The following is a 288358-nucleotide window of genomic DNA, read 5'->3' as shown; positions in this document are numbered from 1 at the left end:
TTTTTTTTTTGGATCTTGATCTCTCTGGCACAAAGGATGAATTTATTGCAAGCAAAACGCATATTAAACCGGTAAGTGGGAACACCATCTTACATGCTGCTAGCAGTCATCCAGCCCACACAATAAAAGCCATACCGGTCGGCGAATTTATTAGATCCAAACGCAATTGCAGCAAGGAGGAAGATAGATTAAGGGAATTTAGGGAATTGAAGAAAAAGTTTAGTGCCCGTAAATATCCACATTGGTCGTTAAATAGAGCCACAGAAATAGTGAATAAAAAATGTAGAGATGATTTACTGACATCAAATAGAAACAACCTTTCTGCGAGACGTAATTATAATAATAAGCCTCATGTGTGTCTTCAGTATAGTTCCCAGTTTGGACAAATTAGGAATATTATCAAAAAAAGATTACCCATCTTGTATGAAGATCATATTCTTATGGATATCTTAAAAGATGGGGTCAATGTGGTAGCCAGAAAAGCTCAAACTATTGGGAACATTATTGCTCCAAATACAATCACAGCTAAACCAAAAATGAACACATGGTTAGAATATAAGGGTTTCTTTAAATGTGGCACTACAGCGTGCAGTACGTGTGCACATTCTCTAACTGGGAACACTTTTACCAACTCAGAAAAAAATAAAAATTATAAAATAAACAATTTCATTAATTGTCATACAAAAAATGTAGTATACAAAGTAGAATGTACAGCCTGTCAACTATCGTATATAGGCTGTACAACACGTAAATTAAAAACGCGCATCACAGAACATATTGGGGATGCTAATATTGCTAACTTTACTACTAGGAATGTATCCATGGTTTCTAAACATTTTAGTACAGTACATAGAGGGGATATCGCAACCTTAAAAGTTCAGGGTATTGAGAAAGTTTACTCACATAGTCGTGGGGGTGATATAAAAAGGCGGTTATTAACCAGAGAAGCCTTTTGGATGTACAATTTAAACACCCGTTTCCCTGTAGGTTTGAACAAAAGGAATGAAATTTCATACCACTATTGCTAATATCTTTCATATGTATTTTCTATATGTATTTTTAGTGCATCTTTCCATTCTGTTGTGCGATAAAATGCATGCAGTCGCGATCTATAGGACCTTTTCATTATCATGTGACTCTGCCAGACTGGCTGTATACCTGTTTTTTTTTTCTTTTGAAGGTTAGAACAAAAGGAATGACATTTCATATCACTACGTTTGATATTTTATATATGTATTCTTTCTATGTATTTTTATTGTACCTTTCCATTCTGTCTTGTGATAAAATGCATGTAGTTGCGATCTGTAGGACCTTTCTATTTATCATGTGATTCTGATAGTCTGTGATAGGTCCATTTTTTCTATATAAGCAAGACTGAATGTGGGTTTTATATGGGCATGAATAAGATCCTGTATGATCGAAACGCGTTGCCTATATTCATGTAACCACCTGCGCCCTGTTTACTCTGTAAGGATGTCCGTTTTAATGAAGTTGGACTAATAAAGAATTTTGCCATTTTATTGGAGCTGGAGTTTCCACGTTTTCGTATACTGCAATTGCTTGGCGTCTTGGTCTGGACGAATCTCCGTGCTCAATTATCTATGGTCTGGTTGGTGAGCTGGCTGCGGCTTATAGCCGATTTTTTTCTATTATAATCCTTTAGTGACCAAACCTAATTTTTGAAATTTGAAATGTCACTTTTTGCAGTAATAACGATGGGATGTCTCTGGAGCGCCCCCAGACACAGGGCCACGAGTTCTCGGTACCGGGCCTCTCTGGTTCGGTTCTGAGGCTGTCACGGTGGCTAGACCTGGTCCGCGACCCTGCTAAGGGGCGTCCAATAAAGGTGGTACAGTCTGTCAAGGGTTTGTGACGCCACCTGTGGTGTTCGGTCAGGGTAACCGACGCTGCTGTGGGGTCCGCTGGGGTGATGGAATGGCAGCTGGATGGTATATCTTCCCACAGGTGAAGTATGTCCCCAGGGCTTCCCAGTAAGGTAGATGGTAATGGTGTGAGGTGCAGTCAATACCGAGGACACAGGGTTGCAGTCTCTTTACCTCTTTACTGAAGACTTCAGGATCCTCAATCCAGAGCACGCTTAACAGGGCTATCTGAGACCGGCCGGTCCGATGGGCACATCCAGAGTTTCCTTCACAGATGGAAATCGTTGCCTACCACTAGCGCCTGTTTGTGTTGTAGTCCTACCCTGCTGAGCATTCGGAATAGTCCTCACAACTGCTCTTCTCGTTCGTTCGTTCTCTACAGCTCTCTCTTTAGTTCCAGATGTTACTAGTTCAACGTCCCCCAGGTATGTTATGGCTAGGACGCACCCGTATGACGGGAAGGCCTGGAGTTCTTCCGGGACCCTAGAGACGCCCCTCTCCCACAGTTGCCCCCTATGTCTTCGTAGGCGTTTAGGTGAGACAGCCAACCTATAATTAACTGTCCTGCGGAGTTCGGAGTAAGGCCTAGAGTCACTTACTCCCGCGGTGTTCCGGCCACTGGCTACACGCCTCAGTAGGATGTTGCCACGGTCTCACGGCACGACTCCTACTGGTACTCCTTTGTGCTTGATCTCATTTACAATGTTCCACAATATCCTTCCCTTCGTGTCTCTCTCTTGGATACCGCCGCGGGGTGTGCAGGCGCGGTTCCGTTACGTTCTGTTCGCTAGGCACCTGCCAGGTTCCCACGCCTGACAGGGACCCCCCTGTGTCTTCTCCCTGCAACACCCCCTGCCACGGGATGTTGCCTGAATCCAACCCAGTCAGCTTCTAACTAACTTCCTCCCCAACCCCTAGTTTTACCAGTGTGAGGACTGGCCCAATAAATAAAGCCTTTTGCTCCCCCAAATGGCCGGAGTGTGAAGTGTAAAGTGTTCTGGTGATACCTGGTCAGGAGAACTCCTTTAGTGCCATCGGACGTACCATCACTCCCCTTTGTGGCAGAGCGTCATACTGCAACGACCAGGTCTCTGGGGCGCTGCACTCCCCCCTCGGTTAAATCCAGTACTCCTGGACTGGGAAGAAGAACAACAATACATTGCAGCAAAAGACATACAAAATTTTGAAATGCTAAAACAAGTAAATAGAACAATGCTTCCCTTTATGGGAGGTGAGGACACTTGATCGTTACAAACAAAATTAAATATTTTTAAATAACATGTTGACTATAAACAACTCTCAGTACCCAGCTGGGTATTCTACCAAGTGCAAACTCTGAACAATAATTTAACTTTTTCCTTTAAGGGCGTATAAGCTGAACCCACTAAAGGCCTACTATAAAATACTATTTAAATAACTCAACTTTTCTTTCCGTTTTAGCTTCCCCAATGCAGGACCGCCTAGCTCCTTGGCTGGGCCTACTGTCATTGTGCCAACCATCTTTCTACAGTTCTCAGGAGGACTCTCTCTCTAACTCCTACGGGTTCACTTTTAAGCTTTCCTGTCCTCAGTCTCTATCAACATTATCAAACTTTCTAAATTTCAACATTATTAACGTTTCAACTTTTATTAAAGCAATCATATAAACATTCCCTTTAAGTGGGACCCAAGTCTCTAGGAGGTAGTGCAGATTCTCTCCCTGTCTGCAAGTCCACTGAAAGCAAGACCATCTGCGTCATGTCCAGAAGCATTATCTTCGCAAAGTCTTCTTTCGCTTGTAAAACCAGTAGGGAGCACCTTTAAGAAGGTGCAAACTATATACAAAAACAGTTTTGAATCATTCACCATCCATGATCCGGCAGTCTTTGGAACAATAATAACTCTGTGCAAAAGTAGAAAAAGAACTATAAGCAATAGGGATCCCGGGTAAACAAAGGGATCCCTAGGAGTTAACCCTGGACAGGTTTAAGTAAAAAGGGGTAAGGAAAGCAAAGAGTTAACTATGTACAATTGAGGGCTTCCGAGGTTTATTCTCGCGACGGTAGATTGCAAGGCATCCGTTGGTAGCAAACACTTCCCGGCCTGGAAAGATCTGTGTTCAACCTCTCATCCGATGCGGTGTCAATGTCACTAATCAGTTTTTCAGGTATCATCTGGGTTCGAATGTCAATTTTGGTAGTAGGTTCAGTAGCGGCAATAATGCCCACTGTGGTAGTAGTATTAGGATTTGTCAGTTCAGAGTTAGTCTTAGTCATGGCAGCAGGTGGCGCCGCTACGGAGCTTATCAGTAGGTCTTCTGTCACTGGGGCAGGGTCGTTCTTCATACCTGCTTCAGATGCGGTCCCTCCGGTGCCGGCCTGCTCCGTCTCCGCTGGGATCTGGAACGCTGACTGCGGGGCCTTGCGCTGTGGCGTTGTCATCACTGTTTGCAGTATCTCGCTTTCCGGCAGGGCCTTGCTTTCTGGCTTTGGAGCGCTGGAACTTCTTTCTCGCTCCGGACCACACGAGGCTGCCGACAGACATCTGGTGAGGATCCTGATGACGGTCTCCTTCCACCCGGCCTCAGTGCTCAGCTGCGTCTGCCGGAGTTGATCGCTGAGCTTGTCCACTCCGGCCTGCAGGAAGTCGGGGCCAACAGGTGACGCATGGCCGCAGTATCTCTCTGGGTAGCTGGGGGAGTCCTCTGCTCCGACCCCACGCTCCGATCCCGGTCGGCTGGCCATGGCGTCTCCCACGTGGTTCACTTCTTCTCCCTCCTTGTCCTTTTCCCGCTCTCTCCTTCGTGGGCGGTTTCGTTTTCTTTGCCTCCGCCCTCCACTGAGGATCAGGAGGCGGATCTCGGCTGCTGACGGACACGTCCTCAAACTACAGAAATATTTAGACTGGGCGGCCATTACTTTTCGCGCTCTTCAGCTTGCTCACGCCCACTTCCTTGCCCTTCTTCTTCTCCTGCGCTCCTCGTGGTGTGGCAATGGCGGCGGTTTTGGCGGGAATCTTGCGGCAAACAGCAATACACAGTCCTTGCAATAAATCACAGTCCAAACACGTTTCAATCACAATTCCAAGGCACACATGACCTGCTTCTCAGGCTTAAGTACGATCCTGTTCGTGACGCCAAGTTGGAGCGCCCCCAGACATAGGGCCACGAGTTCTGGGTACCGGGCCTCTCTGGTTCGGTTCTGAGGCTGCCACGGTGGCTAGACCCGGTCCGCGACCCTGCTAAGGAGCGTCCAATAAAGGTGGTACAGTCTGTCAAGGGTTCGTGACGCCACCTGTGGTGTTCGGTCAGGGTAACCGACGCTGCTGTGGGGTCCGCTGGGGTGATGGAAAGGCAGCTGGATGGTATACATTCCCACAGGTGAAGTATGTCCCCAGGGCTTCCCAGTAAGGTAGATGGTAATGGTGTAAGGTGCAGTCAATAACGAGGACACAGGGTTGCAGTCTCTTTACCTCTTTACTGAAGACTTCAGGATCCTCAATCCAGAGCACGCTTAACAGGGCTAGCTGAGACCGGCCGGTCCGATGGTCCAGAGTTTCCTTCACAGATGGAAATCGTTGCCTACCACTAGCGCCTGTTTGTGTTGTAGTCCTACCCTGCTGAGCATTCGGAATAGTCCTCACAAGTGCTCTTCTCGTTCGTTCGTTCTCTACAGCTCTCTCTTTCTTTAGTTCCAGATGTTACTAGTTCAACGTCCCCCAGGTATGTTATGGCTAGGACGCACCTGTATGACGGGAAGGCCTGGAGTTCTTCCGGGACCCTAGAGATGCCCCTCTCCCACGCGTTGCCCCCTATGTCTTCGTGATGTAAGGTAGACAGCCAACCTATAATTAACTGTCCTGCGGAGTTCGGAGTAAGGCCTAGAGTCAGTTACTCCCGCGGTGTTCCGGCCACTGGCTACACGCCTCAGTAGGATGTTGCCACGGTCTCACGGCACGACTCCTACTGGTACTCCTTTGTGCTTGATCTCATTTACACTGTTCCACAATATCCTTCCCTTCATGTCTCTCTCTTGGATACCGCCGCGGGGTGTGCAGGCGCGGTTCCGTTACGTTCTGTTCTGTTCGCTAGGCACCTGCCAGGTTCCCACGCCTGACAGGGACCCCCCTGTGTCTTCTCCCTGCAACACCCAATGCCACGGGATGTTGCCTGAATCCAACCCAGTCAGCTTCTAACAAACTTCCTCCCCAACCCCAAGTTTTACCAGTGTGAAGAGTGGCCCAATAAATAAAGCCTTTTGCTCCCCCTAGTGGCCGGAGTGTGAAGTGTAAAGTGTTCTGGTGATACCTGGTCAGGAGAACTCCTTTAGTGCCATCGGACGTACCATCACTCCCCTTAGTGGCAGAGCGTCATACTGCAATGACCAGGTCTCTGGGGTGCTGCATCTCACATCCCAGTTATTCTGAAAATATTTTTTTCTTTATATGTTGTGCTTTATTTTGGTAATAAATGTAACAAGTTAAAATATGCAATTTTCCAGCTTTGACTGTTTATACTTGTAAACCGTATAGCTATATTACATAACAAAAATTACCAGATCAGTTGCCTTATGTCTTCTATATATATATATATATATATATATATATATATATATATATATATATATACACACATATAATATGTTTTTTAGGGACCTATTCAGTTTTGAAGTGACTTTGAGGGGCTAATATATTGGGGATTCCCCTAAAGTGATGCTATTTTTACCCTTTCACTCACATGCCTGTTTTCACCTTCCTGACCAGAACAATTTTTTTCAATTCTGACCATTGTCACTTTATGAGGTAATAACTCTGGAATTCTTTAATTTATCCCACTGATTCTGAGACATACTGACATACAGTGGGGAACATAAGTACCGTATATACCCGAGTATAAGCCGACCCGAGTATAAGCCGACCCCCCTAATTTTGCCACAAAAAACTGGGAAAACTTATTGACTCGAGTTTAAGCCTAGAGTGGAAATGCAGCATTTAACGGTGAATTTCAAAAATAAAAATAGATCATTATTTCCCCATAGCTGTGCCATATAGTGCTCTGCACCGTTCATTATTGCCCCATAGCTGTGCCATATAGTGCTCTGCACCGTTCATTATTTTCCCATAGCTGTGCCATATAGTGCTCTGCACCGTTCATTATTGCCCCACAGCTGTGCCATATAGTGCTCTGCACCGTTCATACTGCCCCATAGCTGTACCATATAGTGCTCTGCACCGTTCATACTGCCCCATAGCTGTGCCATATAGTGCTCTGCACCGTTCATACTGCCCCATAGCTGTGCCATATAGTTCTCTGCACCGTTCATACTGTCCCATAGCTGCCATATAGTGCTCTGCGCCATTCATACTGCCCCATAGCTGTGCCATATAGTGCTCTGCAGCGTTCATACTGCCCCATAGCTGTGCCATATAGTGCTCTGCACCGTTCATACTGTCCCATATCTGCCATATAGTGCTCTGCGCCATTCATACTGCCCCATAGCTGTGCCATATAGTGCTCTGCACCGTTCATACTGTCCCATAGCTGCCATATAGTGCTCTGCGCCGTTCATACTGCCCCATAGCTGTGCCATATAGTGCTCTGCAGCGTTCATACTGCCCCATAGCTGTGCCATACAGTGCTCTGCCCCGTTCATACTGTCCCATAGCTGCCATATAGTGCTCTGCGCCGTTCATACTGCCCCATAGCTGTGCCATATAGTGCTCTGCACCGTTCATACAGTCCCATAGCTGCCATATAGTGCTCTGCGCCGTTCATACTGCCCCATAGCTGTGCCATATAGTGCTCTGCACCGTTCATACTGCCCCATAGCTGTGCCATATAGTGCTCTGCAGCATTCATACTGTCCCATAGCTGTGCCATATAGTTCTCTGCACCGTTCATACTGCCCCATAGCTGTGCCATATAGTGCTCTGCACCGTTCATACTGCCCCATAGCTGTGCCATATATGCTCTGCTGTTGTGAATTCCGTTCTTGGGCTCCCTCCTGTGGTTTTGAGTGGTATGGCTGCTTCTTGGATTTAGCTTCAGCAGCTGTTTTCACTGATCGTCTTTCTGGCTCGGCTATATTAGTCTGGCCTTTTCCCTCATTCAATGCCAGTTGTCATTGTTCCTGCCTGGAGTCTTGCTCTTAGGATTTTCCTGACACTCTGACCAATTCAGCAAAAGCTAAGTCCTTGCTTGTTCTTTTGCAGTTCTCTTGTTGTTTACTTGTGGTTCTCCACTTTCTATGTTTTGTTCATTTGTCCAGCTTATCAGTATGGATCTATTCAGCTAGGCTGGAAGCTCTGGGCAGCAGAGTTTGCCCTCCACACCTTTAGTCAGGTGTGGAGATTTTTGCATTTCTCTGCGGTGGACTTTTTCTAGTTTTTATTACTGACCGCACAGCGCTCTGTCCTGTACTTTTTCCTATCTAGCTAGAAGTGGCCTCCTGTGCTAAATCTTGTTTCATATTAGGTATGTCATTTCCTTCTCCTCTCACAGTCATTATTTGTGGGGGGCTAATCTATCCTTTGGGAATTTTCTCTGAGGCAAGATAGGTTTCCTGCTTCTATCTTTAGGGTTAGTTAGTTCTCCGGCTGTGACGAGATGCATAGGCAGTGTTAGGAGCATTCCACGGCTGCTTCTAGTGTTGTGTTGAGCTTAGGGACTGCGGTCAGTATAGTTGCCACCTGCTCAGAGCCAGACGCATGTCGCTCCTTAATCACCAGACCATAACAGTACAACTGGCCCAAAAATGAGCTGATTGCCTCTCAAAAGAAGGAAGAGAAAAAGAGTTCTGAGCCATTTTTTTTTTCTCTTTAGTTTGTTTGGTCATTTTTCTTCCTCTTGATCTGTGTGTGATTCGGGATTTGGATGCAGGCATGGATGCTCAGAGTTTATGTTCTCGTGTGGAGCACCTTGCTGCACGAGTACAGAGTATTCAAGATTATGTGGTTCAGACTCTGGCCTTAGAGCCTAGAATTCCTACTCCAGATTTGTTTTACGGGGATAGATCTAAGTTTTTGAACTTTAAAAATAACTGCAAATTGTTTTTTGCTCTTAAACCCCGTTCCTCTGGTGACCCCATTCAGCAAGTAAAGATAGTTATTTCTCTACTGCGTGGCGACCCTCAAGACTGGGCATTCTCACTTGAGTCAGGGAATCCGGCATTGCTTAATGTAGATGCATATTTTCAATCGCTCGGATTATTGTATGACGAACATAACTCTGTAGAGCATGCTGAGAAAACACTGTTGGCCTTGTGTCAGGGTCAGGAAGCGGCAGAATTATACTGCCAGAAATTTAGAAAATGGTATGTGCTCACTAAATGGAATGAGGACGCTCTGGCAGCAATTTTCAGAAAGGGTCTTTCTGAAGCCCTTAAAGATGTTATGGTGGGGTTTCCCACGCCTGTTGGTTTGAGCGAATCTATGTCTCTGGCCATTCAGATTGATCGGCGCCTGCGCGAACGCAAAGTGGTGCACCATATGGCAGTATCCTCTGAGCAGAGTCCTGAGGCCATGCAATGTGATAGGATTTTGACTAGAGCGGAACAGAGGGGATACAGACGTCAGAATGGGCTGTGTTTTTACTGTGGTGATTCTACTCATGCTATTTCTGATTGCCCTAAGCGTATTAAGAGGGTCGCTAGATCTGTTACCATTAGTACTGTGCAGCCTAAGTTTCTCCTGTCTGTGACCCTGATTTGCTCATTGTCATCTTTTTCCGTCATGGCATTTGTGGATTCGGGCGCTGCTCTGAACTTAATGGACTTAGAGTTCGCTAGGCGCTGTGGTTTTTCTTTGCAGCCTTTGCAGAGTCCCATACCCTTGAGGGGTATTGATGCTACACCATTGGCCAAGAATAAACCTCAGTATTGGACTCAGCTGACTATGTGCATGACTCCTGCACATCAGGAAGATTGCCGTTTTCTGGTGTTGCATAATTTACATGATGTTGTTGAGCTAGTTCTCCCATGGTTACAAGTACACAATCCAGTGTTGGATTGGAAATCGATGTCTGTGACTAGTTGGGGTTGTCAAGGGGTACATAGTGACGTTGCTTTAATGTCAATTTCCTCTTCCCCCTCTTCTGATGTTCCTGAATTTTTGTCAGATTTCCAGGATGTATTCGATGAGCCCTAAGTCCAGTTCCCTTCCTCCACATAGGGACTGTGATTGTGCTATTGACTTGATTCCTGGCTGTAAGTTCCCTAAGGGACGACTTTTCAATCTGTCTGTGCCAGAGCATGCCGCCATGCGGAACTATGTTAAGGAGTCTTTGGAGAAGTGGCATATTCGGCCGTCTTCGTCACCATTGGGAGCGGGATTCTTTTTTGTTGCCAAGAAGGATGGCTCCTTAAGACCCTGTATTGATTATCGCCTTCTTAATAAGATCACAGTCAAGTTCCAATACCATTTACCTCTGCTCTCTGATTTGTTTGCTAGGATTAAGGGGGCTTGTTGGTTTACCAAGATTGACCTTCGAGGGGCATATAATCTTATTCGTATCAAGCAGGGTGACGAATGGAAAACTGCATTTAATACGCCCGAAGGCCATTTTGAATACCTGGTGATGCCTTTCGGGCTTTCTAATGCTCCTTCTGTATTTCAGTCCTTTATGCATGATATTTTCCGCAATTATCTTGACAAATTCTTGATTGTGTATTTGGATGATATTTTGATTTTTTCCAATGATTGGGAGTCTCATGCGAAGCAGGTCAGGATGGTATTCCAGATCCTTCGTGACAATGCTCTATTTGTGAAGGGGTCCAAGTGCCTATTTGGAGTTCAGAAGGTCTCTTTTTTGGGGTTTATTTTTTCCCCTTCGTCTATAGAAATGGATCCTGTTAAGGTCCAAGCCATTCATGACTGGATTCAACCCACATCTGTGAAGTGCCTACAGAAGTTTTTGGGCTTTGCTAATTTTTATCGCAGTTTCATTGCCAACTTCTCTAGTGTGGTTAAACCCCTGACCGATTTGACGAAGAAAGGCGCTGATGTCACTAATTGGTCCTCGGAGGCTGTTGAGGCCTTTCAGGAGCTTAAACGCCGATTTACTTCTGCCCCTGTCTTGCGTCAGCCGGATGTTTCTCTTCCCTTTCAGGTTGAGGTTGACGCTTCTGAGATTGGGGCAGGGGCCGTTTTGTCGCAGAGGAATTCTGATGGTTCCTTGATGAAGCCATGTGCCTTCTGTTCCCGAAAGTTTTCGCCTGCGGAATGCAATTATGATGTTGGCAATCGGGAGTTGTTGGCTATGAAGTGGGCATTTGAGGAGTGGCGACATTGGCTTGAGGGAGCCAAGCACCGCACTGTGGTCTTGACCGATCATAAGAATCTGATTTACCTTGAGTCGGCCAAGCGGCTGAACCCTAGACAGGCTCGGTGGTCCCTGTTTTTCTCCCGTTTTGATTTTGTGGTCTCATATCTTCCAGGATCTAAGAATGTTAAAGCGGATGCCCTCTCTAGGAGTTTTTTGCTGGATTCTCCTGGAGTCCTTGAGCCGGTTGGCATTGTTAGGGAAGGGGTGATTCTGTCTGCCATCTCCCCTGATTTGCGGCGGGCGCTTCGGGAGTTTCAGGCTGATAAACCTGACCGCTGTCCTGTGGGGAAGTTGTTTGTTCCTGATAGATGGACAAGTAAGGTAATTTCTGAGGTCCTTTGTTCTGTGTTGGCCGGTCATCCTGGGATTTTTGGTACCAGAGATTTGGTTGCTAGGTCCTTTTGGTGGCCTTCCTTGTCGCGGGATGTACGCTCTTTTGTGCAGTCCTGTGGGACTTGTGCCCGGGCTAAGCCTTGCTGTTCCCACGTTAGTGGGTTGCTTTTTCCTTTGCCCGTCCCGGAGAGGCCTTGGATGCATATTTCCATGGTTTTTATTTAGGAGCTTCCTGTGTCCCAGAGGATGTCTGTTATCTGGGTGGTTTGTGACCGGTTCTCTAAAATGGTCCATTTGGTGCCTTTGCCTAAATTGCCTTCCTCCTCTGATTTGGTTCCATTGTTTTTTCAACATGTGGTTCGTTTGCATGGCATTCCGGAGAATATTGTGTCTGACAGAGGTTCCCAGTTTGTTTCCAGGTTTTGGCGGGCCTTTTGTGCTAGGATGGGTATTGATTTGTCTTTTTCTTCGGCGTTCCATCCTCAGACAAATGGTCAAACTGAGCAAACTAATCAAACCTTGGAGACCTATTTGAGATGCTTTGTGTCTGCTGATCAGGATGATTGGGTGACCTTCTTGCCGTTGGCCGAGTTTACCCTTAATAATCGGGCCAGTTCGGCTACTTTGGTTTCGCCTTTCTTTTGTAATTTTGGTTTCCATCCTCGTTTTTCTTCAGGGCAGGTTGAGCCTTCTGATTGTCCTGGTGTAGATTCTGTGATGGACAGGTTACAGCAGATTTGGACTGATGTGGTGGACAATTTGACGTTGTCCCAGGAAAAGGCTCAGCGTTTTGCTAACCGCTGTCGGTGTGTTGGTCCTCGGCTTCGTGTGGGGGATTTGGTCTGGTTGTCCTCTCGTCATGTTCCTATGAAGGTTTCTTCCCCTAAGTTCAAGCCTCGGGTTTATTGGTCCTTATAAGATTTCTGAGATTATCAATCCTGTGTCTTTTCGTTTGGCCCTTCCAGCCTCTTTTGCCATCCACAATGTTTTCCATAGATCTTTGTTGTGGAGATATGTGGTGCCCGTTGTTCCATCTGTTGATCCTCCTGCTCCGGTGTTGGTTGAGGGGGAGTTGGAATATGTGGTTGAGAAAATTTTGGATTCTCGTTTTTCGAGGCGGAAGCTTCAGTATCTTGTCAAGTGGAAGGGTTATGGCCAGGAAGATAATTCTTGGGTTGTTGCCTCCGATGTTCATGCCGCCGATTTGGTTCGTGCTTTTCATTTGGCTCATCCTGATCGGCCTGGGGGCTCTGGTGAGGGTTCGGTGACCCCTCCTCAAGGGGGGGTACTGTTGTGAATTCCGTTCTTGGGCTCCCTCCTGTGGTTTTGAGTGGTATGGCTGCTTCTTGGATTTAGCTTCAGCAGCTGTTTTCACTGATCGTCTTTCTGGCTCAGCTATATTAGGTATTGAAATTGTAGTACACATGTTACACACATAGATCACATACAAAAAATACCAACAATTATTAGCATCAGCGGAGTGTAATGTGCTACGTATGCATGTAAGGACCAAAGTAACAGGGACAACTGTATAACAGAAATCCTAATAAACCACAGGAAGAACACAGTCATTATGTCCCATAAAATATAAATCTTTATTAAATATATATAAAAATAAAACACAGAACATCAGAACAAGCACATATAATAAAAACTGGGGCTGGTAAAAACCAACTAATTGTAATACCACTATACACAGAAAGGGGCTACATGGTGCCCCCCATAGTCTAAGGCACACACAGGATAGTGGTAGTAATAAGATAATTAATAGTACCAAATTTAGATGGGAACATGGGCCAAATGCTAGTATCCCATAGAAATCACCAATAGGGATCAGCGATAAATATACACACACAAAAATAATCTGCTAATGCAGGTGGGCACAGACGCCCAATATGTCCACAACTATTCCCATACAAATACCTTTATATAGAGAAACATGGCCACATGTACTCCCAATATTTACCTGGTAATGTGCCAGCAAGGAGGGAACCAGAGCCCACCCCGACGCGCGTTTCGGAGCGCTATAACGGCTCCTTCCTCAGGGGGTGTAGAGGGTAGATGTCAGTAGCGGTTTTATGTGCCATGGCGCCGGAAGTAGTCACCGGCGCATGCGCACTCGCCGTGCACACCGCCAACCAAGACGCCGCCGACATCCGGAACCGGAAACATGCGGGCCCACGTGATCCGGCACCACATGACAACAGACGTCACGGAGGACATGCCGCACAGACGCGCACGCGCAGAGACAACTCCCGGACGCCATCTAAAGTAGGGGCACAAGGAAGGGCAAGGAACGCATACATGTAAATATGTAACAAATGGAAAAACAAACAATTGCATGAGATTATAAATATTGCGGCCGCACAAAAGACATGAATCTTGCACATATCAGCTATATTAGTCTGGCCTTTTCCCTCATTCAATGCCAGTTGTCATTGTTCCTGCCTGGAGTCTTGCTCTTAGGATTTTCCTGACACTCTGACCAATTCAGCAAAAGCTAAGTCCTTGCTTGTTCTTTTGCAGTTCTCTTGTTGTTTACTTGTGGTTCTCCACTTTCTATGTTTTGTTCATTTGTCCAGCTTATCAGTATGGATCTATTCAGCTAGGCTGGAAGCTCTGGGCAGCAGAGTTTGCCCTCCACACCTTTAGTCAGGTGTGGAGATTTTTGCATTTCTCTGCGGTGGACTTTTTCTAGTTTTTATTACTGACCGCACAGCGCTCTGTCCTGTACTTTTTCCTATCTAGCTAGAAGTGGCCTCCTGTGCTAAATCTTGTTTCATACTACGTATGTCATTTCCTTCTCCTCTCACAGTCATTATTTGTGGGGGGCTAATCTATCCTTTGGGAATTTTCTCTGAGGCAAGATAGGTTTCCTGCTTCTATCTTTAGGGTTAGTTAGTTCTCCGGCTGTGACGAGATGCATAGGCAGTGTTAGGAGCATTCCACGGCTGCTTCTAGTGTTGTGTTGAGCTTAGGGACTGCGGTCAGTATAGTTGCCACCTGCTCAGAGCTAGACGCATGTCGCTCGTTAATCACCAGACCATAACACTCTGCACCGTTCATACTGCCCCATAGCTGTGCCATATATGCTCTGCACCGTTCATACTGCCCCATAGATGCTCCACATAAAGCTGTGCCGCTGCTGCCGCTGCAATAAAAAAAAAAAGCCATACTCACCTCTCTTGCTTGCAGCTCCCAGCGTCCGGTCCCGGCGTCTCTGCGCATTGACTGATCAGGCAGAGGGCGCCGCGCACACTATATGCGTCATCGCGCCCTCTGACCTGAACAGTCAGAGCGGAGCGACGCCGGGAAGATGGAGCAGCGCCCGGCGGCTGTAACGGGGACAGGTAAATATGACATACTTACCTGGTCCCGGCGTCCGGCTCCTTCCCCCGGACAGCTGTCTTCGGTGCCCCAGCTTCTTCCTCTATCAGCGGTCACCGGCACCGCTGATTAGAGAAATGAATAGGCGGCTCCACCCCTATGGGAGGTGGAGCCGCCTATTCATTTCTCTAATGAGCGGTCCCACGTGACCGCTGAAGAGGGGAAGAGCTGCAGCACAGAAGACCGTGGGACGGCAGGGGGAGCGCCAGGATCGCTGGAAGCAGGTAAGTATGCCTCAGCGCCCTCACCTGCCGACCCTGCCGCCCACCTTGACTCGAGTATAAGCCGAGAGGGGCACTTTCAGCCCAAAAATTTGGGCTGAAAATATCGGCTTATACTCGAGTATATACGGTACTTGATAGGCTGCCGATTTTTCAAGTTTTCTCACCTATAAAGCATGGAGAGGTCTGTAATTATCGTAGGTATTTAAAAATCATACAATGTAATTTTCTGGTTTTTATTTTTAGAATCTGTCTCTCACAGTTGAAGTACTGTGATAGACAGATTCTAAAAATAAAAACCAGAAAATTACATTGTATGATTTTTAAATAATTAAATTGCATTTTATTGCATAAAATAAGTATTTCATCACCTACCAGCCAGCATGTCTCTCACAGACCTGTTCACTTTTCTGTAAGAACCCCTCCTACTCTGCACTCATCAATTTAGATTGTGAGCCCCAATGGGGACAGCAACGATAATGTGTGCAACTTGTAAAGCGCTGCGGAATATGTTAGCGCTATATAAAAATAAAAATTATCATCATTACCTTATTACTGTTTAATTGTAAAGTGCAGCGGAATATGTTCACGCTATATAAAGATTATTTATTACTACCTGTATTAATTGCACAGATCTCTCCATTCTTTGTAAATAGGAAACCTCGCAAAATCTGCAGTGCAGCAAATAAGTATTTTCCCCACTGTATTGTACTTCAGGATAGAGGTATACTTTCTTCTATATGACTTGCGTTTATTTGAGAAAAAATTGGAAAAAAATGGAGAACATTTTTTAATTTTCAAACTTTATTTTTTAATTCCCTTAAATCAGAGAGTCATGTTGCACCAAATAGTTAATAACAATAATATTTTCCTCATGTCTACTTTACATCAGCACAATTTTTGAAACATAATTTTTTTTGTTAGGATTTTAGAAGGGTTAAAAATTGACCAGTGATTTCTTATTTTTACATTAAAATTTGCCAAACTTTTTTTTTATGGACCACATCACATTTGAAGTGACTTTGATGAGTCTATATGACAGAAACTACTGAAAAGTCATTCTATTCTAAAAACTGCACCCCTTAGTGTTTGTGTCCACGTGCAGTAAACGCTGCGTGTTTGACGCTGCATAGGGACGCAGCGTCAGACACACAGCGTCCAGATGTTACAGCATAGTGGAGGGGATTTAATGAAATCCTGTCTCCACTATGCGTGGTAACACGCACGCGGCGGCCCTGCGACTCCAGACATGCTGCGCGTCTTTTCAGATCGCAGCATGTCCGTATATCTTTCGGCGATGCTGCGTCGCCGCAAGATATAGCACAGGGCCCTATGCGATGGGTGTGATGATGCCGGATGTGTGCTGTGAACACATCCGGCATCAGCGTGTCCCAGAAGGGGGCGGGGCTTAGCGCAGAGCGGCAAAGCCGCTCCGACGATACCGCCGGCCATCCTGATCGTGGACACGCAGCCTTAATGTCTTTAAAACCACATTCAAGTAGTTTATTAACCTTTAACGAGCGACACAGGAATTAATGGAATGTGCAAGTAAAAAATGAACATTTAACTTTTTTTCACAAAAATGTTACTTTAGACCCAAATTTTATTTTCACAAGAGTAACAAAGAAATAATGCACTCCAAAATGTGTTGTGCAATTTCTCCTGAGCACGCCTATTCCCTATATGTGTACACTACTATTTTGGTGCATGGCAGGGTTCACAAGGGAAAGAGCGCTATTTGCTTTTTTGAATGCAAAATTTGCTGGAATCGTTAGCAGACGCCACGTCGCATTTGAATAGCCCTTGATGTGCCTGAACAGTGCAAACTCCCCACAATTGACACCATTTTGGAAACTAGACCCCTTAAGGAACTTATCTAGGTGTGTAGTGAGCACCTTGAACCCCCCAGGTGCTTCACAGAAGTTCATAACGTAGATCTGTGAAAATAAAAAAAAATCACATTTTAAATGCAAAAATATATTTAAATAGTCCCAATTTTTTTTATTTTCTTTATTTTCATAAGGGTAACAGGAGAAAATGGACCTAAAAATTTGTTGCACACACATGAAGAGTAATCCAGTGGGGGGCAGGTACTTACATAAAATGCAAAATGTATTTATCCATGATTAATAAATATGTTCCAATGGTGTACCATAAAAATGCAAAAGACATCAACACATTACAACATGTAGCACTATAGCAACATTAGCCTACGCGTTTCTACAAACATCTTATTCATGGCTAGTGTGGATATGTACTGAGAAGTTCTTATAGATCTCCGGGTGAAATTCACCCAGCTTGTTTCAATCAGGTTAATGACCTTGAAGGAGATCGCTGCAGTGACTGCACAAATACTTCTTACAAATAGGTAACATACTGAACTTATAAATCAAGAACGTTCACAGACATAAATCCATATACACCGTGTTCCAAATTATTATGCATATTGGATTTAAGTGTCATAAACATTTAATTGTTTTGTTTTTCAAATAAATTCATGGATGGTATTGTGTCTCAGGGCTCAATGGATCACTGAAATCAATCTTAAACACATGTGCTAATTAGTTTTCCAGGTGATTCTAATTAAGGCTAGACTACTTAAAAATGATGTTCCACATTATTAAGCAGGCCACAGTTTTCAAGTAACATGGGAAAGAAAAAGGATCTCTCTGCTGCCGAAAAGCATCAAATAGTGCAATACCTTGTTCAAGGGATGAAAACATTAGATATTTCCCAAAAACTTAAGCGTGATCATTGTACTGTTAAGAGATTTGTGGCTGATTCTGAGCACAGATGTGTTTGTGCTGATAAAAGCAGAATGAGGATGGTTTCTGCCAGGCAAGTTCATCGGATTAAGGGTACCGTCACACTAAGCGACGCTGCAGCGATACCGACAATGATGTCGATCGCTGCAGCGTCGGTTTGGTCGCTGGAGAGCTGTCACACAGACAGCTCTCCAGCGACCAACGATCCCGAAGTCCCCTGGTAACCAGGGTAAACATCGGGTTACTAAGCGCAGGGCCACGCTTAGTAACCCGAAGTTTACCCTGGTTACCAGCGTAAATGTAAAAAAAACAAACACTACATACTTACATTCCGGTGTCTGTCCTCCGGCGCTCTGCTTTCCTCTGCACTGTCAGCGCCGGCTAGCCGGAAAGCAGAGCGGTGACGTCACCGCTGTGCTTTCCGGCTGGCCGGCGCTCACAGCCAGTGCAGAGAAGCACAGTGCCGGGGGACAGACACGGAATGTATGTAGTGTTTGTTTTTTTTACTTTTACCCTGGTTACCAGTGAAGACATTGCTGAATCGGCGTCACACACGCCGATTCAGCGATGTCTGCGGGAGGTCCAGCGACGAAATAAAGTTCTGGACTTTCTGCGCCGGCCAACGATGTCACAGCAGGGGCCTGATCGCTGCTGCGTGTCAAACTGAACGATATCGCTAGCCAGGACGCTGCAATGTCACGGATCGCTAGCGATATCGTTCAGTGTGACGGTACCTTAAGAGAGCAGCTGCTAAAAAGCCATTACAAACCAGCAAACAGATATTTGAAGCTGCTGGTGCCTCTGGAGTCCCTCAAAGGTGTAGGATCCTTCAAAGGCATGCTGTGGTGCATAAACCTACTATTCGGCCACCCCTAAACAGTGTTCGCAAGCAGAAACAGTTGCAGTGGGCCCAGACATACATGAAGACTAATTTTCCAACAGTCTTGCTTACTGATGAATGTTGAGCACCCCTGAATGGTCCAGATGGATGGAGTAGTGGACGGTTGGTGGATGGTCACCATGTCCCAACAAGGCTGCGACATCAGCAAGGAGGTGGAGTCATATTTTGGGCCGGAATCATGGGGAAACAGCTGGTAGAGCCCTTTAAGGTTCTTGAAGGTGTGAAAATTAAATCTGCAAAGTATATAGAGTTTCTGACTGACAACTTTCTTCCATGGTATAAAAAGCAGAAACGTGCCTTCAGGAGCAAAAACATCTTCATGCATGACCATGCACCATGTCATGCTGCAAAGAATACCTCTGAGTCATTGGCTGCTATGGGCATAAAAGGAGATAAACTCATGGTGTGGCCACCATCTTCCCCTGACCTCAACCCTATGGAGAACCTTTGGAGTATCATCAAGCCAAGTATCTATGAGGGTGGGAGGCAGTTCACATCAAAACAGCAGCTCTGGGAGGCTATTCTGACTTCATGCAAAGAAATACAAGCAGAAACTCTCCAAAAACTCACAAGTTCAATGGTTGTAAGAATTGTGAAGGTGATATCAAAGAAGGATTCCTATGTTAACATGTAACTTGGCCTGTTAGGATGTTTTGCAGTTAAATAGCTTTTTTGTTCAGTGAATGTGACCTCCTAATGCTGCAAATTCAACAAATGAGCATTTTCAGTTCTTTAAAACATATCAAATATTTAGAAATTCTACTGTGCCTAATAATTTGGAACAGTGCATTTTGAGTTTTTATTCATTTTGGAGATTATAATGTTATCATTGGGAGGTTTCTTCAATAAAATTCTATGTGTACTCTAACGGGTGATGACTTTTATTAGACTGACTGTCATTTGCTCCAACCATTTAGGAAAATCCGAGAAAAATATCAGTTGCATAATAATTTGGAACATGGTGTATTTTCTAAAAATTATGTGTTCACAGGTGCAGGAGTTCTCAGCCACATCATTCTGCGGAGTGGGATGGCTGAGGAACCCCTAACAGGAGCAAGCAATGGTGCTAAGGGAAATGGGGAGATGCATGGGAACTGTGAGGAAGGTGATGCCGCACAACTGACCAGTGCCACAGAGGAAGGTAACTGCCCCATAAATAGCATTGCTCCTGAGATGTTGGGGGTGGATAGGGAGGTTGAACCCATAGCAACGCCGGCTGATGGGACAATCATCCATTGTGTCATCTTCTGAATTGTAATGATCTGGGGATGAGATAGCACCAGGATGCACTAAGAGGAGGAGTCAGTCTGCTGCACTGGATAAAGCTCTGCTGCAAAACCTTGGATCCTGGCATTCACATGGATGTGACGTGTATCAGCTACCTAAATAATGGACAGAGACTGAGTTTCACCTTTCGTGGTAGTGCAGCGCCCCAGAGTCCTGGTTCGTTGCAGTAATGTTATTCTTCCACCAGGGGGAGTGATGTTACGTCTGAAGGCAATGAAGGAGATCTTCTGTTCAGGTATCACAGCCACACACACACTTCACACGCCAGTCCACCAGGGGGAGCTAAGGGTTCTATCTATTAAGCCATTCCTCACATAGGGTAAAACTGGAGGGTTGGTTAGGAAGTTAGTGATTTCGGAAGGAGGAGAGGAGAGTTCCTGGCTGGTGACCGACGAGGAAAGGTCTCCCGGTCGAGCTGGCTGGGGTGATCCCTGGTCAGATCCAGACTGAAGTATGAGGAAGAAGGAAAGAAGGACACGGAGCTGCGCATACAACCCATGCGGCAGCATCCAAAGAAAGGACACGAAAGGAATTGTGCTGTAATGAGTGAGAAAAGAAGTCATAGCAACAGGAGTGAAACATCAGTGGGAGAACAGCTAGAAGCAGCCTGCCTCCATCTGAAGCGCAGATCCGATGGCCAGAATACCGAGGGAGTAAAGAGCTCTATGCTGTTACTTCAGAGACTGGCAGGGCAGTTGTTTCCAAGTTAGCTGTCCGACCTTTATACCTAAGAAGACACAGTGGCAATTTGTGGGGGTCGGGCGTCTCTAGTGTCCCTATAAACAAGCCTCAGGCCATCAGTCATACGGGTTTTGTCCTATCCGTACCATCTGGGGGACAGAGAAAGAGAGAAGTAACAACAGTGAGGACCTTATGGTAGCTTATGCAAGTAGGGACCTACTACGTTACTGTGCGCAAGGGGAAAGCTATTGAATTCCTCCTGGATAAGGGGACTCTGGATTTGCCTTCAGACCGGCCGGACTCTGCCTACCCTGTGGTCCCTACTCTGGACTGTGGATGCTGAACCTTTAGTAAAAGGTAAAGAGACTGCAACCTTGTGTCCTCGCTATTCACTGCGCCTTGCACCATCCACCACCTACACTCTGGGAAGCCCTGGGGACATACTTCACCTATGGGAAGGTATACCAACTTGCTGCCATAACATCACCCCAGTGGACCCCAAAGCAGCGTCGGTCACCCTGACCGAATACCACGGGTGGCATCACGAACATTATCCCTTTAAAGACCTTTCCCTAATTCATTTCAACGGACCTCCCGAGGGCCACGGACCAGGTCAGCCACCGTGACATCCCTACCGAGAACAGAAGGGCCCGGATCCGAGTACCCCATAGCCCTTGTGGGTGCTTCAGTAGCAGAGACCTCTTCTAGCAGGATAATGTGACATACACTCTGAAAAAAATGCTCAGAAATTATTACAGGATCACGACAAAGGATTTAATTTTTCTCAGATCTCAGACTGATAGAACATCTGTGAGATGTGCTGGAAGAACAAGCGCTGCCTGTCACAGCTGGCACCAGCACCTGGCAAACCTGGACAAGTGTCAGGGTCCACTGTACCAAGGGGTGGAAGTGCGGACACTCAGCCCAAACTTCTACTCATGATACATGCTGTATACAGGCATGCATGTAGCAGGCTCCAAAGCTGAGCCTGCTGCATACAGCACGGCTGATGGCTGTGTTATACAGTGTAACTGCTGCAATCAAATTTATTTGAACCCCCCCAGAAGCCTCTGTCTGTAGAGAGATCGACATTTAAGGGTATGTGTCCACGTTCAGGATTGCACCAGGATTTGGTCAGGATTTTATTCAGGTAATCTGCACCTGAGGTCACTGGCAGGTCACCTGCGCTGTCCTTGCGTTGTTTCTGCAATGTAAGGACATGCTGCGATCTTAACAGATGCGCCGCATGTCCGTTTTCGCGGGTCTGCCGCATGTGTCTTTTAATGCATAGTGGAGACAGGATTTCATGAAATCCCCTCCACTATGCTGTAACATCTGGAGACTGCGTGTTTGACGCTGTGGCTCAACGCAGCATCAAACACGCAGCGTTTTCTGAACATGGAAACATACCCTTAGAGTATCGCAATAATTACAGCAAAGCAGTGCAGTGTACAAGCCATCGATGGATCGCAAGTTAAAGGCCCATTTGGTGATCCAATAAAAACATTCAAAGAACAAACAAAGAAATATGTTTTAAAAAAATTATTTGGATATTTAGTATCACCACATAAATAAGTTCAAAAGAATAAAATATAATATTTATCCTATAAAATGAATAAAATGAAAAATAAGATTGAAACCACTATTTTTCAGACAGTTCACCTCCCATAAAGACAAAGCTATAAAGGTATGTTTCCACGTTCAGGAAACGCTGTGTGTTTGACGCTGCGTTGAGCCGCAGCGTCAAACACGCAGCGTCCACTTGTTAGTGATCCACTGCCTTCTTTTCCTGACTGCTGCCACGTTTGGATGTAAGTAACCCATTGATACCCTGGGGATGCGTTGCTGGCTGTCGGGTATATTGTAGGGGCTGTCACTGCTGTATCTGGGAATGGCTATGTCGTGCAATTGAAATAATAGGGAGAAAATCTAAGTGATGTAAGATCGGGTTATTACAATTACAAAGCTGCACAGCTTTATTCCTTCGTTATAATGATGTGATTTTTGCACTATATAAATTCACCTCCTTGTGTATATAGCACGCAGACAATCTGTGGACTACTCCGGGGGGCGTTTACGCCCCCAAATTAACCCTCCCCTCAGTAGGTTCATCCACACCCCAGTGGGCCTGATTGAGGTTCCTTACTCCGCCTGCGTCCTCTCGTCGGCCCCTGTATACATATTACTATGACTAGATGGTAGCTCGATTCTAACGCATGGGGTATTCTAGAATATGTATGCGTAGTGTATAACAGCTCACGTAGTATATAGCACAGCTCACGTAGTATATAGCACAGCCCACGTAGTATATAGCACAGCCCACATAGTATATAGCACAGCCCACATAGTATATTGCACAGCCGCGTAGTATAATGCACAGCCACATAGTATATTGCCCAGCCAACGCAGTACATTGCACAGCCCACGCAGTACACTGTACAGCCCACGCAGTACATTGCACAGCCCACGCAGTATATTGCACAGCCCACGCAGTACATTGCACAGCCCACGTAGTACATTGCACAGCCCACGTAGTACATTGCACAGCCCACGTAGTACATTGCACAGCCCACGTAGTATATTGCGCAGCCCGCGTAGTATATTGCGCAGCCCGCATAGTATATTGTGCAGCCCACGTAGTATATTGCGCAGCCCACGTAGTATATTGCACAGCCCACGTAATATATTGCACAGCCCACGCAGTATATAGCAGCCACGTAGTATATAACAGTGGCCACGTAATATATAGCACAGCCCACGTAGTTTATTGCGCAGCCCACGTAGTATATTGCACAGCCCAAGCAGTATATAGCAGCCACGTAGTATATAACAGTGGCCACGTAATATATAGCACAGCCCACATAGTATATAACACTGCCCATGTAGTATATAGCAGCCACGCGGTATCTAACACAGCCCACGTAGTATAGAGCAGTGTGGGCACCATATCCCTGTGAAAAAAATAATTAAAATAAAAAATAGTTATATACTCACCCCCTGGGATCCAGCGAAGCTCCGGCGATACGCGCCATCTTCCTTTCCCAGGATGCATTGCGAAATTATCCAGATGACTTAGCGGTCTCTCGAGACCAATAAGTCTTCTGGGTAATTTTGCAATGCATCTCTGGGACCGAAAGCTGGTGGCAGGCGCGAGCGCATCGTCGGACTACGGAGGGTGAGACAAGCAGGTTTTTTGTTTTTTTATTATTTTTAACATTAGGTCTTTTTACTATTGATGCCGCATAGGCAGCATCAATAGTAAAAAGTTGGGGACACACAGGGTTAATAGCAGCGGTAACGGAGTGTGTTACCCGTGGCATAACGCAGTCCGTTACCGCCGGAATTAACCCTGTGTGAGCGGTGACTGGAGGGGAGTATACAGGCACCGGGCACTGACTGCGGGGAGTAAGGAGCGGCCATTTTTCTGCCGGACTGTGCCCATCTCTGATTGGTCGTGGCTATTTTGCCGCGACCAATCAGCGACTTGGATTTCCCTGACAGACAGAGGCCGCGACCAATGAATATCCGTGACAGACAGACAGAAAGACAGACAGACGGAAGTGACCCTTAGACAATTATATAGTAGATATTTGTATACATAGAAGGGAACACTAGTGGCTAATTAGTGACATCAGCATCAAACACGTTTTACGAGACCGTAGACTTTGGGTTGAGACCCCCGCGACCGGTCCGTACATCACCGTCCGTACGGTTTTATGCCGCATCGAGACTGATGTATAATTATGACCCTATACTGAGAGACAAATATATTGGAAGAATAAGATAGGCAAGGGAAATTTTTCACTTCTGTAGAACTCATAGGGAATTTGTCAGCAGGTTTTTGCTATGTATTCCGAGAGCAGAAAAATGTAGGGTCTGAGAGCCTGATTGCAGCGATGTCACTTACTGGGCTACTTGCTGCAGTTTTGATAAAATCATTTTTTTTTCTGCGGCAGATCTACCAATTTTCTATATAGCCCCACCCACACCACTGATTGGCAGCTTTCTGCCTATGCACAGTGTACACAGAAAGCTGACAATCAGTGGTGTGGGGGGATATACAGAGCTTCGCATTCCGAGAAGGCGGTTCCCCAACCCGGCTCTAATGGCACGTGTCCAGATTTTAGGAGTCTATGGATACGTCCTTTCTATACGCTGGTTGATTTTCCCGGTGTATATGTTGGATGTACAGTATACACAAGCAGCCTTAAAGGGTTATTCCCAAGATATTAACTTGCCTCCAATCCATAAGATGGTGACTAGCTTACTAATCACTGGGGGTCCGACCATTGGGACCCCCAGTGATCCTGAGAACAGTCCTCTTGAACCCTGGAACCAAACTCTTCAACTCTAATGAATTGGAATAAGGAGGAAATCAGCTCCTCCATCCAAGAATAGATAAATTTATTAAAAATGTATTAGAAAATTTTTAAAAACATGGATTCCAAGCTGCTTTTCCAGGTTTGTGTCGGCCAGGAGAGGAGAGCAGTCAACTTTTTGTCATAATAAGTTTTGTAAATCATATACATTACATAGGAGACACTGAGACAGCTGTAAATACACCACATAGGAGATGATGGGACTGCTGTATCAGCATCACATAGGATACACTGTAACTGCTGTCTATATATCACATAGGAGACCCTAAGACTGCTGCATCTATATCACATAGAGGACGCTGAGACAGCTATATATACATCACATAGGAGACGGAGGGACTGCTGTATATACAGTATATCACACAGGAAATGCTGAGACTGCTGTATATACATCACATAGGAGAAGCTGGGACTGCTGTTCAAAAAGACAAATAGCGCTCCTTCCCTTGCGAGCCCTGCCATGCACCCAATCAGTACTATTCAATCACATATGGGGTGTAGGCGTGCTCAGGAGAAATTGCACAACACTTTTTGGAGTGCATTGTTTCTCTGTTACCCTTGTGAAAATAACATTTGGGTCTAAAGTAACATTTTTGTGAAAAATGTTAAAATGTTCATTTTTTACATCCACATTCCATTAATTCCTGCGTAGGTCCTGAAAGGTTAATAAACTACTTGAATGTGGTTTTGGGCACATTGAGGGGTTCAGTTTTTAGAATGGTGTCACTTTTGAGTAGTTTCTGTCGTATAGACTCCTCAAAGTCACTTCAAAGGTGATGCGGTCCATAAAAAAAGGTTTTGTAAAATTTATTGTAAAAATTAGAAATCGCTGGTCAACTTTTAACCCTTCTAACTTCCTAACAAAAAAAAAGTAATGTTTCACAAAATTGTGCTGATGTAAAGTAGACAAAAGGGAAATTTTATCGGTTTAACCATTTGGTGTAACATGACTCTGATACAATGGAATTAAAAAAATAAAAGTTTGAGAATTTGAAAAATGTTCTACATTTTTTCCAATTTATTTCACAAATAAATGCAAGTCATATCGAAGAAAGTATACCTCTATCATAAAGTACAGTACAGTGGGGAAAATACTTATTTGATACACTGGAGATTTTGCAAGTTTTCCCACCTACAAAGAATGGAGAGGTCTGTGGAATTAATACAGCTAGTAATAATAATAATAATATTCATTTATATGGCACCAACATATTGCACTTTACAATTAATCAATAATAAGGTAATGAGTGCAGAGTAGGAGGGATTCTTAAAGAAAAGTGAACAGGTCTGTGAGAGACATGCTGGTTGGTAGGTGATTAAATACTTATTTTATACAATTGAATTATTTAAAAATCATACAATGTGATTTTCTGGTTTTTATTTTTAGAATCTGTCTCTCACAGTTGAAGTTTACCTACGATAATTACAGACCTCTCCATTCTTTGTATGAGGGAAAACTTGAAAGATCAGCAGTCTATCAAATACTTATGTTCCCCACTTTATGTCAGTATGTGTCAGAATCCGTGGGATCCATTGAAGCATTCCATTATTACCTTAAAGTGACACTGGTCAGAATTGAAAAAAAATTGTTCTGGTCAGGAAGGTGAAAACAGGCATGTGGGTGAAAGGGTTAAAATAGCATCCTTTTAAGAGGAATCCCCAATATATTAGACCCTCAAAGTCACTTCAAAACTGAATAGGTCCCTAAACAAACTTGAGCTTTGCACATGGCCTTAAAATAATGAAAAATTATTAAACTACTAAACTTTTAACCCTTCAAACAAAATAAAAAGATGTTTGAAAAATTACTGACATCGAAGACATAAGGTAAATCATTTTGAAAGTTTTTTATGTAGTATACCGTATTTTTTGCTTTGTAAGACGCATTTTATTTCCCCCAAATTTTTGGGGGAAATGGGGGTGTGTCTTACAAAGCGGATATACCGTTACAGGCTGGGATGAGGGGTGTCCGTCGCCGCAGTTGTCCGCCACCGCAGTTGTCTGCCACCACTGCTGCCCGTCACCGCTGCCGCGATTCTCCGCTGCTCCCAGGGTGATGCTGGAGGCTCCGCTGCTGCGGGGGGCTCTGGCGACATTTTGTGAAAGGCCAGAGCCCCCCGGCAGTTCGTCCATGCTTTCCTGTGTGATGGACTCCGGGAAAATGGCCGCCAGAATCTCGGGAGATGAGATTTCAGCGCTGAGATCTCATCTCTCGAGATCTTGGTCCCAAGATCTCCATCAGCGCATGCGCCGCCTCCCGGCAGCCATGTTCCCGAAGTCCACTGCACAGGAAAGCATGGACGAACTGCCGGGGGCTCTGGCCTTTCATAAAATGTCGGCAGAGCCCCCCCCCCGCAGCACCGGAGACACCCCCGCAGCACCGGAGACACCCCCACAGCACAGGAGCCCCCCCGCAGCACCAGAGACACCCCCGCAGCACCGGAGACACCCCCGCAGCATCGGAGATACCCCTGCAGCATCGGAGACACCCCCGCAGCACAGGAGCCCCCCTGCAGCACAGGAGCCCCCCTGCAGACCCCCTCATCCCAGCCTGCAGCAATGTTCCACTTCTGCCTCCAGCAACGACCCTGATCCACCGCAGCCACAACCCCTGGTAAGCAATAAGACGCATGGATTATAAGACGCCCCACCAATTTATTAAAAAAAAGGTTTTTTTTCCTATTTTTCTTCTCAAAATTTGGGGTGCGTCTTATAATTCGGAGCGTCTTAAAAAAGTGAAAAATACGTATATGGTTTGCAGGTATAAACATTCAAGGCTGGAATATTGCATATTTTTACTAACATTACCAAAATAAAGAACAACATATAAGGAAAAAATATTTCCGGAATAACTGGGATATGAGACATTCCATCATTTTTTTTTTTACTTTGTTAAGTGAAAATATACATAAGAACAAACACAAATAAACAGGAGAACACTTTGTTATTACACTGGTTTACAAAATTAAAAGCAATGAATGTATGAATTAGTAGCGCTCATTTCCATGTCTGGTCATAAACCGTCCAGCAATGTTACACTGTGGTTCTATATTTCACATACATCTAACCACACATTCTACCTTGGTATCTCAGGATACATTTACTGGATCGCATATAACGTCGACCTTGAAACTTGGAGATCAATACCCAATAACTATTTACATAACTAAAAATTCACATTTTTGCTGGAAAAACCGCCGCACCTGTAAATGTGGTTTGGGCACACCCCCCACACGTTAATATTCTTAGCCACTTGTTAGATAGTGACGGGTGTTGAGTTTCAGAGGTCCCTTATTTTATAGAATTTCCCATGGCACCCTCTATTTTGATAGATCGTGTTTTCATATGGAATCACTGAATTGACAAGTTCTACCCAAGATCTCAGTGTTGGGTGTGAACTACCCATCCATCTCAGAGCAATTAGTTTCCTGGCCAAAAATAGCATCTCTTGGAGAAATATTTTAATATAATGGTCCCAATTATCTTCTTCTACAACCCCAAACAAGCACACCAAGGGATCCAGGGGAATTGGTATTGCTATTAGGGATGACAAGGTGGTAACCTCCTACCAGAATGTATATATTACTGGACACCTCTACATCATGTGTATGAAGTCGGCCTCCAACTCATGACACCTCGGACATTCTGAGGTGTGAGAACGGCCCATTTTATCTAATTTAGCTGGTGTAAGATATGCTTGATGGATTATATATAATTGGGTCATTTTGTTGTTAGCTGATGGGGAAACTTTGATTGAGGACTCCAGCATCTCCTCCCAGTCCTCCTGAATGTTAGGAATCAAGGGTTGAAATTTTCCCTTAACCGCCAAAGGGGTAGAGTCCATGTTTGCTGACAATAGATAGGTGTATAGAGTGGAGATAAGACCTTGTGGTCCCTGTGATTTAAGAATGCCGATCAGTGGGAGAGAAGATATCTGCGTGCCTGTACCTATCAATACCAACTAGACAAACAATACACAGGGTTATCTATTAATAAACCCTGTGTCCATCAGGGGATATATACCATACGGTCCTGTACACAAGAAATTGTATATAATCTAAAATTAATTGCACATATGAGACCTCAAATTACAAAAATTCAAAAGTTTATTGAAGGTAGTAAACTTTTAAAAGACAACAGTGATGGAAATGGTACCAATATGGAGGCACCCCAGGCCAGAGGTAAGATTGTTACAACAATAAAGCCCACTGCCTATCCAAACATCATATGGGTAAAGAGTCACTCTCGCCACATGGCATAGTCATGATATACTTCCATAGATATACAGTTATATGAAAAAGTTTGGGCACCCCTATTAATCTTAAGCTTAATGTTTTATAAAAATTGTTTTTTTTTTTTGCAACAGCTATTTCAGTTTCATATATCTAATAACTGTTGGACACAGTAATGTTTCTGCCTTGAAATGAGGTTTATTGTACTAACAGAAAATGTGCAATCTGCATTCAAACAAAATTTGACAGGTGCATAAGTATGGGCACCCCACCAAAAAAGTGACATTAATATATAGTGGATCCTCCTTTTGCAAAAAATAACAGCCTCTACTCGCTTCCTGTAGCTTTTAATGAGTTCCTGGATCCTGGATGAAGGTATTTTTGACCATTCCTCTTTACAAAACAATTCCAGTTCAGTTGAGTTTGATGGTCGCCGAGCATGGACAGCCCTCTTCAAATGATCCCACAGATGTTCAATGATATTCAGGTCTGGGGACTGTGATGGCCATTCCAGAACAGTTTAATTGTACCTCTGCATGAATGCCTGAGTAGATTTGGAGCGGTGTTTTGGATCATTGTCTTGCTGAAAGATCCATCCCCAGCGTAACTTCAACTTTGTCACTGATTCATGAACATTATTGTCAAGAATCTGCTGATACTGAGAGGAATCCATGCGTCCCTCAACTTTAACAAGATGCCCGGTGCCGGCATTGGCCACTCAGCCCCAAAGCATGATGGAACCTCCACCAAATTTTACTGTGGGTATCAAGTGTTTTTCTTGGAATGCTGTGTTTTTTGGCCGCCATGCATAACGCCTTTTTGTATGACCAAACAACTCAATCTTGGTTTCATCATTCCACAGGACCTTCTTCCAAAAAGAAATTGGCTTCTCCAAATGTGCTTTTGCATACCTCAGCCGACTCTGTTTGTGGTGTGCTTGCAGAAACGGCTTCTTTCGCATCACTCTCCCATACAGCTTCTCCTTGTGCAAAGTGCGTTGTATAGTTGACCGATGCACAGTGACACCATCTGCAGCAAGTTGATGCTGCAGCTCTCTGGAGGTGGTCTGAGGATTGTCCTTGACTGATCTCACCATTCTTCTTCTCTGCCTTTCTGATGTTTTCTTGGCCTGCCACTTCTGGCCTTAACAAGAACTGTACCTGTGTTCTTCCAATTCCTTATTATGTTCCTCACAGTGGAAATTGACAGATTAAATCTCTGAGACAGCTTTTTGTATCCTTCCCCTGAACAACTATGTTGAATAATCTTTGTTTTCAGATCATTAGACAGTTGTTTTGAGGAGCCCATGATGCCACTCTTCAGAGGAGATTCAAACAGGATAACAACTTGCAAGTGGCCACTTTAAGTAGCTTTTCTCATGATTGCATACACCTGGCTATGAAGTTCAAAGCTCAATGAGGATAGAAAACCAAAAAAAGTGCTTTAGTAAGTCAGTAAAAAGTAGGTAGGAGTATTTAAAACAAGAAAATGATAAGGGTGCCCATACTTATGCACCTGTCAAATTTTGTTTGAATGCAGATTGCACATTTTCTGTTAGTACAATAAACCTTATTTCAAGGCAGAAACATTACTGTGTCCAACAGTCATTAGATATATGAAACTGAAATAGCTGTTGCAAAAAAAAACCATTTTTATAAAACATTAAGCTTAAGATTAATAGGGGTGCCCAAACTTTTTCATATAACTGTATTGTGCTAAATGCTGCATAATAGAGAATACAAACATACAGAATTATAGCATATGTATTACCTCTGGTCTGATGGTGCCACGACCCCTACACGCGTTTCGGCTGCGTGTGCCTTCTTCCGGGGGAGTGGCATAATCAGATCCAGTACAGATTAAATAGCGCTGCAATCCAATCACAGTTTTAAAATTTGCCACGTCATAAAGTCCCCGCCTTGTTGTGGCGCATGCGCCGTCCACCGCCGAGAGGCCGGCGTCATCGGGCAACCACACCCACAGGAACGCCCAGTGAAGGTCACGTGAGCGCAGGGCCCGAGAGAGACGCCAGCAACAACGCGCAGCCCCACAGCAGCGGGCACGCACGCGCACCGGAGGAGACCATAGACGGAGCAGAGCCAACCTAACAGATGTAAGTATAGATGACTATCACATGTAAATCCAACCCTCCAATGAATATTTAATCACAATACGGATGAATCAATAGTTCCTCAGATCATATAACAATTAATATTAAAGTGCAATATTACTAAATCCAAAATCAGTGCTATATTTATATTCCCATAATAAATATACATAAATAGATATACAACTTCATAAATAAAATAATACAAAAAAGGGAATAATATAAGGTGCAATATGACTGAATCCATAATCAGTGCTATAAATTGTCTTCCCATGATAAATATACATAAATAACTATTATCAACTATATAAATAAAATATAGAAAGGGGAAACTAATTTCCCCAACCCTAAATTAGATTATACAGACCATAAATACTCAAATAATACAATACAAAAAGGCAATAAATACCCAAATAGGAGTACACTAATAAACACGCAGTGCATATTTAATATATAAAAAGAAAATTATATATAGAAAAGTGCTAGGTGCAATAAAGTGCCAAAATAAGAGGAATCTTACTTTGTTCGTCAAAATACATCCTGAATTCATAGAGGGGGACACACTTGTGGCTGCAATATAACAATACAGAATTAAAATGAGCATTAAAATTAAAATCAGCATAAAAATACAACATAAAAAGACCAATGAAGCCGATATATAAAAACGACCACTCAAAGAAAAGGCACAAAACTCAGTTTCATTTAAACCATTTGGTTTAAGGGTCTGTAGTTCCCAAATCCACCGGGATTCTTTTTGAGCCAAAATACAACGCTACCACCCCGTGGATTTATAGGGATACAATAAATACCCTTAACACAAAGAAGGGAGGAATCACATGCATGGCACTGTTTAAAATACCTAGGAATACTTTTCAATGACTCAAAATTTTCTTCATCTTTAGCAGCAAGAATGTCTCTGACGTTTTCCCAGATGCGCACTTTCAAAGCTCTTGTTGTCAAACCCACATAAATTTTTGTACATGTGCAATAAGCATAATAAACAACTGCACTTGTAGTACATGTTATTGTATGTGTGATTTTGAAGTTACGGCCATCAGAAGATGCAAAATCCGTTGCTGTATCCATATTGGGACACGCCATACACCTCCCGCATGGTTTACAACCCCATGAAGGCCTTGGTTGTTGCCTTTGAAGCTGAAATAATTGGGGGTGCTCTTTTGGTACATAGACACTCCTGACTAACATATCCCTCAAATTCTTTGATCTTCGTGCAGTAAGTGAGGGTTTCTGGGACAAGTATTTTTTTTAGCACTGGATCCGCCAATAGGAGCGGCCAGTGCTTTTCTACACATTCAAAGAGCTTCCCCCATTGGGAATTATACATTGTTACCAGTCTTACCTGGTTGTTTGCTGCTGTTTTATTAGAAGAATATAGAAGTTGATGGCGATCCATGTTCCTAGCTCGATTGTACGTTTTTTTAAAAATACTTTTACTGTATCCCCTCTCCACAAATCTTGCTTTCATTTCCATTGCACGGCACTCAAAATCCGCCATGGTAGAACAAATCCTTCTGATTCGAAGGAATTGACCCACTGGTACTGCATTGATTACATGAGGTGGATGGGAGGAGCTGGCATGGAGGATGGAATTCACTGCAGTATCTTTACGGAAGGCATCCGAGAGTAAAAGACCTTTCAGGTCTCTTTTGACCAAAACATCGAGGAATTCAATCTGTTGAGAACTGTAATTATAAGTCAGATGTATGTTATAATCATTATTGTTCAGAGACTGAAAAAATTATTCAAGTTGAGATAGTGTAACACGCCAGATCAGGAATATATCGTCGATGTAGCAGGTCCAAAATATGACCCGCTCCATCGACGGGCCCCGATCTGATGTGAACAGATCCCTCTCCCACAGCCCCAGGAACACATTAGCATACAAGGGTGCACAAGCCTCCCCCATCGCGGTGCCCTGGAGCTGTAGGTAGAGAGATCCATTAAAAATGAAAAAATTATGAGTGAGTAAAAATTGTAACAGAGTCAACAGAAATTCCACTTCATTTGAAAAGTTGGTCATAGTCAAAAAACTAGATACTGCCCTCAAGCCATCGTGGTGACGAATATTTGTATATAGCGACTCAACGTTACAAGTCACTAATAGCATGTCCTCATCGATATGCACAGAGTCTATTTTTCTCAAAAAATGTATCCTGAGTAAATGACGGAATCGCTTCCACTAATGGCTTGAGGAACATATCTATATACCTCCCGATGCCCTCTGTAAGGCTGCCTACCCCTGAGATAATAGGTCTCCCTGGGGGATTCCTTTGGCTCCTACACACATTCGGCAATAAATATAGTGTGGGAATCCATGGATCTTTAACCAAAAGATTATCCTTTACTTCCATGGTAATTATTCCCCTCTCTTCAGCCCTCCACAAAATTTACGTAGTTCCTCCTTGTATGAGACTAGAGGGTTGAATGTTAATTTCTTGTAACAAGCAGAATTCTTCAACATCCGATATGCCTCTGTCTCATACAACCTGGTAGGCTATATAACAACATTTCCGCCTTTGTCCGCTGGTTTTATTACGATATCCCTAAGGTTACCAATATGCTTTATAGATTGGTGCTCTCTCTTAGTTAAATTATCCCGCCAAATTATTGGTGGGATCTCCTCAAGCTCCTTTGTTACCAACTGAATAAATATCTCAACATTAGGACATAGGGACATTGGGGGGAATTTTTTGGATTTATGGCAAAGAGAGGCTGGCATCTTACCCAAAGATGGATTAGCATGTTCCAACTTCCTCCACCAGCTCCTCCAAAGATCTCAATGCAGCTTGTTCCTCAGGTAGAGGAAAGAGTTTTTGAATTTCTTCCCTATGGTGCCACTTTTTAAACAGCAATAATCCCCCAAAAACATGTAGATCCTTGATCACCGTAAAGGTGTCAAGCCGCGTGCTGGATGAAAAAGTCAAACCCTTAGATAAAACAGATAATTCTTCATCACTGAGCTCATGATCAGACATATTTATTACCTTTAGTGCATCACTTCTGGAGGTAGCGACCAGGGCGCGTTTGTTACTATCCGCCTTTTGATCTTTTTTCCTTTTATTATTGTTCCCAAACCTTGTTTGCATCGAATAATGGGATATATCAGATCTTCCTCCAGAAGATGATACAGATGACAGGGAGGATGCCCTTCTATCACGGCTCGTAGGACCTATTCGTCTCCATCTGTACACCGTACCTTGTTGGAAATCCGCATTATCGTGAGACACTTTCTTGGCATGCACTGTTTTTATTTGTGTTTCCCACTCATCAGAGTTTTTATCCATAGTAGTGTTAACAACGGACAGAGATTCTGATGATATCAGTTTTTTTAAATTACTATAGGACTCATCAATCTCTGCCTCTATAGCAGTGACAGATTTTTTATTAAGGTCTATTAATAACTCCATAAATTGAAAGGATGACTTCGTACAGATATCCTCCCACTTTGTGATGAAAGTTTCATCCTGAACTGGAAATTATGGGAATACTTGAATCCTTAAACCACGTGGAATCAATTTCTTTTTTAAATAATTCTCAAGGAACGCCCTGTTCCACCATAGTTTAGTACGTTTATGTACCAAACGTTTTAATTGAGCTTGCAGATTTTTAACCTTTTAATTAGTGTTGGCCGCTGAATTGGCACCTTCACCATCAAAGACCGAAGCAGCTTGTATCTGCCAGGTCATATCTCTATTCCTATAATCCATTGTACGTCAACAAATCTGTGAAAATACACAGCAAAATATCAATACCAATTAGACAAACAATACACAGGGTTATCTATTAATAAACCTTGTGTCCATCAGGGGATATATACCATACGGTCCTGTACACAAGAACTTGTATATAACCTATAATTAATTGCACATATGAGACCTCAAATTACAAAAATTCAAAATTTTATTGAAGGTAGTAAACTTTTAAAAGACAACAGTGATGGAAATGGTACCAATATGGAGGCACCCCAGGCCAGAGGTAAGATTGTTACAACAATAAAACCCACCACCACATTATCCAAACATCATATGGGTAAAGAGTCACTCTCGCCACACAGCATAGTCATGATATACTTCCATAGATATATTATGCTAAATGTGGCATAATAGAGAATACAAATATACAGAATTATAGCATATGTATTACCTCTGGTCTGATGGTGCCACGACCCCTAAGCGCGTTTCGGCTGCATGTGCCTTCTTCTGGGGGAGTGGCATCATCACATCCAGTACAGATTAAATAGCGCTGCAATCCAATCACAGTTTTAAAATTTGCCGCGTCATAAAGTCCCCGCCTTGTTGCGGCGCATGCGCCGTCCACTGCCGAGAGGCCCGTGTCATCACCGGCGTCATCGGGCAACCACACCCACGGGAACGCCTAGGGGCGGTCACGTGAGCGCAGGACCCGAGAGAGACGCCAGCAACGTGCAGCCCCACAGCAGCGGGCGCGCACGCGCACAGGAGACCATAGATAGAGCAGAGCCAACTTAACAGATGTAAGTATAGATGACTATCACATGTAAATCCAACCCTCCAATGAATTTTTAATCACAATACGGATGAATCCTGTGCCTATGTGGCATTGGATTGCGGACCTAAGTTGTAGGTACCTGAAGAATTGAGCTCTTGGGACTGCGTACTGAGTCTGTATCTGTTCAAAAGACATTAGAATGTTTTGATTATATAAATCTTTTACTTTCAATACATTTCTGGAGCTCCAGAAAGCAGAGGAGGGATGTTCTTGTAGAGAAGGGAAGTATGTGTTGTTCCAGAGTGGCATTTCTGCCACAACATCAGTGAAATCACCTACTTTTTTAGCTTGTCTCCAGATTGTGCGGGCAAGCTTGAGAGGTAACATTCTAGGAATGTTTGGTTTATCTGTCTCCAGGAATCCCAATAAACAGTTCGTCCCTCCCGCTTGTGCCAAGTGATTCTCTGAGTTAGGCAGAGAAGTATCTGGCATCCACGAGTCAATTGCCCTAAGCTGTCCCGCTAGGTAGTATGAAAAGAAGTCTGGTAGCGCCGCCCCACCTTGCTTTCTAGGCCTTTATAGAGTAGACAGTTTAAGTTTATCATGACTAAGGGTGCCTTGTCACCTGAAACACGTAGATAGTGTGTTTTTTATCTTCATTGTGCTGATGTTTTATCCTCTGCTTCCTATATGAAGTGAATAAAGTACCAAGTTTTTACTTTTCACTGCCTCGTTGAGCTGGAATTCCTTTTCATTTTCTAGACAGTTTAAGTTTAGGCCTAGAGTTTCCCCAGATAAATCCAGTGATTAATGAGCTAAGAGTTGAAAAGAACTTAGGACGGGGTACCCCACTATGCTGAAATATATAGCTTAATTAAAGAGTAGAATCATTTAACTAGATTTATCCTTCCAGTAAGTGAAAGTGGTAATTTGCTCCATTGTGTGAATTTAAGTTTAGCGTGGTCAAGCAGAGGGGAGATGTTAGATGGGAACTCATTTCTGCTCTATCTTTCTGTATAATAATGGCCAGGTATTTAAGTTGAGATACAGTTGGGAGCGGAGATAGCCGCTTCAAATAGACCCCTGCTGAATATTAGAGGCATAAGTGATGATTTATCCCAATTTATGTAGAGTCCGAAATATTTGCTAAATGTGTCTATAATGGATATGACCCGTGGTAAAGTTTATTCAACCTTGTCCATAAATATTACCATATCGTCCGTGTATAGGCCAATAGTATCAGTTCAGTCTGCTATGGTAATGCCCATAATTGTTATTGTGGAGCGTACACTACCATTCAAAAGTTTAGGGTCACTTAGAAATTTCCTTATTTTTGAAAGAAAAGCAGTTTTTACCAATGAAGCTAACATTAGAATGATTCAGAAATACACTCTATACAATGTTAATGTGGTAAATGACTATTGTGGCCGCAAACATCTGGTATGTAATTCAGTATCTTCATAGGTTTATAGAGGCCCATTACCAACAACCATCAATCAAGTGTTCTTATAGTACTTTGTGTTTGCTGTGTAAGAAGGCTAATGGATGGTTAGAATACCCTTGAAAACCCTTGTGCAAGTATGCTAGCACAGCTGGAAACAGTTTGGCTGATTAGAGAACCTATAAACCTGACCTTCCTTTGAGCTATTAACCCCATAATCCTATTTAAATTGGCAACAAAAGCACTTCAAATTGTCAATATATCACATTATCTACCAAAAAAGGTATGAAGTGACTAAGAGGTAAATGAATAAAAGAATTATTTATTGAAACAAAGGTTAAAATAGTTTAAAAAGACAGGGAAAAGATGGAAAAAAGGACCTCCAAATGATATCAGGGAATGGTACAGTCAGATGGAAAATATACATATTATCTGCATTTAAGACAGTGTTTTCCTGAAAAGGTACCGTATATACTCGAGTATAAGCCGACCCCCCTAATTTTGCCACAAAAAACTGGGAAAACTTATTGACTCGAGTATAAGCCTAGGGTGGAAATGCAGCATTTACCGGTGAATTTCAAAAAATAAAAATAGATCATTCTTGCCCCATAGCTGTGCCACATAGTGCTCTGCATGTTCATTATTGCCCCATAGCTGTGCCCCACATAGTGCTCTGCACCATTCATGATTGTCCCTATAGCTGTGCCCCATACAGTGCTCTGCACCGTTCATTGTTCCCTATAACTGAGCCCCATATAGTGCTCTGCACCATTCATTATTTCCCTATAGCTCTGCCATATAGTGCTCTGCAACGTTCACAGTTCCCTATATAAAGTTGTGCCATTGCCGCTGCTTCTGCAGTAAAAAAAAAAAAAAAAAGCTATACTCACCTCTCTTGATTGCAGCTCCTGGCGTCTCGTTCCGGCGCCTCCATCTTCCCGGCGTCTCTGCGCTGACTGATCAGGCAGAGGGCGCCGCGCACACTATATGCGTCATCGCGCCCTCTGACCTGAACAGTCAGAGCGCAGAGACGCCGGGAAGATGGAGGCGCCGGGAAGATGGAGCGGCGCCCGGGGGCTGGAACGCGGACAGGTGACTATTACATACTTACCTGGTCCCGACATCCGGCTCCCCCTGCCTGTCACAGCTGGTCTTCGGTGCCGCAGCTTCTTTCTCTAATCAGCGGTCACCGGCAGCACTGATTAGAGAAATGAATAGGCGGCTCCCCCCCAATGGGAGGTGGAGCCGCCTATTCATTTCTGTAATGAGCGGTCCCACGTGACCGCTGAAGAGGGGAAGAAGCTGCAGCACAGAAGACCGTGGGACAGCAGGGACAGCGCGAGGATCGCTGGGACTAGGTAAATATACCTCAGCGCCCTCACCCGCCGACCCTGCCACCCACCTTGACTAAAGTATAAGCCGAGAGGGGCACTTTCAGCCCAAAAATTTGGGCTGAAAACCTCGGCTTATACTCGAGTATATACGGTATATGGGCCTGTTAAATAGAGTTGACTACAGTGTCATATTATCCTTTTTTGCACCCCTTTTCAGAAAATATAAATGTAAATACAGTCACATAACAACAGGAATGAAAAGTATATATATTAAGATGTCTGACCAGTAACAGCCTGCTAAGTGGGATAATGAATCATTATGTATCTCAGTAAACCCTTGCGGCTATTCCCAAGGGAAATATATATATATATATATATATATATATATATATATATATATATATTATATATATATACAGTATATATATATGGATCTATGAACAGTAGCAGCCTGCTGAAAGGGATAATAGATCGTTATATATATCTAAATAAACCCTTCCGGCTATTTCCAGACAGCCCACTGGAGGGCAGTAAATGTCAAATCAAAGAATGGAATGGATAATATAAGCAGTGGCTGTTGAAAGCTTCAGGGTATGTGCACACGTTCCGGAATTTTTGCGTTTTATTTGCGGTTTTTCCACGATAAAAACGCTATAAAAAACGGATGCATATGCATCCTATCATTTAGAATGCATTCCGCAATTTTTGTGCACATGTTGCGTTTTTTTCCGCAAAAAAAAAAACGCATTCTGGAAAAAGAAGCAACATGTTCATTATTTTTGTGGATTTTTTGCGGATTTCCCATTAAATTCATTGTCTGGGGAAAACCGAAGAAAAAATCTGCAAAAAAAAAAAACCGCGCAAAATCTGCATGCAGAATTCCTGCGGAAAACCTCAGGTTTATCTCAGAAAAATTCTGCATGCATTCCGGACGTGTGCACATAGCCTCAAGCTTTAAAAGGAATCTGGTCTCAGAAACATCTCTTTACCTGACGTTAGATGCTGAAGTAATATGCAGTGTGGAAGGAGGACTGTACCAAAACCCTGCGCCCGACAAGCACAGTTTCGCTATTCAGCTTCTTCACACAGGGGGTGTTTCACATCCAGAAATTGGCCGTGATGTTTTCGTAGGTCCGAGAAGTCAGGAAATATTGAGATTGTGGCATTATCATGCTTGATGGGGCTTTTTTTGTGTCGCTAAGCGTAGAGTGGTATCTCGGTCCTTACCATTTAGAATACATGCAAGAAATGGACGTGGAGGGCACCGGGTGGGAAAGGTCTGGTTGGGATTCTATGCTCTTTCTACCGCAAACTTGAAAATTTGTCCCCAAGTGTGTTCTTGAGCTACTCCTCCAGAAAACACTCAGGTTGTTGCCCTTCTATGCGCTCTGGTAATCCAATGATGCACAAATTATTGTGGCGCAGATGATTTTCCAAGTCATCCGCTTTTTGACACCAGGCGTTTATTGATCCCGACTAGTGATGAGCGAATATACTCGTTGCTCGAATTTTTCCCGAGCATGCTCCATTGTGGTTCCCGAGTATTTGTTAGTGTTCGGAGATTTAGTTTTCATCGCCACAGCTGAATGATTTACAGCTACTAGCCAGGCTGAGTACATGTGGGGGTTGCAAATCCCCACATGTAATCAAGCTGGCTAACAGATCTAAATCATTTAGCTGCAGCGATGAAAACTAAATATCCGACAACTAACAAATATTCGGAAACCACCTGAGCGTGCTTGGGAAAACCCGAGCAATGAGTGTATTAGCTCATCACTAGTCACAATGTTTCATGAGCTGTACACTTTTTTTTTCTTGTAGAGTGGAATTGTCAATTTTGGCAACTTCTCAGAAATTGCACAAAAATAGGGGAGTCCTGTCCAACCTCGATGAATGTTTTTCTGTATGTGCTATTGGGTTGTCCCACCATCAGAGCTCTGGTATCTAAGAACATCTAGGGTGCGTGGAGGGGCGATCACTGAAAATGAGGTGCGGCTGTGAGCAACGAGTATATTCGCTCATGACTAAGGCCGGCGTCACACACAGCGTAAAACAATACGGTCCGTATATTACGGCCGCAATACGCTGACAAGTCCCGAAAAAAGTGGTCCGTAGCTCCTCAGTAGGCAGGGTGTGTCAGCGTTTTTTGCGCATGGCATCCTCCGTATGTAATCCGTATGGCATCCGTACTGCGTGGTTTTCTCGCAGGCTAGCAAAACCAACATACCGCTATAGAAGTGATCCATGTGTCCCAAAAAGAAAAGAAAATATATATATACTGTATGTATATATATATATATATATATATATGTCAGTAGACACATATATGTATATATATTAATGTTTATTCCAGCGCTATACAGCTTGAAAGCCGGTAATTCAATTACCGGCTTTTTCTTTCTCCTTCATAAAACCCGACATGATTTGAGACATGGTTTACATACAGTAAACCATGTCTTCTCTCCATTTTTTTTGCAGATTCCACACTACTAATGTCAGTAGTGTGTATCTGCAAAATTTGGCCATTCTAGCTCTTAAAATAAAGGGTTAAATGGCGGAAAAAATTGGCGTGGGCTCCCGCGCAATTTTCTCCGCCAGAGTAGTAAAGCCAGTGACTGAGGGCAGATATTAATAGCCTGGAGAGGGTCCATGGTTATTGGCCCCCCCCCTGGCTAAAAATATCTGCCCCCAGCCACCCCAGAAAAGGCACATCTGGAAGATGCGCCTATTCTGGCACTTGGCCACTCTCTTCCCATTCCCGTGTAGCGGTGGGATATGGGGTAATGAAGGGTTAATGCCACCTTGCTATTGTAAGGTGACATTAAGCCTAATTAATAATGGAGAGGCGTCAATTATGACACCTATCCATTATTAATCCAATTGTAGTGAAGGGTTAAATAAAACACAAACACATTATTTAAAATTATTTTAATGAAATAAAAACAATGGTTGTTGGAGTATTTTATTCAACGCCCAATCCAGTCACTGAAGACCCTCGTTCTGTGAGTAAAAAAACATAATAAACCAACAATATACTTACCCTCCGCAGATCTGTAACGTCCAACGATGTAAATCCTTCTGAAGGGGTTAAAACATTTTGCAGCAAGGAGCTGTGCTAATGCAGGCTGCTCCTCGCTGCAAAACCCCAGGGAATGAGGCTAAAAATAGATCAATGATCTATATTTAGCTTCATTTGCGGTGAGGCGCCCTCTGCTGGCTGTTCATAGATCGTGGGAAATTACCTAGAAAGCTCCCTGGCTTTCTAGGTAATTTCCCACGATCTATGAACAGCCAGCAGAGGGCGCCTCACCGCAAATGAAGCTAAATATAGATCATTGATCTATTTTTAGCCTCATTCCCTGGGGTTTTGCAGCGAGGAGCAGCCTGCATTAGCACAGCTCCTTGCTGCAAAATGTTTTAACCCCTTCAGAAGGATTTACATCGTTGGACGTTACAGATCTGCGGAGGGTAAGTATATTGTTGGTTTATTATGTTTTTTTACTCACAGAACGAGGGTCTTCAGTGACTGGATTGGGCGTTGAATAAAATACTCCAACAACCATTGTTTTTATTTCATTAAAATAATTTTAAATAATGTGTTTGTGTTTTATTTAACCCTTCACTACAATTGGATTAATAATGGATAGGTGTCATAATTGACGCCTCTCCATTATTAATTAGGCTTAATGTCACCTTACAATAGCAAGGTGGCATTAACCCTTCATTACCCCATATTCCACCGCTACACGGGAATGGGAAGAGAGTGGCCAAGTGCCAGAATAGGCGCATCTTCCAGATGTGCCTTTTCTGGGGTGGCTGGGGGCAGATATTTTTAGCCAGGGGGGGGCCAATAACCATGGACCCTCTCCATGCTATTAATATCTGCCCTCAGTCACTGGCTTTACTACTCTGGCGGAGAAAATTGCGCGGGAGCCCACGCCAATTTTTTCCGCCATTTAACCCTTTATTTTAAGAGCTAGAACGGCCAAATTTTGCAGATACACACTACTGACATTAGTAGTGTGGAATCTGCAAAAAAAATGGAGAGAAGACATGGTTTACTGTATGTAAACCATGTCTCAAATCATGTCGGGTTTTATGAAGGAGAAAGAAAAAGCCGGTAATTGAATTACCGGCTTTCAAGCTGTATAGCGCTGGAATAAATATTAATATATATACATATATGTGTCTCACTGACATATATATATATATATATACCTATTCTATGTGTACACATTTATTCTACCTATTCTACTGTAAGCTGTCAGTGTGATTTTACTGTACACCGCACTGAATTACCGGCTTTTCTCTCTAACAGCGCTGCGTATTTCTCGCAAGTCACACTGCTTGTCCGTGTGTAATCCGTATTTTTCACGCTTCCATAGACTTTCATTGGCGTATTTCTTGCGCAGTACGGTGACAAACGCAGCATGCTGCGATTATGTACGGCCGTAGAAAGCCGTATAATACTGATCAGTAAAATACGGCAAATAGGAGCAGGGGCATAGAGAATAATTGTGCCGTATTTTTTGCGAGTTTTACGGACGTAGATTCTGCGCTCTTACGTCCGTAAAACTCGCATGTGTGACGGCGGCCTTATCCCGACACTTTTGTTAGTTTAGTGGCCATCCACCCTGTCCTCCAAGCTCCACAACCTATTTTCGGCCTCTGTTATACAGCCTCTCAGGGCCTGCACATCTTGACGGAGAAGCCCCACTTCAGAATGTAACTCCTCAATCTTCCCTGATAGGGATGTTTTACAGCTAGAGATAGCGTGTAGAAGCTGTTCAGTTACTTGCTTGAGTCATATCCTCTTTCACACTTCAGTCTTCTGGCGTCAGTCAAAATCCGTCGTCAAAATCCGTCGTCACGACGAAGCCGTCAAAAATAGTGAAAAATGGATCAGTTTTTTCTACAGATCCGTATAGCGGATCTGTCAAAAAAACCAGATCCGTTGCATCAGTCTTTTCATCCATTTCTTCAACAGATCCGTTGGCTGGCAGGCCCCTTGGCTGGCTTGTATACTTCTTGCTGGCACATTGAGGAATTGAGCCACATGGCAGGTTTAGATTTGGGGCTGTCTGGCCAATTGGCTACTAAATGCAGATTTGGAGCATGTTCAGTGTAAAAAAACGGAATCCGTCGCTGAATTCCATTATTTGATGGACAGCGATGGTTCCTGCGCTCATAGGCTTCCATTCTAGCCAACGACGGAAGGCACTGGATCCGTCGCTGTCCAACGTTTCGATGCAGACAAAAAAACGACGACGGATAAACAAATTCCGACGGGTCTAGCGCAGCACAGATGAAATGTGAGGCCATCCATCGTAATCCGTCGCTAATACAAGTCTATCAGAAAAAGACAAATTAGCAGGCAAATTAGCTGGATCCGTTTTTTTCACAAAACAACGGATTTTGACTGAAACAAAAAGACTGAAGTGTGAAAGAGGCCTAAGGCAATATAGGACTTTGCTGTTTGGGGTATTCTATATTCCTTGTTAACAGCCTGGTCCATTTATATTCAATGCCTGTGTTTGTTTATGAACTGTGGGACCTGTGACACTCAGCCTGTGTCTATTGTTCTATTTTCACACTAGCGTTGTTTGCTGTACGTCGCAATGCGTCGTTTTGGAGAAAAAACGCATCCTGCAAATGTGCCCGCAGGATGCGTTTTTTCTCCATAGACTTGCATTAGCGACGCATTGCCACACGTCGCATCCGTCATGCGACGGATGCGTCGTTTTGACACACCGTCGGCACAATAAAACGTTACATGTAACGTTTGTCTGTGCATCGAGTCCGCCATGCGCGGTCGGAACTCCGTCCCCTCCTCCCCGGATCTTACAATAGGGCAGCGGAAGTGTGGTAAAACTGCATCCGCTGCCCACATTGTTCTTTTTGTTCGCAGTTTGCATCGGTACGTCGGGCCGACACATGGCGAAGGCCCCGTACCAACGCTAGTGTGAAAGTAGCCTTAGGGTATGTGCACACGTTCCGTTTTTTTTGCGATAAAATCGCATTAGAAACCGCAGACATATGCATCCTATAATTTAGAATGCATTCTGCAATTTTTGTGCACGATGCATTATGCGGTATAAAAAGTAGCATGTTCATTAATTTTGCGGATTTTCTTCGTTTTTCCCGCTATTCTATGCATTTGGAAAAAAACGCACAAAAAACACGTGAAAAACGCGGTAAAAACGAATGTGGATTTCTGGCAGAAATGTCCGGTTTTTGTCAGGAAATTTCTGGAAGAAATCCTGACGTGTGCACATACCGAGAGAGTTATAAGGCCGGGATCACACATGCGAGAAACACGTCCGTGTCTCGCATGTGAAATCCAAGCTCTGGCGCCGGCACTTGGGAGCGGAGCGTGCGGCTCCATGTGTGTTGCTATGCGGCCGCACGCTCCGCTCTGGAGTGCCGGCGCCAGAGCTTGGATTTCACATGCGAGACACGGACGTGTTTCTCGCATGTGTGATCCCGGCCTTAGGCTTGCTATCAGTTCCTTATCACAGGGCTCTTAATACAGCTTACCTCTGTGCCTGCTGAGAGTCACAATCAGTTTTCCACTGCCAGTGAACTAATCTCTGGGAGGAGGGTGAGAGAATCTCCTCACTGAATCAAGATCCCTCCTTAGCTCCTGTGTCCAGCAGAGAAATGTTGGCTGTGGCTCCCTTATTCAGGGCTCTGCACCACAGCTCCCAGGCTGTATCTGAAAAAGTTCATATCCCACAGTAGGCTGTGAGCACTTTCACTGCTCTCTCTCTCTCTGTACCTTAGGCCTGTCCCACACGTCCAGATAATTCCGGTACCGGAAAAATCGGTACCGGAATTATCCGTGTCCGTGTGCTTACGTAGCACATCAGTGTGGCACAGGCGCTGCAGCTGTGTGCCGCCCGTGTGCCGACTGAGAACCACACGGACCGTGCAGGAGACAGCACTACAGTTAAGCGCTGTCCCCTGCGTGCGGTGCTGAAGCCGGTATTCATCCCTTCTTCCCAGCAGCATTCGCTGGAAAGAAGGAATGAATAATCTTTTTTTTTATTTTTTTTTTTTAAATAAAGTTGCCAGTAATCTGCCCCCTCTCACCCCCTGTGCACCCGCCCTTTGGCATTAAAATACTTACCCAGCTCCCTCGGCGCCTCCATCCTCTCAGCGTCGCAGCTCTTCCTGTATGAGCAGTCACGTGGTGCCGCTTATTACAGTAATGAATATGCGGCTCCACCCCTATGGGAGGTGGAGCCGCATATTCATCACTGTAATGTGCAGCACCACGTGATCGCTCATACAGGACAAGCAGCGACGCTGAGAGGATGGAGGCGCCGACGGAGCTGGGTGTCAGGATCACACTCAGTCGGAGCAGCCTTTGGAAGTGGAGAATCACCAGAAATAATACACAAGACACGTCTTGTATAGTGTATCACTGGGAAGTCTCTGAAGCACGCCTGCCTTCAAGCTGCTATCCCTTCTTTTTATAGTTGTTTCAGTAGGTATAGTGGTTATACAAGTTTTGCATGTTTAAACAAAGAGACAAAACAGGAAAGAAAGAAAAGAAAAGAAAACAGTTTCGTGGGCGGCAGTTTCACAACAAACAGTACAAAGGCAATTCCACAGACAGGAAAAACAGGATTTCATACTATAGCTAAAATGTCCTTGAATGGACAGGTCAATATTTATCACATATTCTTTTTTTTTTTTTTTTTAGGTTTTTGTTCATTGAGGTAATCATTTTTGTTCTGCTCTTCACAATCCCCCCTTTGACATATTCCATTCAAAACCTTGTCGATCATTTTAGTCATTCTTTTTGTGATATTACAAAAAAAACTTTATATTCTCGCATCCATTACACAAAATTTATTTGTGCATACCGAGATACCCTTGAGTACAACCTTGAACAATACATATATGATTACAATAACCATAACTGTATGTTTGAAAGCATCAGAGGAAAGGGTGGTTGTACTGAAACTGAGCTGTAGATTTTCAGTGGGGACCTGTCCTAAATCAGTTAATCCAGTCTTATTCCTAGGTACCCATTTTCCTCCCTTGAATGCTAAAAATTGTAAGTTGTCTATTTTTCCTGTAAGATTGCCCTGCCACCAAGGAAATTCTACCCATCCCACAATTGGTATGGCGATTGTAGTATTCCAGTCTAGTATTGCCAGGTTGGTTGTTGGCCAGGTTGTCTGAACAATTAGGCCAAGCGAATATTTCTTCAGCTGACACGGGAACTGCTAGAAAAGGTATACTTGTGGCTGATACTGGTGAATGGGTACAGATCCAACAATCTGCCAGGGGTTGCGTATTATTTAACAAGTCATGTACTAATTTTCTATGATGTTGTACGAATCTATTGTTCAAAGGGGCTAGAGAATTCAGTCTTTCCCATGCCTCCGTTGAGGTTAACATTATTAACATCAATATCATGAGTCTTATACTGCTTTTTTGCAATGGCTTGCATGTATCCATGATGCCTTTCCTTCAAGCTTGACTGCTGTTGGAGTTGTTAACAGGACTTGGAAAGGTCCGTCAAATCTCGGTTCCAGAGTCTTTCTGGTGTGTCTTTTCACGTAGACTTGATCACCAGGTTCCAACTTGTGGCCTCCTTCGAGATTTTCTGGATCTGGAAGGGAAGCAAAAACTTGCGAATGCACTTTAGTTAAACGTTTTTGTAATTCTTGTACATAAGCAGTTAAAGTCTCAGTATTCAACATCAGTTGTTGTGGAAAATAACAACCCAAATTTGCTGCTCTTCCAAAAAGAATCTCATGTGGTGACAGCTTAGCCTTCCCCCTTGGGGTGTTTCGGATGGAATATAGGGCAAGTGGTAGACACTCGGTCCAAGGCTTTCCTGTTTCTGCCATGGCCTTCTGGATTTTTAATTTTATTGTCCCATTTAATCTTTCCACTTTACCTGAACTCTGTGGATGATATGGAGTGTGAAACTGGTTTTCTACTCCCAACATTTTCATAACATTCTGGAATATTTCCCCAGTAAAATGGGTACCTCTATCTGACTCGATCACCTCAGGCATGCCGTAACGGGGTATCAGTTCATGTGCTATTTTAATGGCAGTAGTTTTTGCTGAGGCTCTACGAACTGGATAAGCCTCTGGCCACCCTGAGAACATGTCCACACACACAAGCACATATTCGCATCCATTGTACCTAGGAAGTTGGATGTAGTCGATCTGGAGTCTTTGAAAGGGATACAGTGGTCTTACATGATGCTTGGTTGGGGTTTTAATGGCCTGACCTGGATTGTGTGCCAGGCATATAGCGCATGCAGCACACATGTTCCGAGCAAAATTACCAAAACCTGGAGCCAACCACCTTTCTTTTACCTTGAGCGTCATACCATTTGCCGACACATGCGTGGGTAGGTGGAGGTCACTTGCCACTGCGGGGTACCAGGCTCTGGGCAAACACAACAAAGTTCCTTTTTTCCATAATCCTTGCTGATCTTCTGCCCCTTTTTTCTGCCACTGCCCTCGTTCTTCGTCGTCTACCTGTTTCTGAGCTTCCTTCAATCTTTCCTCATCATCTTCAGAGCTATCTAGTGTGTGGGCATGATGTAAGGGTTTACGTGCTGCCTGTTTTGCTGCCTTATCGGCTTTATCGTTACCCCTGGCTTCCTCGGTGTCGAGTCTCACATGTGCAGCTACCTTTATCACCGCTATTTCTTTAGTTTCTTGTGCTGCCTCCAGAATCTGTCTAATGAGGGAGGCATGTTTAACAGGTTGGCCTGAAGCAGTCATATAACCTCTGGCTCTCCATATTACGCCAAAATCGAAAATAATGCCATGTGCATATCTAGAATCAGTGTATATGTTTGCTGTCTGATCTTTGGCTATTTTTAGAGCTTCAACTAATGCCGTAAGTTCTGCTTCTTGTGCAGACTGATTAGCAGGGAGAGGTTCTGCTTTCAGCACTTCATGCTGAGTTACTACCGCATAACCTGTATGAAATTGTCCGTTCATATCTGCATATCTACGGCCATCTATGAAAAGTTCAAATGTAGCATTACAGAGTGGCTTGTCACGTACATTACATAAGCCCTGAGTCTCTTGCTCCATTAATTGTACACAATCATGCATTGACTTTGATGGGTCAAAGGAGTTGGAGAGTGCAGTTGCAGTTTCCTCAGGTATGGTACCCCCCTCAGACGCTAAAGGGAGCAAAGACGCGAGATTAAGAGTCTGAATCCTGGCAAAGGAAATGTTGTGCGGCAGTAGTAAGGAACATTGGAGACGGAGGTGTCTGGCCATTGAATAAACTAAAATGAATTTACTTAATAAAAGATAATAAATATAATCAGTCACTCAAAATAGCAAATAATCAATAAAGTCATGTCATACATTACATTGGAAATGGTAGGAGTCAAATCAGCCTGCTCTCTTTGTCAGTGTCTTCTGTATTCCCTCTGTGTCCGGGGCATACCTCCCATTTATATGTTAAAAGACTGTCCATTCAATCTTATCTGAGGCTTTGTTCTATATCATGGTATCTGTATGTGTACTGAAGCCTTCAGGTCAAATAGATAAGAACACCACCTGGCATCCCTGGGGGCTTAACAAGTATCTCTAATTAGCATTTACTTGACATTCCCTTGGTTCTCATCTTTGAAGATAAATGTAAAGTGTACACTAAATGTAAATTAATAGTTACTGACTATCTGGACAATTAAACTATGTTTAGGTTGGACCTGGTTAAGAATGCCATGTACATCATGAGTGGTCTGAACTAGAAGTGGATGATCAAGAACAATCTCAGAAGCTTTATCTAATAACAGTGAAATTGCGGCTACTACTCTTACACAAGAAGGTGCGGCTCTAGCTACAGGGTCCAGATGAGCTGATATGTATGCCACAGGTCTCTGTTTGTTTCCATGTTTTTGTGTGAGCACCCCTGTAGCATGTGAGGATATTTCAGCTGCCATCAATTGAAAAGTTTTAGTGTAGTCTGGGAGTCCCAAAGCCGGAGCTGATACCAGTGCTGTTTTCAAAGAGGAAAATGACTGTTTAGCCTCTTCACTGAGTGAATATGGTGTGTTGGCAATACAGTCATATAAAGGCTGCATGAGTTGACTTGCATGTATGATCCACTGTCTACAGTGTGAAACAATACCTAGGAAAGCACGCAGCTGTTTGTGATTCCTGGGTTCAAGCATGTTACGTATGGCTTCCGTACGTTGAGGTGTGAGGTGTCTGATGCCCTGTGATATGCAGTGACCTAAAAACACGACTGTTTGTTGACAAGCCTGGAGTTTCTGTCTATTTACTTTACAGCCTTCTTGCGCTAGGAAAATTAAGAAATTAACAGTTGAGGTAACTGCCATCTGCTCATCAGGGCAACAAATAAGTAAGTCATCTACATACTGTAGAATGACTACTCCTGGTTCTGGGATGAAATTTTTTAGCACGGTCTGCATTGCTTCAGAGTACAAAGTTGGTGAGTGTACCATACCTTGTGGCAATCTTGTCCATGCTAATTGTTTACCTTTGAATGTAAAGGCAAACAAATGCCAACAGTTCTTATGTAGTGGCACAGAAAAAAATGCGTTTGATAAGTCAATTACCGTAAAATATGCAGCAGTGCTGGGAATTTGAGACAGTAAGGTATGAGGATTCGGTACCACAGGGGTGACCGGTGCCAAAACCTTATTGATTTCCCGTAAGTCGTGCACCATGCGATATTTCACCATAGTTTCTTTGGAGGACACTTTCTTTTTAACAGGATATAAGGGTGTATTGGCGGGTGACCTGATTTCTACCAAAACACCTTGTAACACATAATCCTGAATTTGTTGAGAAATCGCCTGTTCTTGCTGGGCACTGATGGGGTATTGCCTAAGCTGAGGTAATATGGTTCCCGGGGCAGTTTCTAACAGTATAGGAGCTACTGATAAAAATCCTACATCAGTGTCTCCTTTTGCCCATAGGCTGTCAGGAACCCGAGACAAGTCAATTTTTGCTTGTTGAGTGTAAATTTCGGGAAAATCCTCCATTGCCTGTATTCTAACATATGGTTCCAGAGTTTCTGCATCTTCAGGGATGGTCAGCATAACTGTGCCATCTTCTCTAAAATGGATGTTTGCATGCATTTTACTTAAGACATCATTACCCAACAAGCAGGTAGGTGCACCTTTAGCAAATAAAAATTTGGATACAAAAGTTTTAGGGCCAAAGCTCACATTTAAAGGTTTTGTAAAGGGCAACGCCTGAATTTTACCATCATACCCTTCTGCATATGTAACCTTTGAGGATATATTGTCAGGATATGGTAAAAAGTCCTGATTTAAAATGGAGGATGTTGCTCCCGTATCTATCAGAAAAGGTACATTTTTACCCTCAACTTCAACTTGTATTATTGGTCTTCTAGAAGGAAGAGAGACCTGCATAACTTTCAGTCATTCTGAGCTGTCTGTTTGATCAGGCACTGGGTTATTTATCCTATTTTTGGGTACAAAGGTTCCTGAATCTATATCTGCTTTTCTCTTCCTACATTCCCTTTGGAAATGTCCTGGCTTCTTACAGTAATGACAAGTAAACTTTTGATTAGCAGAGCCAGTATTAGCCTGTGCAATTCTTACTGGCTTAGAATTTTCTCTTAAGTCCATTTCTATCCCTACAGCTTTCTGTCTAGCCAGGTGTGGGTCTTCCAAGGTTCTCCAATCAGGGGTTGCGGCCTTAAGCTTTTCCTTCACTTTTGGAGACAATCCATCTATAAAGGTTTTTGTAACTAACCTCATCATTCCTGGAGCGGTTAGATCCATGCCTTCATCTCTGAAATTATTTTCTACACTTAGATAATATTCGTCTACTGATTGTCCAGATTTCTGAGCCACCACTCCCGTTGTTCCTCTCTGCCTCTGTCTCTCCCTCATGAAAACCATTAAGTGATCTACAAATTGTATACCTGATTCTATCGTTTGTAAGGCACCATCTCCTGCTTGGGGCCTATGTACCTGTAGATTCGCTAATAGCTCCTGGAAGAGTCCAGGAGTCATTTTCATTCTACATAATTCTTCTCCATCTGCCCAAACTCCAGCGTGAGTCTGCATAATTTGCTGTATATATTGTGCAAATCTAACTGGACACTGGGTGGGATCTGGTGCGTTATGCAAGAGAGACATGCCTTCAGCGGGGGACCAAGGGAAATATTGTCGAGTTTGGTGATATCTAGTTCCCATTACTCCGTCAACACCAGGTTCCCTAAAGGGTCTTGGTACTACCCTAACAGGGGCAAGTACAGCGCCATGTCTAGGTGTACCACAGGCTAGGCAATCATTTCTCCAGTCTGGATTTTGTTGTCCACAGTGCGGACATACCCATCCTCCTGGTCCGGCTAAACTTTGAGGTGGTGTTTGGAGAAAAGATGGGGCATGTGGGTTAAGGTATGGGGGTGGGGTATTTTTAGATTCCACATTTTGTTTTTCTCCACAGCCTGTGGGTCTAATACACCACTTTTTACTCTGTTGATTATATGTCCATCCCTCATTTTCTGCTACCCTAGAGACATCAATCAATGCTTGGATCTGATCTATCCATTTCTTGTCTCTGATTATGCCTTTTTTCCTTTCCTGAATTCCTTCCCATAGTTTTCTACTAAAAGCTTCTGCCCTAGTAACTCCAAACTTACTAAAAATCTTTTTCAGCCCCTTAGTGGCATCTTCACCACTTCTCTCCTTTATGATAGTAAAGATATCTAATTCTTCTGGTTCCGACTTTGTATGCTTATTCCCCATTTTCTTATCCTGAGCTTTCTTGCCCTAGGTGGCGTTTGGGTATGAGAATACCTCGTTACCTTCTTCCTAAGGAGCTAGGATGTCTTTTTATTGCCCTAGGTGGCGTTTGGGTATGAGAATACCTCGTTACCTTCTTCCTAAAGAGCTAGGATGTTTTAAACTGTGTTGATGTAAGAAAATCCTGATTCCTACACCTATAGCAAACAACACAAATGCAACCAGACAGAAAAAGAAAAAGAACATACAACGTATCTTGTCCCAGGCTAATTTATCTGTCCTGGGCTCATACTATCATACACTTATCCGTCACCAGGTTTTTGTCAAAGACAGGATCAGAGATTGAACATAGGCGCGGAGGTCTCCCCGAAAGGACGCAACCACGTTGCCCAGTGGGACAGTCACTTCTTCTGTTTCAACCCCCTGGGCGGCTTATAGGGCTATTCCCAACTTCCACACACCTTCTATTCACATTCACTCTCATTCAATGCCGTACTCCGTGAGGTGATCAATTCCTAAATAGTTCAAGAACCCGAGCTATAGGTATCCTCCTCTACTAGAACTACCCGCTAAAGAACACGACACAGAAAATCTTACGGACAGTGCAGGGCAGATATAAGAGATCTAACAGTGTCTCTTACCTGGCCAGGTTTTTGTTCATCTGCCGTCCAATATCCCAGATTCTCTTTTCGTTCGTATTCTGCCGGTGTTCTTGAAGGAATACACAGACCTCGGGTCCCTGTTTCGGGCGCCAGGAAATGTCGGGATCACACTCAGTCGGAGCAGCCTTTGGAAGTGGAGAATCACCAGAAATAATACACAAGACACGTCTTGTATAGTGTATCACTGGGAAGTCTCTGAAGCACGCCTGCCTTCAAGCTGCTATCCCTTCTTTTTATAGTTGTTTCAGTAGGTATAGTGGTTATACAAGTTTTGCATGTTTAAACAAAGAGACAAAACAGGAAAGAAAGAAAAGAAAAGAGTTTCGTGGGCGGCAGTTTCACAACAAACAGTACAAAGGCAATTCCACAGACAGGAAAAACAGGATTTCATACTATAGCTAAAATGTCCTTGAATGGACAGGTCAATATTTATCACATATTCTTTTTTTTTTTTTTTTTTTTTTTTAGGTTTTTGTTCATTGAGGTAATCATTTTTGTTCTGCTCTTCACATGGGTAAGTATTTTAATGCCAGCGAGCGGGCGCACGGGGGTGGGAGGGGGCAGATTACCGGCAACTTTATTTAAAAAAAAAAAAATTAAAAAGATTATTCATTCCATCTTTCCAGCGAACGCTGCTGGGAAGAAGGGATGAATTCCGGCTTCAGCACCACACGCGGGGGGGACAGCACTTATAGTAGCACTGTCTCCTGCAGGGCACATGGACTGCACACAGACAAAATCCATGTATGGTGTTTTACACGGACCCATTGACTTTAATGGGTCCGTGTGATCCGTGCACTCCCACGAACACTGACATGTCTCCGTGTTTTCCAAACGGACACACGGTCCGTGAAAACACGCTGACATGTGCAGAGACACATTGATTTTAATGTGTCTACGTGAGTCAGTGACAGTTTCCTCATGTACCGGAGCCACTGACGTGTGAAACCGGCCTTAGAGCATGGACCTAAGATGATCGCTGACACCTCCAGAGCTGTATTCTGTGTGGTTGATTTGAAGTTCCCCGCCCAACTGAGGCTGAACCAAAACAGCCCCTCTGGAGCCAGGCGAAATCCACCCCAGGATGATGAAGTTTACAGCCTTACCAGAGCCTCAGATGTCAGGTATGATGCAGGATAATGTACGGATGGCTGGAGCTCCTCTCAGATGCAACTTCTCAGTGCTTACATAGCCATGGCCCTGAGACATTCCATCATTACTACAAAAAGTGACATGTCAAATTTAAAAAATTAGGTTTGGTCACTAAAGAATTACAATGCATTCTTCCCAATGCGAGTTCTCTGATGTCTAAGAAGATGAGATTTAGATGAAAAAATATCCCACATTCAGGACATGAAAATGGCTACTCTCATGTGTAACAAGAGTTGATTTCTGTGTAAAACATTTTCCACATTCTGAGCATGAAAATGGCTTCACTCCTGTGTGAATTCTCTCATGTGTAAAAAGATGTCATTTCGGAGCAAAACATTCCCCCAATATGAACACGAAAATGGCTTCTTTCCTGTGTGAATTCTCTCATGTGTAAAAAGACGTGATTTCAGAGTAAAACATTTCCCACAATCGGGTCATTCCATTTCAAGTGAACCAATTATTTTTACCACTATATTTTTATTTATTTTTTAGATTTAGTTATTTGGTAATAGTGTGCCAGAGAATGCAAAATGTGAAGAAAAAAAAAATTCTAGATTTTTTAATTTTTTTTAATTGATTTTCAAAGTTTGGAAAAAGTGTGAATTTCGATGTTGCCTGCTTTTACATTTCTCCCCATAACTCAGGCTAGAAAAAAGACATAGAAACAAAATTAACACCATTCTACTCAGAACTGTACAGGCTTTCACAAGATACAGTTAGGGCCAGAAATATTTGGACAGTGACACAAGTTTTGTTATTTTAGCTGTTTACAAAAACATGTTCAGAAATACAATTATATATATAATATGGGCTGAAAGTGCACACTCCCAGCTGCAATATGATAGTTTCCACATCCAAATCGGAGAAAGGGTTTAGGAATCATAGCTCTGTAATGCATAGCGTCCTCTTTTTCAAGGGACCAAAAGTAATTGGACAATGGACTCTAAGGGCTGCAATTAACTCTGAAGGCGTCTCCCTCGTTAACCTGTAATCAATGAAGTAGTTAAAAGGTCAGGGGTGGATTCCAGGTGTGTGGTTTTGCATTTGGAAGCTGTTGCTGTGAGCAGACAACATGCGGTCAAAGGAACTCTCAATTGAGGTGAAGCAGAACATCCTGAGGCTGAAAAAAAGAAAAAATCCATCAGAGAGATAGCAGACATGCTTGGAGTAGCAAAATCAACAGTTGGGTACATTCTGAGAAAAAAGGAATTGACTGGTGAGCTTGGGAACTCAAAAAGGCCTGGGCGTCCACGGATGACAACAGTGGTGGATGATCGCCGCATACTTAATTTGGTGAAGAAGAACCCGTTCACAACATCAACTGAAGTCCAGAACACTCTCAGTGAAGTAGGTGTATCTGTCTCTAAGTCAACAGTAAAGAGAAGACTCCATGACAGTAAATACAAAGGGTTCACATTTAGATGCAAACCATTCATAAATACCAAAAATAGACAGGCCAGAGTTAAATTTGCAGAAAAACACCTCAAGAAGCCAGCTCAGTTCTGGAAAAGTATTCTATGGACAGATGAGACAAAGATCAACCTGTACCAGAATGATGGGAAGAAAAAAGTTTGGAGAAGAAAGGGGACGGCACATGATCCAAGGCACACCACATCCTCTGTAAAACATGGTGGAGGCAACGTGATGGCATGGGCATGCATGGCTTTCAATGGCACTGGGTCACTTGTGTTTATTGATGACATAAGAGCAGACAAGAGTAGCCGGATGAATTCTGAAGTGTACCGGGATATACTTTCAGCCCAGATTCAGCCAAATGCTGCAAAGTTGATTGGACGGCGCTTCATAGTACAGATGGACAATGACCTCAAGCATGCAGCCAAAGCTACCCAGGAGTTCATGAGTGCCAAAAAGTGGAACATTCTGCAATGGCCAAGTCAATCTCCAGATCTAAACCCAATTGAGCATGCATTTCACTTGCTCAAATCCAGACTTAAGACGGAAAGACCCACAAACAAGCAAGACCTGAAGGCTGCGGCTGTAAAGGCCTGGCAAAGCATTAAGAAGGAGGAAACCCAGCGTTTGGTGATGTCCATGGGTTCCAGACTTAAGGCAGTGATTGCCTCCAAAGGATTTGCAACAAAATATTGAAAATAAAAATATTTTGTTTGGGTTATGTTTATTTGTCCAATTACTTTTGACCTCCTAAAATGTGGAGTGTTTGTAAAGAAATGTGTACAATTCCTACATTTTCTATCAGATATTTTTGTTCAACCCTTCAAATTAAACGTTACAATCTGCACTTGAATTCTTTTGTAGAGGTTTCATTTCAAATCCAATGTGGTGGCATGCAGAGCCCAACTCGCGAAAATTGTGTCACTGTCCAAATATTTCTGGCCCTAACTGTATGTCACAATAGTATCTTTGATAATATTTTACCTAGGCGAACGCAAGCGCAAAACTTTAAAACTCATTTCTGAAAAAAAATAATTTAAAAAACTGCACATGTGCCTGCTATGCTCCTAGCCACATCTGTACCAAAATATAAGTTGGGATCCTGATGGGATCATATTCTAAAAATAGAATTAGTTCTTACTGGTAATTCGGTTTCTAGGAACCTTCCATGACAGCAGTATCGGAGGATGTCTCCCCGCCCTAATAGGAGACAGGAAACAAAGAGGTTAAATATCCCTCCCCTTCCTGCAACCACCAGTGTTTTTTCTGGACACAGTAACATGTATAGTTACCACTTAAGTGCAGGAATCATTAAATAAATATATAAGATAGGGAGGGAAACTAGTGCTGTCGTGGAAGGTTCCTAGAAACCGAATTACCGGTAAGAACTAATTCTATTTTCTCTAGTCACCTTCCACGACAGCAGGATCGGAGTGATACCAACCGCTAATTTCTTTAGGGAGGGACAACCGCTTGCAGAACACGTCTGCCGAACGATAGATCCCTGTTGAAGTTGAGCCTATAGTGCCTGGTGAATGTATGGATTGACGACCAGGTGGCGGCTCTACATATCTGCTCTCCTGATGCGCTTCCCCTCTCTGTCCAGGAAGTCGAGACTGAGCAGGTGGAGTGGGCTTTCAGTGAAGCTGGAGGTGTAAGCTTCTGAGAAGAGTATGCCAGGCTAATGGCTTGCTTAATCCAATTAGCGATTGTACTTTTGGCGGCCTTCTTGCCCTTATTTCGTCCTGCCCACTGTATGAACAGGTTTTGATCCAACCTCCAGTTTGTTGGAGATAGGACAGGACCACCCTGCGGACGTCCAGGGTGTGAAAGGCCTCTTCTTTTGGATTAGAAGGATTTGGACAGAAAGAAGGTAATATGATGTCCTGATTTCTGTGAAAGTCTGAGGCTACCTTAGGTGTAAAGGAAGGGTCAATTTGAGGATTATGCTATCCGTGGTTATGGTCAGGAATGGTTCCTGGATAGATAATGCCTGTAACTCCCCTACACGCCAGGAAGTAGTGATAGCTACCAGGAAGATGGTTTTCAGGGTCAAGATCTTTAAAGGGACACTGTAGTACATGCACAAGGCAATCTTGCCTTGCGCAGCCGTGTACTATGGAGGACAGAGAATGAACTTCAAACCAATATTGCAGCCAGCATGCAGCCAGCGGGTAAGAAAAGGGTGAATCAAACACCCAAAAACCCCGCCTCCATGGCTGAAGATTGTTCCCTCCAAATTCAGGTGACAGTGTCCCTTTAAGCTGGAGGCTGAAAGGGGTTCAAAGGGGATCCCAGTCAGACCTTTTAAACACCAGGTTCAAGTCCCAAGGTGGGGTATGGACATGGAGTCTGGGATGGATTCTGGTTGCCGATGATCTGAATCATTTGACCCATCGATGGTTTGCTAGATCCTAGTCGAAGAAAGACCCGAGAGCTGACACCTGAACCTTTAGGGTACTAGGAGAAAGCCCCAGTTCCAAGCCATTCTGGAGAAATTGAAGAATCTGTGAAATATCTGGGTTGAAAGGATCCGGTCTGGTTGGGGAACACCATGATGAGAATTTTTTCCATACTTAAATGGCATTAGTTATTGGCTTCCTACTCTTCTGTAGGGTTTCGATTACTTCCTGCGAGAGTCCTCTGGCTTTCAGGATCTCGGCCTCAGTAACCAAGCTGTCAGTTTTAGTTTGTGTAGGTCCGAATGGGTCAGGGGACCCTGTTGAAGAAGGTCGCATCTCTGGGGAAGCAGAATCGGGCCTTCTAAACACATGCTTGTCAATGCGCTGAACCAGCTTCTTCCTGGCCACAATCGGGCTACCAGAATCGTTGTAACTTGATCCATCCGGATCTTCTGTAACATTCTGGGTAGCAATGGAATTGGCGGAAAGGCATATGCCAGGGTAAACTCCCAAGGGTGGGAGAAAGCGTCCAGTCCCTGTGCCTCGTTTGAGGGGGTCAAGGAGGTGTTCGATTTTGTGTTCCGATTGTTGGCAAACAGGTCCACATCGGGAGTTCCCCACTTCTGGACTAGGGTTAAGAATACATCCTGGTTTAGAGACCACTCCCCTGGCTGGAAGTCCCTCCTGCTGAGATAATCCGCCTGGGAATTGTTTAATCCCCTTATATGTACTGCAGAGATTGACAGGTGACTTTCCACCCAGGAAAAAATACTTCCAGCAGTTAACTTCAGGCTCGGGTGTCCTGTACCCCCTTGGTGTCGGAGATAGGCCACGGTGGTCATATTGTCTGACATCACTCGTACATGGTGACCCTGTGCGATGACAGATGCGGCTCTTAGCGCCTCTTCCACTGCTTTCAGTTCCCTCAGATTTGAGGAACTGTGTCTTACATCTGGGGCCCACAACCCCTGAAAGTGGGAGCCTTCTATCACGGCGCCCCAACCTCTCTGACTTGCGTCTGTTGTGAGTACTCTGAGAGGAGTCTGATACCAGCTGACTCCCCGATGTAGATTTTGGGAGTTCAGCCACCATGATAGGGAGGATCTCACATGAGAGGGAAGGGGAATCCTTCTGGTTAAGGCCATCTGGCATCCTCTTGAGTACGTCAGGATGTGTGATTGAAGTATTCTCGTATGGGCTTGGACCCAGGAGACTGCCTGGATGCATGATGTCAACGAACCCAGGATTGACATAGAGTCTCTTAGAGTTGGGGTTTTTTGATCTCTGAACCTGGAGATCCTGTGGACAAGATCGGTCTGACGGTCCTTGGGTGGAAAGGACATTCTATTCTCCGAGTCTAGAAGGATTCCTAGGAATTTCTTCCATGGAGAAGGCTGGAGGTCTGATTTTGCCAGGTTCGGAATCCATCCGAGTGATGTTAGGATGTCGAGGACCTTTGTCACATCCTGATTGAGGCATGAAGTGGATGGGGCGACGATAAGAAAATCGTCCAGGTATGGGATGATACACACCCCCTGTTGACGAATAAAGATTACCCCTTCTGACATAATCTTGGTGAAGACTCGTGGAGCAGACGAGACTCCGAACGGAAGAACATTGAATTGGTAATGGCTGATCCGTTTGTCTTGGGAAATCGCGAACCTGAGGAACTTCCAGTGGTCTGGATGTATCGGCACATGGTAGTATGCGTCCCTCAGGTCCAGCGTCGCCATCACCCAGTCCTGAACGATCAGTGAGATTGCTGATCTAATCGATTCCATTTTGAATCTTCGGTATCTTATTACCTGATTCAGAGGTTTCAGGTTTATAATGATACGGTGTTTCCCGGAGGTTTTTTTTTTTTTTACCAAAAAGAGGTGGGAATAGTGACCCTCTCCTATTTCCCGATGTGGTACATGGGAGACCACCTCCGCCTGAAGCAGGTTCAAGATATCCGGCATCAGAGATTCCCGAAGATTGTAGGGAAGTGATAGCCAGACGGTGAGGAGGAGGACTCTCGAACTCCAATCTTAGGCCCTCCCGTATGGTACGCAGGACCCACTGATTTGTGGTGATCATCTGCCACTGGGAGAGGAATCCCGAGAGTCGACCTCCGACCGGAGAGCAGTCATTGCTTCTCAGAGCTCTGTTGAGGTTGGGGGACCAGGATATTTCTGGCTTTTCTTCCCTTGGGGTAACTCCACCGTCCCGATTTGCCCTTACCCCTGTAATTTTGCTGAGGGGTTTGGTCACAGGGGGGGGGAGGGAGAGAACGAAAAAAACGCTTTCTAGAGTTCCTTTGTTCCGGAAGGACCTTCTTATCTGAAGCTTTGTCCAAGATTTCATCCAGAACTGGGCCAAATACATAATGACTGTGAGCACCGGCCATAAAGCACAGCGGTGACGTCACCGCTGTGCTCTGCTTCACGGCCGGCCGGCGCTCACAGTCAGTGCAGGAAGCTGACGGCGAGGGACCTGACAGTCACCGGAATGTAAGTATGTAGTGGTTTTTTTTTTTACATTTACAATGGGAACCAGGGTAAACATCAGGTTACTAAGCGCAGCCCTGCGCTTAGTAACCCGATGCTTACCCTGGTTACCCGGGGACTTCGGCATTGTTGGTCGCTGGAGAGCTGTCTGTGTGACAGCTCTCCAGCGCCCACACAAGGACTTTCCAATGACCACGGCCAGGTCGTATCGCTGGTCGTGATCGTTGGAAAGTTGCCGAGTGTGACGGTACCCTTAGTCGCTTAAGTTAAAAAAATGGACAGCAAGGGACATCATCCCACTACTTACAGCAGGGGGGTGAGCACTGGGCTCCGCAGAAGCAGAGTGGAGGGGTTTTTCAGCGTCCATATGGTCAGAGTTCCTGACTACAGAGGGTCAGACAGGAGGTCTTACCTGGAGGCTTCCCTAGCCAGGAATAAATAGGATACCAAGGCTCCCAGCGAGATTTGTGGTGCTCCTCCTCGTTAGGGTCCGTCTGGGGGGGGAAGGGGGGAATCAGAGACGCCCGACCATGCCGCCGCTGGATGTCCTGGGCCAGGACGCTGATTTGTGCGCACGGGAGCTGCGGTGTATGGCACCGGGGAAAAAACGGAAGTTCGGGTGCGCATCACTTCCAGTGTGCGCGCGCCAGCACCGTGAAGGAAGGAGGATGCCGGGGAGCTGAATGAGGACCCCGGAGCACCGCACCACCCTGCTTTGCCTCCCTAGAGAGGCGCGGGTAGGGCGGGTGAAGGTCCCATGTCACGTGGAGATCACAGAGATGTGAGCAGTCTGGAGGAGGAGAGCGGAGCCCCTGACCTCGACTGCCCGGCTAGAAAGGTAACAGTGCTCCCGATCACCGGCCACGGCAGCACTATCGGAGAACCTCTTCATGCCCCATAGGGTACAGGAAAAACACTGGTGGTTGTAGGAAGGGGAGGGGTATTTAACCCCTTTGTTTCCTGTCCCCTATTAGGGCGGGGAGACATCCTTTGATACTGCCGTCGTGGAAGGTGACTAGAGAAAAATAAAACTATTACAGTGTCAGTTCAAAAATCTTGATTTCAGATCTGTTCAGCCTGTGGTGTAACAGTGTAGGGTCTATATGTCAGGCTGCTGCAGTGCAGTACTGCGCAACCTTCACTGTTATGACCTGGTGGTCAGGACAATAATGGACTTGGTGGATAAGAGCACACGGAATGACCTGATAGTTACTGATAATATAGGACGAGCTCTGGGACGTGGGAACTCTGCTGACCGCAATCCCTAATCCTATCAACCACACTAGAAATAGCCGTGGATTGCGCCTAACGCTCCCTACGCAACTCGGCACAGCCTAAGAAACTAGCTAGCCCTGAAGATAGAAAAATAAAGCCTACCTTGCCTCAGAGAAATTCCCCAAAGGAAAAGGCAGCCCCCCACATATAATGACTGTGAGTAAAGATGAAAATACAAACACAGAGATGAAATAGATTTAGCAAAGTGAGGCCCGACTTACTGAACAGACCGAGGATAGGAAAGGATAGGATACTTTGCGGTCAGCACAAAAACCTACAAAAAGACCACGCAGAGGGCGCAAAAAGACCCTCCGCACCGACTCACGGTGCGGAGGCGCTCCCTCTGCGTCCCAGAGCTTCCAGCAAGCAAGAACAATCGAAATAGCAAGCTGGACAGAAAAATAGCAAACCAGAGAAAAACAAGCAGTTACTTAGCTTCTGCTGGGAAGACAGGACACAAGAACGATCCAGGAGTGAACTAGACCAATACTGGAACATTGACAGGTGGCCTGGAGCAAAGATCTAAGTGGAGTTAAATAGAGCAGCCAGCTAACGAATTAACCTCGTCACCTGAGGAAGGAAACTCAGAAACACCCACAGCCACCAGAGAAAGTCCATGGACAGAACCAGCCGAAGTACCATTCATGACCACAGGAGGGAGCCCGACAACAGAACTCACAACAGTACCCCCCCTTGAGGAGGGGTCACGGAACCCTCACCAGAGCCCCTGGCCGACCAGGACGAGCCAAATGAAAGGCACGAACCAGATCGGCAGCATGAACATCAGAGGCAAAAACCCAGGAATTATCTTCCTGACCATAACCCTTCCACTTGACCAGGTACTGGAGTTTCCGTCTCGAAATACGAGAATCCAAAATCTTCTCCACCACATACTCCAACTCCCCTCAACCAACACCGGGGCAGGAGGATCAACGGATGGAACCACAGGCGCCACGTATCTCCGCAACAATGACCTATGGAACACATTATGGATGGCAAAAGAAGCAGGAAGGGCCAAACGAAATGACACAGGATTGATAACCTCAGAAATCTTATACGGACCAATGAAACGAGGCTTCAACTTAGGAGAGGAAACCTTCATAGGAACATAACGAGACGACAACCAAACCAAATCCCCAACACGAAGTCGGGGACCCACACAACGCCGGCGGTTAGCGAAACGTTGAGCCTTCTCCTGGGACAATGTCAAATTGTCCACCACATGAGTCCAAATCTGCTGCAACCTATCCACCAAAGTATCTACACCAGGACAGTCCGAAGACTCAACCTGCCCTGAAGAGAAACGCGGATGGAAACCACAATTGCAGAAAAACGGCGAAACCAAAGTAGCCGAGCTGGCCCGATTATTAAGGGCAAACTCAGCCAACGGCAAAAAGGACACCCAATCATCCTGATCAGCAGAAACAAAGCATCTCAGATATGTTTCCAAAGTCTGATTAGTTCGTTCGGTTTGGCCATTTGTCTGAGGATGGAAAGCCGAGGAAAAAGACAAATCAATGCCCATCCTAGCACAAAAAGATCGCCAAAACCTCGAAACAAACTGGGAACCTCTGTCAGAAACGATGTTCTCCGGGATACCATGTAAGCGAACCACATGCTGGAAAAATAGTGGCACCAAATCAGAGGAGAAAGGCAATTTAGACAAGGGTACCAAATGGACCATCTTAGAAAAGCGATCACAAACCACCCAAATGACCGACATCTTTTGAGAGACGGGGAGATCCGAAATAAAATCCATAGAAATATGCGTCCAGGGCCTCTTCGGGACCGGCAAGGGCAAAAGCAACCCACTGGCACGAGAACAGCAGGGCTTAGCCCGAGCACAAGTCCCACAGGACTGCACAAAAGAACGCACATCCCGTGACAAAGACGTCCACCAAAAGGATCTAGCCACCAAATCTCTGGTACCAAAGATTCCAGGATGCCCAGCCAACACTGAACAATGAATCTCAGAGATAACTCTACTAGTCCATCTATCAGGGACAAACAGTTTCTCTGCTGGACAACGATCAGGTTTATTAGCCTGAAATTTATGCAGCACCCGCCGCAAATCAGGGGAGATGGCAGACAAAATTACCCCCTCTTTGAGAATACCCGCCGGCTCAGGAACACCCAGAAAGTCAGGCACAAAACTCCTTGACAGGGCATCAGCCTTCACATTCTTAGAGCCCGGAAGGTACGAAACCACAAAATCAAAACGGGAGAAAAATAACGACCATCGAGCCTGTCTCGGATTCAACCGTTTGGCAGACTCAAGATAAGTCAAATTCTTGTGATCTGTCAAGACCACCACGCGATGCTTGGCTCCTTCAAGCCAATGACGCCACTCCTCGAATGCCCACTTCATGGCCAACAACTCTCGATTACCAACATCATAATTGCGCTCAGCAGGAGAAAAATTTCTAGAAAAGAAAGCACATGGCTTCATCACCGAGCCATCAGAACTTCTTTGCGACAAAACAGCCCCAGCTCCAATCTCAGAAGCATCAACCTCAACCTGAAGCGAAACATCTGGCTGGCACAGCACAGGGGCAGAAGAAAAACGACGCTTCAACTCCTGAAAAGCCTCTACAGCTGCAGAAGACCAATTGACCACATCAGCACCCTTCTTGGTCAAATCAGTCAACGGTTTAGCAACACTAGAAAAATTAGCAATGAAGCGCCGATAAAAATTAGCAAAGCCCAGGAACTTTTGCAGGCTCTTCACAGATGTCGGCTGAGTCCAATCGTAAATGGCTTGGACTTTAACAGGGTCCATCTCGATAGTAGAAGGGGAAAAAATGAACCCCAAAAATGAAACCTTCTGAATTCCAAAGAGACACTTTGACCCCTTCACAAACAAGGAATTTGCACGAAGGACCTGGAACACCATTCTGACCTGCTTCACATGAGACTCCCAATCATCCGAAAAGACCAAAATGTCATCCAAATATACAATCAGGAATTTATCCAGGTACTCTCGGAAGATGTCATGCATAAAGGACTGAAATACTGATGGAGCATTGGAAAGCCCGAATGGCATAACCAGGTACTCAAAATGGCCCTCGGGCGTATTAAATGTTGTTTTCCATTCATCGCCTTGTTTAATACGCACAAGATTATACGCCCCTCGAAGATCTATCTTGGTGAACCAACTAGCCCCTTTAATACGAGCAAACAAATCAGACAGCAACGGCAAAGGATACTGAAATTTGACTGTAATTTTATTGAGAAGGCGGTAATCAATACAAGGTCTCAAAGAACCATCCTTCTTGGCCACAAAAAAGAACCCTGCTCCCAATGGTGACGACGACGGGCGAATATGACCCTTCTCCAAGGATTCCTTTATCTAACTCCGCATAGCGGCGTGTTCTGGCACAGATAAATTGAACAATCGGCCCTTAGGAAACTTACTACCAGGAATCAAATTAATTGCACAATCGCAATCCCTATGAGGAGGTAGGGCACTGGCTTTGGGCTCATCAAATACATCCCGGTAATCCGACAAAAACTCTGGAACTTCAGAAGGAGTGGAAGACGAAATAGACAAAAATGGAACATCACCATGTACCCCCTGGCAACCCCAGCTGGACACAGACATAGATTTCCAGTCCAATATTGGATTATGAACCTGTAGCCATGGCAACCCCAAAACGACCACATCATGCAGATTATGCAACACCAGAAAGCGGATATCCTCCTGATATGCAGGAGCCATGCACATGGTCAATTGGGTCCAGTACTGAGGCTTATTCTTGGCCAAAGGCGTAGCATCAATTCCTCTCAATGGAATAGGATACTGCAAGGGCTCCAAGAAAAAACCACAGCGCCTAGCATACTCCAAGTCCATCAAATTCAGGGCAGCGCCTGAATCCACAAATGCCATGACAGAATAGGATGACAAAAAACAAATCAGAGTAACGGACAATAGAAATTTAGACTGTACAGTACCAATGGTGTCAGACCTAGCGAACCGCTTAGTGCGCTTAGGACAATTGGAGATAGCATGAGTGGCATCACCACAGTAAAAACACAGCCCATTCCGACGTCTGTGTTCTTGCCGTTCAGCTCTGATCAAAGTCCTATCACATTGCATAGGCTCGGGTCCATGCTCAGATAGTACCGCCAAATGGTGCACAGCTTTACGCTCACGCAAGCGTCGATCGATCTGAATGGCCAAAGACAGACTCATTCAGACCAGCAGGCATGGGAAATCCCACCATGACATCCTTAAGGGCTTCAGAGAGACCCTTTCTGAAGATTGCTGCCAGGGCACATTCATTCCACTGAGTGAGCACAGACCACTTTCTAAACTTCTGACAATATATCTCCGCTTCATCCTGACCCTGACACAGAGCCAGCAAGATTTTCTCTGCCTGATCCACTGAATTAGGTTCGTCATAAAGCAATCCAAGCGCCAGGAAAAACGCATCAACATCACGCAATGCTGGATCTCCTGGCGCAAGGGAAAATGCCCAGTCTTGAGGGTCACTGCGTAACAAAGAAATAATAATCTTTACTTGTTGAACAGGTCACCTGAGGAGCGAGGTTTCAAGGCAAGAAACAATTTACAATTATTTTTGAAATTCAAGAACTTAGATCTATCACCAAAAAACAAATCAGGAATTGGAATCCTAGGCTCTGACATCGGATTCTGAACCACAAAATCTTGAATGTTTTGTACACTTATAGTTATCCATCAAAGAGGACAGACCTTGAATGTCCATGTCTACACCTGTGTTCTGAACCACCCAGATGTAAAGGGGAAAAGAGAGACAAAACACACTACAAAGAAAAAAAAAATGGTCTCAGAACTTCTCTTATCCCTCTATTGAGATGCATTAGTACTTTGGGCCACCTGTACTGTTATGACCTGGTGGTCAGGACAATAATTGACCTGGTGGATAAGAGCACACGGAATGACCTGATAGTTACTGATAATATAGGACGAGCTCTGGGACGTGGGAACTCTGCTGACCGCAATCCCTAATCCTATCAACCACACTAGAAATAGCCGTGGATTGCGCCTAACGCTCCCTATGCAACTCGGCACAGCCTAAGAAACTAGCTAGCCCTGAAGATAGAAAAATAAAGCCTACCTTGCCTCAGAGAAATTCCCCAAAGGAAAAGGCAGCCCCCCACATATAATGACTGTGAGTAAAGATGAAAATACAAACACAGAGATGAAATAGATTTAGCAAAGTGAGGCCCGACTTACTGAACAGACCGAGGATAGGAAAGGATACTTTGCGGTCAGCACAAAAACCTACAAAAAGACCACGCAGAGGGCGCAAAAAGACCCTCCGCACCGACTCACGGTGCGGAGGCGCTCCCTCTGCGTCCCAGAGCTTCCAGCAAGCAAGAACAATCGAAATAGCAAGCTGGACAGAAAAATAGCAAACCAGAGAAAAACAAGCAGTTACTTAGCTTCTGCTGGGAAGACAGGACACAAGAACGATCCAGGAGTGAACTAGACCAATACTGGAACATTGACAGGTGGCCTGGAGCAAAGATCTAAGTGGAGTTAAATAGAGCAGCCAGCTAACGAATTAACCTCGTCACCTGAGGAAGGAAACTCAGAAACACCCACAGCCACCAGAGAAAGTTCATGGACAGAACCAGCCGAAGTACCATTCATGACCACAGGAGGGAGCCCGACAACAGAACTCACAACACTTCACCAGGGGGAGCTTGAGAGGAAAGTGAGACTGCACACACAGGACCGCAGAACAGACGCCACCAAGTGGCGATAGAGTGGTCAGACAAGCCGAGTCAAAAGCGCAAGATAGCATGACAGTATAATAGGATTAGACAGACGGATGGTCAGGACGTAGCCAGAGATCAGTAAACCAGAATGGGCAATATACGGTACAATAGGGACAAACAGCAACAAACTAAATAACCAAGCCAGGAGATCAGAACCGGAGAATCAAGCAGACAAACAGATAGAGAAATACTGGGAAAAGGGCAGACAGAGGGAGTTAACAGACATAGGACAAGTCGGGGTTCACAGCAGGGCAAATGAAGAGCTACCAGCAGGGTCAGGTTAACACGCCAAAGGCAGAACTATAGCTGACACTGCCAGCAAGATTCATGGGAGCCAAATAGCTAACCTGAACCCAGAATGAGGCAGAGCAAAGTTAACCATTGACATGATCCGTCCAGAAAAAAGGGCAGACACTAATAAACCCTGGAACGGATCATGACACTATATTTACCAAATAATCCATAATTTTTAGATATTACTGTATTATTTTATTATAGAAGCAGGAGAGGGCAGAGGAGAAAGCTTTGTTAGGGGTCAGCCTGAGAATGAACAGGGGTAGACAGTGAATGCAGAGCAGATGACAGGCCAGCAGCTCGAGCCTCCAGAGGCCATATTCAGACCAAATCTTAACACCCATGCAACTTCTCAAATGGAAGGAGAAAAATATTCTTAACATCCAGTTCATGTATTGTAAAAACCAGGACTACGAGGAGAGTTTGTGAAAATATCGGTTACAGGAAGCAGAAAAGGGACTCAGCAATACTGCACTGTCATCCCATGTAGTGAAACAGAAATAAAAACAAGGGTTTTTTCATTCAGCAAAGAGAGTGAAGTCCATGAAGTGGTAGAAGGCGGCACAGGACTGGCAATGGATGACAGAACTGGTGATGTGACCTGTGAATATGATTGGCTCTGGTGGCAGCTACTGTACTCTCCAAAGACTGTGAAAATGAAGACGCAGAAAGGACTTTTCTGCACCGTCTGGTCCAGCGCCATCCTTTGTGTATCCAAGAAAACCAGACATTATAAAAGTTAACAAAAATCGGATATTAACTCAGGTGGAGTCGAACACCATCACAGGCCGTACATACTCTGACACAAAAGGAAATGGCCATTGCTAGTAAGCGCTTATGGACAAGATTACATTTCACCCACTAGAAGGGACACATTGATGATAAAAGGCCAGTTTAAAAACCTACTATTGTTTTATTAGTTCATATTTTTTAAAACGAGGATTTAACTACTGTACTATTCTTTTTAAACACTTGATAAATGACATGTTTAGTGATATAATAGAAAAAAATTGTTACATGCATAAATAGGTGGTAAAAATATTGGTTCTTTTAATCTTGTTTTTAACATATAATTAGGATGAAACTGTATTTGGAAAATCACACTTGAGGATATGATCACCTTTTTTCTTTTGGCTTGTTTAATGAATTCAGGTTGAAAATGCTGAGCAAGTTGTGTTATGATGATTAAGATGTATTGCTTCTGGCACTTCGTTATTTGTTTTTTGTGTTTCTTTATTGTTGCATATAAATGTTGAATTCAAAGTTGTAATTTGAAAAGAAAAAAGGAAGAAACTCGAACAAACATAAAATCAGATGATTCGAGGCTTTAAAAAAAATACAAATTTGATAGGTCCCAAGTTGAATCCCTGTACAAAAATAAACAGGAACACAAGTAACACACATGCATGTTTTCACAATTTTAAAACATACGTTTTCAAAATTTTGAATTTGATTTCTCCAAAACAAAATATCAAGAAACATAGTCTTGTGACAAATCAAATGAAAGCTGGCATTGTTCTGAGAACAATGATGCCTGTCCCACCTCTTTATCTTAATTTAGCCCGAGATATGATAAAAAAAATGTAAAGCCACACCAGGCCAAAATCCGCACTTTTTCAAAACTTTAAAAATCTATAAAAAATTAACTGATGAAGAAAAAAATTCTAAACTTTTAATTTGTAATTAACTAAAGTTGTACTTCATAAAAACAAAAAATAAAAAAAATCTAAAGACGTCAGATAAAAAAAAATTTATATTTGGATCACTTGATATGGAATGACCCAATCTGAACATGAAAATAGTTTCTCTCCTGTGTGCATTCTCTCATGTGTAACAAGCGTTGATTTCTGTGTAAAACATTTTCCACATTCTGAGCATGAAAATGGCTTCTCGCCTGTGTGAATTCTCTCATGTGTAACAAGAGTTGATTTCCGTGTAAAACATTTCCCACAATCTGAACATGAAAATAGTTTCTCTCCTGTGTGAATTTTCTCATGTGTAAAAAGATGTGATTTCAGAGTAAAACATTGCCCACATTCCGAACATGAAAATAGCTTCTCTCCTGTGTGCATTCTCTCATGTGTAACAAGAATTGATTTCCGTGTAAAACATTTCCCACAATCTGAACATGAAAATGGTTTCTCTCCTGTGTGCATTCTCTCATGTCTAACAAAAGTTGATTTGACTGTAAAACATTTTCCACATTCCAAACATGAAAATGGCTTCTCTCCTGTGTGAATTCTCATATGTTTAAGAAGAGTCGATTTCTCTTTAAAACATTTTTTACATTCTGAACATGTAAATGGCTTCTCGCCTGTGTGAATTTTCTCATGTCTGACAAGATTATCTTTTTTAGTAAAACATTTTCCACATTCTGTACATGAAAATGGCCTCTCTCCTGTGTGAATTCTCTCATGTGTAACAAGATGTGATTTTGCGGTAAAACATTTTTCACATTCTGAACATGAAAATGGCTTTTCTCCTGTGTGAATTCTCCCATGTGTAACAAGACGTGATTTTACTGTGAAATATTTTCCACATTCTGAACATGAAAATGGCATTGCTCCTGTGTGAATTCTCTCATGTGTGACAAGATGATCTTTTTTAGTAAAACATTTTCCACATTCTGAACATGAAAATGGCTTCTCGCCTGTGTGAATTTTCTCATGACTGACAAGATGATCTTTTTCAGTAAAACATTTTCCACATTCTGAACATGAAAATGGCTTCTCGCCTGTGTGAATTTTCTCATGTCTGACAAGATGATCTTTTTTAGTAAAACATTTTCCACATTCTGTACATGAAAATGGCTTCTCTCCTGTGTGAATTCTCTCATGTGTAACAAGACGTGATTTTACTGTGAAACATTTTCCACATTCTGAACATGAAAATGGCTTCTTCCTTGTGGGAGCTTTTTTATTTTCCACACTTCTGTTAAACAAAATAAAAGTCACAGAAGTCTGTGATGAATTAGGACAGTGTACTTTAAAAGGATCCATGTTTGAAATGTTGGCATGTTCTTCATATTGGTCTTGTGCAATGCTTTTTTGGATTTTGGAGCTGCTGGTACAACCACCTGTCAAGAATATAACTGATGTGATTTTTGAGTCAAATAACCTTAATACTTATATTTATCTAAATGTAAAAAACATTAAGACAAGTAAAAATAAAAAAAAATAGAAATTGCAAAGCGTGTAGCAAAGTTCTATTATTAACTGACTAAAGGTGTACATGATGTGATGATTTGACAAAATTAATTGTGCTAATGTTCATTCTCAATCATTGGCCAGTGCAAACATCAAATAATAAAACACTTGTCATTGGTCGCATATTTTAGATCTTAGAATAAAAATTATCGTTGTTGACAGCACATCATCCCCTTTGTATAATTTGAGGATATTCTGCAATAATAAAAAATCCATGAAATAAGGAAACAAATCATCATTCCTTCATCAAAATGAAAGCTAATAAGCCCCAATCACCTTCCTATACCATCAATCACTGCTTATTGATGAAATTATATTCGCCTTGCAGCCACTCGATTTTATTCTTCAGTAGTGGGCTTTAGCAGTCACCTCTCTGTTAGAGCAGGGGTCCCCAACTCCAGTCCTCAAGGCCCACCAACATGTCATGTTTTCAGGATTTCCTTAGTCTTGGCCAGGTAATAATTGCATCACCTGTGCAATGCAAAGGAAATCCTGAAAACATGACCTGTTGGTGGGCCTTGAGGACTGGAGTTGGGGACCTCTGTGTTAGAGCTCCATGCTCCACCTCAATGACTTTAACCCCTTAACCCCCAGAGCTTTTTTCAGTTTTGCGTTTTCATTTTTCGCTCCCCTTCTTCCCAGAACCAAGACCTTTTTTTTTCCCCGTCAATATGGCCGTGTGAGTGCTTGTTTTTTGGAGGACAAGTTTTACTTTTGAACAACATCATTGGTTTTACCATGTCGTGTACTAGAAAATGGGAACAAAATTCCAAGCGCGGTGAAATTGCAAAAAAAAGTGCAATCCCACACTTGTTTTTTGTTTGGCTTTTTTACTAGGTTCACTAAATGGTAAAACTGACTGGCCATTATGATTCTCCAGGTCATTACGAGTTCACAGACACCAAACATGTCTAGGTTCTTTAGTGTTTAAGCAGTGAAACACGGGTATTACATACCAGGTAATGTGTTTTTTCATGAGACATGACGGCACCACGAGAGAGAGAGGGGATCCGCCCATCAAGGACAGGAAACCTTCAAGATAAAAGGGGCGGCTCCTCTCCACATCAGTTGTTTTACAGAGTACGAGAGGAACTCCGCTGGTTAGTGTACACATAAATAATACATCCTATACGGTTCTATTCACCGATACCCCAGGGAGTGTATAATATAAATAATGCTAATAATGCACCCAACTAATGACGTGATCAAAAGGGTGGGAATATAAGGGTGCCCTCATGTCTCATGAAAAAACACATTACCAGATATGTAATACCCGTGTTTTTCCATCATACATGACGGCACCACGAGAGAGTTACAGAGATTTGTATTCTCTTTTAGGGAGGGATCACTGCTTGTAACACTCTTCTCCCAAATGTAAGATCAGAGGTAGCAGATAGGTCTAGCCTATAATGTTTAAAAAATGTAGACGAAGAGGACCAAGTGGCCGCCTTACAGATTTGGTCGATGGTAGCATCTGCTCTCTCTGCCCATGACGTCGCCATGGCCCTCGTGGAGTGGGCTTTCAGACCCTGTGGAACAACCCTGCCTGCACTACTATACGCTAGAATAATGGCCTCTCTAACCCATCTAGCGATAGTTTGTTTTGAGGCTTTAAGGCCCTTCCTTGACCCCTGGAACGAAACAAATAAAGCCCTCTGTTTCCTCCATGATTTTGTCATCTCTAAATACTGTAGGATACATCTCCTGACATCTAGGCAATGGAGTCTCTCCTCTTTCTTGTTACAAGGATTGGGACAGAAAGAGGGTAGGGTTATATCCTGAGCCCTATGGAATCTCGATACCACCTTGGGGAGATATGCCGGATCTAATTTTAATACAACCCTATCGTCCATAATTTGTGTGTAAAGGGGGTCAGCTTACAACGCGTGTAAATCCCAACCCTACGGGCCGATGTAAGGGCCACTAACAAAGCTGTTTTTAATGTTAGTATTTTATCTGAAGTTGTATTTAATGGCTGAAAGGGGCTTTCTGTCAAAGCTGTTAACACTAAATTTAGATCCCATGGTGGAGGAGTAGGGGATGGAACAGAGTCAGCTCTACTACAGGCTCGGATAAACCTCACCACCCATCTATTGCTTGCCAGGTCACAGTTGAATAAGGCTGCTAAGGCTGAAATTTGTACTTTGAGGGTACTAACAGCTAAACCCAGATCTAAGCCCTTTAGCAGGAACTCCAGTATTGCCACTATCGGGACCTCCCCTTCCCATATTGGCCCTGAGCTGGACAGGAATTTCTTCCAAATTCTCCCATAGATCTTGGTCGTGACTGGTTTTCTGCTACTGAGCAAGGTGGATATTAAACCAGCTGAGAACCCTTCTTTCTCCAACAACGACCGTTCAAATGCCAGGCTGTCAAATGTAGCCCGGAATTCTGCGGGTGGTTGAAGGGACCCTGTGTTAGAAGGTCCTGGTCTTCCGGGAGAACCCACGGGTCCGTCACTGACATCACTCTCAGCCAGTAAAACCATGGTCTTTTTGGCCAGAAGGGAGCTATTACAATTACCCTGGCCTTGTCCTCCCTGATCTTCTTCAGAACTGCTGGGATTAGACATATCGGTGGGAAGGCATACAGGAGTCCTGATGTCCATTCTATGCTGAAGGCTTCTACTGCCAACGGCCTGTCTGCTGGGTTCAGGGAGCAGAACTTTTGAACTTTTTTGTTGGCTTTCGAGGCAAAGAGGTCTACACTGGGTCTTCCCCACATGTGTACTATCCGTTGAAAAATTGACTTTTTTAGGGACCATTACCCTTGCCTTAAGTGGTTCCTGCTTAAAAAGTCTGCCTTTATATTGTCCACACCTCAAATATGCAGGGCCAATAATGAACGGAAATGCCTTTCGGCTAGAGACATGAGTCTCTTGGTTATGTGTATCAGTGACCGAGAATGAGTACCCCCCCTGGTGGTTCACGTATGCAACCGCTGTCTGGTTGTCTGATAGGACTCTCACATGATGCCCAGTCAAGTGTGGAAGTAACCTCTTTAGCGCTTTTTCGATCGCTAGGAGTTCCCACTCGTTTGAGGATAGATTTTTCTCCTCTTGAGCCCAGGGGTCTTGGACCCATAGTGTGTCTGAGTGAGCTCCCCATCCCCATGGACTGGCGTCCGTTGTGATTACCTTGGAGGCTGTGTATGTCCAGGGAACTCCTCTCGGAGATGACTATCTGTAACCACCATCTGAGTGATTGGAGTACAGAGAGTGGGAGAATGAGCTTCTGCTCTAGCTGCCCCTGAAGATCCAGGTCTTTCTGCAGCACACAACATTGCAGTTCCCTTGCATGAAAGTGGGCCCATTTTACTGCCGGTATGCAGCAGGTTAGGGACCCCAATACCGACATGGCTCTTCTTAAAGTCATCTCTGGTTTTGTTAATGTTGTCAATCATTTGTTTGATTTTTTCCTCTTTTTCTTCTGGGAGGCGACACTCCTGCGCCACGGAGTCTACCGTTATCCCCAGGAAATTCTGGACCATTGCTGGCTCTAGTTTGAATTTTTTGAGGTTCAGTTGCCACCCTAGTGTCTGTAGAGTGTCCATCACTATTCTGACCTGCTCCTGACAGTGAGAAAAGTTTTTCCCCACTATCAGGAAGTTGTCCAAGTAGGGTATTATCAGAGTGTCTTTTTCTCTGAGATGTGCTGTGACCTCTGCAATCAGCTTTGTAAATACCCGTGGGGCTGTTGCTACCCCAAAGGGTAGAGCCCTGTACTGAAAGTGACGCAACTGGGACCCCATCTGGACTGCCACTCTGAGAAACTGAAGATCTTGTCTGATTGGGACGTGGTAATAAGCGTCCTTTAGGTCTAGGACTGCCATGTAACACCGAGGATATAGGAGCTTCACTGCTGATTTTATTGTTTCCATCTTGAATGATGGAATTATTAGAAATTTGTTGAGGCCTTTTAAAATTTATTATTGTCCTCCAAGAATTGTCCGTTTTTTTAATGAGAAAAAGGGGGGAATAAAATCCTTCCATCCTTTCCTCTATAGGAACTTCTTCCAAGACGTGCTTGTCTAGGAGTGATGTTACTTCCCCCTCCAGACTGTCTTGTTTCTCTTGGGAGGACTGTACAGGGGTCTGCATGTATCTTCTTGGAGGCCAGTGGTGGAATTTTAATTTTAGGCCTGATCCTATGATTTGCCGGATCCATACGCTGGATGAGATCCTCTCCCAGGCTGAAAGGAAGTGAGAGAGCCTCCCTCCCACCTGAGAAGGACCGTCACTGGGAGGGTTTCTTGGTGTCCCTGGGGGACTTGCCAAAATAGAAGCCCTTTCCTCCCCTGGATCGCTTGTCCAAGTTGCTCTTGTCTCGGTCTCTAAACTGCTGCCTTCGGAATTTTCGGCCTCTCTGAAAGGAGCGCCGAAAGGGCTGAAATGGTTGCTTAGGAAAATTTTTCTTTTTGTCACCGACTTTTTCTAACACTTTGTCTAATGCAGGTCCGAACAGGAAGTTCCCCTCACATGGCAAAGAGCAAAGCTTCATCTTTGCCCGAGTATCTCCTGGCCAGCATTTAAGCCATACGGCACGGCGTCCTGTGTTGGCTAAAGCTGCTGATTTTGCTGCTAGTCTAGCTGAGTTTGCTGATGCTTCAGCTAGAAATACTGCTGCTGCTCTCATGGCCGGTATGGCCTCTAGGCTAGTCTCTCTGGGAACTTGTTGTTCTACCTGATCCTCCAGGTTGTCTATCTAGATCTTTAGGGATCTGGCTACACAAGTGGCCACGATAGCTGGCCTTAGTGTTCCTGCCGAGACTTCCCATGCTGTTTCCAGGGAACTGTCCACCTTCCTATCCAGAGGTTCTTTTAGAGAACCTAGATCCTCAAATGGCAGGGAGGATTTTCTGGCAACTTTTGAAATTGAGAGAAGGAATATAAACCAGCTCACCCGTGATGCAAGAACCATACCTCGGGAGCACGGACCCGCTGTGTCCAGGCGTATAAAGTCCAAAAAAAGAAAGGAATGTCCAGCTTCACCGAGTCCGTAAAAAAGAGTTTTCTTTATTCACAAACTTTAAACATGGAGGATACAAGTTTCAGCACAACCATATGGGTAGGAATCTCAACGCGTGACATCAGGTCATGATTAAGGGAGCTTGGTCTCCAGAAACGCATTGAGATTCTTACCCATATGATTGTGCTGAAGCTTGTATCCTCCATGTTTAAAGTTTGTGAATAAAGAAAACTCTTTTTTACGGACTCGGTGAAGCTGGACATTCCTTTCTTTTTTTGAACTTTTGAAATTGCCACATCAATCTTCGGGGCTCTACCCCAAGATGAGGACGCCTCCTCTTCAAAAGGATATCTTCTCTTTAGGGAGGTGGTTATCTGGGACCATTTTTCCGGTTTTTGCCATTCCCTTTTAATCAGTTCTTGTAGCTGTTCATTAATAGGGAATAACCTCGTTTTCTCTTTTGCAGACCACTGAACATAAGTTCTTGGGCTGTCTTTTATGCTTTCTCATCTACCAGCCCCATGGTAGAGCCCACAGCTTTAATAAGCTTATCCGTAGCCTCCGCTGGAAATGCGTCTTCCTCCTCTGAGCTACTAACTGAGCAGCGAGCTGTATCTGAGTCCCCCTCTGACTCCAAGGAATCTCTTTGGGATGCTACTGAGGGGCTGGATCTGTCCCTAGATCTGGAATCCGTGTCGGCTGTCTGCAATGCTTTTACAGACCTCTGATTGGATCATTGTTATTAGACTCTCTGTAAAGGAGGGTGTTTCCTCCGCTACCGTCTTGCAAATGCAATCCTGACAGATTTTTATTCCAGGATGGTTTTAACGCTTTTTTGCATAAGGGACATTCCTTGTTTTTAGCCTTTGATTTACACTTCTTGGGGACCTCCTATGCTCCACCCCCCAATGTATGTAAGAAAAAGAGGGGAGAGACGGAGATAAGAAGAGAAAAGAACAGACATTAGCGTGCTGGACTTTCTCGCAGTTCACTCACCACTCGGACGCTTTCAAAGTACGGGTACCGGATCAGGAGTTTGGCTGGTTTTCTCCGTGTTTCCCAATGAGACTAGGGACCCCTCCTTGGTATGGCGATCTGTCCGTACGCTGTCTGAGCGGCTTCTGCTGCTGCCATGGCGGATCTGGCTCTCTTCACTTGAGCGAGACCGCCTCTCCTGCACCTCTTGCTGTGGCATTAAATGTTCTGGTGAAAAGCTCTCCATCTTACTCACTACCACGTAACAAGAGTAGTCACCTTCAACCTGGCCTGGTTTAGTGACACAGGGCAGCACTTCTGGCTCGTTTAAATAGATTCACTTCCTTCTCTTTTTTTTTTTTAATTGATCACCTGGTTGATCCTGCCTCTTACTGGCCCTCAGCACTTTGTGCTACAATCAGGTGTATGTGCGCACCTGCATGTTATATGCAATCAATCACCTGGTTGATCCTGCCATTGCTGGTCGCTTCAGTAGTCAGGTGCATGTGCGCAGCTGTCATGATTTGATTACCTGGGTGATCGTGCCTGCACCACTTCCGGTGCTCATAGATGCAATCAATCACCTGGTTGATCCTCCATCTGCTGGCCGCTAGCGCAACGCCTGCGCTGTATAATTATGCCAGAGCGCGCACCCGGCAACCATTTCCGGTGCGCGCTATTAGCTCCACCATTCACCTGGTTGATCCTGCCCCGAGTGCTGCCGCCGGGTCCTGCGCGTGCACACGGCTATTATTTCCGGTGCACGCTCCTTCAGCGCCTATGCACACTTTACTTCCAGGCGCGCACCCGGCCTTTGCTTCCGGTGCGCGCCGAAGATTCTGGCCCCCCTGCCCGCATCAAACGTTCCGAGTGCTGCCGCCAGGTATTGTGCGCACGCACGTACCTCCATTCCTGGGTACCTGGCACCGGCTGGAGGGAGGCTTCCGGGAGTGTCCACGCCACAGATGTTCAGGAAGGCAGCGCAGCACTTACCCTCAGCGTCCAGATGCTCTCTCAGTGCTCCGGACACCGCTTCATACCGTTCTGTGCCTTAAGGTACCGTCAGGGAGGAGGGTGGAGGGGGGAAGGGGGAGATCTACTCTTAATGCTCAACAGGGAGGGCCCAAAAACCTCCGAGGAGCTTACCTAGCCCGGGCACCGATGTGTCTTACGGGCTGCATGGCCACCTTTGGTCAACAGGGGGGCACCATAAAAGTGACCCCCGTGGACAGGATTTTAAATTAACAGAGGGGGGACGCCACCTCCGTTGATAATCTTCACCCGGGCATTGCCTCACGGGTTGTGGCCATGCTTCGCTCAGGGGGGGCATGGAATACATGACCCCCGAGGCAAATACCGGTACCTGGTGACGGGTGCAGCAGACCAGCGCCTGCCCAAATCCACCCGACCCAGGCCTCCTCTTCTGTCTTCATCAGAAGTCTTCATCTTGAGGGTTCCCCATCAAGGACAGGAAACCAACTGATGTGGAGAGAGGAGCCGCCCCTTTTATCTTGAAGGTTTCCTGTCCTTGATGGGCGGATCCCCTCTCTCTCTCTCGGTGCGGTCAGGTATGATGGAAAAAAAAATTCCAAACTTTGTTAAAAAAAAATGCGCCATTTTCCTATACCCGTAGCGTCTCCATTTTTCGTGATCTCGTGTCGGGTGAGGGCTTATTTTTGGAGTGTCGAGCTGACATTTTTAATGATACCATTTTGGTGCAGATAAATTCTTTTGATCGCCCGTTATTGCATTTGAATGCAATGTCGTGGCGAACAAAATGTGTAATTCTGACATTTAGATTTTTTTTCCCTCGCTACGCCGTTTAGCGATCAGGTTAATTTTTTTTCTTTACTGATAGATCGGGCAATTCTGAATTTGGTGATACCAAATATGTGTATGTTTGATTTTTTTTTGTTTTATATTGAATGGGGCTAAAGGGGGGCGATTTGAACGTTTTAAAAAATTATTTTTTTATATTTTTAAAAACATTTTTCTTTTTACTTTTGGCATGCTTCAATAGTCTCCATGGGAGGCTAGAAGCTGCCACAACCCGATCGGCTCAGCTACATAAAGGCGATGAACAGTTCGCCTCTATGTAGCTGAAATACCGAGTTGTTATGAGCGCCGACCACTGAGTGGTGCTCACAGCAATCCAGGAGACTTCTGGTTGTCATGCTGACGAACCGGTATCCCCCGATCACGTGACGGGGGTCACCGGTGTGCGTATTTCTGGCACGAGAGCAGGAAGCGCCATTTAAATGCCGCTGTCAAGAGTTTGATAGAGGCATTTAACTAGTTAATAGAAGCAGGTGAATCGCGATTCCACCCGCGGATATTGCGGGCACACGTCAGCTGTTCAAAACAGCTGACATGTCCTGGGAAAGATGTGGGCTCACCACCGGAGCCAACATCAAAGGGAGGGATACTGACATCGGCGGACCATTACACTCAATGTCAGTAAGGGGTTAAGCGAGTAGCTGCAAGGAACATATTTCCATTTCTCCTGGTAGCCGCTCTCCCAGTAAAACAGCCTAACATGTTTTAAATACTATTTACTTACAGATTACCAATATACCTGCAGGTAAATCTTTAGAGGTTCATTTACACAGGCAGGTAATGACCTGTAACAAGCACTGATTCATGATATGGGAGCAGCTTTGTTCTCTCACCATAGATAATAGCTGAATGATTGGCCGAACCGTCATGGCTATGGTGGATTTCAGAGACAGAGCCGTCAGCAGACTCAGGTACAAGTAATGTCTATACTAACATCTATAATTACATGTCTATGTCTGTGGTCTGGACTGGTTTAGAATAATAAAGCAAAATTGGTTTCCATATTGCATCCTGTGGTGTGTGCTGTGGAAATCTAAATCCATCTATCTAATGAGTGCGTGTGTGTGTGGGCAACCAATCACTAAGCATGTGTGTGTGTGTGTGTGTGTATCAGCCACGCCCACTCCACATAGCAACCAATCACTAAGCAGCTTTCATTTCACCAGAGCTGTTTATAAGAAGCTGAGCTGTGATTGGTTGCTATGAGCAACAGTTTTCCTTGTAGACAGTTGTGGTAACTGAGTCCTATTATTCTTATCATTTCTATGGTGTTATTGTCCCTCTGTAAAGCTGGAAATAATTTATTACCGTGCTGACACAGACCACCCTCTGACACAGACTGCAGGGGGAGCCCAGTATCACACCGGATATGATCACCAATCAGTATCACACAGGATAGATTAGATACACGACTCAGCAGACAATATCACACAGGACAGAATTAAATACACAGCTCAGCAGATGGTATCACACAAGATAGGATTAGATACACAGCTCAGCAACAGAATGTGCCAAAGGAGAGGACCTTTTCATTCCAAGAATTCCTCTCATTCCATCTGAATTGACTTTAGACTTTAAACACCTCCAGTTTCCAGCTGGACTGGCATCTGCAATGTCCATTAACAAGGCTCAGGGACAGTCCTTGAAAGTAGTAGGGATCGATTTGCAATCTCCATGCTTTTTTCATGATCAACTTTACGTGGCCTGTTCAAGAGTTGGAACTGCCAAAAATCTGTTAATCTTTGCACCGGAAGGAAAAAACAAAAATGTTTATCCAAAAGGCTCTTGAATGAGTTGAAAATAAAATACTATCAATACTTAGGTAATCGTTTAGTTAATTTGTGTTGCAAATCTGTAGTGTTGAGTATATGATGCGAAATGTTTTTATGTGCGATATAATCATTGTAATTTGTTATAACTAACCACAGTTACTGTGCTCGGGAAACACTGGGCTCTTCAACTAGTCATATCTATTCTTCCGTGAACACTACACATCGACCACTGGCACCCCATCTTCCATGTGACAGAGTCCAGGACTTGCTCATAATGTGGTACTTGTGTCTAGAGAAATCTTTTTTTGATATCTTTTGTGTCTCACCGGGATTTGGTATTTTTATGATATTCATAATTAAGTTATTGTTTTATAGGGACAACATGTTACACAGTTTATAATTTTCCCTACTTTTCATATTTATTCTTTTGGCGTCCTGTCTAGAGAAATGCACAGATGTCAGTACGACTAGGTGTGGTATTAGGAAGTCATGGCCATGGAGCAAATATAAAGCTGGATAAGCCCAGGCAATTCTCTGCTTTCTCTTATAATCTACTAATGGCTGTGACTGAGACAATTGTCATGAAACAGGTTTTTTTAATCTTCAGCTACTGCAGTATATCAAATAGGTTACTTCGGTTATACAGTACAGACCAAAAGTTTGGACACACCTTCTCATTTAAAGATTTTTCTGTATTTTCATGACTATGAAAATTGTACATTCACACTGAAGGCATCAAAACTATGAATTAACACATGTGGAATTATATACTTAACAAAAAGGTGTGAAACAACTGAAATGATGTGTTAGGCTACGTTCACATTTGCGTTCTGCCGGGCTGCGTCGGGCGCAGCCGCGGCAACGCATGCGCCCCTATATTTAATGCGCCCCTATATTGGGGGCGGATGGACATGCGTTTGCATGCGTTTTGCGATGCATGCGTCTTTTTTGCCGCAAGCGTTAGGGCGCAGAGGACGCAGCAAGATGCATTTTTTTTGCGTCCAAAATCCGGCAAAAAAAGGACGCATGCGTCGCCAAACTATGCATTTTGCATGCGTTCTTGTTTGCGTTGCGTCGCCGACGCAGCCCCGCACAACGCAAATGTGAACGTAGCCTTATATTCTAGGTTCTTCAAAGTAGCCACATTTTGCTTTGACTACTGCTTTGCACACTCCTTGCATTCTTTTGATAAGCTTCAAATGGTAGTCACCGGGAATGGTTTTCACTTCACAGCTGTGCCCTGCCAGGTTTAATAAGTGGGATTTCTTGCCCTATAAATGGGGTTGGGACCATCAATTCAATTGTGTTGTGCAGAAGTCTGGTGGATACACAGCTGATAGTCCTACACAGCTGATAGACTGTTAGAATTTGTATTATGGCAAGAAAAAAGCAGCCAAGTAAAGAAAAGCGAATTGCCATCATTACTTTAAGAAATGAAGATTAGTCAGTCCGAAAAATTGGGAAAACTTTGAAAGTGCCCCCAAGTGCAGTGGCAAGAACTATCAAGCGCTACGAAGAAACTAGCTCCCATGAGGACCCCCCCAGGAAAGGAAGACCAAGAGTAACCTCTGCTTCTGAGGATAAGTTTATCCGAATCACCAGCCTCAAAAATAACAGGTTAACAGCAGCTCGGATTAGAGACCAGGTGAATGACACACAGAGTTCTAGCAGCAGACACATCTCTACAACTGTTAAGAGGAGACTTTGTGCAGCAGGTGTTCATGGTAAAATAGCTGCTAGGAAACCACTGCTAAGGACAGGCAACAAGCAGAAGATACTTGTTTGGGCTAAAGAACACAAGGAATGTACATTAGACCAGTGGAAATCTGTGCTTTGGTCTGTTGAGTCCAAATTTGAGATCTTTGGTTCCAACCACCGTGTCTTTGTGCTACGCAGAAAAGATGAACGGATGGACTCTACATGCCTGGTTCCCACCGTGAAGCATGGAGGAGGAGGTGTGATGGTGTGGGAGTGTTTTGCTGGAGACACTGTTGGGGATTTACTCAAAATTGAAGGCATACTGAACCAGCATGGCTACCACAGCATCTTGCAGTGGCATGCTATTCCATCCAGTTTGCGTTTAGTTGGACCATCATTTATTTTTCAACAGAACAATGACCCCAAACACACCTCCAGGCTGTGTAAGGGCTATTTGACCAAGAAGGAGAGTGATGGGGTGCTACGCCAGATGACCTGGCCTCCACAGTCACCAGACCTGAACCTGATCGAGATGGTTTGGGGTGAGCTGGACCGCAGAGTGAAGGCAAAAGGGCCAACAAGTGCTAAGCATCTCTGGGAACTCCTTCAAGATTGTTGGAAGACCATTCCCAGTGACGACTTCTTAAAGCTCATCAAGAGAATGCCAAGAGTGTGCAAAGTAGTCATCAAAGCAAAAGGTGGCTACTTTGAAGAACCTAGAATATAAGACATAATTTCAGTTGTTTCACACTTTTTTGTTAAGTATATAATTCCACATGTGTTAATTCATAGTTTTGATGCCTTCAGTGTGAATGTACAATTTTCATAGTCATGAAAATACAAAAAAATCTTTAAATGAGGTGTGTCGAAACTTTTGGTCTGTACTGTATATTAATCCTGAAACCAGAACTCTGATGGATATGATATAAAACACTAAACTAGATACTTTGCCAGTGAGGTTTGTCATGTCTTTGATGATCTATCATCCCAGTCTATTCTTAAATCTATATTATAAATACACAACCGGTCTTATTACATATTGCACCATTACATCGTCAGCCCTATATAATCTGTATTTTAGCTGAATAGGGAAATCTATGGCCAAAAAAGCTGAGAAAACACAACATAAAACTTCAATTGTCCAGTCCGGTCAATGAGAACGTGACTATTCTGTGCTTTATTTAGTGCTGACTCCTCACTGGGGCAGTTACCTGTAGGAACGTCCTCTTTGCACCACTCATCATCCCGCACATCGCTTTCTCCATTATGGCTTCAGCTTTGATATTCTTCAGATATTTGTCTGGATGTCAAAGCTGTGAAAGTAATAATGTAAAAGTCACAGACAGAAGGAAAACTCACATGGAATGTTCTAGATGGAGGCTTTTACTACAAGCTCATGGGGCACCTGAGTCGCCAAAAGATGCTGACAACTCCGCCTCCTATAAAAAGTCATTTCCTTCATTAAACCCTTAGTGACCGGGCCAATTTTTTGAATTCTGACCCATGTCACTTTATGAATCCTTCAACAAATCCCACCGATTTTGAGAATTTTTTTTTTAGTGACACATTATAATTTATAATAATGATACATTTAGGTCGATACGTTTTGTGTTTATTTATAAAAAATACAAATTTGACAAAAATGTAAAAAAAATAGCCATTTTCAAACTTTGAATGATTATTCCTTTAATCCAGATTGTCATACCACAGAAAAACATTAATAAATAACATTTCCCTCATGTCTGCTTTACATCGGCACCATTTGTAAAATGTTATTTTATTTTGTTAGCCTTTTAGGTTTAAAAATGTAGCAGTAATTTTTCATCTTTTCATGGAAATTTATAAAATATATTTTTTGAGGGACATATCCAGATTTGAAGTGACTTTGGGGTCCTGTATATTGGAAATACCCCAAAAGTGATTTTAAAAACATTACCCCCCATATATTGAAAACTGTCAGGTAGTTTATTAACCCTTTAGGTGATTTAAGGAATAAATGCAAAATGGCATAACAGGAATGAAAAGGTGTATTTTTACCACCTAAATGTCGCTAACTTCTGAACAGGCCGCTATAGCCGAGAGATTCTAAGGCCGCTATTTGGCCATGAATTGCCATGACAAACATCACAATCACACAATCATGATCTCAGGGTGTCGATCAGGTTAAAGTGGAAGCCCCCACAATCTGATAACCATTTATATGATGTAGTCACTACTGACAGCAGCATCTAAGGCGATAAAGGGAATCTGTCACCCCCAAAATCGATGGTGAGGTAAGCCCACCGGTATCAGGGGCTTATCTACAGCATTCTGGAATGCTGTAGATAAGCCCCCGATGTATCCTAAAAGATGAGAAAAAGATGTTAGATTATACTCACCCAGGGGCGGTCCCGCTGTTGGTCCGGGTCCGGCGCCTCCCATCTTCATTAGATGACGTTCTCTTCTGGTCTTCACGCTGTGGCTCCAGCGCAGGCGTACTTTGTCCTGTTGAGGGCAGAGCAAAGTACTGCAGTGCGCAGGTGCCGGCCTCTCAGACCTTTCCCGGTGTAACAGGCTAGATTAACCCCACCACCCAGAATATACCCGGGGTTAAAGTGGCCTAGGCCAGATTATACCCCGGGTATATTCTGGCCTAGCCCAAACTATACCCCAGGGTATAAATTGGACTAGTCCAGATTATACCCCTCCAGGTCAGAATATACCCCAGCTGCTGTAGATCAGATTTTTCAGCCTTTTGAGAACCATTGAGTGATATAATCAATAATGGAGCCCCAGGCAGCAAACGGGGCCTCAGGCAGCGCACAGGCGCCCCAGGCAGCGCACAGGGGTCCCAGGCAGCGCACAGGGGTCCCAGGCAGCACACAGGGGTCCCAGGCAGCACACAGGGGTCCCAGGCAGCACACAGGGGTCCCAGGCAGCACACAGGGGCCTCAGGCAGCGCACAAGGGCCCCAGGCAGCGCACGGAGCCCCAAACAGCGCACGGTGCCCCAGGTAGTGCACATGACCCCAGGCAGCCCACAGGGCCCCAAGCACCCCACAGGGGCCTCAGACAGCACACGGGGCCCCAGGAAGAGCACAGGGGCCACAGGAAGAGCAAAGAGGCCCCAGGAAGAGCACAGAAGCCCCAGGAAGAGCACAGGGGCCCCAGGAAGAGCACAGGGCAACAGGCAGCACAGAGGGGCCCCAGGAAGATCACAGGGGCCACAGGAAGTGCACAGGGCCTCAGGCAGCACACGAGAGCCCAGGCAGCGCACGGAGCTCCAGGCAGCACATGGGGCCAAGGCAGAGCACAAGGCCCCATACAGCGCACAGGGACCCAGGCAGCGCACAGGGGCCCCAGGCAGCGCACAGGGGCCCCAGGCAGCCCACAGGGGCCCAATGCAGCCCACAGGGGCCCCAGGCAGCCCACAGGGGCCCCAGACAGTGCACGGGGCCCCAGGTATAGCACAGGGGCCACAGGAAGCGCAAGGGGCTCCAGGCAGCACACAGGAGCCCCAGGCAGCCCACAGGACACCAGGCAGCCCACAGGGGGTCCCAGATAGCGCACAAGGGGCAGAGACAGTGTGCAAGGGGGTAAGAGATAGCGAGCAAGGGGGGAAGTGCACAGGGCCCTAAACAGCGTATGGGGCCCCAGGCAACCCACAGGGGCCCCAGGCAGTGCACAGGGCCTCAGGCAGCACACGAGAGCCCAGGCAGCGCACGGAGCTCCAGGCAGCACATGGGGCCAAGGCAGAGCACAAGGCCCCATACAGCGCACAGGGACCCAGGCAGCGCACAGGGGCCCCAGGCAGCGCACAGGGGCCCCAGGCAGCCCACAGGGGCCCAATGCAGCCCACAGGGGCCCCAGGCAGCCCACAGGGGCCCCAGACAGTGCACGGGGCCCCAGGTATAGCACAGGGGCCACAGGAAGCGCAAGGGGCTCCAGGCAGCACACAGGAGCCCCAGGCAGCCCACAGGACACCAGGCAGCCCACAGGGGGTCCCAGATAGCGCACAAGGGGCAGAGACAGTGAGCAAGGGGGTAAGAGATAGCGAGCAAGGGGGGAAATAGACAGAGCGCATGTCCCCTGTGCGCTGTCTGGGACCCCCTGCGCTATCTGGGACCCACTGTACGCTGTCTGGGACCCCCTGCACGATGTCTGGGGCCCTGCTCTTGAGTATATCACTCAATCCTGTAAGGCAAGTTTTACATTTGCGTACAGCTGTGCGCATGCGTACGCTCTCAGTGAAGCCATGACCACTGCAGGGCCCCGTCGGTTAAGCTCCGCCCACGTTCTTTTGATGGTGCTGCAACCCGCGGCGAAGGCAACAAGTTGGGATTTTCTTGCGTTCACCGAATCGTCAAAACAACGCATGTGGACGCAAACATCCGCACGGCCTGCGTACACAATGATAAAGATAGGGTATGCAGGCCGCATGCGGCCACATGCGTACCTGGGCGGAGCTTTACTGGTGGGTGTGGCAGTGGGCGGGGATTCACTGAGCGCACACAGCCGTGCGCAAATGCGAAACTAGCGTAAGATGTCTAGGGCCCCTGTGTGATGTCTGGGGCCCGCATTCTTGAGTATATCACTCACTGGTTCTCATAAGCGTGAAAAATCTGATCTACAGCAGCAGGGGTATATTCTGGCCCGGAGGAATATAATCTGGCCTAGGTATAATATACCCATGATCTATACTCCTCTAGGGCAGATTATTAGTGTGTTTTTGCTGCTGTAGTGCTACAGTATATATAGATGCACATACACAAACCATATACTATTTCATGTGGCTTTTGTCAGATTTTCATGCAGTCTGCAGCAGATTTCCCTCTTCCACGTAACACGGAGAAATCTGCTGTGCTTCTGCACAAAAAATCCACATCGTTGGGATGCAGATTTTGATGCAGATTGACTGCTGATTTTTTCCCTGTTGCCCTGTTGAAAATCAGCAGCAAATCTAGTGCAAGGGAACGGGTGGACTAGACTTATAGCATGTGTTGGAGGCATTACATTGAACTGACAAGTAGATGGTGCAGTTCCATCAGTGCATAGTTAATGTTATGTTTTGTAAGGCTACTTTCACACCAGCGTTTTCTGCAATCCGTCACAATGCGTCATTTTGCAGAAAAAACGCATCTTGCAAAAGTGCTTGCAGGATGCGTTTTTTTTCTCATAGACTTGCATTGATGACGCATTTGCGACGGATTGCCACACGTCGCATCCGTCTAGCGACGGATGCGTCGTGCTTTTGCGGACCGTCGGGAGAAAAAAATGCTACATGTAACGTTTTTTTCTCCTGACGGACCGCTTTTTCCGACCGCGCATGCGCGGCCGGAACTCCGCCCCCACCTCCCCGCACCTTACAATGGGGCAGCGGATGCGCCGGAAAAATGCACCCATTGTGCAATGCAGCAAACGCTAGCGTCGGAATCTCTCCCCGACGCATTGCGACGGGGAGATTCCGACGCTAGTGTGAAAGAAGCCTTACTTGTTATGTATGTTTCTCCCTGCTCTCTATGATATGCACCTTAAGTTCTCCAGTGTGAGTTCCTATTCTACCCTGATAACGTGTATAAAGTGAACTTGGAACACCTCCAAAAAAAAAAAAAAAAAAAGTTTTCCAATTTTGACAACAATGGAAGACCAACTATATGATCAGCTTTTGAGATTCTACACTGCAACAGAACAAAGGTACCCCCCAGTGGATCTACGATCTACCTCCAGAGAAACGTTCAAATGCCAAGTCCCAGTTTAGACAAACATCTAAGCCATAGCAAGCAGAGAAAGGGATAATTTACTATGGAAAAAAGGAGGTTTTCATTAAAAGCCGACTGCCAAATATCCTGAAGGCCTGTCACGACAACCCAACCTCTGGTGGCCATTTTGGCAGAGATAAAACATTTGCCAAAATTTCTGACCGTTATTACTGGAAGGGAATGAAGAATGATGTTTACCAACATGTCAAAGCCTGTCAAAAATGTTTTGTCACATGTCCCAAAATCAGCAAAGAAGCTCCGCCACTCAACGGTATACCAGTGCCTGGAAAAGTATGGAGCTTAGTTGGGATTGATATGATCGGTCCTCTTCAGGAAACATCAAACGGCAACAAATATATAGTTGCTGTCACTGATCATTTCTCGAAGTGGACTAAAGCAACAGCTATTCCAGACAAGAGTGCCATGTCAGTAGCAAAATTTTTGTACACCATTATTTGCCGCTTAGGCTGTATGGACACTCTGATTAGCGACCAGAGAAGAGTGTTTGTGAACTCGATCATCGACAACCTGATGGATCATTTTCAAACAGATCACCGCATTTCATCTGCCTACCACCCACAAACAAATGGCCAGCGGAAATGTGACAATCGAACACTCAAAGAATCTCTTTGCAAGCTTGTCAATGACCAAGTGGGACCAGTTCATCCCTGGTGTTTTGTTGGCCTATCACACATCTGTGCATGCCTCAACCAAGTGCACTCCATTTGAGGTCATGTATGGACAAAAGGCTAAGCTTCCTATTGACCTCAGTCCATCAGCAAATGACACTGTGGATGTCATGTCTCTTTCAGATGATGCCAACCTTGATGTGCTAAATACACTCACAACCATAACAGGATCCTCTCAACTGTAAGTACCAACATCCATTCTGCTCAGGAACACCAAAAGTGTGCCTTTGATCGCCGACACAAGAGCAACAAAGAAATCACTGCTGGCACCATTGTTTATATCAAGAATCAATGTCGTATTCATCGCATACGTTCAAAGATGGCACCACGCTGGGTTGGACCCTACTTAGTTGTGGAATCCTTAACCAAGGGACGAGTAAAACTTAAGAACAATAAGACTGGCAAGATACTAAGCAACACCTACCATGCCAGCAACCTTAAGATTTACCAGGATGAAGAGACTTCTCTACCACCCCAGTCCCATGATGACTGTCCCAGTGACTCTGCCACACAGAAACACCAGCAAACCAAGACTTTCAACCCACTACCAAGTTCAGGAAGGAAGTATCTTACCACCACTCTTGACCTTACGTTTAATAGGGCTGTGTACTTTCGAGGCACAAGAGATCTTGGACAACCACGGCGTACATACAGTATAAAACCAAAGGTGATGGGAACTGCTATTTTTGTGCCATCAGCTATTTCCTGACAAGAAAAGAGGACAACTACTCCCTTCTCAGAGCTAAAGTCATCCACCACATAAAAACTGACTTGTCCAAAAAACTACAGGGCTACTGTAATCAAGATGTGAATGAATATGTGAACACCTCTGGCATCTCTCGTGATGGAGTCTGGGCAACTGATGCTGAAATCATGGCCACAGCAAATCTGTTGAGTTGTGACATCGTCATCCTCACCAAAATTGGTGACACCATGGATTGGTTGACCTATCCCGCAAGCTTCAATCTGCAGTCAACAACAGAACATGCACTTTATCTTGAAAACAATCATGATCATTTTAATGTTGTTATCAGTGTTTACTAATCATTTTAATGTTGTTATCAGTGATTACCTTTGAACGTTTATATTGTAGTGTCCTGTCACCAGCCATGTCACCCGGGGTATAATCTGGCCCAGAGGGGTATAAACTGGACTAGTCCAATTTATACCCCGGGGTATAGTTTGGGCTAGGCCAGAATATACCCGGGGTATAATCTGGCCCAGAGGGGTATAAACTGGACTAGTCCAATTTATACCCCGGGGTATAGTTTGGGCTAGGCCAGAATATACCCGGGGTATAATCTGGCTAGGCTACTTTAACCCCGGGTATATTCTGGGCGGGGGGTTAATCTGGTCTGTTACACCGGCGCCTGCGCACTGCAGTACTTTGCTCTGCCCTCAACAGGACAGACATAGTACGCCTGCGCAGGAGCCACAGCGTGAAGACCAGAAGAGGACATCATCTGATGAAGATGGGAGGCGCCGGACCCGGACCAACTGCGGGAACGCCCCTGGGTGAGTATCATCTAACGTCTTTTTCTCATCTTTTGGGGTACATCGGGGGCTTATCTACAGCATTCCAGAATGCTGTACATAAGCCCCTGATGCCGGTGGGCTTACCTCACCCGCGATTTTGGGGGTGACAGGTTTCCTATAAACATATGGACGGTGCCAACACTGATCGTCGCTGATACAGCAAGTTTTCAGCAATAGTGGTCAGCCGAAAGCTGCTGGATTGTTACCTGTATGGGGATGCTAGTCTCTTATATCTCAGGTCAGTAAAAAAAAGACGTATTAATGGGTTAAATGCACTAGCAGTTTTATTTTTGCATTATTTAAACAATGTTTTGCCAGAAGATGTTGTATTTTTGGGATACATTTTTTGTGAGGTTGGAAGCATTTTTTCTTTTTATGGCATTCATTTCTGATATAAATGTTATGTGAGAAAAGTTGTCCACCCATTTTTTAGTATTTACATGAAGTCCAGTATGGTTTGAACCACATATGTCAAACTCTGGCCTGCGGGCCAAATCTGTCCGGCAGGGTGATTATATTTGGCCCACGATTTTCGCACCAATCCCTGCCCTCTCCCCGGCATCACTCCTTCAACTGTTCAGCATCCTGGATGCAGATACAGTTGAAGGTAAAAATGAATGAGGGATCTCAGCCATAATTCTCCTTCTCAGCGCAGCGGGTGCGATAACATCTCTATTCCGCTCCAGATGTGCTGAGCAGTGACGAGCTTCAGAGTACTCGCTGTCGAGTCTGGAGCACTGGGGAGAGCTGAGTATTTTTATTTTTAATGTGGGAAACATTATGCCATATGGAGTATTTCTTGAGGCCATTATACTGTATGAAGGGCTATGTGGGGCCTATTGTACTGTATGGAAGATGTGGGGCCATTATTCTATGTGGAGGAGTGTGTGGGGCTCATTATATTGTATTGAGGACTGTGGGGCCCAATACACTGTATAAAGGACTATGTGGAGTCATTACACTGTATGGATGACTATGTGGGGCCCATTATAAGGTATGGACTAAGTGCGGCCATTGTACTGTATAGAGGACCATGTGGGGCCATTATATACTGTATTGAGGACTATATGGAGGTATTACACTGTATGGAGGACAATTTGTATGTAGGTATCACGCTGTGACAGACATGAGAGGTGTGCCTAAAACTGTCCCTGGAACTGGGACCCTAACTATCCCTGTCTCAGGGGTTCTCTTGATGGTAGAGAGGCCTGGGTCTCCAACCTTACTATGATCTTGTTAAACCCCATGGGCCTTATTACAGAAATGTAAGTGAAACAAGACACAAATACAAAACAGGGATAACTGATTACTACTATCATACAACAGCACTTACCAAAATAGGCATAAGGAAAGGGAGGAATACACAAACCATCTTATTCATTCATCAATCTAATCCCTATTCAGAGCAATACTATATCCACCATGACTGCAGTTTATGGGTTAGAGTCTCTATCCCTAGGATACACAGGCATTACTTTTGCTATCTAAAACTAACACATAGCTTCCCCAACAAGTTTTGCCTAACAAGCTTCCTCATAGGGTTGGGGCTATACATTTTTTTAAAGAGATTATAATAGTGAGATTTAACAGGCACACTGCTGGGTGTTTTTTTTATTTATGTACCACTATTTTTTAACAAAGTATAATAAAATCCACGTTTTAATGCATCCCTTAATTAGGGCTTATTTACCCTCTGGGTAATTTGGTATTCTGAATTTGCCATCCCTATAGCCCCATATAATGCTCCATACAGAATAATGGCCCCATATAATGTGCCATAAAGAATAGTGGACCAGATACTGTATATTGCTCCATACAGAATAATGGCCCCATATATTTCTCAATACAGAATAATGGGCCCCATATATTGCTCCATTTATTAAAAAAAAATAAATAAATAAAAAAAAAATACTCCTTTCTCCCCGTTGTGTTCCCCGCTGCCAGTGCTCCAGAGTCCACTGCTCCGGTCAGGCCTCCTCAGCACATATACTACGTTCTGACTCTCTGTGACGTCTCCGTCTCAGCAGAGAGCGCTGTAGTGACAACAATGTGACCTCTGCACTGAGACGTCTCAGATAGAATGACGCTAAGCAGACTGGAGCAGCGGACACCAGCGCCCTGGCATCGGATTCGGGACCCCCCCTAACTGTAGTGGACCGAGTCCCAGATCATCAGCTCAGCTAGCCAATATTACACCCGGTGCAGTATAATATATTTTATTATATTTTATTTTTATTGGTTATTTTTATATATGCACATTTGTATATATATATATATATATATATATATATATTTTAACATAATATTGTACATGATCGATATTGGTACATCTATGTATTTATTTTGTATTAATTATTATCTTTATACCATCTTAGGGAATCCTTATCGCTCACCATTGTGGATGTGTTTCACGTGTTGGACTTCCCTGTGTGGTTCTTGTTCATGTGATCAGGCTGTCTCCACTTGGGGATCCTCTTTGGTGGCGCTCCGGATCTGGTGGTGCGGATTTCTGCTCGTGTCCGACCAAATTGGAATAGATCTATGGGACTGAAATTACACTAATAATGTTAAATACATCTTTTATGATTTTCTATATGATGTAATGTATATATTTAATATTATATCTTGTATTTTAATGTTACTGAGTTTAAAATATATCATCTAGATCCTATATACGGTACATAATATTCATACCCCTTTAGTACACAGCATCACATAGATCATATTTGCACCTTATATTTTGTATTTCAATACTACTGAGCCTAAAATATATATATCATCTGGATTCTATATACGGCACATAATATTAATACCCTTTTAGTACACTGCATCAATATACTATATTTGCACTTTATTTCTTCTGATATTTCGGCCCTGCGCGCTTATTTTAGCTTCATTATCCCAATTTATTATTCACACATTCCTCTTTTTTGATGCACACACACCTCTTATCTATTTCTACTCCCATCCGCTCATGTCACTCCTATTGTTGTGCGCATGCGCGTCCGGCGCTCTGGTGTCTGGGCCGCGGCGTCTTGGTGTCCTTGGCAACGCCATGCACTCATCATGTTCGTCCGGTTACTTGACGCTGCGTCCTGGACTTCCGGTTTTGTTTGGGCGGCGCATGCGCCGTTTATACGGTGGGTACTGACATCGGCACTCTCATTTATCATTACCGTATATAAACCCCCTCGGTCATGTACTACACACACACCCTGACGAAGGAACTGTGCTTCCGAAACGCGCGTCGGGGTGCACATCAAGCCGCTGGCAGCCTGGGAACATTCCCCCCATCATTTATAAGTAAGTGGCACACTGATTGCATTTGCATACAGCACCTTAGTTTCCTTTGCATGCGTTTTTTGCACTACATGCATCTTCAGTGGCAATTAGCATCTAGTTCATTGCACATGGCACTTTTTTGGCAACCTGCTTTTCCACTATGAATTTTTGAGATATTAGTACACGTTTTTATGATTTTTTATACACATTTTTTTTTTATTACTTTAACTCCTGGATAGCATATGCAATAAATTGTCCCCCTTGTTATATATAATTTTTGCTTGTATTGGGGTATATAATTGGAATCTGGCTTGCCTTATAGATATTATATGTAGCTTGATTTGTGCACATATGGATTATATATACATATATATTTTTTATCCTATATTTTAAATGGTTTGTCTCTATTGCTACTAAATAAAATTGATTTTGTTAAAATTATTCCCTGTCACTTTCTCATTGGTTCGGTTTATGCTCGGAGCATTCTTTTCCGATGCAGTATGGGAGAATGGGTGTGCTCTGAAGGGGGACAGGGATTGGATCCTTCTACTTCCTGGCGAGATATTTAAACGGACCCAGTATGGGTCTATACAGGTCTGTCCTCTTATCAAGACACCTCACATCCATTGACTGGCTCTGCATCTTTTGCCTCCTGATGAATCGTATGGACGGGGAAACGCGTCGAGGCTGGAAGCTAAGTTTGGGCTATACCCCAACTGTGTTTATTTCTTTATCTGTTTTTTTACATTGCCACAAATTGTATAGTCATTTGCACTTAATGTGGCGAGTTGATTATGTATAAACTGCGATGAAAGGCTAGTCATATGGCCTCTTGGTTTTTTGGCGGGCAGGCTTTGATTAGCTGGAAAGGATCCGTGAGATCTATTTATGCTATATGGGTCCTATAAAAGCCACCTGGTACGCATTATATTTATACAAGAGAGTCAATTGGCACATAACCTATATTGCTAAATAATAAGTACTATCCCTTCATCTCTTATTTGCTTGTTATTTTCCAACCTGTAGTACATCAGAGAATAATCAGGGTTAGCTTTTGATAGCCGCCGTGGAGTGGGGGCGCCAAAAAAATCATTTTTTAGGGCGCCAACCCCCGCTGTTAGGAAGGGTTAGAAGGCAAGTCTAGGGTTACATAGTAACATAGTTAGTAAGGCCGAAAAAAGACATTTGTCCATCCAGTTCAGCCTATATTCCATCATAATAAATCCCCAGATCTACGTCCTTCTACAGAACCTAATAATTGTATGATACAATATTGTTCTGCTCCAGGAAGACATCCAGGCCTCTCTTGAACCCCTCGACTGAGTTCGCCATCACCACCTCCTCAGGCAAGCAATTCCAGATTCTCACTGCCCTAACAGTAAAGAATCCTCTTCTATGTTGGTGGAAAAACCTTCTCTCCTCCAGACGCAAAGAATGCCCCCTTGTGCCCGTCACCTTCCTTGGTATAAACAGATCCTCAGCGAGATATTTGTATTGTCCCCTTATATACTTATACATGGTTATTAGATCGCCCCTCAGTCGTCTTTTTTCTAGACTAAATAATCCTAATTTCGCTAATCTATCTGGGTATTGTAGTTCTCCCATCCCCTTTATTAATTTTGTTGCCCTCCTTTGTACTCTCTCTAGTTCCATTATATCCTTCCTGAGCACCGGTGCCCAAAACTGGACACAGTACTCCATGTGCGGTCTAACTAGGGATTTGTACAGAGGCAGTATAATGCTCTCATCGTGTGTATCCAGACCTCTTTTAATGCACCCCATGATCCTGTTTGCCTTGGCAGCTGCTGCCTGGCACTGGCTGCTCCAGGTAAGTTTATCATTAACTAGGATCCCCAAGTCCTTCTCCCTGTCAGATTTACCCAGTGGTTTCCCGTTCAGTGTGTAATGGTGATATTGATTCCCTCTTCCCATGTGTATAACCTTACATTTATCATTGTTAAACCTCATCTGCCACCTTTCAGCCCAAGTTTCCAACTTATCCAGATCCATCTGTAGCAGAATACTATCTTCTCTTGTATTAACTGCTTTACATAGTTTTGTATCATCTGCAAATATCGATATTTTACTGTGTAAACCTTCTACCAGATCATTAATGAATATGTTGAAGAGAACAGGTCCCAATACTGACCCCTGCGGTACCCCACTGGTCACAGCGACCCAGTTAGAGACTATACCATTTATAACCACCCTCTGCTTTCTATCACTAAGCCAGTTACTAACCCATTTACACACATTTTCCCCCAGACCAAGCATTCTCATTTTGTGTACCAACCTCTTGTGCGGCACGGTATCAAACGCTTTGGAAAAATCGAGATATACCACGTCCAATGACTCACCGTGGTCCAGTCTATAGCTTACCTCTTCATAAAAACTGATTAGATTGGTTTGACAGGAGCGATTTCTCATAAACCCATGCTGATATGGAGTTAAACAGTTATTCTCATTGAGATAATCCAGAATAACATCCCTCAGAAACCCTTCAAATATTTTACCAACAATAGAGGTTAGACTTACTGGCCTATAATTTCCAGGTTCACTTTTAGAGCCCTTTTTGAATATTGGCACCACATTTGCTATGCGCCAGTCCTGCGGAACAGACCCTGTCGCTATAGAGTCACTAAAAATAAGAAATAATGGTTTATCTATTACATTACTTAGTTCTCTTAGTACTCGTGGGTGTATGCCATCCGGACCTGGAGATTTATCTATTTTAATCTTATTTAGCCGGTTTCGCACCTCTTCTTGGGTTAGATTGGTGACTCTTAATATAGGGTTTTCATTGTTTCTTGGGATTTCACCTAGCATTTCATTTTCCACCGTGAATACCGTGGAGAAGAAGGTGTTTAATATGTTAGCTTTTTCCTCGTCATCTACAACCATTCTTTCCTCACTATTTTTTAAGGGGCCTACATTTTCAGTTTTTATTCTTTTACTATTGATATAGTTGAAGAACAGTTTGGGATTAGTTTTACTCTCCTTAGCAATGTGCTTCTCTGTTTCCTTTTTGGCAGCTTTAATTAGTTTTTTAGATAAAGTATTTTTCTCCCTATAGTTTTTTAGAGCTTCAGTGGTGCCATCCTGCTTTAGTAGTGCAAATGCTTTCTTTTTACTGTTAATTGCCTGCGTTACTTCTTTGTTTAGCCACATTGGGTTTTTCCTATTTCTAGTCCTTTTATTCCCACAAGGTATAAACCGCTTACACTGCCTATTTAGGATGTTCTTAAACATTTCCCATTTATTATCTGTATTCTCATTTCTGAGGATATTGTCCCAGTCTACCAGATTAAGGGCATCTCTAAGCTGTTCAAACTTTGCCTTCCTAAAGTTCAATGTTTTTGTGACTCCCTGACAAGTCCCCCTAGTGAAAGACAGGTGAAACTGCACAATATTGTGGTCGCTATTTCCTAAATGCCCAACCACCTGCAGATTTGTTATTCTGTCAGGTCTATTAGATAGTATTAGGTCTAAAAGTGCTGCTCCTCTGGTTGGATTCTGCACCAATTGTGAAAGATAATTTTTCTTGGTTATTAGCAGAAACCTGTTGCCTTTATGGGTTTCACAGGTTTCTGTTTCCCAGTTAATATCCGGGTAGTTAAAGTCCCCCATAACCAGGACCTCATTACGGGTTGCAGCTTCATCTATCTGCTTTAGAAGTAGACTTTCCATGGTTTCTGTTATATTTGGGGGTTTGTAACAGACCCCAATGAGAATTTTGTTACCATTTTTCCCTCCATGAATTTCAACCCATATGGACTCGACATCCTCATTCCCTTCGCTAATATCCTCCCTTAAAGTGGACTTTAGACAAGACTTTACATAGAGACAAACCCCTCCTCCTCTCCGATTTTTACGATCCTTTCTAAACAGACTGTAACCCTGTAAGTTAACTGCCCAGTCATAGCTTTCATCTAACCATGTCTCGGTTATTCCCACTATGTCAAAGTTACCTGTAGATATTTCTGCTTCTAGTTCTTCCATCTTGTTTGTCAGGCTTCTGGCGTTTGCGAGCATGCAGTTTAGAGGATTTTGTTTTGTTCCAATCTCCTCACTGTGGATTGTTTTAGAAATGTTCTTACCTCCCTTCTGAGTATGTTTTCCTGGGTCGTCTTTGTTCGAGTCTAATGTTTTTCTTCCCGTCCCCTCTTCTTCTAGTTTAACGCCCTCCTGATGAGTGTAGCGAGTCTTCTGGCGAATGTGTGTTTCCCAGGTTTGTTGAGGTGTAGTCCGTCTCTGGCGAGGAGTCCATCGTACAAGTAATTCACACCGTGGTCCAGGAATCCGAATCCTTGTTGTCTGCACCATCGTCTTAGCCAGTTGTTTGCATCAAGGATCCTGTTCCATCTCCTGGTGCCATGCCCATCTACTGGAAGGATAGAAGAAAAAACTACCTGTGCATCCAGTTCCTTTACTTTCTTCCCCAACTCTTCAAAGTCCTTGCAGATTGTCGGTAGATCCTTCCTTGCCGTGTCATTGGTGCCAACATGTATCAGAAGAAATGGGTGGACGTCCTTGGAGCTGAAGAGCTTTGGTATCCTAACCCCTATAGGGTTGTGGTAGGTTATGCTAGATCATATATACATATTGTGTTATTTGCACTGGGAGGGTGTTTTTTAATATTTTTTTAATAAGGGATTACATGATTTACACTTTGATTTTTCTTACCTGGTACTATATTTTTATTTGATTTAAATGGCATATCCACCTGTGCCAACACTGTCACGCTTGACCTCAATGCCGAGCTCTGCTGCATACCACTGCACGGCCACCACCATTCCAAGCACTGCCGGACACCACTACAGCGCCACCATGCCGAGTGCTGTTGGACAGCCCACCGCCATGACAACTGCTGCTCCTGCTTGGACCTCCTCCACTGCCACCACCATGCAGCAGCAGGACCCAGGCATGGCCTTCCCCTCCACCATGCAGCAGCAGGACCCTGGCATGGCCTTCTGCTCCACCACCACCATGCAGCAGCAGGACCCTGGCACAAGTGACTCTGGCATGGCTGCCCGCTCTACGAGCACAATGCAGCAGACGGACCCTGACAGGCAGCAACAAATGAGTCCACCGAGGCTCCCCAGACCACGTAAATCCCAAAAAGGGAAAAAAAAAAGAATAATAATAATTTAAAAACTGCGTACTATCTGTATTCCTCCCCCTCACCTCCTAATGTGTCTAATGTCAGGTATGTCTCACCCTTCCAGTGCGTCTCAGGCCTCTCATGTGTCAAGCTCCATACCCGAACTCCCAGACCCCACTGGTTTAATTGCCCCTTCTCCTGCCACCCCTGCGTCATCCACACTTAGCCAGGCTTCAAAGCTACACACCCCACAGTTCCATCACTCTAACCCAAGCAGGCGCAGTTAAATTTTGTTTTTGTGAAAAAAATAAATGTTTTTTGCCCCCAATAATGTTTGTTTAATTGTGTATTTCGCCGCCGGCAACACACCGTGCGCCAAATAAAACACTTCACCGCACACTATATTATTTGCCACCTCATGGCTCCAGTAGTTAGTAAATACAACACTGCAGCTTTGTGTGTTTGGTATAGAGCTATGAGGTGACCCAAAAAAATATTACTTGTATTTTCTCCATAATCTCTTCCGTCTGCTTACTTTGTCGCAGACTGAAGAGAAAATGGCAGTAATACAAAGCAGAACTATACTCAACAGGTCATGTGTCAAAAAACTCATTAGTTATGACACCTGACCTGGTGAGTAGAGAACTGCCTTGTATAACCTCCATTTGCTCTTCTGTGTACGTAATCTATTTCACACAAACTGAAGGGACGATGGATGTCATACAAGGCATATCTATACTCACCTGGACATGTGTCAGAAATAGTGAATTCATGAGGCTGTTATTTGTGCATCATGAATTCATTATTTCTGACACCAGACCTGGTGAGTATAGATCTGCTTTGTATTATACCTCCATCTTCTCTTCAGTCTGCGTCCAATAGATACTGCAGAACAGAATCATGAAGTAATGACGTCAACTACCTTATCGCTAGCAACCTAAGTGGTTTTTAGAGGAAATACATAGGAGACTCGGTCAAGATATACAAACACGTAGTTTATTAACAAAAAATATTAGTAACATTTAAAACATAAATGGTACAGACCCAAACCCAACAGGACATTTACACAATATTGTCTTGCCATGCCACACATCCAATATCAGAATCAAAATAGGCAGCAAATTGGTCCCGCATGTGGCCAACTTCAACAGTTGACAGCAGCGGATGATGTTGGTAATCTGGCAATGGGTTTGCAACTGGTTCATCCAGTTCTATGTTGGGTCGCTCTTTAGCCATTATGTAATTGTGCAGAACCACACAGGCTTTGACCACCTCATCGACTGTATCCATGTTTAGATTAATGGCTGTTGCAAGAATGCACCATTTTGAGACTAGAATCCCAAAGGTACACTCCACTGTTCTTCGGGCCCTGGCCAGTCTGTAGTTAAAGATCCTTCTAGTTTGGTTCAAGTCCCGACTGGAATAGGGCTTCAGTAGGTTTTCACACATCTGAAAGGCCTCATCCCCAACCATAACAAATGGCATCGGTGGGCCTTGAGTGTTGGGGAGAGGTTATGGCAGTGGAAAATTAAAATTTTTGCCATACACACGTCAGCCCATAACTGAGTTCTTGAAAGTCTGGGAGTCGTTGCCACGGCCAAAAGCTCCAATGTCCACGGCGATGAAGCGACAGTCCGCATCTGCTATTGCCATGAACACAACAGAAAAATATTTTTTGTAGTTGAAGTACTCCGATCCAGTTCTGGCGGGTTTGATAATGCGGATTTGCTTTCCATCCACCGCACCCAAACAGTTGGGGAAATCACACACACTCCAGAATTTCTCTGCAATTTCCATCCACATGTCCTCGGTGGGTAGGGGGGATAAATTCATCATGGAGAACGTTCCACAAAGCCGGCAGGTGTCGTTAACTATTCCAGACAAGGTGGAAATTCCAAGCCGGTATTGGAAGTGGAGGGATGACAAGCTCTCTCCGGTTGCCAGGAATCTGAAATAAAATAAAAAAATGAAGTTAAAATCAATTCCATCTCTGGTGGTGTTCTGCTAAAGACATAAAGGAAAATACAAATAATACATCGCAGAACAATAATAATTATGACTGGCATTTGTTTATAATTGTTACGCACCTTAATGTAACCAGGAGACGTTCCTCTGCTGGAATCGCTCTATGGAGCTGGGTGTCCTGTCTCCAGGTGGCTTCTTGGACACGACCAAGCAAATCCCAAAAAGAGCCTTGAGACATCCTGGTATATTCCGGGAATTTGTCAGGGTTGGCATTAAGCTCGTTATATAGCGTGTGATAAGCTCCACGGCTCTCCTGAAGTTTAATAATGAGGTGTCTCCAAAAACGCTGATGCTGTGACCTTCTCTTTCTCGATTTCATTGTTGCTCCCAAGCAAACGCACAGGCAAGAAACAGCTTGATGCTTAAATCCAGATTGAAATGAAAGCTCTCCATGTGAACAGGATACAGCAGCAACCTGTGAAGATTTCAGCAGTCCTAGGGTCTATATATAGATATCCCATAATACACGCCCTCTGTAGTCCAATTGGCGGTGTTTGGTTATCTAGATTTTTCTCCTGTTAAATTTTCCAGCATGCGCACAGAAACCACAAACAAAACGCATGGCAAAGAGTGAAAATGCCGTGTTTTTTTTTAACCGCATGCGCTACCTTATGCGTCTACAAAACGCTGCGTTTGTACGCGTTCCCATGCGGTTTTTCCTTCATTTGCGGTTGCAGATTAAACGCTGCGGATTCTAATGCAAATGTGAAACTAGCCTAAGACATGTGGTGAAGCGACCGCTACAAGTCATGAATTTGATGAGTGGGGGGCAGCCGCGTTCCCACCCAATCCCACTTTTTCAGAGCTGGGTGACAATGGAGTGAGGACACCAAAAAAGTCACAATTTTATTTTTTTAACCAACCGACTTGTGACAAAACTTTGACGAATCGCCTCCTTTGCTTGAGAAGCCATTTCTGAGACCAGAGGTCCCCAGCCTGATCCAGGTGATTGACAGGTCTCATGTGCTACATAGGGAGAGACCTGTCAATCATCTGAAGCGGGTGGAGTCAAACTAGATTTGTCAGAAACGCAGCAGCGATTTAGAGTAAAATATACCTGGATACAATCATGTAGCCATACTTATGCTGCTTGGGGTTCAGGCAGAATGAATCTAAGGACAGGTTCTCTTTCAGAAAGGAGTACTCCCATCTCCAAGACCCTATGCCAAAATATAGTAGGCATAGTAATAATAATATTAGCAAATACCTCCAATTAGAAATGTAGTATAGTTCTTCTGATTAGCTATGTCGCAGGGCATTGCAGTAGTTTAGGTATCAATGGTCATGACCACTAACAACTCACTACATGAGTGGTCGTAGCCGTGGATACCTACACTACTGCAATGCCTGCACACGAGGTATGCCCTGCGATATAGCTAATCAGAAGAACTGTACTATATGCCTAACTGGAGGTATTAGCTAATATTATTCCCTATTGGGCAGGATTTCGGAGCCGGAATACCCCTATAATCAGGCTCTAGCCCCCCACATGGAGAATACATTACTAGCAGATGGCCGCAGTGTATGGGGCACAGAACAGACGGTGACAACTGGAAACATCAATAGAAACAGCACAAATCCCCGCTAATATCCGCCCACAGCTGTGAGGAGAGGCCTCCAGATTAGATGGCGCTTATTACTGCAGCATTTCCTTCTTCACACTATGAGGAATACAGCGCCATCTAGTGGGAGCAGCGCGGTGTGGGGGGAGATCCGGCCAGGAGGCCCGGGCACCGGCCCCAGCACGTCCCCTGTACAGCCGGGCAGGATGGTGCTGCAGCCCCGGGGAGAGCTCCGGCCTCACGCCCGCCCGCTCAGCATTATCACATCGTATGGGGACGAGAAACAGAAAATCCCCGTCACCCCCAGAAGGCGCCATTCATAAATCTCACCGTGGTGATCACCGAATGGTAAATGCTAGACTATACGGGCTCCTTCCAGGTGTGACGTCATTTCCGGGGGCGTGTCATACTGGGGGTGGGGGCGTGTTCTGACTTAGCAAAGGCAGTAGGCACTGGCAGCCCAGCGAGAGAAGCCGCCAAGAGATTTTAGTGGCTCTCACTGGCTGCCGGCTCCCATCGTTCACAGCAGGGAGCCGGCACTTTGTGTCAGCCCTCCGATGCTGGTGTAGGTGAGCAGCGGGGAGCGAGGTCAGTGGGCTCAGTGAGGAACAGGAGTGTTTATTAACGGGTTAGACTTTTGGTTGAGGCAGGTTTTTGAGGGCCCCGGGTGAAAGAGTCTCAGTGGGCCCCCCTCTTTAACACAAACCACGATTCATGATGCACAGATACAGCAGAGAAATATAGCACAGCCAAGTAGCATATAACACAGCCACGTAGTATATAACAGCCACGTAGTATATAACACAGCCACATAGTATACTGCCCAGCCACGTAGTATATAGCACAGACACGTAGTATATTGCACAGCCACATAATATATAGCACAGCCACGTAGTATATAGCACAGCTACGTAGTATATTGCACAGACACATAGTATATAACAGGCCACGTAGTATAGAGCACAGCGATGTAGTATATTGCCCAGCCATGTAGTATATTGCCCAGCCACGTAATATATACCACAGCCATGTAGTATATAGCACAGCCCCCATAGTATATAGCACAGAGATGTAGTATATAACACAGCCCAAGTAGTATATAGCAATGTGGGCACCATATCCCTGTTAAAAAAAAAAGAATTAAAATAAAAAAGTTATATACTCACCCTCCATCGGTCCCTGGATCTAAGCGAAGCGGTTACCGACGCTCCTCGCGACGCTCTGGTCCCAAGAGTGCATTGCTGTCTCGCGAGATGATGATGTGCGGTCTTGCGAGGCCGCTACATCATCTAGCAAGACCGCAACGCAAGGACCGGACGGAGCGTCGCGAGGAGCGGGAAAGGCGCCGGAGGGGGAGTATATAACAATTTTTTATTTTTAACATTAGATCTTTTTACTATTGATGCTGCGTAGGCAGCATCAATAGTAAAAAGTTGGTCACACAGGGTTAATAACGTTAACGGAGTGCGTCACGCCGTGGCATAACGCGGTCCGTTAACGCTGCCATTAACCCTGTGTGAGCGCTGACTGGAGGGGAGTATGGAGCGGGCACTGACGGCTGGGGAGTAGGAAGCGGCCATTTCGCCGCCGGACTGTGCCCGTCGCTGATTGGTCGTGGCCGTTTTGCCGCAACCAATCAGCGACTTGGGATTTCTGTGACGGACAGACAGAAAGACGGAAGTGACCCTTAGACAATTATATAGAAGATTATATAAAGAACTTTATGACTCTGCAACCAAGCTTTATTAGCGCTCTCTAACCAGACTCAGCGAGAGCCAATGGAATTGCAGAACGTCATTCTCACGCTGCCGTCGCAGGCTGATGACATCATAAGACAAACTATATGATGGTCTTACTAGTAGAATCCATCCGCTACACAATATAGTCCCTCTCAATGCAAATCACTTTACTGCAACGGCTTCACGTACGAATAACTGAGATGGCGACGATTATTATCAGCGATCTGGGTTATTATTGCATTGTGAACTATGAGATTGGAAGCTTTTATCTGGGATTTAGAGAAGAACTCATCGTTCGTGCAAAGGCTTCTGGGATGTGTGTTGAGCGAGAGACGGAGGAAGGTTCCAGTGTCCATTGCTGGTAGTTATGCGGTGATCGCCACGGTGAGATTCATGAATGGCGCCTTCTGGGGGTGACGGGGATTTTCTGTTTCTCGTCCCCATATGATGTGATAATGCTGAGCGGGCGGGCGTGAGGCCGGAGCTCTCCCCGGGGTTGCAGCACCATCCTGCCCGGCTGTACAGGGGACGTGCTGGGGCCGGTGCCCGGGCCTCCTGGCCGGATCTCCCCCCACACCGCGCTGCTCCCACTAGATGGCGCTGTATTCCTCATAGTGTGAAGAAGGAAATGCTGCAGTAATAAGCGCCATCTAAGGCTACTTTCACACTTCCGTCTTCTGGGGCCGTCGCAATCCGTCGTTGTTGCAAAAAAACGGATCCTGAAAATGTGCTCGCAGGATCTGTTTTTTTGGCATTGACTTGAAATAATGGCGGATTGCGACGGATGGACACACTTCGCATCCGTCGTGCGACGGATGCGTCATGTTTTTGTGGTCCGTCGAGACGAAAAAACGTTCAATGTAACGTTTTTTCGTCCGTCGAATACGCCAGTCCCGACCGCGCATGCGTGGCCGGAACTCCGCCCCCTCCTCCCCGGAACTCACAATGGGCAGCGGATGCGTCGTAAGACTGCATCCGCTGCTCACGTTGTGCACAATTGTGCACAACGTCCGTCGGTATGTCAGGCCGACGGTTTGTGACGGCCCCGTACCAACGGAAATGTGAAAGAAGCCTAAGCGGATCTGGAGGCCTCTCCTCACAGCTGTGGGCGGATATTAGCGGGAATTTGTTATGTTTCTATTGATGTTTCCAATTGTCACAGTCTGTTCTGTGCCCCATACACTGCGGCCGTCTGCTAGTAATGTATTCTCCATATGGAGGGCTAGAGACTGATTATAGGGGTATTCCCATCTCCAAGATCCTGTCCCAATATGGAATAATATTAGCTAATACCTCCAGTTAGACATATAGTACAGTTCTTCTGATTAGCTATGTCCCAGGGCATACCTCATGTGCAGGGCATTGCAGTAGTGTAGGTATCCATGGTTACGACCACTCATGTAGTGAGTTGTTAGTGGTCATGACCATGGATACCTAAGCTACTGCAATGCCCTGCGACATAGCTAATCAGAAGAACTACACTACATTTCTAATTGGAGGTATTTGCTAATCTCATTATTATTACACCTACTATATATTGGGTTAGGATCTTGGATATGGGAATACCCTTGTAAAGAGAACCTGTCATTAGATTCCTGCAGCCTGAACCACAAGCAGCATAAGTATGGCTGTGTGACTGCAGCCAGGTATATTTTACTCTAAAATGCTGCTGTATTTCTGACAAAATCTAGTTTGACTTCACCCCACTTCAGATGATTGACAGGTCTCTCCCTATGTATGCACATGAGACCTGTCAATCACCTGGATTAGGCTGAGGACCGCATCAAAGTAGGTCTCTCAAATGGCTCTCTCCTGGTATGCATGGCTCCCCCGTCCTGTCATTGTATGCATGTGTCCTATTAAAAAAAAACAAGCATCCTACTTACCTGCCTGCGCGCCCTCGCAGCATCTCATTCCGGCGCCTGCAGGTCTTCCGGCCGAGCGATTACGTGGCCCCGCTCATTAAGGTAATGAATATGCTCTGCACGCCAATAGGAGTGGAGAGGCATGCATATTCATTACCTTAATGAGCGGGGGCACGTGATCGCTTGGCCATAAATGCTGCTGGCGCAGTAACCAACGAGATGCAGCGAGGGCGCCCAATAAGGTGAGTAGGATGTGTGCTGGAAGCAGGCGGCTGCGGATGTCACTGTGCGCTATAAGAGAAATTAATATTCATTCCTCTTTAGCAGTGGGCACAGTTACAGCCGCCGGCTCCTGCCTCTGTGACCCGCCCCTCGCCCGCTGGCCCCATGGGACAATTGACTCGTGTATAAGCCGAGGGGGGGGTGTTTCCTGGGATTCCTGGGCAGATTCCTGCACAGACCGATGCTGGAAGGCGGGGAACCTGGGGGAGCGTCTGACAAGCGCAGTGCGCATGCCCAGGAATCTCAGCCCCGCACTGTGCATAATGCATAACACAGTGCGGGGCGGGGATTCAGTAACAGGGTGGCCGCACTGCCCGCACAGGCGCCGTCAGAAACCCGGCATCTGAGCTATGACTGCCAATTCTCAATGCGCCTGCCTCAGGCAGGCACGCACAGCGCAGGCGCCGGATTTAAGAAGAACAGCGCGCAGGGGGCGGCGACCATCGCCCCAGAAGAGATGAGTGAAGGCAGTTGGGCGCTTCACAGAGGAGGCTTCAGACCTGCCTCCAGGTACAAAGATAGGTATTTGGGGAAAATTATAAAACGCTTTATTGAGGGAATAACAGAAGCAAAAACTAAAAGAGCCACCTTGTTAGAATGCAGCATTACTGCTGCACAAGGTGGCTCTTTTAGTTTATAACGGCTGGAGGGGGTGACAGTGTCCCTTTAAACTTTTATGGGGTTTTTTATGTTTTTTTTTCATAAACTTTAAAAACTTTTTTTTTTTTTTTTACTTTTGGCATGCGTCAATAGTTTCCATGGGAGGCTAGAAGCTGGCACAACTCGATCGCCACTGCTACATAGAGGTGATACTCAGATCACCTCTATGTAGCAGAATTACTGCATTGCTATGAGCGCCGACCACAGGGTGTCGCTCACAGCAATGGGGCATCAGCAACCATAGAGGCCTAAAGGAGACCCGGTTGTCATGCCGACACATTGGGGACCCGTGATCACGTGGCGAGGGTCACCGAAAAGCGCATTTCCGTCCGGATGTCCGGAATTGCTTGTTACATGTTGCTCTCAGAGTTTGACAGCGGTATTTAACTAGTTAATAGCCGCAGAAGGATCGCAATTCCGCTCTCGGCTACTGCAAGCACATATCAGCTGTTCAAACCAGCTGACATGTCCCAGCTTTGAGGTGGGCTCACCACCGGAGCCCACATCAAAGCGGGGATACTACCATCGGATGTACTATACCGTCCGATGGCAGTAAGGGGTTAAAACTACTGCAGTATAGTTCTTCTGATTAGCTATGTCGCAGGGCATTCAACGAAGCAGAAGAAAAAACGTATATGCGGCACTCACCCTTTTCGTAGCTGTGTAATCGTGCTCTTTATTGGACAAAATATGTTAATACATCCATTAGGACATCAGGTCTACAAGAGGGTGCGGGAATGGAGTGTGGACGATGGCCGTTTCGCACAGTATGTGCTTCGACGGGTCCAGGTGACGAAACGGCCATCGTCCACACTCCATTCCTGCACTCTCCTGTAGACCTGATGTCCTAATGGATGTATTAACATATTTTGTCCAATAAAGAGCACGATTACACAGCGACGAAAAGGGTGAGTGCGGCATATACGTTTTTTCTTCTGCTTCGTTGAAAATTAAGCTATTTGCTACCAGTGCAGAGCACCAGATACCCAGAGCTTTCGTGACACCTGCTAACCGGTTGCTCATTAATGAGCCCAAGTCCAGTAGAGCTTGTACTCCTCCAGTGCCGTCCTTCACTTATTTCTTATGTTTGTTGGAATTATGTCGCAGGGCATACCTCATGTACAGGGCATTACAGTAGTGTAGGTATCCATGGTTATGACCACTCATGCAGTGAGCTGTTATTGGTCATGACAATGGATACCTAAGCTACTGCAGTGCCCTGTGACATAGCTAATCAGAAGAACTATACTACATTTCTAATTGGAGGTATTTGCTAATATTATTATTAGGCCGGGGTCAGACATTAGAGAAACTCGCACGAGCGTCGCATGTCAATCCCTGGCACTGCTGCCGGCACTCGGACAGGAGCGTGCGGCTGCATGTATTTCTATGCAGCCGCACGCTCCGGTCCCGAGTGCCGGCAGCAGGTATTGACATGCGTGACTCGTGAGAGTTTCTCGCATGTCTGACCCCGGCCTAATAATAATATTAGCAAATACCTCCAATTAGAAATGTAGTATAGTTCTTCTGAGACCTGTCAATCACCTGAATCAGGCTGGGGACCGCATCAAAGTTGGTCGATCAAATGGCTTCTTAAGCAAAGGGGTCGATTCGTCAAAGTTTTTTCACAAATCGGTTGTTCAAAAAAAAATGTGACTTTTTGGCGTCCTCACTCCATTGTCACCCAGCTCTGAAAAAGTGGGATTGGGTGGGGACGTGGCTGCCCCCAGTCATCAAATTCATGACTTGCAGCGGTCGGTTCTCCACAAGTCTTACTCATGTGAGGTGCACACCGCTACGCACCTCGCCTGATATATGAAGTACGCCCCTTAATGAATCGGGAACGTTTGCTCCAATTCCCCCACTCATCAAGATCAGCGAGAGAATTGCTGGTTTTGATGAATCGAAGCTAATAATAATAATATTAATCTTTATTTTTATAAAGCGCTAACATATTCCGCAGCGCTGTACAGTTTGCACACATTATCATCGCTGTCCCCGATGGGGCTCACAATCTACATCCCCTATCAGTATGTGTGATGAGGGAGCAGCCACCATCTTTGATATGGGGCATAATGCTGGCCTCCTATCTCAGATTGGCCTGATGCCATTTTGTCTCCTACCAGAATTCACCTTGTCACATGTCCACAGGGACATGAGCCCTCCTAGCCCCCACCTTTTTCCTACCTGAATGAAGACCCTTTAGTATGTTAATGGCCAGTGTAGCAGGCAGATGGCACTTCAAAGATTGAAAGAGGAAGCCACGCCAGCAGGGTGCATGTAGGTCCCTGGGGGCTCAATTAATGTATACATGTCTGGTGGCTACAGGATACACGACTATTGTCTTCCCAGTCGGACCGTCTACAACATGATATTATGAATGATGGACGCATCGTGCCAGGTACAGGCTCATAAAAGATATTATCATAGCCCTGAAGAAATTGCGCACCTGACCGTGCAACTCCCGGGTCAGTGAGGGTTCTGGAACCTGAGATATAGAGATCAGCCTCCCACAGCGATCGAATGGGTCCAGGTTTGATCCCTGTACGACCGGCAGAACAAACCACATGCGCTGGTACCGCCCGTGTACTGATCCGATTATCCTGAGAGAAGTTATTCCATTTATTAGATATTGGGAACAGATCCTGCAGGGAAGCTGAGAGGTGGAGATTTTTAGCCCGCCCAGGTACAGGGGGAGGGACACAGAAGGTTTAAGAGCTTAGGACACATGGACAGTGAGACGCACATGAGAAGACGATGATGAAATAAGGAACAGGGCATGCCAGAGGGGAGCAAGCACATGCTTTCTGGGGGCTGCCCGGCACTAGGAGTCTTGTACCTGTGAAACGCAGAGCTCCCCGACCTCCACAAGCGACCTTCAACCTGGTAAATTGACCTCCAGCTTTATACCTCTAATCCTTGTACTATTATTGTTATATTTTACTCTGACTGTAACTCTTGGTATATTTTTCTGTATATTTCTTGTAATTAGCTAGTGCGCCCTTAAGGCAATTAACCCCTTCATGACCTTGGGATTTTCCGTTTTTCCGTGTTCGTTTTTTGCTCCCCTTCTTCCCAGAGCCATAACTTTTTTATTTTCCCGTCAATATGGCCATGTGAGGGCTTATTTTTTGCGAAATAAGTTGTACTTTTGAACGACATCATTGGTTTTAGCATGTCGTGTGCTAGAAAACAGGAAAAAAATTCTAAGTGTGGTTAAATTGCAAAAAAAGTGCAATCCCACAATGGTTTTTTGATTGGCTTTTTTTACTAGGTTCACTATATGCTAACACTGACCTGCCATTATGATTCTCCTGGTCATTAGGAGTTCATAGACACCTAACATGACTAGGTTATCTTTTATCTAAGTGGTGAAAAAAAAATTCCAAACTTTGCTAAAAAAAAAAAAATAAATTGTGCCATTTTCCGATACCCGTAGCGTCTCCATTTTTCATGATCTGGGGTCGGGTGAGGGCTTATTTTTTGAGTGCTGAGCTGGTGGTTTTAATGATAGCATTTTGGTGCAGATAAGTTCTTTTGATCGCCCGTTATTGCATTTAATGCAATGTTGTGGCGACCTAAAAAACGTAATCCTGGCGTTTCTAATTTTTTTCTCGCTACACCGTTTAGTGATCAGGTTAATCTTTTTTTTATTGATAGATCGGGCGATTCTGAACCCGGCGATACCAAATATGTGTAGGTTTGATTTTTTTTTTTTTTTTTATTTTGAATGGGGCGAAAGGGGGGTGATTTAAACTTTTATATTTTTTTAACTTTTTTTTATAACTTTTGCCATGCTTCAATAGCCTACATGGGAGGTTAGAAGCTGGCACCACTCGATTGGCTCTTCTACATAGTAGCGATCATCAGATCGCTCCTATGCAGCAGAAATGAAGGTGTGCTATGAGCGCCGACCACAAGGTGGCACTCACAGCAGGCTGGCATCAGTAACCATAGAGGTCTTAAGGACCTCTATGGCTACCATTCTGACGCATCGCTGACCCCCGATCATTTGACGGGGGTCGGCGATGCGCTCATTTCCGGCCACCTGGCCGGAAGCGCCGGTTAAATGCCGCTGTCTGCGTTTGACAGCGGCATTTAACTAGTTAATAGCGACGGGTGAATTGCGATTTCACCCGTCGCTATTGCAGGCACATGTCAGCTGTTCAAAACAGCTGACATGTCCCGGCTTTGATGCAGGCTTACCGCCGGAGCCCTGCATCAAAGCGCGGTATCTAACCTCGGACGTACTATCCCGTCCGAGGTCAGAAAGAGGTTAAACCATAAATTAATTTTGGGCTGATCCTTTTATTCTGATTGCGAATCTTAGAATACCCAGCGTGGGTAACAGGGCAGTCTTCCCAGCGGCCATTTGCTCTAGGTGCAGTTCCCTTATTGACCTGAGAGACGAAGGGGGTGCTGGAGAGCTGTGCCTGTGTAGTTACGTCACGGATTGGTGACGTGGGAGGAATCAAGTTTCCTTCACAGTATGTCTTTGGAATGTGGGAGTTCATGCAGCCCAGGAATTTACAGTAACTGGAGGCTTTTTGCCAAGAAGAGTGGGCAGCTTTACCATCTGAGAAAATAAAGAACCTCATCCGTAACTACCACAAAAGACTTCAAGCTGTCATTGATGTTAGAGGGGGCAATACACAGTATTAAGAAATGGGGTCTGTGAACTTTTGATCAGGGTCATTGGGATGTTTTGAGTTGTCATTATGATTTAAAAAGAGAAAACAGTAGTGTGACAATAAATGGCTTCACCCAACCACAGTAGAGTTTTTTAGTATCCATGATTAAGGACTGGTGTATAGTCAGAAATGCCTAGGAAATTTATACTATATTGCTGGATGAAATTGAAGATGTCATTCACTTTTTACCGCACTGATATAAATTTCTATTTTATACCTGGATTTTTTTGTCTGGAAGAATTTTTTTTCTTTTGGATCTGTACAGCATGGAGTGTAGCAAGAGTGGCTTCCTCTGTACTGAGAATCGTACTCGGATAGCAGGGGTGAGCTGGAGGTTTCTAATTTTGCAATTTTAGAGGCAGATGATTTCTGAATATCACATCCATCATCTGCTGGCAGAGATGTGGGCTCAGTTATTGAGCTTGCATCAAGGTCATAGTTGCCAACAGTCTGTAAATTTACGGACAGTCAATGAAAACCTGATGCTTTTCTCTGCTGTCTGTTGTCTCTGGCAGAAATAAACACCATCCAGTGAATTTCCTTCCCCACCCCTGAAGTTTGTACTGTGCATGCGCTAAAAAGGCTGCCATGTGCAGTACAAACAGGACCTGTCCCGGAAGAAGACTAGAAGAGTCATGTGGGAGCCTGAAGGGTGGTGGCAGAAAATTGCAGAATTCTGCTGCAGACCTTCCTGCTCCCGGCTAGGTGAGCTGATGATCTGGGACTCGGTGCACTACAATTAGGGGGGTCCGAATCCGATGCCAGGGCGCTGGTGTCTGCGGCTCCAGTCTGCTTAGCGTCATTCTGAGACGTCTCAGTGCAGAGGTCACGTTGTTGTCACTACAGCGCTCTCTGTGCTGAGACGTCACAGGGAGTCAGAACTTAGAATATACTAAGGAGGCCTGACCGGAGCAGAGGACTCTGGGGCACTGGCAGCAGGGAACACAACGGGGAGAAAGGAGTATTTGGTTTTTTTTTTTTTTTTTTTTTTATAAATGGAGCAATATATGGGGCCCATTATTCTGTATTGAGAAATATATGGGGCCATTATGCTGTATGCAGCATTATATGGGGTGCGTTATTCTGTATGGAGCAATGTATGGGTTCCAATATTCTGTATGGAGCACTATACAATATCTGGGCCATTATTCTGCATGACATATTATATGGGGCCATTATTCTGCATGGAGCATTATATGGGGCCCATATGGATGGCAAATTCAGAATACCCAATTACCCAGAGGGTAAAAAAGCCCTAATTAAGGGATGCATTAAAACATGGATTTTATTATACTTTGTTGAAAAATGGTGGTGCATAAATAAAAAAAACACCCAACAGTGTGCCTGTTAAATCTCACTATTATACGGTAATCTCTTTAAAAAAATGTATAGCCCCAACCCTGAGGAAGCTTGTTAGGCAATACTTGTTGGGGAAGCTATGTGTTAGTTTTAGATAGCAGATGTGATGCCTGTGTATCCTAGGGATAGAGACTCTAACCCATAAACTGCAGTCATGGTGGATATAGTATTGCTCTGAATACGGATTAGATTGATGAATGAATAAGATGGTTTGTGTATTCCTCCCTTTCCTTATCCTCCTGCCTATTTTGGCAAGTGCTGTTGTATGATAGTAGTAGTCAGTTATCCCTGTTTTGTATTTGTGTCTTGTTTCTCTTACATTTTTGTACCAAGCCCCATGGGGTAGGGGAGGGGACAGATTAGGGTTTAACAAGATCATAGTAAGGTTGGAGACCCAGGCCTCTCTACCATCAAGGGAACCCCTGAGACAGGGATAGTTAGGGTCCCAGTTCAAGGGACAGTTTTAGGCACCGTTCTCTTATGTCTGTCACAGCGTGACACCTACATACAGTATAATGGGCCCCAAATTGTCCTCCATACAGTGTAATGACTCCATATAGTCCTCAATACGGTATATAATGGCCCCACATAGTCCGCTATACAGTATAATGGCCGCACTTAGTCCATACATTATAATGGGCCCCACATAGTCATCCATACAGTGTAATGACTCCACATAGTCCTCTATACAGTGTACTGGGCCCCACAGTCCTCCATACAGTATAATGGGCCCCACATAGTCCCCAATACAATATGAGCCCCACACATTCCTTCACACAGATTAATGGCCCCACATCTTCCATACAGTACAATAGGCCCCACATAACCTCCATACAGTATAATGGCCCTAAGAAATACTCCATATGGCTATTAACACCAAACAAATGCCCCAAAAGATTCTGGTAGGACAAAAAACTCAAATACGTATAGCTATATCAAAGCGGTGCACAATGACTGCAAAAGAGTATAATCCTTAAATTAACATTTTATTGAATACAAAAAAAAACACAAAAAGTTAAAAAAGAACTACTGGACACCACTGGTCAAAGGGAGCACTGTAACCAGCACAACAGCCAATGCCTTTTTAGAAAATATTACTCCACACCTCTCAAAAATATTCATTTAAACAAAAGTGCAGACACTAAGGTCTGTTCATGCAAATTTGTATGGATTAAATAGCAACGTTTCATTAGATATAAAGTGCATAGTGCATCATGTCCACAATGGACCATTTAAAGTGCATAATCCAAGCATAAGAGAGGTATAAAATACTTACAAAATATAGGCAGGCACAGTGCTGGTAACAGGTGGTCCCCTCTGCCCCCACGCACGTTTCGTTAAGACTTCCTCAGGAGGCGTGCGTTAGAGAGGGGATTCTGGTTATTTATACACAGTCCAGCCAATAGAAAAATAATTGCAAGTCATGAATGATTTGGTCACATCCGCTGATGTAAGACAGTGCGGCGCAGTCGCAAAAGCATCCACACAGGCTCTGCATTGTTGGCGCATGCGCCGCCTCCATGGCAACCAAAGGGACCTTCACCGAGGCGGCCGTGGAGCGCAAGCAAGCAAAAACCGTCATGGAGATGGTGGTCATGTGCCACTCGCCGGGCGCCGTCCCCACAAAGGTCCGTAACAAGGGAAGCCGCGCATGCGCACTGAGAACCGGGGGAAGAGGGTAAAGTATAAACAATCCACAGAGCTGTGACACATCAAGTGACTATACATGTGAATACTATAAAGTGAGCGATCATAACGTACATACAACAATATAAATGGGCCAATGAAAATAAAATATAATAATGACGAACAATATTATCGCCATATTAGTGTTAGCCTGCAGATTAACACAGGGTACAATAAGGTGAGACGATACAGTGTGATGATAGAAATAGATAAACACAAAAATACATACATATAATGCAGTATAATGATGGAGAGTATGCATAAATACAAAATTAGACATATACAAAAATGTGAAAGAAAACCAAACACTGTACATAAATAACCATATGACGATAACCCAAATTAGTTACCTAATATACAGAATACCCACAATCCAAACAAACAGCATAAATTATTGGACGTCAAATACAATTACCCCACACGATTATACAAGATCTCAGCACTACTACTATGATAGTACATTAAAGTAGTCCAGTTAGATGTCACATCCTCTGGTCAGTTGATGAGCAATAGACATGGAATATATAAATGTACATGTCGAAAAGTTCATAAAGGAGATCTTTGGTGTCACCAAGAGACAACATCCATCAAGAGGAGACTGTAAACAGGGATCAATGTACTATACAGGATGCGCTTCACTCAGGCATGCATAGATCAAAAGAAGCCAGAACTAGAATATTAAGAAAAATTATTTAAAAACAGAACAGAAAACATATGATTAAAAGACACAAAATATGTAAAACTGACCAAAACCCAACCCCCCCTAAAAACGTGTATGATGTCATTATAGAAAAGACCCAAAGCCGAAACTCTCATTGAGGCCTACCGGAGTAACCGTATTGAGTCGGTAAATCCAACGACTTTTCACCTTGGCAAGAGCTTTGAATAAATCACCACCACGTGGGCCCAGAAAAACCTGATCAATTGCTTTAATTTTAAAGGGAACCTGTCACCTGAATTTCGCGGGACAGGTTTTCCGTCATATGAGCGGGGTTTTCGGGTGTTTAATTCACCCTTTCCTTACCCGCTGGCTGCATGCTGGCCGCAATATTGGGTTGAAGTTCATGCTGTGTCCTCCGTAGTACACGCCTGCGCAAGGCAAGACTGTATGCAGCCAGCGGGTAAGGAAAGGGTGAATCAAATACCCGAAAACCCTGCCCATATGACCACAAACCTGTCCCGCCAAATTCAAGTGACAGGTTCCCTTTAAGTTTACTCGCATTGCATTCATGATGTAAATAAAAGTGCCTGGGGAGTTTTGAGTGACTCAACATCTTTAACTGTCCTAGCCTTTTCAATATCCCGTACGTGTTCTCTTGTTCTTATCTTGAGTTCACGTGTAGTCATTCCAATATATACTTTATTGCAAGGGCATTGAGCGTGATAAATTACCCCTTTGGAGGCATAGGTAAGTCGATGGCGGATTTTAAACACACAATTGTCCTGAGGATTAGAAAATTCTTTACTCTTAATGTGATTTTGGCAACCCTTGCAAAAGGTACATGGAAAGAAACCATGTATGGGTTCACTTGCCCCTTTTGCTTTATCATTTGGAGAGTAATGACTTCGAACAAGTAGATCACGAAGAATGTCTGATCTCTTAGCAGTGATCAATGGCTTATCCGGAAGGACATTTTTCAAAATGGGATCAGAACGCAAAATGCCCCATTGCTTAGTTATTATTTGAGTAAAGGCATTCTATTGGCAATTGAAAGGGGTGATCAATCTCACCTGTGCATCTTCATTCTTCTTAGATGTAGTTTGGTAGAGGAGCTCATTTGCGAGATGTCGAACAGGCTCTTTTATAGCCCCTGCGAATATGTCTGTGGCTATAACCCCGTTCCCTGAAGCGAAAGTACAGATCTTGAGCCTGGCTTTGAAATTTCTCCTGGCTAGAGCAGATCCGCTTAATCCGCAAATGTTGTCCAATAGGGATTTCATTGATAGTAGATTGACGATGTGATGAATTTGCATGTAACAATGTCTTGGTTGCTATGGGCTTCCGATAGACATTAGTCTCTATCAACCCTTGAGAGGAAACACAAACATCCAAATCCAAAAAGTTAACACTAATATGGCGATAATATTGTTCGTCATTATTAGATTTTATTTTCATTGGCCCATTTATATTTATTGTTGTATGTACGTTATGATCGCTCACTTTATAGTATTCACATGTATAGTCATTTGATGTGTCACAGCTCTGTGGATTGTTTATACTTTACCCTCTTCCCCTGGTTCTCTGTGCAAATGCGCGGCTTCCCTGGCTCCGGATCTTTGTGGGGGCGCGCCCGATGCGCGGCACATGACCACCGTCTCCATGACGGTTTTTGCTTGCTTGCGCTCCACGGCCGCCTCGGTGAAGGTCCCATTGGTTGCCATGGAGGCAGCGCATGCGCCAACAATGCAGAGCCTGTGTGGATGCTTTTGCGACTGCGCCGCACTGTCTTACATCAGCGGATGTGACCAAATCATTCATGGCTTGCAATTATTCTTCTATTGGCTGGACTGTGTATAAATAACCAGAACCCCCTCCCTAACACACGTCTCCTGAGGAAGTCTTAACGAAACGTGCGTTGGGGTGGCGGGGACCACCTGTTATTGTAAAGCACAGCTCAGGCCCTATTTAACGGTATTTTTATCTCCTACTGAAAAAACGGGGTGACAGGTTCCCTTTAAGGATTATACTCTTTTGTGATCATTGTGCACCGCTTTGATATAGCTATACTCCATATGGCGTAATGTTTCCCACATTAAAAATAAAAATACTCAGTTCTCCCCAGTGCTCGACTCGACAGCGAGTACTCTGAAGCTCTTCACTGCTCAGCACAGCTGGAGCGGAATAGTGATGTTATTGCACCCGCTGCGCTGAGACATCAGATGCAGAAGGAGAATTACACTGTGTGCAGAATTATTAAGTAAGTTGTATTTTGATCACATGATGCTTTTTATACATGTTGTCCTACTCCAAGCTGTTCAGGCTTGGGAGCCAACTACCAATTAAGTAAATCAGGTGATGTGCATCTCTGTAATGAGGAGGGGTGTTGTCTAATGACTTCAATACCCTATATAAGGTGTGATTAATTATTAGGCAACTTCCTTTCCTTTGGCAAAATGGGCCAGAAGAGAGATTTGACGGGCTCTGAAAAGGCCAAAATTGTGAGATGTCTTGCAGAGGGATGCAGCAGTCTTGAAATTGCAAAACTTTTGAAGCGTGATCACCGAACAATCAAGCGTTTCATGGCAAATAGCCAACAGGGTCGCAAGAAGTGTGTTGGGCAAAAAAGACGCAAAATAACTGCCCATGAATTGAGGAAAATCAAGCGTGAAGCTGCCAAAATGCCATTTGCCACCAGTTTTGCCATATTTCAGAGCTGCAACGTTACTGGAGCATCAAAAAGCTCAAGGTGTGCGATAGTCAGGGACATGGCCAAGGTAAGGAAGGATGAAAAACGACCACCTTTGAACAAGAAACATAAGATAAAACGTCAAGACTGGGCCAAGAAATATCTTAAGACTGACTTTTCAAAGGTTTTATGGACTGATGAAATGAGAGTGACTTTTGATGGGCCAGAGGCTGGATCAGTAAAGGGCAGAGAGCTCCACTCTGACTCCGACGCCAGCAAGGTGGAGGTGGGGTACTGGTATGGGCTGGTAAAATCAAAGATGAACTTGTGGGACCTTTTCGGGTTGAGGATGTAGTGAAGCTCAACTCCCAGACCTACTGCCAGTTTCAGGAAGACAACTTCTTCAAGCAGTGGTACAGGAAGAAATTGGTATCGTTCAAGAAAAACATGATTTTAATGCAGGACAATGCTCCATCACATTCCCCAACTACTCCACAGCGTGGCTGGCCAGTAAAGGTCTCAAAGAAGAAAAAATAATGACATGGCCCACTTGTTCACCTGATCTGAACCCCATAGAGAACTTGTGGTCCGTCATAAAATGTGAGATCTACAGGGAGGGAAAACAGCCCACCTCTCGGAACAGTGTATGGGAGGCTGTGGTGGACACACACAATGGTGATCATAAACAGATCAAGCAACTGACAGAATCTATGGATGGAGGCTGTTGAGTGTCATCATAAAGAAAGGTGGCTACAGTATATTGGTCACTAATTTTTTTAGGTTTTGTTTTTACATGTCAGAAATGTTTATTTCTATTTGTGCAGTTATATTGGTTTACCTGGTGAAAATAAACAAGTGAGATGGGATTATATTAGGGTTTTTATTAAGTTGCCAAATAATTCTGCACAGTAATAGTTACCTGCACAAACAGATATCCTGCTAAGATAGCCAAATCTAAATAAAACCCACTCCAACTTCCAAAAATATTAAGCTTTGATATTTATGAGTCTTTTGGGTTGATTGAGAACATAGTTGTTGATTAATAACAAAAATAATCCTCTAAAATACAACTTAATGTTAAACCACAGAAATACTGGTGGATAAGATGTATATACAATTCTAATATATTCCTATATTTATTATCTATATATGTATGTCCCACTCAGGAGCATATACCACTCAAGTACACTGTGTCATAGCGGTGACAACTACCACCAAGTGAAGAAAGAAACCTCAATCACTCCCCATATGGACCACCAGGAAATACCCAAACCAGGATAGATATCTCAATATATTTTATTAAATTGTAATTTAATGACAGTACATAATATAAAAATCATATAAAAAATCTCATATAAGAACAGATAATTCTGTGCGTAATGCAGGACTTCTACAAATAGTAGAAAACAGGCAAACCCAATATTGCACAATTTGTCCACAAAGCCGTGATAAAAATAATTAGTGTAAAATATATAGTGAAAATAAATGAATTATTACTTAGATTTACCCAATACAGGCAGAACCATAAAATAAATACTAAGATAAATCGTGATAATAAAAATGTGTAAAGTGCAAAAGAGTGCTAATTACTGCTCCACATGAGCACAACCCCTCGGTAAAACAGATATGTGCAAATAGGCAAATTAGGACTAATATAGATGTATAGCGGTATATACCTTATTGGGTAGCCTGGACCTGCAAAGAACGCGCCCCGACGCGCGTTTCGGATTATTCTCCTTCGTCAGGGGGTGTATAGTCAAGGTCCGGATGGATGTTATATAGTGTGCGTCCTCCTATCCCCAGCGCCCCTGCCGTGTAATCGGCGCGTGCGCGGTCAGGAGGACCGGAAGTCTGAGGCCGCGTCCCACGTGACCGGACGCACGGGACAGAGCACCCGACGTAACCAAGGACACGGGGACGCGGTAACCCAGACCGCCAGCCACAGACCACGCATGCGCACCACTCGGAGCGCGGTATAGAAGGAATGCCTGTGGGAAATGTAAGCCATTACTATGTGTGTTACCCAATACCGATTGCAGTATATTTCTGCAAGAAAACATAATAAATGGGATTCCCATAAGTGATAAATCACTTGCCTACATAGATAAAAATAAAAAAACAAAGTCCCCCTATTGTCTATCACCTATGTCTGATAATACAATAAACTAATAAATCTGCATATATGTACTTATATCCCACCCTATGTGTACCCACACTACATATAAATAAGTAAACTATACAAAACAAAATGAAAAGTGCATAATGTTGGTACAAAAGAATATATACATGGCTAATTAATATATTCCTTCACCCTAATATTGGAAACCCCGGATACAATACGTCACCAATAATAGGTAAAGTATACTAATACCAAGGAGTCTATATAAACTCCAACCCTCTATATGGGCAAGATACAGATATATACCTGAAAAGAGATTGTTATTAATCATTTGTTTATATATATATATACATCATTAACGTCGAAACATAAAATACAATTATCTATTTGCATCCGTATATAGAATCTTCATAAGAAATGACGACTTGCAGCCGGGCAACCACCAACCAAGGGATCCATCCAAGAGGTCATAGCATCCGGTCAGCCATAAGAAAATCACATTATCAGGTAAGTACCAACTATAAAAAAATACAAAAATTAAAATCCAAGACTAAAAACCATACATTAATAATGAATAAAAATACAAAACTGGTGTTATAAGAAGAGAACCCTAAAAAAATTTTTAAAAACAAAATACTGCTAAAATATGTATAAAAATGTATAAAAAACACTTATAAAAAGGGGGCAAAGCTCAAGTTTTCATTTAGGCCCATTGGTGACACTGTTTTTAAGACCCATATCCACCTTGTTTCCATTTTTGCCAGTGGTATAGTAATTGGTCCCCCACGTTCACTCTTTTTCAGGGTATCAATCCCAATCACTCTAAATCCAGAAGAATCACAATTGTGGTGGAGTCTAAAGTGTTTGGGAATAGTTTTCAACGTTGAAGGGTCCGTCACTTCCCTAGCAGCCTCTATCCCCAAGACATGCCCACGGACACGTATTTTTAACTGTCTTGTAGTCATACCCACATATATAAGGGAGCATGGGCATGTCGCATAGTAAATGACCGCTTTTGATGTACACGTTATACTATGTCTAATTTGGAAAGAGCTCGTGCCTTCTGAATTACCGAATGTTTGCTCCCTTCCTATATTTGGGCACGCCACGCATTTCCCACATGGCCTACATCCAACAGTCCGCTTTGCCTGATCTAAAAACGAGGGGGGAGCCACATTATAGGTATAATGACTTTTAACCAACCAATCCTTTAAATTTTTGGACCTCCTATACGTTATACTTGGTTTCTCACCTACATATTGTGCCAACACTGGATCTGCTTTCAGGATTTCCCATGATTTATTAATTTGAGATCTCACCATTTCACTTTGACCATGGTATTGTGTGATATATCTCACCACCTGGTTTGTCTTATTTGGTTTTGCATCATAAAGTGCTTGGTGCCGAGACATATTCTTTGCCCTATTATAGCCCTTTTTCACTGATCTCCGGCTATATCCTCTTTCAAAAAATCTCATTTTGAGTTCAGCAGCCTGTTTTTCAAATTCACAATCATCTGAACAAATTCTGCGCAACCTCAAGAACTGCCCGATAGGAATAGACCTAATCATTCCAGGCGGATGTGATGATGTAGCATGCAGTAGAGAATTTACAGCTGTTTCCTTACGAAAGATTTTTGTATGTAAACAATTCCCATCATCCCTGTGGATGTTGACATCCAAAAATTCCATTACATTTACATCAAATTTATATGTAAGCCGCAAATTCCTGGAATTCTGATTAAGTTCAGACATAAAATTCTGGAGATCTACAACTGATCCTTGCCAGATAAAAAATATGTCGTCAATGAATCGCACCCATAACGGGATACGATCCATTGGCGACTCGGAATCTGACATAAAGAGGTCCCTCTCCCACAGCCCCAAGAATAAATTAGCGTACGCAGGCGCGAAGGCCGCACCCATTGCAGTACCTTGGAGCTGCAGGTAGAGGGACCCCTTAAATAGAAAAAAATTTTTTGTTAGTGCGAACTCCAACAACTCAACGGTGAATTGTCTCATAGAATTGGGCAGACTCGATGACTCCAGAAAATATTTAGCAGCTTGAACACCATCACTATGCCGTATATTTGTATACAGGCTTTCTACGTCACACGACACTAACAGAGTCTCAGTGCCAATATATAAACCATCTACCTTTTTCAAGAAATCATTAGTGTCTTTAATAAAAGAGGGTAATTCCTCCACCAAAGGTTTCAATTTAGCGTCCACAAATTTATTAATTTTTTCCAAATAACTCCCACACCCCGAAATTATTGGTCTTCCAGGTGGATTAACTTGATCTTTGTGGACCTTTGGTAACAGATACAATGTTGGTATAGTAGGTTCCCCAACTTGAAGAGCTAAGTATAAATCCTTAGATATCACTTCCCCCTCATGGGCCTCACGTAATATGCATAAAAGTTCACCCTGGAATTTCAGTAAAGGATTAAATGTCATTTTTTTGTAACATGTCCTGTCACTCAACTGACGATGAGCCTCTCCTTCATATAAACATTTAGGCCAAACTACCACGTTCCCACCCTTGTCAGCAGGTTTAATTATCACATCAGTTAACCTCTGCAAATTGTGTAGGGCACTTTTTTCTTTTGTACTCAAGTTATCATGTTGTGGAAACTCAGGAATTTTATCAAATGCCCTGCTTACTGTTTTCACAAATATATCAATTGTGGAACATGCTGACAAGGGTGGGAACTTACGTGATTTTCGGACGAATTGAAGATGGAATCTTACCTCCCATAGGTTCATTATGCTCCTGAGCCAGTTCCTCAAGGGTAGCTAGTGCCTCCTGTTCCGCCTCTGTAGGAAACAACCGCAATGTATCCTCATTATGAAAATGTTTTTTAAACATAAGTTTCCTTGCAAACAAATGTAGGTCCTTAATGGCCTCAAATTTATCAAATTTGGCAGTTGGACAAAACATTAAACCCCTCTGAAGGACATCAATCTCAGTCACAGACAATACATGTGTACTTAAATTAATCACCTTCAGATTGCCGCCAAAGCTTTCCGATGTTTGACCAAAATTTCGTTTCGCTGGTGTATAACGTGGTTCGCGTTTTCGTTTTGGAGTTGAGGCTATTGTTGCAAAACCAGAGGCGGAAGAGGAGGCACCAGACATATTTCCCACAGTCACATTGGAGGAGGCAGAGGGATTCCGACTACGACCATCTTCATATGTGTTGTTCTTCCTCCATCTATAAATTCTTCCCATAGAAAAGTCCTTCTGATCTCTGACTAATTTCTTTGTCTGGTTATCTCGTATCTCCTTGATCCACTGATCCATATCTTTTTCAAGTTGACTATCGATAGCTGAGGACTGGTCACTCGGTAAACAAGATTTGGCCTTAATAAACATTTCATCCAATAACTTATCAACCTCCAATAAATTTTTTGAATGATATTTCACCAATAATTCCATGAGTTGTTTCGATGCCATATTGCACACCTCTTCCCACTTTTTAATGAATTCTTCATCATTCACTGGGATTTTACACTAATTATTTTTATCACGGCTTTGTGGACAAATTGTGCAATATTGGGTTTGCCTGTTTTCTACTATTTGTAGAAGTCCTGCATTACGCACAGAATTATCTGTTCTTATATGAGATTTTTTATATGATTTTTATATTATGTACTGTCATTAAATTACAATTTAATAAAATATATTGAGATATCTATCCTGGTTTGGGTATTTCCTGGTGGTCCATATGGGGAGTGATTGAGGTTTCTTTAAAATACAACTTGCCTAATAATTATGCACACAGTGGATGGATGCGACCTCTCATTCATTATTACCTTCAACTGTATCGGAATCCAGGATGCTGAACAGGTGAAGGAGTGATGCCGAGGAGGGATTGGTGCGAACATCGTGGGCCAAATATAATCACCATGCCGGACAGATTTGGCCCACAGGCCAGAGTTTGACATACCGTATTTTTCGCTTTATAAGACGCACCTGATTATAAGACGCGCCCCCAAATTTGGTCAAGAAAAAGAGAAAAAAATAATTTTATCCTAAATGGGGGTCTGTCTTATAATGCCAGTGTCCATCTTACAAATCATATATATGTCCCTCATCCTGGTATCTATATAACCCCCATCCTGGCATATGGCCCCCCCCCTGTGCTGGCACATTGCCCCCCTGTGCTGCTGGCACACTTCCCCCCTGTGCTGCTGGCACACTGCCCTCCCATCTCATCCTGGACATGGTCCCCCCATCACTATAAGCCCCTGCTGGCACGCACATGCCCCCCTCTATATGGCATGCACATGGCCCCCCAGTCACTAAATGCCCCCTGCAGGCACGCACATGGCCCCCCAGTCACTACATGCCCCCCTGCAGGCACACACATGGCCCCCCCAGTCACTACATGCCCCCCTGCAGGCACACACATGGCCCCGCAGTCACTACATGCCCCCCTGCAGACACACATATGTCCCCCCAGTCACTACATGCCCCCCTGCAGGCACACACATGGCCCCGCAGTCACTACATGCCCCCCTGCAGGCACGCACATGGCCCCCCAGTCACTACATGCCCCCCTGCAGGCACACACATGGCCCCACAATCACTACATGCCCCCCTGCAGGCACACACATGGCCCCGCAGTCACTACATGCCCCCCTGCAGGCACACACATGGCCCCCCCAGTCACTACATGCCCCCCTGCAGGCACACACATGGCCCCGCAGTCACTACATGCCCCCCTGCAGGCACACACATGGCCCCGCAGTCACTACATGCCCCCCTGCAGGCACACACATGGCCCCGCAGTCACTACATGCCCCCCTGCAGGCACACACATGCCCCCCAGTCACTACATGCCCCCCAGTCACTACATGCTCCCCTGCAGGTACACACATGCCCCCCAGTCACTACATGGCCCCTGCAGGCACACACATGCCCCCCAGTCACTACATGCTCCCCTGCAGGCACACACATGCCCCCCAGTCACTACATGCCCCCCAGTCACTACATGCTCCCCTGCAGGTACACACATGCCCCCCAGTCACTACATGGCCCCTGCAGGCACACACATGCCCCCCAGTCACTACATGCTCCCCTGCAGGTACACACATGCCCCCCAGTCACTACATGGCCCCTGCAGGCACACACATGCCCCCCGTCACTACATGGCCCCTGCAGGCACACACATGCCCCCCGTCACTACATGCCCCCCTGCAGGTACACACATGCCCCCCTGCAGGCACACACATGCCCCCCGTCACTACATGCCCCCTGCTGGCAGGCACATAGCCCCCCCAGTCACTACATGCCCCCCTGCAGGCAGGAACATGATAAAATAACAAACACTTAACTCATCTTGTGATGATGGCTCCGTGCTCCCAGCTCCTCGGTTTCACTTCCTGTTTCCCAGACATCAGATCATGTGACCTGGCCACACAGTGATGATATCACTGTGCTGTGCTGATCACATGATTGAATGTGGCATAGACACGGGAAGAGCCACGGGAGCACTGAGCCTTCATTAGAAGGTGAGTTAAGTGTTTATTTTATCATGTGCCTGCCGACTGGGAGGCTATGTGTGCCTGCAGGGGGGCATATTCATGATGGGAGGGGGGGAGTGCAGGCACATGTAATATGCGCTGCTCCCCTGTCAACCAACTAGGTGCTGCTTCAGCAGGGAGGTGATGGACAGCGAGTGCAGTGAATATTACATGAAGCTAATGAGCGGGAGCATGAGACCTCCTGCTGTCTCTGCAGCCAGCCCACTCCAGCCCCCTGATACCACTTCAGAGCCGCCCCCCCCCCCCCTCCTTTACAGCACAGCACACAGATTTGGATTATAAGACACACACCCCACTTTCCCCCAAAATTTGGGGGAACAGAAGTGCGTCTTATAATCCGAAAAATACGGTATGTGGTTCAAACCATACTGGGCTTCATGTAAATATTAAAAAATGGGTGGAGAACTTTTCTGACATGACATTCATGAATGCCATAAAAAGAAAAAATGCTTCCAACCTCACAAAAAATAGCATGTATCCCAAAAATACATCTCCTGACAAAACATTGCTTAAATAATGCAAAAATAAAACTGCTAGTGCATTTAACCCCTTAATATGACTTTTTTTTACTGACCTGAGATATAAGAGACTAGCATCCCCATACAGGTGACAATCCAGCAGCTGTCGGCTGTCCACTATAGCTGACCACTTGCTGTATCAGCCACGATCAGTGTTGGCACCGTCCATATCTGTTTAACCCCTTAGATGCTGCTGTCAATAGTGACTACATCGTATAAATGGTTAACAGATTGCATGTAGAAAAGCCGCGGAGACACCATCACGTGTTTCTCAACGCAAGCAATAAATAGCCAGGTCTTTCACCGGGAAGGAACAACCACGGGAAGGGCAGCATCCATAAAGGAAAACCACCTATGCCAAAACATGGTATCCATCCACAGACAGCTGTTTCGGGGTATTTGATGTTTTCAAAATTGTATCACTTTTGGGGGTTTTCCAATATACTGGACCCCCAAAGTCACTTCAAATCTGGATATCTCCCTGAAAGAAAAAAAAATTGTAAATTTCCATGAAAAAAATTAAAAATTTCTGCTACATTTTTAAACCTAAAAGGCTAACAAAATAAAATAACATTTTACAAATGGTGCCGATGTAAAGCAGACATGAGGGAAATGTTATTTATTAATGTTTTTCTGTGGTATGACAATCTGGATTAACGGAATAATCATTCAAAGTTTGAAAATGGCTATTTTTTTACATTTTTGTCAAATATGTATTATTTTTTATAAATAAACAGAAAACGTATCAACCTAAATTTATAATTATTATAAATTATAATGTGCCACTAAAAAAGTCTCAAAATCAGTGGGAATTGTTGAAGCATTCCAGTTATTACCCCATAAAGTGACATTGGTCAGAATTCAAAAATTTGGCCCAGTCACTAAGGGGTTAATGAAGGAAATGACTTTTTATAGGAGGCGGAGATGTCGGCATCTTTTGGCGGTTCAGGTGCCCCGTGAGCTTGTGGTAAAAGCCTCCATCTAGAACATTCCATGTGAGTTTTCCTTCCGTCTGTGACTTTTACATTATTACTTTCACAGCTTTGACATCCAGGCAAATATCTGAAGAATATCAAAGCTGAAGCCATAATGGAGAAAGGAGAAAATGATGTGCGGGATCATGAGTGGTGCAAAGAGGACGTTCCTACAGGTAACTGCGCCAGTGAGGAGTCACCACTAAATAAAGCAGAGAATAGTCACATTCTCCTCGTTGACCGGACTGGACAATTGAAGTTTTATGTTATGTGTTTTCTCAGCTTTTTTGGCCATAGATTTCCCTATTCAGCTAAAATACAGATTATATAGTGCTGACAATGCAATGGTGCAATATGTAATAAGACCGGTTGTGTATCTATAATATAGATTTAAGAATAGACTGGGATGATAGATCATCAAAGACGCATGACAAACCTCACTGGCAAAGTATCTAGTTTAGTGTTTTACATCATATCCGTCATGGTTCTGGTGCCAGGATTAATATATAACCTAAGTAACCTATTTGATATACTGCACTAGCTGGAGATTAAAAAAACCTATTTTATGACAATTGTCTCAGTGTCACAGCCAGGAGTAGATTATAAGAGAAAGCAGAGAATTGCCTGGGTTTATCCAGCTTTATATTTGCTCCATGGCCATGACTTCCTAATACACCACCTAGTCGCACTGACATCTGAGCATTTCCCTAGGTACAAGTAACACAATATGAGCAAGTCCTGCACTCTGTCACATGGAAGATGGGGTGCCAGTGGTCGACGTGTAGTGTTCACTGAAGAATAGATATGACTAGTTAGTTAATAGATATGTGGTTAGTTATAGCAAATTACAATGTTTATATTGCACATAAAAACATTTCACATCATATACTCAACACTAGAGATTTGCAACACAAATTAACTAAACGATTACCCAAGTACTGATAGTATTTTATTTTCAACTCATTCAAGAGCCTTTTGGATAAACAACATTTTTGTTTTTTCCTTCCGGTGCAAAGATGAACAGATTTTTGGCAGTTCCAACTCCTGAACAGGCCACGTAAAGTTGGCCATGAGAAAAGAATGGAGATTGCAAATTGATCCATACTACTTTCAAGGACTGTCCCTGAGCCTTGTTAATGGACATTGCAAATGCCAGTCCAACAGGAAACTGAAGGTGTTTAAAAGCAAAGGGCAAATCAGATGGAATGAGTGGAATTCTTGGAATGAAAAGGTCATCTCCTTTGGCACATCCTGTTGCTGAGCTGTGTATCTAATCCTATCTTATGTGATACCGTCTGCTGGGCTGTGTATCTAATTCTGTCTTGTGTTATACTGTCTGCTGAGCCGTGTATCTAATCCTGTGTGATACTGGGCTGTGTATCTAATTATATCCTGTGTTACTGTCTGCTGAGCCGTGTATCTAATCCTATCCTGTTTGTTACTGTCTGCTGAGCCGTGTATCTAATCCTATCCTGTGTGTGTGTCGGCACAGTAACATAGTAACATAGTAACATAGTAACATAGTTAGTAAGGCCGAAAAAAGACATTTGTCCATCCAGTTCAGCCTATATTCCATCATAATAAATCCCCAGATCTACGTCCTTCTACAGAACCTAATTGTATGATACAATATTGTTCTGCTCCAGGAAGACATCCAGGCCTCTCTTGAACCCCTCGACTGAGTTCGCCATCACCACCTCCTCAGGCAAGCAATTCCAGATTCTCACTGCCCTAACAGTAAAGAATCCTCTTCTATGTTGGTGGAAAAACCTTCTCTCCTCCAGACGCAAAGAATGCCCCCTTGTGCCCGTCACCTTCCTTGGTATAAACAGATCCTCAGCGAGATATTTGTATTGTCCCCTTATATACTTATACATGGTTATTAGATCGCCCCTCAGTCGTCTTTTTTCTAGACTAAATAATCCTAATTTCGCTAATCTATCTGGGTATTGTAGTTCTCCCATCCCCTTTATTAATTTTGTTGCCCTCCTTTGTACTCTCTCTAGTTCCATTATATCCTTCCTGAGCACCGGTGCCCAAAACTGGACACAGTACTCCATGTGCGGTCTAACTAGGGATTTGTACAGAGGCAGTATAATGCTCTCATCATGTGTATCCAGACCTCTTTTAATGCACCCCATGATCCTGTTTGCCTTGGCAGCTGCTGCCTGGCACTGGCTGCTCCAGGTAAGTTTATCATTAACTAGGATCCCCAAGTCCTTCTCCCTGTCAGATTTACCCAGTGGTTTCCCATTCAGTGTGTAATGGTGACATTGATTCCTTCTTCCCATGTGTATAACCTTACATTTATCATTGTTAAACCTCATCTGCCACCTTTCAGCCCAAGTTTCCAACTTATCCAGATCCATCTGCAGCAGAATACTATCTTCACTTGTATTAACTGCTTTACATAGTTTTGTATCATCTGCAAATATCGATATTTTACTGTGTAAACCTTCTACCAGATCATTAATGAATATGTTGAAGAGAACAGGTCCCAATACTGACCCCTGCGGTACCCCACTGGTCACAGCGACCCAGTTAGAGACTATACCATTTATAACCACCCTCTGCTTTCTATCACTAAGCCAGTTACTAACCCATTTACACACAATTTCCCCCAGACCAAGCATTCTCATTTTGTGTACCAACCTCTTGTGCGGCACGGTATCAAACGCTTTGGAAAAATCGAGATATACCACGTCCAATGACTCACCGTGGTCCAGCCTATAGCTTACCTCTTCATAAAAACTGATTAGATTGGTTTGACAGGAGCGATTTCTCATAAACCCATGCTGATATGGAGTTAAACAGTTATTCTCATTGAGATAATCCAGAATAACATCCCTCAGAAACCCTTCAAATATTTTACCAACAATAGAGGTTAGACTTACTGGCCTATAATTTCCAGGTTCACTTTTAGAGCCCTTTTTGAATATTGGCACCACATTTGCTATGCGCCAATCATGCGGAACAGACCCTGTCGCTATAGAGTCCCTAAAAATAAGAAATAATGGTTTATCTATTACATTACTTAGTTCTCTTAGTACTCGTGGGTGTATGCCATCCGGACCCGGAGATTTATCTATTTTAATCTTATTTAGCCGGTTTCGCACCTCTTCTTGGGTTAGATTGGTGACCCTTAATATAGGGTTTTCATTGTTTCTTGGGATTTCACCTAGCATTTCATTTTCCACCGTGAATACCGTGGAGAAGAAGGTGTTTAATATGTTAGCTTTTTCCTCGTCATCTACAACCAATCTTTCCTCACTATTTTTTAAGGGGCCTACATTTTCAGTTTTTATTCTTTTACTATTGATATAGTTGAAGAACAGTTTGGGATTAGTTTTACTCTCCTTAGCAATGTGCTTCTCTGTTTCCTTTTTGGCAGCTTTAATTAGTTTTTTAGATAAAGTATTTTTCTCCCTATAGTTTTTTAGAGCTTCAATGGTGCCATCCTGCTTTAGTAGTGCAAATGCTTTCTTTTTACTGTTAATTGCCTGTCTTACTTCTTTGTTTAGCCACATTGGGTTTTTCCTATTTCTAGTCCTTTTATTCCCACAAGGTATAAACCGCTTACACTGCCTATTTAGGATGTTCTTAAACATTTCCCATTTATTATCTGTATTCTTATTTCTGAGGATATTGTCCCAGTCTACCAGATTAAGGGCATCTCTAAGCTGGTCAAACTTTGCCTTCCTAAAGTTCAGTGTTTTTGTGACTCCCTGACAAGTCCCCCTAGTGAAAGACAGGTGAAACTGTACAATATTGTGGTCGCTATTTCCTAGATGCCCGACCACCTGCAGATTTGTTATTCTGTCAGGTCTATTAGATAGTATTAGGTCTAAAAGTGCTGCTCCTCTGGTTGGATTCTGCACCAATTGTGAAAGATAATTTTTCTTGGTTATTAGCAGAAACCTGTTGCCTTTATGGGTTTCACAGGTTTCTGTTTCCCAGTTAATATCCGGGTAGTTAAAGTCCCCCATAACCAGGACCTCATTATGGGTTGCAGCTTCATCTATCTGCTTTAGAAGTAGACTTTCCATGGTTTCTGTTATATTTGGGGGTTTGTAACAGACCCCAATGAGAATTTTGTTACCATTTTTCCCTCCATGAATTTCGACCCATATGGACTCGACATCCTCATTTCCTTCGCTAATATCCTCCCTTAAAGTGGACTTTAGACAAGACTTTACATAGAGACAAACCCCTCCTCCTCTCCGATTTTTACGATCCTTTCTAAACAGACTGTAACCCTGTAAGTTAACTGCCCAGTCATAGCTTTCATCTAACCATGTCTCGGTTATTCCCACTATGTCAAAGTTACCTGTAGATATTTCTGCTTCTAGTTCTTCCATCTTGTTTGTCAGGCTTCTGGCGTTTGCAAGCATGCAGTTTAGAGGATTTTGTTTTGTTCCAATCTCCTCGCTGTGGATTGTTTTAGAAATGTTCTTACCTCCCTTCTGAGTATGTTTTCCTGGATCTTCTTTGTTCAAGTCTAATGTTTTTCTTCCCGTCCCCTCTTCTTCTAGTTTAACGCCCTCCTGATGAGTGTAGCGAGTCTTCTGGCGAATGTGTGTTTCCCAGGTTTGTTGAGGTGTAGTCCGTCTCTGGCGAGGAGTCCATCGTACAAGTAATTCACACCGTGGTCCAGGAATCCGAATCCTTGTTGTCTGCACCATCGTCTTAGCCAGTTGTTTGCATCAAGGATCCTGTTCCATCTCCTGGTGCCATGCCCGTCTACTGGAAGGATAGAAGAAAAAACTACCTGTGCATCCAGTTCCTTTACTTTCTTCCCCAACTCTTCAAAGTCTTTGCAGATTGTCGGTAGGTCCTTCCTTGCCGTGTCATTGGTGCCAACATGTATCAGAAGAAATGGGTGGACATCCTTGGAGTTGAAGAGCTTTGGTATCCTATCGGTCACATCCTTGATCATTGCACCTGGAAGGCAGCATACTTCTCTTGCAGTTATGTCCGGTCTGCAGATGGCTGCTTCTGTGCCTCTCAGTAGTGAGTCTCCCACCACTACCACTCTTCGTTGCTTCTTGGCTGTACTTTTTGCTGTCACTTGTTGCTGTGTGTCCTTTTCTTTTTTGCTTGCTGGTATTGCTTCATCCTTAGGTGTGCCATCTTCATCCTCTACAAAGATTTGATATCGGTTCTTCAGTTGTGTGGTTGGTGATTTCTCCATGGTCTTCTTGCTTCTTTTGGTCACATGCTTCCACTCATCTGCTTTTGGAGGTTCTCTGACACTTTTTTCACCTTCTGTGACCAGTAGAGATGCTTCTGTTCTGTCTAGAAAGTCTTCATTCTCTTTGATGAGTTTCAAAGTTGCTATTCTTTCTTCCAGACCCCGCACCTTTTCTTCTAAAAGGGCCACTAGTCTACACTTCTGACAGGTGAAATTTAATTCTTCTTCTGGTCGATCTGTGAACATGTAGCACATGCTGCAGCTCACCATGTAGGTTGTCACATCTGCCATGTTGCTCCTAGATCCTGCTGAGTTGCTGTGTGTTTTCCTTCTTGTGTAATCTACTCAGCCAAGCTCTCTTGCAATAATGTCCTACAGGCAAAAATCACGGCGCGCGGTTTGGTGATTCTTTCCAAGCAGCTGGTCCCGGCTGTACCCAACGATCTTCTAGCTTAGGGAGACTCTTCGCTTTCCCAGAAGGCACCTGGAATATGCAAATTAGCCTCCTCAAGCTTGAATCCCTGGTTTGGTGATTCTTTCCAAGCAGCTGGTCCCGGCTGTACCCAACGATCTTCTAGCTTAGGGAGACTCTTCGCTTTCCCAGAAGGCACCTGGAATATGCAAATTAGCCTCCTCAAGCTTGAATCCCTGGTTTACAGTAATAAATTTACAGAAGAACGATAACACCATAGAAATGATAAGAATAATAGGCCTCAGTTACCACAACTGTCTACAAGGACAACTGTTGCTCATAGCAACCAATCACAGCTCAGCTTCTTATAAACTGCTCTGGTGAAATAAAAGGTGCTTAGTGATTGGTTGTCATGTGGAGTGGGCGTGGCTGATACACACACACTTAGTGATTGGTTGCCCACTCACACACACACGTGCACACACATACTGTACATGCATGTACTCATCTATAATATAACACGGGGAGCGTCACTCTGTCCCACCACTTTATAGACTGCGCAAGCACAAGCGCCTGCGCAGTCTGGAGCCCAGAGTGATGCAGCCCTGAAGATTGCGGTATGCGTAAGCACTGAACCCATACCACGATCTCCAACGGAGAAGCAGAGACGTTCCAGGAGGGTGAGTATTCTATATTCACCTGTCCCCATTCCACCGCTGCGCGCCGCTCCGTCTTCCGGGTCCTCTGGCTGTGATGTTCAGGTCAGAGGACGCAATGACGTGGATAGTGCGCGCCCTCTGACAGAACAGTCACAGCCAGAGGACCCGGAAGACGGAGCAGCGCGCAGCGGTGGAACGGGGACAGGTGAATATAGCAAGTGTCAGGGGCCTCAGCCAGCGACGGCTCCGGCACCTGACCCCCATAGTGCGCCGGTGTCCCCGCCTGCTCAGGCACTCGGCGTACAGCAACGATAGGTGAGTATATCTTTTTTTTAATCGCAGCAGCATATAGGGCATATAATACTATGGAACATCTTATGGGGGCCATCACCCTTTATGGAGCAGCATACGAGGCATATGGATGGGAGCAGCACAGGACAGGATGGGGGCGCAGGATGGGAGCAGCACATGAGAGGATGGGGGCACAGGATGGGAGCAGCATATGACAGGATCGAGGGGCAGGATGGGAACAGCATATGACAGGATGGGGGCGCAGGATGGGAGCAGCACATGACACCATGGGGCGCAGGATGGGAGCAGCACATTACAGAATGGGGGCGCAGGATGGGAGCAGCTCATGACAGGATGGGGCGCAGAATGGGAGCAGCATATGACGGCATGGGGGCGCAGGATGGGAGCAGTGTTATGTAGGCAATCCAGTGACACAGTGTGCCAGCAATCAGAGCACATACAGTGATCTGACAATAACCCAAAAACAATAGAACGAGCTCTGAGACGTGGAATCTCTGTAGACCGCAATACCTGAACCTATCCTAAACACAACTAAAGGCAGCTGTGGATTGCGCCTGACACTACCTATGCAACTCGGCACAGCCTGAGGAGCTGACTAGCCTGAAGATAGAAAAACAAGCCTGACTTGCCTCAGAGAAATACCCCAAAGGAAAAGGCAGCCCCCCACATATAATGACTGTTAGCAAGATGAAAAGACAAACGTAGGGATGAAATAGATTCAGCAAAGTGAGGCCCGATATTCTAGATAGAGCGAGGATAGCAAAGAGAACTTTGCAGTCTACAAAAAACCCTAAAGCAAAAAACCACGCAAAGGGGGCAAAAAGACCCACCGTGCCGAACTAACGGCACGGTGGTACACCCTTTGCGTCTCAGAGCTTCCAGCAAAAACGAATAAACAAGCTGGACAGAAAAAGTAGAAACAAAAGCAAAGAAGCACTTATCTAAGCAGAGCAGCAGGCCACAGGAAAGATCCAGAAGCTCAGATCCAACACTGGAACATTGACAAGGAGCAAGGAAGACAGAATCAGGTGGAGTTAAATAACAAAGCAGCCAACGAGCTCACCAGAACACCTGAGGGAGGAAGCTCAGAAGCTGCAGTACCACTTGTGACCACAGGAGTGAATTCAGCCACAGAATTCACAACAGTACCCCCCCCCCTTGAGGAGGGGTCACCGAACCCTCACCAGAGCCCCCAGGCCGACCAGGATGAGCCACATGAAAGGCACGAACAAGATCTGGAGCATGGACATCAGAGGCAAAAACCCAGGAATTATCTTCCTGAGCATAACCCTTCCATTTAACCAGATACTGGAGTTTCCGTCTAGAAACACGAGAATCCAAAATTTTCTCCACAATATACTCCAATTCCCCCTCCACCAAAACCGGGGCAGGAGGCTCAACAAATGGAACCATAGGTGCCACGTATCTCCGCAACAACGACCTATGGAATACATTATGTATGGAAAAGGAGTCTGGGAGGGTCAGACGAAAAGACACAGGATTGAGAATCTCAGAAATCCTATACGGACCAATAAAACGAGGTTTAAATTTAGGAGAGGAAACCTTCATAGGAATATGACGAGAAGATAACCAAACCAGATCCCCAACACGAAGTCGGTGACCCACACGGCGTCTGCGATTAGCGAAAAGTTGAGCCTTCTCCTGGGACAAGGTCAAATTGTCCACTACCTGAGTCCAGATCTGCTGCAACCTGTCCACCACAGAATCCACACCAGGACAGTCCGAAGACTCAACCTGTCCTGAAGAGAAACGAGGATGGAACCCAGAATTGCAGAAAAATGGAGAGACCAAGGTAGCCGAGCTGGCCCGATTATTAAGGGCGAACTCAGCCAACGGCAAAAAGGACACCCAATCATCCTGGTCTGCAGAAACAAAACATCTCAGATATGTTTCCAAGGTCTGATTGGTTCGTTCGGTCTGGCCATTAGTCTGAGGATGGAAAGCCGAGGAAAAAGATAGGTCAATGCCCATCCTACCACAAAAGGCTCGCCAAAACCTTGAAACAAACTGGGAACCTCTGTCAGAAACAATATTCTCAGGAATGCCATGCAAACGAACCACATGCTGGAAGAACAAAGGCACCAAATCAGAGGAGGAAGGCAATTTAACCAAGGGCACCAGATGGACCATTTTAGAAAAGCGATCACAGACCACCCAAATGACTGACATCTTTTGAGAAACGGGAAGGTCAGAAATGAAATCCATCGAAATATGTGTCCAAGGCCTCTTTGGGACCGGCAAGGGCAAAAGCAACCCACTGGCACGTGAACAGCAGGGCTTAGCCCTAGCACAAATCCCACAGGACTGCACAAAAGTACGTACATCCCGTGACAGAGATGGCCACCAGAAGGATCTAGCCACTAACTCTCTGGTACCAAAGATTCCAGGATGACCAGCCAACACCGAACAATGAAGTTCAGAGATAACTTTACTAGTCCACCTATCAGGGACGAACAGTTTCTCCGCCGGACAACGATCAGGTTTATTCGCCTGAAATTTTTGCAACACTCGCCGCAAATCAGGGGAGATGGCAGACACAATGACTCCTTCCTTGAGGATACTCGCCGGCTCAGATGAACCCGGAGAGTCGGGCACAAAACTCCTAGACAGAGCATCCGCCTTCACATTTTTAGAGCCCGGAAGGTACGAAATCACAAAATCGAAGCGGGCAAAAAATAACGACCAACGGGCCTGTCTAGGATTCAAGCGCTTGGCAGACTCGAGATAAGTAAGGTTCTTATGATCAGTCAATACCACCACGCGATGCTTAGCTCCTTCAAGCCAATGACGCCATTCCTCGAATGCCCACTTCATGGCCAGCAACTCTCGGTTGCCCACATCATAATTACGCTCAGCAGCCGAAAACTTCCTGGAAAAGAAAGCACATGGTTTCAACACTGAGCAACCAGAACCTCTCTGTGACAAAACCGCCCCTGCTCCAATCTCAGAAGCATCAACCTCGACCTGGAACGGAAGAGAAACATCTGGTTGACACAACACAGGGGCAGAACAAAAACGATGCTTTAACTCCTGAAAAGCTTCCACAGCAGCAGAAGACCAATTAACCAAATCAGCACCCTTCTTGGTCAAATCGGTCAATGGTTTGGCAATGCTAGAAAAATTACAGATGAAGCGACGATAAAAATTAGCAAAGCCCAGGAACTTTTGCAGACTTTTCAGAGATGTCGGCTGAGTCCAATCCTGGATGGCTTGGACCTTAACCGGATCCATCTCGATAGTAGAAGGGGAAAAGATGAACCCCAAAAATGAAACTTTCTGCACACCGAAGAGACACTTTGATCCCTTCACAAACAAAGAATTAGCACGCAGGACCTGGAAAACCATTCTGACCTGCTTCACATGAGAGTCCCAGTCATCTGAGAAGATCAAAATGTCATCCAAGTAAACAATCAGGAATTTATCCAGATACTCACGGAAGATGTCATGCATAAAAGACTGAAACACAGATGGAGCATTGGCAAGTCCGAACGGCATCACTAGATACTCAAATGACCCTCGGGCGTATTAAATGCAGTTTTCCATTCATCTCCTTGCCTGATTCTCACCAGATTATACGCACCACGAAGATCTATCTTAGTGAACCAACTAGCCCCCTTAATCCGAGCAAACAAGTCAGATAACAATGGCAAGGGATACTGAAATTTAACAGTGATCTTATTAAGAAGGCGGTAATCAATACACGGTCTCAGCGAACCATCCTTCTTGGCTACAAAAAAGAACCCTGCTCCCAGTGGTGATGACGATGGGCGAATATGTCCCTTCTCCAGGGATTCCTTCACATAACTGCGCATAGCGGCGTGTTCAGGCACGGATAAATTAAATAATCGACCTTTAGGGAATTTACTACCAGGAATCAAATTGATAGCACAATCACAATCCCTATGCGGAGGTAGGGCATCGGACTTGGGCTCTTCAAATACATCCTGATAATCAGACAAGAACTCTGGGACCTCAGAAGGAGTGGATGACGAAATAGACAAAAATGGAACATCACCATGTACCCCCTGACAACCCCAGCTGGATACCGACATAGAGTTCCAATCCAATACTGGATTATGGGTTTGCAGCCATGGCAACCCCAACACGACCACATCATGCAGATTATGTAGCACCAGAAAGCGAATAACTTCCTGATGTGCAGGAGCCATGCACATGGTCAGCTGGGTCCAGTACTGAGGTTTATTCTTGGCCAAAGGTGTAGCATCAATTCCTCTCAACGGAATAGGACACCGCAAAGGCTCCAAGAAAAACTCACAACGTTTAGCATAATCCAAATCCATCAGATTCAGGGCAGCGCCTGAATCCACAAACGCCATGACAGAATACGATGACAAAGAGCATATCAAGGTAATGGACAGAAGGAATTTGGATTGTACAGTACCAATGACGGCAGACCTATCGAACCGCTTAGTGCGCTTAGGACAATCAGAAATAGCATGAGTGGAATCACTACAGTAGAAACACAGACCATTCAGACGTCTGTGTTCTTGCCGTTCAACTCTGGTCATAGTCCTATCGCACTGCATAGGCTCAGGTTTAATCTTAGACAATACCGCCAAATGGTGCACAGATTTACGCTCGCGCAAGCGTCGACCGATCTGAATGGCCAAAGACATAGACTCATTCAAACCAGCAGGCATAGGAAACCCCACCATGACATCCTTAAGAGCCTCAGAGAGACCCTTTCTGAACAAAGCTGCCAGCGCAGATTCATTCCACAGAGTGAGTACTGACCACTTCCTAAATTTCTGACAATATACTTCTATATCATCCTGGCCCTGGCACAAAGCCAGCAAATTTTTCTCAGCCTGATCCACTGAATTAGGCTCATCGTAAAGTAATCCGAGCGCCAGGAAAAACGCATTGACATTACTCAATGCAGGGTCTCCTGGCGCAAGAGAAAATGCCCAGTCCTGAGGGTCGCCGCGCAAAAAAGAAATAATAATCAAAACCTGTTGAATAGGATTACCAGAAGAATGAGGTTTCAAGGCCAGAAATAGCTTACAATTATTTTTGAAATTAAGAAACTTAGTTCTATCACCAAAAAACAAATCAGGAATAGGAATTCTTGGTTCTAACATAGATTTCTGATCAATAGTATCTTGAATCCTTTGTACATTTGTAACGAGATTATCCATTGAAGAGCACAGACCCTGAATATCCATGTCCACACCTGTGTCCTGAAACACCCAAATGTCTAGGGGAAAAAAAAGACTGAACACAGAGCTGAGAAAAAAAAATGATGTCAGAACTTCTTTTTTCCCTCTATTGAGAATCATTAGGTTGGCTCCTTGTACTGTTATGTAGGCAATCCAGTGACACAGTGTGCCAGCAATCAGAGCACATACAGTGATCTGACAATAACCCAAAAACAATAGAACGAGCTCTGAGACGTGGAATCTCTGTAGACCGCAATACCTGAACCTATCCTAAACACAACTAAAGGCAGCTGTGGATTGCGCCTGACACTACCTATGCAACTCGGCACAGCCTGAGGAGCTGACTAGCCTGAAGATAGAAAAACAAGCCTGACTTGCCTCAGAGAAATACCCCAAAGGAAAAGGCAGCCCCCCACATATAATGGCTGTTAGCAAGATGAAAAGACAAACGTAGGGATGAAATAGATTCAGCAAAGTGAGGCCCGATATTCTAGATAGAGCGAGGATAGCAAAGAGAACTTTGCAGTCTACAAAAAACCCTAAAGCAAAAAACCACGCAAAGGGGGCAAAAAGACCCACCGTGCCGAACTAACGGCACGGCGGTACACCCTTTGCGTCTCAGAGCTTCCAGCAAAAACGAATAAACAAGCTGGACAGAAAAAGTAGAAACAAAAGCAAAGAAGCACTTATCTAAGCAGAGCAGCAGGCCACAGGAAAGATCCAGAAGCTCAGATCCAACACTGGAACATTGACAAGGAGCAAGGAAGACAGAATCAGGTGGAGTTAAATAACAAAGCAGCCAACGAGCTCACCAGAACACCTGAGGGAGGAAGCTCAGAAGCTGCAGTACCACTTGTGACCACAGGAGTGAATTCAGCCACAGAATTCACAACAGAGCAGCATATGACAAGCGGGCACAGGATGGGAGTAGCACATGACAGGATGAGGGCGCAGTATGGGAGCAGCACATTACAGAATGGGGCACAGGAAGAGAGCAGCACATGACAGGATGGGGGCGCAGGATGGGATCAGCACATTACAAGATGGGGGCGCAGGATGGGAGCAGTACATGACAGGATGGGGGCACAGGAAGGGAGCAGCATATGAGAGCATGGGGGCGCAGGATGGGAGCAGCATATGACAGGATCGAGGCGCAGGATGGGAACAGCATATGACAGGATGGGGGTGCAGGATGGGAGCAGCACATTACAGAATGGGGGCGCAGGATGGGAGCAGCTCATGACAGGATGGGGCGCAGAATGGGAGCAGCATATGATGGCATGGGGGCGCAGGATGGGAGCAGCATATGACAAGCGGGCACAGGATGGGAGTAGCACATAACAGGATGGGGGCGCAGTATGGGAGCAGCACATTACAGAATGGGGCACAGGATGAGAGCAGCACATGACAGGATGGGGGCGCAGGATGGGATCAGCACATTACAAGATGGGCGCAGGATGGGAGCAGCACATCACAGAATGAGGGCGAAGGACGGGAGCAGCATATGACAGCATGGGGGCACAGGATGGGAGCAGCACATGACAGGATGGGGCACAGGATGAGAGCAGCACATGACAATGGGGGCGCAGGATGGGAGCAGCACATGAGAGAACGGGGGCGCAGGATGGGAGCAGCACATGACAAAACGGGGGTGCAGGTTGAGAGCAGCACATGACAGAATGGGGCGCAGGATTGGAGCAGCACATGACAGAACGGGGGCGCAGGATGGGAGCAGCACATTACAGAAGGGGGGCGCAGGATGGGAGCAGCTCATGACAGGATGGGGCGCAGAATGGGAGCAGCATATGACGGCATGGTGGCGTAGGATGGGAGCAGCATGTGACAAGCGGGCACAGGATGGGAGTAGCACATAACAGGATGGGGGCGCAGTATGGGAGCAGCACATTACAGAATGGGGCACAGGATGAGAGCAGCACATGACAGGATTGGGGCGCAGGATGGGATCAGCACATTACAAGATGGGGGCGCAGGATGGGAGCAGCACATCACAGAATGAGGGCGAAGGACGGGAGCAGCATATGACAGCATGGGGGCACAGGATCGGGGCACAGGATGGGAGCAGCATATGACAGAACGGGGGTGCAGGTTGAGAGCAGCACATAACAGAATGGGGCGCAGGATGGGAGCAGCACATGACAGAACGGGGGTGCAGGATGGGAGCAGCACATAACAGAACGGGGGCGCAGGATGGGAGCAGCACATGACAGGATGGGGGCGCAGGATGGCAGCAGTACATGAGAGAACGGGGGCTCAGGATGGGAGCAGCACATGACAGGATGGGGGCGCAGGATGGGAGCAGCACATGACAGGATGGGGGCGCAGGAAGGGAGCAGCACATGACAGGATGGGGGTGCAGGATGGGAGCAGCACATGGCAGAACGGGGCGCAGGATGGGAGCAGCACATGACAGAACGGGGGTGCAGGATGAGATCAGCATATGACAGAACGGGGGAGCAGGATGGGAGCAGCACATGACAGGATGGGGCACAGGATGAGAGCAGCACATGACAATGGGGGCGCAGGATGGGAGCAGCACATGAGAGAACTGGGGCGCAGGATGGGAGCAGCACATGACAAAACGGGGGTGCAGATTGAGAGCAGCACATGACAGAATGGGGGCGCAGGATTGGAGCAGCACATGACAGAACGGGGGCGCAGGATGGGAGCAGCACATTACAGAAGGGGGGCGCAGGATGGGAGCAGCATATGACGGCATGGGGGCGTAGGATGGGAGCAGCATATGACAAGCGGGCACAGGATGGGAGTAGCACATAACAGGATGGGGGCGCAGTATGGGAGCAGCACATTACAGAATGGGGCACAGGATGAGAGCAGCACATGACAGGATTGGGGCGCAGGATGGGATCAGCACATTACAAGATGGGGGCGCAGGATGGGAGCAGCACATCACAGAATGAGGGCGAAGGACGGGAGCAGCATATGACAGCATGGGGGCACAGGATCGGGGCACAGGATGGGAGCAGCATATGACAGAACGGGGGTGCAGGATGGGAGCAGCACATCACAGAATGAGGGCGAAGGACGGGAGCAGCATATGACAGCATGGGGGCACAGGATCGGGGCACAGGATGGGAGCAGCATATGACAGAACGGGGGTGCAGGATGGGAGCAGCACATCACAGAATGAGGGCGAAGGACGGGAGCAGCATATGACAGCATGGGGGCACAGGATCGGGGTGCAGGATGGGAGCAGCACATAACAGAACGGGGGCGCAGGATGGGAGCAGCACATGACAGGATGGGGGCGCAGGATGGCAGCAGTACATGAGAACGGGGGCTCAGGATGGGAGCAGCACATGACAGGATGGGGGCGCAGGATGGGAGCAGCACATGACAGGATGGGGGCGCAGGAAGGGAGCAGCACATGACAGGATGGGGGTGCAGGATGGGAGCAGCACATGGCAGAACGGGGCGCAGGATGGGAGCAGCACATGACAGAACGGAGGTGCAGGATGAGATCAGCATATGACAGAACGGGGGAGCAGGATGGGAGCAGCACATGACAGGATGGGGGCGCAGGATGAGAGTAGAACATGACAGGATGGGGGTGCAGGATGGGAGCAGCACATGACATGATGGGGGCACAGGATGGGAGCAGCACATGACAGGATGGGGGCGCAGGATGGGATCAGCACATACCAGAATGGGGGCACAGGATGAGTTCAGCACATACCAGAATGGAGGTGCAGGATGGGAGCACCACATGACAGCATGGGGGCGCAGGAAGGGAGCACCACATGACAGGATGGGGGCGCAGGATGGAAGCACCACATGCCAGAATGGGGTGTAGGATGCGAGCAGCACATACCAGAATGGGGGCATAGGATAGGAACAGCACATGACAGCATGGGGGCGCAGGATGGGAGCACCACATGACAATGGGGGCGGAGGATGGGAGCACATGATAGGATGGGGGCGCAGGATGGGAGCACCACATGACAGGATTGGGGTGCAGGATGGGAGCACATGACAGGATGAGGGCTCAGGAAGAGAGTAGCACATGACAAGATGGAGGCGCACAAAACAGAATGAGGGCTGCACATGACAGGATGGGGCGCAAGATGGTAACAGCACATACCAGGATGGAGACCATATCCCAATATAAATGCTCGACACCCGGGCGTAGAACAGGTTCAATAGCTAGTTTTTATATATATATATATATATATACTGTATATATATATAGATTTCCACAGCACACACCAGAGGATGCAATATGGAAACCAATTATGCTTTATTATTCTAAAACAGTCCAGACCACAGACATAGACATGTAATTATATATGTTAGTTTAGACATTACTTGTACCTGAGTCTGCTGACCGCACTGTCTCTGAAATCCACCATAGCCATGAGGGTTCGGCAAAGCATTCATCTATTTTCTATGGGGGGAGAGAACAAAGCTGCTCCCATATCATGAATCAGTGCTTGTTACAGGTCAATATCTGCCTGTGTAAATGAAGCCCTAAAGATAACATATCAGCTACAAAAATGCTATGGGTATATTGTTAATCAGTAGGTAAATAGTATTTAAAGCATGTTAGGCTGTTTTACTGGGAGAGCGGCTACCAGGAGAAATTGAAATATGTTCCTTGTAGCTACTCGCTCAACCCCTTACTGACATTGAGTGTAATGGTACTCCAATGTCAGTATCTCTCCCTTTGATGTTGACTCCGGAAGTGAGCCAAAATCTTTCCTGGGACATGTCAGCTGTTTTGACAGGCTGATGTGTGCCTGCAATTGCTGCGGATGGAATCGCAATTCTCCCGCTTCTATTAGCTAGTTAAATTCTGCTGTCAGACTCTGACAGCGGCATTTAAATCGCGCTTCCTTCAATCGTGCCAGAAATACGCACACCGGTGACCCCTGTCACATGATTGGGGGTCACCAGTTCGTCGGCATGACAACCAGAGGTCTCCTGGAGACCTCTTTGGTTGTCAGTGTCGGATTACTGTGAGCGCCACTCAGTGGTCGGCGCTCATAACAAGTCAGTAATTCAGCTACATAGAGGCAAACTGATCATGTAGAAGAGCCGATCGGGTTGTGGCCGCTTCTAGCGTCTCATGGAGACTATTGAAGCATGCTAAAATTAAAAAGAAAAATGTTTTTAAAATTATATAAAAAAAAGTTCAAATCAGCCACCTTTTGCCCCATTCAAGATAAAACAATAAAAAAAAATCAAACCTACACATATTTGGTATCGCCGAATTCAGAATCCCCCGATCTATCAATAAAAAGAATTAACCTGATCGCTAAACGGTGTGGCGCGAAAAAAAATCAAAATGCCAGAATTACGGTTTTTTGGTTGCCGCGACATTGTATTAAAATGCAATAACGGGCGATCAAAAGAACGTATCTGCCCCAAAATGGCATCATTAAAAATATCAGCTCGGCACACAAAAAATAAGCCCACACCCAACCCCAGATCACAAAAAATGGAGACGCTACGGGTATAGGAAAAAATTTTTAACAATGTTTGGAAAACATTTTCACGAAGTGTGGGATTGCACTTTTTTTGCAATTTCACCGCACTTGGAATTTTTTTCCTACTACACAACATGGTAAAACCACTGGTGTCGTTCAAAGGTAAAACTCATCCTGCAAAAAACAAGCCCTCACACGGCCATATTGACGGGAAAATAAAAAAAAGTTATGACTCTGGGAAGAAGGAGAACGAAAAACGCAAAACCAAAAAAAGCTCTGGGGGTTAAGGGGATAAAGTCATTGAATAAAATCGAGCGGCTGCAAGGAGAATATAATTTCATCAATAAGCAGTGATTGATGGTATAGGAAGGTGATTGGGGTTTATTAGCTTTCATTTTGATGAATGAATAATGATTTGTTTCCTTATCTCATGGCTTTTTTTTAACATAATTTTTATTGATTTTTTTAGCATAACATTGGATAGGATAACGTAGCGTAGGATAGAATATAGCATCAGCAATGACACTGTAAGGCTACTTTCACACTAGCTTCGGTACGGGGCCGTCGCGATGCGTCGGCCCGACGTACCGACACTAGCGTTGTCTCCGCCGCACAATGGGTGCAGCGGATGCTGCTTTTCAGCGCATCCGCTGCCCCATTGTGAGGTGCGGGGAGGTGGGGGCGGACGTTTTTTGCGGCCGACGGTCCGCCACAACACGGCGCAACCGTCGCGCGACGGTTGCGACGTGTGGCAATCCGTCGCAATGCGTCGCGTAATGTTAGTCAATGGAGAAAAAACGCATCCTGCAAACACTTTTGCAGGATGCGTTTTTCTTCAAAACGACGCATCGCGACGGATTGCAAAAAACGCTAGTGTGAAAGTAGCCTAAATTACCAAAAGTACATATACAAATCTTACTTGTCAGACAACAAGTCTGCATAACTTATTAAAATAGTTTATAGATACATAGACAGATCTCCGTCAATGCCGTGTAACACAGATTTTGGGGAAACAGTAAGAAAAAGAAAGGACAGACTGACTACATAGAAGGGAAGGAAGGGAATCTCATTTACTGTATTTCGCATTGTCAAGTGTCGTTCTGTGGTAATATATGTAGTATCTTTAATAGACATTATACATCTGCAATAGTTCCCAAGACCCCTAACGTCCCGTTCAGATGCTCCAGACAGTACCATTCCGTGTGGCAGAAGGGACTAATCATTCTTGATATTTCATGAGGGTTATAGTGGGAACCAATGAAGGTTTTCGACAGCGGAAATACTTTCCCTGCAGATTACTCCTTTCCGCCTCTATTAATTCAATTCCCAGTAGGTGTTTCATCTGGGCTATTATCATCACCATCGATGGGGTGCATGGTTTAAGCCATTCGCCAAATAAACCACGCAAGGCTACAACTAAGCATGTGTAGATGTTTTTAGGGACCTTTGCTTTAACTCCTGTGGGTTGTGTCTCCGGGGGTCTTAACTGGTGAAGTAGCATAGGTTTGTGGGAGATGGATTCCCCAGTACGATCCAACCTTCTCTCCTACCTGTTTCCAGTACTCTCTAACTGCTCTGCATTCCGACACCCCGTGCCAGAGAGTTGTTGAAGGTGTTCCGCACTTAGGGCACGCTGTAATCCTGTCGGGAATCTAGAAGAGGATGGAATATTGAAACCATATAATGCTGTATGCATGAGCTTAACCCCTTCACCCCGAAGCCTGTTTTCACCTAAGTGACAGGGCCAATTTTTACAATTCTGACCACTGTCACTTTATGAGGTCATAACTCTGAAACGCTTCAACTGATCCTGGTGATTCTGAGACTGTTTTCTCGTGACATATTGTACTTTATGATAGTGGTAAAACTTCTTCGATATGACTTGCATTTATTTGTGGAAAAAAATGGAAATTTGGCAAAAATTTTGAAAATTTCGCAATTTTCAAACTTTTGTTTTTTCATGCCCTTAAATTAGAGTTATATCACATAATATAGTTACTAAACAACATTTCCCACATGTCTGCTTTACATTAGCACAATTTAGGAAACATAATTTTTTTTTGTTAGGGAGTTATAAGGATTAAAAGTTGACCAGCGATTTCTCATTTTTACAACAAAATTTGCCAAACCATTTTTTTTAGGGACCACCTCACATTTGAAGTGAATTTAAGGGGCCTATATGACAGAAAATGCTCAAAAGTGACACCATTCTAAAAACTGCACCCCTCAAGGTGCTCAAAACCACATTCAAGAAGATTATTAACCCTTCAGGTGCTTAACAGGAATATTTGGAATGTTTAAAAAAAAAATGAACATTTAACTTTTTTTCACAAAGCATTTACTTCAGATCTAATTTGTTTTATTTTACCAAGGGTATCAGGTGAAATTGGACCCAAAAAGTTGTTGTGCAATTTGTACTGAGTGCGCTGATAACCCATATGTGTGGGAGAACCACTGTTCGGGTGCATGGCAGAGCTCGGAAGGGAAGGAGCGGCATTTGACTTATCAATGCAAAATTGGCTGGAATTGAGATTGGACACCATGTTGCGTTTGCAGAGCCCCTGATGTGCCTAAACAGTGGAAACTCCCCACAAGTGACACCATTTTGGAAAGTAGACCCCCTAAGGAACTTATCTAGATGTGTGGTGAGCACTTTGAACCCCCAAGTGCTCCACAGAAGTTTATAATGTAGAGCCAGAAAAAAATAAATCATATTTTACCCTTCGCCACGACAGCACCCCACATGAGAGAGGGATCCGCCCCATAGGAGCAGGAAACCTACAGAATAAAAGGAGGCGGCCCCCTCTCCTCCTCAGTTTAGGTTTCCTGTTCCTACAGGGACCCGGCTTACCTACAGATGAAGAGGATCCCTGGGCCATGCACCCGCCTGCGCCGGTGTCTGAGGGAACGGCAGGGGCTGCGGTTCCAGAAGCAGCGGCGGGTGAGCCCCTGCTTGCAGCCTCCCCCCTCGTCTGGCCAAACATCCACGGTCCGGGTCCGGTCACCGGGGGTCCGCCCGGCACCGTGAGGACGCGCGCGCTGCAGCGGCCGGCTTAATACCTCCGGCCGCTGCATGGTGAGTGAGAGCGGCGCGTCTAACCCGGAAGTCGCTGGAGCACTTCCGGGTTGGTCCGGGGAGGCAGGAGAATGGGCAGCAGATTTAAAAATGCAGTGCTAGCGTCGGGCCGGTGTGTGTGAGATGGCTTCACCGGCCAACGAAGCACACCTGCCCGCAGTGCAGCAGCGTTCTCCCAGCAAGGAGAGAAGCGCTAGGAGCAGCACAAAGAGTGGTGGCCGACCTCCAGAGAAGGGTTCTACCACCAAACGAAATCCGCCTCCAGAACCGGTACCTGTCAGCTTCACTGGGTGAGTTTTGAAAGAGTCTCTTCCTATATGCTGATATATGTTCCTCCTGTATCCTTCCTCTAGACTAAGAAAAGAACACACAAATCCAAGCACAAAAAATGTGCTTTATGTACGCAGCCCCTCCCGGACGATTACGCTAAAAAACTGTGTTCAGAGTGTATCATGCAAACTCTATGGGAGGAAAATATAATGACTCCATCAGATGTCAGAGCCATAATCCGGGAAGAAATGCAGGGTTTGGCGCAGACAAGTAGCGCCAGTACCCGTCAGCTTAGCAGGTCCCGATCTCCAGTTAGTTCGGAGTCAGAGGATGTACGTTATATCCTCAGGCGAAGCGGGATCTCAGCTGAGTTCATCCGAAACTGAAGGGGGACTTTGTCTTCCCAACAGTAGTGTGGACAACTTAATAAAATCTGTCAGGAGCACGATGGGGTGCCCAGATGAAAAGGAGAAGAAATCGGCTCAAGATATAATGTTCGCGGGGCTAGGACAGAGGAAACGTAGGTCCTTCCCCGACATACAAACCATTAAGGAAATCATTAAAAAGGAGTGGGATAAGCAAAACAGAGGTTTCCTACCATCGTCGTCTAAGAGACGCTATCCCTTCATCGACGAGGAGCTGAATTCCTGGTCAAAAGTGCCGAAGGTTGATGCCGCTGTAGCCTCCACAACCAAGCAGTCGGTCCTACCAGTGGAGGATTCAGGGGTCCTGACAGACCCGCTGGATCGTAAAGCAGAAGCTTTACTAAAAAGGTAGTGGGAAGCCAACACGGGGGCGTTCAGGCCCGCCATATCTAGTACCTGCACTGCAAGGTCACTACTAGTGTGGATGGAGCAACTGGAGGAACAGATTAGAGGTAGAACTTCGAGAGAATCTATCCTGTCGAAATTCCCTCTAATTAAAGAAGCAGTAGCATTCCTGGCTGATGCCTCGGTGGATTCGCTACGTCTTGCAGCCAGGTCAGCCGGCCTAGTGAACACAGCCCGGCGTGCACTCTGGCTAAAGAACTGGAAAGGGGACGCACAGGCCAAAGCAAAACTTTGTGCGATCCCCTGCCAGGGAGAGCCTTCAGAAGACGCCCCTTTACCAGGAACAAGCCGTTTGAACAAAGGGAGCGATGGGAGTCGAAGGACCCGAAGCAAAAAGGTGCCTTTTTTAGCGGGTCCCATAATCCAAAGCGCAAATACCGCTAACCAGGGAGTGGGCGGCAGATTAAAATTCTTCCTTCCCCAATGGGAACAAATATCATCCAGCCAGTGGATTCTGGACATTGTACAATACGGCCTAAAATTGGAATTTGACCGAATCCCTTGGGATTCCTTTATAGTAACATCACCAAAAGGTCAAGACCAACAAAGGGCTCTGGAATCAGAGATCCTATCTCTTCTATCTAAAAAGGTCCTGATAGAAGTTCCCCAGGATCAAGAAGGGAATGGGTTCTATTCCCCTTTATTCTTGATCAATAAGCCAGATGGTTCATTTAGAACCATCATAAATCTCAAAAGATTAAATTCCTTCCTGCGTAATCATACCTTCAAAATGGAATCCATTAGTTCTACCATAAAACTCTTATTTCCTAGGTGTGTCATGGCCGGAATAGACTTAAAAGATGCCTATTATCATCTTCCCATACATGCATGCCGAACATCAGCAGTACCTAAGGGTAGCAGTCACCCTGGAGGGACAGGTTCGTCACTTTCAGTATGTAGCAATGCCATTTGGGCTTTCTATGGCTCCCCGCGTCTTCACTAAGGTGATACTAGAAGTGATGGCTCATCTACGCCAACGAGATACCTTGATAATACCCTACCTAGATGACTTTCTAGTAGTAGGAAACTCTATACTTCAGTGTAAAACTCGTTTATCTAATACGATCTCGTCCCTACAGGAGTTAGGTTGGATCGTCAACTTCGAAAAATCCCGGCTGAATCCAGAAACCGTTCAGACATTTCTAGGAATCCAGCTAGACTCCGTAAGTCAGAAATGCTTCCTTCCTCAGTCAAAAAGACTGACTATACAATCAAGGGTATCAGACGCAATATGCAACCCCTACATGACACTAAGAAAAGCCATGTCCTTACTGGGGTCATTATCATCATGTTTCCCTGCTGTACCTTGAGCACAATTTCATACTCGTCAATTGCAGTATGAAGTATTGTCGGCTCAGAGAAAAGACGGATATCTAGAAAGTAGAATAACTCTTTCCAAAGACGTCTTAGAATCACTATCCTGGTGGCTAGACATGGACCACCTCTCGGGAGGTGTACCATGGATAATAGACCCGTCTAAAATAATTACCACCGACGCCAGCCCTATTGGGTGGGTAGCACATATGGAATACAATCTGGCCCAAAATACTTGGGACCAGGCAGAATTGACGTGTTCCTCCAACTGGAAGGAGTTAAAAGCAGTAGAATATGCCTTAAATCATTTTCTTCCGCAGATTCATGGAGCAAATTGAGAATTTACTCGGACAATTCCACCGCAGTGGCATATTTGAACCGTCAGGGTGGTACAAGGTCAGGAAGTCTAATGACCATAGCTGCAGACATCTTTCAGCTGGCAGAGACTCATTTAACATCCCTAACAGCCCTGCACATCAGAGGTGTAGAGAACATCAGGGCAGACTACCTCAGCCGAAACGAGTTACGTCAAGGGGAATGGACCTTAAACAAATCCATATTCAAAATGATAACAGAATCATGGGGGATACCACAAATCGACCTATTTGCCACAAGAGACAACCGGCAAGTGGAAAGGTTCGCTTCCCTGAACACCATGGATCACCCAGATATGTTGGACTCTCTCCACCATCCTTGGAGGTTCAGACTGGCATACACCTTTCCTCCAATGTCTCTAATTCCTCTAGTGATCAGAAAGATCAGGAGAGAACAAGCAAGAGTAATCCTCATTGCACCATTCTGGCCGAAAAGACCATGGTTCTCTTGTCTCCAGACCATGTGTCTATGCGATCCATGGATTCTCCCATCAGACAAGGAGCTGCTGTTCCAAGGCCCCTTTTTCCACCCGCAAGTGAAAGGTCTTCACTTGATGGCGTGGAATTTGAGAGGCAACTATTAAGGTCAAGAGGGTTCTCAGCAGAACTAGTAAACACCCTCTTATTGAGCAGAAAAAGATCTACCACCCTAATATATAGTAGGGTATGGAATAAATTTTTAGACTTTTACACGGTACCGTTCACTAAGCAAGTTCCAGTCACACCTATTCTAGAGTTCTTGCAAAAAGGCCGAGAGTTAGGGTTATCTGTAAATACCTTAAGAGTTCAGGTCTCGGGGGGGGCGTGGCCTGACTTCTGATGGTGCAGGTTGCATAGTGTGGGAGCTCCATTCCCAGGACTCATAAAGCGGCACACAGCAGTGCACAGACGGTGCTTTCTCCTCCAGAACTCCCCACTCCTGCTCCTTACCGTTCGGTGAGTGTATGGGGAAATCTAAAGCCGGCGCAGGGGACCCTTCCAGGCGCATTGTGGACTTCTTTGCAGCCACCCCTCAGCAGCCTCAGAGGCCCAAGATGGCGCCGCTTTCTCCTAGATCCTCCAGAGCTGCACGCCGAGGCTCTCAGTCTTCTGCCTCAAGCACAGCAGCAGCTGATCTCTCAGAGGCTCCAGTTACAGCAACGCTGCTCAGAGACATGCTTGGTGACCTCCGTACCTCCCTGCAGGAGGATATGCGTTCCATGATGGCAGAGCTCAGGGGGGAGGTGGAGGAGCTGGGAGGCCGCACGGATCATCTTGAAAATAAAATGTCCGAACTGGTAGCTTCTCACAATGATTTGTGGGAAGCTCATGATAACCTGCAGCTGCTTGTTACCAAAACTCATGCTAAAACCCTGGATTTGGAAGACAGATCCAGGAGAAATTATGTGAAACTAAGAGGCATTGCTGAATCAATTGGGGCTGATGATCTCAGAGCCTTTCTACAAGACTTTGTCATATCTGTTCTCCCACTTTATTCCAAAGATGACGTTGTGATCGACCGTATTCATCGGATCCCTAAACCCTCAGGCCTTGACCCTGCGGTACCCAGAGATGTACTAGCTCGCATCCATTTTTTTGTTATGAAGGAGGAATTTCTGCAAGCACTAAGATCGAAGCCGTCGCTACCTGAACGATTTGCTACCATTGCAGTTTTCCCTGATCTGTCTCCAGGAACTCTAGCCCTCCGCAGGGCTTTTGCACCATACACCTCAATCCTGAGGGAAAAGGGTATATTATACCGCTGGGGTTTCCTGTCATGATCCCAATGGCAGGGGATCACTAAAGGACAAGCACAGATACAAACAAGCTCTAGGGCGATGGAACCTGAGCTGACAGCGACCCTGAACCTAACACACAAATAAAAGTAGCCGGGGAACGTGCCTACGATGATCCTAGACGTCTTGCTCCAGCCGAAGATCTAACTTCCCCTATTAGAAGAAACACAGACCTCTCTTGCCTCCAGAGAAATACCCCACAGAAATAGCAGCCCCCCACATATAATGACGGTGAAATGAGAGGAAAGCACATACGCAGTATGAAAACAGTTTCAGCAAAATGAGGCCCGCTAAAGCTAGATAGCAGAGGATACAAAAGTGAACTGCGCGGTCAGCGAAAAACCCTTCAAAAAACCATCCTGAAATTACTTGAACTCATGTGCCAACTCATGGTACATGAGGAGCAATTTCAGCCCACTAGAGCAACCAGCAGCAAAGAATCACATATCTGCAGGCTGGACTAAAAAACCAAATAAAGCAAAACACCAAAACAGGAAAATCCAAACTTAGCTTGACCAGAAGGTTCTAGGAGCAGGGAGCAGAGGTAACAAGACACACTGGATACATTGATAACCGGCGAGGAAATGCCAGCAAAGCCAGGTTAAATAGGAAACTCCCATATCCTGATAGAACAGGTGGAACCCAGAGACCCAGGAAAGACAAGTCACCCAGTACCATCAGTAACCACCAGAGGGAGCCCAAAAACAGAACTCACAACAGTTTCCCCACCAAACTTTGCATTCGTAAAGACGGTTCATTTACCACGTGCCTATCCCCGTCGCAAGCAGCCAAGACCCTGTCCCAATGGGGTTTTGACCCTCCTGCGCCCACTCCTGCCTCTGCTTCCACCAAACCTGGAGGATCTGGTCCCCGGAGACGCCGTATTACCCCTGACTGGAAGGTCGCCTGAAGTGTCTATTTTAACCATTTCCTGGCTGGAAGAATTTATTTTTTCCTTTTTCCCACTCAGTTCTAGTTCTCGTTTTTGTTTTTTTTTTTCTCTTCTTTTTGCTTGCTGAGTTTTTTGCTGAGGCTGGTTCCTGGCAGGACTCCGCTCAGCATATTGCCCCATTGGTGAACTGTTTTCTATTTTCACCTCGGACTCAGGATTTCCCTGGATGTTCCCTTGTTTAAATGTTTGGATTTTGTATGTTTGTTTTTCCCTTCTCCCCCTTCCCTCCCTCTCCCCCCTCCTTTCCCTCTTCCCCCCCCCCCCCCTCGTCGCAGATGGAGTTTGCGAGGTATCCCACGACATGTTTATGCTTTTTTTGTGGGTAATGGGTTTGCATATCTTCTTCAGCAAATTGTGTAACATATTACAATGAGTGTTTCTTTATATTCTATTAATGTTAACGGCCTCAACTCCCCTGGTAAGAGATCGATTGTCTGGCGTCAGCTCGCTAAATCCAAACACGATATTATATGCTTACAGGAGACTCATTTACTAGAACGGGACAATATAAGAATGTATTCGAATCTATACCCCCACCAATTTTTTGCGAATGGGAAGACCAAAAAGGCTGGGGTGGCAATTTTTTTTAGCAAGGCTAACTCTTTCCAGCTAATTAGTTCTACAGCCGACCCTGCGGGCAGATACATTATAATTTTATGTTTAATCAACAATACCCCTTACACCATTGCCTCTGTGTATGGCCCAAATTTTGGTCAGGTTAAATTTCTAAATAATTTATTTCAAATCTTAGGTAATTATCAGCATGGTCATAAATTAGTTGCCGGAGACTTCAACATTCCAGTATCCAAGAATCTGGACTGTTCATCGTCGGCCGTGGCCAGGGGTGATGCGGCCCAGCTGATTAGCTCCTACAATTTACACGATATCTGGAGATATCTCCATTGTAATGAGAGAGACTACACATTTTGGTCCCCTCGTCACGGTTCTTACAGTAGAATTGATTATATTTTAGTAGATGATGTCGCTCTCCCCCACTGCATGTCTGCAAATATAGGTAATATCACTTGTTCTGATCATGCTCCTGTGTCAGTCTCCCTAGAAGACCCTCTTGCAATCAGACCCCCTTCACACTGGCGCCTTAATGACCACCTTCTCTCTGAGCAAGCGAACTTTACACTAATTGAAAACTCTTTGCAGGAATTCTTTGCCTTTAATGACTCGGCGGATGTGCGTGAGGACTCCCTCTGGTTCGCTCACAAGGCAGTGGCTCGTGGCCTTTTCATTAAGATGGCTGCGACAGCTAAACGCAAGTATAACTTAAATCTTCAATCTGCCTTGGCTGAAGTGGCCCGGCTGGAGTCTTGCCACAAAGCCTGCCCCTCCCCTCAATTATTTTCCAATCTTTCTGATGCACGCCTGCGCCTTCGCCAGCTCCTCCTCCATAGAGCAGAAAATTCGCTCAGGAAATCGAAAGCCAAATTCTACTCCATGGGTGACAGGGCAGGCGCCTTACTAGCTAAACGCGTTAAAAAAAAAGAAGCCCAAACCAAAATTGCTTATCTTCTTAAGTCAGATGGTTCTCGGATTTACAACCCAATCCATATCGCTGAAGAATTTGCCTCATACTACTCCTCATTATATAACCTAGATTCTGACGTAAATACTCCTCAACCTTCTCAGGACTCAATTAACGCTTTTTTGAATAAAGCGAATCTCCCCACTGTTAATCCGGAGCAGTTGTCGCTCCTTAACGGCCCTATAGAAGCAATTGAAATCTCCCAAATAATCAAAGAGGCCAAAAAACGCTCTGCCCCGGGTCCAGACGGCTTTTCCTTCTCATACTACTCTCATTTTCTCACTATCCTCTCTCCTTTTCTCATTCGTTTATTTAACTACTGGCGCTCTATGGGTACTATTGAGAGAGAGGGTCTGGAGGCTTGTATTTCGACACTTCCTAAACCTGGGAAACCTATGACCTCTCCTGGCAATTTTCGTCCCATCGCCCTTTTAAATTGCGATGTAAAAATATATGCTAAGGTCTGGGCCAATAGGTTATTATCGGTGCTCCCATCCTTGGTTCACTCAGACCAGGTTGGGTTTGTCCCGGGTAGGCAAACTAGAGATGGTACGAGACGCTTGATCGACCTGCTGGATGTGGTGGAGAGGCGGAGCCTCCCCAGTGTGTTCCCTTCTCTCGACGCGGAAAAGGCGTTCGATCGGGTGCACTGGGGCTATATAGCATCTACATTGCACAAATTTGGTCTTACTGGCCAGATTTTTTCAGCTATTATGGCTTTGTATTCCAATCCTTGTGCCTCAGTTCGCTCAGCCGGCTTTAAATCCTGTATATTTTCTATTTCAAATGGGACCCGGCAGGGTTGCCCCCTCTCCCCCATCATCTTTGCTTTAGTCATGGAGCCCCTGGCGGCTGCGGTGAGGCAATGCCCTGACATTAGGGGGGTAATGGTGGGAAGTCAGGAACACAAAATTGGCCTCTACGCCGACGATGTGGTGTTGTCTTGCTCTGCTCCTCTACAGTCACTATCTGCAGTGTCTTCCATTCTTACCCAATTTGCTGAAGCCTCCTATTATAAGCTAAATCTGTCCAAGTCCACAATTTTTCCCCTATTTATCTCTTCCTCTCTCCAACTTCAAATCCAAAAAATTTACCCTTTTATATGGTCTCCGCTCGGATTCACTTATCTAGGTATTCAAATTACCCATATTAAAAACATTGTTCGCCTTAACTGTGATTCAACCCTCCACGAAATTAAAAAAGAAATTGACCAGCTTGCCTGCTCTCATCTATCCTGGATGGCTAGGATACAAACGTCTAAGATGTTAATTCTCCCTAAACTTATATATCTTTTTAGATGCCTCCCCTTCGCTATCCCCTCTAAGTACCTCTCTGCTTTTCAAACAATTATTGACCGTTTTATTTGGAATAACAAGCCACATAGAATAAAACGCTCTCTAATGTCTCTCCCATATGCCAGGGGAGGTCTTGGTGCCCCTAATATCCACCTTTACCACAAAGCTGCTCTCCTAGACCCCTTAAGATTTGGTGGGAGGGGAACTCCTCCCTCCAGTGGTTCCATATTGAGTCGTGCTTTGCCCCTAGGGGTTCCCTCAAACTTTTGCTGGAGATCTGTTTGCTCCAGCCGCCCAGTCGGAGCTCCCCTCTTAAAACAATTTGCTCCGCCACTAAGGTCTGGACAAGTCTCTGCCCTACTTACCTCCCTTTTGTATTTGACTACGTCTCTATTCAAGCATTAGAATACGCAATAGATGGTTTGTCTCTCTCTGCCTGGGGGGACTGCGGAATACACCGAGTGAATGATCTCTATAATGAGTCGGGCCTGAGATCATTTGCGGACCTCACTGCTCGCTATAACTTGCCTCCTAGGGCTTTTTTTCAGTATTTCCAAATTCGTAGCCTCCTTAAACATTGTAACTCCTTCGGTGTGGCCGTGTCCCCCCTGGGTATGGAGACCCCAATCCACAGATTTTTCAGACCAAACACGTGGATTGATCATGGCATTTCCATCATTTATAAATCCCTCCTCTCCCATGATTTCTCTGAAAGACTCCCATTTATGTCCACTTGGGAGGGTGCCCTTGCATTCGAGGCTTCCCCGGAGGATTGGAGCATGGCTATGCTGCATCCTTCCAAATTCTCTTCGTGTCTTGGTCACCTCGAACAAAGCAAAAAAATTCAGCTCCTATGGTACTTCACTCCTGTTAAATTAGCTAAATTTTATCCCTCCTCTTCCCCATTATGCTGGAAAAATTGTGGTGTTTCTGGTTCGCTGGCTCATGTATGGTGGAGTTGCCCTAGTGTGCAAATATTTTGGCGTCAGGTTGAAGCGATTCTTTCAGAGGTGACCCATCTTCCTATCAACCTAACTGGCCCTTTAGCAATATTGGGTATATCTCTCTTGGACTTCCCATCTTCCCTTCAACCCATTATTTCTAATATTCTTGTGGCGGCCCGACAATGTATTGCAAAGCATTGGAAATCTTCTAATATTCCCTCCAGACCTGAATTGATATCCAAAATTAATCTGCACTTTAGTTATGAGTCGATTACTGCGGACTGTCTTGCAAAAAAGAATAAGGTCCTTACGTGGTGGGACCCTTGGGTCTCCTCACCCTTTATTTCCTCGCCTGACCACCATTCCCCTTCTTCTGCCAGCTGACTCAATTGTTTGATATCATAGCTATGTATGCGCCCATGTATTGTAATTTTTTTTTTTGTTCATTCTTGATCGTGGATATTTACATTTATGTCTGCCTCTTCCCCTCCCCATCCCTCCCCCTTTTTCCTTCCCATGTTGCATTTTAATTGTACTCTGTTTTCTCAATAAAAATTGAATGGTTAAAAAGAGTTCAGGTCTCGGCATTAGGAGCCCTATATGGATGCAATATAGCAGCTAATAGGTGGATCTCCAGATTCATAAAATCTTGTGAACGTAGTAAACCGGTCCATATTCCCCGTCTACCTCCGTGGGATTTAAATCTAGTATTAGAGGCCTTAACCAGCTCCCCATTTGAGCCACTAGATTCAATACCTTTAAAAGTCCTGACATATAAAGTAGCCCTCTTGGTAGCCCTAACCTCAGCTAGACGGGTTAGCGACATCCAGGCCCTATCAGTAGACCCACCCTTCTTACTGATATTTCATGATCGGATAGTCCTAAAATCAGACCCCTCATACCTCCCTAAGGTAGCGTCCACCTACCACAGGTCACAAGAAATATTTCTCCCTTCCTTTTTTGATTCACCTGTAACTCCAGAACAACATAAATTCCACACCTTAGATGTCAGAAGACTTATATAGAAAGGTGTCAGACATGGAGGGAGAGTAGGGCTCTGTTTATCTCCTTTCAGGGCCACAAGAAAGGACATGGAGTCACGAGAGCTACCATATCTCGGTGGATCAGAGATGCTATCTGCTTGGCCTATACGTCAAAAGGCGAGATTCCTCCAGTGGGTATAAAAGCGCACTCAACACGAGCCATGGCTTCCTCCTGGGCGGAACAAGCAGATGTACCGATCCATTTAATATATAAGGCCGCAACTTGGTCTCCACCTTCTACCTTTTACAACCATTATAGACTTGATCTATCTACATCTTCTGATCTGACCTTTGGTAGAGCTGTTCTTAATACAGTAATCCCACCCAAATAATGACTCTCTGAAAATCTCTCATGTGGGGTGCTGTCGTGGCGAAGGGTAAAAAGCCGGATTACGTACCGGTAATGCTCTTTTAATGAGTCCACGACAGCACCCATTTACTACCCTCCCTGTGTTATGCACAGCTCTTCCTTTTAAGTTCACAAATAATGGTTGTATAGAGTTTAAGATATTTATGTTGCTGAATAAGAATTAATACTAAAGCTTTTGCGGTCCCATTTTTTGTACTCTGTAAACTAAACTGAGGAGGAGAGGGGGCCGCCTCCTTTTATTCTGTAGGTTTCCTGTTCCTATGGGGCGGATCCCTCTCTCTCATGTGGGGTGCTGTCGTGGACTCATTAAAACAGCATTACCGGTACGTAATCCGGCTTTTTTTTTTTCACAAAAATGAACTTTTCCCCCCAATTTTTTATTTTCCCAAGGGTAACAGGAGAAATTGGACCCCAAAAGTTGTTGTGCAATTTGTCCTGAGTACGCTGATAGCCCATATGTGGGGGGCAACCACTGTTTTGGCACATGGCAGAGCGCGGAAGGGAAGGAGCGCTGTTTTGGAATGCAGACTATAATGGAATTGTCTGCTGGCGTCACGTTGCGTTTGCAGAGCCCCTGATGTACCTAAACAGTAGACACCCCCCCAAGTGACCCCCATATTGGAAATTAGACCCCTCCACGGAACTTATCTAGACGTGTTGTGAGAAGTTTGAAACCCCAAGTCTTTCACTAAAGTTTATAACGCAGAGCCGTGAAAATTAAAAAAAATATTTTTCCTCAAAAATGATTTTTAAGCCCTCCAATTTTTATTTTCACAAGGGTAACAGGAGAAATTGGACCAAAAAAGTTGTTGTGCAATTTGTCCCGAATACACTGATACCCCATATGTGGGGGTAAACCACTGTTTGGGTGCACGGCAGAGCTCGGAAGGGAAGGAGCACCGTTTTACTTTTTCAACGCAGAATTGGCTGGAATTGAGATTGGACACCATATCGCGTTTGGAGAGCCCCTGATGTGCCTAAACAGTGGAAACCTCCCAATTCCAACCCTAACCCCAACACACCCCTAATCCCAACCCTAACCACACCCCTAACTCGAACACGCCCCTAACCCCAATCCCAAGTGTAACCATGACACACCATTAATCCTAATCCCAACCGTAAGCGTAATCCAAACCCTAACCCTAACTTTAGCCCTAACCCTAATGGGAAAATGGAAATAAATACATTTTTTTAAATTTATTATTTTCCCCTAATTAAGGGGGTGATAAAAGGGGGTTTGATTTACTTTTTATAGCAGGTTTTTATGTTTGGCTGCTGTCACACACTAAGGCTGGTTTCACATTTGTGTCTGTGAGCGCAGCGTACGATCCGCATGCGTCTTGTGTACCTATCTTTAACATGGTGTACGCATGGATATGCATTCGCATGCTTTTGCGTACGCATGCGTTTTTTCACGGTGTGCGGCTAGGCGCGGTAAACGCACCATGTTGCATTTTTGGAGGCGTCAAAAATCTGTCAAATATGCGCAGAAATGTGCATGCGGATGAATGCATATAAAAACGCATTACTGTCTATGGGAACGCTTGCGTACGCATGCGTTCGATGCGCTTGCGTACTTCGGACTGCGCATGTCCAGGAACTGTTTTGAGACCCGCCCATTGAGACGCCCAGCTGGAAATATCGAACGCATGCACATAAAAAGCGCAAACGCATGCAAACCCTGCGTTTTTTTGCTGTCATGCGCGGATAAAAAACGCTGCGTTAGTATGCGTTTGCATGCGTTTGCGGTTGCGGATGATACGCTGCGCACAGACGCAAATGTGAAACTAGCCTAAAAGACGCTTTTTATTGCAAAAAAATAGTTTTGCATCCCCACATTTTGAGAGCTATAATTTTTCCAGATTTTGACCCACAGAGTTATGTGAGGTCTTATTTTTTGCGGGACGAGTTGACGTTTTTATTGGCACCATATTCTTCGCGTCAGTACGATTACAGCGATACCTCACTTATATTTTTTTTTTCATGTTTTGGCGCTTTTACACAATAAAAACTATTTCATAGCAAAAATAATTATTTTTGCAACGCTTTATTGAGAGCTATAACTTTTTTATTTTTCTGCTGATGGAGCTGTATGGCAGCTTGTTTTTTGCGGGACAAGATGATGTTTTCAGCGGTGCCATTTTTATTTACATCCGTGTTTTTCATCGCGTTTTATTGTACTTTTTGTTCAGCGGTATGATGATAAAGCAGTTTTTTGCCTCGTTTTTTATTTATTTATTTTTTTACAGCGTTCACTGAAGGGGTTAACTAGTGGGACAGTTTTATAGAGCGAGTCATTACGGACACGGCGATACCAAACGTGTACTTTTATTGTTTTTTTTATTTACATAAATTGATTTATTGGAAAAACATATTTGTATTTTTTTTATTATTCGGGAATTTTTCACAAAAATATTTTTACACATTTTATTTTTATTGTTTTTACTTTAGAACTTTGTCCCAGTGGGGACTTCACTGTATTATGTCAGATCGCTGATCTGACACTTTGCAAAGCACTGTGTCAAATCAGCGATCTAACACAGTGAAGGAAGCTTGCCGACACCTGCCAGACGCTGATAAGCCACCTCACTGAAGGACCCCCACGGCCATTTTGGATCCGGGGGACTCCATGGAGACCATGAGAATAGCGCGATCATATTGCATTTTTCTCATGGGAGCGTGCAGAGAGCCCCCGTCCCTGCGCGATGCCCCTCTATGTCGCTGTCACTACTGACAGCGGCATCAGAGGGGTTAAATGCCCGCGATCGGTGCTAGCGGGTCACCCTCTTAAGGAAGCGGCACGGTGCTGCCGCGAAACGCGCGCCGGGGTCCACTTCCCGGCTGTTTCCCCACCTCGCCCCCGTTATTGGTAAGCCCTATACTTATACCATCTATTGGTTATGTCATTGAGTTATATTTGGGAAGTTTGTTCAGGGCACTTGCGGTTTGGACTAGGGCCAGGTCTATTGAGACCTTTTTTGTCTCATAGTACCTTGTTACATGAGATCATGGGGGGGGGGGGCTTTTTGATGCTCTCCATTGCGGGGGCATCATTTGTGGGTGAGAGGGTTGGGTCTCATCATTTCTAGGCATTTTTTCGTTAATGTTATTGAACTTCACATTTTATTACGGATTATTTATTGAATAAAAATTTTGATACTTTGTTCATCGATGCTCCGTATTTTCTCCTCCTTTAAATATGATAGTTTTGAAGCTGATTTAGTGAGTCTGAGGGTGGTTGTTAATTTTGGCACGCTCCCTATCTCACATTATGCAGTTGGGGTCTCTGTTACCAATTTCCCCGCTCTGTTGCCATATCTCAGCATTTCAGCCTCCTGCCTAAAGTGGAATATCTGCTCCCTCCTATCAATCCAGGTTTCAAACTCTTGTTTGGCCAGCTTCCATTGTTCCCTGTTTTGAGTTGTGGGGCTCTGCAAGAACTCTGGATGTAGATTTCTAAGCTATGCACTAGAATCTGAGTATTTTTCCGCTACTCTTTTCTTGATTGAGGCCACAAACATCATAATTTTGCCTATTGGTACCGCTTTGGCCGTATTCCAGTACAAAGCGTGCTGGTTTGCATGTTCCTTGTTGTCCCATTCAAATTCCTCCCACCTGCCCCGTAGTTTGTCATTAAATCCCTCATCTTTTGTAAGATAAGCAGGAAATTTCCATCCATATGTAATGCGTTCCTTTTATCTGGTTATCTACCAATTCTATACCCACCGGAGCATGGTCAGATATGACCAGGTCGTGGATCTCCACTGATTTTGTTCTATTTAATAGTCTCTCTGAGATCAACAGATAGTCTATCCTTGACCAGGATTGGTGGGCATGAGAGAAGTGGGTAAACTCTCTATCATCTAGATGGAGCCAACACCAAACATCTCTCAATCCAGTTTGTTCAAGGAAGGAGGGGAGAATAGTCTTTTTTGAAGGGATCAGACTCTGGCTCTTTCTGTCCTCCCATTGTGAACCTTATTCAAGTCTCCCCCAGTAATTATTGGAGGCGAGTTGTCCAAGACAATTTTCCTCTCCAGGTTATTAATGAAGACTTTGTTTGTACCATTAAGTCCATATACATTGTAGATTGAATAGACTTCTCCTCCATGCTCTATGGTGACCCAAACCCATCTTCCCTGATCATCACACTCCTGGGACAGCAGATTAAATACAAAATTACGATGGAATAGTATCACTACCCCTGCATGTCTACCTTGAGCTGCCGAGCCCACTACTTTCCCTACCCACAGCTTGTTGAGCCTAGAAAAATCCTCTTCCTTTAGGCCTGTCCCACACGTCCAGATAATTCAAGTACCGGAAAAATCGGTACCGGAGTTATCCGTGTCCGTGTGCTTACGTGGCACATCAGTGTGGCACACGTGCGGCAGCCATGTGCCGTTTGTGTGCCGACTGGGTACCACACGCACCGTTCAGGAGAGACAGCGCTACAGTAAGCGCTGTCCCCCCAGCTTGTGGTGCTGAAGCCCCATTCATTTCTTCTCTCCAGCAGCGTTCGCTGGAGCAAAGGAATGAAAAATCTTTTTTTTTTGTTAAAATAAAGTTCCCGTAATCTCCCCTCTCCCTCCCCCTGTGTGCCCGCCTGCTGGCATTAAAATACTTACCCAGCTACCTCGATGCTTCCTCTCAGCGTCGCAGCTCTTCCTGTATGAGCGGTCACGTGGTGCCGCTTATTACAGTGATGAATATGCGGCTCCACCTCTCATAGGGGTGGAGCCGCATATTCATCACTGTAATGTGCGGCACCACGTGACCGCTCATACAGGAAGAGCTGCGACTCAGAGGAAGCTTCGAGGGAGCTGGGTAAGTATTTTAATGCCAGCGGGCGGGCGCACAGGGGGAGGGAGGGGGGAGATTACCGGGAACTTTATTTTAACAAAAAAAAAAAAGATTTTTCATTCCTTCACTCCAGCGAACGCCGCTGGAAAGAAATGAATGGGGCTTCAGCACCACAAGCTGGGGGGACAGCGCTTACTATAGCGCTGTCTCCTGCATGGCACACAGACTGCACACGGACAGCATCCGTGTGCGGTACGTGTTTACACAGACCCATTGACTTTAATGGGTCCGTGTGCTCCCACAAACACTGACATGTCTCCGTGTTTTCCAAAAGGACACACAGTCCGTGAAAACACTCTGACATGTGCAGAGACACATTGATTTGAATGTGTCTACGTGAGTCAGTGTCTCCGGTACGTGAGGAAACTGTCACCTCACGTACCGGAGCCACTGACGTGTGAAACCGGCCTGGGTTTCTTGAAGCAATACAATATCTGGCGAGTACCTTTTCAGATGTCTCAGTATCTTTACTCTTTTATTCAGGGATCTTAAGCCTTTCACATTCCAGGAGATGATCTTCATAATCACTGTCACTACTGCCTATTGCCTCTTGCTTTGTTTTCCTTCTAAGGCTGCCGTCACACTAGCAGTATTTGGTCAGTATTTTACATCAGTATTTGTAAGCCAAAACCAGGAGTGGAACAATTAGAGGAAAAGTATAACAGAAACATATGCACCACTTCTGTATTTATCACCCACTCCTGGTTGTGGCTTACAAATACTGATGTAAAATACTGACCAAATACTGCTAGTGTGACGGCAGCCTAAGGGTTCTCGAGATTAAAAGGGAGATTCTCAGGTGGTTAGAGAAGGGTAGAAAAGAAAGAAAAAAGACTCAACAAAGATATGAAAGGGGACAGAGATTAAAACCTTAAAGCAAGCAGTGAGTTCTCAATACGATGTAGTGCATTTCTAGCTTCTTACACCACTAATAGCGTTGTAGACTTTCCTTTTTTTCTGAGGAAGTAAGAACCACCAAAAAAAAGAAAAGAAAAAAAGAGAGAAAAAAAAACCTGTGGGAAGAAACATATCCCACATCACATGTCATAAATAATTGTCAGAATGCCACCTGCATCTTCTCCTCCGCCCTGGGCAGCACCTTTGCATAGCTCATTGCCCTCTACCCTGCCAAAACCCGGGTCCCTTCCCCCAAATTTGGAGCCGATATACACTTCTGTCTTTTTGGGGAGACATTGTCCTGTATGTAGGAAAGGTGTGTGTAGTGTTGGGGGGTAGAACCATCAAGAGCAAGATGTATATGGTGCAGACCATTTCTATGGTGCTTCACCTGGGCCGGCCATATGCCCTCTGAGGCTTTGGTGTTGAGGGGAAGCTGTCTTCCTCGCGGCCTCTTCTTCGTTCGATGTTTTTTGCACTGCACAGAATTTTTTCCATATCTTTTTCTCCATCACTCGGCGAGTTGTAGATGAGCTTATCCCCTTTGTTTTGGAAAATCCTCAGTGTTGCCGGGCATTGCACTGCAAAGCTTTTTTTTGCTTGATAGAGTGCTGCACATATTTTACTAAAGGCTCTCCTGCATTTTGCCACCTCCGCGGAATAGTTTTCAAATAGTAGGACTTTCATCCCTCTCAAAGTCACTGGCCGGGAACATTTTCTATATGCTCTCATTTCGTCAAACTTATCATTATAATCCAGGAATTTCATGATTACTTGACGTGGTCTTAATGTCCGGTCACTCGAACTTTGGGTGTGGGATCGTAGATCTGGCCCAACTCTGTGAGCCCTTTCAACCCTACAACCATGATTAATTCCCAGGGCCATTGGTAGGTCTCTTTTGCAGAGTCTTTGCAGTTCAGCTGCAGGGATCGACTCCGAGAGCCCCACTAGCCTTAAGTTGCTGCGCCTTGACCTGTTTTCCAGGTCCTCGACCTTCTCAGACAGGCGTTTTGTTTCTGTAGTTGTCTCTTTCAACTGTGAGGAGAGCTGCACGATATCACCCTCCAGTTGCGAGTCCCTCTGCTCCAGATCCTCTATTTGTCCTTTTATGTTTGCTCAATTCCTTTTGAATGTGCTGGAGGGCCTTCTTGATAGCATGTTTCCGAGTCTTTTGGATGTGTGGCATAATGCTACTTGCCACGTCAGCCGCCAGTTTGTTATAGTCTATTGTTATCAATCTTGAAGGGTCTTCCCTGCTACACTCAATTAGGTCTTCAATGCCCTCCATACCAAGGTTTTTCTGTTGCGAGTGTGTTGCAGTAGCATCCTCTCCTGTGGGGCTTGGGTCCATGATGTCTTCCCCCTTACTGTGGTTCCCACTGCTTGTTTGCCTAGGGTTCTCCGGCTTTTGTGAGCTAAGTAACACGTAGCAATCCATTTGCTGAATTGGTGATGTAAATGAAGTCAGTGTCTGAGAGCCCTCTGATGTTGCAGTTTATCCTTTCTCCAGAGAATTATCAACTCTTATGTTCCTGGACAGCTGTATAAAAAATCTCTCCCTATAGCACAAAGCAAGTACTTGTAGTTCTTATTTCTGTCCACTAGGTGGCAGAAGAGCTTTTCCTTGTGCGAACTGTCTCCAGTTTTCCCAGGAGAAATGACCAACCAACTGTGTTTAACCTCCCCCCTGGGGCCCTATCATAGCTGGAGAGACCTTTTACTCTCTGCTTTTTCTGGTCGCCGTCCCACTTTTAGGGGCCCCTTTACCAGTACACAGGGAAAGCAGCTATGCTATGGTAAGCAGTGTTTTCTTGGGGGGGGGGGAGGTTTTGTGTGTCTAGCTAGTCTAGATTGTGCCTTTAGTAAGGCTGGCTTCACACTTGAGTTTTAAAACGCAGCGTTTTAAACGCAAACGCATTTGGTGCAAAAACGCGTTTAAACGCGTTTAAATGCAGCGTTTTTTAAGCGCATGCGTTTTTGCGTTTAAACGCATTTTGACGCGTTTAAACGCGTTTTTCCCTGCGTTTGCGTTTTTGAAACGCATGATGAGAAGTGTGTGACAGCTGCCAATCATCAAAATCAACTAGAAAACCCACTATAAACATAAATACTTAGGGTTAGGATCCCTAGTAACCCTAGGGATTCTAACCCTAACCCTAGGGATCCTAACCCTAACACAAACCCTAACCCTAGGGATCCTAACCCTAACACAAACCCTAACCCTAGAGATCCTAACCCTAACACAAACTCTAACCCTAACACAAACCCTTACCCTAGGGATCCTAACCCTAACACAAACCCTAACCCTAGGGATCCTAACCCTAACACAAACCCTAACCCTAGGGATCCTAACCCTAACACAAACTCTAACCCTAACACAAACCCTAACCCTAGGGATCCTAACCCTAACACAAACCCTAACCCTAGGGATCCTAACCCTAACACAAACCCTAACCCTAGGGATCCTAACCCTAACACAAACCCTAACCCTAGGGATCCTAACCCTAACACAAACCCTAACCCTAGGGATCCTAACCCTAACACAAACCCTAACCCTATCCCTAGGGATCCTAACCCTAACACAAACCCTAACCCTATCCCTAGGGATCCTAACCCTAACACAAACCCTAACTCTAACACAAACTCTAACACAAACTCTAACACAAACTCTAACACAAACCCTAGGGATCCTAACCCTAGCACAAACCCTAACCCTAGGGATCCTAACCCTAACACAAACCCTAACCCTAGAGATCCTAACCCTAACACAAACTCTAACCCTAACACAAACCCTAACCCTAGGGATCCTAACCCTAACCCTAAAACACAAACTCTAACCCTAGGGATCCTAACCCTAACACAAACCCTAACACAAACTCTAACCCTAACACAAACCCTAACCCTAGGGATCCTAACACAAACCCTAACCCTAACACAAACTCTAACCCTAACCCTAAAACACAAACTCTAACCCTAGGGATCCTAACCCTAACTGTAACCCTAACCCTAAGGGATCCTAACCCTAACCCTAAGGGTTAGGATCCCTAGGGTTAGGGCTAGGGTTAGGGTTACAGTTTGGGTTAGGGTTTGTGTTAGAGTTTGTGTTACAGTTTGTGTTACAGTTTGTGTTTTAGGGTTAGGGCTAGGGTTAGGATCCCTAGGGTTAGGGTTTGTGTTAGGGTTAGGATCCCTAGGGTTAGGGTTAGAGTTTGTGTTACAGTTTGTGTTACAGTTTGTGTTAGAGTTTGTGTTACAGTTTGTGTTACAGTTTGTGTTTTAGGGTTAGGGCTAGGGTTAGGGTTTGGATCCCTAGGGTTAGGGTTTGTGTTAGGGTTAGGATCCCTAGGGTTAGGGTTAGAGTTTGTGTTAGAGTTTGTGTTACAGTTTGTGTTTTAGGGTTAGGGTTTGTGTTAGGGTTAGGATCCCTAGGGTTAGGGCTAGGGTTAGGGCTTGTGTTAGGGTTAGGATTAGGATCCCTAGAGTTAGGGTTAGAGCTAGGGTTAGGATCCCTAGGGTTAGGGTTAAAGTTTGTGTTAGAGTTTGTGTTAGAGTTTGTGTTTTAGGGTTAGGGTTTGTGTTAGGGTTAGGATCCCTAGGGTTAGGGCTAGGGTTAGGGCTTGTGTTAGGGTTAGGATTAGGATCCCTAGAGTTAGGGTTAGAGCTAGGGTTAGGATCCCTAGGGTTAGGGTTAGAGTTTGTGTTAGAGTTTGTGTTAGAGTTTGTGTTTTAGGGTTAGGGCTAGGATCCCTAGGGTTAGGGTTACAGTTTGTGTTACAGTTTGTTTTAGGGTTACGGTTTGTGTTAGGGTTAGGATCCCTAGGGTTAGGGTTTGTGTTAGGGTTAGGATCCCTAGGGTTAGAGTTTGTGTTAGAGTTTGTGTTAGTTTGTGTTAGAGTTTGTGTTTGGGTTAGGATCCCTAGGGTTAGGGTTTGTGTTAGGGTTAGGATCTCTAGGGTTAGGGTTTGTGTTAGGATCCCTAGGGTTAGGGTTTGTGTTAGAGTTTGTGTTTTAGGGTTAGGGTTTGTGTTAGGGTTAGGATCCCTAGGGTTAGGGTTTGTGTTAGGATCCCTAGGGTTAGGGTTTGTGTTAGGGTTAGGATCCCTAGGGTTAGAGTTTGTGTTACAGTTTGTGTTACAGTTTGTGTTAGTTTGTTAGAATTTGTGTTACAGTTTGTGTTACAGTTTGGGTTACAGTTTGGGTTAGAGTTTGTGTTTTAGGGTTAGGGTTGGGGGATGGCTAAGTGTGTATTCTTGTGTTTTTCTATAAAAACGCATGCAAACGCATGTGCTTAAAAACGCATGCGTTTACATAGACATCAATGGGTTTTTTTACCGCGAAAAAACGCATGTGTTTTTTTTCGCGGCAAAAAAACGCCGCTAAACGCCTCTAAAATTACTACATGTTGCATTTCTGCAACAAAACGCATGCAGTAAAAAACCACATGCGTTGCAAAAACGCGTCAAAACGCATGCAAAAAACGCATGCGTTTTTAATGTTAAGTATAGGGGAAAAAACGCATGCGTTTTTTTTGCATTTTTTTCCGCAAAAACGCAAAAAAAAAAAAAAAACGCACCCTAACAGTGGATTTTGCTGTGGGGAGAGCAGTCCCTCCAGACCTCGCTGCGCACGTGGGCAGCCGGCCAGGTCCCTCGGGGTCTCAGGAGTGGTCCAGGAATGTAGTGACTGACCTTTTATAGGTGATGTGGCATGGGGGCCAGTGGTAATCTGTCTTTCTCTTGTTTAGGAGGTGCAGATGTTGGCAGATTTGTTAGTAGGGTGTCTGGTGTGGGAGCTGCTCCTTCAGCCGTGCTACATCCTCAGCGCCAGATCCAAAAGTCTGGCTTTTTTATTATTGCAGAACATCTTCAATTTACACAAATTGAATGATGTGCTGTCAACAACAATCATTTTTCTTCTCGTTTAAAATATGCGACCAATGACAAAAGTTTTATTATTTGATGTTTTTACTGGCCAATGATTGAGAATGAACATTCTTTGTGAAATCATCACATCATGTAAATTACACCTTTAGTCAGTTAATAATAGAACTTTGCAATTTCTATGTATTTTTTTATTTTTACTTTTCTTAATTGTTTTTTATATTTAGATAAATATAAGTATTAAGGTTATTTGACTCAAAAATCACATCAGTTATATTCTTGACAGATGGTCGTACCAGCAGCTCCAAAATGATTGCACAAGACAAATTTGAAGAACATGCCAACATCTCAGACATGGATCCTTTCAATGTACAATGTCCTAATTCATCACAGACTGTTAAACAAAATAAAAGTCACAGAAGAAGTGTGGAAAATAAAAAAGGTCCCACAAGGAAGAAGCCATTTTCATGTTCAGAATGTGGGAAATGTTTTACAAACAAATCAACTCTTGTTTCACATAAGAGATTTCACACAGGAGAGAAGCTATTTTCGTGTTCAGAATGTGGAAAATGTTTTACAGGAAAATCGGATCTTGTTACACATGAGAGATTTCACACAGGAGAGAAGCCGTTTTCATGTTCAGAATGTGGAAAATGTTTTACAGCAAAATCAGATCTTGTTACACATGAGAAAATTCACACAGGAGAGAAGCCGTTTTCATGTTCAGAATGTGGAAAATGTTTTATTAAAAAATATCATCTTGTCACACATGAGAGAATTCACACAGGCGAGAAGCCATTTTCATGTTCAGAATGTGGCAAATGTTTTGCAGGTAAATCATCTCTTGTTAAACATGAGAGAATTCACACAGGAGAGAAGCCATTTTCATGTTCAGAATGTGAAAAATGTTTTACAGCAAAATCAGCTCTTGTTACACATGAGAGAATTCACACAGGAGAGAAGCCATTTTCATGTTCAGAATGTGAAAAATGTTTTACAGAGAAATCACATCTTCTTACACATGTGAGAATTCACACAGGAGAGAAGCCATTTTCATGTTCAGAATGTGGGAAATGTTTTACAGATAAATCATATTTTGTTAAACATAAGAGAATTCACACAGGTGAGAAGCTACTTTCATGTTCAGAATGTGGAAAATGTTTTACATGCAAATCAATTCTTCTTATACATGAGAGAATTCACACAGGAGAGAAGCTATTTTCATGTTCAGAATGTGGAAAATGTTTTACACGCAAATTAACTCTTCTTACACATGAGAGAATTCACACAGGAGAGAAACCATTTTCATGTTCAGATTGTGGCAAGTGTTTTACTGTAAAATCAATTCTTGTTAAACATGAGAGAGTTCACACACGAGAGAAACCATTTTCATGTTCAGATTGTGGCAAATGTTTTACTCAAAAATCACATCTTGTTGAACATGAGAGAATTCACACAGGCGAGAAGCCATTTTCATGCTCAGAATGTGGAAAATGTTTTACACAGAAATCAAGTCTTGTTACACATGAGAGAATGCACACAGGAGAGAAGCCATTTTCATGTTCGGAATGTGGGAAATGTTTTTCAGATAAATCATATCTTGTTAGACATGAGAGAGTTCACACGGGAGAGAAGCCATTTTCATGTCCTGAATGTGGGATATTTTTTTTATCTATATCTCAACTTGTTAGACATCAGAGAACTCACATTGGGAAGAATGCATTGTAATCCTTTAGTGACCAAACTTAATTTTTGAAATCTGACATGTCACTTTTTGTAGTGATAATGATGGAATGTCTCGGGGCTGTGGATATGTAAGCACTGAGACGTTGCATCTGAGAGGAGCTCCAGCCAACCGTACATTATCATGCATCACACCTGACACCTGGGGCTCTGGTAAGCCTGTAAACTTCATTATCCTGGGGTGGATTTAGCCTGGCTCCAGAGGGGCTGTTTTGGTTCAGCCTCAGTTGGGCAGGGAACTGCAAATCAACCACACAATACAGCTCTGGAGGTGTCAGGGACCATCTTGGGTCCAAGCTCTAAGGTACAGAGAGAGAGCAGTGAAAATGCTCACAGCCTGCTGTGAGATATGAACTTTTTCAGATACAGCGTGGGAGCTGTGGTGCAGAGCCCTGAATAAGGGACCCACAGCCAGCGTTTCTCTTCTGGACACAGGAGCTAAGGAGGGATCTTGATTCAGTGAGGAGATTCTCTCACCCTCCTGCCAGAGATTAGTTCACTGGCAGTGGAAAACTTTGATTGTGACTCTCAGCAGGCACAGAGGTAAGCTACATTAAGATCCCTGTGATAATGAACTGATAGCAAGCCATATAAGCCTACCGTCACACAGTAGCATTTTGATCGCTACGATGGCACGATTTGTGACGTTCCAGCGATATATCCGTGACGTTCCAGCGATCTCGCTGTGTCTGACACGATCCTGCGATCAGGGACCCCGCTGAGAATCATACGTCGTAGCAGATCGTTTGAAACTTTCTTTCGTCGTCTAGTGTCCCGCTGTGGCGGCATGATCGCATGGTGTAACAAAGGTGTGCACGATATCGTATACGATGTGCGCATAGTAACCAACGGCTTCTACATCGCACATACGTCATGAAATTATCGCTCCAGCGTTGTACATTGCAAAGTGTGACAGCAGTCTACGACGCTGGAGCGATATTGTTACGATGCTGGAGCGTCACGGATCGTGCCGTCGTAGCGATCAAAATGCCACTGTGTGACGGTACCCTAATAACTCTCTAACAAACAATAGACACAGGCTGAGTGTCACTGGACCCACAGTGCATAACAAAACACACATTGCATATAAATGGACCAGGCTGTTAGCAAGGAATATAGAATACCCCAAAAAGTGAGGAAAGTCCTATATTGCCTAAGGCTGCTTTCACACATCAGTGTTTTGCCGTCAGGCACAATCCATGGAATGTTTAAAAAATGGATCCGGTGAAAGTTGCCACCGGATCCGCTTTTTTCTCACAGACTTTTATTGGCGATGAATTGCGACGGAACGACTGCTGTATTCGCCAACTATTATGCACTAATACTTTGTACGTTAGTAGGAACCCCCTCCAGATTACGCAAACTCTGCAATGTGGATAAATATGGAATCTCACAAGAATGTACCGAATCCCAAACGACTAGATTGGTAAATAGTTATAGAGTGGTATTTGTAAACTCTCCTGATAATCCTACTGTCCAGAAAGGTAATGGGTTGTTAGCTGATATGTATGACATGGAATGAAAGGGGCCTAAAATCCCCACGGAAAAGAATCAAAGTTTTCTCGCAGGTAAAGAAATACCACCCTCATGTAATAGCCCTGGTAGAGACTCGCCTCACTAGAGATAAAGCCAAATAGATCCATAAGCCATGGGTGCAATGGTAGTTACACGCCTTCCACACAAGCTATTCAAGAGGAGTATCTCTTATACACAAGTCAGTAAGATGGGAGGTTAAGGCCTCCCGTAAAGACTCAGAGGGATGCTTTGTATTTGTCCATGCGAGTGTTCTATAAATTGTTATTCTCTGTATATATAATCCACCACAAGCCAATATAAGCATTGTAAAAAAAAGCTGTGAGCTCTGCGTTGAACTACCCAGAGGCATATATTTTTTGCATGGGTGATTTTATCCTCATAATGGATAACACCCTAGATAGACTACCACTAGATAGTGGTGACACTTCAACGACACCTTCTCCCACCAACATGGATACATATATGGAAGGGAATGGTTGGATAGACTTGTGGAGATTGAGACACCCAAGCATAAGAGAATACACCTGTCACTCTACTAGACGCATCTTGCCGCATCTGGACTCTATACTTGGCTCTAATAATTTGGCATTATTGGTAGATAAAGTAGAACATGGAGGCGGAGTGTCAGACCACATCCTGATGGTGTTAACTCTTAAAGGGAACCTGTCACCCCACCAGGCGTTTTTAACTAAAAGAGCCAACTTGTGCAGCACTAATGCTGCATTCTGTCAAGGTGGCTCTTTTAGTTCTGTCCCTGCCAATGCTGCAATAAACGCTTTTATAATGTGCCCCTCATACCTGCAATTTGTCAGGGGGCATGTCTTTTCGCCACTGACACAAACGCCTCCCAGTCATCACTAAGGGCCTCCGGACGCTGCCTCCTCTTCCTTCATTAGCGTCCCCGACTCCTGCGCTGTAAGTTCAAAGGGCAGCGCAACTGCGCATGCCCCCCAAAAAGGTGCGTCGGTTTTTCCAGCAAAAATGTGAATTTTTAGATATGTAAATAATTATTGGGCATTGATCTCCGTGCTTCAAGGTCGACGTTATATGCGATCCAGTAAATGTATCCTGAGATACCAAGTTAGAATGTGTGGTTAGATGTGAAATATATAACCACAGTGTAACATTGCTGGACGGTTTATGACCAGACATGGGAATGAACACTAATTCATACAATGTTGCTTTTAATTTTATAAACCAGTGTAATAACAAAGTATTCTCCTGTTTATGGACATGGAAATGTGTTTGTTCTTATGTATATTTTTCACTTAACAAAGTAAAAAAAAATGATGGAAAGTCTCATATACCAGTTATTTTGAAAATATTTTTTTCCTTATATGTTGTTCTTTATTTTGGTAATAAATGTAAGTAAAAATATGCAATATTCCAGCTTTGAATTTTTATACCTGTAAACCGTATAGTTATACTACATAAAAAAACTTACAAAAACATTTACCTTATGTCTTCGATGTCAGTAATTTTTCAAACATCCTTTTATTTTGTTTGAAGGGTTAAAAGTTTAGTAATTTTTCATTATTTTAAGGCAATGTGCAAAACACATGTTTTTTAGGGACCTATTCAGTTTTTAAGTGACTTTGAGGGTCTAATATATTGGGGATTCCTCTTAAAGAGATGCTACTTTAACCCTTTCACCCACATGCCTGTTTTCACCTTCCTGACCAGAACAATTTTTATCAATTCTGACCAGTGTCACTTTATGAGGTAATAACCCTGGAATGCTTCAATGGATCCCACGGATTCTGAGACATACTGACGTACAGTGGAGAACATAAGTATTTCATACACTGCTGATCTTTCAAGTTTTCCCACCTACAAAGAATGGAGAGGTCTGTAATTATCGTAGGTAAACTTCAACTATGAGAGACAGATTCTAAAAATAAAAACCAGAAAATCACATTGTATGGTTTTTAAATAATTAACTTGCATTTTATTGCATAAAATAAGTGTTTGTTCAACTACCAACCAGCCTGTCTCTCACAGACCTGTTCAATTTTCTTTAAGAATCCCTCCTACTCTGCACTCATTACTTTATTATTGATTAATTGTGAAGTGCAGCGGAATATGTTGGCGCCATATAAATATAGATTATTATTATTTCTAGCTGTATTAATTGCACAGATCTCTCCATACTTTGTAGGTGGGAAAACTTGCAAAATCTGCAGTGTATCAGTGTATAAATATTTTCCCCACTCTATTGTACTTCATGATAGAGGTATACTTTCTTTGATATGACTTGTGTTTATTTGTTGAAAAAATTTGAAAAAATGTAGAACAAACTTTTATTTTTTTAATTCCCTTAAAATCAGAGTCATGTTGCACCAGATAGTTAACAATAAAATTTCCCTAAAAGAAAAATGTGAAATGAACGGCACCAGAGGAGTACACATTCAGGACTTGGATCCACGTGTGTCCGGTTAGCAGCCCACACGAAATCTCAGGGTCTACGGTGCTCAGCAGTTATAACAAATAACTAAATGAACATAAAATAGAAAGAACTGCGGCACTCACCCTTTTGTGCTTGTGGAATCGTGCTCTTTATTGGACCGATATAGGAACGTTGTTACATGTCCATGTAATACATCAGGCGTACAGGAGGGTGCGGGGATGGGAGGTGGAAGACGGCTGTTTCGCGCAAAGTGCACTTCGATGGGTCCAGGTGAGTGATTACTGTTCGTCATTTCCTTTTTAAAGGGTTTAGACGTATTTGCATAGATATACATCAACAAATGTATTAGAACATTAATCAAAGTGCATTAAAAACACTCTCAATTCTAAATATTTTAAAAACGGTTAAACATTTATTACAAACAGACTTATAACTTTAAACGATGTTTTGAAACTTTTAAAACATACATCTAAACCCTTTAAAAAGGAAATGACGAACAGTAATCACCTGGACCCGTCGAAGCACACTTTGTGCGAAACGGCCATCGTCCACCTCCCATCCTTGCACCCTCCTGTACGCCTGATGTATTACATGGACATGTAACAACGTTCCTATATCGGTCCAATAAAGAGCACGATTCCACAAGGACAAAATGGTGAGTGCCGCAGTTCTTGCTATTTTATGTTCATTTAGCTATTTGCTATAACTGCGGAGCACCGTAGACCCTGGGATTTCGTGCGGGCTGCTAACCGGACACACGTGGATCCAAGTCCTGAATGTGTACTCCTCTGGTGCCGTTTCATTTTTCTTTTAGTGGTTGTACACTTATGTTTATGGAACAGAGCACAGAGTGACTGTCTTGAATAAGTACATAGACTATTTATATACATCAAGGACTTTCACAACTCCTATATGGATGAGAATATGGATTCAGCCGATAATACAGCCGTGGACAAACAAGGAATACTGGCAGGTCGTGAGGGTGCGGTGGAGCTTTTGCAGACTGTAACCTAAAAGATGAACTACAAATAATTAGCACGAAAACGTTGGAAACAAAAATTTATATACTGGCCGAAAAAGAGATGCGTTTATTTTGGACCATCAAGTCTTTAAAATCATATATTGACTGCGATCGAGTTCCCAGAGGATTGCGAGCCTTTAAAGAAATTTCCCAATTCCAGAATGATACAACTTTCCAGGAAGAATGGGAAAAAATACATCTACAATGCTCTCGTAGCCTGTTAAATCTGGTAACTTCTCAAAATGAAAAAGAGTATATGTTTTTATGTGAACAGTTAGAAAAATCAAAGACAGAATTATCAACTCGTCTAACAGAAAGTCAAAATAAAAACGTCCTGAATAAATTGGAAAGAAAATTAACATTATTACAAATAGAAATAAAACAAAAAAAGAAAGAGAAATTTTTGAGAGATAAGAACGACTTTGATATGGGCCAAGTATTCACTCGGAATAAAAATAATAGTAAAAAACGTTCATCATTTTCTAATAAAAGCCGTAACCGTAAGGGGAGTAAGAACTATAAGTAAACTAACCAAGACGGCTGGATTACCGACTCCGAATCAAGCGCCGCAGAGGACACAGGTGATGATAAACACAATACCTCAGAAAAAGCTGGCTTGTCAACCCCTTTGGGAAGAAAACCAAAAGAGGAGGTAGAAAACGCAAACGCTTGGAGAAAACGCAAGCAAGTCTCCTGGAGGAAATAATTACAGAAATAGAAAAAGATGACCTTCAAGTATTACATCTATCAAAGAGAACTCTTACAGCGGACCATATTTCACTTCTATCTAAAGGACTCAACTACTGTTTGCTTGAAGAATTCGACTAAACGGTCTTTAAAATAGATCTGTTTAAGAGCGTGAGAAAACATCACTTACAAAAACATTTTAATAAGGGCAAAAAACAAATCTCAGTTAGTCAAATCTCACAACCTACCATGGAAAATAAAATCTCCATATGTACACTGGGTTTCATGGCATACCCACCTCAAAATACATCAGATATTGATGACTCATCATTATTACTCAGTATAAATGATTCTATTTTACCACGAGTTAGTAGTAGGGAGAATACAAACCCCCCCCCCCCCCAAGAAACCCCATTCAGAGGAGGAACATCTTCAAAATATATGCCCCCAATCTCTCCAGGGAACACCATTGATCTCTTTCAAGATCTGGTAATCAAAGAAGTAGAGGCTATCTTTTACCATACACCGAGTAAAAATCTAACTAATAAAGAACTAATAGCATTAAAAGATTTTAAAAAATGGGATGATATAATCATCAGAAGAGCTGATAAAGGAGGTAACTTAGTGGTACTAGATCGTGACTATTACATTGAAGAAGCCCTCACACAATTAGGTGATTCCGTTACATACTGTCCTTTAACTAATAATCCAGCCCAGAAATATAAAATAAAACTAAGAACAATGTTAAGAAAACATGTAGAAAAAGGTGCACTCACGGAAAAAACGTGCAGAAAGTCTATTGCCAGAATTCCCACCATTTCCTTACTGGTACAGTATACCAAAGATTCATAAATGTATGAAAAAAACCACCAGGTCGGCCAATAATATCTGGCATTAAAGAAGTTATCCACTACTATAAAGTTTTTTTGTTTTTTTTCATAAATCTTGCTATTATGTGCCACTGAAAACATCTACTGTGTTTATTTTAGCAATATTAGCTGTTATCATGCTGTAGCAGCACATCTTCAGTGCTGGATTCAGCTCTCATGGGGTTAATCGACAACTTCCTTATTGTGACCTAATACTACAAGTTCCATGATGCTTTGCACTGCCACTAAGCCCGAATCTAGCACACCCCCTCCAAAAACATCCAAACCCCTCCCTCCTCTCTCTTCAAAAAGATTTGTGGTGTCATTTCTGTCCAACTCGTCTTTTACATTTGTCCAACCCACACTCCATTACACACAGAGATAGATAGATAGAGATAGATATTAGATAGAGAGAGATAGATATGGGATAGATAGATAGATAGATAGATAGATAGATAGATAGATAGATAAATAGGAGATAGATAGAGAGAGAGAGATATGGAAGAGGAATATCTCAGCATCTGGAGGAACGACATAAACAAATCCCAGAAACTGACAATATACCGGAATCTACAGAGGGAGTACAAACTGGCCCCATATCTAGAGAAACTAGAAAACCCCAAAGATCGACAGATCCTGAGCCGGTACAGACTGAGCGCCCACAGCCTACTCATCGAATCCGGGCGGCACCGACAGAACTACAAGCCTCGAGAGAACAGACTCTGCCAGCAGTGCCCCCAGGAGGCCGTGGAGGATGAGGCCCACTTCCTGCTGAGGTGCCCCAAATACTCCGCAGTGAGGGACACTCACTTCAAGAGGCTGTCTGATCTCCTCCCAGATTTCACCTCCAAGGAGGAGGAAGAGAAACTGCTGATAATACTGGGGGAAGAGGAAAGTGCAGTGGCCGTAGCAGCGGAATATGTCAGTGCCTGCCACAGACTAAGAGGAGCCTGATATGTCATGGACTCCCGTACCCCAACACTGGACATATCCCTATCCCCCGACTAAAGAGCCCGATATGTCATGGACTCCTATACCCCACCCTGGAAACATCCCCTATCCTCTAAAAGGAATTTGATATTCCCTGGACCTCTATATGCCCCCCCTCCCCCACCCCCGTATTTTTACCATATGCTTTGGCAATGCTAACATGTACTTAGTCCTGCCAATAAAGCTCATTTGAATTTGAATTTGAATTTGATATGGGATAGAGATAGATAGAGAGAGATATGGGATAGATAGATAGATAGATAGATAGATAGATAGATAGATAGATAGATAGATAGATAGATAGATAGATAGATAGATAATAGATAGATGTGGGATAGATAGATAATAGACAGACAGATAATAGATAGATATTAGATAGAGAGAGAGAAAGAGATATGGGATAGATAGATAGATAGATAGATAGATAGATAGATAGATAGATAGATAATAGATAGATGTGGGATAGATAGATAATAGACAGACAGATAATAGATAGATAGATAGATAGATAGATCGATAGATAGACACAGACAGACAGATAGAATTAGATAGATATGGGATAAATACATACAGATAGATCTATATGTCTATTTCCATAGATATGTCCATATCCATGTTTCTAAACCCCTTCACCCCTGGAGCTTTTTTCGTTTATCGCTCCCCTTCTTTCCAGAGCCATAATGTTTCCGTCAATATGGCCATGTGGGGGCTTATCTTTTGCGGGACAAGTTCTACTTTTGAACGACACCATTGGTTTTACCATGTCGTGTAACAGAAAATGTGAAAAAATTCAAAGTGCGATGAAATTGCAAAAAAAGTGCAATCCCACACTTGTTTTTTGCTTGCCTTTTTGCTAGGCTCACTAAATGCTAAGGCTGTGTGCACACGTTGCCGATTTGATTGCAGATCCGCAGCGTTTTTTGCCGCACAGAATTGCAGCAAATCCGCAGTGTAGTGCACAACCAATGCAAGTCTATGGGAGCCTCAGACTTGTTGTGCACATGCTGCGGAAAAGACCGCACCGAAACGCAGCTTTTTTTTTCTCCGCAGCATGTCACTTCTTTTGTGCCGAACTGCAGCGTTTCTGCACCCTTAGGCCGGGATCACACACAGCGAGATATGGCCGAGTCTCGCAGGTTAAAACCAAGCTCTGGCACCGGCACTCTGGAGCAGAGCGTGCAGCCACACAGCAATAAATGGAGCCGCACGCTCCGCCCCGGAGTGCCGGTGCCAGAGCTTGTATTTAACCTGCGAGACTCGGCCGTATCTCGCTGTAGTGTGACTCCGGCCTTACACTTTCATTGAGATGTAAAAAATATCTGCAGTTTTGCTGCGGATGTGGGTCCGAGAAACGCTGCAGTTCAGGAGGAGGGAAGTGTGTGGGTGGTGACCAGGGCCGGACTGGCCATCGGGCACTTCTGGCAAATGCCAGAAGGGCCGGTGCCAGTAGTGGGCCGCTGCACTCTTTCCCCCTCCTTCCGCCAGTGCCGCCGCCGCATTCAACTATACCGGCGTCTATGACGCCGGTATAGTTCAATGCAATGATGCAATGCAATGCAATGACGCTCCCTCTCCCATCATTCCCCGCTCTGCCTGACACTGCGGGTGCGCGATGACGTCATATCATCGCACACCTGCTGTGTCCCAGGCAGACTGCAGCCGCCGAGACAGGAGCAGTGCAGGCAAGAGGAAAGGTGAGGAGAGTGTGGAGCCATTATCGGGGGGATGAGATGTGGGTTGCGCTGTATATACCACTGTGTGGGCTGTGCTGTGTATGTACCACTGTGTGGGCTGTGTATATACCACTGTGTGGGCTGTGCTGTGTATATACCACTGTGTGGGCTGTGCTGTGTATATATCACTGTGTGGGCTGTGCTGTGTATATACCACTGTGTGGGCTGTGTATATACCACTGTGTGGGCTGTGCTGTGTATATACCACTGTGTGGGCTGTGCTGTGTATATACCACTGTGTGGGCTGTGCTGTGTATATACCACTGTGTGGGCTGTGCTGTGTATATACCACTGTGTGGGCTGTGTATATACCACTGTGTGGGCTGTGCGGTGTATATACCACTGTGTGGGCTGTGTATATACCACTGTGTGGGCTGTGCTGTGTATATACCACTGTGTGGGCTGTGTATATACCACTGTGTGGGCTGTGCTGTGTATATACCACTGTGTGGGCTGTGTATATACCATTGTGTGGGCTGTGCTGTGTATATACCACTGTGTGGGCTGTGCTGTGTATATACCACTGTGTGGGCTGTGTATATACCACTGTGTGGGCTGTGCTGTGTATATACCACTGTGTGGGCTGTGCTGTGTATATATCACTGTGTGGGCTGTGCTGTGTATATACCACTGTGTGGGCTGTGTTGTGTATACTACTACGTGGGCTGTGCTGTATATACTACTACGCGGGCTGTGCTGTATATACTACTACGCGGGCTGTGCTGTATACTACTACACGGGCTGTGCTGTATACTACTACACGGGCTGTGCTGTATATACTACGACCCGCGCTGTGCTGTATACTACTACATGGGCTGTGCTTTATACTACTATGCGGGCTGTGCTTTATACTATGCAAGTTGTGCTATATTATATGCGGGCTTTGATATATACTATGGGAGGTATATTATATTCTATGGGGGAGGCCGTGTTATATACTACTAGCTATTGAACCCGTTCTACGCCCAGGTGGCGAGCATTTATATTGGTATATGGTCTCCATCCTGTCATGTGCTGCTCCATCCTGCAGCCCCATTCTGACATGCGCTGCTCCCATCCTGCGCCCCCGTTCTGTCATGTGCTCCCATCCTGCGCCACCGTTCTGTAATTTGCTGCTCCCATGCATATGGCCGGTACACTGCTCCATTATGGTTCATGGCCCCCATAACATGCTCCATAGTATATGCCCCGTACACTGCTCCATAAATGTTGATGACCCCCATAAGATGCTCCATAGTATTATATGCCCCGTATGCTGCTGCGATATATATATATAAAAAAAAATAACATACTCACCTATCGTCGCTGGGCGCCGAGTGCTGGGGGGCCTTAGCAGGCGGGGACACCGGCGCGCTGTGGGGGTCAGGTGCCGGTATTGCCGCTAGCTCAGGCCCCCGACACTTGCTATATTCACCTGTCCCCTGTCCCAGCGCTGCACGCCACTTCTTCCGGGTCCTCTGGCTGTGACTGTTCAGTCAGAGGGCGGCGCGCATTAAGAGCGTCATCGCGCCCTCTGAACTGTGAAAATCACAGGCAGAGGACCCGGGAGACGGAGCCGCACACAGCGCTGGAACGGGGGACAGGTGAATATAGCTTATACTTACCCTCCTGGCGCGTCCCTGCCTCTTCGTTGGAGATCGCGGTGTGCGTTCAGTGTTTACGCATACCTCGATCTCCTGGGAGCGTCACTCTGTGAGGTCCAGACTGCGCCGGCGCTTGAGCAGTCTATAAAGGCTTCGGACAGAGTGACGCTCCCAGTGTTATATTATAGATGTGGCTGTGTTATATACTACTGCGGGGGTATATTCTATTCTATGGGGGAGGCTGTCTTATATACTATGGGGGGTATATTATAGTCTATGGGGGAGGCTGTCTTATATACTATATGCGAGCACATTTGCAGGATCCTTTTTTTTTCGCCGGATCTTTTTTTTTCTGCCGTATCCGTTTTTTTCTCAGAGTTGTATTAGCGCCGGAGTGCGCCTGATGGCCACACGTTTCATCCGTTTTTTGCTAGATCCGTCGCTGTGCATTTTTTCGACGTACCGAAAAACCGTTTCTCTGTATGTGTTTTCCGTCCGGCGGAAACAGCTTTTTTGACGTATCCTGCAAAAAACGGATGAAACGTGTGGCCATCAGGTGTAATCCGGCGCTAATACAACTCTATGAGAAAAAACGGATCTGGCGTAAAAAAAAGGATTCGGCGAAAATAAACGGATCTGGTGGAAAAAACAGATCTGGTGGAAAAAAAAAACATCTGGCGGAGAAAAACGTTCCGGTGGAAAAAAACGGATCCTGCAAATGTGCTCGCAGGATGCGTTTCACCCATACACTTGTATTAGCGACAGATGGCCACAAGTCGCGTCCGTCGTGCTACGGATCAGTCGTGTTTTAGAATACCGTCGGCACGAAAACATTCAAGTTAACGTTTTTTTGGCCGTTGCGCCCGCTATTTTCTACTGCGCATGAGCGGCAGAAACTCCGCCCCCTCCTCCCCGCACTTCAGAATGGGCAGCGGATGCGTTGAAAAACTGCATCCGCTGCCCACTTCGTACACAAATTTCACAACGTGCGTCGGTACGTCGGCCCGACGCATAGCGACGGACCTGTACCGACACAAGAGTGAAAGAGGCCGTTGAATTTTTTTAAAAATAAAGAAAAAAACGGCGTGGGCTCCCGCGCAATTCTCTGCGCCAGAGGGGGAAAGCCGACGGCCGGGGGCCAATATTTGTAGCCTGCTATGAATATCAGCCCGCAGCTGTCTGCAGAGAGGATGTGGAAACCACAAGAGAGACGACCAACAAGGGTAGCTATAATTGAAGTAAAAAACTCTTTATTAAATACATATCTATAAAACATATTAGGACATAGATAGAACATGGGTGGGGAGATGAAACATGTTACAATACAGGTACTCCCCTATAAAGGACTAAATGTGCCGGCAAAGCTCTGACTCCCTAATTGAAAAGGATCTTAGTAGTGGGAGGAGACACCAACAAGATGGAAAGGCTAAATAGTAATTGAAGTACTATATATCTATTACATCACTATGCCCTGAATACAGTGGGTCAAAACTAATATATATGTGGATCTCTATAATGCCCGTATATATTAACAGTACAGAGTAATGGGGCAGAGAACCAAAGACCCCTGGGACATCCCAAGTGGCCACTAATATCAGGCATGAGAGGTATACGATAAACCCGGTAACTCAACAATAAATGCCATAACCAAATGTGTAAAGCATGTCCCAAGGAATAGACCAGGGAGGTGCCAATGCACCTATGTGGAACATAAACACTGCGGTAAACCGATCATTACTACCTGGTCCTGGACTGCAGGCTGGTGTGCAACAAGAGCGTAGCCGGCACGTCTACCCGACGCGCGTTTTAGAGCCGAGGCTCCTTCGTCAGGGGTATGTGTCTGAATGCCTGCGTGCCGGGGTTTAAATGCGTGCCCGTCAGCCTCTGCAGCAGCGTCGACCGGAAATGACGCAGACGTTGCCGGGGCAACACTACCCACAGCGGCGGCGACGTCATGCGAGGGCGCCGCCATAACCATGGCAACCGCCCGAGCATAGAGACGCCGCAGACCGCGGGGAGCAGCGATTCCCAGCCCGTATGCGTACAGGGGACGCCGCTGTAGATGCGGGGCGCAAAACGGACTGGAGACAATCACCGTTCGCACAGGGTGAATGGATCATGTCTATCTATAACCTAAAATCCCTAAGGGCGTAATAAACTCCGCCAGCCCTCCCCATAGACCTCATTAGGGTATCAAGACCCAACCTCCAAAATCACCATGGTCACAAGCACTACACCTAAACGGCACTAAGGCAACAATATGGAACAAGAACCCATAGATGGAATACACCCATTATACTGTCACAAAACACAGACAGAAGAAACATAATATAAACAATGCCACAAAAATACAAAAAATAGAAAAAGATATATAAATAAAAAACAAAAGGAAAAATAGGACGAAATTCGTATCCCCCCACAGGCTGTAAACTCGGAGGGTGAGGTTGGATGCTGTTTCTTCCAAATGCGATATATCTAGGACATCATCCGATGCACAAATGGTGACTTGGGTCCAAACGACACATCTGACATGTCCATCAATAGAAATGGATCTAAAACATAAAAACAATGTTAAAAACAAAATAGGGGTGCACCCGGTCATGCACATGACCAAATCCCCTATATGCCGGTCACGATCACAGAAAAGGCGCAAAGCTTATGTTCTCATTAAGTCCGTGGGGATGGACACTATTAAGTGTCCATATCCACCGCGTCTCAAGCTGTGCCAAACGTTGTGAGATATTCCCGCCTCTGATATTAGTTTCAATCAAATCGATGCCTTTAACCAGTAAACCACTGCTGTCACAATTGTGATGTTGCTTAAAATGACGCGGTATCGTTTTTAATAATTGCGCATCCGCTTCCAAAGCTGCTGCCTCGATCCCACGAACGTGTTCTCTTACTCTAATTTTTAATTGCCTCGTGGTTAGGCCTACGTAAATCAGAGGACACGGGCAAGATGCATAATATATGACATTCTTAGACGTGCATGTTATACATTTCTTAATATTGAATGTCTTGTGTCCTGTCGAATCTACAAATGAATCTGCCCTCAGGATGTTCTTACACGCTACACATTTACCGCAGGTGCGACAGCCACCTCTCTGTCTATTACTAGGGTCATTTAAAAATGTCCTGGGAGGTTCACTTGTATAGTGGCTGCGCACCAAATGGTCCCGTAAGTTCTTGGCTCTACGGAATGCAATACAGGGTCGATTAGGTACCAGTTTAGCAAGCGTGGGGTCGGTCTTAAGAATCGGCCAGGCACGTTCGAGGGCAGTGCGTATAGCACCTGCCCGCGAGTTAAAATTCGTGACAAACCTGATGGTATCAGATGTATCACCCCTGTTTTGGCTTTTTATACAGGAGTACATCTCTACTGCTGTGTTTGGCGCGTAAGTAAGCTCTCTTTATCGCCCGATTACTGTAACCCCGTTCCTTAAAACGGGATTTCAGGACTTCTGCCTGGGTTTCGAATTCAGCATTAGTAGAACAGATGCGGCGTATCCGCAGGAATTGCCCAACCGGGACTGCACGAACCATATATGCCGGGTGGGAGGAGGAGGCGTGAAGAAGCATATTAGTGGCCATCGGTTTTCTATACACTGTTGTTTGGACAGTGTCTGTCTTGTCCTTCATAAGCCTAACGTCAAGGAACTCAACACTAGAGTTATTAGATGTAAATGTCAATTTAATATTCTTATCATTTAGATTCAAGGCACCAACGAACTCGGAAAAAGACTCTTGGTCACCCTGCCAGACCACAAGGATGTCATCTATGTAGCGCGTCCATAAGAGGACGCGCTCCATAGATAACAGGCTGTCTGACCGTAGGAGGTCCCTTTCCCACAGCCCCAGGAACAGGTTAGCATAGGAGGGCGCAAAGGCCGCTCCCACGGCTGTTCCCTGGAGCTGCAGCTGTCTGCGTAGCCTTTACTGGCTATTAAAATAGGGGGACCCCCCCAAAAAATGACGTGGGGTCCCCCTATATTTTATAGCCAGAAAGGCTACGCAGACAGCTGCGGGCTTATATTCATAGCCTAGAGAGGGGCCATGGATATTGGCCCCCCCCCCCGGCTACAAATACCAGTCCGCAGCCATCCCAGAAATGGCGCATCTGTAAGATGCGCCAATTCCGGCACTTAGCCCCTCTCTTCCCACTCCCGAGTAGCGGTGGGATATGGGGTAATAAGGGGTTAATGTCACCTTGCTATTGTAAGGTGACATTAAGCCGGGTTAATAACGGAGAGGCGTCAGTAAGACGCCTATCCATTACTAATCCAATAGTAAGAAAGGTTTAATAAAACACACACACATTTGGAAAAAAGTATTTTAATATTCTTCATTTAACCATACTTACCATACTTCAGCGCCTGCAAAAAAAGTAAAATAATAAACCGTATACTCCCTGTCCGACGCAGTCCAATTAATAACGAGTGTCCCACGACGATCTCCCCTATAGAACAGTGACATCGGGTGATGTCACTGCTCTATAGGACCTTCAGTGACACACTGACAGGAGACAATGGCTCCTGCAGTGCATCACTGAGGTTACTCTAGTTCACTGGTCTCACTTTATGGCAATTGCTGCGTGGGAAAATGTCTCACCCAGCAATGCTAATAGTGAGACTAGGGACTATTTTCTCACAGGGGCGTAGGAATACCTTGTGAGGAATACATGATGGAAGGATACCTTCCATCATTGTGTTCCTGGAGCCTCTGGAGAGTGGTCGCATCAACTGATGCTCCTGCTCTCCACGGGAGATCGTCGTGGGACACTCGTTTTAATTGGATTTCTGCGGACAGTGAGTATATTGTTTGTTTATTATTTTAATATTTTTTACAGGTGACAATGGCTTCGGGGAACAAAGTGACAAGTGATGGTGAGTATGTACTCTATGTTATATGTACTGTATGTCTGTAGTATGTATGTACTGTATGTCGCATGTCGTCGCATGGTGCATGTCGTTGCATGGTGCATGTCGTCGCATGGTGCATGTCGTCGCATGGTGCATGTCGCATATCGGTGCATGGTGCAAGTAGCATGTCGCCGCATGGTGCATGTCGTCGCATGGTGCATGTCGCATGTCGTCGCATGGTGCATGTCGGCGCATGGTGCATGTAGCCGCATGGTGCATGTCGTCGCATGGTGCATGTCGCATGTCGCCGCATGGTGCATGTCGCCGCATGGTGCATGTAGCATGTCGCCGCATGGTGCATGTCGCATGTCGTCGCATGGTGCATGTCGCATGGTGCATGTAGCATGTCGGCGCATGGTGCATGTCGTCGCATGTTGCATGTAGCCGCTTGGTGCATGTCGCATGTTGTCGCATGGTGCAAGTCGTCGCATGGCGCATGTCGTCGCATGGCGCATGTCGTCGCATGGCGCATGTCGTCGCATGGGCATGTCGCATGTTGTCGCATGGTGCATGTTGTCGCATGGTGCATGTCGCATGGGCATGTCGCATGTTGTCGCATGGTGCATGTCGGCGCATGGTGCATGTCGGCGCATGGTGCATGTCGCATGGTGCATGTTGTCGCATGGCGCATGTCGGCGCATGGTGCATGTAGCATGTTGTCGCATGGTGCATGTTGTCGCATGGTGCAAGTCGTCGCATGGCGCATGTCGTCGCATGGCGCATGTCGTCGCATAGTGCATGTCGCCGCATGGGCATGTCGCATGTTGTCGCATGGTGCATGTTGTCGCATGGCGCATGTCGTCGCATGGTGCATGTCGTCGCATGGTGCATGTAGCCGCTTGGTGATTGTCGCATGTTGTCGCATGGTGCAAGTCGTCGCATGGTGCATGTCGTCGCATGGCGCATGTCGTCGCATGGCGCATGTCGTCGCATGGCGCATGTCGTCGCATGGTGCATGTCGTTGCATGGTGCATGCAGCATGTCGCATGGTGCATGTCGTCGCATGGTGTGTGTTGTATGTATGTATGTACTGTGTTTTTTTTTTTTTTACATTCAACACATTAGCCAGATGATGGGACTACTACTGTCCCATCATTGGCTAATGTGTCACTCACTGTCAGTGTAGCAGGCAGAGCCCGATGGGACTTGTAGTCCCATCGGACGATGCCTGCACACACACGCACAGCGTCGGCACACACACACACACACACACGCACGGCGCCGGCACACACACACAGCGTCGGTGCACACACACGCACAGCGCCGGCACACACACACGCACAGTGCCGGCACATACACACGCACAGCGCCGGCACACACACACACGTACAGCGCCGGCACACACACGCACAGCGCCGACACACACACACAGGCACAGCGCCGGCACACACACGCACACAGGCACAGCGATGGCGCACACACACGCACAGCGCCGGCACACACACACGCACAGCGCCGGCACACACACACACGTACAGCGCCGGCACACACACGCACAGCGCCGACACACACACACAGGCACAGCGCCGGCACACACACACACAGGCACAGCGATGGCACACACACGCACAGCGCCGGCACACACACAGGCACAGCGCCAGCACACACACACACGCACAGCGCCGGTGGTCACAAGCGCCGGCGGGCACAAGCACTGGCGGGCACAAGCACCGGCGGGCACAAGCATCGGCGCAGGCGGGCACAAGCACCGGCGGGCACCGGTGGGCAGAAACACCGGCGCCGGCGGGCACAAGCACCGGCGCCGGCGGGCACAAGCACCGGCGGGCAGAAACACCAGCGCCGGTGGGCAGACCCCCGGCGACCGCAGCACAGCCCCGTCCTCAGATCCCAGCATGCCACTGAGCAGTGAGCACACACAGAGCCCCGCCCGCCCTCAGCACAGCCCTGCAGGCAGCCCCCAGCCCCGTCCCCAGCCCAGTCACTCTTGCTGAGTGACTGCAGACTGTGGGGGCTGGTCACGCCTGCTGCTGACGTCACGTCAATTTCTAGAGCCTGGAAATTGACGTGACGTCGGCGGAAATGAGCGGCGGCTGCAGTCTGGGGGTCATGTGACCCGTACCCAGCTGCAGCCATAGCGCCGCTCACAGGCGAAAACGTCAACAGAAGGTAATGGCACAATTCATTAGGGGCCCCGGGGGGGTACATTGGGGGGGTTAATTGAAAGTAGTGGACAACCCCTTTAATTCACTAACAGAATCGTTATCCCAATATATAAATTGGTTATTAAAACCATTATTGCCAACAATTCCATCATACATTAAAGATTCCGACTTTGTTTTGGCTTTAATAGAAATAGATTGGCAATGTACATTAATAGACATCAATCTACATCAATAGACGTAGTAAACTTATATACTCGTATTCCCCAAGAGAAAGGTTTAAAGGCAATTCAGAAAGTTCTACAAAACACGAACACAGACATGGCGTTAACCTCGTTTATCTTGGAGGGTCTAGAATTTATTTTATCTCATACCGCCTTTAAGTTCATGGATAAATGGTATGAACAAAGAGTTGGGACTGCGATGGGTACGCCCACAGCATGTACATATGCTAATCTATTTCTAGCAGTCTTTGAAGAAACGTATATAACCAACATAACTAATCCATTTTTGAAGCATATTTGTTTTTATATTCGATTTGTGGATATTTTCATAATCTGGGATGGAGAAAGGGCAGAATGTAATAATTTTGTGGAATATCTGAATGTAACTAATACAGAGAATATGTCATTTACATCTTGTTATGGAGCTAATAGTCTGGAGTATCTGGATGTAAAAATAGAGATCATAGAAGGTGAAATTATCACAAAGGTATATAAGAAACCAACAGCAACTAATAATTTATTACATTTTAAAAGTGCACATCCATTGCATACAAAGAAAGGGCTACCATATAGCCAGATGGTAAGACTACGTAAGATTAATAATAACAATGAAATCTTTAATGAACAAGTGAATGACCTAAAATTGCGCTTTAAAAAGAGAGGCTATCCTATACTTTTGTTGGAGGAGGCTGAAAATCGGATTAGTAAATACTCACAAACAGACTTCTTAAAAAGAAAAAAGAAATTCCAACAAGGGGGGAATACTACTGAAGAGAGATTTTCCTTTTGCTTTAAGCATAGCAATTTAGACAATATCATACATTCATCGATTCCCTATACAGCTTAGTTCAATTACACACATGGTTCGGGATTTCATTTTCTGTAAAAGTAAATTCGTGGTTTATGTTTTATTCTGTCCTTGCTTATATTTCTACATCGGGAAAACAATAAGACCATTAGTCACGAGATTTAAAGAACACTACAACTCGATAAATACAGGTAAAGGCTGTTTAAGGTTAATACAGCATATGAAAGAGAAACATAATTCCAATCCAGATTTGTTAAGGTTCGCTGGTCTGGAAATGATAAAATACCCCCCACAGGGAGGCGATCACAATAGATTATTGATGCAAAAAGAAGCCAGATGGATACTAAATGCTAGCGCACAAGGTCCGACTGGTCTAAACGATAGATTAGACATGGCGGTATTCTTATAAACGCAGCTGACGATATTAATGTCAAAAATGTGCAAAAAAGTTTCAAAAGATCGTTTAAAGTTATAAATCTGTTTGTAATAGATGATTATGTTTTTAATGCACTTTGATTAATGTTCTAATACATTTGTTGATGTATACAGTATCTATGCACATATGTCTAAACCCTTTAAAAAGGAAATGATGAACAGTAATCACTCACCTGGACCCGTCAAAGCGCACTTTGCGCGAAACGGCCGTCTTCCACCTCCCATCCCCGGACCCTCCTGTACGCCTGATGTATTACATGGACATGTAACAACATTCCTATATCGGTACAATAAAGAGCACGATTCCACAAGCACAAAAGGGTGAGTGCCGCAGTTCTTTCTATTTTATAAAATTTCCCTTATGTCTACTTTACATCAGCGCAATTTTTGAAACATTCGTTTTTTTTGTTAGGAAGTTAGAAGGGTTAAAAGTTGACCAGCGATTTCTCATTTTTACAATAAAATTACAAAACCTTTTTTTTTATGGACCACATCACCTTTGAAGTGACTTTGAGGAGTCTATATGACAGAAACTACTCAAAAGTGACACAATTCTAAAAACTGCACCCCTCAATGTGCTCAAAATCACATTCAAGTAGTTTATTAACCTGTCAGGACCTAAGCAGGAATAAATGGAATGTGGAAGTAAAAAATGAACATTTAACTTTTTTCACATAAATGTTATATTAGACCCAAATTTTATTTTCACAAGGGTAACAGAGAAATAATGCAGTCTAAAATGTGTTGTGCAATTTCTCCTGAGCACGCCTACACCCCATATGTGATTGAATAGTACTGTTTGGGTGCATGGCAGGGCTCGCAAGGGAAGGAGCGCTATTTGTCTTTTTGAACAGCAGTCCCAGCTTCTCCTATGTGATGTATATACAGCAGTCCCAGCGTCTCCTGTGTGATATATACAGCAGTCCCTCCATCTCCTATGTGATGCATATACAGCTGTCTAAGTGTCCTCTATGTGATATAGATACAGCAGTCTCAGGGTCTTCTATGTGATATATAGACAGCAGTTACAGTGTCTCCTATGTGATGCTTATACAGCTGTCTCAGGGTCTCCTATGTGATGCTTATACAGCTGTCTCAGGGTCTCCTATGTGATGTATATACAGTAGTCCCAGCGTCTCTTATGTGATATATATATAGTAGTCTCAGCGTCTCCTATGTGATGTATATGATTACAAAACTTATTATGACAAAAAGTTGACTGCTCTCCTCTCCTGGCCGACACAAACCTGGAAAAGCAGCTGTGAGAAGCAACATGATCAGTATCACCTAACATCACAGCTGCACCAAAGAGAATCCGCTCCAGCCTTCACATTAAGGGTGAGTTACTGTAATTAATTGTTTGACTAAAGATACCGGGGTAATTTTCAAGGTGATCATTTTTGTGTGGCCCTCGAATGATGGTAGAAATTTCCAAATGGTCCCCGGCTGGAGAAAGTTTCCCCACCCCTGCTATAGACAATGAATGGAAGGAAGGTTGGGCATGTGCACCTTCGCTTCCACATAGGGTTGAACAGTGAGAAGGTAGGGTATTGAGCTCACGTGCCGTCCAATGCTAGAGGTTGAAATCCGTATGGAGGGTGCCGGTCCCGCTGGTGAAGTTCAGCATTGAATTGTGAGAAAGAAGGAAATCGGCTCATCCATCCAACAATAGATAAAATTTATCAAAAATGTATTGGAAAATCTTTTAAAACATGGATTCCAAGAATGTAAAAGTCTGACATGTTTCTGGCATTCAAGTCATAGGATAACTACAGGCGCTTGGACGGCAGAAACACGTCAGCTTTTTACATTTTTGGAATCCATGTTTTAAAATTTTTTACAATACATTGTTGATAAATTTATCTATTCTTGGATAGAGGAACTGATTTCTTCCTTCTTCCAATTCAGTAGGGTTGAAAAGTCTGGTTCCAGGGTTCAAGAGGACTGTTCTCAGGATCACTGGGGGTCCCAATGGTCGGACCCCCAGTGATTAGTAAGCTAGTCACCATCTTATGGATTGGAGGAAAGTTAATATCTTGGGAATAACCCTTTAAGGCTGCTTAGTGTATACTGTACATCCAACATATACAGCGGGAAAAATAAACCAGCGTATAGAAAGGACGTATCCATAGATCCTAAGATCTGGACATATGCCATTAGAGCTGGGTTGGGGAACTGCCTTCTCGGAATGATAAACTCTGTATAACCCCGCCTACACCATGTTTGGCAGCATTTTGTTTACACTGTGCATAGGCAGAAAGCTGCCAATCAGTGGTGGGGGGTGGGTTTATATAGAGAATTGGTAGATCTGCAGCAGAAAAAAAAACTGATTTTTATCAAAAGTGCAGCAAGTAGCCCAGTAAGTGACACATTGCTGGAATCAGGCTCTCAGCCCCTACATTTTTCTGCTCTCAGAATACGTAGCAAAAATTGCTGAAAAATTCCCTATGAGTTATATGGAAGTGAAACATTTTCCTTGCATATCTTATTCTTCCAATATATTTGTCTCTCAATATAGGTTCATAAGTTATACATGCAGTATAAAACAGTACGGACGGTGATGTACGGACCGGTCGCGGGTCTCTCAACCTAAAGTCAACGGTCTCGTAAAACGTGTTTGGCGCTGATGCCACTAATTAGCCACTAGTGTTCCCTTCTATGGGCCGACGAGAGGACGCAGGCGGAGTAAAGAACCTCAATCAGGCCCACTGGGGTGTGGATGAAACTACTGAGGGGAGGGTTAATTCACGGGAGTAAACGCCCCCCGGACTAGTCCACAGATTGTCTGCATGCTATATACACAAGGAGGTGAATTTATATAATGCAAGAATCACATCATTATAATGCAGGACTAAAGCTGTGCAGCCTACGGGGGCGGTCTGGGGACCTGGCCAGTTCCCTTTAATAAACCAAAACTCCCTAAAAATGGCAACAGGTAAATGATACTGCAATATATTAATGACAGCTGAGATATTCCCACATCAGGCCGAAATATGCAGCAAAATGCCAATGAAATCTTCCACACATCCCCGGCCCTCGGGGGCAGAATATTTGTAATTACCCGATCTTACCGATCTTACGTTACTTAGATTTTCTCCCTATAAATACAATTGCATGACATGGCCATTCCCAGATACAGCAGTGACAGCCCCTACGATATACCCGACAGCCAGTAACGCATCCCCAGGGTATCAATGGGTTACTTACATCCAAACGTGGCAGCAGTCAGGAAAAGAAGGCAGTGGATCTCAGGCGTGAAGCTGGAGGCCATGACGCCCCTATGTAGGGAGCAGGGAAGATCAGGAGCAGCTTTGTGCAGTCACATAATATGACAGCATCACCTTCCTCCTCTGTACCAGGGTGCTGTCACCCTCTAGTGGAAGTAGGTGGAACTGCACAGAGACATTGAGACAGAGGCAAAGCTCCTTGTAATAACTTTGTTTTTATTTTTAATATGCCGCAATGAGGTTCCCATCGCATAATCTTGTTGATAAGGTTTTAAAAAAGTTAATTTCATAAAAAAAACAATTGAGCTGCATTATAGTACATATATAGTGGTGGTAAGACCCCTCAGAGGCGGGACTGCCAATGATAATGCATGGGCAAAGTAAACCAATACTAAGGCTGATCAGTCACAACATTAGCACCACCTGACTAATATTGTGTAGGTCCGCCTAATGTTCCGAAAACTGCTGTGATCTATCAAGGCAGGGACTCCACCAGACGTCTCATGGTGTCCCGTGATATCTGGCCCCAAGAGGAGATCCTGGAAATTTGAGGCTTCCTAACTTGCAGGTTTCAGGTTTATATGTCCCATTGGGCCCCTCTTCACTTTTGATTTTTCCTCCTTGTTTTCCAACATCTGTACCTTTTTTAATTTTCGCTCCATACAGTTGCATCTGGGCTTGATTTTTTTTTAGGCCCAATCTGTAGTTTGTACCATCACCATTTTGGGGCCCATGAGCTTTCTGATCTCTTATTGCTTTGTCTTTATGGGAGGTGAAATGACCGAAAAATAGTGGTTTCAATTTTATTTTTCATTGTATTCATTTTATTATTGGCGCTCACCTTATGGGATAAATATTATATTTTATTCTTTTGAACTTGTATATGTGGTGATACTAAATATCTAAAAAAAAAAAAGTAAAACATTTCTTTGTTTGTTCTTTGTATGTTTTTATTGGATCACAAAATGGGCCTCTAACCTGCAATCCATCGATGGCTTGTACACTGCACTGCTTTGCTGTAATTATTCCGATACTCTTATGTCGATCTCTCTACTGACAGAGGCTTCTGGGGGGTTCAAATAAATTTGATTGCAGCAGTTACACCGTATAACACAGCCGGCATCCGTGCTGCATGGAGCAGGCTCAGCTCTGGAGCCTACAACATACATGCAGTGCGCGTATACAGCATGTATCATGAGTGGAAATTTCGGCTGAGTGTCCGCCCCTCCACCCCTTGGTACAGTGGACCCTGACACTTGCCCCGGTATGCCAGGTGCTGGTGCCAGCTGTGACAGGTAGGGCTTGTTCTTCCAGCACATCTCACAGATGTTCTATCGGTCTGAGATCTGAGAAACCTTAAATCCTTTGTCGTGATCCTGTAATAATTTCTGAGCATTTTTTCAGAGTGGTATGTCACATTATTCCGCTAGAAGAGGTCTCTGCTACCACGAAGGGTGTTACTCGGTCTGTCCATTATTTAGGCAGCTGATACACGTCACATCCATGTGAATGCCAGGATCCAAGGTTTTGCAGCAGAGCTTTATTCAGTGCAGCAGATTGGCTCCTCGCCATAGTGCATCCTGGTGCGATCTCATCCCCAGGTCATTACAGTTCAGAAGCTGATGCAATGGATGATTGTAAAAATGTATGCTGGATTTGATGGCTGGTAATGGGTGCCGTGATATTTGTAATGATACACATCACTTTTCTCAGATGGCATAATCGTAGGAATCCTGTTTTAAAAATGGTTGATTTCCACTGAAAATCTACATGAACAGATGATGTTGGGGTAAATAAGGATCGGGTGGTTGGAATTCATTCTCCTGAAGCTTTTGTTTACACGGGAGATGATTCTCAGCAGCGGTTCCCTGCTGAGTGTTGTGTATTTAGGAGGCGGGAGGAAGATGTCAGCTGAACGATCGTTTGTCAGCTTCTATTGGGTAAGGCCAACTTTCGGCCTGTTCATTGGAGGAGCGCTTGTGAACTGACGGCCTAAGTGAGCTCGTTCCTCACGGTAGCATTGGTGGCCAAAGGTCACAGTGGCTTGTCCATTGCAGAAGATGGTGGGCTGGAGGCCAAGAAGTTTGACACAAGGCCTGCAGAGACCCTGAAAAGCGGGGCATCTGGCACTTTTTGGGAGAGAACGATTAGTCTAATATTTCTATGCAAGACCCAGAGATAGTCATTGCGGGCAGACTGGAAACTTCTCAATAGTCATTTTAGTCAAGAGGGTACTGAATATACAACGGCAAGCCATCATAAACGTTCTCTCATTTCATGTACGGCTGCTGAGACTCCCACTATGCGGGAAAGACCTGAAGCCCCCTATGTGAATGGGGCAGGAGTGGGCATGTGTGACCACCACTTCTACAGACAGTGAATGGTACAATAGTGGTACATAATCGCTTCTATTACATTTACACAGGTGACTTTTGGATCCTCACTCTCGAGAATGGTGGACGTCCCAGCAGCGAGACCCCCAGCAATCATACAACTATAGCCTCTCTTGGGGACAGGTGAAACCTAGTGGATTTGGAAAATGTGTGTGTAAAAAAAGTATCACATGACCTTAAAAAGTGCAAAGTGTGAATATATCCAAGAATTACAGAGAATAGGTACTGATCTGCCAAAATCAGAGCACGGGTTCACATCTTGCTTTTTTCTTATGTTTGGTGTGTATTTTCCTGACTTCTGTGCCAATCAGGTCCACAGGTTACAACGTACTTTTAGCGATGTCGCTCTAGAAACATTGATCGATCTGTATTCCCCACGGCCGCACCATATTTTCAGTTATCGCCCCTCCACGCACCCTAGATGTTCTCAGATAGCAGAGCTCTAATGATAGGACAACCCAATATCACATACAGAAAAACATTCAGCGAGGTCGGACAGGACTCCCCTATTTTTGTGCGATTTTTTTAGAAGTTGCCAAAATTGACAATTCCACTTTACAAGAAAAGATGATTCACGAAAAAAAAAGTGTACAGCTCATGAAACATTGTGACGCCTTTCTCAATGTATTCACCAGTAGAAAATATTATGCACTTACAGCTCACCTCACAAATGCTCCGTTAGATCCATGGGAAGTGCTCAGATGAAAATTCTGGTTTCAAAGGAATCGATAAATCTACAGAAAAAAAAGAGACATCAAGTAAGAATTATTTTTAAATACTTGCAAATCACCCAACTTCTTAAAATCTCAGGGCGGTCTGCATATAACTGCAAGGACTTTTTAAAAGTAAACTGCAGAGTTAGCAGCTGCAGGGAAATCATACAGCTGCTGTCAGAAACGGCCAGAATCCCCATAGAGAAGGCAGAGATGACTTATTACCATCTCTGCCTTCCTCATCACTGCAGAGACAGCACTAAACAAGTATAGGAAGCAGAAACAGCGCTTCCTCCTCCGGACCACAGAGATCATACGATCGCCGGACCCCGGAGCTGTGTGGTGTTATTAATCCCAGATTATCTCTACAAGTGCAGGCCGCAGGCTGAATTACCCCTGTAACCGACCCTAATGTGCCAGCACCAGTTACAGGGGAAATCACCAGTTACATGAAATGTATAAATATTGAATTGTCCACCCCACAAAGGTCTTTTATGACCTCAGTGGGGTATAATGTATGAAATAAATGAAAAATTATAATGTCTGTAAAGTGCTGTGGAATTAAAGGTGCAATATTAGCAAGTAAATAAATAATGAAAAAATAAAGAAAAAATGAAAAAAATACCAACAAAATAATAAAAAAGGCCAATCTGTATCGCTGTTTCTAGCCCCGCCGAACCCCCCATCCTCCAACTATTCAATGTATAAAAATAATTGCTACCTAACGGGAACCCAATTCAGAATATATGATACGGCTCCCATTTGGTGCCTAACAATAAAAACAAGCCAGATATTTCCTCTTTTTGTTTTTACACTTTCCCGCGGTAGCAAAGAAAAAAATATATAAAAAAGATAAGAATATAAAAATGAAAAAAAAAAATAGATTAAAATAAGGTTCAAACAAGGAGTCATAAAATAAAGAGGCAAAAATTATTTGGATGCTGAAATGAGAAAACATTTTAGAGCTATGAAAAAAGCATTTAAGAAAAAAAATCTAAAAAAAAAAAAAAAAAAGTGTCTGGTCGCGATATGGTTAATGATTTTTGATTCTCGATTATGACTGATTATTATATAAAGAACTTTATCACTCTGCAACCAAGCTTTATTAGCGCTCTCTAACTAGATTCAGCGAGAGCCAATGGGATTGCAGATCGTCATTCTCACGCTGCCGTCGCAGGCAAATGGCATCAGAAGATTTTTACAAGTAGTATCCCTCCGCTACACAATATAGTCCCTCTCAATGCAAATCGCTTTACTGCAACGGTTTCACGTACGAATAACGGAGATGGCGACGATTATTATCAGCGATCTGGGTTATTATTGCATTGTGAGCGATTAGATTGGAAGGTTTTATCTGGGATGTAGAGAAGATCTCGTCACTCGCGCAAAGGCTTTTGGGATGTGTGCTGCGCGGTAGACGGCGGAAGGGTCCAGAGTCTGTGGCTGGTGCTGGGGCGGAATGTCGCGCCTGTAGTTATGCGGTGATCACCACGGTGAGATTGATGAATGGCGCCTTCTGGGGGTGACGGGGATTTTCTGTTTCTCGTCGCCATATGATATGATAATGCTGAGCGGGCGGGCGTGAGGCCGGAGCTCTCCCCGGGGCTGCAGCACCATCCTGCCCGGCTGTACAGGGGACGTGCTGGGGCCGGTGCCCGGGCCTCCTGGCCGGATCTCCCCCCACACCGCGCTGCTCCCACTAGATGGCGCTGTATTCCTCATAGTGTGAAGAAGGAAATGCTGCAGTAATAAGCGCCATCTAATCTGGAGGCCTCTCCTCACAGCTGTGGGCGGATATTAGCGGGGATTTGTGCTGTTTCTATTGATGTTTCCAGTTGTCACCGTCTGTTGTGTGCCCCATACACTGCGGCCATCTGCTAGTAATGTATTCTCCATGTGGGGGGCTAGAGCCTGATTATAGGGGTATTCCGGCTCCAAGATCCTGTCCTGATATGGAATAATATTAGCTAATACCTCCAGTTAGACATACAGTATAGTTCTTCTGATTAGCTATGTCGCAGGGCATACCTCATGTGCAGGCATTGCAGTAGTGTAAGTATCCATGGCTACGACCACTTATGTAGTGAGTTGTTAGTGGTCATGACCATGGATACCTACACTACTGCAATGCTCTGCAACATAGATAATCAGAAGAACTATACTACATTTCTAATTGGAGGTATTTGCTAATATTAATATTATTATTACACTTTCTATATATTGGGATAGGGTCTTGGAGATGGGAGTACCCTTTTAAAGAGAACCTGTCCTTAGATTCATGCTGCCTGAACCACAAGCAGCATAAGTATGGCTACATGGTTGCATCCAGGTATATTTTACTCTAAAATGCTGCTGCGTTTCTCACTAAAGGTACCTTCACACTGAACGATATCGCTAGTGATCCGTAACGTTGCAGCGTCCTGGCTAGCGATATCGTTCAGTTTGACACGCAGCAGCGATCAGGCCCCTGCTGTGACATCGTTGGTCGCTGCAGAAAGTCCAGCACTTTATTTCGTCGCTGGACTCCCTGCAGACATCGCTGAATCGGCGTGTGTGACGCCGATTCAGCGATGTCTTCGCTGGTAACCAGGGTAAACATCGGGTTACTAAGCGCAGGGCGGCACTTAGTAACCCGATGTTTACCCTGGTTACCAGCGTAAAAGTTAAAAAAAACAAACACTACATACTTACCTTCCGCAGTCTGTCCCCGCTGTGCTTCTCTGCATTGTGAGCGCCGGCCGGAAAGCAGAGCACAGCGGAGACGTCACCGCTCTGCTTTCCGGCCGCTGCGCTTACACAGTGCAGGAAGCAGAACGCCGGGGGACAGACAGCGGAAGATAAGTATGAAGTGTTTTTTTTTTAACTTTTACGCCGGTAACCAGGGTAAACATCGGGTTACTAAGCGCGGCCCTGCGCTTAGTAACCCGATGTTTACCCTGGTTACCGGCATAGTTTGTCGCTGGAGAGCGGTCTGTGTGACAGCTCTCCAGCGACCAAACAGCGACGCTGCAGCGATCCAGATCGTTGTCTGGATCGCTGCAGCGTCGCTCAGTGTGACGGTACCTTAAATCTAGTTTGACTCCACCCGCTTCAGATGATTGACAGGTCTCTCCCTATGTAGCACATGAGACCTGTCAATCACCTGGATCAGGCTGGGGACCTCTGGTCTCTGAAATGGCTTCTCAAGCAAAGGAGGCGATTCGTCAAAGTTTTGTCACAAGTCGGTTGGTTAAAAAAAAAAAAAAATTGTGACATTTGGCGTCCTCACTCCATTGTCACCCAGCTCTGAAACAGTGGGATTGGGTGGGGACACGGCTGCCCCCACTCATCATATTCATGACTTGTAGCGGTCGCTTCTCCACAAGTCTTACTCAAGCAGGGACTGGAGTAAGGCTGTGTTCACACGATGCAGATTTGGTGCAGAATTTTCTGCATAAAATCTGCACTAAATCTGCATCTCCTGGCAGAATCTGCAGGTGCGTTTTTTGTGCAGATTTTACCAATGGATTTCTATTATGGAGGGTGCAGAAACGCTGCAGAACTGCACAAAAGAAGCGACGTGCACTTCTTTCAAATCTGCAGCGTTTCTGCGCAGAAATACTATGTTACACATAGTAACATTCACAATGCCATGCTCTTCCAGAGGTTTCTGTAGGATTAGTGGGCAGTTTCTCTCCTATATTATCACAGACGCTCGCTTTACTTACGCAAAAAAACTGAATTTGACTCCGCAGAGGTCCCAGCCTCTTCTTCACGGCAAAAAATGTTACAACATGAACAGAGTTGAGAAAAAGACCTTAATCCTATTGTTCTACAAACCTATGAATACAGAATCAACCCCTTCAGTGCCAAGTCCAAGAAGTTAGACAATATGTTTCTGATTGTTTGGAGTGGAATAGATCTGCACAACACAAGAAGAATGTGAATCTAAGTGTGAGGAGGAGTAAGGGCAAGCAGACAAGAAAATGAAAGTGAAACTTTGAGCACAATACTGCAGCATAGCCACAGACAGACAAGTCTGGATCTGTTTGTGCTTACGATCTGAGGTTTATTACATTCTTTCCTCATAATGGCAGCAGGCCGTAAAAGAGACCCAGTTTGGGAATATTTTAATGACGCTCCTTCGCCTATCGGTAAGGCAGGCATGCGTGCAAAATGCAAACGATGCAACAAAGATGCAAGGCCTGGTGGCGCGAATGAGGCAACATCATGAGAAGTGCGGTGATGAAGATGACCAAAGAAACACTTCTGAACAGGCAGGATCTTCAGGTTGGTAAACATTTTTATTGAATCCTATTTCTAAAGACTGAACTGTCGTGTGAGAAAAATTATATTTCTTATTATTACTGCATGTTACTGTCATTTGGTACAGTTATGAAGAAAAACAAATATTCCTTTTGGGGCAGGGGCAGTGATGTGTTGTGTACAATAAGCAGAAATTGTATAAACAATAAAATAACAGCATTGACTTTTTTTGTTTAGGGGAATTCATGGATTCTGGAAACTATCCACCTCCAAGATCACCATCATCCTGTTCTACAGTTTCAGAGTTCTCCATCCAGGATAGTGCTTCATTAGCAGCAGCATTATCATCAGACACCCACAGCCACATATCACCATCACCCAAAAGGAAGAAAAAGCCTTTACCTCCTGGAACCACCATAGATAGGTTTGTGATAAGAACTAGCAGATTAGAAAAAGAGTTGATTGATGAAAAAATTGCCCAGTTTATTTATGCAACGAACTCTTCTTTCCGTCTGACTGAGAACCCACATTTCATTAATATGGTTCAGTCACTGAGACCAGGATACAGTCCACCCAGCAGAGCTGATGTTGCAGGGAAACTGCTGGATCAAGTGTATGACAGAGAAATGGAGCAATGTGCAACAGCTCTGGAGGGTAAAATTGTTAACCTAAGTATTGATGGGTGGAGTAATGTCCACAATGATCCTATTGTATGTGCTTGTATAACAACAGAAGAAGGTAAAGTCTTCCTTGCACAAACAACTGATATGTCAGGAAATGCACACACAGCAGAATACTTACAAGAAGTGGCAGTAAAAGCTATAACGACGTGAACAAAAATTCAAATGTCTAGTACGCAGTTTGGTCACTGACAATGCTGCAAACGTATCCAAGATGAGAAGAGATTTAGAAGAGCAGGGAGGGAATACAAAGCTGCTAATAACATATGGTTGCAGTGCTTATTTGCTGCACCTCTTAGCTAAAGACTTACGTGTTCCAGAAATAAAGGCTAATGTTGTTGAAATTGCTAAATACTTCCGTAACAATCATTTTGCTGCAGAAGCTCTGGAAAGGATGGGTGGAACCAAGCTAACGCTCCCACAAGATGTTAGATGGAACTCTGTGATGGACTGTTTTGAGCAGTATATCAAAAACTGGCCTATTCTGATGACACTTTGTGAAGAAAATCGAGATAAAATAGATGGCACTGTCACGGCCAAAATCCTCAACATTGGGCTTAAGAGAAATGTTGAACATATGCTGAGCTTCCTGAAACCCATCTCTCAAGCTTTAAACAAAATACAGAAAAATAGCTGTTTTATTGCGGATGCTGTTGAAATTTGGAAGGAACTGAGTGAACACTTAAAAACAGAACTACACATGGACAGAATTAAATTACAAGCAGTAAACAAACGAATGGGACAAGCACTGACTCCAGCTCATTTTTTGGCAAATATTGTCAATATCCATATATCAGGGTCAAAACCTAAGTGCTGAGGAAGAGGAGTTAGCTATGACATGGGTATCCAGCAATCATCCATCTTTAATGCCAACTATAATAAACTTCAGAGCTAAGGGGAACCATTCAAGAAATATATGTTTGCTGAAGATATTTTAAGGAAGGTCACACCAGTAAACTGGTGGAAGTCACTTAAGCGCTTGGATTTAGAGACTGTTCAAGTAATGATTTCACTTTTAACAGCAGTAGCTTCTTCTGCAGGCGTTGAAAGAATATTCTCTTCCTTTGGACTCATTCATTCTAAATTGAGAAATCGGTTGGGACCCAATAAAGCAGGAAAGCTTGTTTTTCTTTTCCAGATTATGAATAGGAACAAAGAAGAAGATGATGATGATCACGACAAGTGAGCTACAGAGGACAGCAGGGACAGTAGTATTTAAGTTTTTCATGTGTCGGCTGGGCTGACAGTCTAAGTTTCTTAAAATATATATATATTTTGTTTAGCCAAATTAGTTAACAAACATGGATGTTTGTTTAAGCAAATAACTTATGCTGTAATGTTGTTATTGTTTCAGTTGAATAAATCTATTTAAATTGTTATTAAGGTCAGGATTATTTTTCTCCTTCCTAAGTACAACAGAACAGTGGTGTCCAAATATGAATGATTAACCCATTAAACTGGGGAGAAAAAAGTAATATAAAAAGTGATTCTAAAAATCTTCATCTACTTGCATGTTAAAGTAGCAAGAACTAGTTTAGGTAGAAACTTTGATTTAAATCACTGATTTAAATCAAGCCTTACTGACTAGTGATTTAAATCGTGATTTAAATCAGTTAGATTTAAATCAAATCCACCCTGGTGCACACCGCTACGCACCTCGCCTGATTTATGAAGTACGCCCCTTAACCCCTTCACGACTTCCGCCATACTAGTACGGTGGAGGTCGGATCCCCCTGCTTTGATGTGGGCTCCAGCACTGAGCCCACTTCAAAGCCGCGACATGTCAGTTGTTTTGAACAACTGACATGTGCGCGCTAGTCTTTTGTCCTAAGGAGCCTCCGTAGGCCTGTGACGTCACACGCTGCTTGTCAGCGTCAGCCATCTTTGTTTCCCAGTGCAACCAGGGACGCCTCTGGCCGGGACGTTCCCTGGCTCTGCACTTAGCAGTGGCACCCTATACCGCCCTCGTTCGCTTATGCTCCTTTGTGCCCATCCTCCGGTTACCGCTAGCAGATCCATTCTGCCCCCTGACCCACCACGGCACTTGCGGATCATCACACATCCGTACTGACACCCACCAGGATCAGCGGAGCGTGCATACAATCACAGCACACGGTAAGAGATCCACTTTTCTCTTGTGGTTTCGGCCATTGTATTTGCTGCCACCTTTCTCATTTGGGCTTATAGTGCTAGCACATGTAGGGGGCATATCAGCAGTACTTTGAAGTAGTTCACCTGACTAGCAGCGTAGCTCCTAGCACATTGGTTGTATAGTGTGACACACGCTTCTCTTACCAGCATACCCGGGGTAGCGAAGCCACCCCCCCTGGGCTAAAGTACAACTCCCCCTGTCCCTGCAGGCCGGGTGAAATTAGTTAACCCTTTCACCCAGCCTGCAGGAGCCCAATCCGGCCATGACGCATATGCTGCGTCACAGGTCGGAATGGCACAGGTTTTCATGACGCATACGGTGCGTCAAAGGTCGGGAAGGGGTTAATCCCTGTATTTTTTTTAATTGCTGTACATACTTTAATTTGTCTCATATTGTAAAATCTTTATATACCTTTTATAAACACTGCCTAATCTTTTATGGAGTAAAATATAAAATTTACTAGTTAATTTTCCTTGCTCTAAAACCCTAAAAAGTCCTCTGAAGTTAATTACGCTACTAATTTGGGTTGGCTTGAACACCTCTCTGAGAGAAATCTGAGCTGGTGGCAGCGAAGTGAGTTCTGGTCTAGGTGGGGACAGTTGGCAGCAACGGAACACTGTTTTATAAGCTATTGTCTGGCTGCGGCTTGAGCATTTATAATTCCCTTGCTGCAGCGTGCCTGCTAGCCAGTCCACAGTGAAGCAGCCCATCCGGCGACTAATTATCCTAGGTGTAGTTCCCTGACTGACCTGAGGGTAAGGGGGGGGGGCGGAGAGCTGCAAGGTCTGAAGCGGAACTGAAAAGCAGAATATACATAAATCCCTGCAGTTCGTGATATATTGTAGCAGCAGTGGGATAACTAAAATAAGCCCTTGCGGTAAATTGATAGGTCAATAGCCTTGGTTGTGTTTTCATAACATTGTAGCAGTGGAGGGAGGAGGGATACCTAAGATAAGCCCCCTGCACATGTGATAGCCGTGTGCTGGCCAAAGGTCACGACGATCCGTGACGGGGCAATACACGGTATTAAGAAATGGGGTGTGTGAACTTTTGATCAGGGTCATTTGGATGTTTTGAGTTGTCATTATGATTTAAAAATAGAAAACAGTAGTTTGACAATAAATTGCTTCACCCAACCACAATAGAGTTTATTTAATTTTAGTATCCATGCTTAAGGACTGGTGTTGTTGTGAATTCTGTGGCTGAATTCACTCCTGTGGTCACAAGTGGTACTGCAGCTTCTGAGCTTCCTCCCTCAGGTGTTCTGGTGAGCTCGTTAACTGCTTCGTTACTTAACTCCGCCTGATGCTGCTATCCCTGCTCCTTGTCAATGTTCCAGTGTTGGATCTGAGCTTCTCCTGATTGTTCCTGTGACCTGCTGCTCTGTATAGCTAAGTGCTTTTTTGCTATTTTGTTGCTTTTTTTCTGTCCAGCTTGTCTTTTGTTTTGCTGGTAGCTCTGAGAAGCAAAGGGTGTACCGCCGTGCCGTTAGTTCGGCACGGTGGGTCTTTTTTGCCCCCTTTGCGTGGTTTTTGCTTTAGGGTTTTTTGTAGACTGCAAAGTTCGCTTTACTATCCTCGCTCTGTCTAAGATTATCGGGCCCCACTTTGCTGAATCTATTTCATCCCTACGTTTTGTCTTTTCATCTTACTCACGGTCATTATGTGTGGGGGGCTGCCTTTTCCTTTGGGGTTTTTCTCTGGGGGCAAGTCAGGCCTATTTTTCTGTCTTCAGGCTAGCTAGTTTCTTAGGCTGTGCCGAGTTGCATAGGTGGTTGCTAGGCGCGGTCCACAGCCGCTATTAGTTGTGTTTAGGATAGGATCAGGTGTGCAGTCTACAGAGTTGTCACGTCTCAGAGCTCGTTCTTTGTTTTTTGGTATTTGTCAGATCACAGTGTGCGCTCGGATCGCTAGGCACACTGTGTCTCTGGATTGCCTTCATTACACCTTCCATTAGCAGACATAACAGTACAAGGAGCCGTCTAATGATTCTCAATAGAGGGAAAGAAAAAGTTCTGACACCATTTTTTTTTTTTCTCTCTGCTCTGTGTTCACTTTTTTTTTTCCCCCTAGACATTTGGGTGATTCTGGACACAGGTGTGGACATGGATATTCAGAGTCTGTGCTCTTCAATGGATAATCTCGTTATAAATGTACAAAAGATTCAAGATACTATTGATCAGAAATCTATGTTGGAACCAAGAATTCCTATTCCTGATTTGTTTTTTGGAGATAGAACTAAGTTTCTAAGTTTCAAAAATAATTGTAAGCTATTTCTGGCCTTGAAACCTCATTCTTCTGGTAATCCTATTCAACAGGTTTTGATTATTATTTCTTTTTTGCGCTGCGACCCTCAAGACTGGGCATTTTCTCTTGCGCCAGGAGACCCTGCATTGAGTAGTGTCGATGCGTTTTTCCTGGCGCTCGGATTACTGTACGATGAGCCTAATTCAGTGGATCAGGCTGAGAAAAATTTGCTGGCTTTGTGCCAGGGTCAGGATGATATAGAAGTATATTGTCAGAAATTTAGGAAATGGTCAGTACTCACTCAGTGGAATGAATCTGCGCTGGCAGCTTTGTTCAGAAAGGGTCTCTCTGAGGCTCTTAAGGATGTCATGGTGGGATTTCCTATGCCTGCTGGTTTGAATGAGTCTTTGTCTTTGGCCATTCAGATCGGTCGACGCTTGCGCGAGCGTAAATCTGTGCACCATTTGGCGGTATTGCCTGAGGTTAAACCTGAGCCTATGCAGTGCAATAGGACTATGACCAGAGTTGAACGGCAAGAATACAGACGTCTGAATGGGCTGTGTTTCTACTGTGGTGATTCCACTCATGCTATTTCTGATTGTCCTAAGCGCACTAAGCGGTCCGCTAGGTCTGCCGTCATTGGTACTGTACAGTCCAAATTCCTTCTGTCCATTACCCTGATATGCTCTTTGTCGTCGTTTTCTGTCATGGCGTTTGTGGATTCAGGCGCTGCCCTGAATCTGATGGATTTGGATTATGCTAAACATTGTGGGTTTTTCTTGGAGCCTTTGCGGTGTCCTATTCCATTGAGAGGAATTGATGCTACACCTTTGGCCAAGAATAAACCTCAGTACTGGGCCCAGCTGACCATGTGCATGGCTCCTGCACATCAGGAAGTTATTCGCTTTCTGGTGTTGCATAATCTGCATGATGTGGTCGTGTTGGGGTTGCCATGGCTACAAACCCATAATCCAGTATTGGATTGGAATTCCATGTCGGTGTCCAGCTGGGGTTGTCAGGGGGTACATTGTGATGTTCCATTTTTGTCGATTTCGTCATCCACCCCTTCTGAGGTCCCAGAGTTCTTGTCTGATTATCAGGATGTATTTGAAGAGCCCAAGTCCGATGCCCTACCTCCGCATAGGGATTGTGATTGTGCTATCAATTTGATTCCTGGTAGTAAATTCCCTAAAGGTCGATTATTTAATTTATCCGTGCCCGAACACGCCGCTATGCGCAGTTATGTGAAGGAATCCCTGGAGAAGGGACATATTCGCCCATCATCATCACCACTGGGAGCAGGGTTCTTCTTTGTAGCCAAGAAGGATGGTTCGCTGAGACCGTGTATTGATTACCGCCTTCTTAATAAGATCACTGTTAAATTTCAGTATCCCTTGCCATTGTTATCTGACTTGTTTGCTCGGATTAAGGGGGCTAGTTGGTTCACTAAGATAGATCTTCGTGGTGCGTATAATCTGGTGAGAATCAGGCAAGGAGATGAATGGAAAACTGCATTCAATACGCCCGAGGGTCATTTTGAGTATCTAGTGATGCCGTTCGGACTTGCCAATGCTCCATCTGTGTTTCAGTCTTTTATGCATGACATCTTTCGTGAGTATCTGGATAAATTCCTGATTGTTTACTTGGATGACATTTTGATCTTCTCAGATGATTGGGAGTCTCATGTGAAGCAGGTCACAATGGTTTTTCAGGTCCTGCGTGCTAATTCTTTGTTTGTGAAGGGATCAAAGTGTCTCTTCGGTGTGCAGAAAGTTTCATTTTTGGGGTTCATCTTTACCCCTTCTACTATCGAGATGGATCCAGTTAAGGTCCAAGCCATCCAGGATTGGATTCAGCCGACATCTCTGAAAAGTCTGCAAAAGTTCCTGGGCTTTGCTAATTTTTATCGTCGCTTCATCTGTAATTTTTCTAGCATTGTCAAACCATTGACCGATTTGACCAAGAAGGGTGCTGATTTGGTTAATTGGTCTTCTGCTGCTGTGGAAGCTTTTCAGGAGTTGAAGCGTCGTTTTTGTTCTGCCCCTGTGTTGTCAGCCAGATGTTTCTCTTCCGTTCCAGGTCGAGGTTGATGCTTCTGAGATTGGAGCAGGGGCGGTTTTTTTCACAGAGAGGTTCTGATTGCTCAGTGATGAAACCATGTGCTTTCTTTTCCAGGAAGTTTTCGCCCGCTGAGCGTAATTATGATGTGGGCAACCGAGAGTTGCTGGCCATGAAGTGGGCATTCGAGGAATGGCGCCATTGGCTTGAAGGAGCCAAGCATCGCGTGGTGGTATTGACTGATCATAAGAACTTGACTTATCTCGAGTCTGCCAAGCGCTTGAATCCTAGACAGGCCCGTTGGTCGTTATTTTTTGCCCGCTTCGACTTTGTGATTTCGTATCTTCCGGGCTCTAAAAATGTGAAGGCGGATGCTCTGTCTAGGAGTTTTGTGCCCGACTCTCCGGGTTTATCTGAGCCAGCGGGTATCCTCAAGGAAGGAGTCATTGTGTCTGCCATCTCCCCTGATTTGCGGCGGGTGCTGCAAAAATTTCAGGCGAATAAACCTGATCGTTGTCCAGCGGAGAAACTGTTCGTCCCTGATAGGTGGACTAATAAACTTATCTCTGAACTTCATTGTTCGGTGTTGGCTGGTCATCCTGGAATCTTTGGTACCAGAGAGTTAGTGGCTAGATCCTTCTGGTGGCCATCTCTGTCACGGGATGTACGTACTTTTGTGCAGTCCTGTGGGATTTGTGCTAGGGCTAAGTCCTGCTGTTCTCGTGCCTGTGGGTTGCTTTTGCCCTTGCCGGTCCCAAAGAGGCCTTGGACACATATTTCGATGGATTTCATTTCTGATCTTCCCGTTTCTCAAAAGATGTCAGTCATTTGGGTGGTCTGTGATCGCTTTTCTAAAATGGTCCATCTGGTGCCCTTGGCTAAATTGCCTTCCTCCTCTGATTTGGTGCCTTTGTTCTTTCAGCATGTGGTTCGGTTGCATGGCATTCCTGAGAATATTGTTTCTGACAGAGGTTCCCAGTTTGTTTCAAGGTTTTGGCGAGCCTTTTGTGGTAGGATGGGCATTGACCTATCCTTTTCCTCGGCTTTCCATCCTCAGACTAATGGCCAGACCGAACGAACCAATCAGACCTTGGAAACATATCTGAGATGTTTTGTTTCTGCTGACCAGGATGATTGGGTGTCCTTTTTGCCGTTGGCTGAGTTCGCCCTTAATAATCGGGCCAGCTCGGCTACCTTGGTTTCTCCATTTTTTTGCAATTCTGGGTTCCATCCTCGTTTCTCTTCAGGACAGGTTGAGTCTTCGGACTGTCCTGGTGTGGATTCTGTGGTGGACAGGTTGCAGCAGATCTGGACTCAGGTAGTGGACAATTTGACCTTGTCCCAGGAAAAGGCTCAACTTTTCGCTAATCGCAGACGCCGTGTGGGTCCCCGACTTCGTGTTGGGGATCTGGTTTGGTTATCTTCTCGTCATATTCCTATGAAGGTTTCCTCTCCTAAATTTAAACCTCGTTTTATTGGTCCGTATAGGATTTCTGAGGTTCTCAATCCTGTGTCTTTTCGTTTGACCCTCCCAGACTCCTTTTCCATACATAATGTATTCCATAGGTCGTTGTTGCGGAGATACGTGGCACCTATGGTTCCATCTGTTGAGCCTCCTGCCCCGGTTTTGGTGGAGGGGGAATTGGAGTATATTGTGGAGAAGATTTTGGATTCTCGTGTTTCTAGACGGAAACTCCAGTATCTGGTTAAATGGAAGGGTTATGCTCAGGAAGATAATTCCTGGGTTTTTGCCTCTGATGTTCATGCTCCCGATCTTGTTCGTGCCTTTCATGCGGCTCATCCTGGTCAGCCTGGGGGCTCTGGTGAGGGTTCGGTGACCCCTCCTCAAGGGGGGGGTACTGTTGTGAATTCTGTGGCTGAATTCACTCCTGTGGTCACAAGTGGTACTGCAGCTTCTGAGCTTCCTTCCTCAGGTGTTCTGGTGAGCTCGTTAACTGCTTCGTTACTTAACTCCGCCTGATGCTGCTATCCCTGCTCCTTGTCAATGTTCCAGTGTTGGATCTGAGCTTCTCCTGATTGTTCCTGTGACCTGCTGCTCTGTATAGCTAAGTGCTTTTTTGCTATTTTGTTGCTTTTTTTCTGTCCAGCTTGTCTTTTGTTTTGCTGGTAGCTCTGAGAAGCAAAGGGTGTACCGCCGTGCCGTTAGTTCGGCACGGTGGGTCTTTTTTGCCCCCTTTGCGTGGTTTTTGCTTTAGGGTTTTTTGTAGACTGCAAAGTTCGCTTTACTATCCTCGCTCTGTCTAAGATTATCGGGCCCCACTTTGCTGAATCTATTTCATCCCTACGTTTTGTCTTTTCATCTTACTCACGGTCATTATGTGTGGGGGGCTGCCTTTTCCTTTGGGGTTTTTCTCTGGGGGCAAGTCAGGCCTATTTTTCTGTCTTCAGGCTAGCTAGTTTCTTAGGCTGTGCCGAGTTGCATAGGTGGTTGCTAGGCGCGGTCCACAGCCGCTATTAGTTGTGTTTAGGATAGGATCAGGTGTGCAGTCTACAGAGTTTCCACGTCTCAGAGCTCGTTCTTTGTTTTTTGGTATTTGTCAGATCACAGTGTGCGCTCGGATCGCTAGGCACACTGTGTCTCTGGATTGCCTTCATTACACCTTCCATTAGCAGACATAACATGGTGTACAGTCAGAGATGCGTAGGAAGTTTATACTACCGTGTTTCCCCGAAAGTAAGACCCTGTCTTACATTAATTTTACCCCAAAAAGTCTCACCCTGTCTTACTTTCGGGGGAGGTCTTACATTAGCCGGAAAAAAAAATGACAATTTTCAAATTCAGTACAGTACTTAACGTTACACCGTTCAACTGGAAAGCAGACAACAAATCAAAGTACGGTAACAGTAACACACTACGGTACGGTACTGTACTGTAATTGCCGTATACCCTCTGCCTGCATACCATAACAGTGCCGTATCCCACTGCACACAGCCCCATACCCCATAACAGTGCCGTATCACACTGCACACAGCCCCATACCCCATAACAGTGCCGTATCCCACTGCACACAGCCCCATACCCTATACAGTACATGTTTCCCTACTTGGTTTTTAAATGATGGACGTTTTCCTCTGCGGTGCGGCTGTGGGTGCGGAAGGCCTGTGCTGCAGGGAACGCTGTGCCAATCAGCAGGGAAACAGCGGTGACGTGGGGCTGGGGCGGCCAATTACAGCCCGAGCTGCTGGGCCAATCAGCACTCGAGCTGATTGGCCAATCAGCGCTCGAGCCGGGGGCCGGCGGTGACGTGGGGAGCAGGGGCGGCCAATGAGCTGTTGAGCTGGGCGGATTGCGGGGTTAACATGGCGAGTTAACCCCATGAGCGCTGGACCCGCCCAGCTGCACCTGAGGACACCTCTGGAGCCTGGGGACCCAATGGGGGACAGCGGCGGCCCAAAGGTAAGGGCCTTACATTTCACAGCGGCCCCCCCAACCCTGCCTTACATTCGGGGGAGGCCTTACATTGGAGGACCCCCCCCGAAACCCCCACCCTGTCTTACTTTCGGGGGGGTCCTACTTTCGGGGAAACAGGGTATATTGCTGGATGTTATTGAAAATGTCATTCACTTTTTAACCGCACTGAGATAAATTTTTATTTTATACCTGGATTTTTTTGTCTGGAGGAGTTTTTCTTTTGGATCTGTATATCATGGAGTGTAGCAAGAGTGGCTTCTCCTGTACTGAGAAAAAAACAGCTCACCCCTGTTATATGAGAATGATTCTATTTTTGCAATTTTAGAGGCAGATGATTTCTGAATCTCACTTCCATCATCTGTTGGCAGAGATGCTCAATTATTGAGCTTGCATCAAGGTCATAGTTGCCAACCGTCTGTAAATTTACGGACACTCCATAAAATCCTGATGCTTTTCTCTGCTGTCCATTGCCTCCAGCAGAAATAAACACCGTCCAGTGAATTTCCTTCCCCACCCCTGAAGTTTGTACTGTGCATGCGCTAAAAAGGCTGCCATGTGCAGTACAAACAGGATCTGTCCCGGAAGAAGACTAGAAGAGTCATGTGGGAGCCTGAAGGGTGGTGGCAGAAAATGGCAGAATTCTGCTGCAGACCTTCCTGCTGCTGCTCCCGGCTAGCTGAGCTGATGATCTGGGACTTGGTGCACTACAGGTAGGGGGGCCCGAATCCGATGCCAGCCCTCTGGTGTCCACTCCTCCAGTCTTCTTAGTGTCATTCTATCTGAGACTTTTCAGTGCAGAGGTCACGTTGTTGTCACTACAGCGCTCTCTGTGCTGAGACGTCACAGGGAGTCGGAACTTAGAATATACTGAGGAGACCTGACCGGAGCAGAGGACTCTGGAGCACTGGTAGCGGGGAATACAGCAGGGAGAAAGGAGTATTTGTTGTTTTACCCCTCGCCACGACAGCACCCTACAGGAGAGAGAGGGATCCGCCCCACAGGAACAGGAAACCTACAGAAAGATAAAGGGGGGCGGTCCGCCTTTCCTCCTCAGTTTAGGTTTCCTGTTCCTGCGGGAACGACAGGACTCTACAAGCTACAGATGTACCTGGGCATGCACGCCACCTGTGCGGTCTCTTCAGAACGGCAGGGGCTGCAGCCTGGAAGCAGCGTCGGGGGAGTTCTGCTAGACGGCTCCCTCCTCGTCTGGGAGGCATACAGATGGCCGGGTCCGGAGAAAGCCGCCCGGCATCTGCATTATGCGGCGGCTTCAGCGTGGGAGATCCTCGCCCGGCAGAAGGGGTGAGTGGCAGGAGCTTCCTGCATGGCGGTCCGGGTCTGGAAGGCCGCACCGCGCAAGCGCTGACCGCCATAAGTGAGTTCACCCTGGAAGTAGACGCTAAACTTCCGGGGTAAGCAGGCCGAGATCAGCGGTGGGGGAAGCGCGAGTTCGCGCATGCGCAGTACCGCTAAAGAAAAAAAAATGGCGCTCTATTTAAACCGGCTAACCACTGTTACCTGCGATGCAAGATGTCATCTCCAGGTGCCATGGATCCTGCAGCAGGAGGCCCAGTTCCTACCAAGGACCGCTCCAGCAGAGGATCATCAGATGCCGGTCGAAAGAGCGACACGGTGGATAAATCCAAAGGATCTCGGCCGTCTGATCCGGTAATAGCTTCACTGGGTGAGTTTATAACTCTGCCTATTAAGCTGACGCCATCTCCCCTCCTTTTCTCTCTCTTTCTCCTCTCGATATGTCTAATTTTGATCAGGCTAAAAAAACGACAAAAAAATAAACATAAGGAATGCGCCTTATGTAGCCAGCCCCTACCAGACTCATACCCAAAAAAACTCTGCAAATATTGTATAGCAGAAACCACACAAGGAGCAGCGATGTCTATTACAGACTTACACGCCATTATAAGAGAGGAGTTAAAGGCTATGTCACAGGATAAACCACAAAAAAGTAAATCCAAAAGGCCAACGCCTTCGTCAGATTCTGATAGTGAACAAGCCGTACTCTCAGATATCTCTATAGCCTCTTCATCATCATCATCATCTTCAGAAATCGAGGGATGTTCATGTTTTCCCTTAGATAGTGTGGATAATCTAGTGAAATCAATAAGAGACACTATGGGGTGTGAGGAGACAAAGGGCGCACAAACCACGCAGGATATAATGTTTGCGGGTTTGGCGGAGAGAAAAAGGAAATGCTTTCCAGTCATCCCAGCAGTGAAAGCATTAATAAAAAGAGAGTGGGAGAAACAAGATCAGAGAAGTTTTTTACCCTCTGCGTCAAAACGGAAATACCCGTTTAGCGACGATGAGTTACTTACGTGGACCAAAATCCCTAAGGTTGACGCAGCTGTTGCCTCTACCTCTAAGCCGTCCACATTGCCTGTTGAAGACGCGGGATTGCTCTCAGACCCTCTAGATCGCAAAGCCGAGTCGTCCCTTAAAAGGTCCTGGGAGGCAACTACAGGCATATTCAAGCCAGCAATAGCGAGCACTTGTACCGCCAGGTCAATACTCATCTGGATTGACCAGCTAGACCAAAGTATTGAGAATAAAATTTCACGGGAAAAATTACGAGCTGCTATTCCCTTAATACGAGGTGCAGCAGCCTTTATGGCGGACGCGTCCGCAGATTCTCTCCGCTTAGCGGCAAGATTTGCAGGTCTTGTAAACAATGCAAGACGGGCGTTATGGATGAAGAGCTGGAGAGGGGACGCACAATCAAAATCTAAGATATGCGCAATCCCATGTGAGGGTGAGTTCCTCTTTGGCAAAACCTTAGACGACATACTCCAGAAGGCTAAAGACAGGAAAAAAGCTTTTCCTGATACTTCTATTCCCTTTTATAGGAGAGCCTTTAAGAGAAGGCCATTCGGCAAGAGAAGGCAGACGGACAGGTCGGCAACATTGTTCCCTAAAGAAGATAAACAGAGAGGTACCATGTTCAGAAGACCCAACCCCCAAAAGAAAACAAATACTGAGGATATAACCATTCCAGAAGGGGGCAGATTAAAATTTTTCACCACCCAGTGGGAAAAAATTACAACCAGTTCGAGGATTTTAAATATAATCAGAGATGGAATTAAATTTCAATTCTCTCGCTTTCCCCACGAATCATATATTATAACATCACTCAGCTTGCCTATACAACAAGAGGCCCTGGAGAGTGAAATTCAAACTCTATTATCAAAATGGGTTTTAGTCCAAGTTCCGAAAGGACAGGAAACTAGAGGATTCTATTCTCCTCTATTCTTAATTTCCAAACCCGATGGTTCATTCAGAACAATTATTAACCTCAAAAAGCTTAATTCATTTATTAAAAATAATACATTTAAAATGGAGTCTATAAAATCCACCATAAAACTACTCTTTCCAAACTGTATGATGTGGGGTCATTGATCTAAAAGATGCTTATTACCATCTCCCTATTCATGACAGATACCAGAAGTTCTTCAGGGTAGCGGTGGCAATCAAAGGCAAGATTTGTCATTTCCAGTATGCAGCCATGCCCTTCGGCCTTTCTACAGCGCCAAGGATTTTCACCAAAGTGATTCTAGAGGTGATGGCTTAACTTCGCCAAAAAGAGACATTAATTGTGCCCTACTTAGATGACTTTTTAGTCATCGGAAATTCAGTTTCTCAGTGTGCTGACCGTTTAGCTCATGCAATTTCGTCTCTACAGGATCTAGGTTGGATAATCAATATCGACAAATCCAGACTTACTCCACTGTCCAAGCGTTTCTGGGGTTCCATCTAGACTCCATAACTCAAAAATGTCTGCTCCCTCAGGCAAAAATCTCACTCATAAAGTCACAACAGCAATAAATAATCCTCACATGACCCTAAGAAAAGCCATGTCATTACTGGGATCTCTTATTTCCTGTATCCCTGCAGTCCAATGGGCACAATACCATACCCGGACACTGCAGCACCAAATCCTCCAAGAGGAAAGACGGCTAATTAGCCTAAATGCAAAGATAACGTTGTCCCAGGAAGTTTTATCTTCTTTAACGTGGTGGCTGGATTGTAACCATTTGATGAGTGGTGTTCCATGGGTAATAACACCATCTCATACTATAACCACTGACGCCAGTCCTCACGGATGGGGCGCTCATATGGGAAATGATTTTTGCCAAGGGTTATGGGACACGGAAGAATGCCACAACTCATCTAATCTGAAAGAACTAAATGCAGTAAGATATGCCTTATGACATTTTCTCCCACAGCTTCGGGGAAAAGACGTCTGAATCCTTTCCGACAACACCACCACAGTGGCTTATATAAACAAACAAGGAGGTACTCAATCAGAGACTCTGATGTCTTCCGCTGGGAAAATTCTGGATTTGGCAGAAAAACACCTATTATCCCTCACTGCAGTTCACATAAAGGGGGAAACCAACCAGCAACAAGACTTCTTAAGTCGACATGCCTTAAGGCAGGGAGAGTGGTGCTTAAACCATCATATCTTCCAACGGATAGTATCCCTATGGGGTCGTCCGCAAATAGATCTTTTCGCCACGAGAAACAACAGGCAAGTCCGGAAATTTGCCTCCCTGTCGTTAGCAGATCATCTGGACATTCTAGACGCTCTCCAAACCCCTTGGCAATACAGTCTAGCATACGCCTTCCCTCCTATAATATTGTTACCACAGGTTATTCGGAAGATCAGGGAGGATGGAGCAAGAGTTATACTAATAGCACCATTCTGGCCCAAAAGGCCATGGTTCTCATGCCTACAAGCCATGTCGGTTTTGGACCCTTGGGTCCTCCCCTCGACACCCAATCTTCTATTCCAGGGTCCGTTTTTCCACCCCCAGGTGGACAATCTCCATCTGACGGCCTGGAATTTCAGAGGCAGATGCTAAAACTAAGGGGATTTTCCGAGGGACTAATTGACACACTCCTCCAAAGTAGAAAACATTCTACCACAAAAATTTATACAAAAATTTGGAAAAAATTCCTACAGTTCCATAAATCTCCCAACACATCAGAAATTCCAATACAATCTATATTGGAATTCCTTCAAAAAGGGAGGGAACTAGGTTTAGCTGTAAATACGTTACATTAACATTTATCAGCACTAGGAGCCCTCTATGGCCATAATATTGCGGGAAATAGATGGGTATCCCGATTTATCACGGCTTGTGAAAGGATAAATCCTGTTAATATACCTAGAATTCCACCCTGGGATCTAAATTTAGTTTTACAAGCCCTAACAGACTCTCCATTTGAACCAATAGATTCAATATCCATTAAATACCTATCACTAAAGACTGTCCTCTTGGTAGCACTGACTTCAGCTAGGAGAATCCGTGACATCCAAGCTCTTTCTATAGATCCACCTTTCCTGCTAACTTTTCAGGATAAGTTGGTTCTTAAATCAGACCCTTCCTACCTTCCCAAGGTAGCGAAGAAATTCCATAGGTCACAAGAAATAGTCCTGCCCACCTTTTTCAGTAACCCTTCCACTCCTGAGGAATGCAAATATCACACTCTAGACGTTAAAAGAGTAGTTTTAAAATACATTGAAAGGACTAGGAGCTGGCGACAGTGTAGTGCTCGGTTTATATCCTTTCAGGGTCACAAGAAGGGTCATGCAGTCACAAAAAGCCCCTTATCCCGGTGGATCAGGGAGTCTATTACACTGGCTTACTCCGTGAGGAAAGAAAACCCTCCGGAAAGCATAACGGCACACTCTACCAGAGCTATGGCATCCTCCTGGGCCGAAAGAGGAGACGTCCCAATAGAAACCATATGTAAGGCGGCAACTTGGTCAGATCCTTCTACTTTCTATAATCACTATAGGCTTGACCTATCGTCTACTTCTGACCTAGACTTTGGCAGGACTGTCCTCAGCACGGTGGTCCCCCCCCTAGGTGATGGTCTCTGAAAGATCTCCTGTAGGGTGCTGTCGTGGCGAGGGGTAAAAAGCCGGATTACTCACCGGTAATACTCTTTTAGTGAGTCCACGACAGCACACTATTACATCCCTCCCTAGGTTAATATAGTATTTACTATTAAAGTAAAAAGTTCCTCTTACTAAATATAGTGCAAATAAGTTTAAATAATGATATTTTGCCTAATACTGGCGGTCCTCCGGGTACTTTGAAATCAAAACTGAGGAGGAAAGGCGGACCGCCCCCCTTTATCTTTCTGTAGGTTTCCTGTTCCTGTGGGGCGGATCCCTCTCTCCTGTAGGGTGCTGTCGTGGACTCACTAAAAGAGTATTACCGGTGAGTAATCCGGCTTTTTTCTTTTGTTTTTTTTTAATAAATGGAGCAATATATGGGACCCATTATTCTGTATTGAGAAATATATGGGGCCATTATACTGTATGCAGCATTATATGGGGTCCATTATTCTGTATGGAGCAATGTATGGGTTCCATTATTCTGTATGGAGCACTATACAGTATCTAGGCCATTATTCTGTATGGCACATTATATGAGGCCATTATTCTGTATGACACATTATATGGTGCCATTATTCTATATGGAGCATTATATGGGGCCCATAGGGATGTCAAATTCAGAATACCAAATTACCAAGAGGGTAAATAAGCCCTAATTAAGGGATGCATTAAAACGTGGATTTTATTATACTTTGTTAAAAAATGGTGGTTACAGTCATGGCCAAAAGTATTGACACCCCTCCAATTCTGTCAGATAATACTCATTTTCTTCCTGAAAATGATTGCAAACACAAATTGTTTGGTATTATTATCTTCATTTAATTTGTCTTAAATGAAAAAACACAAAAAGAATTGTCCTAAAGCCAAATTGGATATAAGTCCACACCAAACATAAAAAAGGGGGTGGACAAAAGTATTGGCACTGTTCGAAAAATCATGTGATGCTTCTCTAATTTGTGTAATTAACAGCACCTGTAACTTACCTGTGGCACCTAACAGGTGTTGGCAATAACTAAATCACACTTGCAGCCAGTTGACATGGATTAAAGTTGACTCAACCTCTGTCCTGTGTCCACCACATTGAGCATGGAGAAAAGAAAGAAGACCAAAGAACTGTCTGAGGACTTGAGAAACCAAATTGTGAGGAAGCATGAGCAATCTCAAGGCTACAAGTCCATCTCCAAAGACCTGAATGTTCCTATGTCTACCGTGCGCAGTGTCAAGAAGTTTAAAGCCCATGGCACTGTGGCTAACCTCCCTAGATGTGGACGGAAAAGAAAAATTGACAAGAGATTTCAACGCAAGATTGTGCGAATGTTGGCTAAAGAACCTCGACTAACATCTAAACAAATTCAAGCTGCCCTGCAGTCCGAGGGTACAACAGTGTCAACCCGTACTATCCGTCGGCGTCTGAATGAAAAGGGACTGTATGGTAGGAGACCCAGGAAGACCCCACTTCTTACCAAGATACATAAAAAAGCCGGGCTGGAGTTTTCCAAAACTTACCTGAAAAGCCTAAAACGTTTTGGAAGAATGTTCTCTGGTCAGATGAGACAAGTAGAGCTTTTTGGGCAAAGGCATCAACATAGAGTTTACAGGAGAAAAAAAAGAGGCATTCAAAGAAAAGAACACGGTCCCTACAGTCAAACATGGCGGAGGTTCCCTGATGTTTTGGGGTTGCTTTGCTGCCTCTGGCACTGGACTGCTTGACCGTGTGCAAGGCATTATGAAGTCTGAAGACTACCAACAAATTTTGCAGCATAATGTAGGGCCCAGTGTGAAAAAGCTGGGTCTTCCAGCAGGACAATGACCCAAAACACACTTCAAAAAGCACTAGAAAATGGTTTGAGAGAAAGCACTGGAGACTTCTAAGGTGGCCAGCAATGAGTCCAGACCTGAATCCCATAGAACACCTGTGGAGAGATCTAAAAATGGCAGTTTGGAGAAGGCACCCTTCAAATATCATGGACCTGGAGCAGTTTGCCAAAGAAGAATGGTCTAAAATTCCAGCAGAGCATTGTAAGAAACTCATTAATGGTTACCGGAAGCGGTTGGTCGCAGTTATTTTGGCTAAAGGTTGTGCAACCAAGTATTAGGCTGAGGGTGCCAATACTTTAGTCTGGCCCATTTTTGGAGTTTTGTGTGAAATGACCAATGTTTTGCTTTTTGCTTCATTCTCTTTTGTGTTTTTTCATTTAAGACAAATTAAATAAAGATAATACCAAAGAATGTGTGATTGCAATCATTTTCAGGAAGAAACTGAGTATTATCTGACAGAATTGCAGGGGTGTCAATACTTTTGGCCATGACTGTAAATAAAAAAAAAAAACACCCAGCAGTGTGCCTGTCACTATTATGATCTCTTTAAAAAATATGTATAGCCCCAACCCTATGAGGAAGCACGTTAGGCAAAACTTGTTGGGGAAGCTATGTGTTAGTTTTAGATCGCAAAAGTGATGCCTGTGTATCCTAGGGATAGAGACTCTAACCCATAAACTGCAGTCATGGTGAATATAGTATTGCTCTGAATAGGGATTACCGTATATACTCGAGTATAAGCCGACCCGAGTATAAGCCGACCCCCCTAATTTTGTCACAAAAAACTGGGAAAACTTATTGACTTGAGTATAAGCCTAGGGTGGAAAATGCAGCAGCTACCGGTGAATTTCAAAAATAAAAATAGATGCCCCATACCATTCATTATTGCCCCATAGATGCTCCATATAAAGCTGTGCCATATATAATGCTCCATACCATTGATTATTGCCCCATAGATTATCCATATATAGTTGTGCCATATAGAATGCTCTGCCCCGTTCAGTTTGGCCCCATAGATGCTCCACATAAATCTGTGCCCTATATGCTCTGCACCATTTAGTTTGGCCCCATAGATGCTCATTATAAATCTGTGCCCTATATGCTCTGCACCGTTCATTATGGCCCCATAGATGCTCATTATAAAGCTGCCTCATATAGAATGGTCTGCAGCGTTCAGTTTGGCCCCATAGATGCTCCACATATATCTGTGCCATATATAACGCTGCTGCTGCTGCAATAAAAAACAAACACATACTCACCTTTCTTGCTTGCAGCTCCCCAGCGTCCTGTCCCAGCGTCTCTCTGCACTGACTGACCAGGCAGAGGGCGGCGCGCACACTATATGCGTCATCTCGCCCTCTGACCTGCACAATCAGAGCGGAGAGACGCCGGGAAGATGGAGAGACGCCCGGCGTGTGGATCGTGGACAGGTAAATATGAAATACTTACCTGCTCCCGGCGCGGTCCCTGGCTCCTTCTCCTGGACAGCTGGTCTTCGGGTGCCGCAGCCTCTTCCTCTATCAGCGGTCACCGTTACCGCTGATTAGAGAAATGAATATGCGGCTCCACCCCTATGGGAGTGGAGTCCATATTCATAAGTTTAATGAGCGGTCCCACGTGACCGCTGTACAGCGGAAGAGCTGCGGCACCCGGAGACCGTGGGACGGGCAGGAGGAGCGTCAGGATCGCTGGGACTAGGTAAGTATGCCTCAGCGCCCTCACCCGCCGACCCTGCCACAGACCGTGACTCGAGTATAAGCCGAGAGGGGCACTTTCAGCTCAAAAATTTGGGCTGAAAATCTCGGCTTATACTCGAGTATATACGGTAGATTGATGAATGAATAAGATGGTTTGTGTATTCCTCCCTTTCCTTATCCTGCCTATTTTGGTAAGTGCTGTTGTATGATAGTAGTAATCAGTTATCCCTGTTTTGTATTTGTGTCTTGGTTCTCTTACATTTCTGTACCAAGCCCCATGGGGTTTAACAAGATCATAGTAAGGTTGGAGACCCAGGCCTCTCTGCCATCAAGAGAACCCCTGAGACAGGGATAGTTAGGTTCCCAGTTCCAGGGACAGTTTTAGGCACCGTTCTCTTACGTCTGTCACAGCGTGACACCTACATACAGAATAATGGGCCCCGAATTGTCCTCCATACAGTGTAGTAACTCCATATAGTCCTCAATACAGTATATAATGGCCCCACATAATCCTCTATACAGTATAATAGCCGCACTTAGTCCATACATTATAATGGGCCCCACATAGTCATTCATACAGTGTAATGACTCCACATAGTCCTCTATACAGTGTATTGGGCCCCACAGTCCCCAATACACTATAATGAGCCCCACACACTCCTCCACACAGAATAATGGCCCCACATCTTCCATACAGTACAATAGGCCCCACATAACTCTACATACAGTATAATGGCCCCAAGAAATACTCCATATGGTATAATGTTTCCCACATTAACCCCTTCACCTCGGAGCTTTTTTCGTTTTTCACTCCCCTCCTTCCCAGAGCCATAACTTTTTTTATTTTTCTGTCAATATGGCCATGTGAGTGCTTATTTTTTGCGGGACGAGATGTACTTTTGAACGATACCATTGGTTTTACCATGCCGTGTAACAGAAAACGGGAAAAAAATTCCAAGTGTGATGAAATAGCAAAAAAAGTGCAATCTCACACTTGTTTTTTGTTAGGCTTCACCAAATGCAAAAACTAACCTGCCATTATGATTCTCCAGGTCATTACTAGTTCATAGACACCAAACATGTCTAGGTTATTTTTTATATAAGTGGTGGAAAAAAATTCCAAAGTTTGCTTAAAAAAACAAAATTTGCGCGATTTTCCGATACCCGTAGCGTCTCCATTTTTCGTGATCTGGGGTTGGGTTAGGGCTTATTTTTTGCGTGCCGAGCTGATGTGTTTAATGATACCATTTTGGTGCAGATACGTTCTTTTGATCGCCCGTTATTGCATTTTAATGCAATGTCGCGGCGACCAAAAAAAAAACGTAATTTTGGCGTTTTGATTTTTTTTCTCGCTACGCCATTTAGCGGTCAGGTTAATCCTTTGTTTTTATTGATAGATCGGGCGATTCTGAACGCGGTGATACCAAATATGTCTGTTTGATTTTTTTTTTTAATTGTTTTATTTTGATTGGGGCGAAAGGGGGGTGATTTGAACTTATGTATATATATTTTTTTATATATATATATATTTTTTTAAACACTTTTTTAATTTAATTTTGGCATCCTTCAATAGCCTCCATAGGAGGCTAGAAGCATGCACAACTCGATCGGCTCTGCTACATAGAGGTGAAGCACAGATCACCTCTATGTAGCAGAAATGCAGGTGTACTTTGAACGCCGACCACAGGGTGGCGCTCAAAGCAATCGGCCATCAACAACCATAGAGGTCTCAAGGAGACCTCTGGTTGTTATTGCAATTTACCGCTGACCCCCGATCATGTGACGGGGGTCAGCGGTGCGAGCACTTCCGGCCACGTGGCCGGGAGCGCTAGTTAAATGCCGCTGTCAGCGCTTGACGGCGGCATTTAACTAGTTAATGGGTGCAGGCGGATCGCGATTCCGCTCGCGCTCGTTGCGCGCACATGTCAGCTGTACAAAACAGGTGACATGTCACGGCTTTGAGGTGGGCTCAGTGCTGGAGCCCACCTCAAAGCAGGGGATCTGCCATCTGACGTACTATTCCGTCAGCTGGCAGAAAGGGGTTAAAAATAAAAATACTCGGCTCTCCCCAGTGTTCCAGACTCGACAGCGAGAACGCTGAAGCTCGTCACTGCACTGCACAGCGGGAGTGTAATAATGATGTTATCGCACCCGCTGCACTGAGACATCAGACGCAGAAGGAGAATTATGGCTGAGATCCCTCATTCATTATTACCTTCAACTGTATCGGAATCCAGGATGCTGAACAGTTGGAGTGATGGCGGGGAGGGTGCAGGGATTGGTGCGAACATCGTGGGCCAAATATAATCACCCTGCAGGACAGATTTGGCCCGCAGGCCTGAGTTTGACATGTGTGGTTCAAACCATACTGGGCTTCATGTAAATATTAAAAAATGGGTGGACAACTTTTCTCACATGACATTTATATCAGAAATGAATGCCATAAAAAGAAAAAATGCTTCCAACCTCACAAAAAATATAAATGCTTATCAGATTGTCGGCGCTTCCACTTTAATCTGATCGACACCCTGGGATCATGATTGTGTGATCCTGATGTTTGCCCTAGCAATTCATAGCGGCCTTAAGGTACCTTCACATTTAGCGACGCTGCAGCGATCCAGACAACGATCCCGATCGCTGCAGCGTCGCTGTTTGATCGCTGGAGAGCTGTCACACACAGCTCTCCAGTGACCAACGATGTCGGTCCCCTGGTAACCAGGGTAAACATCGGGTTACTAAGCGCAGGGCCGCACTTAGTAACCCGATGTTTACCCTGGTTACCAGCGTAAAGGTAAAAAAAGAAAAACACTTCATACTTACCTTCCGCTGTCTGTCCTCCGGCATTCTGCTTCTCTGCACTGTGTAAGCACAGCGACCAGAAAGCAGAGCGGTGACGTCACCGCTGTGCTCTGCTTTCCGGCTGGCCGGCGCTCACAGTGCAGAGAAGCACAGCGGGGGACAGACAGCGGAAGGTAAGTATGTAGTGTTTTTTTTTTTTACTTTTACGCTGGTAACCAGGGTAAACATCGGGTTACTAAGCGCAGCCCTGCGCTTAGTAACCCGATGTTTACCCTGGTTACCAGTGAAGACATCGCTGAATCGGCGTCACACACGCCGATTCAGCGATGTCTGCAGGGAGTCCAGCGACTAAAGTTCTGGACTTTCTGCAGCGACCAACGATGTCACAGCACGATCCTGATCGCTGCTGCCTGTCAAACTGAACGATATCGCTAGCCAGGACGCTGCAACGTCATGGATCGCTAGCGATATCGTTCAGTGTGAAGGTACCTTTAGAGTCTCCCGGCTATAGCGGCCTGATCAGAAGTTAGCGACATTTAGGTGGTAAAAATGCTCCTTTTCATTACTGTTATGCCATTTTGCATTAATTCCTTAAATCACCTGAAAGGTTAATAAACTACCTGACAGCAGTTTTCAATATGTTGGGGGGGGGGGGGGTGGGGGGGATGTTTTCAAAATGGTATCACTTTTGGGGTTTTACCAACATATAGGACCCCAAAGTCACTTCAAATCTGGATATGTCCCTCAAAAAATATATTTTGTAAATTTCCTTGAAAAAATTAAAAATTACTGCTACATTTTTAAACCTTAAAAGCTAACAAAATAAAATAACATTTTACAAATGGTGCCGATGTAAAGCAGACATGAGGGAAATGTTATTTATTAATGTTTTTCTGTGGTATGACTATCTGGATTAAACCCTTAGCGACCGCCGATACGCCTTTTAACGGCGGCCGCTAAGGGTACTTAAGCCACAGCGCCGTTAATTAACGGCGCTGTGGAAAAAGTACATGGCGCCCCCTAGAGGCCGATTTTCTCCGGGGTCTCGGCTGCCGGGGGTAGCCGAGACCCCAGAGAACATGATTCGGGTCGGTTTTCACCGACCCCGCTTTTGCGATCGCCGGTAATTGACCGTTTACCGGCGATCGCAAAAAAAAAAAACGCATTAGTATTGTGTTTCTCTCCCCTCTAATGTGATCGGACATTAGAGGGGAGAGAAATAGGGTCCCCCGAGCCCCCCACAGTACCTTATGTACCGGAGAAGGTGCCGGTCCCCGACCCTCCTCCTTCCTGTCCGGGCTCCAAAATGGCGGGCGCATGTGCAGATGCGCCCGCCAAAACCTTACGTCCCCCAGTGTATTGGGGTCGGTTTTTACCGACCCCCTGGAGCGATCGCAATCCCGGGGGTCTTTACAGACCCCCGGGGTTGCGATCGCTGCAAATAGTTTGTAAAAAAAAAAAAATGCTTTGCATTTCTCTCCCATCTGATGTGATCGCACATCAGAAGGGAGAGAAATAGAGCCCCCGAGCCCCCCACCATACCTCTAGTGTTCCGGCTGATGTCCCCCGGTCCCCAGCCCACGGCTCCTGGCCCCCCTTCTTCTTCTCTGCTGGAAGAAAATGGCGGGCGCATGCGCTGTGCGCCTGCCATGATCTGCCAGCAGAGACCCAGCAACCTATGAGAATTTTCTCATTGGCTGCTGGGTTTTGATTACTGTAATATGTCCAATTACAGTGATCAAAACCCCTAATATTTAATAAATATGGCAGCACTTGGGCTGTACCTCTCTCTTCTCTCCTTGTAGTTGTTCTAGGAGAGAAGAGAGAGAGACTACAGTTCAAGTGCTGCCCTGTCAGTTATTCACAAAACATATCTGCCTCCGCCAGCATCCCATTTACCCACCCCCGTTCTCCGTAATCCCTGCATCATCAGCAGAGGATTATAAAAAAAGAAAAAAAAAATTTTTTTAGGGTTAGGGGAGGAATTAGATAAAATGGCCCGCAGAACTTTTAGCGCGGAGCAAGCTTACAGCCTGCTTTGCTCCGGCAGCGAAACAGATTCTGCCCCTGAAGCTGAGCAGCTTTCAGACAGTGATGACGACTCTTCCTCCACGGGATCCCCCAGCCCGGTGGTAGCGGAGTCGGTCGTCACTGCTGAAGCTTCAGAGGCAGGACCAAGTACCGCAGTCCCCAAACCCGCTGTGGTATAATGACACCTCATTTTCCCCTCAAATTCCCCCTTTTTCTGCAGTCCCTGGAATAAAAGTAGATGTCGCCAATTTTACCCCCATTGATTTTTTTGAAATTTTCATTAGCCCCGAAGTCCTGCAATTAATCGTCCACCAAACAAACCTATATGCCCGGCAATATATTTCCCAAAAACCCACTGCCTTTCATTCCCGTTCCTGGATCCCCACAAATGTCCCTGAAATTAAAAAATTCTTAGGCCTCACCCTGAATATGGGTATAGTAAAAAAAACCCACTCTCCGCTCTTACTGGGCAACAAAAGCTGTCCACTGCACCCCTGTATTTGCAGCCATCATGTCCCGAGCCCGTTACGAAGCCCTGATGAGATTCCTCCACTTCAGTGACAATTCCCAAGCTCTCCCAAGAACTGACCCCAACTACGATCGGCTAAATAAATTAAGACCCCTAATTTCCCTCCTAAAAACTTCCTTTCTAAATTCCTATACCCCAGAGCAAAATGTGGCAGTCGACGAGTCCTTGATGAGCTACAAGGGCCGTCTGTTATTCCGCCAATTTATTCCCTCCAAGAGAGCCAAATACGGCGTAAAATTATATAAAGCTTGCGAGAGCTCATCAGGGTACACGTCCACCTTCCTAATTTATGAAGGTAGGGACCGCCAAATAAACCCCCCAAACTGCCCCCAGACAATTGGTATCCCAGGCAAAATTGTCTGGGAGCTAATGACGCCCTTTCTCAATCAAGGGTACCACGTGTATACCGACAACTATTACACGAGCATCCCCCTATACAAATCCCTCCATGCTGCAAATAAAGGGGCCTGTGGGACAGTGAGGAAAAACAGTGGGGTTTCCGTCACAGTTGGTGTCCAGACGTTTGGAGAGGGGGGCGTCATTTTCACTTGCAAGCGACCAACTTCTTGCAGTGAAGTGGAAAGACAGGAAGGACGTCTATATGCTATCCACACTGCATACGGACACCACTGTGACGGTCAGAGAGAGGGGTGCCACCAGGGACAAAGAAAAACCTGTCTGCGTCACAGACTATAACAGACATATGGGTGGCGTAGACCTGTCAGACCAGGTTCTGCAACCATACCTGGTCAAGAGGAAGACCAGGGCGTGGTATAAAAAGGTGGCAATCTATCTAATTCAAACTGCCACATATAACAGTTTTGTCCTATATAAAAAATCTCAAGGACCACTTACGTTCCTGCACTTTCAGGAAAAAGTAGTAGAGAGCCTCATATTTATTCGGACTCCCATGACAGCACTACGAGAGAGAGGATCCGCCCTTCAGGAACAGGAAACCTACAGATACAAAAGGGTGGCACCTCTCCCCATGCATCAGTTTCGTTTCCTGTTCCTGGAGGGACTGGATCCTACAAGAAGATTGCTAGCAGGGATTCCAGGCCGGCCGGACCGATTCGGGTAGCGAGGGGGTCTCTTACCTCGGCCGGTGCGGGGTACCTGAAGCAGACAGGGTGGCTCTGGCAGGGCTGCACGGCAGTGTCTGATCAGCGTGGAGCGGTCGCCAGGGGGTGTCCTGTCTCCGGAAGCCGGCACGTGGTATGTATAAAGGTCCTCCTCCCTTGAGGAGCTGGGAGGGCTCTGGGGGGTCGGCGGCATTGTGGGGGCGCCCTCGGAGTCTCCCGGCATGGTCTCGGCGTCCCACGCTGTTCACAGCACTGACAGGAAGCGCTGTGGACTAGGGGTGACGTCGGAGGGCGGAGCCGGCGGTGACTTCCGGGTCGCGGAGCTTCTGCGCATGCGCAGGGGCTCCAAGATGGCGGCACCCACCAGTAAATGTGCGCCGATCACCCTCAGGTGTCGGCTGATCCCCTGCAGCTGCGGGGGGTGGAAAGTGGCTACAAGCACGGCATAATTACGCTGGCCGAAGGAGGGGCTATATATCGGCTCCAGGTGCGCGATCCTTGCTCCTGGTCTCCAAACTGAAGATGGAGTCTGATCAGGATCAGGAGCCTCTGCTGCTGGATGAAGTGCCTCAGAAATCCATGGAGAAGGATCGTGAGAAAAAGAGCGATGGGTCTGGCCGCAGAAGCTCCTCCAGACAGGGGTCTGGAGCGTCAGCCAGAAAAGATCCCCCTCGTACTTTGGTATCTTCTGGGTGTGGGGCAGCCCCTGGTAAGTGACCTTTGAGAAAGTTCACTTAGTGACTAGTGTCCCCTCATATGTTTTGTGCAGGGAAGGAAAAGCGTCAGTAAGGCGAAGCATAGGGAGTGTGCCATCTGCGGGGTCCCCTTGCCTGACTCACACCCTAAAAAACTATGTGACCCCTGTATCCAGCAGACGGTGAGGTCCTGGAAGGAGGGAGGGGAGGGGGTATAGCATGTAGATCTTACATTCTAGTCTACCTTACTTATCCCCTTAGGTAGCAGAAGAGTCCTCTTCTATTGCGGCCAGTCTAAAGGAAATGGTTAGAATGGAGGTCAAGCAGTCCATTAAGAACCTTTCACAGACAGGAGGCTCTAAGCAAAAAACTCAGTGGGCATCTGATTCGTCTGTGGATAAGGACAGGAGCGAGGAATCGGACGATTCAGCAGCTTCATCCTCCTCTTCGGAAGAAGACGCTGCTCGGTTTTGCCTACCCATAGAGAGGATAGACAAATTGATAAAGGCGGTCAGAGGCACAATGGGTATAACAGAACCCAAGCCTCAACTATCTAAAGAACAAATGATGTTCAGCGGGTTAGAACAGAAAAAGCGCAGAGTCTTTCCTTTGAATGAGAAAATACAGGAACTTATCAACAGGGAGTGGAGAAAACCAGAGAGAAAAGGCTCCTTACCACCTGCGCAGAAACGTCGGTACCCTTTTGATGACCCAGCAGTGGGTAGCTGGGAGAAGGCCCCAAAGCTGGATGCAGCAATTGCCAAGGTAGCGAAGCGATCCTCTCTCCCGTTTGAGGATATGGGGACGCTTAAAGACCCCCTGGATAGGAAAGTGGATACCTTCCTAAAGGGGACCTGGGAAATGGCAGCCGGCTCCTTAAGACCTGCGGTGGCGTCAACCTGCACGGCAAGGTCAATGATGGTCTGGCTGGACCAGTTGGCGACCCAATTAAAACAGGGGGCCTCTAGAGATTCCATACTCTCAGCGTTACCAATAATCCAGGAGGGGGCGGCTTTTTTATCGGACGCCTTTATTGACTCTCTTAAGTTGGCAGCTAGGGCAGCAGGACTTGCTAATGCTGCAAGGAGAGCCCTATGGTTGAAATGCTGGCCGGGGGATATGCAGGCGAAAGCAAAGCTCTGCGCTATCACTTGTAAAGGCGAGTATCTATTTGGGCCTACCCTGGATGAGCTCCTGGAAGAAGGCAGGGGATGATAAGAAAAAGTTTCCCAATCTTTTCACTCCATATCGCCGTCCCTTCAACAAAAGAAGGTTCAATCGGGGAGGAAGGTGCACCTTCTCACCGGGTAGGGATCGTTCCAGATGGGATAAGCGAAAAAGAGGCACAGGTCTCATGTTTCGCCGTAACCCGACGGAAAACAAAAAACAAGACCAATGACTGGCAATCCCGGTGGGAGGGAGACTGTCGCATTTCTCGGCAGAGTGGTCAAAAATCACAAACAGTGTTTGGATAAAAGACACTGTTTCCCATGGTCTCAGACTTGAGTTTGTCCATACCCCACGGGACAAATTCCAGTTAACACCCTGGCGCTCATCTCCCACTGAACAATTTGCCTTAGAAGAGGAAGTGAGGACTCTTTGCTCCAAAAATGTTTTGATTGAAGTGCCGTATTCTCAGGCAGGGGAAGGGTTCTACTCTCCCCTTTTCCTAATTCAAAAGCCGGATATGTCTTATAGGACCATTATAAACCTTAAGGGTCTCAATAAGTTTTTGGTGAAACATACCTTCAAAATGGAGTCCATCAATTCGACAATAAAAATGCTTTCAAACAATTGTTTTATGGTAGTAGTGGATTTGAAAGATGCCTACTATCATGTACCCATTCACGCTGATTTCCAACGATACCTAAGGGTAGCAGTACTAATGGGGGGTAGGTTTCAACATTTTCAGTTCAGGGCACTCCCCTTCGGGATAACTTCTGCTCCTAGAGTGTTCACTAAAATAATCGCTGAAGTCATGGCACATTTAAGAGAATCAAATGTCCTTATAATTCCCTACTTGGATGATTTCCTCATTGTAGGGAACTCGGTAGATCACTGTCTGTCACAATGGGAGGTTACTAAAGCCAAGCTAGAACACCTGGGTTGGATCATAAACTTCGAAAAATCTAAGTTACAGCCCCTAAATATTCAAAAGTTCCTGGGTCTAATGTTGGATTCAGTGACACAACAGTGTCTCCTCCCTATAGAAAAAATAGATCTAATTCAAATTTATGTGTTAAAAACAATCAATACACCTTCCATGACACTTAGGCAAGCAATGTCTCTACTTGGGTCACTCACATCTTGCATTCCAGCAGTTAAGTGGGCTCAGTTCCACACCAGATCCCTACAGAGAGAAGTCTTGTTCCATGACAGAGCCTTGGGAGGCGCGTTAAATGGGAAAATAACGTTAGGGCCAACCACGCTAGATTCCCTTAGGTGGTGGTCAGATAAAAAGAATTTATCAGCGGGGGTTCCCTGGATAGTAAATGTGTCCCGGGTGATAACCACAGATGCCAGCTCTTCAGGGTGGGGAGCCTACATGGGGGACATGGTGGTCCAGGGACAATGGGAACCCTTCACAACATTCCCATCCAACCAAAGGGAGTTGTTGGCGGTTGAATTGGCTGTTAAAAAATTCCTCATATATCTGCAGGGCCAGCACGTCAGAATTCTGTCGGACAACAGAGTTGCAGTCGCTTACATAAACCGGCAAGGGGGAACTCGTTCCGAGACATTGATGCAAATCACGGATCGATTGTTCCAGGTGGCAGAGCACAATTTTCTATCTTTGACGGCTCTCCACATCAAAGGAAAGGAAAATGTGGCAGCAGATTTCCTCAGCCGAAACGTGTTAAGACAAGGAGAGTGGTCTCTCAACGAAGACATTTTCAATCTGATCGTCTGCAGATGGGGTCAACCAGTGGTAGACCTGTTCGCCACCAGAAACAGAAAAGTAAAACTTTTTTGCTCGCTAAATCCCAGGGAGCATCCCTTGGCGGTGGACGCGTTTCTGATAAGATGGGATTTTCCACTGGCCTATGCTTTCCCACCACTGAACCTGATACCTCTAGTGGTGAGGAAAATCAGGGAGGATCGAGCGAAAGTCATCCTTATCGCCCCCTTTTGGCCCAGAAGAACCTGGTTTGCCTGGCTCAAGACAATGTCTGTATCGGTTCCCTGGGTACTACCAGAGATCCCGAACCTGCTTTCTCAGGGACCGATCTCCCATCCACAAGTGGCAGCGCTCTATTTAACGGCGTGGAGTTTGAACGGTCACTATTAGTGGGGAAAGGCTTCTCTCCAAATTTAGTCGAGACGTTCCTAAAGAGTAGAAAGCAAATAACTACAAAAATCTACTCTAGAACTTGGAGGAAGTTCTTGTCTTGTTCAAGATTTGACATCCGAGACGGGGTACCAATACAACAAATCTTAGAGTTCTTACAGAGGGGTTTCGAGTTAAAACTCTCTACTAGTACCCTTAGAGTACAGGTCTCAGCTCTGGGTGCCCTGTTTTCATGCAATATAGCTAACAATTATTGGATAGCGAGGTTTATGAAGGCAGTTAGTAGATCTAGACCGGTATATAAGGATAGAACAGTTCCATGGGATTTAAATTTAGTTCTGTCCTCTCTAACAAAACCCCCCTTTGAACCTCTGCAAGAGGCCTCGATCAAAATGTTGACACTTAAGACAGCCTTCCTGATTGCCATAACCTCAGCTCGCAGGATAGGTGATATCCAGGCGCTTTCCAGAGCTCCTCCATACACAGAAATCTTATCAGACAGAGTAGTACTTAGACCAGACCCGGCATATCTGCCGAAGGTAGCGACACGTTTCCATAGATCACAGGAGATAGTTTTGCCATCCTTTATTCCTAATCCCTCTAATCCTAAAGAGCAGGAGCTTCATACGTTAGACGTTAGGAGATCTCTCCTTCAGTATATCTCAGCTACTGATAATTGGAAGAAAGATGGAGCACTGTTTCTTTCCTTCCAAAGTCCAAGGAAAGGATTTATTGTCAAAATATTCACTAGCCAAATGGATTAGGGAAACTATCTCTCTAGCTTACACAGCAGGTGGGGGGCCAGCTCCGCAGAATCTAAAGGCACATTCCACCCAGGCCATGGCGTCATCCTGGGCAGAGAGATCTGGAGTTTCAGTGGAGCAAATATGTAAGGCGGCCACTTGGTCATCTCCTTCCACTTTCTTTAAACACTATCGGTTGGATTTGGGGTCCTCTGATCTCTCCTTTGGGTTAAGGGTGCTACAGACTATAGTCCCTCCCTAAGGTAGCTTACATCTCTGTAAATCTCTCGAAGTGCTGTCATGGGAGTCAGAATAAAGCATTAAGCTACTTACTGGTAGCGGCATTTTTCGGAGGCCCATGACAGCACCCTTAGTTCCCTCCCTATTCACGTGGGGGTAGCACTTCCTATAGTGTATATAATGATAGATCTCACGAGTGGTATCTAGTTCGATACAATGGATTGTTTTGTATATAAACTGTATATAATGTATATTTGTGTTCCACTAACCGCGGTAGTCCTCTCAAGCTCTGAAATACAACTGATGCATGGGGAGAGGTGCCGCCCTTTTGTATCTGTAGGTTTCCTGTTCCTGAAGGGCGGATCCTCTCTCTCGTAGTGCTGTCATGGGCCTCCGAAAAATGCCGCTACCAGTAAGTAGCTTAATGCTTTCAGTCCATGGCACCGGGGGAAGCCTTCGACTCTGAGGATTCCCGGAGACTTTCAGAACGCCATTTTCCTCACCCTGTCCCTGTCACTCCCACCCAAAGGTATCCTCAAAAAAGGTGCAGAGTTTGCAGAAAGCATGGCAGACGGAGTGATTCCCGATTCTATTGCCCCACATGCCCATCCCAACCAGGCCTTTGTATCTCCCCCTGTTTTGAGACCTACCACACCACCTACAATTATTAGTTTGTTTTTTTTCAATAATTTTTATTTTCTGCTTAGTGGCCCCAGTACTACAATTTGGAACAATTGATAAATAATATTTTAATTAGTAGATCCCATTTTACCCCATTTCACAATTAATTCCAGAACTCGATCAATCCCATCCCAAACTACTATCCCAACAAATTCTCATCCACGTACCCACGTCTGTACGCTCTACAGTGTGGACCCCACAAATGTTCTTGCAAAGTCCGGTCATCTGAAAATTCTACGATTCGATCAATCCCATACCAAACTACTATCCCAACACATTCTCATCCACGTACCCACGTCTGTACGCTCTAGAGTGTGGACCCCACAAATGTTCTTGCAAAGTCAGGTCATCTGAAAATTCTACGACTCGATCAATCCCATACCAAACTACTATTCCAACAAATTCTCGTCCACGTACCTATGTCAATAAGCGTTAGAATGTGGACCCCAGAAATGATCTTGAAAAGTGAGATTATCTGAAAATGAATTCTAGGACTTGATTACTCACAAACATTTTTGACCATTTATCTAACTTTGACTGTTTTTATAACTGTCTTGCTACACAAAACTTTGGCTTCCATTTATATTACTTTATGTTGATGATACGGGCATGATCATTTTATTGTAGGATTTCTAAAAAAATTAGGAAGTTCCGTACTTATACACTATGGGCTTTACTTTATGGTTCTTGCCGAACCTCTGGTACCAGACAATACTTTCTATAGAGAACAGGTTGTTTTGTGCATATAGCGGTTCTGACCTTGGCGGGTGGGAGCTTGCTATGGTGTACCACGTCTATTGGCACATTCGTCTCTCATATAGGGATTGATGGAGCTAAAAGGACGTTGTACGACCAGTCTCTGAAAGTGTCTGCCATTCTAGCCCTGATGGTGTTCTTTCATCTTTGGAACAAACTCCGCTTTGCCACATAGTTGGCTGCATTTTCCTACACATTTTGCCCTTCATTCCAGTACAGTTTATTCTTCCTGCTACAATATACGCAAATGCAGGACAACTGTTTTGTTAGCAAGACCAATTTTATAGTCAGCCAATGTGTTTTAGGAGCATGCCTCCCTCTGTGAGTAATAATTCCTGGAAGGATTTTCTTTTTTGCTCAATGTCTCTAGAAGCTTTGAATGGGTCCTGGATCTTCAATTTCAAATAAAGCCAAATTTGTCACATTTCTGTCCAAGCCCTGCCATTTGTCCAAAGAGAACTTTTTTTTACTACATATGGGATATCGCTTCACTCATAATAAAGTGGGTAACGAATTGTGGGGTCCACTTTTTGATGTTATTTCTGAAAAAGTGAGACATTCAGGTCTAAAACAAGATTCTTGTGGAAAAAAATGAATTTTTTCAATATGACGACCTAATGTTATCAAACTCTGTGCCATACATGTGGGTTCAAATTGCTCAATATACCCCTGATTAAAATCTTTGAGGGGTGTAGTTTCCAAAACGGGGTCAGTTGTGGGGGGTTTCTGCTGTTAGGCACATCTACAAACCCAAAATGGCGTCCGCTCTCACAATTAAGAGATTAAAAAGTCAAACGGCGCGCCTTCCCTTCCAAGCTCCGCAGTGCGCCCAAACAGAGGTTTACCCCCACATACGGGGTATCGACATACTCAGGACAAATTGCACAACAACTTTTGGGGTCCATTATGTCTTGCTACCCTTGGGAAAATAAAAAATTGGGGGTGAAAAGATCATTTTTGTGAAAAAAAAAAAAGATTTTTAATTTTTTCGGCTCTACGTTATAAACTTGTGTAAAGCACTTGGGGGTTCAAAGTGTTGACCAGACACCTAGATAAGTTCCTTAGGGGGTCTAGTTTCCAAAATGGTGTCACTTGTGGGGGGTTTCCACTGTTTAGGCACATCAGCGGCTCTCCAAACGCGACATGGTGTCCGATCTCAATTCCAGGGAATTCTATGTTGAAAAAGCCAAATGGCGCTCCTTCCCTTCTGAGCTCTACTGTCCACCCAAACAGTGGTCCCTCCCCACATATGGGGTATCGGCATTCTCCGGACAAATTGCACAACAAATTATGTGGTTCATTTTCTTTTTTTACACTTGTGAAAATAAAAAAAAATTGGTTCTGAAGTAAAATGTTTGTGAAAAAAAAGTAAAATGTTCATTTTTTCCTTCTACATTGCTTCAGTTCCTGTGCAGCAACTGAAGGGTTAATAAACTTCTTGAATGTGGCTTTGCGCACCTTGAGGGGTGCAGTTTTTAGAATGGTGTCAATTTTGGGCATTTTCTGCTACATAGACCCCTCAAACTGACTTGAAATGTGAGGTGGTCCCTAAAAAAAATGGTTTTGTAAATTTTGCTGTAAAAATAAGAAATTGCTGGTCAAATTTTAACCCTTATAACTCCCTAATAAAAAAAAAAATGTTTTCCAAAATTGTGCTGATGTAAAGTAGACATATGGGAAATGTTATTTATTGACCATTTTGTGTGACATAACTCTTTGATGTAAGGGAATAAAAATTGCTAAATTTTCAAAATTTTCGCCATATTTCTGTTTTTTTAATAAATAAAAGCAAGTAATATCAAATAAATGTTACCACTAACATGAAGTACAATATGTCACGAAAAAACAATCTCAGAATCAGCGGGATCCGTTGAAGCGTTCCAGAGTTATAACCTCATAAAGTGACAGTGGTCAGAATTGTAAAAATTGGCCTGATCATTAAGTACCAAATTGGCTCTGTCACTAAGGGGTTATAGGGATAATCATTCAATGTTTGAAAATGGCTATTTTTGATTTTTGTCAAATTTGTATTATTTGTTATAAATAAACACAAAACGTATCAACCTAAATGTATAATTATTATAATTTATAATGTGCCACTAAAAAACATTCCCAAATTCGTGGGATTTGTTGAAGGATTTCAGAGTTATTACCCCATAAAATGACATTGGTCAGAATTCAAAAATTTGGCCCGGTCACTAAGAGTTTAATGAAGGAAATGACTTTTTATAGGAGGCGAAGATGTCGGCATCTTTTGGCGACTCAGGTGCCCCATGAGCTTGTAGTAAAAGCCTCCATCTAGAACATTCCATGTGAGTTTTCCTTCTCTCTGTGACTTTTACATTATTATTTTCACAGCTTTGACATCCAGGCAAATATCTGAAGAATATCAAAGCTGAAGCCATAATGGAGAAAGGAGAAAGTGATGTGTGGGATGATGAGTGGTGCAAAGAGGACGTTGCTACAGGTAACTGCCCCAGTGAGGAGTCACCACTAAATAAAGCAGAGAATAGTCACATTCTCCTCATTCACCGGACTGGAAAATTGAAGTTTTGTTATGTGTTTTCTCAGTTTTTTTGGCCATAGATTTCCCCATTCAGCTAAAATACAGATTATATAGGGCTGACAATGTAATGGTGCAATATGTAATAAGACCGGTTGTGTAGCTATAATATGGATTTAAGAATAGACTGGGATGATAGATCATCAAAGACGTGTGACAAACCTCACTGGCAAAGTATCTAGTTTAGTGTTTTACATCATATCCATCAGAGTTCTGGTTTCAGGATTAATATATAACCTAAGTAACCTATTTGATATACTGAACTAGCTGGAGATTAAAAAAACTGTTTTATGACAATTGTCTCATAGTCACAGCCATTAGTAGATTATAAGAGAAAGCTCCATGGCCATGACTTCCTAATACACCACCTAGTAGTACTGAGATCTGAGCATTTCTCTAGACACAAGTAACACAATATGAACAAGTCCTGCACTCTGTCACATGGAAGATTAGTGGTCGATGTGTAGTGTTCACTGAAGAATAGATATGACTAGCTGAAGAGCCCGGCGTTGCCCGAGCACAGGAACTAACTGTGGTTACTTATAACAAATTACAATGATTATTTTGCACATAAAAACATTTCGCATCATATACTCAACGCTACAGATTTGCAACACAAATTAACTAAACAATTACCTAAGTATTGATAGTATTTTATTTTCAACTCATTCAAGAGCCTTTTGGATAAACAACATTTTTGGTTTTTCCTTCCGGTGCAAAGATTAATAGATTTTTGGCAGTTCCAACTCTTGAACAGGCCACGTAAAGTTGACCATGAGAAAAGCATGGAGATTGCAAATCGATCCCTACTACTTTCAAGGACTGTCCCTGAGCCTTGTTAATGGACATTGCAAATGCCAGTCCAACTGGAAACTGGAGGTGTTTAAAGTCTAAAGTCAATTCAGATGGAATGAGAGGAATTCTTGGAATGAAAAGGTCCTCTCCTTTGGCACATTCTGTTGCTGAGCTGTGTATCTAATCCTATCCTGTGTGATACCCTGTGTGATACCGTCTGCTGAGCTGTGTATTTAATTCTGTCCTGTGTGATACTGTCTGCTGAGTCGTGTATCTAATCTATCCTGTGTGATACTGGGCTGTGTATCTAATCCTATCCTGTGTGATACCGTCTGCTGAGCTGTGTATCTAATTCTATCCTGTGTGCTACTGTCTGCTGAGCTGTATATCTAATCCTATTCTGTGTGTGAGGGTATGTGCACACGTCCGGATTTCTTGCAGACATTTTCCTGACAAAAACCGGACATTTCTGCCAGAAATCCGCATGCATTTTTTTCATGCGTTTTGGTGCGTTTTTTCCCAAATGCATAGAATAGCGGGAAAAACGCAGAAAATCCGCAAAATTAATGAACATGATGCTTTTTTTTACCGCGATGCGTTTTTTTCACGGAAAAAAACGCATCAATGTGCACAAAACATGCAGAATGCATTCTAAATGATAGAATGCATAATGTATGCGTATTAATGAGTTTTTATAGAATTTTTAGCGCGAAAAAACCTGAATGTGTGCACATAGCCTTACTGTTTGGTGAGCTGTGTATCTAATCCTATCCTGTGTTAGTCTGCTGAGCCATGTATCTAATCTTATCCTGTGTGATATTGTCTGCTGAGCCGTGTATCTAATCCTATCCTGTTAGTCTGCTGAGCCATGTATCTAATCTTATCCTGTGTGATATTGTCTGCTGAGCTGTGTATCTAATCCTATCCTGTCTCATACGGTCTGCGGACCCGTGTATCTCATCCTATCCTGTGTGATACTGGGCTCCGCCTGCAGTCTGTGTCAGAGGGTGGTCTGTGTCAGCACGGTAATGAGGTAATAAATTATTTCCAGCTTTACAGAGGGACAATAACACCATAGAAATGATAAGAATAATAGGCCTCTGTTACCACAACTGTTCACAAGGAAAACTGTTGCTCATAGCAACCAATCACAGCTCAGCTTCTTATAAACAGCCCTGGTGAAATGAAAGCTGCTTAGTGATTGGTTGATATGTGGAGTGGGCGTGGCTGACACACACACACACACACGCTTAGTAATTGGTTGCCCACACACACGCACTCATTAGATAGATGGATATAGATTTCCTCAGCACACACCACAGGATGTAATATGGAATCCAATTTTGCTTTATTTTTCTAAAACCATCCAGACCACAGACATGTAATTATAGATGTTAGTATAGACATTACTTGTACCTGAGTCTGCTGACTGCACTGTCTCTGAAATCCACCATAGCCATGACGGTTCGGCCAATCATTCATCTATTTTCTATGGGGAGAGAGAACAAAGCTGCTCCCATATAATGAATCAGTGTTTTACAGGTCATTACCTGCGTGTGTAAATGAACTCCTAAAGATAACCTGTCAGCTACAAAAATGCTATTTACCGGCAGGTATATTGGTAATCTGTAAGTACCGCGTATATACTCGAGTATAAGCCGACCCCCCTAATTTTACAACAAAAAGTGGGAAAACTTATTGACTCGAGTATAAGCCTAGGGTGGGAAAATGCAGCAGCTACCGGTGAATGTCAAAAATAAAAAGATACCAATAAAAGTAAAATTAATTGAGACATCAGTAGGTTGTGTTTTTGAATATCCATATTTAATCAGGAGCCCCATATAATGCTCCATACTGTTCATTATGGCCCCATAAGATGCTCCATACAAAATAGGCCCCATATAATGCTCCATGCAGTTCAATATGGCCCCATAAGATGCTCCATATACAAATATGCCCCATGCAGTTCATTATGGCCGCATAAGATGCACGATATAATGCTCCATTCAGTTCTTTATGGCCCCATAGATGCCCCATATAATGCTCCATGCAGTTCTTTATGGCCCCATAGATGCCCCATATAATGCTCCATCCCGTTATGGCACCATAGATGTACCATATAATGCTCCATCCAGATATGGCCCCATAGATGCCCTGTATAATGCTCCATGCAGTTCTTTATGGCCCCATAGATGCCCCATATAATGCCCCATATAATACTTCATGCAGTTATGGCCCCATAGATGCCCCATATAATGCTCCATGCAGTTATGGCCCCATAGATGCCCCATATAATGCTCCATGCAGTTATATCCCCATAGGTGCTCCATATAATGCTCCATGCAGTTATGGCCCCTGTGAAGGACACCCAGTTCCTCACACGTCACCAATCCGTGACGTCACTACACAGGCACAGCTCTCCGGTGCCCCCTTTGTCTCTCAGGTCAGTAAGGGAACTGCACCTGAACAAATGGCCGCCGGTGAGACTGCCCTGTTACCCACGCTGGGTATTCTAAGATTCGCAATCAGAGTAAAAGGATCAGCCCAAAATTAATTTATGATTTAAAGGGAGCACTAGGTAATTACAAGAAATGTACAGTCAAAATATATTAAGAGTTAGTCACAGTAAAATATAACAATAATAATACAAGGCTTAAAGGTATAAAGCTGGAGGTCAATTTACCAGGTTGAAGGTCGCTTGTGGAAGCCGGGGGGCTCTGCGCTCCACAGGTAGACAGCTTAGTTGCTGGGCAGCCCCCAGAAAGCGTGTGCTTGCCCCCTCTGACTGGCCTGCCCTCTTTCGTAGTTCCTTAGTCATCTTCTGTTCTCTGAGTTCTGACCCACTCTCCAAGTGTCCTCAGCTCTTAAACCTTCCGTGTCCCTCCCCCCTGTAACTGGGTGGGCTAGCAATCTCCACCCCTCAGCTTCCCTAAAAGATCTGTATCCAATATCTACTCTATGGGATAACTGATCCCAGGGTGATCGGATCAGCACACGGGCGGTACCAGTACACAAGGTTAGTTCTGCCGGTCGCACAGGGACCAAACCCGGACCCATTCGGTCGCTGTGGGAGACTAATCTCCATATCTCAGGTTCCAGAACTCCTACGGACCCGGGAGTTGCACTGTCAGATACGCAATTTCTTTAGGGCGAGGGGGATATTTTTTATGAGCCTGTACCTCAGACGATGCGACCATAATTCATAATTCCATGTTGGAGACGGTTCGGCTAGGGCAGAAAATAGACTTAAGGTGCCTTCACACTCCACGACGCTGCAGCGATATAGACAATGAGCGGATCGCTGGAGCGTCGCTGTTTAGGTTGCTGTAGAGATGTCAAACACAGCAGCTCCAGAACGATGCAGGAGCGATCCAGTGACGTAAGGGTTACTCACTTATCCTTCTCACAGGTCGTTAGCTCCATGTAAATCATTGCAGGCATCATTGCTTTTGCTGTCAAACACGACCATACATGCTGATCTGAGGACCAAATAAAGTTCTGGACTTCTAGCTCCGACCAGCGATATCACAGCAGGATCCAGATCGCTGGTGCGTGTCAAACACAACGAGATCGCTATCCAGGACGCTCCAACGTCACGGATCGTTGTCGTTCTCGTTGTAAAGTTGCTGAGTGTGAAGGTACCTTTAGGCTCCTGGAGCCACCTGACATGCATGCTTTAATTGAGCCCCTCAGGCACCTCTATGTCCCCTGCTGGCGTGGCTTCCTCACTCAGGCTTTGAAATGCAATCTGCCTGCTACACTGTGCTCAGTCCATTACCATACGAAAAGGAACTTTATTTAGGTAAAAAAGGTGGGGGCCAGGAGTACTCATCCCTGCAGACCTGTGACCAGGAGACAAAATGGAGTCACGCCAATCTCTGTTAGTATGCCCTGTTTCCAAGATGGCAGCTGCTCCCTCATCACAGCACCATATATGCTCCATATAATGCTCCATGCAGTTATTTATGGCCCCATAGATGCCCCATATAATGCTCCATGCAGTTATAGCTCCATATAATGCTTCATGCAGTCATGGCCCCATATAATGCTCCATGCAGTTCTTTATGGCCCCATAGACGCTCCGTATAGCATTGTGCCAAAAAAGGACATACTCGCCTCTCGTCTCTGCCCGCTGCTCCTCAGCGTCCCGTCTCTCCGCTGCTCCTCAGCGTCCCGTCTCTCCACACTGACTGTTCAGGCAGAGGGCGGCGCGTACACTAAAACGTCATCGCGCCCTCTGACCTGCACAGTCACTCCAGAGGACACGGAAGACAGGGCGGCGGTGGAACGCGGAAAGGTGAATATGAAATACCTGTTCCCGCCACTCCTGGCGCGGTCCCTGCATGTCCCACGTCTCCAGGAGCCGGCAGCTTCTTCCTGTAGTGAGCGGTCACGTGGCACCGCTCATTACAGTAATGAATATGCGGCTCCACCCCTATGGGAGTGGAGTCCATATTCATAACTTTAATGAGCGGTACCAGTGACCGCTGAACAAGGGAACAAGCTGCTGTGCCCGAAGACCGTGGGACATGCAGGGACCGCGTCGGGAGCAGGTGAGTATTTGACAGGCGTCGCTCCCCCTCACCCGTCGACCATGACTCGAGTATAAGCCAAGAGGGGCACTTTCAGCCCATTTTTTTGGGCTGAAAATCTCGGCTTATACTCGAGTATATACGGTAAATAGTATTTAAAGCACGTTAGGCTGTTTTACTGGGAGAGCGGCTACCAGGAGAAATTGAAATATTTTCCTTGCAGCTTCTCGCTTAACCCTGTACTGACATTGAGTGTAATGGTACTCCGATGTCAGTATCCCTCCCTTTGATGTTGGTTCCGGTGGTGAGCCCACATCTTTCCCGGGACATGTCAGCTGTTTTGAACAGCTGACGTGTGCCCACAATATCCGCTGGTGAAATCGCGATTCATCTGCTTCTATTAACTAGTTAAATGTCTCTATCAAACTCTTGACAGTGGCTTTTAAATGGCGCTTCCTGCACTCGTGCCAGAAATATGCACACCGGTGACCCCCTCATGCGATCGGGGGTTACCGGTTCGTCAGCATGACAACCAGAGGGCTCCTGGAGACCTCTTTGGTTGTCAGTGCCGGATTGCTGTGAGCGCCACTCAGTGGTCGGCGCTCATAACAAGTCAGTAATTCAGCTACATAGAGGCAAGCTGTTCATCGCCTCTATATAGCTGAGTCGATCGGGTTGTGGCAGCTTCTAGCCTCCCATGGAGACTATTGAAGCATGCCAAAAGTAAAAAGAAAAATGCTTTTAAAAATATGAAAACAATTTTTTTTTAAAAGTTCTAATCGCCCCATTCAATATAAAACAAAAAAAATCAAAAATACACATATTTGGTATCACCGAATTCAGAATCGCCCGATCTATCAATAAAAAAAAGAATTAACCTGATCGCTAAACGGCATAGCGAGGAAAAAAATCTAAATGTCAGAATTACATTTTTTTTTGGTCGCCACGACATTGCATTCAAATGCAATAACGGGCGATCAAAAGAATTTATCTGCACCAAAATAGTATCATTAAAAATGTCAGCTCGTCACGCAAAAAATAAGCCCTCACCCGACCCGAGATCACGAAAAATGGAGACGCTACAGGTATAGGAAAATGACACATTTTTTTTAAACAAAGTTGGATTTTTTTTTCACCGCTTAAATACTAAAGATCCTAGACATGTTTGGTGTCTATGAACTCGTAATGACCTGGAGAATCATAATGGCCGGTCAGTTTTACCATTTAGTGAACCTAGTAAAAAAGCCAAACAAAAAACAAGTGTGGGATTGCACTTTTTTTGCAATTTCACCGCACTTGGAATTTTTTTCCCATTTTCTAGTACACAACATTATAAAACCAATGGTGTCGTTCAAAAGTAAAACTCGTCCTCCAAAAAACAAGCACTCACATGGCCATATTGACGGAAAAATAAAAAAAAAGTCATGGCTCTGGGAAGAAGGGGAGCGAAAAATGAAAACGCAAAACTGAAAAAAGCTCTGGGGGTTAAAGGGTTAAAGTCATTGAGGTGGTGCATGGAGCTCTAACAGAGAGGTGACTGCTACTGCCCACTACTTCTGAAGAATAAAATCAAGTGGCTGCAAGACGAATATAATTTCATGAATAAAAAGTAATTGATGGTATAGGAAGGTGATTGGGGCTTATTAGCTTTCATTTTGATGAAGGAATGATGATTTGTTTCCTTATCTAATGGCTTTTTTATTATTGCAGAATATCCTCAATTTATACAAAGGGGATGATGTGCTGTCAATAACGATCATTTTTATTCTAAGATATAAAATATGCGACCAATGACAAATGTTTTATTATTTGATGTTTGCATTGGCCAATGATTGAGAATGATCATTAGCACAATTGATTCTTTGTCAAATCATCACATCATGTAAATTACACCTTTAGTCAGTCAATAATAGAACTTTGCTACACACTTTTCAATTTCTATTTTTTTTGTTACGCTTAATGTTTTTTTATATTTAGATAAATATAAGTATTAAGGTTTTTTGACTCAAAAATCACATCAGTTATATTCTTGACAGATGGTTGTACCAGCAGCTCCAAAATCCAAAAAAGCATTGCACAAGACCCATATGAAGAACATGCCAACATCTCAAACATGGATCCTTTTAAAGTACACTGTCCTAATTCATCACAGACTGTTAAACAAAATAAAAGTCACAGAAGAAGTGTGGGAAATAATAATGCTCCCACAAGGAAGAAGCCATTTTCATGTTCAGAATGTGGAAAATGTTTCACAGTAAAATCACTTCTTGTTAGACATGAGAGAATTCACACAGGAGAAAAGCCATTTTCATGTTCGGAATGTGGAAAATGTTATACTAAAAAAGATCATCTTGTCATACATGAGAGAATTCACACAGGCGAGAAGCCATTTTCATGTTCAGAATGTGGAAAATGTTTTACCGTGAAATCGACACTTCTTACACATATGAGAATTCACACAGGAGAGAAGCCATTTTCATGTTCAGAATGTAAAAAATGTTTTACCGTGAAATCGACACTTCTTACGCATATGAGAATTCACACAGGAGAGAAGCCATTTTCATGTTCAGAATGTGGGAAATGTTTTACAGATAAATCACATTTTGTTAGACATGAGAGAATTCACACAGGCGGGAAGCCATTTTCATGTTCAGAATGTGGGAAATGTTTTACAAATAAATCACATTTTGTTAGACATGAGAGAATTCACACAGGCGAGAAGCCATTTTCATGTTCAGAATGTGGGAAATGTTTTACAGATAAATCAGAGGTTGTTAACCATGAGAGAATTCACACAGGCGAGAAACCATTTTCATGCTCAGAATGTGGAACATGTTTTACACATAAATCAACTCTTGCTACACATGAGAGAATGCACACAGGAGAGAAGCCATTTTCATGTTTAGAATGTGGAAAATGTTTTATACACAAATCACATCTTATTAATCATGAGAGAATTCACACAGGAGAGAAACCATTTTCATGCTCAGAATGTGGAAAATGTTTTACACATAAATCAACTCTTGCTACACATGAGAGAATGCACACAGGAGAGAAGCCATTTTCATGTTTAGAATGTGGAAAATGTTTTATACACAAATCACATCTTATTAATCATGAGAGAATTCACACAGGAGAGAAACCATTTTCATGCTCAGAATGTGGAAAATGTTTTACACAGAAATCAACTCTTGTTACACATGAGAGAATGCACACAGGAGAGTAGCCATTTTCATGTCCTGAATGTGGGATTTTTTTTAAATCTAAATCTCAACTTCTTAGACATCAGAGAACTCACATTGGGAAGAATGCATTGTAATTCTTTAGTGACCAAACCTAATTTTTGAAAGTTGACATGTCACTTTTTGTAGTAATAATGATGGATTGTCTCGGGGCTGTGGCTATGTAAGCACTGAGTTGTTGCATCTGAGAGGAGCTCCAGCCATCTGTACATTATCCTGCATCATATCTGACATCTGAGGCTCTGATAAGCCTGTAAACTTCATCCTGGGGTGGATTTAGCCTGGCTCCAAAGGGGCTGTTTTGGTTCAGCCTCAGTTGAGCAGGGAACTGCAAATCAACCACACAGAATACAGTTCTGGAGGTGTCAGCGACCATCTTGGGTCCACGCTCTAAGGTACAGAGAGAGAGCAGTGAAATTGCTCACAACCTACTGTGGGATATGAACTTTTTCAGATACAGCCTTGGAGCTGTGGTGCAGAGCCCTGAATAAGGGACCCACAGCCAGCGTTTCTCTGCTGGAGACAGGAGCTAAGGAGGGATCTTGATTCAGTGAGGAGATTCTCTCACACTGCTACCATAGATTAGTTCACTGTCCGTGGAAAACTTTGATTGTGACTCTCAGCAGGCACAGAGGTAAGCTGCATTAACCCCTTAAGCCCCGACGGTGGTTTGCACGTTAATGACCGGGCCAATTTTTACAATTCTGACCACTGTCCCTTTACGAGGTTATAACTCTGGAATGCTTCAACAGATTTTGGCGATTCTGACATTGTTTTCTCGTGACATATTGTACTTCCTGTTAGTGGTAAAATTTATTTGATATTACCTGCGTTTATTTGTGAAAAAAACGGAAATTTGGCGAAAATTTTGCAATTTTCCAACTTTGAATTTTTATGCAATTAAATCACAGAGATATGTCACACAAAATACTTAATACGTAACATTTCCCACATGTCTACTTTACATCAGCACAATTTTCGAATCAACATTTTTTTTTGTTAAGGAGTTATAAGCGTTAAAAGTTGACCAGCAATTTCTCATTTTTACGACACCATTTGTTTGTAGGTACCACATCTCATTTGAAGTCATTTTGAGGGGTCTATATGATAGAAAATAACCAAGTTTGTCACCATTCTAAAAACTGCACCCCTCAAGGTACTCAAAACCACATTCAAGAAGTTTATTAACCCTTCAGATGTTTCACAGGAATTTTTGGAATGTTTAAATAAAAATGAACATTCAACTTTTTTCACAAAAAAATTATTCAGCTCCCATTTGTTTTATTTTACCAAGGGTAACAGGAGAAAATGGACCCCAAAAGTTGTACAATTTGTCCTGAGTACGCCGATACCCCATATGTGGGGGTAAACCACTGTTTGGGCGCATGGCAGAGCTCTGAAAGGAAGAAGCGCCATTTGACTTTTCAATGCAAAATTGACTGGAATTGAGATGGGACGCCATGTTGCGTTTGGAGAGCCACTGATGTGCCTAAACATTGAAACCCCCCACAAGTGACACCATTTTGGAAAGTAGACCCCCTAAGGAACTCATCTAGATGTGTTGTGAGAGCTTTGAACCCCCAAGTGCTTCACTACAGTTTATAACGCAGAGCCGTGAAAATAAAAAAAACATTATTTTTTAGCCCCCAGTTTTGTATTTTCCCAAGGTTAACAGGAGAAATAGGACCCCAAAAGTTGTTGTCCAATTTTTCCTGAGTACGCCGATACCCCATATGTGGGGGAAACCACCGTTTGGGTGCATGGGAGAGCTTAGAAGGGAAGGAGCGCCATTTGGAATGCAGACTTGGATGGAATGGTCTGCAGGCGTCACATTGCATTTGCAGAGCCCCTAATGTACCTAAAGAGTAGAAACCCCCCACAAGTGACCCCATATTTGAAACTAGACCGCCCAAGGAACTTATCTAGATGTATTGTGAGAACTTTGAACCCCCAAGTGTTTCACTACAGTTTATAACGCAGAGCCGTGAAAATAAAAAAAACATTATTTTTTAGCCCCCAGTTTTGTATTTTTTCCAAGGATGACAGTTGAAATTGACCCCCAAAAGTTGTTGTCCAATTTGTCCTGAGTACGCTGATATCCAATATGTGGGGGCGGGGGGGAGGGACCAACGTTTGGGTGCATGGCAGAGCTCTGAAGAGAAAGAGCGCCATTTGTAATGCAGATTTAGTCATGGCCACAAGTATTGACACCCCTGCAATTCTGTGAAATAATACTCATTTTCTTCCTGAAAATGATTGCAAACACAAATTATTTGGTATTATCTTCATTTAATTTGTCTTAAATGAAAAAACACAAGAGAATGAAGCAAAAAGCAAAACATTGATCATTTCACACAAAACTCCAAAAATGGGCCAGACAAAAGTATTGGCACCCTCAGCCTAATACTTGGTTGCACAACCTTTAGCTAAAATAACTGCAACCAACCGCTTACGGTAACCATCAATGAGTTTCTTACAATGCTCTGCTGGAATTTTACAGCATTCCTTGGCAAACTGCTCCAGGTCCCTGATATTTGAAGGGTGCCTTCTCCAAACTGCCAATTTTAGATCTCTCCACAGGTGTTCTATGCGATTCAGGTCTGAACTCATTGCTGGCCACCTTAGACGTCTCCAGTGCTTTCTCTCAAACCATTTTCTAGTGCTTTTTGAAGTGTGTTTTGGGTCATTGCCCTGCTGGAAGACCCATGACCTCTGAGGGAGACCCAGCTTTCTCACTCTGGGCCCTACATTATGCTGGAAAATTTGTTGGTAGTCTTCAGACTTCATAATGCCATGCACACGGTCAAGCAGTCCAGTGCCAGAGGCAGCAAAGCAACCCCAAAACATCAGGGAACCTCTACCATGTTTGACTGTAGGGACCGTGTTCTTTTCTTTGAATGCCTCTTTTTTTCTCCTGTAAACTCTATGTTGATGCCTTTCCCAAAAAGCTCTACTTTTGTCTCATCTGACCAGAGAACATTCTTCCAAAACGTTTTAGGCTTTTTCAGGTAAGTTTGGTCAAACTCCAGCCTGGCTTTTTTATGTCTCGGGGTAAGAAGTGGGGTCTTCCTGGGTCTCCTACCATACAGTCCCTTTTCATTCAGACGCCGACGGATAGTACGGGTTGACACTGTTGTACCCTCGGACTGCAGGGCAGCTTGAACTTGTTTGGATGTTCGTCGAGGTTCTTTATCCAACATCCGCACAATCTTGCGTTGAAATCTCTTGTCAATTTTTCTTTTCCGTCCACATCTGGGAAGGTTAGCCACAGTGCCATGGGCTTTAAATGTCTTGATGACACTGCGCACGGTAGACACAGGAACATTCAGGTCTTTGGAGATGGACTTGTAGCCTTGAGATTCCTAATGCTTCCTCACAATTTGGTTTCTCAAGTCCTCAGGCAGTTCTTTGGTCTTCTTTCTTTTCTCCATGCACAATGTGGTACACACAAGGACACAGGATAGAGGTTGAGTCAACTTTAATCAATGTCAACTGGCTGCAAGTGTGATTTAGGTATTGCCAACACTTGTTAGGTGCCACAGGTAAGTTACAGGTGCTGTTAATTACACAAATTAGAGAAGCATCACATGATTTTTCGAACAGTGCCAATACTTTTGTCCACCCCTTTTTTATGTTAGGTGTGGAATTATATCCAATTTGGCTTTAGGACAATTCTTTTTGTGTTTTTTCATTTAAGACAAATTAAATGAAGATAGTAATACCAAATAATTTGTGTTTGCAATCATTTTCAGGAAGAAAATGAGTATTATTTGACAGAATAGCAGGGGTGTCAATACTTTTGGCCATGACTGTAGATGGATTGATCTGCAGGCGTCGCGTTGCATTTGTAGAGCCCCTGATGTAACTAAACAGTAGAAACCCCCCCACAAGTGACCCCATATTGGAAACTAGACCCCCAAGGAACTTCTCTAGATGTGTTGTGAGAACTTTGAACCCCCAAGTGTTTCACTACAGTTTATAACGCAGAGCCGTGAAAATAAATCTTTTTTTTTTCCTCAAAAATTATTTTTTAGCCCCCAGTTTTGTATTTTCCCAAGGGTAACAGGAGAAACTGGACCCCAAAAGTTGTTGTCCAATGTGTCCTGAGTATTCTGATACCCCATATGTTGGGGTAAACCTCTGTTTGGGCGCACGGGAGAGCTTGGAAGGGAAGGAGCACTGTTTTACCTTTTCAACGCAGAATTGGCTGGAATTGATATCGGACGCCATGTTGCGTTTGGAGAGCCCCTGATGTGCCTAAACAGTGGAAACCCCCCAATTATAACTGAAACCCTAATCCAAACACACCCCTAACCCTAATCTCAACGGTAACCCTAACACACCCCTAATCCCAACCCTATTCCCGACCGTAAATGTAATCCTTACCCTAACTTTAGCCCCAACCATAACCCTAACTTTAGCCCCAACCATAACCCTAACTTTAGCCCCAACCCTAACTATAGCCCTAACCCTAATGGGAAAATGGAAATAAATACATTTTTTTTTATTTTTCCCTGACTAAGGTGGTGATGAAGGGGGGTTTGATTTACCTTTTTAGCGGATTTTTATGATTGGCAGCCGTCACACACTAAAACACGCTTTTTATTGCAAAAAATATTTTTTGCGTTACCACATTTTGAGAGCTATAATTTTTCCATATTTTGGTCCACAGTCATGTGAGGTCTTGTTTTTTGCGGGAATAGTTGACGTTTTTATTGGTAACATTTTCGGGCACGTGACATTTTTTGATCGCTTTTTATTACGATTTTTGTGAGGCAGAATGACCAAAAACCAGCTATTCATCAATTTCTTTTGGGGGAGGCATTTATACCGTTCCGCGTTTGGTAAAATTGATAAAGCAGTTTTATTCTTCGGGTCAGTACGATTACAGCAATACCTCATTTATATCATTTTTTTATGTTTTGGCGCTTTTATACGATAAAAACTATTTTATAGAAAAAAATAATTATTTTTGCATCGCTTTATTCTGAGGACTATAACTTTTTAATTTTTTCGCTGATGATGCTGTATGGGGCTCATTTTTTGCGGGACAAGATGATGTTTTCAGCGGTACCATGGTTATTTATATCCATCTTTTTGATCGCGTGTTATTCCACATTTTGTTGAGCGGTATGATAATAATGCGTTGTTTTTTTGCCTTTTTTTACGGTGTTCACTGAAGGGGTTAACTAGTGGGACAGTTTTATAGGCCGGGTCATTACGGACGCGGCGATACTAGATAAAGGAATGTATTTATTGGAACAATATATTTTTTTTATTATTTAGGATTTTTTTTTTTTTTTACACATGTAATTTTTTTTTTTTACTTTGCCCCAGGGGGAGACATCACAATAAAGTGACAGATTGCTGATCCGACACTTTGCTGTGCACTGTGTCAGATCAGCTTCCCTGCGGCTGCTCTGAGCAGGCACTATGAAGCCGCCTCCCTGCAGAACCCGGATGCAGCCCCACGGTCTTTTTGGCTTCGGGGCCTGCAGGGAGGAGGAGGTAAGAGACCCTCGGAGCAACGCGATCACATCGCGTTGCTCCGTGGGTCTCAGGGAAGCACGCAGGGAGCCCCCTCCCTGCGCAATGCTTCCCTGTACTGCCGGAACACTGCAATCATCTTTGATCGCGGTGTGCCGGAGGTTAATGTGCCGGGGGTGGTCCGTGACCGCTCCTGGCACATAGTGCCGGCTGTCAGCTGCGATAGTCAGTTGACGATCGGCCGCGCTCCCCCCGCAAGATATGCAGGCCCTGAGAGGCTGTATAAGAGGCTGAAAATAGGTTGTGGAGCTTGGAGGACAGGGTGGATGGCCACTAAAGTAACAAAAGTGTCGGGATTAGTGATGAGTGAATATACTCGTTGCTCACAGCCGCACCTCATTTTCAGTTGTCGCCCCTCCACGCACCCTAGATGTTCTTAGATACCAGAGCTCTAATGATGGGGCAACCCAATATCACATACAGAAAAACATTCAGCGAGGTTGGACAGGACTCCCCTATTTTTGTGCAATTTCTGAGGAGTAGCTCAAGAACACACTCGGGGACAAATTTTCAACAGTTTGCGGTAGAAAGAGCATAGAATCCCAACCAGACCTCTCCCACCCGATGCCCTCCACGTCCATTCCTTGCATGTATTCTAAATTTGATTTAATATCTTTTGTGCCCATTAGCATTGTTAATTCTGGTATTATTATACTGTGAATAGGGTATTTTTATTAATGTAATTTAGCACTTTTGCGTAGCAATTTTTCAAATACCCTTGTGGGTTTTATCATATTTATAATAATAATGAAATTATCTATATTCTGTATCAAGTCAATACTTTGATGTGCATGAGTATTTTTTAGATTATTAATATTGTATAACACAAAACAGGTGCCAAAATTTTTTAAGAATTTTCTTAGCATGCTCTGCTGCCAAATACAACGAGGCTAATAATATGTATGTTACCTGGTGCTTTCTTAGAATTCTATTTACGCCTACCTCCAGATTATAATTTGTACGGTTTTGAGGCACTGTTTTGTTTTATTTAGTGTATTGTTTGTGTGAATAAAATTATAACTTTTTATAAAAAAGCATTACACTCTTTGATTCGGCATGCAGCTTAATATCTGCTCAGCGGATCAGTATGTTTAGTGTTGTATTCGAGTGTTACCCATCCTGAGTTTGTGGTAATGGGTCTGGGTTATATGTTTACATGTATTCTAAATTGTGAGGACCGAGGTACCACTCTACGCTTAGCGACACAAAAAAGCCCCATCAAGCATGATAACGCCACAATCTCAATATATCCTGACTTCTCTGACCTACGAAAACAACACGCCCAATTTCTGGATGTGAAACGCCCCCTCTGTGAAGAAGCTGAATAGCGAAACGGTGCTCATCGGGCGCAGGGTTTTGGTACAGTCCACCTTCCACATTGCATATTACTTCAGCATCTAACGTCAGGTAAAGAGATGTTTCTGTGACCAGATTCCTTTTATGCACCTCTTCCATAATAGAAATCTGCAGCGGTAACAAATAAGGAAGAAATCCGCAGAAAAATCTGCAACATGTGCACATACCAAAAAAAGGTGCAGATTCTGACCTGCGTTTTCTGCCAAGAAATTCAGAATCTGCACAGAAAATTCCACAGTCAAATCTGCAACGTGTGCACATAGCCTTACAGCTTTAAGCTTTCAACAGCCACTGCTTATATTATCCATTCCATTCTTTGATTTGACATTTACTGCCCTCCAGTGGGCTGTTTGGAAATAGCCACAAGGGTTTATTGAGATACTAGATGGTGGCCCGATTCTAACGCATTGGGTATTCTAGAATATGCATGTCCTTGTAGTATATTGCCCAGCCACGTAGTATATAGCCTAGCCACGTAGTATATAGCCCATCCACGTAGTATATAGCCAAGCCATGTAGTATATAGCCCAGCCATGTAGTATATTGCCCAGCCATGTAGTATATAGCCCAGCCACGTAGTATATTGCCCAGCCATGTAGTATATTGCCCAGTGATGTAGTATATTGCCCAGTGTCGTAGTTTACAGCACAGAGCCACGTAGTATATTGCTCAGCCACGTAGTATATTGCCCAGTGATGTAGTTATTGCACAGCGACGTAGTATATTGGCCAATCACGTGGTATATTGCCTAGCTACGTAGTAGATTGCCCAGCCACGTATGTCACAGTTTAAAAAATAAACATACTCCCCTTCTGATCCGAGGGCCCCTTGTAGTTCTAACATACTCACCTTACTTGTAGTTCTGTAGCCTGTGCGTGGTACAGGTGGCAGCTTCCGGTCCCAGGGTGTGATGACGTCACATGACCGTGACGTCATGGCAGGTCCTTCTGCCATACGATCCTTGCTACCGGAACCTGCCGCTTGCACAGAGCGGTTACCGGAGGGTGGCGAGGACCGGGAAAGGCGGCGGAAGGTGAGTATATAATATATGCATAGGCAGCGTAAATAGTAAAAACTTGTTCACACCGGGTTAATAGCGGCGGTAACTGAGTGAGTTACCCGTGGCATAACGCGGTCCGTTACCACTGGCATTAACCCTGTGTGAGCCGTGACTGCGGAGAGTATGGAGCGGCCTCCCGTCACTGACTGCAGGGGAGTAGGGAGGGACTAATTGGACTGTGTCCGTCGCTGATTGGTAGCGGCAGCCATGACAGGCAGCTGGCAAGACCAATCAGCGAATGAATAACCGTGACGGACGTTGCCGACAGAAAGACGGAAGTACCCCTTAGACATATATATAGATATATGATGATCTATTATCCCTTTCAGCAGGCTGCTACTGTTCAGAGATCCCAAATATATATATATATATATATTTTTTTTTTTTTTTTGGGGGGGGGGGGGGGAAGAATAGCCGCAAGGGTTTACTGAGATACATAATGATTCATTATCCCACTTAGCAGGCTGCTATTGGTCAGACATCTTAATATATATACTTTTCCTTCCTGTTGTTATGTGACTATTTACATTTATATTTTCTGGAAAGGGGTGCAAAAAAGGATAACATGACCCTGTAGTCAACTCTATTTAACAGACCCATATGCCTTTTCAGGAAAACACTGTCTTAAATGCAGATATGTATATTTTCCATCTGACTGTACCATTCCCTGATATCATTTGGAGATCCCTTTTCCATCTTTTCCCTGTCTTTTTAAACTATTTTAATCTTTGTTTCAATAAAGAATTCTTTTATTCATTTACCTCTTAAGGTACCTTCACACTGAACGATATCGCTAGCGATCCGTGACGTTGCAGCGTCCTGGCTAGCGATATCGTTCAGTTTGACAGGCAGCAGCGATCAGGATCCTGCTGTGATATCGCTGGTCGGAGCTAGAAGGCCAGAACTTTATTTCGTCGCTGGACTCCCTGTAGACATCGCTGAATCGGCGTGTGTGACGCCGATTCAGCGATGTCTTCACTGGTAACCAGGGTAAACATCGGGTTACTAAGCGCAGGGCTGCGCTTAGTAACCCGATGTTTACCCTGGTTACCAGCGTAAAAGTAAAAAAAAAAAAACACTACATACTTAACTTCCGCTGTCTGTCCCCCGCTGTGCTTCTCTGCACTGTGTAAGCACAGCGGCCGGAAAGCAGAGCACAGCGGTGACGTCACCGCTCTGCTTTCCGGCCGCTGTGCTTACACAGGGCAGAGAAGCAGAACGCCGGGGGACAGACAGCGGAAGGTAAGTATGAAGTGTTTGGTTTTTTTTACTTTTACGCTGGTAACCAGGGTAAACATCGGGTTACTAAGCGCGGCCCTGCGCTTAGTAACCTGATGTTTACCCTGGTTACCGGCATCGTTGGTCGCTGGAGAGCTGTCTGTGTGACAGCTCTCCAGCGACCAAACAGCGACGCTGCAGCGATCTGGATCGTTGTCTGGATCGCTGCAGCGTAGCTTAATGTGAAGGTACCTTTAGTCACTTCATACCTTTTTTGGTAGATAATGTGATATATTGACAATTTGAAGTGCTTTTGTTGCCAATTTAAATAGGATTATGGGATTAATAGCTCAAAGGAAGGTCAGGTTTATAGGTTCTCTAATCAGCTAAACTGTTTCCAGCTGTGCTAACATACTTGCACAAGGGCTTTTAAAGGGACACTGTCACCTGAATTTGGAGGGAACAATCTTCAGCCATGGAGGCGGGGTTTTGGGGTTTTTGATTCACCCTTTCCTTACCCGCTGGCTGCAATATTGGTGTTCTGTCCTCACTAGCTGAGGCAGGCTCATACGTAGCTATACAGTCAGCTAAACCGCTATACCGGGGTCCAATAAGGAGACTGTGGTTGAGTCTGTGCTTTATTAAACGTAGTGGTATATTGATGCGGTGAAACTGTGAACAATGATATACATAGAATCAGTGCATGGTATAGAACAGATACATAATACACATGATATACATTATGCATAACATTTAGAAAGCTAGTGACTAAACTGGGAGTACGACTGGCTAGGCTAGGCTAATATGGAGCAGAAATATCTACGGAAAGCATAAAGACATACCGGCAATGCAATCGCAAGGGGGATGAAGGTTGAAGCGTCTTTCCTTGAAGGCAAACTGAAGAAAGTGAAAGGAAAAATGGAGGGAAATGGAGGCTGAGCTACCATAATGCATTGCAAAGGAGGAGGAGAATCAGACATGGATAATACAAACACAGAAGATTGAACTGTCAACATAACTGACTGCTAGAGGGAGCCAAAGCACTAAAAACAAAGATATGAACATCCATACTGAGAAACCTGCAATTACGCAAACAGATAATCAGGGTAACAATATTAGATGGCGGAGACAGAACACTCCCCGTCTGGCATCAACGGATGTCACTACTCCTTTTTTCCGAAGGCAACAATAGGACCAGTTCAGATACCGGTCTGGAAAATGTCTTAGGTTCATTCCCTTTGGTCATCTTTAGCTCAACTTTGCGGACGTTGCCATCCTTGCTCGGGAACGTTGCGGTAACTAGACCAAGTGGCCACTGGTTCCGATGAATTTGATAGTCTTTCACAAGAACCAGGTCACCTATGTTCAGATTAGGTTTAGTAGATTGCCACTTCGTGCGTGGCTGCAGGGTAGACAAATATTGTTTGCGCCACCTGTCCCAGAAAGTATTTGCAAGACTTTGTACCTGTCTCCATTGGCGCTTGTAGAGGTCCTTAGCGTCGAATCCTCCTGGAGGGGCACTGGACAGTCCTGTTTTCTGGGTAAGTAAAGTAGCTGGAGTCAATAACAAAGGCTCCTCAGGGTCGTTAGGAACTGGGACCAGGGGTCTTGCGTTAATTATAGCTATAGCTTCAGCCATGAAGGTGATGAGGCTTTCGTGGGTAAGCTTTGCTGCTCCTTCTGTAAATAGTCTTCCTTGGTGCTTGACTAGATTGTGGTAATGTTGTACGATTAGGTAGGCAACGTGACATTTTCCAGGAAGTATAAGAGGGAATTTCTCCACAAACTCCATCTCAGCTTCTTTGAGTCGGCCTCCTACTCTCAGTAGGCCGCTGTTGTCGATGAATGGGTCGAGTTTTCTCAATACGCTGCTCACTGGTATTGGAGCTTTGTTAATAAGACATTGGATTTCTGCAAAGTAGGTTTCTCTTTGAACAGTGAGGATGATATGATTTCTAGAGAACTCGAAGTCAGAGGTAACGTAGGTATTTTTACAAAGATGCCAACCTTTACATTTTTCTGTGCCATGAGTTCTGGTGGTCCTGAATGAGCGAGCTATATGAGTCAGGCAGGTAATGGCTCGAGTAAGTGACTTCCAACTTGAGAATCTGTCGAACCTGCAAGATCCAAGCTGGATAACAGAGGTCATTGTATGTAGTGTAGACACCTGAGGGCGGATTTCAGCATCTGAGTCCTCTCCTACTAGTTTAAAGGTGTCTGGAAAACATTCCTCAATGTACAATAGTTTTGGTCCCGAGAGCCACGTTGTGCTTCCTAGTCGACTTGCGTCAACTGCTCTAGTTGCATGATCTGCGGGATTCTGGTCTGGGTATGTAATGCCACTGCTTTGGATGAACTGATCTCCTGATTCGTAGCACTCTGTTATTGACATAAACGTAGAATCGCCTGGTTTCGTTGTGGATATATCCCAGGACCACTTTGCTGTCTGAGTAGAACTTGGCCTGTGTCGGGTCGATATCCATTTCGGATGCGATGAACTCCGCTAACTCAACGGCTAAGACTGCGGCACAAAGCTCTAACCTGGGTATAGTGTGCTCTGGTTGTGGTGCGAGTTTGGCCTTTCCCATGACGAAACCAATGTGGCACTGACATTTGGAGTCTACAGTTTTGAGGTAGGCAACAGCGGCACTTGCTTTGACAGAAGCATCTGCAAATATGTACAGTCTTTGGCTCTGTATCTCAGTAGATGGCACAGGGGTGTATGGTCTTGGCACATGCAGGTTGGAGAGTGCCGCTGAGTTCTTCCACTCTTCCCACTGGATCCTCTTATCAAGTGGCAGAGGTGCATCCCAGTCAGATGTTTCCCTAGTTAAGTCTCTTAGTAGGGCCTTGCCTTGTATAGTAACAGGAGCTGCAAAACCCAAGGGATCGTACAGACTGTTGATGGTAGACAGGACGCCTCTACGTGTGAAAGGCCTTTCTTCCTGGCTGACCTGAAAGGTGAAAGTGTCTGACTGTAGATTCCAGAGAAGCCCGAGGCTGCGTTGCATTGGTGCGGGGTCTGACCCCAGGTCCAGGTCTCTGAGACCATTACATAGGTCCTGAGAAGGGAACGCTTCCATGAGTTCTTGGCTGTTTGAGGCTATTTTATGAAGCCTAAGGTTCGAGCAGGCAAGCATGTCCTGGGCTCTCCTGAGAAGACTGATGGCAGTCTCATTTGAAGGCATGGCTTTTAGACAGTCGTCGACATAAAAGTCCTTTTCTATGAATTGTCTGACATCTGCTCCATATTCTGCTTCTCCTTCCTGAGCCGACCTTTTGAGTCCGTAAATGGCGACTGCAGGTGAAGGACTGTTGCCAAAGATGTGCACTCTCATGCGATACTCTGTGACTTCTTTAGTAGGATCATTGTCTCTGTACCAGAAGAATCTTAGGAAGTTCCTGTCTCTCTCTCTCACAAGGAAACAATGGAACATTTGCTGGATGTCAGCGATGAAGGCAATGGAATCCTTACGGAAGCGCATAAGTACACCCAATAGTTTGTTATTGAGGTCTGGTCCTGTCAGTAGAACGTCATTCAGGGAGACATCATTAAATTTAGCACTGGAATCAAACACGACTCTGATCTGGCCTGGTTTCTTAGGGTGGTATACTCCGAACATGGGTAGGAACCAGCATTCTTCAGAGTCTTTGAGAGTGGGAGCTAGTTCTGCGTGAGTTTTCAAAAATCTTTGACATGAAGGAGAAAAAGCGATCTTTCATCTCTAGTTTCTTTTGCAGATTACGTTTGAGAGAGGAGAAACGTTGTAATGCCTGATTTCTGTTGTTTGGTAGACGTGGTCTGTGGGTTTTGAAGGGAAGAGGTGCGACCCAGCTGTTGGTCCCATCTTTAAGGAGTCCCTTGTCCATTACCTCTAAGAACACCTTGTCCTCTACTGACATTGCCACTTGGTTGTCCTGTTTAGTTCTCTGGAAGACTGTGCACCCTAACTGATTCTCATAGCTTCCCGACACTATATTGCTGTCGTGCGTAAAGTCTATTAGATGGTTGGGCAGTTGGATGCTGTGTGGCAGTTCCCTGACATGGAACTCATTGTTACAAGGTTGAAACAGAGATGGACGTCCTTTCTCCAATGTATTTGTCAGCATGCTTGTCACAGAAGATGGGGCGTGCATGCGTCCCAAGCATACGTTGCCAATTATGACCCATCCTAGCTCTAGCCTTTGGGCATAGGGAGTAGGGTTGAGCGAAACGGGTCGAACATTTTCAAAAGTCGCCGACTTTTGGCTAAGTCGGGGTTTCATGAAACCCGATCCGACCCCTGTGCGGGGTCGGCCATGCGGTACGCGACTTTCGCGCCAAAGTCGCGTTTCAATGACGCGAAAAGCGCCATTTCTCAGCCAATGAAGGTAAACGCAGAGTGTGGGCAGCGTGATGACATAGGTCCTGGTCCCCACCATCTTAGAGAAGGGCATTGCAGTGATTGGCTTGCTGTCTGCGACGTCACAGGGGCTATAAAGAGGCGTTCCCGCCGACCGCCATCTTACTGCTGCTGATCTGAGCTTAGGGAGAGGTTGCTGCCGCTTTGTCAGAAGCAGGGATAGCGTTAGGCAGGGTCCATTAACCACAAAACCGCTTGTGCTGCAGCGATTTGCACTGTCCAACACCACCCTCGGTGTGCAGGGACAGTGGAAGTTTTTTTTTTTTTTTTTTTCCCCTCAGCGCTGTAGCTCATTGGGCTGCCCTAGAAGGCTCCCTGATAGCTGCATTGCTGTGTGTACGCCGCTGTGCAAACCAACTGCTTTTTTCAAAGCACAAATCCTCTTGTTCCTTCCTTTCTGCACAGCTATCTTTTTTGTTTGTCCACACTTTTTATTTCATTTGTGCATCAGTCCACTCCTTATTGCTGCCTGCCATACCTGGCTGAGATTACTGCAGGCAGGGAGATAGTAGCTGCCTGCCATACCTGGCTGAGATTACTGCAGGCAGGGAGATAGTAATTGTAGGACATTCCCTGTTTTTTTTTTTGTTTTTTTTTTGGTGGGAGATTAAGATTGGCAATTTGGCATTTCTGCTAGAGTGCCATCCCTGTGTGTGCCATCTCTCTCACATAGTGGGCCATAGAAAGCCTTTTCATTTTTCTGTATTTTTTTTTGTGGGGTGTATAAATTCTCCCTGATAAAAATACAGTGGGAGATTAATATTGGCCTTTGGGCTTGTGTGCCAGTCCTGAGTGTGCCATCTCTCTCACAAATAGTGGGCCATAGAAAGCCTATTTTATTTTTTTTGGGGTTTTATAAATTCTCCCTGAAAAAAAGGGAGATTAATATTGGCCTCTGGGCTTGTGTGCCAGTCCTGAGCGTGCCATCTGTGCCAGCCCTGAGCGTGCCATCTCTCTCACAAATAGTGGGCCATAGAAAGCCTATTTATTTTTTTTTTTGGTTTTATAAATTCTCCCTGAAAAAAAGGGAGATTAATATTGGCCTCTGGGCTTGTGTGCCAGTCCTGAGCGTGCCATCTGTGCCAGCCCTGAGCGTGCCATCTCTCTCACAAATAGTGGGCCATAGAAAGCCTATTTAATTTTTTTTTTTGTTTTATAAATTTTCCCTGAAAAAAGGGAGATTAATATTGGCCTCTGGGCTTGTGTGCCAGTCCTGAGCGTGCCATCTGTGCCAGCCCTGAGCGTGCCATCTCTCTCACAAATAGTGGGCCATAGAAAGCCTATTTAATTTTTTTTTTGTTTTATAAATTTTCCCTGAAAAAAGGGAGATTAATATTGGCCTCTGGGCTTGTGTGCCAGTTGTGAGCGTGCCATCTGTGCCAGTCCTGAGCGTGCCATCTCTCTCACAAATAGTGGGCCATAGAAAGCCTATTTAAATTTTTTTTTGGTTTTATAAATTCTCCCAGAAAAAAAGGGAGATTAATATTGGCCTCTGGGCTTGTGTGCCAGTCCTGAGCGTGCCATCTGTGCCAGCCCTGAGCGTGCCATCTCTCTCACAAATAGTGGGCCATAGAAAGCCTATTTATTTTTTTTTTTTGTTTTATAAATTTTCCCTGAAAAAAGGGAGATTAATATTGGCCTCTGGGCTTGTGTGCCAGTTGTGAGCGTGCCATCTGTGCCAGTCCTGAGCGTGCCATCTCTCTCACAAATAGTGGGCCATAGAAAGCCTATTTAAATTTTTTTTTGGTTTTATAAATTCTACCAGAAAAAAAGGGAGATTAATATTGGCCTCTGGGCTTCTGTGCCAGTCCTGAGCGTGCCATCTGTGCCAGTCCTGAGCGTCCCATCTCTCTCACAAATAGTGGGCCATAGAAAGCCTATTTTTTTTTTTTTTTGGGTTTTAGAAATTCTCCCTGGAAAAAAAAAGGGAGATTAATATTGCCCTTTGGGCTTGTGTGCCAGTACTAAGCGTTCCATCTCTCTCTCTCTCTCTCTCAGTCAGTGGGCCATAGAACGCCTATTTTTGGTTTTATTTGTTTTCTAAATTCTCCCTGAAAAAATCATTTTATTTTATTTGGTTTCTAAATTCTTCCTGATAAAATCACATTTTTTTTATTATTTTTTTTTCTAAAGTCTCCCTGAAAAAAAAAAAAAAAACAGTGGGAGATTAATATTGGCCTTTCTGCTTGTGTGCCAGTCTTGACTCCTGGGTGCGTCATCTCTCAGTCAGTGGGCCATAGAACGCCTATTTTTGGTTTTATTTGTTTTATAAATTCTCCCAGAAAAAATCATTTTATTTTATTTGGTTTCTAAATTCTTCCTGATAAAATCACATTTTTTTTATTATTTTTTTTTCTAAAGTCTCCCTGAAAAAAAAAAAAAAAAACAGTGGGAGATTAATATTGGCCTTTCTGCTTGTGTGCCAGTCTTGACTCCTGGGTGCGTCATCTCTCAGTCAGTGGGCCATAGAACGCCTATTTTTGGTTTTATTTGTTTTCTAAATTCTCCCTGAAAAAATCATTTTATTTTATTTGGTTTCTAAATTCTTCCTGATAAAATCACATTTTTTTTATTATTTTTTTTTCTAAAGTCTCCCTGAAAAAAAAAAAAAAAAACAGTGGGAGATTAATATTGGCCTTTCTGCTTGTGTGCCAGTCTTGACTCCTGGGTGCGTCATCTCTCAGTCAGTGGGCCATAGAACGCCTATTTTTGGTTTTATTTGTTTTATAAATTCTCCCAGAAAAAATCATTTTATTTTATTTGGTTTCTAAATTCTTCCTGATAAAATCATATTTTTTTTATTATTTTTTTTTCTAAAGTCTCCCTGAAAAAAAAAAAAAAAAAACAACCAAAAAAAACAGTGGGAGATTAATATTGGCCTTTCTGCTTGTGTGCCAGTCTTGACTCCTGGGTGTGCCGTCTCTCTCTCTCTCTCTCTCTCTCTCTCTCTCCAATTGTGGTCCATAGAAAGCCTATATTTTTTTTCCTTGATTTGGGTTCTAAAATCTACCAGAGAAAATAACTACATCAATCATTGGTAGAAAAATATTGGCCTCTGGGTTTGTGTGCCACTCCTGACTCCTGTGTGCGTCATCTCTCAGTCAGTGGGCCATAGAACGCCTATTTTTGTTTTTATTTGTTTTATAAATTCTCCCTGAAAAAATCATTTTATTTTATTTGGTTTCTAAATTCTTCCTGATAAAATCATATTTTTTTTATTATTTTTTTTTCTAAAGTCTCCCTGAAAAAAAAAAAAAAACAAAAAAAACAAAAAAAACAGTGGGAGATTAATATTGGCCTTTCTGCTTGTGTGCCAGTCTTGACTCCTGGGTGTGCCATCTCTCTCTCTCTCTCTCTCTCCAATTGTGGTCCATAGAAAGCCTACATTTTTTTTCCTTGATTTGGGTTCCAAAATCTACCAGAGAAAATAACTCCATCAATCATTGGTAGAAAAATATTGGCCTCTGGGCTTGTGTGCCACTCCTGATTCCTGTGTGCGTCATCTCTCACTCAGTGGCCCATAGAAAGCATATAGTTTGTTACATTTGTTTTCTAAATTCTCCCTGCAAAAATCTTTTTTTTTTTTTTGGGGGGGTTTCTAAAGTGTTCCTGAAAAAAATAAAAATAAAAAAAAAATAATAGTGTGACATTAATATTAACATTTGTGCTTCAGTGACAGTCCTGCGTGTGGGGCATCTCTCTAATTTGCAGCCACCAAAAAAAGAGTGTGTAACATTGGGCCTGATTTTCGCTGTGGTCTCACCAACCTGTAAAGGGGTAGCTAAATCATACTGAAGTTATAGCTCACCGTGTAAGTTGTGTGACTGCAACAAATAACGTTAGTTTGGTTACGTTTTTAAAACAATGAGGAAGTCTAGTGGAAGAGGTCGTGGCCGGGGGCGTTCATTGTCAGCTGGTAATGAGGGTAGTGGTAGTGGTGGAGCATCAGGTGGTCGTGGGGGAAAAAATATTGCACCTAAGTCTGGAGCTGTGGAGCCAGGTTCGTCGTCCGGCTACACAAGGCCTCGAACGCTCCCTTTTCTGGGATTAGGAAAACCGCTTTTAAAGCCGGAGCAGCAAGAGCAAGTTTTGGCTTATCTTGCTGACTCAGCCTCTAGCTCTTTTGCCTCATCTCGTGAAACTGGTAAAAGTAAAAGCAGCGCGTCGTTAGTGGATGTTCACGGTCAGGGACAAGTCACTTCCTTGTCCTCTTCAGCAAAAACAACAACAGAGAAGAATGCAGCAGGCGACACAACGGGTTACTCCATGGAGCTCTTTACACATACCGTCCCTGGCTTAGAAAGTGAAGCAGTTAACAGTCCATGCCCATTACAAATTGAATCTGACATGGAGTGCACTGACGCACAGCCACAGCCAGACTACTATGCTGGTCCTTTGACTCAGACCACAACATTGCCCTCGCAGGGTGCTGATCAAGAATCAGACCCTGATGAGACTATGTTGCCCCATCACGAACGCTATACCACCGAACGACACGGTGACACAGACGAAGTTGCGCAGGAGGTACAAGAAGAGTTATTAGATGACCCAGTTCTTGACCCCGATTGGCAGCCATTGGGGGAACAGGGTGCAGGCGGCAGCAGTTCTGAAGCAGAGGAGGAGGAGGGGCCGCAGCAGGCATCAACATCGCCACAGGTTCCATCTGCCGGGCCCGTATCTTGCCCAAAACGCGTGGCAAAGCCAAAACCTGGTGGAGGACAGCGTGGCCATCCGGTTAAAGCTCAGTCTGCAATGCCTGAAAAGGTATCCGATGCTAGAAAGAGTGCAGTCTGGCATTTTTTTAAACAACATCCAATTGATCAGCGCAAAGTCATCTGTCAAAAATGTTCTACTTCCTTAAGCAGAGGTCAGAATCTGAAAAGTCTCAATACTAGTTGCATGCATAGACATTTAACCACCATGCATTTGAAAGCTTGGACTAACTACCAAACGTCCCTTAAGGTTGTTGCACCCTCGGCCAATGAAGCTAGTCATCAACGCAACATCCCTTCCGGCAGTGTAGGACCACCATTTAGCGCACCACCTGCTGTATCTGTGCAGGTATCTTTGCCAGGCCAAAGCAGTCAGGGTCAGGGAATCACCAGTTTCGTAGTAGGAAACACTGCATCTAGGGCACCGGCGGCAACAATACCATCTCCCACCGTCTCTCAGTCTGCCATGTCCACCGGCACCCCCGCTAGTTCCACGATCTCCAGCTCTCCAGTCCAGCTCACCCTACATGAGACTATGGTTAGAAAAAGGAAATACTTAGCCTCGCATCCGCGTACACAGGGTTTGAACGCCCACATAGCTAGACTAATCTCGTTAGAGATGATGCCCTACCGGTTAGTTGAAAGCGAAGCTTTCAAAGACCTGATGGACTACGCTGTACCACGCTACGAGCTACCCAGTCGACACTTTTTTTCCAGAAAAGCCATCCCAGCCCTCCACCAGCATGTTAAAGAGCGCATCGTCCATGCACTCAGGCAATCTGTGAGCACAAAGGTGCACCTGACAACAGATGCATGGACCAGTAGGCATGGCCAGGGACGTTACGTGTCCATCACGGCACACTGGGTAAATGTGGTGGATTCAGGGTCCACAGGGGACAGCAAGTTTGGGACAGTTCTGCCTAGCCCACGGTCTAGTAAACAGTTGTCTGTAGCCGTTCGCACCCCCTCCTCCTCCTCCTCCTCGTCCTCCTGCAGAAGCAAGAGCTCGTCCACAGACCGCAGTCGCACAAACACTCCATCCGCACCTGCCACTGTTGCACACCAGGTCTCCCATTATGGGGCAGCTACTGGCATACGTCAGCAGGCTGTATTGGCTATGAAGTGTTTGGGCGACAATAGACACACCGCGGAAGTTCTGTCCGAGTTCTTGCAGCAAGAAACGCAGTCGTGGCTGGGCACTGTAGATCTTGAGGCAGGCAAGGTAGTGAGTGATAACGGAAGGAATTTCATGGCTGCCATCTCCCTTTCCCAACTGAAACACATTCCTTGCCTGGCTCACACCTTAAACCTGGTGGTGCAGTGCTTCCTGAAAAGTTATCCGGGGTTATCCGACCTGCTCCTCAAAGTGCGTGGACTTTGCGCACATATCCGCCGTTCGCCTGTACACTCCAGCCGTATGCAGACCTATCAGCGTTCTTTGAACCTTCCCCAGCATCGCCTAATCATAGACGTTGCAACAAGGTGGAACTCAACACTGCACATGCTTCAGAGACTGTGCGAACAGAGGCGGGCTGTTATGTTTTTGTGGGAGGATACACATACACGGGCAGGCAGTAGGATGGCAGACATGGAGTTGTCAGGTGTGCAGTGGTCGAAGATTCAAGACATGTGTCAAGTCCTTCAGTGTTTTGAGGAATGCACACGGCTGGTTAGTGCAGACAACGCCATAATAAGCATGAGCATCCCCCTAATGCGTCTGCTGATGCAAAGTTTGACGCACATAAAGGATCAGGCGTCTGCACCAGAGGAAGAGGAAAGCCTTGATGACAGTCAGCGATTGTCTGGTCAGGGCAGTGTACATGACGAGGTACCGGGCGAAGAGGAGGTGGAGGATGAGGAGGATGATGGGGATGAGTATATTTTTAATGAGGAAGCTTTCCCGGGGGCACGGGAAATTGGTGGCGTGGCAAGGCCGGGTTCTGGTTTTTTGAGGGACACAAGTGACGTAGATTTGCCTGCAACTGCCCCTCAACCAAGCACAACCGCAGATTTGACAACGGGAACTTTGGCCCACATGGCGGATTATGCCTTGCGTATCCTCAAAAGGGACACACGCATTACAAAAATGATGAACGATGACGATTACTGGTTGGCCTGCCTCCTTGATCCTCGCTATAAAGGCAAATTGCAAAATATTATGCCACATGAGAACTTGGAACTAATATTAGCAACAAAACAATCAACTCTTGTTGACCGTTTGCTTCTGGCATTCCCTGCACACAGCGCCCGTGATCGTTCTCACACGAGCTCCAGGGGCCAGCAGACCAGAGGTGTTAGAGGGGCAGAAATCAGAAGTGGCGTTGGCCAGAGGGGTTTTCTGACCAGGTTGTGGAGTGATTTTTCTATGACCGCAGACAGGACAGGTACTGCAGCATCAATTCAAAGTGACAGGAGACAACATTTGTCCAGTATGGTTACAAACTATTTTTCATCCCTTATCGACGTTCTCCCTCAACCGTCATTCCCATTTGATTACTGGGCATCCAAATTAGACACCTGGCCAGAATTGGCAGAATATGCATTGCAGGAGCTTGCTTGCCCGGCAGCTAGTGTCCTATCAGAAAGAGTATTCAGTGCTGCAGGTTCAATACTAACAGAAAAAAGGACTCGTCTGGCTACCCAAAATGTAGATGATCTAACCTTCATTAAAATGAACCACAACTGGATTTCAAAATCTTTTGCCCCACCCTGCCCGGCTGACACCTAGCTTTCCTATGAAAAGGTCTTGCCTGTGGACTATTCTGAATGACTTTTCCAATCTCGTAATTTTCTTCACCTGATTGTCCAGCATACGACATGTTTCCACCTCACGAAATGGCCAAACTCCCCACACGGGGCCGTGCTATCGCCACTTTGCGCTTGGACCCTTGAGAGTGCTGTTTGTCTGAAGAGGTGGGTGTGGCCGCTTTTGGTCGACGGCACTGCCACTGGGTCCCTCATAGTACAATAAAGTGTCTCTGGCGGTGGTGGTGCGCACCCAACGTCAGACACACCGTTGTAATATGAGGGGCCCTGTGCCTGTAACGCCGGCCACAAGACAGTTCCCCCCCCCAGCTCAAACAGTGCTCTACCACTAGCAAAATTATCTCTCACAGCTTCACCAATGTGTAGTCTAGGCGCTGACATCCTTCAATGCCTGGCACTGACAATACCATTGTTTTGACATTTTTGTTATGTTAGGCCTTCGAAGCCTGTCTGCGGTCCCTTCTTTCTACAACTACTACACTGACCAGGCCACTGCTGGCCGTGTTACCCTGGAACCAATTTAAAAGTGCCTACAGTCAGCCCAATTTTGTTATGTTAGGCCTTCGAAGACTGTCTGCCGTCACTCCTTCCACTAGACTTCCACTGACCATACACTGCTGCCCATGTACCACTGGAACCAATTTAAAGTGCCTACAGCCAGCCCAATTTTGTTATGTTAGGCCTTGGAAGCCTGTCTGCGGTCACTCCTTCCACTAGACTTCCACTGACCAGACCACTGCTGCCCGTGTACCCCTGGAACCAATTTAAAAGTGCCTACAGCCAGCCCAAGTTTGTTATGTTAGGCCTTGGAAGCCTGTCTGCGGTCACTCCTTCCACTAGGCCTCCACTGACCACACCACTGCTGTCCGTGTACCCCTGGAACCAATTTAAAATTGCCTACAGCCATGTGTTATTATTTTAGGCCTTTGATGCCTGTCTGCGGTCACTCCTTCCACTAGGCCTCCACTGACCACACCACTGCTGTCCGTGTACCCCTGGAACCAATTTAAAATTGCCTACAGCCAGCCCAATTTTTTTATTTTAGGCCTTCGATGCCTGTCTGCGGTCCATTCTTTCAACTACTACTACACTGACCAGGTCACTGCTGCCCGTGTACCCCTGGAACCAATTTAAAATTGCCTACAGCCATGTGTTATTATTTTAGGCCTTCGATGCCTGTCTGCGGTCACTCCTTCCACTAGGCCTCCACTGACCACACCACTGCTGCCCGTGTACCCCTGGAACCAATTTAAAATTGCCTACAGCCAGCCCAATTTTTTTATTTTAGGCCTTCGATGCCTGTCTGCGGTCCATTCTTTCAACTACTACTACACTGACCAGGTCACTGCTGCCCGTGTACCCCTGGAACCAATTTAAAAGTGCCTACAGTCAGCCCAATTTTGTTATGTTAGGCCTTCGAAGACTGTCTGCCGTCACTCCTTCCACTAGACTTCCACTGACCATACACTGCTGCCCATGTACCCCTGGAACCAATTTAAAGTGCCTACAGCCAGCCCAATTTTGTTATGTTAGGCCTTCGAAGCCTGTCTGCGGTCACTCCTTCCACTAGACTTCCACTGACCAGACCACTGCTGCCCGTGTACCCCTGGAACCAATTTAAAAGTGCCTACAGCCAGCCCAAGTTTGTTATGTTAGGCCTTGGAAGCCTGTCTGCGGTCACTCCTTCCACTAGACTTCCACTGACCACACCACTGCTGCCCGTGTACCCCTGGAACCAATTTAAAATTGCCTACAGCCAGCCCAATTTTTTTATTTTAGGCCTTCGATGCCTGTCTGCGGTCCATTCTTTCAACTACTACTACACTGACCAGGTCACTGCTGCCCGTGTACCCCTGGAACCAATTTAAAATTGCCTACAGCCATGTGTTATTATTTTAGGCCTTCGATGCCTGTCTGCGGTCACTCCTTCCACTAGGCCTCCACTGACCACACCACTGCTGTCCGTGTACCCCTGGAACCAATTTAAAATTGCCTACAGCCATGTGTTTTTATTTTAGGCCTTCGATGCCTGTCTGCGGTCCATTCTTTCAACTACTACTACACTGACCAGGGCACTGCTGGCCGTGTTACCCTGGAACCAATTTAAAAGTGCCTACAGTCAGCCCAATTTTGTTATGTTAGGCCTTCGAAGACTGTCTGCCGTCACTCCTTCCACTAGACTTCCACTGACCATACACTGCTGCCCATGTACCCCTGGAACCAATTTAAAGTGCCTACAGCCAGCCCAATTTTGTTATGTTAGGCCTTCGAAGCCTGTCTGCGGTCACTCCTTCCACTAGACTTCCACTGACCAGACCACTGCTGCCCGTGTACCCCTGGAACCAATTTAAAAGTGCCTACAGCCAGCCCAAGTTTGTTATGTTAGGCCTTGGAAGCCTGTCTGCGGTCACTCCTTCCACTAGACTTCCACTGACCAGACCACTGCTGCCCGTGTACCCCTGGAACCAATTTAAAAGTGCCTACAGCCAGCCCAAGTTTGTTATGTTAGGCCTTCGAAGCCTGTCTGCGGTCCATTCTTTCAACTACTACTACACTGACCAGGTCACTGCTGCCCGTGTACCCCTGGAACCAATTTAAAAGTGCCTACAGCCAGCCCAAGTTTGTTATGTTAGGCCTTGGAAGCCTGTCTGCGGTCACTCCTTCCACTAGACTTCCACTGACCAGACCACTGCTGCCCGTGTACCCCTGGAACCAATTTAAAAGTGCCTACAGCCAGCCCAAGTTTGTTATGTTAGGCCTTGGAAGCCTGTCTGCGGTCACTCCTTCCACTAGGCCTCCACTGACCACACCACTGCTGTCCGTGTACCCCTGGAACCAATTTAAAATTGCCTACAGCCATGTGTTATTATTTTAGGCCTTCGATGCCTGTCTGCGGTCACTCCTTCCACTAGGCCTCCACTGACCACACCACTGCTGTCCGTGTACCCCTGGAACCAATTTAAAATTGCCTACAGCCAGCCCAATTTTTTTATTTTAGGCCTTCGATGCCTGTCTGCGGTCCATTCTTTCAACTACTACTACACTGACCAGGTCACTGCTGCCCGTGTACCCCTGGAACCAATTTAAAATTGCCTACAGCCATGTGTTATTATTTTAGGCCTTCGATGCCTGTCTGCGGTCACTCCTTCCACTAGGCCTCCACTGACCACACCACTGCTGTCCGTGTACCCCTGGAACCAATTTAAAATTGCCTACAGCCATGTGTTATTATTTTAGGCCTTCGATGCCTGTCTGCGGTCACTCCTTCCACTAGGCCTCCACTGAGCACACCACTGCTGTCCGTGTACCCCTGGAACCAATTTAAAATTGCCTACAGCCAGCCCAATTTTTTTATTTTAGGCCTTCGATGCCTGTCTGCGGTCCATTCTTTCAACTACTACTACACTGACCAGGTCACTGCTGCCCGTGTACCCCTGGAACCAATTTAAAATTGCCTACAGCCATGTGTTATTATTTTAGGCCTTCGATGCCTGTCTGCGGTCACTCCTTCCACTAGGCCTCCACTGACCACACCACTGCTGCCCGTGTACCCCTGGAACCAATTTAAAATTGCCTACAGCCAGCCCAATTTTTTTATTTTAGGCCTTCGATGCCTGTCTGCGGTCCATTCTTTCAACTACTACTACACTGACCAGGTCACTGCTGCCCGTGTACCCCTGGAACCAATTTAAAATTGCCTACAGCCATGTGTTATTATTTTAGGCCTTCGATGCCTGTCTGCGGTCACTCCTTCCACTAGGCCTCCACTGACCACACCACTGCTGTCCGTGTACCCCTGGAACCAATTTAAAATTGCCTACAGCCATGTGTTATTATTTTAGGCCTTCGATGCCTGTCTGCGGTCACTCCTTCCACTAGGCCTCCACTGAGCACACCACTGCTGTCCGTGTACCCCTGGAACCAATTTAAAATTGCCTACAGCCAGCCCAATTTTTTTATTTTAGGCCTTCGATGCCTGTCTGCGGTCCATTCTTTCAACTACTACTACACTGACCAGGTCACTGCTGCCCGTGTACCCCTGGAACCAATTTAAAATTGCCTACAGCCATGTGTTATTATTTTAGGCCTTCGATGCCTGTCTGCGGTCACTCCTTCCACTAGGCCTCCACTGACCACACCACTGCTGCCCGTGTACCCCTGGAACCAATTTAAAATTGCCTACAGCCAGCCCAATTTTTTTATTTTAGGCCTTCGATGCCTGTCTGCGGTCCATTCTTTCAACTACTACTACACTGACCAGGTCACTGCTGCCCGTGTACCCCTGGAACCAATTTAAAATTGCCTACAGCCATGTGTTATTATTTTAGGCCTTCGATGCCTGTCTGCGGTCACTCCTTCCACTAGGCCTCCACTGACCACACCACTGCTGTCCGTGTACCCCTGGAACCAATTTAAAATTGCCTACAGCCATGTGTTATTATTTTAGGCCTTCGATGCCTGTCTGCGGTCACTCCTTCCACTAGGCCTCCACTGACCACACCACTGCTGCCCGTGTACCCCTGGAACCAATTTAAAATTGCCTACAGCCAGCCCAATTTTTTTATTTTAGGCCTTCGATGCCTGTCTGCGGTCCATTCTTTCAACTACTACTACACTGACCAGGTCACTGCTGCCCGTGTACCCCTGGAACCAATTTAAAATTGCCTACAGCCATGTGTTATTATTTTAGGCCTTCGATGCCTGTCTGCGGTCACTCCTTCCACTAGGCCTCCACTGACCACACCACTGCTGTCCGTGTACCCCTGGAACCAATTTAAAATTGCCTACAGCCATGTGTTTTTATTTTAGGCCTTCGATGCCTGTCTGCGGTCCATTCTTTCAACTACTACTACACTGACCAGGGCACTGCTGGCCGTGTACCCCTGGAACCAACATCAGAAAATATAAAAATAAGTATTTTGCTTATAAAAAAGAAAATACTGGTGAGATATCAAATGCAGACATTTTAACATTAAAAACAAACACACAACTAAAATCTGGTACAGTACTAAAAATGGCCACCAGCTACAATTACTTTCTCCTGCAAGTAGTTAACTGAAAGTTTTTTTAAATTGAAAACACACATATGGCATCCACCGAGTGTTGTCCTGTCGCGTCTTCTTTATATTATTGCCGAGAAGATGCAAAATAATGAAAATAATAAAATCATTAATTACCAAAATAATAGAGAAAGTCAACACCACATTGCAAATAAACATTCATTCAAAATAAAGAAGCAGGGCGCGTCCGAGGGTGAGTATATACCTAATAAGAATCTAATCACCCTCGGACGCGCAATGCTTATTTCCAACAGCCTTCCTTCCTAAGAATCAGCCCTTCCGTCGTGTAGAGAGACGTTGTGTTACACTCCAAGGTGTTCCCCAGGTTGCCTTTCCTGAGCTTCGATCTTCCGGCTCTCGTTTAGTAGTTCTTGGAAACTACACTGCATTAGGCCTTCAAATTGGGTATGGGGTGTAGATAGAGGGTGTGTTACACTCCAAGGTGTTCCCCAGGTTGCCTTTCCTGAGCTTCGATATTCCGGCTCTCGTTTAGTAGTTGTTGGAAACTACACTGCATTAGGCCTTCAAATTGGGTATGGGGTGTAGAGAGAGGGTGTGTTACACTCCAAGGTGTTCCCCAGGTTGCCTTTCCTGAGCTTCGAAATTCCGGCTCTCGTTTAGTAGTTGTTGGAAACTACACTGCATTAGGCCTACAAATTTGGTATGGGGGAAACATTGGCGCATCTGCGGTCCCTCCTTCCTCTAGGCCTCCACTGACCTGTCTACTGCTGCCCGTGTTCCCCTGGAACCAATTTTAAATTGCCTACAGGCAGCCCAATTTATTATGTTAGGGCTTCGAAGCCTGTCTGCGGTCCCTCCTTCCACTAGGCCTCCACTGACCTGTCTACTGCTGCCCGTGTACCCCTTGAACCAACATCATAAAATAAAAAAAAAAGGATTTTGCTTATAAAAAAGAAAATACTGGTGAGATATCAAATGCAGACATTTTGACATTAAAAACAAACAAACAGCTAAAATCTGGTACAGTACTAAAAATGGCCACCAGCTACAATTACTTTCTCCTGCAAGTAGTTAACTGAAAGGTTTTTTAAATTGAAAACACACATATGGCATCCACCGAGTGTTGTCCTGTCGCGTCTTCTTTATATTATTGCCGAGAAAATGCAAAATAATGAAAATAATAAAATCATTAATTACCAAAATAATAGAGAAAGTCAACACCACATTGCAAATAAACATTCATTCCAAATAAAGAAGCAGGGCGCGTCCGAGGGTGAGTATATACCTAATAAGAATCTAATCACCCTCGGACGCGCAATGCTTATTTCCAACAGCCTTCCTTCCTAAGAATCATCCCTTCCGTGGTGTAGAGAGACGTTGTGTTACACTCCAAGGTGTTCCCCAGGTTGCCTTTCCTGAGCTTCGATCTACCGGCTCTCGTTTAGTAGTTGTTGGATACTACGCTGCATTAGGCCTTCAAATTGGGTATGGGGTGTAGAGAGATGGTGTGTTCCACTCCAAGGTGTTCCCCAGGTTGCCTTTCCTGAGCTTCGATCTTCCGGCTCTCGTTTAGTAGTTCTTGGAAACTACACTGCATTAGGCCTTCAAATTGGGTATGGGGTGTAGAGAGAGGGTGTGTTACACTCCAAGGTGTTCCCCAGGTTGCCTTTCCTGAGCTTCGATATTCCGGCTCTCGTTTAGTAGTTGTCGGAAACTACGCTGCATTAGGCCTACAAATTGGGTATGGGGTGTAGAGAGAGGGTGTGTTACACTCCAAGGTGTTCCCCAGGTTGCCTTTCCTGAGCTTCGATATTCCGGCTCTCGTTTAGTAGTTGTCGGAAACTACGCTGCATTAGGCCTACAAATTGGGTATGGGGTGTAGAGAGAGGGTTTGTTACACTCCAAGGTGTTCCCCAGGTTGCCTTTCCTGAGCTTCGATCTTCCGGCTCTCGTTTAGTAGTTGTTGGAAACTACGCTGCATTAGGCCTTCAAATTGGGTATGGGGTGTAGCGAGAGGGTGTGTTACACTCCAAGGTGTTCCCCAGGTTGCCTTTCCTGAGCTTCGATCTTCCGGCTCTCGTTTAGTAGTTCTTGGAAACTACACTGCATTAGACCTTCAAATTGGGTATGGGGTGTAGAGAGAGGGTGTGTTACACTCTAAGGTGTTCCCCAGGTTTCCTTGCCATTGCTTCGGTCTTCCGACTCTCGTTTAGTAGTTGTAGAAAAGTACACTGCATTAGGCCATACAAAATGGGTATGGGGTGGAGAGAGATGGTGTGTTACACTCCAAGGTGTTCCCCAGGTTGCCTTTCCTGAGCTTCTATCTTCAGGCTCTCATTAAATTGTGGTTAAATGGAACAACTGCATTTGGCGTACTAGTTGGTTTGGGGCCTACTATCGGTGTCTGCCACTCCTTGCTGTTCTCCACTGAACAAAGCTGTGCCGCCTGTTTACTACGGTTGCCAATTTTGAACTGCATTTCGACTACTTACTGATTTGGCCCTACTCTCTGTGTCAGCCTCTCATTCCAGTTGTCCTCCACTGCAATGCCCCCTGGTTATTCCTGTGTTACCAATTTTGAACTGCATTTAGCCCACTTTCTTCTTTGGGCCTATATCTGTGTTTCCACTTCATCGTGCCCATTGCCCAGCCAGTGATAGATGAGTCTGCTGGTACATTGACCCATAACGCAACATTCCCCGTGCACGCTACACAACAACATTGTGACCCTGCTGAAAGTCAGGTTGCTCTTCCCGCATACCATACCACCTTACACGGGGACAAAGAGGAAGGTGCAGATGAAAGTGCAGGTTCCTTCATCAGGTGGGGGGAGGAATACTAGTTGGCGACGTCACTGGCACAGGGCCTCTCATAGTACGCAAAAGTGTTGCTGCCGGTGGGAGGCGCCCCCGCCGTGCAAACACACCGCTGTACTTTGAGGGGCCCTGTGCCAGTGCCAATGCCAACGAGTGGGCCCCCCCTGCTTGCTCAGGTTCACAGCACTTGCAAAGTTGAAATACTTACCTCTCCCTGCTCCACTGCCGTGACGTGGTCCAGATTTCCTGGGCCCACTAATTACTTGAACCAGCCCTACCCCCCACAACTTTAGCCAAATGACCCCCAATTTCAAATGCCTTCCAATTATTATAAGGTAAATTACGCTTGACAAGCTTCATTAAGAAGAATGGATGGTTTTGACATTAAAATGGGCACTCTAGGTGTTTTCCTGGCCCCCACTCACTGCCGACTATGCTGCCCCATTGACTTGCATTGGGTTTCGTGTTTCGGTCGATCCCGACTTTACGTCATAATCGGCCGATTTCACTCGACCCGACTTTGGACATAGTCGGGTTTCGCAAAACCCGGCTCGACTCTAAAAAGGTCAAGGTCGCTCAACTCTAATAGGGAGCATTGTGAAGTCCATTGATATGACGTCTCACTTTATGAACCTGTAGGATATCTCTCCCCAACAGCAGAATTATCTGGGCCTAATGGTCGAGTTCCGGTATAAGGTGTGCTATTTGTTTTAAGTGAGCGTGATGGATTGCTACATCTGGTGTAGGGATTTCAGATCTGTTGTCTGGGATCTGGTTACATTCGATGATCGTAGGTAGCAGTAGGCAGAATTGTCCGTCTAAAGACTCGATCTGGTAGTCAGTAGCTTTCCTGCCTGCTGTTGTCACAGTACCTGCACACGTCTTTAAGGAGTAGGGAGTGCTTGGCCCATTGATGTTGAATAGGTCAAAGAATGTTGATCTAGCCAAGGATCGATTACTTTGATCATCCAAGATAGCATACAGTCTTACAGCTTGGTCTCTATGGCCCTTCGGGTATACTCTGACGAGGCATATTTTTGAACAGGACCTACTGTCTATTGTCCCTTTGCAGACTTCGGTACATTGTGAAGTAATCTCCGGCGTAGCTGTATCAGTGCTCCTTTCCTCCCCGCCATGCTCACTGTCAGCTGGCGTGTTTTGTGTACTCCATGGAGCTGGGCCAGGGTGTAGAGCGGTGTTATGATCTGTTGTGCCACATTCTGTGCATTTTACACTGACCTTGCAATCCTTGGCGAGATGAGTTGTGGACGAGCAGAACTTGTAGCAGATACCGTTTTCTTTCAGGAAGTTTCTGCGATCTGGCATAGATTTTCCTCTGAAGGCTCTGCATTTCAGGAGAGGATGAGGCTTCTGATGAAGTGGGCACTGCTTGTCAGGGTCCTGTACCTTTGTCTCTGATTGGGAGCAGCCAGCAGACCTGTAATTAGAATCTGAAAAAACATAAGTCTTGTGTACTGCTACAGATGTTCTGCGTGGATTTGCAGGTGGTGATGGTGTGGCATATGGTATTGCAAAGTCAAAGCTGGGATCGTTTCTAATTATTATTATTATTATTATTTATTGTTATAGCGCCATTTATTCCATGGCGCTTTACATGTGAGGAGTATACATAATAAAACAAGTACAATAATCTTAAACAATACAAGTCATAACTGGTACAGGAGGAATGAGGACCCTGCCCGCGAAGGCTCACAATCTACAAGGGATGGGTGAGAATACAGTAGGTTGTTGGTGTATGAAGTCTACAAAAACGGAGAAGGGAGGGAATGGAACGCTGTGTTTGTATTTGTACATGGAACCATGTGTGAGCCACCTCTCCTGAAGATTGTAGGGCAACTTCTGGACTATAGGGTTAACACCTCTGGCTGTGTCGAGAAATGCAAGTCCCTGTAGGTCGTCCTCGTATTTGGCAACTTGGACTTCCTTTAGCAGGTCGCTTAGCTCTCTAAGTTTCTGGAGACCTTTGTTAGATATTTTAGGAAAGTCATCGATTCTTTTGAACAAGAATCTTTCTATTACTTCTGCTGAGCCGTAACACTCATCCAGCCTTTTCCAGATTTCTTTGAGGCCAGTCTCAGGGCGGTTTATATTAATGTCTCTGATCCTTACTGCGTGTTTGACTGACTCTTCTCCCAGGTATTTAACTAACAGGTCTATCTCTTCCCTATGTTGTAGCCCCAAGTCTCTAATGACATTTTGGAAGGAAGCTTTCCAAGCTCTGTAACCTTCAGCTCGGTCAGTGAATTTCATGAGTCCCTTGGCAACCAGTTCACGTCGTGTGAAGAACTTGGCAAATTCTGTCGTGAACCGGTTGTCAGCAGAGTATACTGGTGATGGGTCGCCCTGATAGTGATGTGAGGTGCGTTCGTACCTGTTAGTGTCCTCAGGGTGGCGCCAGCCGGTGTCGTATTGCTTCGGTCTGACGTACGGTGTGTCAGCAGGGTGATTCATGTTGGTTACTTCGCTGGAGACATCATATTCTGGTTTTGGTACTGGTTCAGGGTTATAGTTTGGATCAGGAAGTTCATTAACATACTGAGATGTGCGTTGTGGTGAGTCTTGCAGTGGAAACTCAAGACTCGACATACTGCTTTGGCTATGCAGCTTGGGATTTTGCGCGACTTCTAGCGATTCTTCTTCGGCGAGGGCTGCGGCAGCTTCCCTTTTTGTTGCTAGGCTTTCTAAGGCGGCATCCACACGTGCCTTCTCTAACTGCGTCCTTCTCTCTTGGTCGGCTCTCTCATGATCTATGCGTGCTTTCTCTAACTGCGACCTCTCTTGGTCGGCTCTCTCATGATCTATGCGTGCTTTCTCTAACTGCGACCTTCTCTCTTCGTCATCTAGGCGTGCTTTTTCTAATTTAAGTTGCATCTCTTGGTCAGCAAAGCTCGCTCGTATTTTGGCGGCTTCAGCATTTGCGCGGGCAATGGCGACCGCGCTGCTGATGGATGTTGTCTTTGAGGAGACGGAAGTAACAGATCTTGTCCTATGCGATTTGTGAGACATGGTGTCTTGGGAAAGTGCTTGGCTGTGCAGAGATTGCTGCAGCTGTATTTAGTCTCTGAGTAGCCGGTGACTTGAATCCCACTAGCTGGATGGCTGCCGTTTCACTGTTCTGTCCTCACTAGCTGAGGCAGGCTCATACGTAGCTATACAGTCAGCTAAACCGCTATACCGGGGTCCAATAAGGAGACTGTGGTTGAGTCTGTGCTTTATTAAACGTAGTGGTATATTGGTGCGGTGAAACTGTGAACAATGATATACATAGAATCAGTGCATGGTATAGAACAGATACATAATACACATGATATACATTATGCATAACATTTAGAAAGCTAGTGACTAAACTGGGAGTACGACTGGCTAGGCTAGGCTAATATGGAGCAGAAATATCTACGGAAAGCATAAAGACATACCGGCAATGCAATCGCAAGGGGGATGAAGTGAAGCGTCTTTCCTTGAAGGCAAACTGAAGAAAGTGAAAGGAAAAAATGGAGGGAAATGGAGGCTGAGCTACCATAATGCATTGCAAAGGAGGAGGAGAATCAGACATGGATAATACAAACACAGAAGATTGAACTGTCAACATAACTCTGACCGCTAGAGGGAGCCAAAGCACTAAAAACAAATAAAGATATGAACATCCATACTGAGAAACCTGCAATTACGCAAACAGATAATCAGGGTAACAATATTAGATGGCAGAGACAGAACAATTGGATTGAAGTTCATTCTCTGTCCTCCATAGTACACGCCTGCACAAGGCAATCTTGCCTTGCGCAGGCGTGTACTATGAAGGACAGAGAGTGAACTTCAATCGAATATTGCAGCCAGCGGGTTAGGAAAGGGTGAATCAAAAACCCCGCCTCCATGGCTGAGGTTTGTTCCCTCCAAATTCAGGTGACAGTGTCCCTTTAAGGGTATTCTAACCATCCATTAGCCTTCTTACACAGTTAAGGTACTGTCACATTTAGCGATGCTGCAGCGATCTAGACAACGATCCCGATCGCTGCAGCGTCGCTGGAGAGCTGTCACACAGACAGCTCTCCAGCGACCAACGATGCCGGTCCCCTGGTAACCAGGGTAAACATTGGGTTACTAAGCGCAGGGCCGCGCTTAGTAACCCGATGTTTACCCTGATTACCAGCGTAAATGTAAAAAAACCAAACACTACATACTTACATTCCGGTGTCTGTCCCCCGGCGCTGTGCTTTCCTGCACTGTCAGTGCCGGCCAGCTGTAAAGCAGAGCGGTGACGTCACTGCTGTGCTTTACGGCCAGCCGGCGCTCACAGCCAGTGCAGGAAATCACAGCGCCGGGAGACAGACACCGGAATGTAAGTATGTAGTGTTTGTTTGTTTTTTACATTTACACTGGTTACCAGGGTAAACATCGGGTTACGAAGCGCGGCCCTGCGCTTAGTAACCCGATGTTTACCCTGGTTACCAGTGAAGTCATCGCTGAATGGGCTGGTAATGGGCCTCTATACACCTATGAAGATACTGAATTACATACTAGATGTTTGCAGCTACAATAGTCATTTACCACATTAACATTGTATAGAGTGTATTTCTGAATCATTTAATGTTAGCTTCATTGGAAAAAACTGCTTTTCTTTGAAAAATAAGGAAATTTCTAGGTGACCCTAAACTTTTGAACGGTAGTGTACGCTCCACAATAACAATTATGGGCATTACCATAGCAGACCGAACCAATACTATTGGCCTATACATGGATGGTATGGTAATATTTATGGACAAGGTTGAATAAACTTTACCACAGGTCATATCCATTATAGACACATTTAGCAAATATTCTGGACTCTACATAATATGGGATAAATCATCACTTATGCCTCCAACATTCAGCAGGGGTCTATTTGAAGCGGCTATCTCCGCTCCCAACTGTATCTCAATTTAAATACCTGGATATTATTATACAGAAGGATAGAGCAGAAATGAGTTCCCATCTAACATCTCCCCTGTGAAGAGCAGAATAAAAATGATTACCTCAATGAACAAAAACCTAAAAAAAAATATGTGATAAATATTGACCTGTCCATTCAAGGACATTTTAGCTATAGTATGAAATCCTGTTTTTCCTGTCTGTGGAATTGCCTTTGTACTGTTTGTTGTGAAACTGCCGCCCACGAAACTGTTTTCTTTTCTTTTCTTTCTTTCCTGTTTTGTCTCTTTGTTTAAACATGCAAAACTTGTATAACCACTATACCTACTGAAACATCTATATAAAGAAGGGATAGCACCTTGAAGCCAGGCGTGCTTCAGAGACTTCCCAGTGATACACTATACAAGACGTGTCTTGTGTATTATTTCTGGTGATTCTCCACTTCCAAAGGCTGCTCCGACTGAGTGTGATCCCGACATTTCCTGGCGCCCGAACAGGGACCCGAGGTCTGTGTATTCCTTCAAGAACACCGGCAGAATACGAACGAAAAGAGAATCTGGGATATTGGACGGCAGATGAACAAAAACCTGGCCAGGTAAGAGACACTGTTAGATCTCTTATATCTGCCCTGCACTGTCCGTAAGATTTTCTGTGTCGTGTTCTTTAGCGGGTAGTTCTAGTAGAGGAGGATACATATAGCTCGGGTTCTTGAACTATTTAGGAATTGATCACCTCACGGAGTACGGCATTGAATGACAGTGAATGTGAATAGAAGGTGTGTGGAAGTTGGGAATAGCCCTATAAGCCGCCCAGGGGGTTGAAACAGAAGAAGTGACTGTCCCACTGGGCAACGTGGTTGCGTCCTTTCGGGGAGACCTCCGCGCCTATGTTCAATCTCTGATCCTGTCTTTGACAAAAACCTGGTGACGGATAAGTGTATGATAGTATGAGCCCAGGACAGATAAATTAGCCTGGGACAAGAATACGTTGTATGTGATAGTATAAGCCCAGGACAGATAAATTAGCCTGGGACAAGATACGTTGTATGTTCTTTTTCTTTTTCTGTCTGGTTGCATTTGTGTTGTTTGCTATAGGTGTAGGAATCAGGATTTTCTTACATCAACACAGTTTAAACATCCTAGCTCCTTAGGAAGAAGGTAACGAGGTATTCTCATACCCAAATGCCACCTAGGGCAAGAAAAAGACATCCTAGCTCCTTAGGAAGAAGGTAACGAGGTATTCTCATACCCAAACGCCACCTAGGGCAAGAAAGCTCAGGATAAGAAAATGGGGAATAAGCAAACAAAGTCGGAACCAGAAGAATTAGATATCTATACTATCATAAAGGAGAGAAGTGGTGAAGATGCCACTAAGGGGCTGAAAAAGATTTTTAGTAAGTTTGGAGTTACTAGGGCAGAAGCTTTTAGTAGAAAACTATGGGAAGGAATTCAGGAAAGGAAAAAAGGCATAATCAGAGACAAGAAATGGATAGATCAGATCCAAGCATTGATTGATGTCTCTAGGGTAGCAGAAAATGAGGGATGGACATATAATCAACAGAGTAAAAAGTGGTGTATTAGACCCACAGGCTGTGGAGAAAAACAAAATGTGGAATCTAAAAATACCCCACCCCCATACCTTAACCCACATGCCCCATCTTTTCTCCAAACACCACCTCAAAGTTTAGCCGGACCAGGAGGATGGGTATGTCCGCACTGTGGACAACAAAATCCAGACTGGAGAAATGATTGCCTAGCCTGTGGTACACCTAGACATGGCGCTGTACTTGCCCCTGTTAGGGTAGTACCAAGACCCTTTAGGGAACCTGGTGCTGACGGAGTAATGGGAACTAGATATCACCAAACTCGACAATATTTCCCTTGGTCCCCCGCTGAAGGCATGTCTCTCTTGCATAACGCACCAGATCCCACCCAGTGTCCAGTTAGATTTGCACAATATATACAGCAAATTATGCAGACTCACGCTGGAGTTTGGGCAGATGGAGAAGAATTATGTAGAATGAAAATGACTCCTGGACTCTTCCAGGAGCTATTAGCGAATCTACAGGTACATAGGCCCCAAGCAGGAGATGGTGCCTTACAAACGATAGAATCAGGTACACAATTTGTAGATCACTTAATGGTTTTCATGAGGGAGAGACAGGCAGAGAGGAACAACGGGAGTGGTGGCTCAGAAATCTGGACAATCAGTAGACGAATATTATCTAAGTGTAGAAAATAATTTCAGAGATGAAGGCATGGATCTAACCGCTCCAGGAATGATGAGGTTAGTTACAAAAACCTTTATAGATGGATTGTCTCCAAAAGTGAAGGAAAAGCTTAAGGCCGCAACCCCTGATTGGAGAACCTTGGAAGACCCACACCTGGCTAGACAGAAAGCTGTAGGGATAGAAATGGACTTAAGAGAAAATTCTAAGCCAGTAAGAATTGCACAGGCTAATACTGGCTCTGCTAATCAAAAGTTTACTTGTCATTACTGTAAGAAGCCAGGACATTTCCAAAGGGAATGTAGGAAGAGAAAAGCAGATATAGATTCAGGAACCTTTGTACCCAAAAATAGGATAAATAACCCAGTGCCTGATCAAACAGACAGCTCAGAATGACTGAAAGTTATGCAGGTCTCTCTTCCTTCTAGAAGACCAATAATACAAGTTGAAGTTGAGGGTAAAAATGTACCTTTTCTGATAGATACGGGAGCAACATCCTCCATTTTAAATCAGGACTTTTTACCATATCCTGACAATATATCCTCAAAGGTTACATATGCAGAAGGGTATGATGGTAAAATTCAGGCGTTGCCCTTTACAAAACCTTTAAATGTGAGCTTTGGCCCTAAAACTTTTGTATCCAAATTTTTATTTGCTAAAGGTGCACCTACCTGCTTGTTGGGTACTGATGTCTTAAGTAAAATGCATGCAAACATCCATTTTAGAGAAGATGGCACAGTTATGCTGACCATCCCTGAAGATGCAGAAACTCTGGAACCATATGTTAGAATACAGGCAATGGAGGATTTTCCCGAAATTTACACTCAACAAGCAAAAATTGACTTATCTCGGGTTCCTGACAGCCTATGGGCAAAAGGAGACACTGATGTAGGATTTTTATCAATAGCTCCTATACTGTTAGAAACTGCCCCGGGAACCATATTACCTCAGCTTAGGCAATATCCCATCAGCGCCCAGCAAGAACAGGCGATTTCTCAACAAATTCAGGATTATGTGTTACAAGGTGTTTTGGTAGAAATCAGGTCACCCGCCAATACACCCTTATATCCTGTTAAAAAGAAAGTGTCCTCCAAAGAAACTATGGTGAAATATCGCATGGTGCACGACTTACGGGAAATCAATAAGGTTTTGGCACCGGTCACCCCTGTGGTACCGAATCCTCATACCTTACTGTCTCAAATTCCCAGCACTGCTGCATATTTTACGGTAATTGACTTATCAAATGCATTTTTTTCTGTGCCACTACATAAGAACTGTTGGCATTTGTTTGCCTTTACATTCAAAGGTAAACAATTAGCATGGACAAGATTGCCACAAGGTATGGTACACTCACCAACTTTGTACTCTGAAGCAATGCAGACCGTGCTAAAAAATTTCATCCCAGAACCAGGAGTAGTCATTCTACATTATGTAGATGACTTACTTATTTGTTGCCCTGATGAGCAGACGGCAGTTACCTCAACTGTTAATTTCTTAATTTTCCTAGCGCAAGAAGGCTGTAAAGTAAATAGACAGAAACTCCAGGCTTGTCAACAAACAGTCGTGTTTTTAGGTCACTGCATATCACAGGGCATCAGACACCTCACACCTCAACGTACGGAAGCCATACGTAACATGCTTGAACCCAGGAATCACAAACAGCTGCGTGCTTTCCTAGGTATTGTTTCACACTGTAGACAGTGGATCATACATGCAAGTCAACTCATGCAGCCTTTATATGACTGTATTGCCAACACACCATATTCACTCAGTGAAGAGGCTAAACAGTCATTTTCCTCTTTGAAAACAGCACTGGTATCAGCTCCGGCTTTGGGACTCCCAGACTACACTAAAACTTTTCAATTGATGGCAGCTGAAATATCCTCACATGCTACAGGGGTGCTCACACAAAAACATGGAAACAAACAGAGACCTGTGGCATACATATCAGCTCATCTGGACCCTGTAGCTAGAGCCGCACCTTCTTGTGTAAGAGTAGTAGCCGCAATTTCACTGTTATTAGATAAAGCTTCTGAGATTGTTCTTGATCATCCACTTCTAGTTCAGACCACTCATGATGTACATGGCATTCTTAACCAGGTCCAACCTAAACATATTTCAATGGCCAGACACCTCCGTCTCCAATGTTCCCTACTACTGCCGCCCAACATTTCCTTTGCCAGGATTCAGACTCTTAATCTCGCGTCTTTGCTCCTTTTAGAGTCTGAGGGGGGTACCATACCTGAGGAAACTGCAACTGCACTCTCCAACTCCTTTGACCCATCAAAGTCAATGCATGATTGTGTACAATTAATGGAGCAAGAGACTCAGGGCTTATGTAATGTACGTGACAAGCCACTCTGTAATGCTACATTTGAACTTTTCATAGATGGCAGTAGATATGCAGATATGAACGGACAATTTCATACAGGTTATGCGGTAGTAACTCAGCATGAAGTGCTGAAAGCAGAACCTCTTCCTGCTAATCAGTCTGCACAAGAAGCAGAACTTACGGCATTAGTTGAAGCTCTAAAAATAGCCAAAGATCAGACAGCAAACATATACACTGATTCTAGATATGCACATGGCATTATTTTCGATTTTGGCGTAATATGGAGAGCCAGAGGTTATATGACTGCTTCAGGCCAACCTGTTAAACATGCCTCCCTCATTAGACAGATTCTGGAGGCAGCACAAGAAACTAAAGAAATAGCGGTGATAAAGGTAGCTGCACATGTGAGACTCGACACCGAGGAAGCCAGGGGTAACAATAAAGCCGATAAGGCAGCAAAACAGGCAGCACGTAAACCCTTACATCATGCCCACACACTAGATAGCTCTGAAGATGATGAGGAAAGATTGAAGGAAGCTCAGAAACAGGTAGACGACGAAGAACGAGGGCAGTGGCAGAAAAAAGGGGCAGAAGATCAGCAAGGATTATGGAAAAAAGGAACTTTGTTGTGTTTGCCCAGAGCCTGGTACCCCACAGTGGCAAGTGACCTCCACCTACCCACGCATGTGTCGGCAAATGGTATGACGCTCAAGGTAAAAGAAAGGTGGTTGGCTCCAGGTTTTGGTAATTTTGCTCGGAACATGTGTGCTGCATGCGCTATATGCCTGGCACACAATCCAGGTCAGGCCATTAAAACCCCAACCAAGCATCATGTAAGACCACTGTATCCCTTTCAAAGACTCCAGATCGACTACATCCAACTTCCTAGGTACAATGGATACGAATATGTGCTTGTGTGTGTGGACATGTTCTCAGGGTGGCCAGAGGCTTATCCAGTTCGTAGAGCCTCAGCAAAAACTACTGCCATTAAAATAGCACATGAACTGATACCCCGTTACGGCATGCCTGAGGTGATCGAGTCAGATAGAGGTACCCATTTTACTGGGGAAATATTCCAGAATGTTATGAAAATGTTGGGAGTAGAAAACCAGTTTCACACTCCATATCATCCACAGAGTTCAGGTAAAGTGGAAAGATTAAATGGGACAATAAAATTAAAAATCCAGAAGGCCATGGCAGAAACAGGAAAGCCTTGGACCGAGTGTCTACCACTTGCCCTGTATTCCATCCGAAACACCCCAAGGGGGAAGGCTAAGCTGTCACCACATGAGATTCTTTTTGGTAGAGCAGCAAATTTGGGTTATTTTCCACAACAACTGATGTTGAATACTGAGACTTTAACTGCTTATGTACAAGAATTACAAAAACGTTTAACTAAAGTGCATTCACAAGTTTTTGCTTCCCTTCCAGATCCAGAAAATCTCGAAGGAGGCCACAAGTTGGAACCTGGTGATCAAGTCTACGTGAAAAGACACACCAGAAAGACTCTGGAACCGAGATTTGACGGACCTTTCCAAGTCCTGTTAACAACTCCAACAGCAGTCAAGCTTGAAGGAAAGGCATCATGGATACATGCAAGCCATTGCAAAAAAGCAGTATAAGACTCATGATATTGATGTTAATAATGTTAACCTCAACGGAGGCATGGGAAAGACTGAATTCTCTAGCCCCTTTGAACAATAGATTCGTACAACATCATAGAAAATTAGTAAATGACTTGTTAAATAATACGCAACCCCTGGCAGATTGTTGGATCTGTACCCATTCACCAGTATCAGCCACAAGTATACCTTTTCTAGCAGTTCCCGTGTCAGCTGAAGAAATATTCGCTTGGCCTAATTGTTCAGACAACCTGGCCAACAACCAACCTGGCAATACTAGACTATGGAATACTACAATCGCCATACCAATTGTGGGATGGGTAGAATTTCCTTGGTGGCAGGGCAATCTTACAGGAAAAATAGTACAAATGGGAATTCCCAACAAAATTGCTAGTACCATTTTTATTTATCCTATGTTAACACAGATGTGGGATAAATTAGTTAGAGCCACGGATTATCTAGATGATCAGATTTGGGATATATTGGACATATTAAATACTAGTATAGCTGTACAGAATCAGCTTATAATAGTCACTAACCAACATACCCTGGTATTGGATTACCTAACTGCCTCACAAGGGGGTATGTGTCGAATCATCAGACCCACCTGCTGTCATTATATAGACCCGAATAGTACTATGAGTATGAGATTTAAATTAAAAGACGTACAACGACTCAGGGATCAGTATGACAAAGACAATGACCAAAATAAGGATAGCTGGTGGTCAGATACCTTTTCTTAACCCGGCCAATTGGTTCAGAGGGATCGGTGGGTGGGTTACCGGGATTATGCAAAGCCTAATACATACAGTTATGGTTATTGTAATCATATATGTATTGTTCAAGGTTGTACTCAAGGGTATCTCGGTATGCACAAATAAATTTTGTGTAATGGATGCGAGAATATAAAGTTTTTTTTTGTAATATCACAAAAAGAATGACTAAAATGATCGACAAGGTTTTGAATGGAATATGTCAAAGGGGGGATTGTGAAGAGCAGAATAAAAATGATTACCTCAATGAACAAAAACCTAAAAAAAAGAATATGTGATAAATATTGACCTGTCCATTCAAGGACATTTTAGCTATAGTATGAAATCCTGTTTTTCCTGTCTGTGGAATTGCCTTTGTACTGTTTGTTGTGAAACTGCCGCCCACGAAACTGTTTTCTTTTCTTTTCTTTCTTTCCTGTTTTGTCTCTTTGTTTAAACATGCAAAACTTGTATAACCACTATACCTACTGAAACAACTATAAAAAGAAGGGATAGCACCTTGAAGGCAGGCGTGCTTCAGAGACTTCCCAGTGATACACTATACAAGACGTGTCTTGTGTATTATTTCTGGTGATTCTCCACTTCCAAAGGCTGCTCCGACTGAGTGTGATCCCGACACCCCTCTGCTTGACCATGCTGAACTTAAATTCACACAATGGAGCAAATTACCACTTTCAGTTACTGGAAGGATAAATCTAGTTAAATGATTCTACTAAATTCTCTGTAAATTTAGCTATATATTTCAGCATAGTGGGGTACCCATTCCTAAGTCCTTCTTTTCAACTCTTAGCTCATTAATCACTGGATTTAGCTGGGGAAATTCTAGGCCTAAAGTTAAACAGTCTACTTTACAAAGGCCCACAAAGCAAGGCGAGGCGGCGCTACCAGACTTCTTTTTATACTACCTAGCAGGACAGCTTAGGGCAGTTGACTAGTGGATGCCAGATACTTCTCTGCCTAAGGCCAAGTTTCCACCTTCAGTATTTGATCAGTATTTTACCTCAGTATTTGTAAGCCAAAACCAGGAATGGGTAATAAATACTGAAGTGGTGACGTGTTTCTATTATACAAGGTGGAGCGCGGTAATTTGCTGATTTGGGAATGAAATAAATAAATTATGATCATTAGAAAAATTTATTTTATATTTTAATTATACTGAACAGTAATGGAATTTTTAAATTACATGGTTTTAAATAGTGTATCTGGCAAATGTCGACCTTCGCTATCCACACATTGCTGCATACGTTTTCTGAAGTTTTCATGAACTCTAACAAGCACGTCCACTGGTATTCTGCCAATTTCAGCTTCAATATTGTTCCTTAGGTCTTCCAAGGTGTTGGGACGGTTGATATACACCTTAGACTTCAGGTAACCCCAAAGGAAAAAATCGCATGGGGCTAAATCTGGTGAGCGTGCTGGCCAGTTCACATCTCCCCTCAAAGAGATAAGCCGTCCAGGAAACATTTGCCTCAAACAATTCATGGTAACCCTCGCTGTGTGTGCAGTGGCACCATCCTGTTGGAACCATGTATCCTCTAGTTCCATTGCCTCAAGAGCCGGCTGAAAATAATCCTGTATCATAGACAAGTACCGTTCGGAGTTCACAGTTATGGCACGACCATTATCCTGAAAAAAAGTAAGGACCAATGATGCCTACTCGTGATATGGCGCACCACACAGTGACGCGGTCCGAATGCAGAGGTCTCTCGTGAACTTCTCTGGGGTTTGTTTCACTCCAGTAACGCATATTTTGTTTGTTTACACACCCACTGAGGTGAAAATGTGCCTCATCAGAAAAAAACACAATTGCGTCACGGGGTATCGTTGCTAACATGTCTTCACAAGAGGTCCGCCGTGTCAAATAGTCCCATGCTGACAAATGTTGGACCACGCACATTTTATACGGGTGAAAATTCAGTTCATCATGAAGAATCCGGTGGAGAGAACGTCTTGAAATGCCAAGAGCAAATGATTGCTTCCGAGCAGAGCGTTTCGGAGATTGCAGTACTGCTGCTCTAACTCTCTCGATGTTTTGTGGTGTTGTAATCCTTCTCTCAGGTCCCCTTCGTACACATGACACATTCCCTGCTGTTCTGAATGCATTCACCCAATTTACAATTGATTGCCGTCCAGGAACACGTCCGCGTGGAGGAACAGCGAATTGTAAACGAAAAGCACGCTGCACTGCAATGATCGAGTGGGCATTTGAAAAATACGCTTCAACACAAAATGACCTCTCCTCACGTGTCCACTGCATGATGGCAACTGAAAGGCAGAGGAATACAAATCTCCCATCAGCCACTGTAAGCCACACCCACTCTCCCCTCTCTTCGACCGACAGTGCCGCCACAGCATGCAGTGCAAAAAAGCAAATTACCACGCTCCACCCTGTACTTTATCCCGGATTGTTCCAGCCTGGTTTTGGCTTACTCAACTGATAAAAAATACTGAAGGTGGAAACGTGGCCTTACTCAGAGAATCACTTGGCACAAGCAGCAGGGACAAACTGTTTATTGGGATTTCTGGAGACAGATGAACCAAACATTCCTAGAATGTTACCTCTCCTTAAGCTTGCCCGCACAATCTGGAGACAAGCTAAAAAAGTAGGTGATTTCACTAATGATGTAGCAGAAATGCCACTCTGGCATAACACATACTTCCCTTCTCTACAAGAATATCCCTCCTCTGCTTTCTGGAGCTCCAGAAATGTAGTGAAAGTAAAATATTTATATAATCAAAACATTCTAATGTCTTTTGAACAGATACATACAGACTCAGTACGCAGTCCCAAGAGCGCAATTTTTTCAGGTACCTACAACTAAGGTCAGCGATCTAATACCACATAGGTAAAGGCACCCAGATATCTTCTCTCCCACTGATTGGCATTCTTAAATCACAGGGACCACAAGGTCTTATCTCCACTCTATACACCTATCTATTGTCAGCAAACATGGACTCTACCCCTTTGGCGGTTAAGGGAAAATGGCAACCCTTGATTCCTAACATTCAGGAGGAGATGCTGGAGTCTTCAATCAAGGTTTCCCTATCAGCTAACAAATAAATGACCCAATTATATATAATCCATCAAGCATATCTTACACCAGCTAAATTAGATAAAATGGTCCGTTCCCACACCTCAGAATGTCCGAGGTGTAATGAGTTGGAGG

The 288358-nt window shown here is 44.7% G+C and overlaps 2 protein-coding genes and 1 pseudogene across 6 annotated transcripts; 1 reads left to right on the top strand and 2 right to left on the bottom strand.

Annotated features, from left to right (window-relative positions):
* Positions 1-68963: 68963 nt before the first annotated feature.
* On the bottom strand, positions 68964-125458 carry LOC138645814 (zinc finger protein 84-like). Of its 5 annotated transcripts, XM_069735336.1 has the most exons (5): positions 102654-102724; positions 92747-92900; positions 83603-83704; positions 80447-80661; positions 68964-71013 (listed from the first exon to the last, which is right to left on the bottom strand). In XM_069735336.1, the coding sequence occupies exon 5, from the start codon at positions 70934-70936 to the stop codon at positions 69689-69691; it is 1248 nt and encodes a 415-aa protein (XP_069591437.1). In that variant the 5' UTR covers positions 70937-71013; positions 80447-80661; positions 83603-83704; positions 92747-92900; positions 102654-102724; the 3' UTR covers positions 68964-69688. The 5 variants fall into 5 exon arrangements, with proteins under 5 accessions (XP_069591437.1, XP_069591436.1, XP_069591438.1 ...); XM_069735335.1 differs by lacking the exon at positions 80447-80661; XM_069735337.1 differs by lacking the exons at positions 80447-80661; positions 83603-83704; positions 102654-102724 and adding an exon at positions 125414-125458.
* Positions 99711-102706, bottom strand: LOC138645818 (uncharacterized). Its single transcript, XM_069735340.1, has 2 exons — positions 100824-102706; positions 99711-100684 (listed from the first exon to the last, which is right to left on the bottom strand). Exons 1-2 carry the CDS (start codon positions 101078-101080, stop codon positions 100288-100290), a joined length of 654 nt encoding a protein of 217 aa, XP_069591441.1. The 5' UTR covers positions 101081-102706; the 3' UTR covers positions 99711-100287.
* Positions 104424-250985, top strand: LOC138645820 (zinc finger protein 850-like; annotated as a pseudogene).
* Positions 250986-288358: the final 37373 nt, after the last annotated feature.

The sequence above is a fragment of the Ranitomeya imitator genome, chromosome 7 (assembly GCF_032444005.1).
Source record: "Ranitomeya imitator isolate aRanImi1 chromosome 7, aRanImi1.pri, whole genome shotgun sequence".
NCBI classification, from domain to species: domain Eukaryota; kingdom Metazoa; phylum Chordata; class Amphibia; order Anura; family Dendrobatidae; genus Ranitomeya; species Ranitomeya imitator.
This window is presented reverse-complemented; position numbering and strand designations above follow the sequence as displayed.

What these genes read in the sequence shown, in the direction of transcription:
- LOC138645814 (XM_069735337.1), bottom strand. Translation starts at nt 70,936, where the DNA reads ATGGATCCTTTTAAAGTACACTGTCCTAATTCATCACAGACTTCTGTG.
- LOC138645818 (XM_069735340.1), bottom strand. Translation starts at nt 101,080, where the DNA reads ATGAAATCGAGAAAGAGAAGGTCACAGCATCAGCGTTTTTGGAGACAC. An exon ending in CGTCTCCTGGTTACATTAAG is followed by an intron (nt 100,685 to 100,823) that starts GTGCGTAACAAT and finishes ATTTTATTTCAG; the next exon opens with ATTCCTGGCAACCGGAGAGA.